The 273,105-nt window shown below is 47.2% G+C and overlaps 6 protein-coding genes and 2 long non-coding RNA genes across 15 annotated transcripts; 7 read left to right on the top strand and 1 right to left on the bottom strand.

Moving 5' to 3' along the window:
- Positions 1-28,995: 28,995 nt before the first annotated feature.
- On the top strand, positions 28,996-39,356 carry CIART (circadian associated repressor of transcription). The gene is made up of 6 exons (XM_081840735.1): positions 28,996-29,363; positions 32,430-33,009; positions 34,052-34,127; positions 36,761-36,839; positions 37,412-37,514; positions 38,559-39,356. Exons 1-6 carry the CDS (start codon positions 29,338-29,340, stop codon positions 39,132-39,134), a joined length of 1,440 nt encoding a protein of 479 aa, XP_081696861.1. The 5' UTR covers positions 28,996-29,337; the 3' UTR covers positions 39,135-39,356.
- A 15,461-nt stretch (positions 39,357-54,817) lies between these two features.
- MRPS21 (mitochondrial ribosomal protein S21) lies at positions 54,818-60,633 on the top strand. 2 transcript variants are annotated; one of them, XM_081842569.1, is made up of 3 exons: positions 54,818-54,925; positions 56,788-56,949; positions 59,983-60,633. In XM_081842569.1, exons 2-3 carry the CDS (start codon positions 56,867-56,869, stop codon positions 60,161-60,163), a joined length of 264 nt encoding a protein of 87 aa, XP_081698695.1. In that variant the 5' UTR covers positions 54,818-54,925; positions 56,788-56,866; the 3' UTR covers positions 60,164-60,633. The 2 variants fall into 2 exon arrangements, with proteins under 2 accessions (XP_081698695.1, XP_081698696.1); XM_081842570.1 differs by lacking the exon at positions 54,818-54,925 and adding an exon at positions 55,823-56,049.
- Positions 60,634-63,605: 2,972 nt separating this feature from the next.
- On the top strand, positions 63,606-87,062 carry PRPF3 (pre-mRNA processing factor 3). The gene is made up of 17 exons (XM_081841061.1): positions 63,606-63,757; positions 69,641-69,797; positions 70,928-71,058; positions 72,948-73,094; positions 75,007-75,090; positions 76,344-76,567; positions 76,731-76,787; positions 77,751-78,057; positions 79,408-79,574; positions 80,376-80,458; positions 81,450-81,593; positions 82,617-82,716; positions 82,915-83,028; positions 83,737-83,855; positions 84,308-84,391; positions 86,304-86,365; positions 86,715-87,062. Exons 2-17 carry the CDS (start codon positions 69,653-69,655, stop codon positions 86,859-86,861), a joined length of 2,115 nt encoding a protein of 704 aa, XP_081697187.1. The 5' UTR covers positions 63,606-63,757; positions 69,641-69,652; the 3' UTR covers positions 86,862-87,062.
- A 6,277-nt stretch (positions 87,063-93,339) lies between these two features.
- On the top strand, positions 93,340-134,064 carry RPRD2 (regulation of nuclear pre-mRNA domain containing 2). 4 transcript variants are annotated; one of them, XR_014151223.1, is made up of 12 exons: positions 93,340-93,663; positions 118,036-118,165; positions 119,003-119,103; positions 120,320-120,469; positions 121,705-121,757; positions 123,512-123,638; positions 124,385-124,560; positions 125,316-125,607; positions 126,393-126,722; positions 127,257-127,460; positions 128,170-131,246; positions 131,337-134,064. XR_014151223.1 is itself a non-coding variant. In XM_081840819.1 (11 exons), exons 1-11 carry the CDS (start codon positions 93,375-93,377, stop codon positions 130,884-130,886), a joined length of 4,497 nt encoding a protein of 1,498 aa, XP_081696945.1. In that variant the 5' UTR covers positions 93,340-93,374; the 3' UTR covers positions 130,887-134,064. The 4 variants fall into 4 exon arrangements, 3 of the variants coding, with proteins under 3 accessions (XP_081696945.1, XP_081696944.1, XP_081696946.1); XM_081840819.1 differs by having other exon boundaries at positions 120,392-120,469; positions 128,170-134,064; XM_081840818.1 differs by having other exon boundaries at positions 128,170-134,064.
- Positions 134,065-140,815: 6,751 nt separating this feature from the next.
- On the top strand, positions 140,816-174,002 carry TARS2 (threonyl-tRNA synthetase 2, mitochondrial). Of its 3 annotated transcripts, none has more exons than XM_081840976.1 (18): positions 140,816-142,518; positions 144,261-144,451; positions 145,164-145,287; positions 148,092-148,216; positions 151,480-151,597; positions 156,086-156,150; positions 157,755-157,833; positions 159,346-159,492; positions 160,262-160,360; positions 161,337-161,503; positions 161,630-161,792; positions 162,435-162,572; positions 163,082-163,159; positions 164,833-164,933; positions 168,046-168,150; positions 169,400-169,472; positions 170,946-171,060; positions 172,579-174,002. In XM_081840976.1, exons 1-18 carry the CDS (start codon positions 142,453-142,455, stop codon positions 172,725-172,727), a joined length of 2,103 nt encoding a protein of 700 aa, XP_081697102.1. In that variant the 5' UTR covers positions 140,816-142,452; the 3' UTR covers positions 172,728-174,002. The 3 variants fall into 3 exon arrangements, 2 of the variants coding, with proteins under 2 accessions (XP_081697102.1, XP_081697103.1); XM_081840977.1 differs by lacking the exon at positions 172,579-174,002 and adding an exon at positions 171,250-172,098 and having other exon boundaries at positions 170,946-171,094; XR_014151228.1 differs by lacking the exons at positions 169,400-169,472; positions 170,946-171,060; positions 172,579-174,002 and adding an exon at positions 167,265-167,416.
- Positions 169,050-187,720, bottom strand: LOC309330178. Of its 2 annotated transcripts, XR_014151347.1 has the most exons (4): positions 187,456-187,720; positions 184,591-184,677; positions 175,462-175,555; positions 169,050-169,102 (listed from the first exon to the last, which is right to left on the bottom strand). It is a non-coding gene; the product is annotated as an uncharacterized lncRNA (long non-coding RNA). The 2 variants fall into 2 exon arrangements; XR_014151348.1 differs by lacking the exon at positions 169,050-169,102 and having other exon boundaries at positions 174,757-175,555.
- Positions 187,721-195,224: 7,504 nt separating this feature from the next.
- ECM1 (extracellular matrix protein 1) lies at positions 195,225-207,766 on the top strand. The gene is made up of 7 exons (XM_081841112.1): positions 195,225-195,437; positions 200,245-200,346; positions 201,202-201,545; positions 203,386-203,823; positions 204,342-204,562; positions 206,153-206,240; positions 206,537-207,766. Exons 1-7 carry the CDS (start codon positions 195,368-195,370, stop codon positions 206,714-206,716), a joined length of 1,443 nt encoding a protein of 480 aa, XP_081697238.1. The 5' UTR covers positions 195,225-195,367; the 3' UTR covers positions 206,717-207,766.
- Positions 207,767-211,020: 3,254 nt separating this feature from the next.
- Positions 211,021-220,200, top strand: LOC309330152. Its single transcript, XR_014151317.1, has 4 exons — positions 211,021-211,599; positions 214,841-214,879; positions 218,037-218,260; positions 220,015-220,200. It is a non-coding gene; the product is annotated as an uncharacterized lncRNA (long non-coding RNA).
- Positions 220,201-273,105: the final 52,905 nt, after the last annotated feature.

Below are 273,105 nucleotides of genomic sequence, written 5' to 3'. Positions count from 1 at the left end.
TCTGAATGTCAGGTAGTTGTTTATCGCTTTGACATCTGGTGGGAGGGCATTCCACAGGGCGGGCACCACTACCAAGAAGGCCCTCTGCCTGGTTCCCTGTAGCTTTGCTTCTCGTAATGAGGGAACCGCCAGAAGGCCCTCGGAGCTGGACCTCAGCGTCCGGGCAGAATGATGGGGGAGGAGACGCTCCTTCAGATATACTGGACTGAGGCCGTTTAGGGCTTTAAAGGTCAGCACCAACACTTTGAATTGTGCTCAGAAACGTACTGGGAGCCAATGTAGGTCTTTCAGGACCGGTGTTATGTGGTCTCGGCGGCCGCCCCCAGTCACCAGTCTGGCTGCCGCATTCTGGATTAGTTGTAGTTTCCGAGTCACCTTCAAAGGTAGCCCCACGTAGAGCGCATTGCAGTAGTCCAAGCGGGAGATAACCAGAGCATTCACCTAGTTCAGGATCCTCTTCTCACAGTGACCAACCTGCGGGAAACTCTTGAGTAAGATTTCAGGACAATAGCAACACTCTCCACCAACTGTGATTCAGAAGCATTTCCTGCTTTCTGGCAGAGAAAGGTCGTTGTGGCTGATAGCCATCAATAGTCCTTTCCGCACACAGAGAGATTCACACAGAGATGCACCAGTTGAGCTCCTCCGAGGTGGCAGATTCACCAGAGCTCTCAAAAATAAATGTGTGGACCTCCTGAGGTGTAGGAATCACGCCAGGCTCTGCTGCCCATGAGGCATTTTGGCATGGCCACGGCGGCTGGATCCTGGACACGTCATGTTGTAACATTAGCCGTGGCCTCTTCAGGATTTGAACTGCACCCTTGTCAAGTCAGCTCCCTGACAGACCAAACATTGCGGGCCGGAGTCCTGCTCTATTCATAGGCCTGCTCTTCGCCGCTTCAAACGGAGTCACGGTCACAGTGCCCTGATTTCTCCACCGCAAGCAGTTTGCTTACCTTCCGTTAGGTTTCACCTGCATCCTGCTACCGACTCCCCTTTCAACAATGCGATGTCAATATAAACTCTTTATACAAGCTATACAGAACGTTGAACAATATGAAATATATCAAATATGCACTCTCTGCAAAACCAAATACAGTGGTACCTCGGGTTAAGTACTTAATTCGTTCCGGAGGTCCATTCTTAACCTGAAACCGTTCTTAACCTGAAGCACCACTTTAGCTAATGGGGCCTCCTGCTGCTGCCATGCCGCCGGACCACCATTTCTGTTCTTATCCTGAAGCAAAGTTCTTAACCTGAAGCAGTATTTCTGGGTTAGCAGAGTCTGTAACCTGAAGTGTATGTAACCTAAAGCGTATGTAACCCGAGGTACCACTGTCAACAAAACCAAATAAACAGAAATCTTCTAAATCTCTGAAAGTCACAAAATGTGCACTCTTGATGGATTCTCCTGAAAACCCTGAACCAAATAAACAGGTGTCTTATAGGTCTCTGAAAGTGTGTGTTGGGCTATGCAAGTCTCTGAGAGAAGCAATGGGTCAGATTCTTATCTGGTGAAAACAAGCCGTAAAGCTTTGTTTTATGACGTCCAACGCTGCTGAAGTGGTCCGCAAACAGACGTAGTGAACAGTGATTCCGGATATCATAGGAGTGGGGATTAAAAGTATCAGAAATAACCATAGCTGTCATCCGTCCCTTATTTGGCGGGAAAGTCCCTTATCCCAGCGCTGTATCCCGCTGCTGTCCCTTATTGATGGATGTCCCTTAAATTTCCCGGGTTTCAAAGGAAGCAGCTCCTCTCCCTCCCTCCCTCCCTGCCGGCCGGCCGGGGAGGAGGGAGGCTCCAGCTGTGTTGCTTGGCTGCGTTGCTCACCCAATAAGGAGTCTGAGAACGACTGGGGGGTGGAGCTTGCATGCCTTGTGCCAATCAAATCAGCCGCATTGCCTGGGGACTCGCCCTTGCTCAGCGCTTCCCAGCGGAGAGGTGACGGTGGTTTTCCTTACTGCATCCCCTTTGCCAGGTTGCTGCGCTGTGGGAACCACCGCTTGGGGCTTCGCTTGGCTGCTGGCTGGGCTTTCTGCCTTTGGCTTGGAGGGGCTCAGAAGTTGAACATACCTGTGTTTGGAAAATCCCTTATTTTGGCTGCTGGTCCCTTATTTTCAAATCTGTAAGTTGACAGCTATGGAAATAACAGGAGAGGGAAAGTTGCCATCCTTTGCCCTAAAAAGCTCCCAGTAGTTATTGGCCTAGCTATGATATCTCTCTTTGGTGAGAGTAAATGGTACTCCTCTTTTTGTGTACACCTCCTTATCTGATGAAGTAGAGCCAGAGGCTTTTGAAGCAATGAAACTCAGCACCGGCCCTGCACACCATCTACCTCTTTCCGAGTGATGGAAAAAGAACTTCACCGTGGGCAGGAAAAATAAGCAGGTCCAGAAACGGCAAAGACGAGCTCAGCACTCTTACGTAAAAGATAATTTGAAAAAACCAGAGTGTTTCTTGTTGGGAATGGTGGGAGAGGATATTGATAAGAATGATCAGAAATTGTTCCTATATGCAACAACAGCAGCGAGGTTTTTGCTGGCCCAAACAGCAGCGAGGTTTTTACAGACTTTTTATGGACAAATGTGGAAGAAGAAGAACAATATACAAAATGGATAAAGACGATGCGAAAAATTTAGAGATGATATAAAAAAGCCAGAAGGAGGAAGTAAGCTCCTAGGAGCAAGTATAAATGTAAAATGTAATGTAATATGTGTGTGTGTAGTATGTAATTAAGGGTGGCCTAGGGCTTGCCAATCAGAAGGTCGGCGGTTCGAATCCCCGCAATGGGGTGAGCTCCCATTGCTCAGTCCCTGCTCCTGCCAACCTAGCAGTTCGAAAGCACGTCAAAGTGCAAGTAGATAAATAGGTACCGCTCCGGCAGGAAGGTAAACGGCGTTTCCGTGCTCTGCTGTGGTTCGCCAGAAGTGGCTTAGTCATGCTGGCCACATGACCCAGAAGCTGTACCTTTATAGTATGTAATTAAAAAACAAATAAAGATTATCTGGGGGGGGGGGGATAAATAAAATAAAAGATAATCCCTTGCATGCAAAACACAGCTGTTATATCAGTTTGACTCTCGTGGTTTCCGAATGCATTTTGAGGCTGTGTGCTTTGCTGTGCGCGCTTGACGCCGGTCCGAAATGCAGCGGCCGGAATTCTGGCCGGGGTCACGGGCAGACGTTGGGTTCTCAAATTTCAGCGGCAACTGGTGCAACACTAAAATCTGGCACCCTTTGCCTCTCATGCTCCATTCCACTGCATTGTCGTAGCTGATTCAGCGGCACTGGCATAAAACCGCCTCGGCTGGGGTACCCTGTTCAGGTCTCGTGCAAGCCCCCCTTTAAAACAGCCACACTGGTTGCCAGTTTGTTTTCAGGCCCAATTCAAGGCTCTCCCAGTGCCGGATTTATGTATAACCTAAACAAGCTGTAGCTTAGGGTCCCACTCTCTTGGGGCCCCCCAAAAAAAATTTAAAGGGAAAAAACCCTCTAGATGCACATTTCCAAAACACAAGATAGAAAACAAATAAAATAAAACCTACATACAGCAACAGTGCTTCCTTACGTATTTTGTTATGTGCAAATGGGTTTAGATACCGATTAGGTCCATAAATTACCATATAGCATATATTCATTACCATATAGCATATATTCAACACGAAAAACAGCTACAATCTGTTGTTGACAAAGGGCAGCTGGACATATAAAGGGCCTCATTACCTTCAGTAGCTTAGGGCCTCATCCTAATAATAATAATAGTAATAATATAACAACATCAACAACAACAACAACAACAACAACAACAACAACAACAACACCACAGTGGTACCTCAGGTTACATACGCTTCAGGTTACAGACTCCGCTAATAGTACCTCAGGTTAAGAACTTTGCTTCAGGATGAGAACACAAATCGTGCTCCGGTGGCACAGCAGCAGCAGGAGGCCCCATTAGCTAAAGTGGTGCTTCAGGTTAAGAACAGTTTCAGGTTAAGAACGGCCCTCCGGAACGAATTAAGTACTTAACCAGAGGTACCACTGTAATATACCCCGCTCATCTGGCTGGGTTTCCCCAGCCACGCATGCTCATTTATTTCATCGAGTCTACTCTACTCTACGCAGGTGGCGCTGTGGTCTAAACCACAGAGCCTAGGACTTGCCGATCAGAAGGTTGGCAGTTCGAATCCCTGCCATGGGGTGAGCCCCTGTTGCTCAGTCCCTGCTCCTGCCAACCTAGCAGTTCAAAAGCACATCAAAGTGCAAGTAGATAAATAGGTACCGCTCTGGCGGGAAGGTAAACGGTGTTTCCGTGCGCTGCTCTGGCTTGCCAGAAGCGGCTTAGTCACGCTGGCCACATGACCCGGAAGCTGTACGCCGGCTCCCTCGGCCAATAAAGTGAGATGAGCGCCGCAACCCCAGAGTCGTCCGTGACTAGACCTAACGGTCAGGGGTCCCTTTACCTTTACTCTGGTTAAAACATAGCTTGGATACCACCACGAAATGATCTGGCTGATAGGAGTCACACTTTGCTTTGCTATTGAAAACTGTGCATTACTTTCTGAAACCGCATTGGTTTACACTGCCCTCTGGTGGCTCAGATAACAAGATGCAGAAGCAACGTGTGGTGAGTTTAGGGTTTCAAACAGGGACACTCGCATCAGCGATCAAAACTGGGACCATCTGTTTGCAATCCAGGTGCTCAACCACTGAGCTACGGCCCTTCCCCTTAAAATAAAACAAGATTCTAGTCCTCATGGCTCTCAACCGAGGGCTTGTTTTTAATAATAATAATAATATTTTTTTATTTATATTCCGCCCTCCCCAGCCGAAGCTGGGCTCAGGGCGGCTAACAACAATAAAATAGTACAACATTCTAAAATCATTTCATTATAAAATTAATTCAAATCAAATTGATGGCAACCATTGGGCTAAAGTTCTGTGAAGATTGCCAAAAGCTTGGTGGAGCAGCTCTGTCTTGCAGGCCCTGCGGAAAGATGTCAAGTCCCGCAGGGCCCTAGTCTCTTGGGACAGAGCATTCCACCAGATTGGAGCCACAGCCGAAAAAGCCCTGGCTCTAGTTGAGGCCAGCCTAACCTCTCTGTGGCCTGGGACCTTCAGGATGTTTTTGTTTGAAGACTGTAAGTTCCTCTGTGGGACATACCAGGGGAGGCGGTCCCGTAGGTACGAGGGTCCTAAGCCGTATAGGGCTTTAAAGGTTAAAACCAGCACCTTAAACCTGATCCTGTACCCCACCGGGTGTCAGTGCAGCTGGTATAGCACCGGGTGAATGTGATCTTGCAGCGAGGACTCTGTAAGGAGTCTCGCTGCAGCATTCTGCACCCGCTGGAGTTTCTGGGTCAGCCTCAAGGGCAGCCCCACGTAGAGCGAGTTACAATAATCCAGTCTGGAGGTGACCGCTCCATGGATCACAGTGGCTAGGTCAGGGCGAGAGAGGTAAGGAGCCAACTGCTTAGCTTGGCGGAGATGAAAAAATGCCGCCTTTGTTGTAGCTGCAATCTGTGCCTCCATGGAAAGGGAGGTGTCAAAGATTACACCCAAACTCTTAACGGACGGTGCTGGCACTAATTGCGCCCCCGCAAGAGATGGGAGTTGCCCCCTCAATCCCATATCGTCCCGTCCCAGCCAAAGGACCTCTGTCTTTGAAGGATTTAGCTTCAACCGGCTCCCACATAACCATCCAGCCACAGCTTCCAAACATCTGGTCAGTGTGTCTGGGGCCGAGTCAGGGTGGCCATCCATCAACAGATAGAGTTGGGTGTCATCAGCATACTGATGGCAGCCCAGCCCAAAACTCCGGACAAGCTGGGCGAGGGGGCGCATAAAGATGTTAAAAAGCATCGGGGAGAGTATAGCACCCTGAGGCACTCCACACACCAAGGAGTGGCGCGATGACAATTCCCCCCCAAGCGCCACCCTCTGTCTCCGACCAGAGAGAAACGAGCGCAGCCATTGAAGGACTGTGCCCTGGATCCCCACGTCGGCAAGGAGTTCGTGATCGACCATGTCGAAGGCTGCTGACAGGTCTAGAAGAATCAGAAGCCCCGACCCGCCTTGATCCAGCTGTCTACGAAGATCATCTGTTAGGGCAACCAGAGCCGTCTCGGTCCCATGACCAATGCGGAAGCTGAACTGGAATGGATCCAGAAACCCACCAAGCTGTTCAGCAACCGCTGAACCGTTGTGAATTTTAATCGGGGCAATTGGCCCATCTAGCTTAGTACTGTTGGCATTGACTGGCAGCACCTCTCCAAGGTTTTAGCCAATGGTGTTTTCCCAGCCCTAGCTGAAGATCCTGCCAGGAACTGAACCTGGGATTGGGGCGGAAATAGACTCACAGCAAACTTTTACTCATTTCACATGTCTCCCCTCTTCAGGCCCTTTCCCAAAAAAACACACCCAGCAATCAGCTCAGATTGATCAGCAGCGCTTCCTGAACCCGGTGCCAACCTTTTCCAGACGGCTCAGGCTGGCCACTTTCACCAGTTTGCCGTCACCTCCCTGGCCTAACAGACCGGTTTGCTCACACGTGGCTTCCCTTTGCTTTCATAAGCCCAACCTTTGCCCTGCCCTGGAGAGGCTGGCTTGTCGACAGCTGGGGTTTTGAAAATGCAACCGCCCCTGGGCCGGCGCACTGTGTCAGCACATCGCTCTTTCCCACCTCCCCAGTAAAAAGGCTTATGAAACACATTTCTGTTGTTGCAAGCCTGAGAGTGCTTAGAACATGGGTAGGCAAACTAAGGCCCGGGGGCCGGATGCGGCCCAATTGCCTTCTAAATCTGGCCCACAGACGGTCCGGGAATCAGCATGTTGCTACATGAGTAGAATGTGCCCTTTTATTTAAAATGCATCTCTGGGTTATTTGTGGGGCCTGTCTGGTGTTTTTACATGAGTAGAATGTGCCCTTTTATTTAAAATGCATCTCTGGGTCACCGTATTTTTTGCTCTATAAGACGCACCTGACCATAAGACACACCTAGTGTTTAGAGGAGGAAAACAAGGAAAAAAATATTCTGAATCAAATGTTGAAGGGGCTTTGCGCGGCTATCGCTGAAGCCAGAACAGCAAGAGGGATCGCTGCGCAGTGAAAGCAGAAATCCCTCTTGCTGTTCTGGCTTCAGAGATAGCTGTGCAGCCTGCATTTGCTCCATAAGACGCACACATATTTCCCCTTACTTTTTAGGAGAGAAAAGGTGCGTCTTAAAGAGCGAAAAATACGACGGTATTTGTGGGGCCTGCCTGGTGTTTCTACAAGAGTAGAATGTGCCCTTTTATTTAAAATGCATCTCTGGGTTATTTGTGGGGCCTGCCTGGTGTTTCTACATGAGTAGAATATGTGCTTTTATTTAAAATGCATCTCAGGGTTATTTGTGGGGCATAGGAATTCATATTTTTTTTCTAAAATATAATCCGACCCTCCACAAGGTCTGAGGGACAGAGGACCAGCCCCCTGCTGAAAAAGATTGCTGACCCCTGGCTTAGAAGATGCCTTCTGGACACCTCCGAAATAGCACCCCAAGTCTTTCAAAGCTGGGCCAAGCTTCCCCTGTTGGATTTGTCTGCTTTGCAGCTTTTTCGAGGGTTGGGAGGGAGGGGGCGAAGTGGCAACCTAACACCAAAGGATACAATGTCTGGCACACAGTAACAAGAAAGAGTTATTTGGTGGTAGCAATAATAACAGTAAATTTGTTTATTTGCAAGTATCTATAAGCTGTTCAATCTAAAAGCTCTCTAAGGAGTGCATACACCTTTAAAATTTTAGACACAGCTAAAATCCACAAAACTATTCAAAAGCAAATATGCATAAAGCAAGTATCACTAAAACACAGAGAAAATAAGTATTTATTTTTTAAAAAAGCAACATAGGAAACTGAATTATATGCCTAGGGAGACTTCTGGAAATAAATCAAGCTTTATGCAGGCATCTAAAACAATACAGAATGGGGCGTTGTGATGGTGTCGGCGTCTGTGATATAGTGACGAGGCCATTTTTTTGTTGTTCCATTATAAACTGTACATCTCTTCTGTTATGAAAACCATGGCAGCACTAGATGGGAGCATAGCTGTCAACCGTCCCTTATTTGGTGGGAAAGTCCCTTATCCCAGCACCATGTCCCCCTGCTGTCCCTTACTGATGATGTCCCTTAAATTTCCCAGGTTTCAAAGGAAGCAGCTCCTCTCCCTCCCTCCCTGCCGGCCAGGGAGGAGGGAGGCTCCAACTGTGTTGCTTGGCTGCATTGCTCACCCAATAAGGAGTCTAAGAACGACTGAGGGGGTGGAGCTTGCATGCCTTGTGCCGATCAAATTGGTTGTGTTGCCTGAGGACTCGCCTTTGCTCAGCGCTTCCCAGCGGAGAGGTGATGGTGGCTTTCCTTGCTGCATCCCCTTTGCCGGGTTGCTGCGCTGTGGGAACCACGGCTTGAGGCTTCGTTTGGCTGCTGGCTGGGCTTTCTGCCTTTGGCTTGGAGGGGCTCAGAAGTTGAACATACCTGTGCCCCTTGGGAAATCCCTTATTTTGGCTGCTGGTCCCTTATTTTCAAATCTGTAAGTTGACAGCTATGGATGGGAGTCTCTTGGCGGTCAAGCATCCTCTGTCGGTATTGTGTAGTGGTTAGAGTGCTGGACTAGGACCTGGGAGAGATCTGGGTTCGAATTTCCACTTGGCCTTGAAGCTCACTGGGTATGACCTCTCAGCCTGGCCTACCTCCCAGGGTTGTTGTGAGGGTGAAATGGAGAATTGGAGAAGTGTTGCACACAACATCTTGAGCCCCTTGGAGAAAAGGAGGAATATAAATGAAACAATAAATAAATAAGCAGGTGTAATGATACAATTTGTTTAATTTTTTATTTTTTTTTACATAAACCGGGTTGAGGTTCCTTGTGACCAAAAGCAGCATATAAACATGCGAAAGGAAATAAAATATCTGTCAGGCGCTACACAGAATTTTAAAGAAAAGTCTCAGCAGAATCTCACGACTTAATTTCCCTGAAGCCAAACCCAGCATGAGCTATCCCTGGGAGAAGCTGCTACTGACCAGGGGTCAGCAAACTTTTTCAGCAGGGGGCTGGTCCACTGTCCCTCAGACCTTGTGGGGAGCCGGACTATATTTGGGGGGGGGGGGATGAACGAATTCCTATGCCCCACAAATAACCCAGAGATGCATTTTAAATAAAAGCACACATTCTACTCATGTAAAAACACGCTGATTCCCAGACTGTCTGTGGGCCGGATTGAGAAGGCGATTGGGCCGGATCCAGCCCCCGGGCCTTCGTTTGCCTACCCATGTGCTAGTCCATAAGAAGTACAGTCATACCTCGGGTTGAAGTCGCTTCAGGTTGAGCGTTTTCAGGTTACGGTCTACAGCGACCTGGAAGTAATGGAACGTGTTACTTCCTGGTTTCGCCGCTTGCGGATGTGCTCAAAATGACGTCACGCACTTGCGCAGAAGTGACGAATCGCGACCTGCACACGCAGGTTGCGTTCGCTTCAGGATGCGAACGGATCCCGTTCACATTCAGAAGTACCACTGTACAGTCATACCTCATGTTACGTTTGCTTCATGTTACGTTCTTTCAGGTTACTTCCGGGTTTCGCCGCTTGCGCATGTGCAGAAGCACAAAATGATGTCACGTGCATGCGCAGAAGCAGCAGATGCGCCGCTGAAGCTTGCACTCTTTTCATGTTGTGAACGGGCCTCTGGAACGGATCCTGTTCACAACCAGAGGTACCACTGTACTTAGCAGACATGCATACAGGCATTTTTTTTTTTTTTTAATTCTATGCATTCATTTATATCCCACCTTTTCTCCAAAGAGCGCATGGGTAGACCCGGAGAGGACATGCTACCCCCCCCCTTTTCACTGCTTTCTCCTCACAACAACCCTCTGAGGCAAGTTAGGCTGAGATAGCTCCTAGGTCACATTCAGCAAGCTTCATGGGACTGAGGCATGGGAGTAGCCAGGGGGGGCAGCTAACCCTCCAATCAATAAAAAGGCATAGCAAACTGAGGTTCTGCCTCCCCCCTATAACAAAAGGCCTGCCCCACCCCACAAAAATCCTGGCTATGCCCATGGCCACTGAAGGGAAATTATTTGAACCCAGGACACTCTACACCAAACCTTATTTTTTGTGACTGTAGCTTTTTTATTAACAAAAACAATCCCATTTAAAAAAATAATTTGTGTTTTAATTGTTGCAACCCACCCGTGAGACTTTAGAGCGAAGGAAGAGTAATTAATACTACTAATAGTAATTAATACTACTAATAATGATAAAATACAAAAATAATACTAATAATACATCTAATTGGCTCTTCAAAGGTCAGCTCCCTCCGCGTGGCAAAAAGCAACCGATTTATCTATTAATTTAATTTAATTTATGCCGCTCTTGCGCATAAACTCACCCACCCAGAAGTGAAGGTATTCACGTTACTAACTATAAAAAGGAAGGGGATCTTTTCTCAAGACCCATCAATTTTCTCAAGACCCAAATAAATTTTCTAGATGCGCCATAAATCAATAAAAAATGGTGACGCTTTGAAAAAGCGAATTACACTTCTATTTGGGAGCTAAGGGCCGCATTCGGATCCTCATCCCCACGACCCTTTTCCGTCCTGCACGTCGCGGGTGGGGGGAAAAAACCGAAAGGGACACGCGGCGCGTGCGGATGCGCGCTTGATTGACGCGGCAGGCGACTCATTCATTCTTATGTAACTTTCACTCACGCCGCGGGTGCCGAGAACCTCCAGCGGGCTCCCCATTGGCCCGTCCCCGCCGGATGGAACGCCGCGCCATTGGCCGGCGCCTGGGTGTGGGCGTGGCCCGGGGACCCATTCATAGCTCTGCAGCCGCTTCCTCACTCCTGCTCAGACACGTGTGCGGCCCGGAGGGGAGGGAGCGGGAGGCGTCGGCGGGCCGCAGCCTTGTTTACCTAAAAGTGGAAGGAAGATCACTGCAAAGAGAGCGAGAGAGAGAGCAGGGAGAGGAGTTTGCCCTCCCAGAACATTCCTGCCCATCTAGATTCCTCAAAGCAGGCTGCCTTTCGGGACCCATAGGTGCAGCTGCGGTAGGGCCGGATGACAGAGTGGGGCTGGGGCAGGGGGCATGACCCGTGGTGCCCTATTATTTCTCTGTTTGTTTATTTTTAACTACCCACCCTAAGGTCCCAGGCTCCTTCACTGCCTTGCCGGGGCGAAAGGGCTTGAATAACTCAGAGAAGCTATGAGCTCTGCCGTGCAGGGCCACCCAAGATGAACAGGTCATAGTGGAGAGTTTTGACCAAACCTGATCTACCAGGAGCAGGAACCGGCAAGCCACTCCAGTATCGTAAAAAAGATTTTTAAGACAGCATCTTAAAAAGCAGAGACATCACCTTGCCAACAAAGGTCCGTATAGTTAAAGCTCTGGTTTTCCCAGTACAGTGGTGCCCTGCAAGACGAATGCCTCGCAAGACGGAAAACTCGCTAGACGAAAGGGTTTTCCGTTTTGGAGGTGCTTCGCAAAATGAATTTCCTATGGGCTTGCTTTGCAAGACGAAAATGTCTTGCGAGTTCCCGCGGATTTTTTTCCCTCCCCCCCCCTTTTTCTAAGCCGCTAAGCCATTTATCCGCTAAGCCGGTAAGCCGCTAAAAGCCGCTAATAGCGCTAAGCCGGTAAGCCGTCAATGGGCTTGCTTCGCAAGACGAAAAAAACGCTAGACAAAGAGACTTGCGGAATGGATTCTTTTCGTCTTGCAAGGCACCACTGTAGTGATGTATGGAAGTGAGAGCTGGACCATCAAGAAGGCTGATTGCCAAAGAATTGATGCTTTTGAATTCTGGTGCTGGAGGAGACTCTTGAGAGTCCCATGGACTGCAAGAAGATCAAACCTCTCCATTCGGAAGGAAATCAGCCCTGAGTGCTCCCTGGAAGGACAGATCCTGAAGCTGAGGCTCCAAGACTTTGGCCACCTCATGAGAAGAGAAGACTCCCTGGAAAAGACCCTGGTCACGAAGAGTCACACATGACTAAACAACAACAACAACAAAAGGTCCCAGGGCAGGTTGCAGCTTTAAACCACAATATTTAAAACAATTAAAAACAACTTAAATCATACACTAACCATTAGTCATGCTGGCCACTGAGGGTTGCTGGGTGTCCCAGGATCATTCCCCCTCCAAGCAGGGCTGGGGGAGACTTTTCCTCAGACCCTGGACAGGCACTTCCAGTGAAAACCCTGGAGAGCCGCTGTCAGTAATGGAAACGTGATTGTAGAGTTGGAAGGGACACCAGGGGGTCATCTAGTCCAGTGTTTCCCAACCTTGGGCCTCCAGCTGTTTTTGGACTACAACTCCCATCATCCCTAGCTAGCAAGACCAGTGGTCAGGGATGATGGGAGTTGTAGTTCAAAAACAGCTGGAGGCCCAAGGTTGGGAAACACTGATCTAGTCCGACGCCCTTCAATGCAGGAATCTCAGCTAGATCTTACATGACAGATGGCCACCCACCCTCTGCTTAAAAACCTAGGAAGGAGAGTCCAACACCTCCAGTGGGAGTCTGTTCCGCTGTTGAACAGCTCCTACGATCAGAAAGTTCTTCCTGATGTTCAGACAGAATCTCTTTCCTTGTAATTTGAAGTCACTGCTTTGAGTCCATCCTCCATGCAGACAGCCTTTCAGATATTTGAAGATGACTACTGTATCTCCTCTTGTTCTCCTCTTTTACAGGCTAAACCAGGCTTCCTCAACCTTGGCCCTCCAGATGTTTTTGGCCTACAATTCCCATGTTCCCTAGCTAGCAGGACCAGTGGTCAGGGATGATGGGAACTATAGTCTCAAAACATCTGGACGGCCGAGGTTGAGGAAGCCTGGGCTGAACAGACCCAGTTCCCTCAACCGTTCCTCATAAGGCTTGGTTTCTAGACCCTTGATCATCTTGCACACATTCCAGCTTGTCAACATCCTTCTTAAATTGCGGTGCCCAGAATTGGACACAGTATTCCAGGTGTGGTCTGACCAAGGCAGAATAGAATGGTACTATTACTTCCCTTGAACTGGACACTAGACTTCTGTTGATGCAGCCTAGAATAACATTAGCCTTTTTTGCTGCTGCATCACATTGTCGACTCATGTTAAGCTTGTGGTCTACAAAGACCTCTGCATCCTTTTCACATGTACTACTGGTAGGCCATGTACTACTGGGACGTGGGTGGCGCTGTGGCTTAAACCACAGAGCCTAGGACTTGCCGATCAGAAGGTTGGCGGTTCGAATCCCCGCGACGGGGTGAGCTCCTGTTGCTGGTCCCTGCTCCTGCCAACCTAGCAGTTTGAAAGCACGTCAAAGTGCAAGTAGATAAATAGGTACCGCTCTGGCAGGAAGGTAAACAGCGTTTCCATGCGCTGCTCTTGTTCTCCAGAAGCAGCTTAGTCATGCTGGCCACATGACCCAGAAGTTGGACGCCGGCTCCCTTGGCCTATAGAGCGAGATGAGCGCCGCAACCCCAGAGTCAGCCACGACTGGACCTAATGGTCAGGGGTCCCTTTACTTTTACTGGTAAGCCAGATGTGTCTCTTATAATTGTGCAGCTGATTCTTCCTGCCTAATTGCAGAACCTTTTGAACTTCCCTTTCTTAGTTTGGGCCAAGTTCTATCTGTTCAGGTCATTTTGAATCCCAATTCTGTCTTCTGTAACATTAGCTATTCCTCCCTGCTTGGAGTCACTTGCAGATTGAATGAGCATCCTCTCAGTACCTCATTACTGAGCTAGATTCAGTTTAAGGCAGCTTCCCATCTTCCATGAGGACTGGAATCTTATTTTTATTTTTAAGGGAAGAGTTGTGGCTCAGTGCCAGAACACCTGCTTTGCATGTAGAAGGTCCCTGGTTCAATCCGTGATAGAGACGGGGGCGGCTCCCCGCCTGAAACCCTGGATAGCTGCTGCCAGTCAGTGTGGGCAATACTGAGGTAGATGGACTCAGCAGCCTGACTCTTTGAATTGACCCTTCATTCAGAACCACGAAGAGCAAGGTTTCTATTTTAAATGGCACCCTCTTTCCTCACTTCTACGAGGACCGGGCGAGACTCTGTACCTTAGTTAAGTTGCGTGCAAAAGGTCCCAGCTCCTGGAACACCAGGAGACCTGCTGCCAGCCAGTGTCAGCAACATAGCTGTCAACCGTCCCTTATTTGGCGGGAAACTCCCTTATCCCAGCGCCATGTCCCGCTGCTGTCCCTTATTGATGATGTCCCTTAAATTTCCCGTGTTTCATGCTCACCCGGCTTGGGAGGGAAGCAGCGGCTCAGAGTCCTCCGCCACGAGAGAGAGAGCGCACGAGCTGCCGCGTCTCCGTCTCTCCCTTTTCCCCCTCAGGGGCACGTCGTGAGGAGATGGGTGGCGGTGGGCGGGCAGGCAGCCCCTCTCTTGCGAGACTTCCGCCGCGCTGCCAGGGGAAGCCGGAGGCGGCAGCGGCAGCGGTGGCTGAGGAGGTGGCCTGAGGGAGGAGGAAGAGGAGGGATGCAGAAGGGTGGCGCTACAGTGGCTGCCGCGGTGCCTCATGTTGGGCTTGTGGGCGGCGTGGGCTAGAGTCTCTCTCTCCCCCCCCCCCTCTCTTGGGCGGCGAAGGGCCGATGGAACTCCTCGCGCCAGGACGATGGCAGCCCCGACGTGCTGCTTAGCATACTCTCCAACCAGTGCAGCATCTTAATTTAGTGATTTCCCCCTCCGCATCCCTTTCATAACTCTATTTTTATCATTTGTCCATCCATGGTTCAATTTTTTACTACAAATTTTCTGTCAATCCTACCAATGTATGTAACTCTTGACCATAGCATTTCGACTAAATTATAAACGTTCCCCATTCTTTATGAAAGAGGTCCTCTTCCTGGTTTCTAATTCTGCCTGTAAGCTTTGCCATGTGGACGTCGTTCATCAGTTTTGTCTGCCACTCTTCTTTGGTGGGAGTTGTAGACCCTTAGGGTCATCTAGTCCAACCCCTTGCAAAACACACTCAGTCGCAGCAAAAGCAGCATGGCTCCATCAGTGCCGGATCTCTGTATAAGCTAAGCAAAATCCCTTATTTTGGCTGCTGATCCCTTATTTTCGAGGCTACTGGTCCCTTACTTTCAAATCTGTAAATTGACAGCTATGGTCAGCAATACTTAACTGGATGGACGGAAAGTCTGACTCAGTGCAACTCCTGTGTAGTGTGGCGTTGCTTGTTTTTAATACAAAGGGGTGTTGAAAGGCATGACCCGCCCTTGCAGCCTGAAATGGTGCGCTTTGCTAATACCACCCAGGGCTTTGCCATCTTCCCACCTCATTTTGTTATGTAAATAGTTCAACCTGTGTGCGGCTGTTAGCAGAAGACAGGGCTCATCCAGAACCTGTTTCCGCTGTCAGGGTGTGGGCCGTCATCGCTTGGAACACCTTAAAAAACTGCTTCTGAACATTCTCCGTAAGCAATTTTCTCCCTCCGGCATGAAGTTCAACCTGAACGGCACCTGTTGAATTTCTTCCTCACATGCAGCAGCAAAATGGACTTGCCTTGCTGCCTTCCCCACACCACCAGAATGGCAAGGGTCAAACAATTCACAACTTTTCTTCTGGTGGCATCTGAGATCTTTGCCCAAAGCTTCTCCAGTTGAAACTGCTCGGTAGTCCCAGCAAAGAAAGAATGGATACAGAAACTTACGGAATATGCAGAAATGGCGAAACGTACCGGAAGAATAAGAAATCAAGATAACAATTTTTAAAAAATATATATAAAAGAATGGAAACGGTTTATTGAATATTTACGGATAAATTGTAAACAGATAACGACATTGGCAAGATTATTGTAATAACCTGCAGTTTCGTAAGAGTATATATTTAAAGAAGATGAATAAATGAGCAAATTAAGTTAATTTGGATATGCAGAAGATATTAAGAATTTAAGGAACCACAGAAAGAGGGGGAAGGAAGTCAAGTTTTGAAATGTCAAAATGATTGTAACATTAGTGAAATGTATAAACTTGAAAAGTATAAATAAAAAATATAAATATAAAAATTAAAATAACCTGCTTGGAATGCCGGCTAATTCATTCACCAAAATATCTTTCTCTCTCCCTTGGGGAGAAAAGTAGCAATCCTAAATCTATGTAATTGCCTCCCCTATTAGAGTTCTCTGGGCAGGACTTGACATCCTATGCATGTCTGCTCAGCAGTAAACTTCCTTTTTTTCTAATGGAGCTTACTCCCAGGTAAAGGGTGCAGCCCAGATCCCTGGTCCCCAAACTTCCCCTGACCATCTTAAAATCGCTGAAGGCCCAGGTGGGCTGCTTAAATGATTTTTATGCCTGCTGTAGATGAAGATCTACCAAACTGTCATGTGAAGCACACTGCTTTACAGAAGCAAGTTATGAGCGACTTACAAGCAGTGGTACCTCTGGATACGAACGGGATCCATTCCAGAGCCCCGTTCGCATCCTGAGGTAAACGTAAGATGCGACTGCACGTCTGCGGGTCATGTCTCGCCACTTCCACGCATGCGCGTGACATCATTTTGAGCATCTGCGCATGCGCGAGAGGCGAAACCCAGAAATAACGCGCTCCGTTACTTCCGGGTCGCCGCGGAGCACAACCGAAAATATTTAACTTGAAGCTACTTCAACCTGAACCAGTGGTACCTCTGGTTACGTACTTAATTCGTTCCGGAGGTCCGTACTTAACCTGAAACTGTTCTTAACCTGAAGCACCACTTTAGCTAATGGGGCCTCCTGCTGCCGCCGCGCTGCTGGAGCACGATTTCTGTTCTCATCCTGAAGCAAAGTTCTTAACCCAAGGTACTATTTCTGGGTTAGCTGAGTCTGTAACCTGAAGCGTCTGTAACCCGAGGTACCACTATAGTAGTAATCAGGCTATGGCCATGTCCTTCCTCCCTCGTCAGAGGAAATGTGCCAGAGAATAACACTTGCAATTGGTTGAGTGTGTTGTTGCACTTCTGCCCTGCTTAGCGCTCCTCACTGAAGCATCCGATGAGCCACTTTGAGAACAGGATACTGCACTAGGCGAGCCGGATCCAGCCTGACTCATCTTACATTGCTCCAGTCACCAGTCTCCAAGGAAGGGGTCAGCAAACTGTCCGGGTTTGTTGCTGTTGCTCTGGTGGCCAACAGCCAGAGCCTGTCGACGCAGCTGCCAAACTTAGCAGCAGTTTTTTGTTTTTGGGAGGGGGAAAAAAATTATCTCCCTCGATGGTATGATGCGGCTGCTGACTCACCGCTCTGTTCCAGGCAGCTGGCTTGGGAGAGGCTGATGTCGAAGAGGAACGCAGTGTTCCCTGCACTCAGGGCGGGAATATCTCCCCCCGCTCTCTTAAAACAGAAAGGGCCATTAAACTTTACGACCTGCCTGTTATGTAACAAATTCCGGAGTTTGGATGGAGAAGTGTTATTGCAACGGCTAATCGGCGGAATTTGCGGTGTGGCGCATTGCGAGCCTCTTGAGGGCTCGGCAAAGCCACATCTCAGTGTGCGACCTTGCTGGGGGGGGGGATCAAAGCTCTCCCCTGCCCCCTTGGACTCAGCGAGAGTTGCTGCAAGAAAAGGTTGTTGGTTTATTCATGCCACCTTTCCGCCCGACAGGAACTCAAGGCAGCTTTCAAATAACTGAAGAATAAAGGTAAAGGTAAAGGGACCCCTGACCATTAGGTCCAGCCATGGCCGACTCTGGGGTTGTGGTGCTCATCTCGCTTTATTGGCCGAGGGAGCCGGCGTACAGCTTCCAGGTCATGTGGCCAGCATGACTAAGCCGCTTCTGGCGAACCAGAGCAGCGCACGGAAACGCCGTTGACCTTCCCGCCGGAGCGGTACCTATTTATCTACTTGCACTTTGATGTGCTTTCGAACTGCTAGGTTGGCAGGAGCGGGGACCGAGCCATAGCTGTCAAGTGTCCCTTATTTGAAGGGACAGTCCCTTATTCCAGCGCCATGTCCCGCTGCTGTCCCTTATTGATGGATGTCCCTTAAATGTCCCTTAAATGATGTCCCTTAAATTTCAAAGGAAGCAGCTCCTCTCCCTCCCTCCATGCCGGCCTGGGAGGCTCCAACTGTGTTGCTTGGCTGTGTTGCTCACCCAATAAGAAGTCTAAGAACGACTGGGGGGTGGAGCTTGCATGCCTTGTGTGTGGCTAGTTAATGCAAGCTGAGGGGGGTTTTGAATGCTGGACGCCATTTTGTTGCACGTGCTGCTGCAAACTTTGCAGTGCAAAGCCAGGCCGGGGAGCCATCTTAAGTTGAGGCTGCATAGGCCTTGTGGTGCATGTGATTCAGATTCTATTCAGCTGAACCTCTGGTTACAAAGCTGGTTGGACAGTGTTCTCGAAGCTACCAGCATAAGTTTGACCAGACTGCAGGAGCACAGGAAGACTGGAGTGCCTGGAACAGGTGAGGCTGCAGGTCCCTTATTTTGGCTGCTGGTCCCTTATTTTCAAGGCTGCTGTCCCTTATTTTCAAATCTGTAAATTGACAGCTATGGACTGAGCAACGGGAGCTCACCCCGTCGTGGGGATTTGAACTGCCGACCTTCTGATCAGCAAGTCCTAGGCTCTGTGGTTTAACCCACAGCGCCACCCGCGTCCCTTTACCTGAATTATTATTATTATTATTATTATTATTATTATTATTATTATTATTATTAATACCCCACCCATCTGGCTGGGCTTCCCCAGCCAATCGGGGGGGGCTTCCAACCGAATATGAAAAACAATACAGCATCAGACATTAAAAACTTCCCTAAACAGGGCTGCCATGTGTCTTTTAAAAGTAAAATAGTTGTTTATTGCCTTGACATCTGCTGGGAGGGCGTTCCACAGGGCAGGTGCCACCACCGAGAAGGCCCTCTGCCTGGTTCCCTGTAACCTCACTTCTCGCAGCGAGGGAACCGCCAGAAGGCCCTCGGAGCTGGACCTCAGTGTCCGGGCAGAATGACGGGGGGGGTGGGGAGGAGAGAGACACATTGGAGGGATGGGAACAGTGTTTTTTAAAAATAAATAAATAAATAAATAAACAGAGATTGATAGATAGATACAGTCATACCTCAGGTTAAAGTTGCTTCAGGTTGAGTGTTTTCGGGTTGCGCTCTGTGGCGACCCTGAAGTAATGAAACACGTTGCTTCTGGGTTTTGCCAATCGCGCATGTGCAGATGCTCAAAATGACGTCACGCATGTGCGGAAGTGGCGAATTGTGACCCGCGCATGCGCAGACACAGGTTGCGTTCACTTCAGGATGCGAATGGGGCTCTGGAACGGATCCCGTTCGCATCCAGAGGTACCACTGTATTTAAAACATACAGATAATTGCAATAAAAACACCACAGCAATAGCCCTTTTATTAAAAAATGTCAGTTCCCCAAAGCCTGTGGGAACAAGAAGTGTTTCACCTGCCAGTGGAGGACAGCAAGGAGGGAGCCGGTCTGGCTTCTCCAGGAAAGAAGATCCAAAGTTTTCTGAGAGGAGCCACCACCGAGAAGGCCCTCTCTTGTGTCCCCACCAAGTGGGTCTAGTAGATAAGGGCCTCTCCGGAAGATCTCAAAACCCAGGCAGTATGGAGGGTCCAGTCATTCAGAGAGCTTGGACCTGAGCTGTGTAGGACTTTATAGGGGATAACCAGAATGGTACCTGGAAACAGACTTGATTGCCCGGAGCCGTTCCAGCGGGCAAGTCTCATCTGCTCCCTATAACCAGCCCCAGTCAGCAATCTGGCTGCAGCAATCTTTGAGCCAGCTGAAATTTCGGAGCCCTTTTCAGAGGCAGCCCCACGTAGAGAACATTGGTAAAGGTAAAGGGACCCCTGACCATTAGGTCCAGTCGTGACCGACTCTGGGGTTGCATCGCTCATCTCACTTTATTGGCCGAGGGAGCCGGTGTACAGCTTACGGGCCATGTGGCCAGCATGACTAAGCCGCTTCTGGTGAACCAGAGCAGCGCATGGAAACGCCATTTACCTTCCCGCCGGAGTGGTACCTATTTATTTACTTGCACTTTGACGTGCTTTCGAACTGCTGGGTTGGCAGGAACAGGGACCGAGCAACGGGAGCTCACCCCGTTGCAGGGATTTGAACCGCCGACCTTCTGATCAGCAAGTCCTAGGCTCTGTGGCTTAACCCACAGCGCCACCCGCGTCAGTCACCCAAATGGAAGTAACTAAGGCGTGTGTGTCACTGTGGCCAAAAAAAGGACATCTCATTAAATGAGAAGGGGATAAACCAGGTTGAGTTCCTGGGAGAAAAAGATTGGATACTAATGCAATGGAATAAATAAACATAGGCCTTGGAGTGATGAGGGAGGGAGTAGGATGAAATAGAGGGGGACAACGTCTTCTTCAGATTCGCTTCAGCTACCCTGATGGTGATGACAACTTACGGCAGCAAAGGCGAGTCAGACATTTTTACATCAATGGCCGGTTTCTGCTGGCCGAGTCACGCTAAGCCATGCTCAGCGATGCGCCACTTGCCCTTACGACTTTCTCAGACGAGCCAGCGGGAGGAACTTAATGAATCACGAAGCCGACGCTGCGATTGGCGGAGAGTCATTCACAATTACGCTCCCTCTTTTGAGAATGGGCTTGCTGTGCAGGGGAGGAGTCTCCCTGTCGCTTTCATTCGGGCTGGGGTGGCGGAGCATGCGCTCATGCGCAAAGGGTGGTAACCGGAAAGTGAACGAGATGCCTGAAAGAAAAAAAAACCACAAGATGCCGGCGCTCCGAAAAAGCTGATTCTTCCATCACGGCGAAACTCCTGTGGTGGGTTTGCAAGTGCGCTGAATCAATAAAGATTGGCAGCGCTGCAGCGAAATTTTGCTGCGTATCTTTCTTACCACGACCCACAAGTATCACCCACATGTTTCTCCAAGGCCCCTGCTTAGTACCCCTTTCTGAATCGGCACTCACCATTTGAGTTCACTGTTAGAAGGAATGATGGTCTAGAGCAGGGGTAGACAACCTAAGGCCTGGGGGCCGGATCCAGCCCAATCACCTTCTGTCCTCTCCCCCATGCTTTTCAACATCTACATGCAGCCGCTGGGAGCGATCATCAGGAGGTTTGGGCTGGGTGTTCATCAGTATGCAGATGATACCCAGCTCTACCTCTCTTTTAAATCAGAACCAGTGAAGGCGGTAAAGGTCCTGTGTGAGTGTCTGGAGGCGGTTGGAGGATGGATGGCGGCTAACAGATTGAGGTTGAATCCTGACAAGACAGAAGTACTGTTTTTGGGGGACAGGAGGCGGGCAGGTGTGGAGGATTCCCTGGTCCTGAATGCGGTAACTGTGCCCCTGAAGGACCAGGTGCGCAGCCTGGGAGTCATTTTGGACTCACAGCTGTCCATGGAGGCACAGGTCAAATCTGTATCCAGGGCAGCTGTTTACCAGCTCCATCTGGTACGTAGGCTGAGACCCTATCTGCCTGCGGACTGTCTCGCCAGAGTGGTACATGCTCTGGTTATCTCCCGCTTGGACTACTGCAATGCGCTCTACGTGGGGCTACCTTTGAAGGTGACCCGGAAACTACAACTAATACAGAATGCGGCAGCTAGACTGGTGACTGGGAGCGGCCGCCGAGACCATATAACACCGGTCTTGAAAGACCTACATTGGCTCCCAGTACGTTTCCGAGCACAATTCAAAGTGTTGGTGCTGACCTTTAAAGCCCTAAATGGCCTCGGTCCAGTATATCTGAAGGAGCGTCTCCTCCCCCATCGTTCTGCCCGGACACTGAGGTCCAGCTCCGAGGGCCTTCTGGCGGTTCCCTCACTGCGAGAGGCCAAGTTGCAGGGAACCAGGCAGAGGGCCTTCTCGGTGGTGGCGCCCGCCCTGTGGAATGCCCTCCCATCGGATGTCAAGGCGATGGACAACTACCTGACATTCAGAAGACATCTGAAGGCAGCCCTGTTCAGGGAAGTTTTTAATATGTGACATTTTAGTGTATTTTTTATCTCTGTTGGAAGCCGCCCAGAGTGGCTGGGGAAACCCAGCCAGATGGGCGGGGTACAAATAATAAATTATTATTATTATTATTATTATTATAAATAGAAAGAGAAAAAAATATATTCTGAATCTCAGAAGCCAGAATAGCAAGAGGAATCGCTACGCAGTGAAAGCAGCAATCCCTCTTGCTGTTCTGACTTCTGGGATAGCTGCGCAGCCTGCATTCGCGCCATAAGAGGCACACACATTTCCCCTTACTTTTTAGGAGAGAAAAAGTGAGTCTTACAGAGCAAAAAATACAGTACTAAGAGATAACACCTGAGCTACTGTGAAATACCTGAAGCTCAAATAGATCCATGCAGAATCTCCACTGGCCTGCTAAGGACAGTCTCCCTTCCAGCACACAATAGGTCAGGCTCCTCAAACTGGGCCCTCCAGCTGTTTTTGGACTACAACTCCCATGATCCCTAGCGAGCAGGACCAGCGGCCAGGGATGATGGGAACTGTAGTTCAAAACATCTGGAGGGTCGAGGTTGAGGAAGTCTGCAATAGTTTTTGGGAAACAGGAGTGTAGCAGAGTGGTTGGTTACAGCAGCCGACATCTCTGAACTCAGTCTGTTCTACCCTGCCTGAAACCCCGGAGAGCTGCTGCCAGTCAGTGTAGACCATACTAAGTTTGATGGGCCAATTGCTCTGACTTTATTCATGAGGACTAGAATCTTACTTCATTTCACAGGGAAGGCTCAGAGAACCTGCCTTTCCTGCAGAAAAGGTCCCGGGGTTCAAGCCTTTTCCGGGAACCCTGGAGAGTTGCTGCCAGTCCGTGTTGGCAATGCTGAGCTCAATGGACCCGGAGGTCTGACTCAGCTCCTTTTGCTCCATCCTTAGGTGTAACTAGAGGACTACAACCTTACTTCATTTCACAGGGAAAGCTCAGAGAGCCTGCTTTTCCTGCAGAAAAGGTCCTGGGGTTCAAGCCTTTTCCGGGAAACCTGGAGAGTTGCTGCCAGTCCGTGTTGGCAATGCTGAACTAAATGTACCCAGAGGTCTGACTCAGCTCCTTTTAGGCGTAACAGCAAAATCCCAAGGTATTGCTGGAAGAGCCTAACTGTGTTAGACTGTTGGAACATCCTGACCTGCTTGGATCAGTGGGGAGGAGCTGAGAGGTGGAATCAGAGCTTGGCTATGGGGCAACGAGGCAGGGGAGCAACAGGTTTGGCTCTGTGGAAAGGGGGGGGGGCAGGAATTACAGGAACAACAGAGTGGGAGCTCTCCAGCATCAAAGTCATCTGGGCCATCTGGGGCAGCAGCACCCCACAGCAGCCGGCAATGTTTCCAGGAAGCCCAAGAAATGGGTCATGAGGCCACGGAGCCGCCCTTGAAGTTCTTTACGCAAGATCTGGTTTTCTACGCAATACGAGGTTCACCCGTGGAACTCCCACAGGATGTGGCAATGGCTTTCAAAGGTCCTTAGAGAAATCTGGAGGAGCTTCATCGAAGGCCACATCAGCAATGATTAAAAAAATGATGAGCAAAAAATGGAGATAGACTGCCCCTGCTCATGGGGGTTCCATTTTCTTAATTAAAAAAAAAAATTATTGCTGGCACCACAAATAAATCACTGGTGAATATGCACGTAGGTCTCAAGTTCATTTTCCGGTAGCATTTTAAGGGCTGGGAATGCCCCCCATTTCTGAAACCCTGGAGAGCCCTTGTCAGTCACAGTAATGAGCTAGATCAGGCATAGGCAAACTCCGGCCCTCCAGATGTTTAGGACTACAATTCCCATCATCCCTAGCTAACAGGACCAGTGGTCAGGGATGATGGGAATTGTAGTTCCAAACATCTGGAGGGCCGGAGTTTGCCTACGCCTGAGCCAGATGGACCTCAGTGGTCTGGCAGCTCCTAATTTAGCTAATTCCCTTTTGCAGCCATTGAAGCAGGGAAGTAGTTTTCGAAAAGTTCCTGTTTTGCAGAAGCGATCCAGTCCTAGCCTGTCTCATGAAGTAACACCACCGCCTCTTACTTAAAACTGCCACCCATTTTTCTTATTTATTCAAAGCTGTGTTCTTTGCTTGGCAATGCAAGAACATTTTAATAAGCAGACTAGAAATAATTCCGGTGCATACCTTTCCTGACGCAGCCGGCAATTTCATTTCTGACGAAGGGACTTTTCAAAACAAGGACAGTGATAATTAAAGGTTCCGGAAACGGGGTGGTCCTTACGTTCAGGACCAACAAAAGACAAGGAGAGTGTTTGTCTTTTCTTCCACCTATTGCATGATTATTATTATTTTCAGGGAGTTTTGTTGCCACAAGCAGTGCCGGATTTACGTATTAGCTAAAGAAGCTATAGCTTAGGGTCCCACTCTTTTGGGGGGCCCCCAAAAAAATTAAAGGGAAAAAACTGGATGTACATTTCCAAAATACAAGATAAAAAACAAATAAAATAAAACCTACATACAGCAACAGTGTTTTGTTTTGTGTTGTGTTGTGTAGGCTCCTATGTTGTAAGTAATGGGTACATGAATTACCATGTAGCCTATATCCAAGACACAAAAACAGCGAAAATTTGTTGTTGACAAAGGACAGCTGGACATATAAAGGGCCTCATTACCTCCAGTAGCTTAAAGGTAAAGGTAAAGGGACCCCTGACCATTAGGTCCAGTCATGGCCGACTCTGGGGTAGCGGCGCTCATCTCGCTTTATTGGCCGAGGGAGCCGGCGTACAGCTTCCGGGTCATGTGGCCAGCATGACTAAGCCGCTTCTGGCGAACCAGAGCAGCGCACGGAAACGCCGTTTACCTTCCCGCCGGAGCAGTACCTATTTATCTACTTGCACTTTGACGTGCTTTCGAACTGCTAGGTTGGCAGGAGCAGGGACTGAGCAATGGGAGCTCACCCCGTCGCGGGGATTCGAACCGCCAACCTTCTGATCGGCAAGCCCAAGAGGCACAGTGGTTTAACCCACAGCGCCACCCGCTTCCCTTTCAGTAGCTTAGGGCCTCATCCAACCTAAATCCGGCCCTGGCCACATGATGTAGCGCTGCCTCCCTGCCCCTCTTTTAGTTGAAAGGGGATCAAGCAAATTCACACAGGCGAAATCTCTCCACCTGATGGTGAGGTGGAACCTCCATATACAGGGCCAGTCTACCCCTGAATATTAGCTGCTGGGGGGGGTGAACAAGAGAGGGGGGCTGCCTCTGATTCCTGACCCATTTGCACTGCAGGCTTCCTGGGAACATCCAGCTCACCATTGCAGAATGCTGGGCCCCACAATCTGACCTAGTGGGGTTCTCATGTTATCCTTCCTGCCCCATTTCCGCCCTTCCCTAATGAGAAACCTGTTCTCTCTTGGTCTACTCATAGTCCAACCAACTGAGCTAGCCAGGCATGGCCGCCCCACAGATTCTTACCACACCCACGGGCTCTCCCCACCGGCCAGTCCTTAAAGGCATTTGGGTCTCTGCCCCACTGATCATCCCTTCACTCACACCCAGGGCTGGATTTAGGTTTGATGAGACCCTAAGCTCCTGAAGGTAATGGGGCCCTTTATATGTCCAGCTGCCCTTTGTCAACAACAAATTGTCACGGTTTTTTGTGTGTTGAATATATGCTATTATGGTAATTTATGGACCTAATAGGTATCTAAAGCCATTTGCACATAACAAAATATGTATTTTCTCCAAGTAATGGTTGAACTGAAATACAATTAAGAAGTATATTAATAAAAGGTAAAGGTAAAGGGACCCCTGACCATTAGATCCAGTTGTGGCCGACTCTGGGGTTGCGGCGCTCATCTCGCTTTATTGGCCAAGGGAGCTGGTGTACAGCTTCCGGGTCATGTGGCCAGCATGACTAAGCCGCTTCTGGCAAACCAGAGCAGCGCACGGAAACGCCGTTTACCTTCCTGCCAGAACGGTACCTATTTATCTACTTGCACTTTTAATTGCTTTTGAACTGCTAGGTTGGTAGGAGCAGGGACCGAGCAACGGGAGCTCACCCCGTCATGGGGTTTCGAACCGCCGACCTTCCGATCGGCAAGTCCTAGGCTCTGTGGTTTAACCCACACACAGCACCACCCTTGTCCTTTAAGTATATTAATAGTGAAATACAATTAAGTATATTAATAGTGAAATAATTATTAAGCTCAAACTGTATGTAGGTTTTATTTTCTTTTTTATCTTATATTTTAGATATGTACATCCAGGGGTTTTTTTCCCTTTAATTTTTTTTGGGGGGCCCAAGACAGAGGGGCCCTAAGCTATAGCTTGATTAGCTTATATACGTAAATCCAGCGAGTGGCAACGGCTCTTCAGCGACCCCGGCTCCTCCTCACTCGACCCCCTCCCCGTTCCTTTTGACATTTGGGTCTCTGCCCCACTGACCATCCCTCTACCCACGTCCCCCCCCCCTCCGTTCCCATGTCACGTCAGGGTCTCCACCCCAGAGATCTTCCCCGGCTCCTCCTCCTCCTCCTCCCCGCCCTGCCTGCTTTTGCCTCGCCTCCCTGACTCCGGCTGGCACGCCGCTGCCACGTGCGGAAGCCGCCGGCCCCAGACACGGGGCGGGCCACCCCACCGCCAGCCCTCCGCTCTCGCTCTCTCCCGTGCAGGCCACATGTAGCAGCCTGCGCCCTCGCTCCTTCCCGGCTTGGCCAATGGGAGCGCGGGGCGGCGGGGGGATTGGGCGGCGCCGGAGCGCGGAGGGCCAATGGGGGCGCTCGGAACGCGGAGGCGGGGGAGGGCCGCGCTACAATGTATCGAGCTGGGCGTTCCACGGGGGGCGGATGAAAGGCCAGCGGGGCGGGGCGGGGCCCGGGCAGCACGTGCGGCGCTGCACGTGGCCGCGTGGCGCCTGCCCTGAGCCCGGCGCGCCCGCCTTGGTGGAGAGGCTGAGCCGGGAAGCCAGGAGCTCAGAGCCGCCGAGAGGAGCTGGTGAGTAGATCGCTGCGGAGGGAGCCTCCGCTTCGGAGCCCCGGCCCGGATTCTGCCGGCTCTGGGGCTCAGAGCCCTCATCCTGCTTTGATATATATACTGTGTATACTAATATATGTACTATATATACTATATATTTACTATATGCTACAGTATTCTGTAATACGAGTGCAAATACCTATGTATATATTATAGATGCTTTTTAGAATTGAAGCAGGTTTTCTGCATCTGCGGAAGATCGCGACAAAGGCGAGCTGCCTCTGGGCGTACGCAGAGTGCACTTTCTGATTTCAGAACTTTAGGTGCAGTGGGGGGATACGGGAAGGCTGAGGGGCTCAGAGCCGCAATCCTGCTTTTATATATACTGTGTATACTAATATATATACTACTTGTTTATTATATACTATTCTATAATACGAGAGTAAATACGTATGTGTATATTAGAGATGATGCTTTTAGAATTGAAGCAGGTTTTCTCCATCTGCGGAACATTCGCGGCGAAGGCGAGCTGCCTCTGGGCGCGTGCAGAGTGCACTTTCTGATTTCAGAGCTTTCGGTGCAGCAATGGGGGATATGGGAAGCCGTAGCGTAGGAGGAGGAGGAGGAATTCGGATTATCTCTCGGTTCCTTTTCTTTTCGGGAACTCGTCCGTAGTCTGGTGGTGTTTCCGACCTCTGCATTGGGGAGATCGGGGTCGGTGGATGAATCGGGGCCGGAGAAGGAAGCGAAAGGGATCGGATTAGCGGTATTGGGGAGGATCGGGAGAAATTCACGTACAGTCGTCCCACCCAAAGCGCCCCCTTTTAGGTCATTAGGATTGGAATTGACATCTGAACTGACGTCACAATCATTTATGTCAGAAGAAAGTCGGTTTGAGTTCTGTCGGGCTTTGATTCCCAGGTTGGCCGGGGGTCTAGGATTGCATACCTGCCCGGGAGTAAAGTCGAAATGGACGGCTAGCCAGCTTGGATCCTATACAGCTACTCACTTATTTGTGACTTGTTTAATTTTTGCAGCGTAGATACGTTATTTTTTTGAAATAATTGCAGTTGTGCTCAAAGAAAGGAATGCGATTTGACTTCGTTTGCAGAGCTGTGGGGCGCCCTCCCTATAAATGTGCAGATAGACTAGCGTCTGTTCTTTTTACTACGCCTTGTGCAAATAAAACCTTTTATTGTATGCTATAAACTTGCAAACACTAGTCATAAAATCTTAAGTCCTGCCTGGAAAAGGATTTGCAGGCTCTGTTGGGTTGATGTCTGCAGACTTATTTAAAAAATAATAATAATATGAGCATGTTCTGGTATACCTTAAAAAATTTGCCAGTCATTTAATGCTTTAGTGTCACAGGTTTTGTCAGCACATGCATAGATAACTTTCACTGATGCTAAAAGTATAGGTGGATCCTGACCTGTTTGCTGAAATTCTCTGCTTGCCTGCTTGGAAAAAAGTCCGGATGGGACCTGATCCCTGTGAATGGTTACAGCCTCTTGCTTTTATTTGGCTTTGTGGAAACACTTTTTCAGATTTCTTTGTGGGTATATATATATATATATATTAAACATTGGCTTTATAGATATAGCAGCCTGCAAGTTCATCGATAGCTGCTTGCCTGTGGCGCTGAGGACCAGCCGACCAGACAGATAACATTTTTGCAAACTGGGAGAAAGTTTGGGTTCTGTGTATTTCTCACACACAATCTCACTTTCCTGGCATTATCCGGGCACTTCCAGGAATAGAGAGAGCTCAAGGAAGTTGTTAGAGACATTCACAAGGATGGCATCTTGTGTTCGATGAATTCCACAGTTGGTGTCGTGTTGCTGATTTACTATTATTAAGTAATAATATTAACCTTCACTGCCACAAGATATGGCAACAGCAGTAAGAAGTTAGACAAGTTAGTGTCTAATAATTTGATGAGCGGTTATTAACCAGAACAGCTAAGTAGAGCCTCTCTGTTCAGGAGCAGTTTAGCATTGAAGTCCAGCTATTGCTTTTCCATGACCCACTTGTGGGCTTTCTGGAAACAATTTGGGTTGGTGGCCACTACAGGAAAAACGGGGATGCTAACAGTCGCAAGCTGTTGTAGTAGCAGCGGCGGCGGCAGAAAGGGCTCCTCCTCATGCACCCGATCCTGTGCATGCTTACTCGGGAGTAAGCCCCCGTTGCCGCCTTTGGAAACTTTTTGCGCTTCTACCAGCAACACTCAAAACCTGCCTGCCTGCCCTGCAGCGCAGACTTCAAGCGTGTTTTTACCCAGGAGTAAACCTCACTGGCTTCAGTGGGGCTTTCTCTGAAGTAAGTGTGCAGCTTTGCAGCAGCAAAAAAAAGGTGTGCACTTATTTCTATACTGATAAGTGAATCTCACCTATAGGATTTACTCCATATTCTGTGCTCGTTTTCTGGAATTTGACTGATACCTGATTTTTATCCTTGTTTATTTACCATGAGCATGCCAACCACCAGAAATAGGTAAGAAATTGAAGGTGGTTTGGGGGTGAGCTAATACCTATCACTTTTCCAGTTCAGTGCTGGAATCTTGCAACTTCTAGCATCCCTGACAGAGGTCTGGGCTCTGTTGCAGCATTCCTGGAGACCGTCTTGCCTCATATTCCCAGATATTGTAGGGTAGCCAGACAGATTTCCAGAGAGCAAGAGTTAAGGCACACTGTTCTCTCTCTTTTTTTGGTGTGTTTAAAATCAAATTCCGTGGCCCCTAGCCTTCTCCTCCTCCATGAATTTGTCCAGTCCTCTTCTAAAGCCGTCTGGGTTAGTGGCAATCGCTGCTTCATGTGGCAGCGAGTTCCACAGTTTATGCTCTGCACAAAAAAGAGCTTCTCAAATCTTCTTGGGCAACAGAGGGTTAAGCCACCTTCTGATTTGCTGATGAATGGATCTGATTTACTGGGAGGGCTGTATGCATGAATGGGGAACCTGGAAGCAAATGGCCAATGGGATTTGCAGCTTTGGTACCCAGGGAAAAGCAAGGCAAAAGGAGGGTCTTTTCGGAAACAAAACAAAGGCTTTCTCGCTGATGTAATTATTTGTGGGGGGAAATGTGTGCGGCAGAAAATCTCTGCCCCCCCCCCCCCCGCTGATGTGCTCCCAGTGGCTTTACTTCCGTAGGAGGAGATGACTAGGAGCCATCGGAAGCCCTCCCCTCCTCCTAAATTGCTGGCCCTTGTGGGAGGGAGTTCCATAGTTTAGCCGAGTGAAGAAGGGCTTTTTATCTGTCCCGAATACGGGTTCTGGTGTTCTGAGAGAGGAGAAACGAGAAACCCGTTTCTCTGCCCACTTTCTCTACACCGTGCATCATCGGTTCTGGGTTCGAGTCCTGATGGCGTCTCCCGGAAGGGCTGGCTAGGAGACTCCCTGCCTGGAACCCTGGAGCGCTGCTGCCAGTCAGTGTCTGCTGAGCTGAGTGGACCCAGTGAGCTTCCTTTGCCCCTATTTAAAGCTAGCCCTTTGCTCAGGATCCTGAGGACTAGAAACTTAGCTTATATCAATGGCTTTAACCTTACCCACCTAAGCCTATATACTTTATCTCTCTGTCCGCTCAGTGCAACAAGGGTGGAGGGCATTTTCACAGGTGCATATCCTTCCGGTGAAATCAAATACCCCTAACTTTAATTTGTCCATTTCAGTGGGTCTACTCTCGAGTAGGGCTTATTTGGAGCCTAAGCTCCTGAGTTGCATCCTCCCCCCACCCCTTGGAATCTAGTGGCAGCTGAGCTACCCACATTGGTTAACCACAGTGGGTCTACTCTGAGCAGGAGGAGCAGCTGCGGGAGGCTGCCCTCAGTTCTTTGAATCCTTGGCGGAGCCCGACTTGGCACCGATCCTTGACCTACTTTGACGGGATGCGTGGCCTGCCACGAGGCTGGCTGTTGTTCAGGAAGCGCGCCGTGGATCCAAACCCCTGGAGGACAGGGCGCGGGTGCAAATCTCTTCCTCCGCTTTTCAAGCTGGTTGTTACATTCAGTCCTGGGGAGGACACAGTGGGCAATTAGCAGGGCATCTTGTGTGCAGAAGTCGTGGCGCCACCGGGATGTGGACAGAGTGGTGCGTGGCACCCCCCCCTCTCCCCCATACTCTGGGCTCTGCCCGGGTGGCTGTGCAGGAGATCTTCCCACAAGTGAGGGTGCAGCGACACCCCTTTGAGGTAGGGCTACAGTGGGTCGAGTTTCTCTCCCAATGCCAGAACGTTGGGAGAGTCGGAGAGGATAGGAGAAAGGACTTCTTCGCGCAGTTAAACTGCGGAACTCACTGCTACTGGAAGCAGCGATGTGCACCAGCTCGGATGGTTTTAAGAGAAGATTGGACAAATTAAATGCAGGAAGAGAAGGCTACCGACGGCTGCCAGCCAGGGTGGCCATGCTCTGTCAACACAGCTGGAGGCAGCGGTGCTTTTCAATGCCGGTTGATGGAAGCTGCATTGCTCCTGTATTTGGGTCCTGTTTGAGGTTTCCCCTTGGTTGGCCACTGTGAGAACAGGAAGCTGGACTAGTTGAGTCACTGGACTGATTCAGCTCTTCCGGTGTTCTTATGGAACCTCCAGGTCCAGGGGTAGTCTATCTCGTTTCCCAGCTTTTGGGGGGTCATTGGCCTCTGTGAGACCAGGATGCTGGACTTAGATGGGCCGGTGGCCTGATCCAGCTTGCAAGATGGCTGCTTAGCCACTAAAAAAAAGTGCTTCCCCATTTTTTTAATGTGGTTATTTACATTTTATAAAGTCAGCTGGCCTGTGCTGACTAAATTACTAATGTAATTAGTAATTACTAATTTAGGTTGGAAGGGCCTGTCTTTTGAGGAATTACTTAAAACTTGGGCGCAGAATCCAAGTGTATTTTAATTTTTTTATATTGTTTTAATTCTACTAGAGTGTAGTTACTTTTTAGCAGCTGTCTTTTGTATGCTTTTAGCTTTTTTATATTTTATCTGTGTTCTTTTAATTTGTGCAAGCCGTCTTGAGTCCCATTCTGGGGGAAAGGCGGGATATAAACAAACACTTATTTGTTTCACAAGATTTACTCTGTTTGATCATCCAAAAAACCTCAGAGTGGTTTACCAAGGGAAGAAAACTTGTCAGTAAAGCAACTCTTTGCTGATTAATATTCAACATCCTTTAAAATGGTGTTTGTGGGAGTAAAGATAATGGGCTGGTTTTAGTCTTGTGATGCATGTTTTGTTTCTATTTTGTGTTGTTGTGCTGTGAGCCACCCTGAGCTCATCAGAGGAAGGGCGGTTTACACATTTAATAAATAGGCAAAATAAACAAAACTGGGAATAAATAAACTAAAAAACAGACTGGAACATGCCTTAGCATTCCACCGGCCTGTACAGAGGCTCGTCTAAACATAAAAAGGTTTTCAGCAGGCTCCAAAAAGAACATTTCCCTGACGTCAACAGGCAGCGAGTTCCAAAAGTGCCATGTAAAAAAATTGGTTATTGTTGTTAGTAACAATGCTAAATGTTTTCTTGACTGCCTGTCTGCAAGCTGCGTTGGTTAACTTTTCCCATGTCTTTCCTTTGCCGCAGATATATCTCAATGACAGCCATGGCTTCTTCCTCAAAGAGCATCTCTTCCGGCGAGTCTCTGTACTCCGTCGAAAGCGCCACGAGCGAGGATGACGACGACCGCAGCGCCGACTTTGACGTCTTCTCGGACGGCGGGAGCGACTTGGAGAAGGAGTCGGGGCCCCTGAAGCACCGTAGGGGTGCCTACCCAGGCCGGCAGCCTTTCCTCTTCTCCCCGGAACCGCTGGGGCGGACTACTCCAAGCCTGCCTTGCCGGGAGCGCAATCGCCGGACGAGGAAGCCGCTTGGCTTGCTGGCTGCGGTCAAGCTGCGGCCTACGGGGCCTTGCTGCCATCACCCGGCGGCCCTCGACGAGGCGTACTATAGCCGCTTGGTGGATACAGACGGCGGCCTGCGGAGGAATCCCGCTGGCCGGAGACGGGCAGAGAGCGGCAGATGCCAGAATGGGGGCGTCCAGCCCCACCCATACGCAGCGCAGCCACCTCTCCGTGGAGTAAAGAGGCAGAGGAACCATGTGGCGGACCGCGAGGACGTACGCTCTCCTTGCTTGACTGAGAGGGACCATATCTTTGCACAGAAGGTCAGTGGCCAAAGATGTCGGAGTCAGTCGATTCACAAAATCAAAATGCAAGTTTCTAGTCCCCAGGATGGGCGGGGGCGCATAGGTGATGCTAGGTGATACAGTGATAGGTGATGCTAGGTGATACAGTGGTACCTCAGGTTACATACGCTTCAGGTTACATACGCTTCAGGTTACAGACTCCGCTAACCCAGAAATAGTGCTTCAGGTTAAGAACTTTGCTTCAGGATGAGAACAGAAATCGGGCTCCGGCAGAGTGGCAGCAGCAGGAAGGCCCCATTAGCTAAAGTGGTGCTTCAGGTTAAGAACAGTTTCAGGTTAAGTACGGACCTCCGGAACGAATTAAGTACTTAACCCGAGGTACCACTGTATATCACAATGTTGGAAGACAGATAAATTTGTTTCTTGGATCTCAAACGCCTTGGCTTCCGAACGATCAAAACCCGGAAGTGAATGTTCCGGTTTTTGAACGTTCTTTTGGGAGCCAAACGTCCAAGGCGGCTTCCGATTGGCTGCAGGAGTTTCCTGCAGCTGATCAGAAGCCGCGCTTCGGTTTCCGAACATTTTGGAAGTCGGATGGAGTTCCAGAACTGATTCTGCTCAACTTCCAAGATGCGACTGTATTGCCCAGCCCTTGGCAATGCCGAGCAATATTGTAACAGCGAGAGAGGGCATTGTGAGCATGATTTGTCATGCTTACGGGGTTGAGCGTCCTAGGTGCAATTTTCCTGTCTCCGTAACTAAGAGGAGGTGCTTAGTTATAAAAAATAAATGAGAATGAACGTGCTTGGTAGTAAAATCAATTTAAAAATCAACTTTAAAAATTAGTTAGTGCCGTATATGTTATGTAAAAAAAGGAGAAACCATTCTCATTTTCCTCAACTTGTGCATGTTATAGAGGACCCATTACTCTGCATTTCTTAGAATCGTGGATTTGCAGAGTGTGAAGGGACACCCAGGGGTCATCTATTCCAACCCCCTAAAGGTTCCTGCCTGTTTCAGTCTGCTGACGCCTCTCTCCTTTTATCCCCGTTTTCCACAGTGCTTGGAACTCCAGGGCTTCATTCATCCGTTGGTGCAGCTTCTCAACCGGCTGAAGATGGGCCGCTTTGACCGAGGTAAGGGAGCCTGACAGCTGGATGTTTTGAGTTTTGGGGGAAATTCAGCTTCTCCCCCCCCCCTTCTGTTGGTTCGGATTTGAGCATCTGTTTGTGTTTGTGTGGTCGCCAGCCAGGTGTGGGGCAAGGCTTCAAATGTGAGATGTACAATGAATCGTCTCCACTTTGGAACTCCCTGCCACTTGAATATCAGGCCGGCACTTTCACTGCACTCTTTTCAGTGCCTGCTGGAAACCTTTTTGCTTAGACAAGCCTAGATGCTGACATGCAAAACGTTGAGACTCCTTTTAATCCGTTTTTAGTCTAATGTCGTTTTTAACTTTTTGAAAGCCTTAGAATCCAGCCTTTCTCAACCTGTGGGCCCCCAGATGTTGTTGAACTACAACTCCCATCACCCCTAGCTAGAAAGGCCAGAGTTCAGGGATGATGGGAGTTGTAGTCCAACAACATCTGGGGACCCACAGGTTGAGAACCGCTGCCTTAGATTGTTGTTAACCACTGTGAGGGTGTCCCCCCCCCCAGTCATAGAATTCTAGAGTTGTGAGGGACCCCTGAAGGTCCTCTAGTCCAACCCCTGCTGTGCGTTGATTCTGTAAATCCTATAAAATAAAATAAAATAAGGCAGCATCAGTTTTGTGGCTGTCATGTATGTGCTGTAAGCTCTTCCTTCCTGTGGGCTGGACTTGGAGCCATCTACAGAAAACTTGCATTCTAAGATCCAGTTTGGGGGATGAAGGAATCTTTTTGCAAGGCTGCCCTGGAAGATTCTCAGTTCTGTTCTTCAGTTTGCTGCCTTAAAAGCTCCAAAGGGCACAGGAAGCTGTCTCACCAAGAGTCAGGCCGCCGTACCATCTAACTCAGTGCTTTCTACACTGACTGCCAGCAGCCCTCCAGGGCTTTTGGGGGTCTCACAGTTTTGCCAGTGCTATTGCAAGAGAGGTGAGCAGGGTTCGCGAACGCTTCCCCTGTTTCTCTGCAAGGGAAGAATAGGAGAAGTGTAGAGTGTCAGAGGAGAATAAGAGGAAAGGTCTTTTTTTGAGGGTTGGGGTGCCAAGAAAAAAAGTGAGGATTTAGCAGTCGTCATTCCCCTGGGGGGAGTTATGCAACCCGGTTTTCGTTGCAGAGGCAAATCCAGGTGTGTGGCCCTCGGAGCTTCTGTTTCTGGCCCTCAGGATACTCCCTGAGGCCATGGCACCCTCCCAGCCCTGGGCTTTCTCCCCTGTCCTGTAGCATTTTTGCCTGGCTTGGAAATCCGCCCTTGAGCTCTGAGGATGCAGCTACAGCTGCCTGATGGAAGTGTGTGTACTAGCTAGTCTAAATTCGCACCCCTGGCTGGGAATGTCCCCAGTCTGCAGCCTTGGGAGAGCTGCTGCCAGTCCGTGCAGGCAGTATTAGGGTAGTTGAGCAAAGCTTCTGTATAATACAGCTTCCTAGCTTAAATCTGAACCATGAGGACTAGAAACTTGCTTTACGTTTAATGAAAGAGCTGTAGGTCAGTGGGAGAGCATCACACCTAGAGTCTGACTCGGCAGGAGGCAGCGTCCTCTGTTCCCAATTCAACCAGCCCTGCCTTCATGAGGACTAGAACCATGCTGTTATTTTGTGGCGAGAGCAGCAGGAGAGACCCTACTTTGCGCGTGCAAAGCACCAGGTTCAAACCTTAGCATTTGCAGGTGGGGCTGATAGACCCCCTGCCTTGAGACCCTGGGGAGTTGCTTCTGGTCAGTGCCAACAACACTCAGCTAGGTAGCTCCCAGTGGCCTCTTAGCAGGTGTTGCCAGCTGAGCAGATGCAACATTTCCACATTGCAGGGGCCTTCATTGTGTATCTTTAGGTGCCTGGCAAAAACGTTCCTCTGGCGCTGTGGGTTAAACCACAGAGCCTAGGACTTGCCGATCAGAAGGTCAGCTGTTCGAATCCCCGCGACGGGGTGAGCTCCCGTTGCTCGATCCCTGCTCCTGCCAAACTAGCAGTTTGAAAGCACGTCAAAGTGCAAGTAGATAAATAGGTACCGCTCTGGCGGGAAGGTAAACGGCGTTTCCGTGCGCTGCTCTGGTTCACCAGAAGCGGCTTAGTCCTGCTCGCCACATGACCCGGAAGCTGTACGCCGGCTCCCTCGGCCACTAAAGCGAGATGAGCGCCACAGTCCGAGAGTCAGCCACAACTCAACCTTAATGGTCAGGGGTCCCTTTACCTTTTTATAACCAGACTTTGGGCTGAACAATATTCTCCGGCCTTTTAAATGAATTTGTGGGAGGGGGGCAGTATTGGTTTGTTTTTCTTCCGTTGCATATTTTGTGTTCTCATTTCTGTTGTGGGCTGCAATATGCAAAATTAATAATATGCAAAATTAATAAACAATAATATTAAGTATAAGAATACCTGCATGGCAGGGGCTGGGATATCTTCCAACCCATGCACGGCCTGCTCCCATTCCCCAGATGGTAAATTTTGGGGTCTCTAAGGGGACACTTTTTGATGGGGGACGCAGTGGGTGAGCACCCTGGCTGCTTGCTTTAACATGATGCTTCCTGTGTCTGCCTCTGTGAACCTTCGTTGATCAGGAGAGGACTTTGAATGCCCAGGAAATGTGGACTAATCTCTCTTTCTCTCTCTCTCTTTGATTTTTCCAGGGCTAAGCAGTTTCCAGCAGAGCGTAGCCATGGACCGCATCCAGCGCATCATTGGCGTCCTTCAGAAACCAGAAATGGGGTAAGAACCTTGCAGCAAAGGGAGAGGAAGGAATCCCCTCCGGTTCGGCATTTAAAGGCTGATTTAACCTTTAAATGGGAGGGGTTTCCATAGTTTACGCTCTTTGTGGAGAAGAGCTTTTCTTTTTCCAATCACTGAATTCGTTGAATCGCCAAGAGTTCTAGTCTTACGAGAAAAGGAGGAAAACACTCCTCTGTCCACTTCCTCCGTGATGTGCAATTCCCCTAAAAATAATAGCAAGATTCTAGTCCTCATGGTATGAAAGAATGGACCGATTCAATGAGGAATTGTGGAATTTGCCTGATGCTAAGTCAGGCTCTTGATCCATCTTTCTCAAGAGTTTCTCAAACTGGGGTCTCCAGCTGTTTTGGGACTACAGTTCCCATCATCCCTAGCTAGCAGGTCAAGGATGATGGGAATTGTAGTGCAGAAACAGCTAGAGACCCAAGTTTGGAAAATCCTGATCTAGCCCATTGTTGCCAACTGTGTGAGATGACAGCTGCTCTTCAGGGCTTCTGGCTGCCTGGCCCCCAGGTGTTTACGAACTTGTCCTCCTTTTTTTCCTTTTCCAGGGAGCGTTACCTGGGCACTCTGCTGCAGGTGGAGAAGATGCTGAAACTCTGGTTCCCTCACATCGCCGTCAGGAATTCGTGCGCTGACTGCGATACAGCCGAGGTGAGATACGGCAGACTCTTCTCCTTCCACTTTCCTGTATTTCTTTTGAGCTGGGTTGAGGAAAAATAATCAGCCACTACCTTCAGTGGCGTAGCGTGGGGGGTGCAGGGGGGGGCCGGCCGCACCAGGCACAACATCTGGGGGTTACGGTTAGGGGGCGCAAATCCACGGGTTAGGGGGCGCAAATTACTTGCCTTGCCCCGGGTGCTGACAACCCACGCTACGCCACTGACTATCTTGAATCCGTTGGTTCAGGTCTTAGGTTCTGGAGCAGCAGAAACAGGCATGCTCCATCTTCCCTGGAACAACCTTTTACGTGTTCTTCTTCTCCAGACTAAACATACCCAACTCCCTCAACTGCACAGACATTAATATATGGGATACAGAACTCCTCTTGCTGAAATAAAATGTGTTAATACAAATGGAAGTCAAAAACTCTGTAGTTGTTAATAAGGGATTAAGATCAAGACTGAATGTAATTGGATTAATTAAAACTTCGGAAGCAGAGTGAAATAACATCATCTCACTTTGAAATCTAGCATGCGGGAGGCCACACAAAATGTACAATTGGCTTTATGATTGATACATATTTGAATTGTAATCTGAGATTGATAAAGACTGAAGGCAGACCTGTTTCGGGAAGTTTTTAATGTGTGACGTTTTGTTGTATTTTTAATATTTTGTTGGAGTGGCTGGGGAAACATGGCCAGATGGCTAGGGTATAAATAAATTATTATTATTATTATTAATGATAATAATAATAATAATAAAATGTGGTTTATATTGGATTTTAGTAATGTCTGGGGAAACACAGCCAGATGGGCAGGGTATAAATACCTTATTATTATTATTATTATTATTATTATTATTATTATTATTATTAAATGTGGTTTATATTGGATTTTGGTACTCTAAAATTGATTTAAAAATTGCCGGTATTTACATAAAAAGGCTTGATCTTGGCCTGATCCAACAAGCTCTACTTAGATTCTCAGTCTTGTGCCTCTCAACCTCTGACGCCATGTTGTTTTTCCTTTTGCGTAGCAGTCATCCATGGAGGAGAACCTCCCCGAAACCCCGCTGCCGTCCGGCCAGGGCCCCACGCAAAGCCCCCCCACGGAGGAACTCCACCACACGCACCTCGGGGACCTGGTTTCCCCCGTCGACAAAGCCGCCGCTCCACTGGGGGAGTCTCCCTGCTTCCTGGGCGGCGACTGGCCCGCCATGAACTTGACGTGGATTCACACCTCGCCCATTTCGACGCCCCCCTTGGGGAACGCGGACGTGGGCCGGGCCAGTTCCGTCTTCGGGCAGACCCTGCTGGGGCCAAACTGCACTGCCTACGGGCTCGTTGTCTTCCTCCAGAACAACCCCTATGGCCGCCCCACTTCCTCGACGCCCGCCCATCTCTCCATGAGCTGCCGCCACACCGACAGGTTGCACCCGGGCCCAGGGGAGCCCCCTCGGTGTCAGAGCCTGCCGGGCACAACGGCAGCAGGCAGCTGCCTTGGTCAAGGGCCCCATAGCGGCTTCTCTCGGTCTCTGCCCCACTTGCCTACATCGGGCGAGGGGCACATGGCGGCCAGCGACGGGAAACCCGCCTACCACTGCGATTCCTGATGCCCGCCTGGCAGGCATCTCCCGAAATGTGTGAATTTTATTTTATTTCTCCATCCCATTCTCCCCTTCCCTTTTTACAAATGTTCTGCCTTTTCTTTTTTAACTTAAAAAGCATTTCATGTGTGTCGGAGGGGCAATGCCATAGCCTGGTTCCCGTTCGCCAGGACAGGAGTGGCACATGTTTGGTTTCAATAAAAGGCACCGTGAATGGTTTCCAAATGAGATTTTGTTATGTGTGTTGCTTTCTCTCTCTTGACCTGCACTGTTTGTGCATCACCTGCAAACCTACTTATTAAAAAAAACACCATGCTTTTCCTGAGTGTTCAGAGCAACTAGGTTTCCTTGGAATAAAAGAAAAAAACAGCAACAACTTGAACTTGGCTCAGTAGCAAATCTGCAACCAGTGCAGATTTCTTATCCCCACCAATATATTTTATTCAGATTTGAAGGAAAATAATAGAAACGTTCAGGGACGCAGGTGGCGCTGTGGGTTAAACCACAGAGCCTAGGGCTTGCCGATCAGAAGGTCGGCAGTTCGAATCCCCACGACGGGGTGAGCTCCCGTTGCTCGGTCTCTGCTCCTGCCAACCTAGTAGTTGGAAAACACGTCAAAGTGCAAGTAGATAAATAGGTACCACTCCGGTGGGAAGGTAAAACGGCGTTTCCGTGCGCTGCTCTGGTTTGCCAGAAGCGGCTTAGTCTTGCTGGCCACACGATCCGGAAGCTGTACACCGGCTCCCTCTGCCAATAAAGCGAGATGAGCGCCGCAACCCCAGAGTCGGCCACGACTGGACCGAATGGTCAGGGATCCCTTTGCCCTTCCCTTTAATAGAAACGTTAAGATGGAATATCCAATATATTTTTATTTAAAGAGAAAAAAAGTAATCTTAAATAAAAACACAAATCAAAAGGGGGGGTGGGGAGAAGGATGAAAAGCAGAGGGGGGGGGAGGAAACGAAGGAAAAGAGGGAAGGAAACTTCCAGTTCTCTTGTTAGCTATATGGAGAAAATTATTCAAAACATCCAAAATAACACCTAACAATTCCTCTTTCTATGAACCAATATTTTCTTCTTTCCCCAAACCCCCAGATATCATAAGTTGATTTTTTCATGCAAAAAGTCTATAAGGAGTTTCCAATCTTTGGTAAAAGTTGACAATGATTTTTCTCGTGATTAAACAACTTTGCCACTTTAGCGAAATCCAACCATTTTAACAATGGTTTGACCACTGCAGAAGATTTCGGAGCAGAGATGTTGCATGCTCACGAGGCCCCACTCCTGTCAGCAATTACGCTGCAGCATTTTGCAACCTGCACTACCCTGTGCACTAGTTTTTAAAACGCATTTTAGGAAGGGGATGGAGGCAGGGTGTGGAATTTGGATTCTCCCTCAAGACAAAAGTCCTGCGGTGTGTGTGTCCGTGTCCGCCCCAGTTGAGAAACTGCCTGGATTACTGTTGTTTCCCAAACACACACGTGCTCTCTTCTCGGCTTCCAGAAAGATCTCCAGCTAGTTAGTTTCTGTTGGAACACTTTGCTCCCAAGCTTACATAACAAAGGAGATACTTAACAAAGCCAGTTTAAGCTATTTATGCAACAAAAGAATTGGTCTGGACCAGGGACCAGGCATGTCCAAACTCTGTTTAATCCGGCCCCTGTGACAGTTTTATTTCCTGGGGTAAAATCCTAAAAAAAAACAACCAACAACAACAACTTTGGGGTAAAATCATAAAAAAGGTCAACAGCTTCAATACTAAAAAAAGGTTAATATCTTTGGTCGGCCCTCACGGCCCTTCACTTCATCAAATCTGGCCCTCTGAAAAAAGTTTGGACACCACTGGCTGGACATTCTAGCTCCCCCCCCCCAAAAAAACCCCACCGTATTTATACACACCACAGGTGTAGGTGCAGGGTGGGAGGAATGCCAGAAAGGTAAAGGGACCCCTGACCGTTTAGTCGCGGATGACTGGGGTTCGGGTGCTCCTCTCGCTTTGCTGGCTGAGAGAGCCGGCGTTTGTCCGCAGACAGCTTCCGGGTCATGTGGCCAGCATGACTAAGCCGCTTCTGGCGAAACAAGAGCAGCACACGGAAACGCCGTTTACCTTCCTGCCGGAGCGGTACCTATTTATCTACTTTGCACTTGATGTGCTTTTGAACTGCTAGGTTGGCAGGAGCAGGGACCGAGCAACGGGAGCTCACCCCATCGCGGAGATTCGAACTGCCGACCTTCCGATCGGCAAGCCCTAGGCTCTCTGGTTTAGACCACAGCGCCACCCGTGTCCCTCAAACACAACCTCAAAACATTTCACACACTGACTAGCCTTTTTGTAATTAGTGTGTTACCTGCTTATGTTTTTTCCCAGGTCTAGGGAGGACAATTAGTGGAGCAGGTTAGTTGAGCAGGCAGGTGCCATAGCAATGTGGGTTCCTCTCCTCCCCAAGGGAAAAAGGTGGTTCTTTTATAGATAAGGCTCCAAAAACCTGCATGTCTCTGGATGCAAAGGCAGGCTTCTCCCCACCTGTCTCGTGGGAAGCAGGTGGTGTACAAAGGTGCTCATCTGTAGTGCCCTTGCTGCGGAAAGGTGTACATTAACCTCCAAGCTTTGCAGCAGAATCCCAGGCTCCCCCAGCTGGTTAGGTGTGGCGAGTTAAAAAATGGCCTTGGAAGTGACCAACTTGGGCTTCCCTGCTATGGTTGCTGATCTCTCATCCTCCGTGATAGCGAGGGGGCGGGGGGAGGATTGTGCATGCCGTGGGTCAGTAGGAGCCTGGACCAATCACAGTGGGGCAGAATTGAGAGGACAGGCACCCATAAACCCAGAGTATCCAATCAGAGGAGTCTGCTTCCTGCCACTCTGTATGATGTCCTGTCCTCTGAGACTTACCTGGGTTGAGTGCTTTGCGAAGGGCGCTTCCCTGTGAATTTTCTTCCACCTTTGGGGTGGGGGAGAAATTGGATTCAGTTTGCATTTCAAAGCAAACCACCCTAATTAGATGTTTCTGGAATGAGAGGAGAACTGAAACTCGGCTGTCCTTTGAAATCTGCACGCTTCTGAATTTTGCAAACCCAGTAATGTGCACAAAAACGCCCCCGCTGAATATCCTGTTGCAATTACAAATTCCTAGATTTGTGATAAGAACGTACACAAAATGCATTATATTACAGGATATTGCTATGCAAAATGGTGTCTTGGTAGTGGTGGTGAATTGCATTTAAATGAGTTTTCATTCATTCATTTCATAAACTTGATACACTGCTTGATAGTTTTAAAATAAAAATCCTCAAAGCGGTTTACAAAGAGAATAAAACATTATCAGTAAAACCAACTCTTTAAAACACTCAAAAGATAAAATCAGCAATAAACTAAAAGCTGATTAAAACTTACCTCCACATTTTACGTGTCTGGGAGGCCTGCCTAAACAAAAATGTTTTTAGCATACACCAGAAAGTCCAGTGAAGCTGCTTGCCTGATATATAGTTTAGAGGTCCCGGGCCCTAAGGAAGTCAGACTATCCTCCACCAGGGCCAGGGCCTTCTCAGTGTTGGCTCCGACCTGGTGGAATGCTCTGTCCCATGAGACCAGGGCCCTGTAGGATTTAACTTCCTTCCATAGTGCCTGTAAGACAGAGCTATTCCACCTGGCTTTCAACTTGAACTTAGCCTATTTGATTCCCCTTCCTTCCCTCCCCCTCCCCTTTTTATGAAGATTACCCGCTCTGGGATCCCACAGCTAATTCTCCCCTGGTCTCCATGCTGGCCCAAACAGGACTAATTTAGCCAGCTAGCCCTGGTGATCATCTAATGTTTATTGGATGGATTTCCCCCCTATATTGATTTTTTAATTCTGAATTTGTCGTTATTCACGTTTTATACCGTATTTTATGCTGGTTTTTTTGTTGTTGTTGCATCAATTAAGTGTTTTAAATTTGTTGTTAGCCGCCCTGAGCCCGGTTTTTGAACCGGGAAGGGCGGGGTATAAATAAAAAAATTATTATTGCTTATTATTATTATTATAGACAGGGAGTTCCAGTGGTCAAGTGGGCATATAATGGGGTAAGGCGATCTCGCAGGTAGAGTTAAAGTTGTTAAGGACTTTTTATGCTAATACTAACACCTTGAACTAGACCCGGTAGCAAATCCGTGGCCATTGCAGCTCTGAGCACAGGTTTTCTATGTTGACAAGGCCTCCCTCCTGTCAGCAATCGTGCTGCAGCATTCTGCACTGACCACAGCTTCTGACTGCAGCGTGAGGGGAAGCCCCACGGTGAGCACATTGCAGCAATCCAGTCTTGAAGTAACCAATGCAGGAAAAAGCTGCAGCCAGTTATTTCAGCCAGGTAAATCTCAAACCAATGTGGGAAGAGATTAGAGAGCCGAGATGGACAGGTTTGCCCATCACAGGCTCCAAAGTGGGAGAGACAGCCTGGGCACGTGTGTTCCACCTGCTGCCCGCCTCGGGGGCCCAACCTGTTCCAGGTGTGTCTGGCTTCACCTCTTTGCCTCGTGATGCTGACAGGTGAGGCGGTCCATGCCCTGACTTGCAAGAGGCACGGCAGCGTCTGGTCTCGGCCCACATCAAAAGCAGCTGCTGCTCTCTATCACCCACAGGGAGCTCTTGTGGGTGAAACAGCTGTTTCGCCAGGGAATTTGGCAAGGAGAACGTGTCCAGAGGAGGGCAACCAAAATGGTCAAAGGCCTGGAAACGATGCCTTATGAGGAACGGCTAAGGGAGCTGGGCATGTTTAAAAAAGCCAATGCAATTCTGCAGCTCAAATTCTGCAGCAGCTAAAAAAGCCAATGCAATTCTGGGCTGCATCAATAGGAGTATAGCATCTAGATCAAGGGAAGTAATAGTGCCACTGTATTCTGCTCTGGTCAGACCTCACCTGGAGTACTGTGTCCAGTTCTGGGCACCACAGTTCAAGAAGGACACTGACAAACTGGAACGGGTCCAGAGGAGGGCAACCAAAATGGTCAAAGGCCTGGAAACGATGCCTTATGAGGAACGGCTAAGGGAGCTGGGCATGTTTAGCCTGGAGAAGAGGAGGTTAAGGGGTGATATGATAGCCATGTTCAAATATATAAAAGGATGTCACATAGAGGAGGGAGAAAGGTTGTTTTCTGCTGCTCTAGAGAAGCGGACACGGAGCAATGGATCCAAACTACAAGAAAGAAGATTCCACCTAAACATTAGGAAGAACTTCCTGACAGTAAGAGCTGTTTGACAGTGGAATTTGCTGCCAAGGAGTGTGGTGGAGTCTCCTTCTTTGGAGGTCTTTAAGCAGAGGCTTGACAACCATATGTCAGGAGTGCTCTGATGGTGTTTCCTGCTTGGCAGGGGGTTGGACTCGATGGCCCTTGTGGTCTCTTCCAACTCTATGATTCTATCTCTTTCTCTTTGTCCTGCAAAACAGGATTTGGGGGAGGATAAGCAGAGGCATCACCTTGCCGACAAAGGTCCTTATAGCTAAAGCTGTGGTTTTCACAGTACAGTGGTAGCTTGGGTTACATAGAATAGAATCATAGAGTTGGAAGAGACCACAAGGGCCATCGAGTCCAACATGCGCTTCAGGTTACAGACTCTGCTAACCCAGAAAGAGTACCTCAGATTAAGAACTTTGCTTCAGGGTGGCACAGCAGCAGCAGGAGGCCCCATTAGCTAAAGTGGTGCTTCAGGTTAAGAACAGTTTCAGGTTAAGAAAGGACCTCTGGAACGAATTAAGTACTTAACCCACGGTACCACTGTAGTGATGTATGGAAGTGAGAGCTGGACCATGAAGAAGGCTGATCGCCGAAGAATGGATGCTTTTGAATTCTGGTGCTGGAGGAGACTCTTGAGAGTCCCATGCACTGCAAGAAGATCCAACCTCTCCATTCTGAAGGAAATCAGCCCTGAGTGCTCACTGGAAGGACAGATCCTGAAGCTGAGGCTCCAGTACTTTGGCCACCTCATGAGAAGAGAAGACTCCCTGGAAAAGACCCTGATGTTGGGAAAGATGGAGGGCACAAGGAGAAGGGGACGACGGAGGATGAGATGGTGGGACAGTGTTCTCGAAGCTACAAATATGAGTTTGACCAAACTGCGGGAGGCAGTGGAAGACAGGAGGGCCTGACGTGCTCTGGTCCAGGGGGTCACGAAGAGTCGGACACGACTAAACAACTAAACAACAACAACAACAACAGTGGCATAAGAACTTAAGAAAGGCCTGGCTGCTGGATCAGCACCCTGCTTTTCACAGTGGCCAAATGCCCCATAAAACATAGGGATCCAGACAGACTGCCTTTGCAGAAGCATTTTTGTTAGGGATTGCAGGACAAGACCTGCCAAGGAAAATAAAGAACTTATTTATGCATACTACAACAGCGGCAAGAGTCTTGATAGCACAAGGATGGAAGAACGAGGAAACCCCGACAGAAGAACAGTGGCAAGAGAAATTGATGGATTATGCGGAATTGGCGAAACTGACATGCAAATTGCGAGATAAGGACAACTGTGACTTTAAAGAAGAATGGGAACTTTTTTACAAATTACTTAAAAAGGCAACAAAATGAACTGGACTCCTTGGCAGGTTTTGAATAAACATACACAAATTTATTGAGGGTTAATGTAGTAGACAGATAATATAAGGATGTATACAATTTTACAATATGCAGAGAACAACATGAGTTGAGAAATCAGAGAGAGGAGCTGAGGGAAGTTTTTTTGGGGGGGAAGGGAGGGTTGTTGGGGAGGTGGGAGGTGGGGGGAAAAGGGGGGGAAATAATGAAGATGATTTGTTTTGATCATTTGGTATGTTGAAATTGTTAATAAAAAAATTATATAAAAAAACAGATAGACTGCCCTTGCACCTGGAGGTTCCATCAAAGCATCAGAAGAGCCCTGCTGGGTTGGGACAAAGCAAGCCCATCTAGTCCAGATGGGCGGGGTACAAATAATAAATTATTATTATTATTATCATAGTGGCCAAACAGATGCCCCAATGGGAGACCACCCACCTAAGCAAGACCTGAGCATGAGAGCTCTCTCTTGGAGTCTCCAGGACTGGGATTCAGAAACAATTGGTAATAATAATAATAATAATAATAATAATAATAATAATAATAATAATAATAATTTATTATTTATACCCCGCCCATCTGGCTGGGTCCCCCCAGCCACTCTGGGCGGCTTCCAACAAAACACTAAAATACAATAACCCATTAAACATTAAAAGCTTCCCTAAACAGGGCTGCCTTCAGATGTCTTCTAAAAGTTTGGTACTGTATTTTTCGCTCTATAGGACGCACCGGACCATAGGACACACCGGACCATAGGAGGGGGAGAAAGGGGAAAAAAATCTTCCCCCCCTTGTTCTCCCCCTCTAAAACAAGGTGCATTCTGTGCGTTCAAGGTGCGTTCACCCGAAGCCTCCAGAGCCCAGCGGGTGTTCCCACTGGGCTCCGGAGGCTTTGGGTTCCTTTCGACCTGCTCTTTGGGGCTGGCAGGGGGAATCGCTGCTTTCTCCCACAGCCAGCCCCAAAGACCAGGTCGGGGAGCAGCACAAAGCAGCACCTTCCCACTGCCCCCCGAGCTTGTGGGGCTGGCGGTGGGGGGAAGCCTTGCAGCCTTCCCCCCACCTTCGTACAGCCTTCGTAGCCTCCGCAGGGCAGCAGGGGGAAGGCACTCCTCTGCCCTGCGGAGGCTTTGCGCAGCTAACCCCAAGCTAGAACAGCGAGACGGAGCGCTGCGCAGCGCTCCGTCTCCCTGTTCTGGCTTTGGGCTTAGCCACGCAGCCTGCATTCGCTCTATAGGACGCACACACATTTCCCCTTAATTTTTGGAGGGGGAAAAGTGCGTCCTATAGAGCGAAAAATACGGTAGTTATTTTTCTCTTTGACATCTGGTGGGAGGGTGTTCCACAGGGTGGGCACCACCACCGAGAAGGCCCTCTGCCTGGTTCCCTGTAACTTGGCTTCTCGCAGCGAGGGAACCGCCAGAAAGCCCTCGGCGCTGGACCTCAGTGTCTGGGCTGAACGATGGAGGTGGAGACACTCCTTCAGGTATACTGGACCGAGCCCTTCTTCTCCATGAATTAGCCCAATTCTCTTTTGAAACCAACCAAGTTGGTGGCTTCATGTGAGAGGGAGTTCCAGAGTCTAACTACGCACTACATGAAGAAGCCATTTGTTTTATGTGCCCTCAATCTCCCAACATTCAGCTTCCATGAGTTCTAGTGCTGAGAAAGATGGAGGAAAACTTGCCTCTCTACGCTTCCTCCATGCCATGCAGAATTTTATAGGCTATCATGTCACCTCTTATTCGTCTTTCCCCTGAATTGAAAAGTTCCAATCGCCGCAACTTTTCCTTACAGGGGAGTTGCTTCAGCCATTTGATAGTTTTTGCTTGCCCCTTTCTGTACTTGCAGTCCAACTAGCCCCCATCCTCCATCAACTCAAGTGACCACCATCTAGGTGAAATTGCAGCGCAGGGGCGCTGCCTGTGTCTCTGTAACGAAGGCCTCTACCTAGAAAGAACAACAACAGGTTCGTGATTCAATTAGTTGACGCACCATGCATCAAAGTGGAGTTTGGCCTGTGTGTGTGGACACCTGTCATGTATCTGCTTGCAAATCTGGGTATTAGCTGTTGGCTGGGAGCCTCGGCTTTCAACGCAAAAGTTACTGTACTTTTTCTTTCGCAGTGTTGCGAGGGATCAGTTCTCCATGTGTGGTGCTGCCTGTTCTCCGAGGATCTGAGTAGATCAGCAATACCGTCCTTTGGTTTTGGGTTTTTCTTTCGTGTTCGCTTTTTCTGCATAAACTTCAGTTTAAAACAAAAAAAAAGCTTCATGTCGGTATTTTGAGACAAATGTGCATTAATGATTCCAATGGGAACACTTCAATTTCCTTAGGAAGTTACTCATAATACGGAAAGCATGCTGCGGTTAAGTCAGATAATTTTAGGTTGGACGTTTACCCCCAAAGATCAACTAACCGGACTTCTTGCAATGCTTGGAAGCACAGCTAACGAATCCCTGAGAGATGGGCCAATCAGCCTCTGCTTAAAGATCTCCAAGGAAGGTGAGTCCACCACCTTATGATGGAGTCTGTCGTTCCGTTGAACAGCTGTTACTGCCAGAAAGTTCTTCCTAATGTTTAGTCGGAACCTCCTTTTCTATCATTTGAACCCATTGGTACAGAGCCTTTACCATCCAGAGCAGCAGAAAGCAAGCTGGCTCTGCTTTCCATGGGACAGACAGCCCTTCGGATACCGTATTTTTTGCCCCATAAGACGCACCTGACCATAATACACACCTAGTTTTTAGAGGAGGAAAACAAGAAAAAAAATAGTCTGAACCAAACAGTGGATGTATGATTTTTGTGGTTCATGCTGTGGCCACAGACATGTGATTTGTCAGTGAGTTTGGGGTAGCCCAATGCAAAAATCCTGAGAATCCATGTGGATCCACACCTTGTAACCACGTTTTTGCGCCATTGCGGCCCCACAAAAAAGTGGGTACATGGTTTTTTTGGTGCAGGCTGTAGCCATGGACATGCTATGTGATCTGATGGTGAATTTGGGGTGACCCAATGCAAAAATCCTGAGGATCCATGTGGATCCGTGCTTTGTAACCACGTTTTTGCACCAATGCAGCCCCACACAACAGTGGATGCATGATTTTTTTTGGTGCAGGCTGTAGCCATGGACATGCTATGTGATCTGATGGTGAATTTGGGGTGACCCAATGCAAAAATCCTGAGGCTCCAGGGACCATGCATTCGCTCCATAAGACGCACAGACATTTCCCCTTACTTTTTAGGAAGAAAAAAGTGCGTCTTATAGAGTGAAAAAATACGGTAGCTATCATATTTTTGGACCATTCAGTGCAACTCGGCTTGCAGAAGACAGGTTCAAGCATCAAAAAAGCCCACGCTGATCCTTGAAAATTTGACACAGTCAGCAGTACACCATCAGTAACTGTCAGAAAGCAGTGACTAACAAGAAGCACATGTCAAAAGCAGGCGGCCAAACCGGACTTGCCAATCTCAAGCCAAATCAGCAAATTAATTGGGTGATGCCAGCTTCTAAGGATGCGGCTAAAGGGCTTTGTTTGCAGGTTTGCATAGTTTATGGTTTAAGAACTTAATATGTATGCAGTGGCATTTTCGAGCTCGGCACTGCAAGGCCATACCCTCCAACATTTCTCCAATTAAAATAGGGATGTCCTATTCCATAATAATAGAGGGACGTGGGGGGTGCTGTGGGTTAAACCACAAAGCCTAGGGCTTGCCAATCAGAAGGTCGGCAGTTCGAATCCCCGTGACGGGGTGAGCACCCATTGCTCGGTCCCTGCTCCTGCCAGCCCAGCAGTTCGAAAGCACATCAAAGTGCAAGTAGATGAATAGGTATCGCTCCAGCAGGAAGGTAAATGGCGTTTCCGTGCGCTGCTCTGGTTCGCCAGAAGCGGCTTAGTCATGCTGGCCACATGACCCGGAAGCTGTATACCGGCTCCCTCGGCCAGTAAAGCGAGATGAGCGCCGCAACCCCAGAGTCGGACACGACTGGACCTAATGGTTAGAGGTCCCTTTACCTTTTACCTTTACAGTGGTACCTTGGGTTACATACACTTCAGGTTACAGACTCTACTAACCCAGAAATAGTACCTCGGGTGAAGAACTTTGCTTCAGGATGAGAACAGAAAATCTTGCTCCGGTGGTGTGGCGGCAGCGGGAGGCCCCATTAGCTAGAGTGGTGCTTCAGGTTAAGAACAGTTTCAGGTTAAGAATGAACCTCCGGAACGAATTAAGTATGTAACCAGAGGTACCACTATATTCCATAATAATAATAGTCATAATAATTTATTATTTATACTCCACACATCTGACTGGGTTGCCCCAGCCACTCTGGGCAGCTTCCAACATATATAAAAATATAATAAAACTTTAAACATTTGTTAAAAAAACTACCCTGTACAGGGTTGCCTTCAGATGTCTTCCAAAGGTTGTATCGTTACTTATCTCCTTGGTTTGGGGATCGCATGATTCCATACCCTCCAACATTTCTCTGATGAAAAGAGGGATGCACTAAGGAAAAACGGGGTATTCTGGGATCAAAACTGGGATGGCTTCTGTAAATCTGGGACAGTCCCGGGAAAACAGGGACACTCAGAGGGTTTGCAAGTTGGGTAAAGAGTTTGTACGGACACTGGGCTCCATGTGTGTGGTTTTGAAAAAGAACCACTAACTTCTCCTGACAATGACCCCCCCCCTTGGCCAAAGAGTCCTCCGCCAGAAAACTGACCGGCAGCTTGTGCTGTGTGTCTCGGGGGAAATAAACCGATTCTCATCAAATGCGCTTTGTACCAATCACCTCCACTCATGGTTCGGGTCAATCATGGGATCACAGCCAGATCTATACAACCCCTGCCCCCAGCCTCTGTCAGAACGTATTAGTGCATGGGGGCCTTAGTAGGGGATTGGCTTTCGTCCCTCTGGGCTGTGGGTTTGCGTGTCAGAGGAATCTTCAGAGATTGTACTAATTCCATTTTCTGCCAGAAGGCTTATGACCCAGAGATAGGCGTGTGAAACACAGCCTGTCCTTACAAGGCCTTTTTTTTTTTTTTGGCTCTCAGGTGTATTAGTATTACCTAGGGGTATGGGGGCACACTCTGGGACAAACTAGATGCCCCTATGCCCCTACCAGACCTCCAGGTCTGACCTGAAGTCTCCAGGTGGTATATGGAAGGCTTGAATGTCCAGGTGGGCACTGCAGGAGTTGGGTGCAAATTATAGCATCCACACTCTGGGTTTCACCTCCTCTGCTCCTCTCTCCTAATAAAGCTGTCCGTGGAGCCAGTCCCTGTGACATCTCGGGGTGTGTGTGTGTGTGTGTGTGTGTTTCCCTTGACATCACTAGGGTTCCATCCTAGGTCTCCAGTTTGGGCCTTGAAATTTCAGGGTCTGGGATGCTCCACCTACAGACAACAGACTTCTACACATTTCTTCCATTTGGGGTACTCTCATGAGGACCCTACTGCATATCACCCATAAAATGCATCAGGGGTGGGTGCATGGGGGGGGGGGAGAAATCCGCTAGAAATAAGTCAGAAATTAGATTGTTTGAACAAAAGAAAAAAAAATTCTATGGAAAATTGTGTTGTAAAATTTGCTGCTCTCTGGTGCCATCTGGTGGTGCATGTTTATAGCACATTCAAATCACTTTTTCTTTACTAATGTAGCTGAGTCCATGGTTCCAAAAGTATTTAAAATCATCATCATCATCATAATTTGATGCCTCCCTGCTACTGCACTGGAAGGATAATTAAGTGTGTCATATTTTAGACAGTACTATGTGAAGACTGAAGCTTAATAATTGCAACCAGCATTGTGTTATTCATTTATTCAGTTTGTTAATCACCTGATACAGACCAGTCTCTAGGCAGCTTTAAACCAAGTTAGAAGCATGCAAAGAATCTAAAACCATACCAACCACAATAATAAAACACCATGAGAGTTGTCCTTGGTTATAGCAGTTTAGATTATTTATTATTTTTAATAGTGTATTGTTATATTACCGTAATTTCTTAATTTATACACACCTCTTTACCCTGGCTTTTGATGCTTGGGATATATATTTTAATGTTTGCATTTTTTAGTTGTTTGAAACTGTTTTTGATATTATGCAATTTCAATATTAACCTGCCCTGTGAGCTTAGGTTGAAGGTCAGGTAAGAAGAAAAAGAAGAAGAAGAAATATTGTGTATTGTGTCGTCTATATAAGGTATTTTGTGTGTTTAATACATTTTTTTAACTAACAATCCCCTTTCTCGTCATCACACCTTGACCCACTTAAATATTGCCCTCCTTTCCCTCCATCCACCTTGAAATGGGACATACTTTACGGAGGGGTTGATTTCTCTGGCCTTTGGTTAACCAGAATGCAATGAACACCAGAATTAAGTACTGTAAACTCCTAGCTCCCCCTCCTGGCTGCTAAAGCAATAGCCAATCCATGCATGCCAATATACCTGAATGACTGAAGAAAATAATTTGCATGGTGCTAGTTCTGTTATCTGAACCAATCAAAATGGAATAACTGATTGGTTATGAATAACGAGATGGTGGGACAGTGTTCTCGAAGCTACCAGCATGAGTTTGACCAAACTGCGGGAGGCAGTGGAAGACAGGAGTGCCTGGCGTGCTCTGGTCCAGGGGGTCACGAAGAGTCGGACACGACTAAACGACTAAACAAGTTCTGTTTCAAGGGTCAGTTGGCTTTTACTGCTGCTGTCTCAGTCCTGTGTGCAAAAACATTTTTGTTGTTGTAAAAAAAAAAAAGTTTTAAATCGCGAGGAAAGCATTTATTTATTTATTTATTTCCAATCAACCTATCAATACATAACAATAAAAAAATCAGTGCAGGCACGCATAATAAATGCTTAAACCTGTGCTTTACATATTATACATGTATTAAGCACTGTTTTTTGTATTGATTGGTGGATTTTAACCGACGTTATTAAAGATTTGCCTAGCAGTTGAGAAGCTATGCTTTTAGTTTCATGTATAGTTTTGCATTGACTATTGGCTTTTTTTAAAAAAAGAAGAAGCTTGCAGTGGGAAAGCTATTGATAAATCAGCAGCAAGCTTAATTCGTTTATTCATAGAGTTATTAGTCATTTTATTGCTGTTAAGTTGTGGGCAAACATATCAGACGACACAACAATTCTTCAAACAGCTCTTGTTTATTCAGAGGCCAGAACAGAACTGAACTGAAGGGCTCAGTCAGCCTGCTTATATAGAGCTCCAGAACAACGTAGCTGTAGCAACTTTATAAAACTATCCAATCACTGAACGTCACTTTCGATCCTTCATTTGCATAACTATCTACAGTATCCCTCTGCTGGCCCAGGGTGAGAACTTCAGTACATAACAATTGCTATGGGGTTGTTGTTGTTTTTCTGCCTCCTCCCCTTCCCCCCATGCTATTGCTTTATATATTTGTGCCAAGGCCCATTTCCTGAACATGGGCCATTGTTGTGTTACGGTAAAATCTGGGTGCGAGGCTGCTCTGCTACCCAGCTCGTCGGACTAAGTCCGTGGGTCCCTGCGGAGGAAAATGAGCTCAGCCGGAGACAGGAGCAAGCTGCAGAAGATCCAAGTTTATTGCGCAACAGGTTCAAGGCGAGATTGAACAGCGAGAAAGGGGTGACATGAACTTTTGAAACTTCCCTCCATGTCCCAGAATACAGTGCAAAATACATCCCAGTTACATCATGAATACATTAAGAAGAGGTTGGGTTACACAGATTACATCATGAATATATTAAGAAGAGGTTGGGTTACACAGGATTAACATATGGAGGAGGGAGGGGGGAATATGCAGAGCTGGAGATATGCGCAGATAAGCACATCCTGAGTACCGGTGATGAGAAGACAATGGTCCATGTACTGGCATTGCCCGGAGGAAAGGCTTGGCAGAGTGATTTGACAGGATTAGGGTCTTGACACCTTGCTTGAGGGATTATGGAGGACAGGGGAGGTGTCATGGAGTCCTAGAGAAATTGAGCAAATTGGCACGTTGAGTTTCTATGAATTTTATAGATTTTAGTCCCTTTTGACATTGACAATTGGAAATAAATGGATATATTGTAGCGAAGAAGAAGGTGAAGACATGCCCCCCCGTTCCGTATCAGTTGGCTCTTTTATTTATCATGCAATGTTCTTAGGAAGGGGCAGGAATGGTGATTTCCAATATGGCCTTCTAAATGTTTAGACTACTAGTGTAAAGCTTTTAATATTTGATGAATTTTTGTATTTTAATATTTTGCTGGAAACCGCCCAAAGCGGCTGGAGAAACCCAGCCAGATGGGCGGGGAAGGAAGGAAGGAAGGAATAAATAAATACAACAACAAGAAGAATGGCAGATGAAGAGGATGGATTTTTCGGAGCTAGCCAACCTAACCGGAAGAGTCCGTGACCAGGAGGAGGAGGAGTACCAGGAAGAGTGGATTAAATTTAATGATTACTTAGTTAAATATGTTAAGTTAAATTAACTGAAAACAGCTTGCAGATACTTAATTGGCTCAGGATTTTGTTTATGTTAAGTATCGAATTACAATGTTTAATTTTATAATGTGAATAAGTTAAATTTTATACGAACTGTGATCAGTGGTGTAGCGTGGGGGGTGCAGGGGGGGCCAGCCGCACCGGGCGCAACATCTGGGGGTTAGGGTTAGGGGGCGCAAATCCATGGGTTAGGGGGCGCAAATCCATGGGTTAGGGGGCGCAAGTTACTTGCCTTGCCCCGGGTGCTGACAACCCACGCTACGCCACTGACTGTGATTTGGAAAACCATTAAAAGGACATGCAATGAAATTCCGCCAAGGGGAAGCGAGGAAGTCACTTAACAATGTTAAGAAGTGTAATTTTCAATAAGGCTATGATTTATGTTTGTTTGTCTTATGTGTTTGTTTGCTTATAATGTTGTGAAAACCAATAAAAAAATTTTTTTGAAAAACAACAACAAAACAACCACCACAACAACAATTATTATTATTATTATTATTATTACTACTACTACTACTACTATTATTATTGATTGATCGGGGAAAACCCGAAAATAGCAGTAAGGAGGCCGTCCCTATTGGGAGTTTGGCCTCCTCCTCTCCCCGCAGGCCTTTCCCGTTGCCATGGTTACCAAGACTAGGCCGCAGGCTAGAGAAGCGAGAAGGGGGAAGGCAGACGCGTTTCCGCTTCCGGTGCGCGGCTCCGTCCTGACTGCGGGGGGGGGGGCACCGGCTGAGCCAGCGGCGGGTGAGTGTAGTCCTTGGTGGGGGCGCGCGAGGAAGCGCCTCTTTGTCCCGCTTCCCTTCGGGTCCGCCGTAGGCCGCGCGCATCCCCGGCCTCTATTAGGAACTGCTGCCCGGGGAGGAAGCGCGGGAGGCGGACGGAAAAAGAATAATGTGGCGGTGCCTTCGGAGGATAGCGTTCCTCTCCCTGTCGTCGTGGAAATTATTATTATTATTTTTTGGGGGGGGTTAACCTTCCCCATTGAGGGGGGAAGGGGGGGCTGCCCTTAGTTTTTGTTATTTGCAGTTGACGGGAGAAGCTGGGGCGCCCCCCCCCGTTTTATTTCATTTGTTGAAATGAAATTTATTTCATGCCCCACCTTTTCCTCCGAGGGAGGTCGAGGTGGGAAAATTCACAACCCTTTTGCCTGTTTTACCTTGTCACAGCGACCCAGTGAGGTAGATTAGGTTGAGAGATGAGTGAGCGGCCCAAGGTCACCCCAAAAAGGGGGAGATCCCTCCGCAGTTTCCTCCAAATTGGGGTGTGTGTGAGAAGGGCCTCCCTTTATTATCCTCCCCTTCGTACATAATTTTATGTTGCTTATTATAGTCAGGTAAATCTGTTTAGATGAGTAGACCTGTTGGAATCAAGGGACCTAAGTTAGTCATGTCTCTTAACTTCAGTGAGTTTGCTCTGAGTAGGAATTAGCATTGGATAAAATCCCAATTTTCACAATTTCAGAATTGGGCCATGAACTGAGAAAATAGCACAGAAAGACAGTATTTTCTTTTTTAAGAAACAGTGACTGGAGTTTCAGCACTCTGCATGGATCTACTTTGACATCTGCCAACTGGACAGCCAAATGAGAAATGATTACTTTGCTACATTTATTATTATTATTATAATTTATTGAATTTTGTTGTTTATCACATGTATTGCCTTTTTTCTTTTTTAAGTATCTCAAAGTGACTTACAGCAATAAATAAATAACATAGGCATTTAACACCAGCATAAAACCAAGAGAAAATTCATTCTTATTTTTCTAAAGGCAGGACTAAAAAATACCACCCACTGAAGGAGGCAGGCGATAATAAAAAGCCAAAGGCCTTTGTACCCACAGAAGACACTTAGAATTATTATTGTTTTAGGTATGAATTCATGAATTGCCTTTTACGTGTATGCCTTGAAGCAATACGTAGTCATGTCATTAAAACAGCTATAATCGTTTTTAAAACAATACAAAGAAACCCCAGATTTGTAAGAAGGCTTAAAAACAATACAAAAGGGGTGCCGAAGGCAGAGAGACACCTGGATGGTGGTGGTCTCCTAACAACTCTCAGCGCTCACTACAAAGTCCAGTTGCCAGGATTCTTTGGGGGGAGCAATGCCTGTAAAAAAAGCGGTATGAAAACTTTAAATGTATACAGTGGTGCCCCGCAAGACGAATGCCTCGCAAGACGAAAAACCCGCTAGACAAAAGGGTTTTCCGTTTTGGAGGCGCTTTGCAAAACGAATTTCCCTATGGGCTTGCTTCGCAAGACGAAATGTCTTGCGAGTTTTTCCGACTTTTTTTCCCTCCCCCCCCCTTTTTCTAAGCCGCTAAGCCGCTTATCTACTTATCCGCTAAGCTGATAAGCCGCTAAAAGCCGCTAATAGCGCTAATCCGCTAAGCCGTCAATGGGCTTGCTTCGCAAGATGAAAAAACCTCTAGACGAAGAGAATCGTGGAACGGATTCTTTTCGTCTTGCGAGGCACCACTGTATTGCAGGTGGGGTCAGAGAGATTTGAACCAGGACTTTCTTGTGTATCTAGCACTAACAGTAGTCCCCCAATATATTTTCTTTATGTTTAGCTGTGAGGTGTCCTTTTATTATTATTTTTTAAAGGTATCTTTTGGAGATTCTCTTATTTGGGCCAGAAGCCGACGGCCTCCAGTTCCTGGAGTTAGAAACAGCTACACCTAAGATGGCCAATCACTTGAAATTCGTCGCTCGGACAGTGATGGTGCCCAACGGCAATGTGGAGGCTGCCTATCGAGTCCTCAACAGGTAAAGACATCCTTTGGACTTGCTGTGCCCCAGGACTGGCTGCAATGTTTTGAATCCATGCTATGGGGTGAGCTCCCATTGTTTTGCTCCAGCTCCTGCAACCTAGCAGTTTGAAAGCATACCAGAGCGAGTAGATGAATAGGTACCACTGTGTTGGGAAGGTAAATGGTGTTTCTATGCACTTTGGCACTCGTCACAGTATTCTGTTGCACCAGAAGCGGTTTAGTCATGCTGGCCACATGACCCGGAAAACTGTCTGCGGACAAACGCCAGCTCCCTCAGCCTGAAAGTGAGATGAGCACCACACTCCAAAGTCAGATTCGACTGGACTTAACCATCCGTGGGTCATTTTCACAATGTTTCTATGAGCTGAATGAGTAGCTTTTGCTTTTATTTCCTGGTTGTATTTTGAGCAGCCATGTGTGACTGCTAGGGCAAAAGCACGTAGGCGACTTGTGTTGTCAAGTTAGGTGGTTTTATGCAACCTTTGTCAGGAGAAAGGGAGAGTCGTGACTTGTAATGCTGTCTTGTAAGCAAGCTTTAGTCAACATGTGGCTGTCATGCCCTCTGCTGGCTGGATATCATAAATGGAACTTTTAAAATGATGGGCTCAGGCTGTATGCTTTAAAAATATATATACAAATAGTTTGAGTTCTGTTCTTTGGAAGCAGTGCCTGCTGCTATATGAGTGTTTAGGCTTTTGAGTTGCAAAGTGTGCCTTTACAGGATTCAAGTGGTACTTAACTTGGTTGCAGAACTTTATTGGTGTGTGTGTATCTTGCAATGTCTGCTTATAATGTAGAGGGTGGGTGACCATTCAGCAAAAAATGGGTGCCCATGACATGGTAACCCAAAAGCATTTTTGTTCTTGGTTAGTGTCTGATACCAGCTGTGGGTCTGTGATGGGGAGATGGGGTATGCCCTGTTCCCATGAAATATTACCTGTTTTTGAGAGAGATTTACTGCATAAGGCAGCTTCCTCTGTTCTTAGATTGCGTGCAAATGCAAGGAGGGTTCAGTGAGACAGGGAGAGAATGCGAGGGCTCGGTAAGGACTAAGGACTAGATGCTTGAGGCTGCAGGAATGTTTTGCAACACCTGTCTTCAACTGGTAGACCTGCAACTGCGTTGTGGCCTGTCCCATGCAAATATTTAGTAAAAGATTTAAGAAATGAGTCCCCAAATGCATGTTTGGGTTAAAAGTGGACCCTGAGCTCCAAAGGTTGAAGATACCTGTGTTATTATATATGTGCTGGCTGCTAAAACAAAATTGTTCAATGGACAGAATTGCATAGGCTATAAAACCTAAAGGCCTTTACATCCAAATTGCTTGGGGATGGGTGCCCACCACATTCTGCTGGAAGTTTGGATGGCATTGTGGGGCCAGGAAGGAGAAGGCAGAAAGTTGCAAGGACTCCAGACACAGCAGCGTCTTGGCAGGCTGAGAAAACAATCGTTCCTGACCTCCCTGATACCTGCGATGCATCAAGGAGCTTTCCTCAGAGAGCGGGGATAATTGCAGGGTCAGAGCAAATTGCTTCCTGGTTGCGGGGGGAAGCGATTTCCCCTCCAATAGCTCGCCTGCCTCTCTCTGCATTTTTCTCAGGCTTCCACTCAAGGGTTTAAAAATAGCTAGAAGTACAGTTGCTGTGTGTGTGTGTGTGTGTGTGTGTGGCTTTTTTGCTGCGCCCTCTGCATGTTCCCTTCAGATGCCTGTGTCGCCAGCTAGCCAAACATGTGTCTTCCCTCACAGTCCCAGCCCATGAGACTAGGAGCAAGGATGTGCACGAGGTTGCATAAGCCCATTCTGAGAAACCTCTGGCCTCGGGATTGGCTGGCCCGCTGGGTGGAGGGGGCCACTGAGCTCCCTCTCGTTGGGTGCCGGGTGCTGGTGGGCGGAGCTTGGAGCTCATTCAGGATTATTTTTCATCCAACCCTGACAGGCTGGCACTCCCAGGCCATGTGAATGCAAAACAAGGCAGATCAAGCCAGAATTGTTTTTAAACTCTCATAAAGAGAAAATTGGCATTTATATTTTTTGTTTTGTTTTGTTTTGAAAGCTATCTGGGCTGCTGCTTCTGTTGCGCAGAAATAAATTGTAGATTTCATCTTACAATTCATGCCTGGGAGAGTTGCCATTGAATAGTTTTTGGGGTCTCATGGGTCCTTACAATGATTGGCAAATCTCTTTGTCTCAGCTACCTTATAGCTGATATTATCCTCATCCTAGAAAGCAGAGAGAGCTGATTTTGTGACTCAATGGAAAGTGAGATTCGAATCTGGAGGGCTCTCTCTGAGCCACTATCCAGCTTCCATTTGTCAACCTCTCAGGATCGGTTAGCTACAAAGGTCTTCAGTACTGTATATGGCTTTCCATAATTGCTGTCTCATCTCCTAATTCTCCTTCCCACCCACCAGCCTATTGCAATGCATTGGGTCTCCAGCTTTTTTGGGTGGGGGCTGTTTTTATTTTATTTTAGAGCCTTCCTGCGAGTCCCTAGATCACCTTGCCTGACTCTCAGGTTTGGAACCAGGATGGGGGGGGGGACTCTTGCCCCAATAAGATGTCCTTTTGGCAAAATTATGATAGCCCTAATTGATATTGGAGAATTTTTGGTGGCCTAGATATTTTGCAAGTCATGATGATGATGATTAAAGATTCAGTTGATCACCCGCCCTTCACCATCAGGTCCCAGGGTGGGTGGGATCCAACAATTTAAAATTCAACACTACAGGGTGGGTCCTGAAAATACATATCTCAAGTGTCAAAGGCTGGGGTGAAAAGGTGTGTCTTCAGCACGATCATTGTGTTTTTATGGCATTTCCTCTAAAGTGCTTCAGCATAAAAAAAGAAAAGAAAAGGAGGAGAGGAGGTGGTTATTTTAGTTCTGTATTTTTAGAGCGGGAGTTGGATCCAGCTGGCAGCTATCAGCTTTTCTGTATTTGGCACAGGGGAATATGGTGGGTTGCTATCCTGATTCTGGCCTCATCTGACAAGAATTTGACCCTGTTCTTCATTTTGTTCTCTGCTCAGGGTCCTAACTATGGACGGGATCATTGACAGGAGCAAGCGCCAACGGTATTACGAGAAGCCCTGCCGCAAGAGGCAGCGGGAGGCGTACGAGACGTGCCGGAGGATCTATAACACGGAAATGGCTCGAAAGATTAACTTCCTCATGCGGAAGAACCGCTCAGACCCGTGGCTCGGTTGCTGAGCTTGGAAGGCACATCCAAGCATAGTAACTGCTGCAAAACCGAGATGAGCTGTTTATGACTTTTCTGAGCAAAGCTAACACCATCCACTTCAGTGGGATCTCTGAAAGAGTGACTCCCCATTTTTTTCGGTTTGAAAATATTTTTATGTTATCTTTTTTTAAAAAAAACCAGCAACATTCTGTATTGTTTGTCAGCAACAAACTTCACTAGCGTGTTACCGTTTGATATCTTGTGTGTTAAGCAAAAGTCGCTGGGCAGTCCATCCCAAGCAGAAGCAGTTTTGTTTGGAGGTGTTGACTTGGATTGTTGAATGGTTCAGAATTATGGGGAGAGTCGGCCCTTTGCTGGGGGAACTAATACATGAGGCAGAGACTTGGTTGCACACAGTTCTACATGCTGGTATGTTTGCTTTCTTGGGTAAACATTTAACAAAATAAAAAGAGGGTTCTCCCTCGACAGTTGACAGACACTCTCATTGTAGCTTTGCTTATTGACTTGGCTTATGTCCAGCTTCCGGCCATTTTAATGGACTTCTCTTTCAGAGGCCAATAAAACAATCAGTTTTTAAAGCAATTTTGAGGTGCTCTTGTCTGGATAAGGGCTAAAGTAAGAAATACTCAACGTGGTAAAGTGGAGAAAATGTACAGGAAAGATGTACAGCAAGCGAGGATGTTGTAGTATTAGTAGTAGTAGTAATAATAATAATACTAATAATATTAATATTTATACCCTACCCATCTACCTGGGTTTCCCTGTTGTTGGAAGTGGAACAGAGGAAGTTTCCTTCTGCTGAGCCAGACTCTTGGTCCATCTAGCGTAACACTGTCTACAAGTGACTGGGTTTGGGGGCAGGGAGCAAGTGTATAACTTGCACCACACTGTTCAACACCCCTGATTTATTGCACAAAGGTGTTGTTGCATAACAGCGCTTAGCAAAAGTAGGCTACACTCCAAGGTTGCTTTAAACTGTCCCTTTATAGCCACTTCCAGGATAATTACAGTACTGCCTATTCTGCAGAGTAGTTGTTAGCCATTCTTGGCCTGGGCCCACCTCTGATACAGGACTACATTATAGGGCTTTTGCAAGTCACGGTCTCTTTACCTCCCCCACCCCCCATGCGGCAGATACACACACACACACACACACACACACACACACACACAACCTTATGCAGAATCAGAGCTTTGATCTAGATAGCAGAAGATTGTGTGCTCTGGAAGCAACTCTTGGAGGTTTCAGAAAAGAGTCTTTTTCCTAGCCCTACCTGGAGTTGCTGAGAAGTGAACCTGGCATCCTCTGCATGCAGAACAGGTTGTTTCCCACTGAACTATGAGTTGCTCGTGAAATGTTCAGTGGCCTACTTTTAAAAAAAGAAAAACTATTTTTTTGGTCATTTTTCATAATAGAAGGGATACAGACAAGCAAATACAGAATGCAGTAAAAATAATGGTGCAAACCAGAATACAGAAGAAAGGGAGGAGGAAACTGGAACAAAAGAGTGTGCAATGCAGCTTGAAACAGCAATTGTATATAAAGAGAAGAAAGAGAGTTAATTTAGTTATCAATAAAGCCTCCACATGTTTATCCACAAAATGGGGAACTAGTGGGCTGTGCACCTGGTTTAACATAAGATCTTCTGCCATGTTCTATTTCAGAGAAACCATTAAAGACTCTCCATTGGTGTGTCAAATGTCCCCTTCCCTTCCCTTCCCTAGCCATTCCCCCTGTGAAGGGAGTGAGTTGGGCTTTCAGTGGGAAGCCACCAGTGAGAAGCACAAAAAGATCGATGCAAAATGGATGGGTTAATGCCGCACTCTAGGGGAGAGGAGCGCCAGGGCTGGATATGGAGAGAGCACCTAGGATATGATTGTAGAGGTGGTGCTATATATTTGACTCCAGGATGTCTGAATGGTGCAGCAACTACCTGACTTTCAGAAGACATCAGAAGACAGCCCTGTTTAGGGAAGTTTTTAATGTTCGATGCTTTACTATTCTGCTGGGAGCTGCCCAGAGTAGCTGGGGCAACCCAGTCAGATGGGCAGTATACAAATAAAAAAATATTATTGTTATCATTAGCAACCCCACTGCGTGTGAAGCAGCGTCCCAGTCAGCATAAATCACAGCAACCTTTGCCAAATCTGGGCAAGTGGAGTCCAGTGCAATCTCGACAATGTTTTTATTAAATGCGGCCAATGGCCTACATTTCAGGGTTTGCATCGCGGGATTCCACAATGGGGCTATTGTAAGCCCCCATTTACAATACAGTGGTACCTCGGGTTACAGGCGCTTCAGCTTACAGACTCTGCTAACCCAGAAATAGTACCTCGGGTTAAGAACATAGCTGTCAACTTTCAGATTTGAAAATAAGGGATCAGCAGCCTTACCTGTCCCAGGGACAGTCTACTAGATATCTAACAATCCGGGATAGCAGCGGGAAACAGCGCTGGGATAAGGGAATTTCCCGCAAAAAAAGGGAAGGTTGACAGCAATGCTTAAGAACTTTGTTTCAGGATGAGAACAGAAATTGCGCGGCGCCGGCAACGGGAGGCCCCATTAGCTAAAGTGGTACTTCAGGTTAAAAACAGTTTCAGGTTAAGAACGGACCTCCGGAACGAATTACCGTATTTTTTGCACCATAACACTCACTTTTTTCCTCCTAGAAAGTAAGGGGAAATGTCTGTGCGTGTTATGGAGGAAATGCCTACGGGTGGCATGCCTACGGATTTTCCTCCTCTAAAAACTACGTGCGTCTTATGGTCAGGTGTGTGTTATAGAGCGAAAAATACGGTAAGTTCTTAACCCGAGGTACCACTGTATAGGATCAATCAAGGCAATCCATTGTTATCACTTTATTTATTCAATATATATCCCACCCTTCCTCCCAGGGTATGAACTGCCTCATCCATCATGGTTTTCAATTCAGGATGATAATAATAATAATAATAATAATAATAATAATAATAATTATTATTATTATTCTCATTCTTATTCTCATTCTTATTATTCTTATTCTTATTTATTATTTGTAACCCGCCCATCTGGATCAGCGGCCTACACGGCAGGGCTGTTATGCGCCATTCCATTCGCGACGCAGGGTTGGCGGCGGCCGACAGCACCGTAGGGCTGTTTTAAACATGCAGCCGCCTTATTGGTTTATAACGTGTTTTGTAATTTTAAACGCCTCCGGGTTTTATAATGGCTTTTTTGTTTTGGTTTGGTTTTTGGTATCACACAGCGATAGAAATCAGCGGGGAAGGATGGGCGGTTGAGGGCTTAGCCGTCGCCATGGTTACCAGCGGGCGGCCCCCGCCGCCAGCCGAGACAAAATGGCGTCGGAGGCGGGCCGCCCGGAAGTCCCGCCTCCAAACGCGGAGACTCTCCCTAAGACTTTCGAAGCGCGAGGGAACGGCGGGGAGAAGCCCGGCACCTCTATGGTTCGGGGCCACTTCCGTTTCCCGAGCGCGCCTTCCGCTTCCGGCCCGAGCGCGCCGACGACGTTCCGTCTCCGTCCGTGGGAGTTCTGTGGCGCGGCCTTTTCCCTTGCCTGGCCGAGGAGGACGAGGAAGAGGGAGGGCCGCCCCTCCGCCGCCCGGTGAGTGAGAGGAGGGCGAGGAAGGAGAAGGGCCGGCAGGGGGCCGCTTGAGGGGATTTGGGGGCCGGCAGGGGGCGTGGCCTTTCCTCCTTGGGGGAGGGGTTGGGGGCCTCCTCTCCCCCTCTCAGGAGGGGGTGCTATTTTGGGGGTCTGTGGGTCAGGCCGAGGTGGGTTTGCCAGGCTCGCTCCTGGGAGCCCCACAAGCAGGTCCTGAAGGCGGGAGGTCCTCCTTTCTCCCCAGCATTTGGGGACTCTGTACAGGTAGACTGCTCTGGTAAGTGGAGGTTCCGTCCCCGTTTGCAGTGGTTCCTTTCAAGAGAAGCCCTGCTAGGTCGATCCTGAGGTGGTAAGAACGTCAGACGAGCCCTTCTGCTGGATCAGGCCAAAGGTTTTTTCTTTTTGTTTTTATTAAGCCCAGCCTCCTGTTCTCACAGAGGTCAAATAACCCCAAGAACCTAGGAGGTTAAATGGAGTGCCACTGGGCCCGGAAGCTCCATAACAGCATTTGAAGGACCCTACTAGATCAGGCCGGGACGCGGGTGGCGCTGTGGGTTAAACCACAGAGCCTCTTGCCGATCAGAAGGGTGGCGGTTCAAATCCCCGCAACGGGGTGAGCTCCCGTTGCTCGGTCCCAGGGCCTGCCAACCTAGCAGTTCGAAAGCACGTCAAAGTGCAAGTAGATAAATAGGTACCGCTCCAGCGGGAAGGTAAACGGCGTTTCTGTGCACTGCTCTGGTTCGCCAGAAGCAGTTTAGTCCTGCTGGCCACATGACCCGGAAGCTGTATGCTGGCTCCCTCGACCAGTAAAGTGAGATGAGCATTGCAACCCCAGAGTCGGTCACAACTGGACCTAATGGTCAGGCCAGAGGGCCTCCCCCCATTTAGTCCTGTATCCGGCTCTCACAGTGGCCAACCAGATGCCTCAACAGGAAGCCCCTAAGCAAGCGGGTCCTGAGTGCAAGAGCAACTACCCCTCCCCTTGTGATTTCTAGTAGCTGGTATCATTCAGAGGTATTTACTGCCCCCATTTGGAGGGTGAAGAGACTCATAAGGACACAAGGAGAGGCCTGCAGCTGGATCAGGCCAAAGGGGCCCCATCCAGTCCATCATTGTGTTCTGACAGTGCCCATCCAGATGCCTAGTTCTTCCTCCTTGTGATTCCCAGTCTTGCATGCAGAGGCATTCACTCTCTCTGACATTAGCTATTATTATGTTATTCTTCTCCATGAGAATCCGCTTTAAAAGCCAACCTGTTTTGTGACCCTCACTATCTCTTATGGGAGTGAATTCCATCTAGTCCATTGATCTTCAGCTGGTCTGGGTAACGACCTCGTTGTGCTTCAATAGCATGTCTAGCATCATACAAAAACAGTGGTACCGTGGTTCCCGAATGGCTTAGTTGTCGGAACAAATCTGCTCCCGAACAGCAAAAACCCGGACGTAAGTGTTCCAGTTTGTGAACATTTTTCGGAAGCCGAATGTCTGTTTTGGCTGTCAGCATTGTTTCTGGGGTCAATCAGCCAATCAGAAGCCGCGCCTTAGTTTTCGAACATTTTGGAAGTTGAACGGACTTCCAGAACAAATTGAGTTCATGGACCCAAGGTACCACTGTATATGTCCCCAAAAAGGAGAAAAGAAATGCATGTACAGGTTAAAAATGAGTCTTCTATGTGCGAAAGTTAAATGCTATTGATCTAGTGCTCCTTCACATAGAACATAGCTGAACTGTGGAACTCTTTGCCACAGGAGTGGCAGGCTGTCCTCATGACTACTCGCCACAATGTTTGTGTTCTGCCTCCACGGTTGGAGACTCTTTGCCTCTAAATAATAATGATGGACTAGATGGGCCCCCTTTGGCATGAACCTGCTGTACAACTATTCTGATGTTCCTAGTTAGGTCTTGAATTTAAGCAGTAGTCTCGTAGTACAGTGGTGCCCCGCAAGATGAACGCCTCACAAGATGGAAAACCCGCTAGATGAAAGGGTTTTCCGTTTTGGAGGCGCTTCGCAAAACGAATTTCCCTATGGGCTTGCTTCGCAAGACGAAAATGTCTTGCGAGTTCCTGCGGGGTTTCCCCCCCTTTTCCTAAGCCCTAAGCCGCTTATCAGCTGATCCGCTAAAAGCCGCTAAACCGCTAATAGCGCTAATCCGCTAATCCGTCAATGGGCTTTCTTCGCAAGACGAAAAAACCGCTATACGAAGAGCCTCACGGAATGGATTAATTTCGTCTTGCGAGGCACCACTGTAGTGAGAAGGAATTGTGTGCCAAGGAGTGAGCAAACTGGTGGAACAGGAGTGGATATGCCTAGCATAGAGAACTAGTGGACTCCCTGAAGAGTGAAACATTTTTTCTCCTTCCTCTGCCCTTCCTTGTCAGCCTGGTTTTTTTTTTTTCCTTTTTTTCCTTTTCATGGCTTGTTTTCAGATTCTGGCATTCAAAGGCATGCTGATTCTGAACCTGGATGTTCCATTGTACTATTGTATTTGTTGCTGTTGTTTACTAATGTTTTATACTGCCCTTCATCCAAAGATTACAGGGTGGTTCACAACATAAAAATATGAAATGAGAACACAGAATACATAATAAAACAAACCAATTGTAAACAAACTTGTAGTTTATGCAGACTGGGTTAGGGAAGGAAGCTAACAGGCAGTCCAATTCATGGACCTGCTCTGTTGGAGAAAGAATTGAATATGAGAAGAGCCTGGCTGAATCAGACAAAAAGAAAAAGTCTAGAGACCTCTGGAAACCTCGCAAGTCATTGGTCCCCAGAGATAAATTGCCTTTCCACATTGAGCTTCCTTCAACTTCTCCTGTGTGCTAGCTCCTGAGGGACCCATGCGGGAAAAGAAGGAAAGCATCCAGCTAAATTCTCTGTTGTGAAGTTCACAAGCAGAGAAGTAAGGAAGGAGTAGTCTCCTCCAGTTGTTCGTCTCCAGCACTGTGTTTTCAGATATGCTCCCTTTGAACATGGAGGTTCTGTTTTTTATGGCTGCCTTCTTTTCCTCTTGTGAATTCATCCAGTCCTTTTCTAAAAGGACATCAGGCACAACTGTGTCTTGTGGCAATGAATTCCTTTCTAAAAATTGTGCTGTGTGCAGAAATACTTTATTCTCTCAGTGATTAATGAACTTCCAATCAGTTTGAGGCATTGTACCATGAGATAGGGAGGAAAAACCTCCCCCTTCACTTCATCTTCACCATGCATCATTTTATAATCTTCTGTCATGATTTCTTCCTCCCAGACACCTATTGACAGGAAGTCCTGAATGTTGGCCCTTTTTCATTGGTGAGGAGGTGCCTTTTTGCTCTCCCCTGATCAGTTTGCTTTCCTTTCGCTTGAACCTTTTGCAGTGCTATAGTATCATTTTTTTAGGAGGCATAATTGGAACTGTGCGCAATATTTCACAGGCCACTGTGACTGCATTTAATAATATGTATTTCTATAGGGAATTACGTGCAGGCTTCTAGTAAAATAAAGGCAGCCTCTGTTGTCTCCTGCATCTTCCAATTTATGTTGCAGGCCCCTTCTTGGGTAGGGACCCTCTGTTTTTTGGACCTCAGCCTGTGTTATGCTCTAAAGCTGAGGCTGGCAGGTGTCAGATTTGTGGGGATCTATTTTGTGTTTTTGGTAGAGCTCCCAAGATCCACCAAGAGAGAGGCAAGTTGTAAATAGTGCCTCAAGGGGAGAAGTCCTATAAACATTCTATGGACACAGCATACATATAGATCTACATATATAGATCTATATATATACATACAGTGGTGCCCCGAAAGACGAATGCCTCACAAGACGAAAAACCCGCTAGACGAAAGGGTTTTCCGTTTTTCGAGGCGCTTCGCAAGACGAATTTCCCTATGGGCTTGCTTCGCAAGACGAAAACGTCTTGCGAGTCTTGCGATTTTTTTCGCTTTTTTTCTCCCTTTTTCTAAGCCGCTAATAGCCGCTAAGCCGCTAATAGGGTTGCTTCGCAAGACGAAAAAACCGCTAGACGAAGAGAATTCTTTTTGTCTTGAGAGGCACCACTGTGTGTGTGTGTGTGTGTGTGTGTGTGTGTGTGTGTATCTGCATATAGATCTACATCTGAGGCTACACAGCTGTTCATACATTTGAACACTTACATCTCTAAAACTTCACCCAGCAGAACCACAGAAAGACCTGGCAACCAGGTAATCATATTTTACAGGAACGCAAGGGCTGGCAAATGATTTGCACAAGGCCAGCCATGATATATAATTATTGGGTGAAGTTCATTGCACTAATATAATCATACAATCAGCACAAACCTTTCTGCTCGCCAGGGATACCTCCTTGCCAGAGGGGGAGCCCTGCACACTGTTGCAGGGGTTCTCCTGACTAAGAACTTTGGGGGGGGCATTGTGCCAATGACACTCATTGCTCTGGCTCCTGCTAGTGCAGCTATTTAGCTGAATCCCTCTCGTTTATTTTTAACTTGTGATTTTTCTTGCAGTTGTTGAATTGTTGGGAGTCAGATCCCGATTTACCTTTTGCCCACCCTTGTTCTAAAGCACATATTTCTGTTATGTATGCTTCGTCACATAGGTATCAACCTCTCCCCCAACCCTTTACGTCTTCAGGTGCCCAGTGAAAACATTCCTCTTCAACCAGGCCTTTGGCTGATTAATATTCTACAGCCTTCTAAATACCTTTGTGGGGAGGTGGGGATTATTGTATTGTTTTTGTTTTAACTGTTTATATTGTGCTTTTTATCCTGTATTTTTATCTTGTTAACTGTCCTGAGATCTTCTGTATATAAATTTAATAGATGAAAATAGATAGATAGATAGTTGTCCAGTTTGAAAAGCTTCTTGCTGTGCAGCACAGAGGCTGGGGTAAGGTGGGGGTGCTTCCATTGAAGAAAGGCAAGCCGAAGACTCCATTGGGCATTCAGAACCGGTTGTGATTCTCTGGACCCCAGCTAGATAAACCCCTGGAGAGATCTAATCTGATAGTTTAAGCCTAAAAGAAGATATTACAAAGACAGTTTATTTGTTCTATTGTTCAGTACGATCTGGTAGCAAATGGCAATCTCATTGGAGTCCGGAGTATTCTTAGATGTCGCTCAATAAGTAGGAAGTGGATTTTGGGCTGGGAAGAAGAGGATTCCCCCCCTTCCTCTGCTGCCCTAGGTGGACAGTGAGGGAAGAGGCAGCCTGACAGGCTATGAGAAAGTTACGCTGGCTTATACCCAGCTAAGCTATACTCAGAGTAATGTTAAAGGTACCCCTGACCATTAGGTCCAGTCGCGGATGACTCTGGGGTTGCGGCGCTCATATCGCTCTGTAGGCTGAGAGAGCCGGCGTTTGTCCGCAGACAGCTTCGGGGTCATGTGGCCAGCATGACTAAGCCGCTTCTGGCGAACAAGAGCAGTGCATGGAAACGCCGTTTACCTTCCCTCCAGAGTGGTACCTATTTATCTACTTGCACTTGATGTGCTTTCGAACTGCTAGGTGTGCAGGAGCTGCGACCGAACAACGGGAGCTCACCCCGTCGCGGGAATTTGAACCGCCAACCTTCTGATCGGCAAGCCCTAGGCTCAGTGGTTTAGACTACAGCGCCAACCGTGTCCCTACATTCAGAGTAGACCTACTGAAATTGATGGTCCTCAGTTAATTGTGCCCATTAACGCCAATGGGTCTAATTAGTATGGCTAATGTTGAACACAACCCAAATTAATGCTGCTTAGGAATTACATGCCTTCTTTGTTGATGGCTGTAGACATGATGATGCCGGGTGTGGGTGTGTGTACAAAGATACATAAAAGGAGCACAGCTATTCTTTCTAGTGTGAGTGTGACTGGTTTTTGAGCACTTAGTGACAGCTTTTTCAAGATGTGCTTTCCTTTCCCGGCCCACTCAGACTCTCCTGAAGATGGCGCTCTCCAAGCGGGAGCTGGACGAGCTGAAGCCATGGGTGGAGAAGACTGTGAAGCGAGTCCTTGGCTTCTCGGAACCCACTGTGGTGACTGCCGCCTTGAACTGCGTTGGGAAGGGGATGGACAAGAAGAAAGCTGCCGGTAGGTCCTTGGAGCCAACTCCTGAGGTTGGCCTGGGGGCAGAGAATTGAGTTCCTCTGTAGCTTGTTAAATTCTCATGCCCCTGCTGATTTTATCCTTGCCAACCAACCCCAAAATATTTCACGCTTTAGTAACTCATCTATATGAACATACAGTGGTTCCTTGGTTTAAGAACAGCTTAGTTTATGAACAACTTGGATTAAGAACGCTGCAAACCCGGAAGTAGGTGTTTTGGTTTGTGAACTTTGCCTTGGAAGCAGAACATGTTCCGCTTCCTGTTGAGTGTGTTCCATTTGTAAATTGAGTTCCCCGCTGCTATGGGAAAGCACACCTTGGTTTAAGAACGGACTTCTGGAACGGATTAAGTTCATAAACCAAGGTACCGCTGGACAAAGTGATTGTCCATCCAGCCCAATATGCACTTATGTTTCTCAATGTGTTGTAAGTCACTTTGAGACTTTGGGATAACAAGCTTAATATATTATGGAAACAAATATGATTCGTCTAGAAGGTGAGATGGAATCTGCCTTACCTCATGTGGAATCAATTTCCTTAATTGCCTTTTAAAGCTTTGGGTGGGTGGCTGCTTAATGAGTTTTGTGTTATTTATTTGGTAAAATGGTTTCATGCCTTGTTTTATATTTAAATTGTAAGCTTCCTTATGGTACAGCTAACAAATGAATAAAAAGCAATATTGTTGCAGTGGAGTTCTTTATATTTGCATGCAGTTGCTTCCAGGGACACATCCGCACTGTACAGCTAAAGCAGTATTGCACCACTTTAACAGTCGTGGCTTCCCCAAATAATTCTGGGAATTGTAGTTTACAAAGGGTGCTGAGAGTTGTCAGGAGGGTCCCGCCCATTTCCCTCAGAGAGCTTCAGTTCCCAGAGTTCTCTGGGAAGAGGAATTGATTGTTAAACCATTGTGGGAATTATAACTCTGTGACAGCAATAGGGCATTTCTTCTAACAACTGTCAGCATACTTTATAAACTACAGTTCCCAGGATTCTTTGGGGATGAGGAAGTCATGGCTGTGTAAAACGGTGTAATAGTGCTTTAAATGAAAAGTGCAGGCATGGCCTAGATTGCTTATCTCTCTTGCCCCCACCTCACTCTTCCGCCCCCACAGATCACCTGAAGCCTTTTCTGGATGACTCCACTCTGCGGTTTGTGGACAAGCTCTTTGAGGCCGTGGAGGAAGGCCGGAGCTCCCGGCACTCCAAATCCAACAGCGACCGGAACCGGAAGAGGGAGCTGAAGGTGAGATCAACGCTTCATCCTCTTTCGTTATGAAGGCAGCAGAGTTTCACATCTGGCTGTGGGGATGGCAATACCACCTCGCTGCATTTTCTTCTTCCAGGGAGTGTTGTGTGTTGAAATGCCTAAAAATTCAAGAGAAAAGTCCTTTTTCCTTAATGGCAACAGAAAGTGTGTGCATCTTTCATTCTTTATTGGTCTTCTTCCTACATCTGCCTTCTTCTCAGCCCTTAAATCTTGACTTGTTAGAGATTTTAGGAGACTTTAAAAGCATACAGTGGTGCCCCGCAAGACGAACGCCTCGCAAGACGGAAAACCCGCTAGACGAAAGGGTTTTCCGTTTTGGAGGCGCTTCGCAAAACGAATTTCCCTATGGGCTCGCTTTGCAAGATGAAAATGTCTTGCTAGTTCCTGCGGGGTTTTTTCCCTCCCCCCCCCCTTTTCCTAAGCCCTAAGCCGCTTATCAGCTGATCCGCTGATAAGCCGCTTATCAGCAGATCCGCTAAAAGCCGCTAAACCCATAATAGCGCTAATCCGCTAAGCTGTCAATGGGCTTGCTTCGCAAGACGAAAAAACCGCTAGACGAAGAGCCTCACGGAATGGATTAATTTCGTCTTGCGAGGCACCACTGTACATTTCTTTAGAGTACAAATAATTAATTGCTGTGGCCAAGCTGTTTCTCTTGAACTGGTAGGTGTGCCTCAAAGCTCCCTGTTTGTATGAGGAGCCATCCATGTAGAATTTGGTCCATAATAGCAATGAAAGCAGTTCAGCTAAGGCTTGCAGGTGGTTTGGATTTGTGTATCTATGCGTGCCGTGTTTTTGTTTGCTGATCATAGCTGCTTCTCCCCACAATCAGCCGTGTCCTTGTCCTAAGACACAGCGGGGAGAAATTTGCTTCCCTTGGCCCAGTGGAGTAAGGAGGACATGGGTGGTGCTGCGAGAGACCACGTTCTGTCAGCACAAAAATGCTTTCAGAGGGTGGGAGGAGGAACGTAAAATCTCACGCAGGTTTAGATTAACACTGCTCCTTGTGTGAAAGGGTTTCTCTGCTGACAGCAATGCGTTTAAAATTGTGTGTGTGTATTATATAGATAATAATAACAACAAAATATATTAATGCTTTTATAGCAAAATGCTTCAGTTTTCACATTCTTTGGCTGCTTCTTAGACTGAAGAAAGCAGAAGCTGAAATGTGTTTGCAAAAATGCCTATTTTAAGCCACTGTACCAAATGCATTGCAAGATGAAAAGAATCCGTTCTGCGAGTCTTTGTCTAGCGGTTTTTTCGTCTTGCGAAGCAAGCCCATTAGTGGCTTTTAGCGGCTTATCGGATAAGCAGATAAGCGGCTTAGCGGCTTAGGAAAGGGGGGGGGGAGGGAAAAAACCCCGCAGGAACTCGCAAGACATTTTCGTCTTGTGAAGCAAGCCCATAGGAAATTCGTTTTGCGAAGCACCTCCAAAACGGAAAACTCTTTCGTCTAGCGAGTTTTCCGTATTGCGAGGCATTCGTCTTGCGGGGCACCACTGTATTTTAGTGATTAATAGCATCTTAAAAGTATCCAGAGCAAACTTTTCAGAAAGTGCTGTGTGAAGCTTTAAAAATTCGTGTGTGTGTGTGTGTAGGATATGGTGTTTCCCCCTTGCAATTTTGCCTGAACTCATGAGGACCAGAAACTTGTTTCCCCTGAAAGCAGATGAGGTGCTCAAGAAGCTGTGGGTTGGTTGTTGATGATGTGTTACGCCTTTAGCCTATCGTATGAAGGATAATTCTTTGCTGTGAAAGTTCCACGTGAAGGCTACATTAGTCACGTGGCTTCAGCTGGCTTGTGCTTCCTTGGGTGTCTAGGTTCTGGTCACTGTCAAAGTTTCCTCTGCCCTCTTTGCTTATAGGACGTGTTTGGGGATGACTCTGAGATTTCAAAGGAATCTTCAGGGGTGAAGAAGCGACGCATCCCACGCTTTGAAGAAGTGGAGGAGGAGCCCGAGGTGATCCCCGGACCCCCAACTGAAAGCCCTGGGATGCTAACCAAGCTGCAGGTTGGTCTCAAAGGAGGAGAGGCAAGGCATGGAGTGCTTGTCGGGGACAGTGGTGATAATAATAATAAAATTTGATTTACCGTATTTTTTCACTCTATAAGACGCACCAGACCACAAGACGCACCTAGTTTTTGGAGGAGGAAAACAAGAAAAAAAAAATTCTGAATCTCAGAAGCCAGAACAGCAAGAGGGATCGCTGCACAGTGAAAGCAGCAATCCCTCTTGCTGTTCTGGCTTCTGGGATAGCTGTGCAGCCTGCATTTGCTCCATAAGACGCACACACATTTCCCCTTACTTTTTAGGAGGGAAAAAGTGAGTCTTATAGAGCAAAAAATATGGTATATCCCGCCCTCCCCAGCCGAAGCCGGGCTCAGAGCGGATAACAACAATAAAAGTAACACAATCAGCTTGCTGGGATAGCACATCTGTTGAGCTGGAGTACATATCCTCACACAGGCACCAGATGACCTTGGGCTATCCTAGCTGCCTCATAGACAGGGTGGATTTGATTTAAATCAAATCGATTTAAATCATGAGTCAGTAAGACTTGATTTAAATCCTTCTTCTTTTTTTTTACGGAAAGACTCATTCTTGCTGGTATAATCTTAATATTTACAAGCAGATGAAGGTTTCATTTTTGGAATAATAAATTTTCAGAGTAGTTTTTACAGTTATATCAAAAATTACTGATTTGGCTATACTATTAGAAATACACTGACAGATAATTATGAAATTATTGTGAGGTTTAATAAGTGAACTGTTTATATTTGGACAACTTTTCTGCTGTACTTTATTGGAAGGAGAAAACAATCATTTCCTTAATAACAATTTAAACAATTTATTTAACTAAAACAATAATATAGCATATGTATCAATGTTTGTTAATGGATGTGGTTAAACTTTAAACAAAAAAAACTTAGACTGAGTTTTAGCACACATGAAAAACTTAAAACAAATCCTTATTTCCTGATGAATAGCCTTTGAACTATAACGTAACTTAAATAGAAAACTATCTTTAGAAAGATTCTTCCTCCAAAAGCATTTTATTTAAAAAATCCAATTTAAATAAAAACATTTGACTTAAATTTTAAAAAATGTATTTAAATTTTAAAAATCCGATTTTTACTTTTTAAAAAAATCATTGATTTCTACTTTTTTTAAAAAAATCATTGATTTTTATCCACCCTGCTTGTAGGGGTGGTGAGGATCAAACAACATGGGCAGGGAGGAAGGGGTTAACCAGATGTGGCATCTCAAGCTCTTTGGCGGAAAGGTAGAATATAAACGTAATCAGTGCGCCTGTGGATTTCCAGCTGTTTGTGGACCAAAAGTTCATGGGGCCTGGCTTTTTACATGGACACTAGACTGGTGACTGGGAGTGGCCGCTGGGACCACATAACACCAGTCCTGAGAGATCTGCATTGGCTCCCAGTATGTTTCCGAGCACAATTCAAAGTGTTGGTGCTGACTTTGAAAGCCCTAAACAGCCTCGGTCCTATATACCTGAAGGAGCGTCTCCACCCCCATTGTTCAGCCCGGACACTGAGATCCAGTGCCAAGGGCCTTCTGGCAGTTCCCTCATTGCGAGAAGCAAAGCTACAGGGAACCAGACAGAGGGCCTTCTCGGTAGTGGCACCCGCCCTGTGGAACGCCCTCCCACCAGATGTGAAGGAAATAAGCAGTTATCCTATCTTTAAAAGACATCTGAAGGCAGCCCTGTTTAGGGAAGTTTTAAATATTTAATGCTGTATTGTTTTTAACACTTGATTGGGAGCTGCCCAGAGTGGCTGGGGAAACTCAGCCAGATGGGTGGGGTATAAATAATAAATTATTATTATTATTAAGCTGCCTTATACCAAGACAGGCTGTTTGGGTCCAGTTCTAACACCTTTCCCCTTCTTCCCTCTTTCAGATCAAGCAGATGATGGAAGCTGCCACACGTCAGATTGAAGAGAGGAAAAAGCAGCTGAGTTTCATCAGTCCCCCTGCCCCACAGGTACAGCCTTGTTGCAGCCTGCACAAGCCATTGCACTGGTGGTCCTGCAGAGCTGAGCCCCTCCTGAGATTTAATTCTCCCAAGGCACATCCATACTTGAGTTTGTGGGCATGAAATACTGAAGTCATGGGAGGGTCCCACTTTGAGCATCGCAGACGGTAGGCACCAAAACCCCTCATCAATACAGACTTGAAATAAAGTGGCGTTTTATGCACTGGCCGCAAAAAAAGATTAGAAAGAGGGAGTTCAGTAACATTGCTCTAAGTTCAGAAAAAGGTTTCTGAGCTGTAGAAGCCGGGGGTTGTCTCCCACTAAGTTCTGCTAAGAGTAGAATGGACTTCAGTTAGCTGTGTGTTCACTTCAGTGGGTTTACTCTTGAGTAGAACTGTTACCTGCTTATTTACAGCATTTTGATCCTGCTTTGCAGGCTGACCTCAGAAAGCCATTTACACAAGTTGATTGCAACCATTTTTAATTCTTTACAGTGGTGCCTCGCAAGACGAAAAGAATCCATTCCGCGAGTCTCTTCGTCTTGCGGTTTTTTCGTCTTGCGAAGCAAGCCCCTTAGCGGATTAGCGCTATTAGTGGCTTAGCGGATCAGCTGATAAGCGGCTTAGCGGATCAGCTGATAAGCGGCTTAGCGGCTTAGAAAAAGAGGGGGGAAAGGAAAAAAACCCCGCAGGAACTCGCAAGACATTTTCGTCTTGCGAAGCAAGCCCATAGGAAATTCGTTTTGCGAAGCACCTCCAAAACGGAAAACCCTTTCGTCTAGTGGGTTTTCCGGCTTGCGAGGCACCACTGTATTTGATTCCTGCTTTGTGGGGGGAGTATCAGTGGGTTGTTTTTTTTAAGTTACAGTAGAATGGAAAAGACAACTTGTTGTTGGGGGGGGGATGATACTGCTTTTTCTCCACTCCCCCCAGGGCAAGATGGTCCTTCAGATGCCCCTGTGGTGACACTTTGGGGTGGAGGGAGAGGCCACCATGGGAGCTGGAGGGTGACTCGCGCCGGATGCAGCCCGGGGTTCCCAACTTGCAGGATGCAGCCCGGGGTTCCCAGCCCGGGGTTCCCAACTTCTCCAGCTCGTGCCTCCCTGTCTGTTTCCCTCTCCTCGCCCCCTTCTTACGGCTTCGCGCCCTTTCGCAAGGGAGGCGAGGCTGTATCTCACTCTCTCAGGAGTGTATCTCACTCTCTCAGAGTCAGCCCTGCCTGCCCGCTGTTCCAGCCAGTGACTCCCCTCTCTCCCTCTGCAGCCGAAAGCCCCGACAACCACCGCCCAGCCGGAGCGCCTCCCCATTGGCAACACCATCCAGCCCTCGCAGGCGGCCACCTTCATGAACGACGCCATTGAGAAGGCCCGCAAGGCGGCCGAGCTGCAGGCCCGGATCCAGGCCCAGCTGGCCCTGAAGCCTGGCCTGATCGGCAACACCAACATGGTTGGCTTGGCCAACCTGCACGCCATGGGGATCGCCCCGCCGTGAGTATCGCAACACTTTGCCCGGGGGGGGCGGATGGGGTGTGGGGTGTATTTTCGCTTTGCTTGCTTTGTTTGTGTTCTTTTTTTCTTTCTCGATTTTATTGGTCTGCAAAGTTGAAAAGCCTGATGAAACGCCACTGAATGGTTTTTTCTCATTGGACAGAAATGGATCACATGGGCAGAAATGTCCCATCACACAGGGATTTGCCCCTTGTACGCGGTAAGCCAGTAGCAGCCAGCCCTTCCTGGCAAATGTGACCCCAAGAGAAGTGTCTCAAGCAGGGGTGGGGAACCGTTGCCAAGTCACATGACCCTCCTGGGGAACTCCCTGAGGTCGGAGGCCAAAGTGGACAGGGCAACGGGTGCGTGATTCTTCCCTCGCCTCATACAGGAGGCTGCATCTGCCCACCCATCAATGCTACAAATCTCTCCCTCCGGCCCCAGTCGAAAATCATATACTCATGTAAATTGTGAATATGGAACTGTCACATTTCACACCAAAGCCCCTCAAGGAGGCTGGGTGTGGAGGAGAGCCAGCAAGGGGTGTTTTTCTTGGGGGGATGGCTTGTCTGTGTCCCAAGGAGCAGCTAGCAAGGCCTGGAGGGGCCACATTTGGCACCCAGGCCAGAGGTTCCCTACCCCTGTTCTAAAGTGTGGGTGGGCAGACTTCAGACTTGTGAGATCTATTTTGTGTTGTTGTTTTTCCTAGAACCCTCCCCCCCCCCGAGCCCCACCAGCTGGGTTCAAGTGGGAAAATAGTGGCTTAGAAAGTGGGGTTGGGGCAGAGGACGTGCACTTGAGAGATGCCCCGTTCCATAATTCTACCGGTATCTTAGCCCAGAAATTTGCTTTTAGAAGCAGAGCTGGGAAATCGCAGTCCTTCCACACAAAGGCCTTCCCTTGCCCACCTTCAAAGCTTTATTTCAGCAGCCTAGTTGGTGGCGGGGGTGGGGGAGTAGTCGAGAGTCAGAAATCCTACAGATTCTTTCTGTACACAACCCCAACAGGCAAAAAAGGGCCCAGGGCTTTCTTTGTGGGAGGTGGCTTCCCAGAATCCCTTGTACCGTAGGCTTTATTTCAGGCTGAACAGGCTTGAGACTCCTGCCCCGTAGCCAGTGGGATCAGGGCCGTTGGCCAGGGCTGCTTTGTAACCAGAGTTTGCCTTGGGGATGTCTTGGCCCAGGAAAGTGGAGCTGAAGGACCAGACCAAGCCGACGCCGCTGATCTTGGACGAGCAAGGCCGCACGGTGGATGCCACCGGCAAGGAGGTGGAGCTGACACACCGCATGCCCACCCTCAAGGCCAACATCCGGGCCGTGAAGAGGGAGCAGTTCAAGCAGCAGCTGAAGGAGAAGCCTTCTGAGGACATGGAGTCCAACACATACTTCGACCCCCGGGTCTACATCACCCCGGCCCAGCGGCCGAAGCGGACCTTCAAGTTCCACGACAAGGGCAAATTCGAAAAAATCGCCCAGAGGTTGCGGACGAAGGTACAGCGCTTTCCTTCTGGCAAGCGGACCTAACCCCCACACCCAACATCCTGCGAAGGGGCATCATAGAGAGCGGGAGCAGGGTATAGATAGGAAGAGTCTGATGGATTAGGCCAAAGGGGCCCCACATTCTTTAGCAGGAATGGTGTCCCCTGCACTGATGCCTGTAGGAAACCCGTAAGCTGGACCCCAGCACAAGAGCAAGTCTCCCCTCCTGTTGTTTCCAGCGACTGGTGTTCAGAAGGATCACTGCCTCTGACCATGGAAGGAACATAGGGACCTGCCTTATACAGTGGTACCTCTGGTTGCAAATGGGATCCGTTCCGGAGCCCCGTTCGCAACATGAGCAGAACGCAACCCGTGTCTGTGCGTGTGCGGGTCATGATTTGCCGCATCTGCGCATGCGCGTTACGTCATTTTGAGCGTCTGCACATGCGCGAGCAGCAAAACCCGGAAGTAACCCTTTCCGGTACTTCTGGGTCGCTGCGGGACGCAACCTGCAAAGATTTAACCTGAAGCAAACATAACAAGAGGTATGACTGTACAGTGGTATCTCAGGATAACTACTTAGTTTGTTCTGGTGGTCCGTTCTTAACCTGAAACTGTTCTTAACCTGAAGCACCACTTTAGCTAATGGGGCCTCCTGCTGCCACTGAAGCAAAGTTCTTAACCCGAGGTACTATTTCTGGGTTTGCGGAGTCTAACCTGAAGCATATGTAACCCGAGGTACCAGTGTACTGAGGTGTTGCACACACACGATCCCTTTGAAGCATATTCGAGGCACATTTCTCTCTCTGAAAGAATTCTGAGCACTGTAGTTTATCCCTCGCAGATTTGCAATTCCCAGCAACCCCTTAGCAAATTAATTACAAGTCAAAACTTGTAGAAAGGGACAGGGAAGCAAGCCCGTAAGCAGGACTTCAGCAGAAGCGGACGCTTTTCTCTTGTCCTGGGAAGGCGAAGTCTGAGTCACAGTCAACCCGTGTATATAGATAGCATGGTACTCTTGCTTGCTTGCTCTTAAGGAAAATATATTTCTTAGGGAGTGGAGAGCAGAATATCCTTCTTAAAAACAACCTAAAATAAATAACTACATTAAACTTCACCTGCTGGCAGTGCGTATTCGCCGCAGGTGAACAGACAAATGGTTCTTTATCAGGCTGATGCTGGCGACGGCTGGATCAGGCCCACTGCACTGGGGGCCTTTGACTTCTCCAGAAGCACCCTTGCCATGGATACTTAGAAAGCCCCGTCAGAGAGAACTGGCGCTTATAGGGCAGTTTGTATTTTGAATTAGGCGTTTTATTTCTCTTCCGTGCACCTCCCTGAAAACCCTTCTGCCTCCCTCAGGCCCAGTTGGAAAAACTCCAGGCCGAGATTTCTCAAGCTGCCAAGAAGACCGGAATCCACACCTCGACCAAATTGGCCCTTATCACCCCCAAGAAGGAGCTGAAGGAAGGGGACACCCCCGAGGTGGAGTGGTGGGACTCCTACATCATACCCAATGGCATCGATTTGTGAGTTGCTCTGCCTTTCAGCTCTTAAATCTCTAGGCTAGAATTAATTCTGGGGTGAGTGCACCCTTCTTGCTGCCTGCTGAATTTCTTTCCTGAATTTGTAAGACCACATTTCTTCAAAGAACTGAATGCATTCACTTTTTAAGTGTGGGGTGCGAACGGATCTGTAGTATTCCAATACTCCAGTACTCAGCATTGCCAGCGGTTAGGGGATGGTGGGAGTTGTAGTCCCACAAATTCCAGTGTGCTACAGATTCCTCTGTCTCTGCTGTAGAGCAGGGATGGGGAGCCCTTGGCTCATGGGCCAAATAAAGTGCACTAGGCCACGGCTGTTTTAAGTTGCAGGGGCTCGCCCGGCGTCCTGTGACATCAGGAATAGAGCAGGTGAAGCCCTTGTTGTTCAGGGGAGCTCTTCATTTTTTTCCAGCAGGGCCTGCTTTTTAAATTTGGCACCAGGTGCCAGCCCTGCTGAGATCGTTCCCAAACTGGAGCTTTCCACTGGACTTAATCCATGTCGGCAGCCAAGCTAATAGAACACAACGCAGCACAGCAGTATAGTTAACTTGGGCGTTTGATGGGGGAAAATCAAGCCAGGGGCCTTTAGCTCCCAAGCTAGCTATTCTGAGGTGACAGCTGGGGCACTGCCATAGAGAGGGTTTTCCTAGATGAGCACTTAGCCCTCCAAGCCTCAGCTCCTTGCAGCAGGCATAAGCGGTGTGATGATCAGAATAGGTTAAGAATAGGAGCACCCTCCTCTTGGGTCGTCACCCGCAACTGTGTGAATTCTCCTTCCTGTTTCAGAAAAGCCGCCGATTCGCTTAAAAAAGAGGACTATTTTGGCATCACGAACCTAGTGGAGCACCCAGCTCAGCTAAACCCTCCAGGTGAGCACGCTCCATCTCTTTGCTTCTACATCGGGGGGAGAGCGGATTCCGTAGAGACAAGAAGATTGGAAGCAGAACAGATGGGTGCAGAGCCAAACCCTGCTCCACTCTCCTTAACCCCCACCCTTTCTGTCCCCAGGGAACGAAGAGCTTGGTGAGTCTAAAAGCCCCAGCTCATTTTATTTATTTAGGAGTGTTTGTGCGCTGCCTACTAACCACAGTTCTCGAGGTAGCTTGCAGTGAAACACAGTGAAATAGGAAATGATCCAATAGGCCGTACAACAGGGGAATGCTGTGTGGGGGATGTTCGCCTGATGCTCCAATCTCCTTGCTTAGGATTGACTGCTTTAGTAGCTAGGTGTCAACCCCACACAGGGCATGACCTTCCTGCTACTGCTGCTGTATCTCACAATCCACCCACAACCAGTGCAGGAAGCTCTGTGGGAGCAAATATCTTATTTGCCTCCCACCCCCCAGTCTTCAGATCAGTGGTCTTTGAGGAACTGAACAGTATGGGGAATGTGTGGATATTGGGAAAGGGGGCCTAATTTTTTGAAAAAAGGATCCTATAATATCACAGGCACCATACTCAATATTCCGCACTTTAATCTTTGTTGGAAGCCACCCAGAGTGGCTGGGGAAACCCAGCCAGAGGGGCGGGGTACAAATGATAAATTATTATTCCCAGACACCAAACAGTCTAAAAATCTCATAGAATGAAGCACACACAAAGGTGTGGGAGGGAATAAGCTTCCTGCCAAAGCTTCCTGCTGCTGTTACAGGTATAATGTGTTTATTTTCATGTTTTTAAAAGTGTTGTAAGCCACTCAGAGACGTTTAAGTGAGCAACAACTCTAAGTAATTATAACGGAGGTGGGAAGGAACAAGCTTGGTGGGTGAGCCCCATTCTGAAAGGAGAAAACCCTGCTTGTCTCTGACTGTATTTCTGCTTCGTTGTCATTGTGATGTGTGTCCCCCACCCCGACCCCAGTGGACAGTGACATGCCGGTGACCCTGGGGGTCTACCTCACCAAAAAAGAGCAGAAGAAACTACGGCGCCAGACCAGGAGGGAAGCGCAGAAGGAGTTGCAGGAGAAAGTGAGATTAGGCCTCATGCCGCCTCCTGAACCAAAAGGTAGGGATTTTTGTAGTGGACAGGTGGGGCTTCTGTTGAGAGAGGGAGAGAGATTAAAAAAAAAACAAAAACCCTGAAGCTTGAAGTTGGAATTCTAACACATAATACTAGAACTCAGGATGGGGGCTATCCAGTGATGCTGAATGTGGAAAGACAAAATGGAGGACTTCCATCATGCAGCACTTCATTAAATTCTGAAACCGGTTCCCACGAGATACAGGCATGGTGGTCACCCGGGGTCAGCATACTTTTTCCACTGTCCCTCAGACCTTTTGGGGGACTATATTAAGAAGAAGAAGAAGAAGAAGAAGAAGAAGAAGAATTTTTTATTTATACCCCGCCCTCCCCAGCCAGAGCCAAGCTCAGGGCAGCTAACACCAGTAAAATTACAATAAAAACGTAATAGGGGAAGGGGGAAAACAACAATTTAAAATACAGGTTAAAAATACAATTTAAAATGCAGCCTCATTTTAATAATAGCCATAAATCAAAACAATAAGGGGAGGGAAACGTAAGGGTCAGACTGAGTCCAAACCAAAGGCCAGGTGGAACAGCTCTGTCTTCCAGGCCCTGCGGAAAGATGAATGAATTCCTATGCCCCACAAATAACCCAGAGATGCATTTTAAATAAAAGCACACATTCTACTCATGTAAAAACACACTAATTTCTGGACTGTCCGCAGGCCGGATTGAGAAGGCGATTTGGCATGATTTGGCCCCCGGGCCTTAGTTTGTCTACCCATGGTGGTCACCAACTTGGATGACTTGAAAAGAGGAGCCACAGTGGCGATGTTCTGCCTTCACTGTTGGAGGCAACATGCTTCTGAATACCAATTGCTGGAAATGATGGGAGGGGAAAGGTGCTGTTGCTCTCAGATGCTTCCTGTTTTGGCGTCTGGGTGGCCACTGTGGGAACAGGGTGCGGGACTAGATGGGCCCCTTTGGCTCGATCCAGCTGCCCCAGGGCTGTTTTTCCGTTCTCCACTTTTGCTCTCAATGCCGTCGGCGTTTCTCCCTCTGCAGTACGAATCTCTAACCTGATGCGCGTTCTGGGAACGGAAGCTGTTCAGGACCCAACCAAAGTAGAGGCTCATGTTCGTGCACAGATGGCCAAGAGGCAAAAGTAAGGTTGATGCTGATTTCCTTGTCATGTTTGGATGTGTGTGCATGCATGTGTTTGTGTGTGCGTGCACATAAATTGGTACCATCCAGACCCAGTTCTCTGTCCTTGCTGATGCATCATCACACAGGCGGCTTTTATTTCAAAAATACAGTAACGATAGCAGAGAAAGTAAATGCATATATAATCTTGCTTCCCCAGAGCTCACGAAGAGGCAAATGCTGCACGGAAGCTCACCGTGGAACAGAGGAAAGCCAAGAAGGTTAAAAAGCTGAAAGAGGATATTTCACAGGGGGTCCACGTAGCTGTCTATAGGTGAGTCTCCTCCATCCCCAGAGGCAAAGGCCTCTCTGTGCCCTTTGCCCACACCTTCTTCACATCCCTGTCCCCCCACACCCAGAGGAAAGCTTTTAAAGAGAAAAGCTTTAACATGTTTCTCTTCCCTCTCTCCAAAATTCCAAATGAATTTTGGAAACAGATTGGTATAGAAATATCGGGAATTGTGGGTAGGAAGGTGGGATTAACTAAATTAATGGTTCTTATTAGTCTGAGTAGCACCGAGTTAAAAACAAACGAGGAATATAAATGGGTAAAATTGATGGTAACTGCAGCCAGATAGGTTATAGCGAGTAATTGGAAAAATGCAAAAGAGTTAGGGGTGAATCAATGGAGGAAAAAACGGAATAATATTATAATGTTAGACTATCTAACTGTGAAGATACTCAGAATGAAAGGGTGTAAGGTCAGTGAGAAAGAGGAGGATTGGTTTGAGAAGATACTGAATTATTAGGGTAGGTTTAAACAATTTGGGGCAATTAAAATGTAAAAAATTAAATAAACCTTGTGGATGGAGGAGTGTTAACGTATATAAAATTGTACATATGGTTGATTTGAATATGTTATTATTGATTATGTATACCCATTGTATCAGCCGCCTGGGGGGTTTGTGTTTCACTGTTTGTGTTTTGGTTGTTGGTAAAAAAAATAAAAATTTTAAACATCTCTTCCCTCTCTCTCTCTCAGAGTCCGAAATCTAAGCAATCCGGCAAAGAAATTCAAAATTGAAGCGAACGCCGGCCAGCTGTACCTAACAGGAGTTGTGGTTTTACACAAAGATGTCAATGTGGTGGTGGTAGAAGGAGGTGAGGCGAGCGAGGCTGGGTTGTGCTTGGTTTACGTGTTCTGGGACGTGGGTTCCTCCACTGGAATCACTCGGCAGCAGAACCAGGCCTGAAAGGGAGCCGCCTGTTTCATGCAGCCCCAGTGTAACGCATGGAATTCCTCGCTGCAGGATAATCCTTTGCAGTGGGGAGCTTTTATCAAAGGACGTTCTCCAGGGAACCTGTGGGGCTTGCAGGAAGGTGTGCGGGTTGGATGTGCAGCATGGCTTTCCAAGACTCCGTTCTCCCACCCAACCCTTTCACAGAGCATTTTTTCCAACCCTCGTGTTCAAAATGCGCTCAAAGGATGTGGGCGATCTTGCCGCTTTATTAGAACCTTTCGCAATAACATAACAATGCTGCTTTTTTGGCTGACTGCCCACACTCCCTTCAGAATTAAAATGGCCCTCGGTGATCTTTCTCTTCCCTCCTAGGCCCTAAAGCACAGAAAAAATTCAAACGGCTCATGTTGCATCGAATAAAGTGGGATGAGCAGACATCAAATACAAAAGGAGATGGTAAGGACACGCATAACCCACCCCACTCGCATAACCCTCTTATGCCCAGCATAAGGGAGTATAGTATTTATTTTAAATGGTGATTTAAAATAAAACAGGTGCTATAAGAAAGCTGCAGAAATAGCGCAGGATACAGTGGTGCCTCACAAGACGAAATTAATCTGTTCCGCGAGTCTCTTCGTCTTGCGGTTTTTTCGTCTTGCGAAGCACGGCTATTAGCGGCTTAGCGGTTTTAAGAAAAAGGAAACAAACTCGCAAGACGTTTCGTCTTGCGAAGCAAGCCCATAGGGAAATTCATCTTGCGAAGCACCTCAAAAAACGGAAAACTCTTTCGTCTAGCGAGTTTTTCGTCTTGCAAGGCATTCGTCTTGCGGGGCACCACTGTAGTACGCACCCCGGAAACGATCTCTTTCAGCTTCTGCCTTCTGGAAGAAGGCATAGGGTTATAAAGACCAGGACTAGCCGCCTGAGAAACAGTTTCTACGCAAATGCAATTCTGGTTCTAAACGCAGCATAAGGAGTCTCTATGGTATATTGTATTTTAAAATGGGGTTTCAGAGTTTTTAGGGGGTTTTGAATGTTTTATGTTGATTTTCAATTTCATTGTTCTGTGTGGGACAATGACAATAAAGATCTCATATATAATTGTGGTTCCACTCTCTCAGTTGACAACAGATCAAAACTCTAAACACTAATCAGAGCATTTTAAAATAACCAATAGCCACAAGGCCTTTTGATCAGAGGAGAGTGCTATCAATGGCTCCCAGTCATGATGACTGTGTTCTACTTCCATGGTCAGAAGCAGCAAGGCTTCTGTATAACCATAGGAGGGGAGAAGAGGGCTTTTGTGTTTGGGTCCTGCCTTTGGGGCATCTGATCGGCCACTGTGAGAACAGGATGCTGGACTAGACGACTCATTGCCCCGGTCCAGCAGGCTCTTCTCATGTACCGTATTTTTCGCCCTATAGGACGCACCGGCCCATAGGACGCACCTAATTTTTTGGGGGGGGGGGAATCAAGGGGGAAAAATTATTTTCCCCCAGGTTTGCGCAGCCATCCCCAAGCTAGAAGAGGGAAACGGAGCGCTCCATCTCCCTCTTCTGCCTTCAGGGAAAGCCTCTCTAGCCTCCGTGGGGCAGCGGCTTGCCCCGCTGTCCCTTGAGCTTGAGTGCTGGCGATGGGGAGAAGCAAGCTTGCTTCTCCCCCCCGCCAGCCTCCAGACCAGGTCCGGGAATAGCGGGGTGGTGGCGCTCCACCTCCCCGCTATCCTGCGAGCTTGTGGGGCTGGTGGGGGGGGGGGAAGAGAAGCAAGCTTGCTTCTCCCCCTCGCCAGCCTCCAGACCAAGTCCGGGAATAGCGGGGTGGTGGCGCTCCACTTCCCCGCTATCCCGCCAGTTTGTGGGGCTGGCGGGGGGGGGGAGAGAAGCAAGCTTGCTTCTCCCCCCCGCCAGCCTCCAGATCAGGTCGGGGAATAGCGGGGTGGCGGCGCTCCGCCTCCCCGCTGTCCCCTGAGCTTTTGGGCTGCAGCCTGCTGCCCGCAAGCCATGCGAGCCCGCGGGACCTCCCACCGGGCTTGCAAGGCTTGCGGATAGCTTCCTGAAGCCTGGAGAGCGAGAGGGGTCGGTACTCACCGACCCCTCTCGCTCTCCAGGCTTCAGCGAAAGCCTGCATTCGCCCCATAGGACGCACACACATTTCCCCTTATTTTTGGAGGGGGGAAAGTGCATCCTATAGGGCGAAAAATACGGTACTAGTTGATTTTTGGAATCTACTTACCAAATAGAGGTCCCAGTCTGATGCGTGCAGCACTTGAGAAAAAGCCCTCCTTCAGGCTGATAGTCCAATAGTGTTCAGCTTTAAGCACAGCCTTCTCTCTCTCCCCCCCACCCCACCCCGGTTTTCCTTTCTTCAGATGACGACGAATCCGACGAGGAGTCTGTGAAAAAGTCAAACAAATGTTCTCTGGTTTGGGAGGTAAGTATCCACTTAAATTGCTGGGTCTTTGCACTTCATTTTCTGGGCCACGCTGAAATTGTTGGACCCCCCCTCTTCCAATATCTTGCCTGTATCTCCCCTCCCACCCACTGCAATGTCCCAGGTGTGGCCACCAGACAGTTTGTGAAAAGATACTGAGCCTATTCTTGGGATTGCCAGCCTCCTCCCCAGAACTCTGTTTTGTTTGGAGGGTCGTCCTGGTTAAACCAGTTTAAGCTTCAAGTGTTTACTTCCTGGTCCACAGCGCTAAGCACGTTAGTGGCCTTTTTTCTTTTCCTTTTAACTCCTAAACCCAATTCCACCCCCTCTTGTCTTTCCCCCCCCTCAGGGCACAGCAAAGGAGCGCAGCTTCGGGGAGATGAAATTCAAGCAGTGCCCCACCGAGAACATGGCACGGGAGCACTTTAAAAAACACAGAGCAGAGCACTACTGGGACCTGGCTCTGAGCGAGTCCGTATTAGAATCCACAGACTAGAGGGCCCCCCCCCCTCTCGCTCTTGGCTTTTTGTGGTGTTCAGTTTGGAGAGTGAGAACTCAGCTGAGACTTTGGCCTTGGAGGCTCCTCTCCCCCTGCCATCCAAGCGCCCCCCCCCAAGCCCACTTTCTCCCCTCAAGTTCCCTGCAGTGTGACAGCATCCGATTAAAAGAAATATTTTTAAAAAACAGAGCAAAACTACCTAGGGGTTTTTCTGTTTTTGTTTTGGACTGAAACAGTTCGTGGATCTTGACGTGCGCTCTTTTTAGCTTCCTTGTCATGCCCCCTGGAAACAATCCGACTTGGAGGCCGTGGAGAAAGCGTCGAAAGAAATCCGTATGCCGGCCAGGGCTTCTCTTTTCCAAATCCATTAGCCTCCTAACCACACGCAGCTCTTTGGCTTTTTTTGTTCTTCTTTTTTTGCCAGTTCAGTAGGTTTGTTTGAACATTAGGCAAGTCAGCCAGGCACCTCCGTGATGGGGAGAAAGGAGCACTTGTGGGGTCACCGACTTCGATGGACGATAAGAGGGCAGATTGCAGCGTTGGAAACAGATTTAGGAGCTGGGGATTTAGCCCACATCCTACATTTACATAATAAACTTTTTTTTTCTTTGGTAAGAAGTTAAAAGCAAAAAAAAAAAAAAAAAGGAAAACCCAACCATGTTTCTTTACCTGTTTCTTTTGAGCAAGTAGTCTGCTCACTGCATTAAACAAAGTGGTTATGATTTCAAGGCTTGGCATGACCGAAGACCAACTGCATTGTGGGTGGCAGCAGAAAGAGTCATCCTGCTGGATCATCATTCATCTTCCTTACAGCAGGTCACATCTACACGTTTAAAACACATGGCTTTCTCCAAAGAATCCTGGGAACTGTAGTTTACGGCTCTCAAGGCTACAGTTCTCACCATCCACAACAATCCACAATTCTCAGGATTCTTTGAGGAGCGAGGAGCCATATACGGTACTTCAAACGTGTTTTTGTTGTTGTTCCATATATATGTTCCACCTTGCCTCCAAGGAGCTCAATGTGGTGTACATAATTCTCATTTTGTCCTCACAAAAACCCTGTGAGGTAGCCTAGGCTGAGAGGGAGTGGTCGGCCCAAGACGCTACACCTAGTGGTCTCCTGCGTCCTCGTCCAACACACTAACTAACCCATGGGTGGGCAAACTAAGGCCCGGGGGCCGGATCCGGCCCAATCGCCTTCTAAATCTGGCCCGTGGATGGTCTGGGAATCAGCGTGTTTTTACATGAGTAGAATGTGTCCTTTTATTTAAAATGCATCTCAACCCAGAGATGCATTTTAAATAAAAGGACACATTCTACTCATGTAAAAACACGCTGATTTGTGTGGCCTGTCTGGTGTTTTTGCACAAGTAGAATGTGTGCTTTTATTTAAAATGTATCTTGATTAATTGTGGGGCATAGGAATTCGTTAATTTTTTTTTCCAAAATATAGTCCAGCCCCCCACAAGGTCTGAGGGACTGTGGACTGGCCCCCTGCTGAAAAAGTTTGTAACTCCACAATGGTGTGGATGTCAGCCTAGGGCCTTGTCGAATACCTCTGGGAAGCCCCCCCCCCCCCCCGCCGCCAGCCTTTCGCCAGGAACCGGTGATCATGCTTGGTGGAGTTGGTGGGAGTTGGAATCCATCGATATCAGGTGGGGCACAGGCCAGCCATCCTTATGCTAATTTTTTGCTTTCAATATTAGTGATAAATGTGCTCAAGAAGCAGCATTTTTCACATTTCAGGGCCGCCCTCCAATTTAAGGATACGAGAGCCTGCTGGATCAGGCCAAAGGGGGCCCATCTACTCCCAGCATACGAGTGGCTAGCCCGATGTATTGGGATTTGGGACTAGAGCAGTGTTTCCCAACCTTGGGCCTCCAGCTGTTTTTGAACTACAATTCCCATCATCCCTGACCACTGGTCTTGCTAGCTAGGGATGATGGGAGTTGTAGTCCAAAAACAGCTGGAGGCCCAAGGTTGGGAAACACTGGACTAGAGGGACTATCTGTTACATACAAAATAGAAGGTGCCACATCATTTACAGCTTGCCACTGTGCAGAGGAAAGTAGGTGAAGTTAAATTTTGGGACAAAGTAGCTCGATACCTTAGGAACAGCTATTGCATTGTGAATTGTGGTGTCCAGGGGTGTGCCTTCAGAAATTCTTATTAATGGGGTTGTGTCTATGTACCGCTGTGATCCTTGGTGTCATGATAAGGATGTTAAATTTACATTAGCTTACTTAGGTCCTTTAACTTCAATGGTTTAATTAGGAATGTGATACACTTGGGTCTAGAGGTGGTATCAGTCCCTTTGAAGCAATATTAAATCCCGTGCAGGTTTGTGAGGGTGAAGCAGAACTGTGCTGTGATTTGGTAGAAATGTGTAAACTCCAGGTGAGGGCTCTGGAAAACGAAGGATCCCAGCGATGGCAGAGGACTTCTTTGTTCCTGTAAAGTTGGTTAGGTCTGGTCTAGAGGCAGTCTTTCAGAAAGCTGTCCATGAGCCAGGATTTTATCCTTGGGCTCTCAGGACAACAAAAGTATGAATTAGAGGGGATGCTTTTATGCTTCCTTTCAAAACTACTTTGGGTTTGGCTTCCCCTTCCAGATGTTCAGAACTGCTTTTCATTTTTAAAAATTCTTATTTCTGCAGCAGCCTCTGAATCCTTCCTTTGGAACTGATGGGAGTTGTAGTCTGAAGCAGTTGGAGAGCGCCAAGTTGGCAAAGACTGTTCTATAGCAGTAATCTTTAACCTTTTCAGAACCAGCCTTTAATCATGCATCTGGGGACCCATTCCTTAATTTTTTTTACCATATATTTGAATGGTGGTAGTGCTCCTGTTGCGACTCACCTTGGATCAATCGGGCTGTGACCCTGTACGGGGTCCTGACACACCACTTGAAGGCCAGGGATCAGAGGTGACAACTTGTGAGGGAGATTTGTGTGTGTGTGTGTGTGCATGCGCACTTGCATGCGATGTCACACATGTGACATCCCAATGTCTTGCCAGAACGTTGGAGGAGCCAGGGGGTAGAGCTGAACGTGGCTTCAGTGGCTCCTGCTGCCACCACCACTGGTGGGGGCCTGCTTTTCCTGGAGATGTAGAAGCTGGCCATTGAAGCTACACTCTGCTAGGCTTCTTTTTGGACCTTGGGGGGCTGCCCCCTCAAAATAATAATGGGGCATTGAAAAATGTTGGGCCCCTTGAATTTTCAAAATTCATGAACTATAAATGTTGACGAGGGGGGAAACCAGAAAAGGGCTCCCATAGAGATATATATTGATGTAGAGCTGGAAATATTTAAATTTATGGTATTACAGGTTTTTTAACATTTTTAAAAATAAATTTATTTATTCATTGTATTTATACATCACCAAAGGCAATTTACTGTTTTAAATGATACAAGTATTTAAAATAGGGGAGTAGAAATAGAAACCTTGGCCTATCCCCCAGTGAATGCTGGGAACTGGCCCATGGAATTATGGGAGTGTGGCCAAGTTGGTGCGCAAAGGCTTCTGGGAAGTGACTGTGAGCCGCCTCACATTTTACTTATGCTGCGCATCGGCTTCGCGCTACTGAGAGGCAGGTTTGGTTGGAGCACGTTGCGCATGCGCCCCTGGGACTTCGGGCCCGCGCGCTGGGCATGCGCACGCGCTTTTGAGTATTAACGTTGCGTGTAAAGCGGACCACCACCCCCTATATATATATATATATATATAAAATGGCGGTTTGTCGAAGCCTGTCGTAGCAACGGCGTTCAAAGCGTCGCTGATCCTTTAAACTGGATGAGGACGACGGTTTAAATCGCCCTTCGCCTCACGGTCGAAAGGGGGCGGGGCACTCAACCCTGAAAGGAGCCGCTGCTGCTCCTCCGCCTCTCGCTTCCCATTGGCTGCGTCGCGCCGCCGCTGACTCCTCATTGGGCTTTCTCAGCTCTCCTGTAGCTTCCCTATTGGTGGCCGGGTGAACGCGCGCGCCGGCGTCCACCAATCGCCGCGCGACGAGGACTAAACTTTTGACCGGCTCGTCGGAGGCGGGCGGGGGGAAGCAACCCGAGAAACTTTCGTTGCTTGGTCACGTGGGAGGAGCGGCTGCTTTTGCTGCTGCTGCTGCTGCGGCTCCGTGCAGGGGGGCGGGGCTGCCAGTTGCAAAAGATATATATATATATAAATTATATATTATTATAATATAATATATAATAATATAATTATTATATTATAATAATATAATTATATATTATTATAATAAATATAATAATATATAATTAAAAAATCCATTGCCAGCAGAAGAGGTTTTTCGTTTCATTTTTTACCCTAAAAAAAAATCAGTGCAAGGAACATTTTGCACTGACAAATCTTTTGCATAGAGGCTGGGCAACATTTGCAAAAAAGCAACTGACGTTTGCTTTACTTTGCACCGCGGTGAATGATCGGGCTCGGAGGAGCGTGGACCAACTCGCCGCCCCCGCACGTCGGGATCCGCGTTTGCTACAGAGCGGAAACGAGGAAAAACCCCCAAACCATGCGCTGCCGCTGCTTCTAGACAGTGCGCGGCTATAAATGCATCACCACCATAAGATTATGTTTATTAGCGCAATTAATAAAAGGAATATTACAATAATTTCATTTATTATACCAATATAATATTATGGTGATGTTATTGCAACGATGCTCATAAGCATAATTATCGTAGCTATCACATACCAGGAGTCAGCAGACATTTTCGGCAGGGGGCCGGGTCCACTGTTCCTCAGATCTTGTGGGGGGCCAGACTATATTTTTTTGGGGGGGGGAATGAACGAATTCCTATGCCCCACAAATAACCCAGATGCATTTAAAATAAAAGCACACATTCTACTCATGTAAAAACATGCTGATTCCTGGACCGCTCGCAGGCCGGATTGGGCCGGATCCGCCCCCGGGCCTTACTTTGTCTACCTATGCAATAAACAGAACAATTGTGCTGTTTCATTGTTTTCAAGTTATTGCAACAAACTGACATGATAGATATTGGCGTATTACCAGTGTAATAAATGCAACGTGATACAATGCAGCCAATAAATGTATTCGTATTCACAGGACTCCTGTAAAATTAGCAAAGATACATCATAACTGTGATAATCTATGTTAGAAATGTAAAGAAAAGGAAGGAACATTTTATCATATGTGGTGGACCTGCCCCAAGGTGAGAGACTTCTGGGAAAAGATATACTGTATAACGAATTGAAAAAAATGTTGAAATATACATTTTTAAAGAAACCAGAGGCCTTTCTTCTTGGAATAACAGGTCTGGAATTGCCCAAGAAAGATGTTAAATTATTTTCGTATGCCACAACTGTGGCTCGTATTTTGTTAGCTAAAAAGTGGAAAACCCAAGAATTACCAGTGATAGAAGAATGGCAGATGAAGATGATGGATTTTTCGGAGCTAGCCAACCTAACCCGAAGAGTCCGCGACCAGGAGGAGGAGGAGTACCAGGAAAATTAAATTGAATGATGACTTAGTTAAATATGTTAAGTTAAACTAACTGAAAACAGCTTGCAGATACTTAATTGGCATAGGATTTTAAGTTAAGTGATGAATTAATATGTTTAATTTCATAATGTGAAGATCTAAGGATATTAATGTTTAAGTTACATTTTACAAGAACTGTGATTTGGAAAACCGTTAAAAGGACATGCAATGAAATTCAAGCAAGGGGAAACGAGGACGCCACTTAATGTTAATAAGTGTAATTTTTAATAAGGTTACAGATAGGTAGCCGTGTTGGTCTGCCATAGTCGAAACAAAATAAAAAAATTCCTTCCAGTAGCACCTTAAAGACCAACTAAGTTAGTTCTAGGTATGAGCTTTCGTGTGCATGCACACTTCTTCAGACTCCCATCAGCCCCTGCCAGCATGGCTAAGAGCCAGGGGTGATGGGAGCTGAAGTCCAACGACATCCAGAGGTATCTGAAGAAGTGTGCATGCACACGAAAGCTCATACCAAGCACTAACTTAGTTGGTCTTTAAGGTGCTACTGGAAGGAATTTTTTTTATTTTGTTTTTAATAAGGTTATGATTTATGTTTGTCTTATGTGTTTGTTTGTTTGTTTGTTTGTTTGTTTATAATGTTGTGAAAACCAATAAAAAAACTTTCTGGGGGGGAAAAATATGTATTCGTATCCATAACGCTAAATGCGCACCTGCCATTTAACTACGACCGTAATCGAGATCGGCTCCCCTCCGACCTCCCCCCCCCCGCCCTTCGCGATGAGCTTCCCGGGGGGGAAAAAGCTCCGCCTTGTCCCGAGTGCGCCTGCGCGCTGGAGAGGAGCCGGCGAGCGAGCGAGAGAGAAGCGCCCTCGAGGCGGGCGGGCGGGCTGAGCGCGCGCACGCACGCTACGCTACGCACGCACGCGCGCGCCGAGACACGCTCCCTCCCTCGCGCTCCCTCGCTCTCGTCCCCCCTCCCCCTCCCCCTCCCCGAGCGGCGTTGCTTGTGCGACCGAAGGGGAGGGAAGATGGCGGCCGGCGGCAGTGGCGGCGGCGGCGGCAAGGCCTCCTCGTCGTCGTCGTCGTCGTCGTCGTCCTCCTCTTCTTCTTCGTCGTCCGCTGCCGCGGGCGGCGGGGGCGGGCCGGCCTCGTCGTCGTCGTCGTCGTCGTCCGGCCCTCTGGAGGCGTCCCTGGACAGGAAGCTGCAGGGGGTGACCAACACCATGGAGTCCATCCAGGGCCTGTCGTCGTGGTGCCTGGAGAACAAGCGGCACCACGGCACCATCGTCCACCACTGGATCAAGTGGATGCGCCGATGTGAGTGCGCGGGGGGGGAGGGGGGGAGGGGCTCACCTGAGGGCCTCGGCGGGGGGGGGGGGCAGGGAAATGGGTGGTGGCCAAGGTGGGATACCTGGCGACGCCGCCTCCGTCACCTTTCAACAAAGCCTCGGCCGAAATCTCCCGCCCGCCCGTCAATTATTTTATTTTATTTTATTTTTACACACACACGTATCTGTATTTTGCTGCTTTAAACAGGGTTTCCAAAGAGCTGCTTTCCAAAAAAAAGAGAGAGTTCTTTTTGCCTGCGGTTGTCTTGAGCTGGCGTTTCTGTTATGCGCCGCTTTTTTCTGTGTGGCGTGTGGGGAACACAAGGCGGGGGGGGGGGATATACCTGGCATCGCCGCCGCCTCCCGCGTTCTTCTTCTTCTTCTTCTTCTTCTTCTTCTTCTTTCAAGGAGCCTTGCAAAAAAATAAAAGGTCTTCTTCCTCCCACTTGGTATCCCTCCCGGATCTGAATTGGTTTTTTGACATGTGCTGTTTGAAAAGGTTTGCCGCTGCTGTTGTTTTATTAAGTTGCTTTTGTACGCAGTTGTTGTCTTAGGGCTTTTATAAATGTAACTGTTTTTTGTATGCTGTCTGTCTGTCTCTTTCCTCTCTCTCTCTCTCTGCCACCTTCCTTTCTCAAGGAGCCTGCTAAAATCTTTGCCTCGCTTGTTATCTGTCTGGGATCTGAATTGACTTTTTTTTTTTTTAGTGTAGGCACTGTTGTTTTGAACTTTACCTGTTGTTTTTATAAATGTGACTGTCATATATGGCATAATTTATGGGAAATTGCTCCAAGATGCTTCCTGGGGAGCAGTTCATAAATAAAATTATTAATAATGATACCTGCGTGTAGATTTGCTTGGTGTTTTATGCAGGGTGCGATGTTACTATGATGGTGAAGATTTTATATATCATATGCATTATTAATATTTTTGTGATGATGACCATTAACGTTATTATGTTGAGGGTACTCATCCTGTGTCTCTCTGTGTGGATTTTAGTTGGTAGTTTGTAATTGTTGATATTACTATAATTATTCATAGTGCTGTCGTATCTATGTAGGCTAGCAGTTTATAGAGGGCGCATTATTATTACTGTGATTATATTTCTCTGGTAGTAGCACTGATGATGCGTACAGTATTTCTGTGTAGATTTTATTTGGAAGTCTATCCAAAGTGCATAATTAAGGTTGCTATGATTATGATAATTGATGCTACAACAGAGGCACCATCTCAGTACAACATGTAGGTTTACTTGATAGTTTATAACGGATGCATTATTAGTAGTATTGCTGTGATTATTATGGTGCTGCTGCTGGTGTGTATATCTTAGCTGGCAGATTTTATTTTATAGTTTAGTTTATAGTGTGCATTATTTATTTAGCTGAAAGACAAGGATTTGTTTAGACAAGTGGCAAATGCTTCCACCCTGCTTCCCTCCGGGTAAGGTAGTCCTTCAGAAGTCCCTGTTTTGGCATTGTATTAACAGTACTATGATAAGCTACGTTGTGGTGGTTGATGATGGTGTTATGTGCAAAATCACTTTGTAGAATTTACTTTTCATTTTATACAGGGTGCATTATTACTATTACAGTGGTGGTAATGATGACTGTGGTGGCAACGATTATGGCAGTGTGTAATAATAATAATAATAATAATAATAATAATAATAATTTTTTATTTATACCCCGCCCTCCCCAGCCAAGGCCGGGCTCAGAGCGGCTTACAAACAATAATAAAAACAAGAAGAATGATTACAACTTAAAAACAAAAATAAAATACAACATTAAAATAATGGAACATTAAAATATTAAAATGTAGCCTCATCGCAGGAGGAGAAGGAAAAGGAAAAAAGAGAGAGAGAGAGAGATGTACAAGATATGCATAGTTTACTTGGCAATTCGTGTAGTTTCTTAATTTTGCTGTGGTGTTTGTGCGTACACAATATCTGTGTGAATTTGACGCAGCATATTATATAGGGTGGACTGTTACTGATATTCCTACGTTGATGATGAGGCCAAATGCACTATATGCTTTCACTATGTGTGTGTGTATAATCCATCAATCAGTCTCCTTTATTGGCATAGAAAAAGTTCATCATATACATGGATCAGAACACTTACCCAGAGTTTGGAATGAGGCACAGTGGAGTCTGTGGTGTCTTCATCACATACGGTTTATTTACACATATATACCACCTCAGACCACGATGGAGGGGTTCACAGCATTAGCACCCCAAGAAGGGCCTTGCTTCCCCCATAGCTGCAGCCACGGGTGCCTGCAGAAATCAGGCTTGACTCCTTCCCTGCATTTCAAGTCTGCAGCTTTTCCTGCAGCTTCTAGCTCACATCACTCAACCCTCAACTCCAGCCTTCTGAGGGAGGGAAGCCCACCCATTTGCCTTCTGGTCCCCTTAGGGACCCATACTTAGTGGGCCATTACCAGGCTGGCCTGGCTATTCCAGCAATTGAGTCCATGCTCAGACATACAGCCTACCCCACCTCCATACTCGTGTATCAGGGAAGATGTGAGTTGTAGTACAACTTTGGTCTTTGCAACAGCCCTGCACGGTGAAATAAGAATGGAGAGAGTAGATGCAAGGGGGATTGGGTGGGATTTCCTGCCATTGTTTGTGGTTATTGGTGTGTGTAAGTGTAATGCTTGGGGAAGGACCATAGTGGTAGAGCATCTGCTATGCATTCAGAAAGTCCCAGATTCAATCGCCGACATCTCCAGGTAGGGCTAGGAATGGTTCCTGCCTGACACTCTGGAGAGACACTTCAAGTCAGTCTAGAACAATATTGTGCTAGATCAGGCATGTCCAAAGTCCGTTTCGGGGGCCTAATCCAGCCCGCTCGTGAATTTAATCTGGACCCTGTGGTAGTTTATCTCCTGGGGTAAAATCCTAAAAAAAACCTCAACAACTCCAATCCTAAAAAAAAAAGGTCAACAACTACTTTGGTCGGTCCCCATGGCTCTTCACTTCATCAAATCTGGCCCTCTTTGGAAAAAGTTTGGACACCACTGTGCTAGATGGACCCAAGGTCTTGCTCAGGATAAGTCTGCTTCCTCTGTTGCCCCTAGATACGGATTTATAGAAAATCACATCTATGTGGGTGCAGATCTCACTTGGTAACTATAGCTTGTGCATCTACAGATGAAGGGTGATATACAAATTTAGTATAACAGGTTTAGTATAACACTTTACCAGGTCTTTATGATAAGAATTATTATGATGGTGATTCTTGCTGCTGATGCAAACATTTGGGATTGGTGCAGTGTACCCACTTAAATGTTTATGCAGAGTGAATTTTCCTTGGTGCTCCTTGCAAGGGTCCCTTAAGGTGGGCTGAATATGAAGGGATTGCAAAGCGGTGGTGAGACCCTCTGCTTTATGGCCAGTAAGGCAGCAAGAGGACAGTGGGGGGTTAACTTCCTTTACAGGGGAGGAGAACAATGCGCTGTCCTTGGAGGAAAGGAGTGATAAAAATGCAATAAATAAATGGATAAAATAACACAAACTTTGGCATTCCCCACTTCCCCTTCAAAGTGTTCAGAGGCAAATATGTAACTTTTGCCTTGCAGCAATTCTTTTTAGTGGGCTAAGAATGGGGGCTCTGGGGCAGTGCAAAGGGGTCTGCAATCTGTACAGAGGTGATTGGTGTAAGCGTGATGTTTAAGGCTGCTATCCTGCACCTGTGTTACTTGGAATTAAGTTCAGTTGAAGCCAGCGGGGCTTGCTTCTGAGAGAGGGTCTGTGGTATGGCAAGCAGGCTGATCAATTCATCTGAAGAAGCCAAAGGATTCTGCTTGTATTATCTCGGTGACTCATGTAATAACTTTGTAAAGAGGGCCAAAATTTGCGGGGGTAGGGTGAGTTCCCACACAAAGTGAGGTGGGCTTAGTTTATTAGCACCCATACACTACATTTCAATAGTATAGAAACGCTTTGCATACATTAGGTCAAAAGGATGGGTTGGTCTGCCTTGGTGCAGTAATACTTTTCAGATGTTTGAAGTGATGGTGTGTATTCTGTACAAAGCTGCGGTAAGGAACACTTAAATAATGGATTCCAATCCTTTTGATGGAGATTTGGGAAGGAGGGTGCTGAGGCTGAGTGAGTAGTGGCTTGGTTAGGGCCACCCAGCAGCTTGGTGGGTGGCATGAGGTTTGAATCTTGAACCTGCTTGGCTGTCCTGAATATTCTCTAAGATAACAGGCAGCTTGGGGTAATTAGAGAAAGTGCCACATTCTCCTATTATTAGCCCTTATATGTGTCATATTACCCCTGTAATGTAGGCTAAGTTGCAAGAACTGGGTTGTTGTGGTTGCTCAGTGAACTTCCTGCCTGAGTGAGAATCCAGCATCTTAGATTTTATTGCTTTGGGAAATGGAAAACATTGGGGGTGGTTCTGAATGAGGGCACGGCATTCAAGCTGTTGACTTCAGGTACAGAATGAGATAAGTAGAATGGATGTAGGTGACTTTTTAACAATAATTCTAGATGACAAAAAACTCTTATGTTTTTTATCTGTCATGAATTGCCTGGAGTGTCACTGAACAGCAGGGTGCTAAATCTGCTTTTGAAAGCCAGCAAACCTTCCTTTGCTGCTGCTGCTGCTGCTACTGCTGCTGTTTTCAAAAGCAAGTTTGACTGTCCTGTGTTCTCCCCTCAAGTGCATAGCTAAATCTGAAGATTGGACGGTGTACAGGGATTCAACAGGCTGGCCAGTAAATAAACCTTCCCCCTCCACTTGAATATTTGCAATTAGCGAGCTGGAGGGGCTGCAAGTAGCCTTGCAAAGAAGTCTATGAAAGTTGCTAGGCTTGTGGACCATCCACCCATGAATGCCTTATTAGTCACTGTTGCCTTATTAAAAAAAAGAACAATCTTGTAAATCTTCCCAGCTTGCCTCAAGGCAGTCAATTCCAACCACAAGTTGCTGGGCAAGTGACAATTGACAAGCCTGTATTAATGTTTGTAAATGTAAGGAGTTGTGTGTGTGTGTGTGTGTGTGTGTGTCCCCGTCCGTGTGTGTCCTTCTTAGCCATCTCACTTCCACCTCTCTCCTAACATACTGGATTGTGAGCCCTGTCCTGTCCATATTTAAGTAGAGATGGAGAGCCTATGGCCTTCCAGGTGTTGTTGGACTCCCATCTGCCTGGTCATTCCTGACCACTGGACACACTAGGTGGGGCCAGTAGGAACTTAGGAAGCTGCATGAAACTGGGTTAGACCACTGACCCATCTGTCTCAGTACAGTGGTACCTCAGGTTACAGACGCTTCAGGTTACAGACTCTGCTAACCCAGAAATAGTACCTCAGGTTAAGAACTTTGCTTCAGGATGAGAACACAAATCGTGCGGCTGCGGCGCGGCAGCAGCGGGAGGCCCCATTAGCTAAAGTGGTACCTCAGGTTAAGAACAGTTTCAGGTTAAGAATGGACCTCCAGAACGAATGAAGTTCTTAACCCCGAGGTACCACTGTATTGTCCACACTGGCAGCAGTTCCCCGTACTTTCAGGCAGGAACCTCTCCTAGTCCTACCTGGAGACACCCTCCATCAGGGCAGGGACCTTCTGCACTCAAAGCAGATTCTGTACCACTGAGCTATCCTTCCCCATAAGTGCAACATCTGGAGCGCCTTAGGTTTGACCTGCCAGCTGGCTCAAGTCCTCAACATGGTTGTCCAAGAAGAGCAGGATTGCTGTGATATCTCAACCACTTTGAATTTCCTTTCTGTGAGCAAACTATTTCAGTTTGCCCTCTTGGATAATGCTTAAGCCCCCGGGAAGCTTGAAATGTAGGTTGTAGGCAACTAGTGATGTGAGGTGAGAATATTTTCTGGAGAATATTCTCTGCTAGAAAATTCTCCGGGGAATATTCTCCACAAACTGTAAATTCTCGGTTAGTGGCAGGCTTAGTGATTAACGTGAGTCATTCAGGTTGAATTTTCAATTTCAAGTTTAGTGCAAAAAAAATCAAAGAATGTGAATTCACTGTATAGCCCCATTGAATAAAAGTATCTGTACAGTTTTTGGTTGCCGTTTGAACAAGTTTACCCATGAATAAACATGTATGTTAACTAATCATATCATTTTCAATGCATTAAAATGAATATTCTCCTATTTTAAATGAAAATTCTCTAATACCTGTATTCTCATTAATCGAGAATTTTCTCCAAAAGATTATTCTCGAGAATTTAACATCGCTACCTGCAACTTTGGCGTTTTATCAGCACCATGCTCTAACCAACTGAGCTAACTGCTTCCTTCTGTTCTGTACCTGCAGCTGAGCTGAAACCTGTTCCTGTGGGGCAAAATATTGCCTAAGCTGTAATTGTAGCAAGATAAACCCCCAAAGTGAGCAACTATATTGGTGCAGTCAGTGCTGTATTCTAAAGGAGTGTATTAGACATTTGCACTTGGCTTGCTTCCTAGCGATGAAGGGAAGGAAATAAGCCAAGGCAGTAAGATTTTACTGGAACAACTTCTGCTAGTTTTAGGAATATGCAAATCTGAGTTACAAGTCAAGAGTGCTTCGCTAGCCGTGAATGCACTTGGTAGTGTTGAATGTTGGCTGCTTAGGGATGTTCTCATACATCTCTTTTGCAAGGATCAGCTTCTGAACTTGCAGCAGATCACATACTTATTTTTATTTTATTTTTGTGAAATGTAGACTCCTGCTTGCTCCCCTCATTGTCTGGAGGTGCATGGTGGGTTATCTGAGAATCCCTGAGCCAGTCCTTCACGATAATTTTGGTTCATTCACACTATCTTTCCAGACCTTGGGACAACGGCGTTTGTGGGACTATTTCATAGGCGGTCTCTGTGAGAGTCCTGATTGTCTATGTATTATGTGAACTCTTTCCATTAATTAGAAACTGCAACTTTAGGAGTTGCGGTGGGATACGGAAAAGGCAGTTGGGCGTAACAAAAGTCTTAAAAAGAAAAATGAAGTTTGCTTATCAAAATCCTAATGAATTGCAAAATAGCTGTTCTTGGGAGTTTTGTGATCTTTAAAATGAGATGTTTCTAAAGAACACATTCAGTGAAAAGGTTTCTGGTGTGCACACAGTGGCTGAATTCACACATAAAACTGAGCCATAGTTTGTTCAAGAAGCCACGAGTTGTCTTTTTAGATGAGCAAACAAGCCACATAGCTTATTTCTCCAAAACTGGTTCATTTTTCTCCTCTTGTGCCTTTGAAGCTTGGCGAGCATCTGTGACAGGAGGCAAACAAACCATGGCTAAGCTGGGTTCAGAACGAAGCCATACGGTTTGCAAGCCAGCCACACACAATGGCTTCACACCATGGTTTGTTGCCACAAAACAAACCATGGTTGGTCTGCTAGGTTGTTCAGAAGTTTCAACCAACCACCATTTGGCTGTAGCTGAGTGTTAGAGCATCTGCTTTGCTTGCAGAAAGTCCTAGGTTCAGTCCCTGGCATCTCCAGGCAGGACTGGGAGAGATCCCTGCCTGAAGCCCTGAAGAGCCGCTGCCAGTCAGTGTAGGCAGTACTGAGCTAGGTGGACCCCAGTCAGTGTTCAAAACTCCCATTGTTCTAGGCGCATTTTGCAGCAGGAAATTTCATTGGTGTGAGAAGTTTCTGAGCTCTTGGTGCAGTACCGCACCTAAGATTTCAGATTAAAACTGCAGAGTGGAAGGAAAGGAGGACCTTTTTCTATCTCTACACTTCCAGTTACTCTCTGAAGACTGGGGAAGAGACCCTCTTAAGAATATTAGGGGGGTGGGCAGGGGAGGACTAGACCATGTGAAAAATGAACATGAATTTTAGCTGCAGTTCATTCATTTTCAGCTTTGTATTCTTGCTATAAAAAAGCGCACCTGGACATTCTGTTGTGCCCATAACCTAGGTTTAAGGTGCCATTTAGCTCCTAGCTTTCATATCTCAGTTTCTAACACTGACCCCAGTGGGCTTGAGTCAGTTTAAGGCAGCTTCCGGTGTTGGTAAACACACCATTGCTTGCTGATTCTGTCTGAGCATGGACAGAGAGTTTGGTCTCAGATAGGCTTCCCTATCAGTCCTGGTTTCTCCCAGAGATTATGGGGTTCAGACTCCCACCAGTCCCAGCCAATACAGCCCATGGTCAGCGATCATGGGAGTTGTAATCCAATAACATACTTTACAAAGACTGATCTGGGGGCAGGGGTAGCCTTTTATAGAATCGTAGAATTGCAGAGTTGGAAGGGAATGCAGGAATCTCGACATTTTGGTTCTCATACATGCTGCTTGCATGCAAATCCCACACTTAAGGATCAGGTCTTATTAGCAGCACCTGCTGAAGATGGAGGCTCCACCATTGCCTTTACTTCTCTTGGTTCTTCTGTGGACTCAACCTTGAGCAGATTCTTTTTCCACACTCCTGCAAACACCTGGCTTGATTTCTAGGTGATTTTTAAAAAAGAGTTATCGTTTGTCAGAGACCTCGGGAACTCCTGGGACCTGGTTGCTGACGCACAAATTGTACGCATGAATTTAGTGGAAACGTGGAAGCACCTGCTTGTGCCAGACGGTGTGTGATGGTTCAGCTCCTCCTACCTCAATGCCAGCAATACTATACCTCTCACACCGGAGGAACACCCTGATCCCAGGCATTGTTTTTCAGAAATCTCATTCATTTTCATTGAACACCTGCTTCAAGAAGCTTAGAATTGGAGGACACAGAAGTTGCCCTTCTCTGGTTTCTTTTGTACCTCGGAAGAGAGGAGGGGTAGCAGAATGGTAGGGTAATCTATGGGCTGGTTCTTTCTTCCTTTGCAGAATTGACCACTGCTGCAAAGCTGCTTTAGAAACTTCTGGGTCTGGTTGTAAATATTGACTTGAGTGTCACAGGGGAAAAGGGAACCCGCCTGTAGAAAGGATGTTTGAATAATGTTAGTTTCTGTTCTCCAAGCCAAGAGACAACTCTATCTGTCTGTCTGTCTGTCTGTCTGCCTGTCTGTCTATTTAATTTATATCCCACCATTTCCCCAGTGGAGCTCGTGGTGGCTCACGCGGTTCTTTAAAGGAGTTGAGGGTGAAGTCTTGCTCGCCTTCAGAGTCAGGGATTTTTTATACATGGAAGGAAATAAATGGATTGACTGCTATTTCCAAACTGGAAAAGACACAAGGAGACCGTGTATGTAAAAAATTGGACAAGCTTCTTGTTCACAAAGCCTTCAGGTTTAGCCAAATGACTCATCAATTGGAATGGAAAGGTTGCTACTGTTGAAATGTGTGACCAGTCAAGGGACAACAAACTGGGTAGCTAGTTTTGAGCTGTATATGTGAACAATTAAATGTGGAGCCCCCCCCCCCAAAGGGATGCTCTGATTTCTCTCTTACTCCTATTCTTCTTCCTCTACTTCCTGAAGGACTTTTTCATAGATAGAATAATTGGAAGGGTGATATACATTGTTAGTCTCACACACGAGAGTATACCCAATGTAATCAATGGCCTTATGTTCAGAGGACAGTTGACTCAGTTGGATGTCAGTAGAAAATTTGGGAAACACCTGGAGGGGGGGGTCTATGACAACAAAATGATAACTATTTTGGGATGATGAGTGAAACAGTTTCTAAAGCAAGGTTCTATTCAAAATGTGTAGTGTAGAGGTTCTTATGTAAGATCTCCATTTTTATTTTTTAAAATTGCATTAGTTGTATCCAACTAGGTTAACTCAGAATAGACACCTTGAAATTAATGGACCTAAGTTAGTCATGCCCATTAATAGCTGGTTACAATCCTTAATCTATAGGCAGCTTCTCAAGGGAGCTCCCAGCATGTTAGCAGCAACACCTGTAATAATTGAATAATAAAATCACCATATTAAAACATAGCATATCTAAAAATCATTAAAACAATGGATAAAAACAGTAGCAGTCTAAATAAATTTGTAAAAACAGCCTGCTAAGCAGCTGCTAAAGGCTTGTCTTCTACAATTTGAAGATGATACGGTTACATTCCCTCCAGCCACTGGGTAGCACTACACTTTGTGACTCTCTTATCTAGTGCATCTTCCTAAATTAACTCCTGGCTTTGCTGATATTGCCATGTTCTTCTTTGCTGCTTCAATTCTCTACCTGCCCGAGAGCTTGTGTATTTTGTTTAACAGCGTATGACCAAAGTAGGTCGCAAGCCAGACGTTTCTTTTCTGAGAGATGGGGAGCAGCCATTGCTTCTTTATCCTAGAATCCCAGGTGTGCAACCTGATATCTCAACACCTGGGAGGGACGCAGCCTGCAAATCTCCATCTCAGAATGGAGTTTACATACAGGCTGACCTCACCATACAACAGCCCGCTTAACTTTTCGTTTTTAAAAAGAAATCCTCATCCAGTCATGCCCTACCTTGTGTAACGTTAGCTGATGAAGAGTTCTGCAGCGCTCAGAAACTTGCCACACTTTTGTGCCTAATAAAGGTATTGCCTAACTCTGGACTTTGGAGTTTGCCAGATTTTGGTGCTTGATGTTTGTTGAATGGGAGCTAATTAATACCTTGAAGATGTTTCTTAAACTGTGAAGGTTGGAAGTTAGCAGGAGGCTAGATGTGCTTCTGAGCCAGAGCGGAACTCAAATTTTGAGTGGGAGAACAGAGAAAAATAGTTTGGGGATGTGATATAGCCAGCAAGAAAGATAGTGCTGCATTCTTCAGCCAATGAAGCAGCAGCATTTGGAACTGATGCTATTCATTTATCACTTACTTTGCATTCTTGTACAGCACATTTTGTCAAAATGACCTCTGTGGTTTACGTTAAAGCAAAATGTAGAGTAAGAATCACAAAAATGGCAAAAGTATGCAGTTAAAAGCCAACAATCAGTATAAAATGCAGAGGCTGTGTGATTTAGACATTTGCAACTTCCATACATTTTGAAGCTGGGGTGGGAGTGAAGAACAATTTTGCCCACAGGGAATTTTGGAAAATGATAGAAATAAATCAGATCTAAGCTTTACTATATTTCTAAGAACACCAGACCCTCTTTTTTTAATGCATTTCTGGTCCATTTGGGTCCCTGTGTTTCTCCCTGCTTAGGACAGAGGCACCAGACAGTGTCGCTAGCAGATGTTCTCTTTTGCTTTGGCAGGACGGGAAAAGCTTGGTTTGTTTGCCTTGAGGGGCTTAACTCTCCCAGTGGCCGCTGTTCACACATCAGGATAAGCCAGTGGCACTGGTCTTGTGGAACATCAGGGGCCCACATGGCCCAGCTGCCCCCACTTCATTTCTGCCTGGCACAAGCAGGAGGAATAAGCTAGCAGTCACAGTTAAGTTGGCTTCCCAACAATTCATGAACTTGGCTTGTTCTTCTCTAACAAGCCAGGATCCCCAGCCAGCCTTAAACCAAGGTTTGTTTGTCACTTTTGAATCTCAGCTTGCTTCTTGCACTGGTGAAGAGAGAAGTGGGAGCGATTGGTCAGTGTTCATGACAGCGGTGTAGATTTTCTGGAAAATGCTTGGTTTGCAACAGAAAATGTCCTATTGCCCATCTAATTTAGCATGTTAATTTTGCTCTGTAATTAGTAAATACAGTGGTACCTTGGGTTACATATGCTTCAGGTTACAGACTTTGCTAACCCAGAAATAGTCCTCCAGGTTAAGAACTTTGCTTCAGGATAAGAACAGAAATCGTGCTCCAGTTGCGCGGCGGCAGCGGGAGGCCCCATTAGCTAAAGTGGTGCTTCAGGTTAAGAACACTTTCAGCTTAAGAACAGACCTCTGGAACGAATTAAGGACTTAACCCGAGGTACCACTGTAAAGCTAGAAGCTCTGAAACAGCCAAGCTTGCCTAATAATCGTGTTTGCAGTTGGCACCTGTGCTGTGCGTTCTTACTATCAAACTTCAGAAACGGGAAGTTTTTCTGTGGCGGGGGGGGGGGGGACCTGGCTTTGTAGAAATTTCTGCCCTGCATCACTTGGGAACAGGGCGCTCATTCCCCAGAAGCCAAGAGCATGCAGTTCTTCTGGCTTATTATCATGACATGTGAATACGGTCAGTACCTACAAAGCTCTGCTTACGTGGTTCAGCCAGGATAAGGGCTGGCAGCAGTGGGGAACAGGCATGAGAATTGAATCAAGGAGGTCCCCTCCCCTTTTTAAGCAGCCATAGCATTGAATTGGTGATACCCTGAAACATTACAGCTTTATCAAAAAGCCACTGGATCAGTTTCCCTCTGGGCTGCTTAACCACAGCAGCACACTTGCCGGTCTTTGACTGGCTGCATCAACTACTGCCCTAAAGGTGCAGTGAGCAGCCACAAATTCGTTACAAGAAAGTTTCACCTTTGAAGGTCTGTCTCATGCGCTGCTCCTTTCCCGTTCCGCGCACAAATTGCATTTCCCAGGGCCCTGTGTTTTATGGCAAGAGGTTTCAAGCGCTCTCTTCACAAGGCCTTCCAGCCCCACGGCAAGGATCAAGTGGCTTGTGTTTGTGCTGAGAGCCTCCCTCCACACCCACACATGCGCTACACAGCTGTTTCATATCTCCAGATGTGTAAAATCACTGCTGGGTTGCTACGTCTTCCTCATCCCAGGCACAGGGGAGGAGACGATGGGTTGGGGAGATCCTAGGAAATTTCCAGAGATTCTTTTAATTACTCCACTCCTGTTTATTCCCATTGGAACAAAGGTGAGGAAATGAAGTTGTCTTGTTCCCCCGAGCAATTTTATTGTGACTCTTGGGGAGGGACTGGAAGGCAGTACTGCTTCTGAATACAGTGGTACCTCGGGTTAAGTACTTAATTCATTCCGGAGGTCCGTTCTTAACCTGAAACTGTTCTTAACCTGAAGCACCACTTTAGCTAATGGGGCCTCCTGCTGCCGCCGCACCGTCAGAGCACGATTTCTGTTCTCATCCTGAAGCAAAGTTCTTAACCTGAAGCACTATTTCTGGGTTAGCGGAGCCTGTAACCTGAAGCGTATGTAACCCGAGGTACCACTGTATTAGTTGCTGAAAACCAGAGGAGGGGAGAGGGCTCTTGAGCTCGGGTCCACTGTGAGAGTGAGATCCTGAACGCCTCTTCCCATATTTCTGGCTTCACCTGCTGAAAAGGAAGGCTTCTTCCTTGATTCGCGGCTGGCTGTGGGGGGCGGGCACATTCCTTCTTGGGCTCCTCGCACAGCTGCCACTTCAATCCCAGATGGGTTTATTCATCCTGCAGTTGTGCCAAAGGACCTGGGCAGGGAGGGTCTCCTTCTGCTAAGCCAGGACCACAGAGTAGACCCCCTAGAGTGTGTTTGGCCACCAGCAAGTGGGATGTGTGGGGTTTGGTTGGTGTGTGAACCTGGTGCATGCAGGAGGCCAAAGAAAATATTTGTTTCCAGGGACTTCCGGGTTAGCGCCTCCGGCAATGGCGGAGCTCCTCCGATCGGGAGGAACCGGCTCCGTGAAAAACAGGGTCTGACCGCCACGGCGAAGGCGGAGACCCTTAGAAATCACAGATGGAAGAAGTCTGTGAACCTGGGATTCGGCTGGCACCTTCTGCGCCCCCCCCCACTTGCTGGGAGACCCGGTATCAGGAATCCGGAGCGACGTGGGGTGAGAGGCGCGGTGCTTTGAATCGACCGCTTATTTCACGGAGCGAAGCCACATTGCTGCTGTCGGAGAGCGCTGACTTTTTTCCTGTGGACAATTGGATTTTAAACAACAACCCGTGAGTAGAACGGGAAATTGAGCTTTTAAATAATTTAATTTGGCACCAAACGGGGAAGGTTCAAACAGGAAGTCCAACTTCCCTTTCTGTAAATAGACTGAAGCAAAGCAGTTGTTAACTAAGGTTTTGGAAAGTCTTACATAAAGGATTAAAACCCCACTGATTAAAACTATTAATTTTGACCAAGTGAACTTGCAGGAGAAGGTGAAAAATTAAAAATCGAAGCATCATGTCTCTGAACCTGGGAACGGCTTGCAAAAAGTCCATCGATGGTAAACAGGACAAATTTGACAGTTAGCTTTAAAAGAAAGACATTGTTTCTATTGTCTGCTTCTGCACTTAAAAAGAAGAAAAGGTAACTGGAAACTGTTACAAATTTACTTTTGGAATTGTGCTGGAAAGGATTGATACAAATGGAGACTGTCTTCCTCTAGAGCAGTGTTTCCCAACCGGTGTTCCGCGGCACACTAGTGTGCCGCAAGACGTTGCCTGGTGTGCCGTGGGAGGGAGGCGGGCGAGTCCGGCGGCGAGAGGCGGGGCGGCGGCGGCGGCGAGCACACGCGGGGCGGCGAGCGAGCGAGCTCCCAAATCCCATCGCCGCTCGCTTCGGCCGGCCGCCCCGTGCCGCCGCCCCAAGCCTCGCGCGCCCAGCGGGAGCTCCTGCCGGGCGCGCAAGGCTTGCAGACACTCGCCCGAAGCACGGGGAGCCCTCCGGAGGGCTCCCTGTGCTTCGGGCAACAGGCTGCCGCCCCAAGCCTTGCGCACCCAGCGGGAGCTCCTGCCGGGCGCGCAAGGCTTGCAAACACTCGCCCGAAGCACGGGGAGCCCTCCGGAGGGCTCCGCGTGCTTCGGGCAACAGGCTGCCGCCCCAAGCCTTGCGTGCCCAGCGGGAGCTCCTGCCGGGCGCGCAAGCCTTGCAGACACTCGCCCGAAGCAAGGGGAGCCCTCCGGAGGGCTCCCTGTGCTTCGGGCAACAGGCTGCCGCCCCAAGCCTTGCGCGCTGGGCGGGAGCTCCTGCCGGGCGCGCAAGGCTTGCGGACAGCTTCCTGAAGCCTGGAGAGCAAGAGGGGTCAGTGCGCACCGATGCCTCTTGCTCTCCAGGCTTCAGCGAAAGCCTGCATTCGCCCCATAGGACGCACACACATTTCCCCTTTATTTTTGGAGGGGAAAAAGTGCGTCCTATGGGGCGAAAAATACGGTACTTTCTTTGTGTTTATTTGATGCCTATTAAAGAGAGTTACTTTATATATAGTCAATATAGGCACAGAGTTAATTTTTTAAACATTTTCTAATGGTGGTGTCCCTCGAGATTTTTTTCATGAAACAAGTGTGCCTTTGCCCAAAAATGGTTGGGAAACACTGCTCTAGAGGGAGTTTTGGGACATTGTTACAAGAGTGCAGTTGGGAAATTGGCCTTAAGATAAAGACTGTGAGAAACTAGTTCTGACCTTGAACATCTTAAGAATGTCGGCAAAGGAAGAAGTAGCGTCTGTACTGAATAGGACAATCTATCTGTTGGGAAAGCTGCATAAACAGATAGATGTCATGGCTACTAATATTGATATTTTGGGAACAAAACTGGGAATCAGCATAGAAGTCGACAAGAACCTGGCACAGGAATCTTTCTTAACTGAACAAATTGATGAATTAGAGAAGGAGAAAGTTGCTGTTGTTGAGTACAAAGCAAAACAAGGGGGAGCCTTAACCCTAAAGAGGCAAATGGAGGATTACAACTTGAGGCCTTATATGACTGTAATTAGGAGAAGCCAGTTTTTGAAGATGGGTGCCTGGCCTGATCTGGAAAAGGAAAGGTGGAGAGATCCCCTTATGCAGGGATCAAATGACTTTTGGAATATGAATTTGAGCCAGGAGGAGATTGGAGCTTTTGGGGCCTTTGGACTTGGAAGAATTGTGAAACAAGATTTGGAATACTTTATGGGCCCTAGCTTTAACTATGGAAATCTGGCAGACCTGTCAAGAAGGAATATAAGCATCGTTGGGTTGGAGCTCCCCCGAGATCTGCTTTTTAGCACCAAAGATTATCAAGAAGATCGGCAGAAGGGAAGTGAAGAAGAGTTAAGAGCCTCGGATATAAGATCTCCAGGTTGATGGACGCTGGGAGGTTGATGGACTGACGGCAGGGGCCGAGACCGGGGACGGGAGACGGTGGAAGAAAATTGGGAACTTAAAGTGTATATATGGAGATTTTAAAAAAATATATTAATGAGAGATGGAAAAATCGTGGAATGAAATTTTTATGACCCTAGGGGAAATGTCTTAAGAGATTAAGTTCAAATATATTAGTTTTAATGAGAAATAAGATTAAACAAAATAAAAATGGATGATTAATTGGTGAAAGAAGAGAATGTTAAATTACAGTATATTAAGATAAATTATTAGGATAAAAACAAAGATGAAGGATTTGCTGAAATATCTAACTGAACTAGAATACAAAGAGGGGAGGTGTGAGGAGGTCAAAGAAATAAGCTAAAGAAAGAAAGTTATGTAAAGGTTTGATTTGTTCTATTTTATTGTATGCATATTTTTTTCTTTTTTTCTTTTTTCTTTTTTCTTTTTTCTTTGATGGGACTTGTTTTTATGTATTGTTTTGCTTTCTTTTTTGGTTTAATTGGGTGTTTTTCTGTTGTTATTTTTTTATTACTCATGTAACCTTTAAAATTTTAATAAAAATCTATTTAAAAAAAAGAAAGAAAATATTTGTTTCCAGCGTTAGGAGCTGAGTGAAGCGGAAGGGACGGAAGGAGGGTGTAGGTGGCTGGAAGGAGTAGCAAGAGGCCATCTTTATTGTCTCTTAGTGCAGACTCGCCGCCCACCATGAACCACCATTGGCAGCAGATATGTTCTTTGCTTATAATAATATTTTATTCTCTTGTTAATTATGATGTTTTAAATGTGCAGTTTATAGTTGACTTCCTTTGCTAATGTTTTCTTTTGAATTTTTAAAAGTTATTTATTTATTTATTTATTTATTTTGCTTAGCTATGCTACGTTAAATGTGCATTCTGCCGTTGACTTCTTTTGCAATGTTTTATTTTGAAATCTTTAGGATAATATTTAGTTTCCTGTTAAGAATGTATACTTGTTGATTTTCAGCAGTAATGTTTCATTCTGAATTGTTGTTTTGTTTTGTTTTTGATGTTTTAATGTGTTGTAAACCGCTTTGAGATTATTATTTTTCTGCTGAAGATATAAAGCGGTATAGAAACGAAATGAATAACAACGGGAGGGGGGGAGAGCTAAAAGGCAGGGCTGGAAAAATCATTTCCGATTCAGAGGGGCTAGTGCTGAGCATTTCAGGAGCTAGTCATGCACTATTGTGGATGCTGGAGAAGCATCTCAACTCAACTCCCCACCCTGTCATATCCTGCTGGTTAACATAGAATGCTTCTTTGAAGGCTGATTTTAGCAGGTGGAGGGGAGGAGGAGGAGCCCTGTGGGTGCTGGAAGGGGGCTGTGGAAGGCACATGTATGGGCGCCATGGGGCTGCCCCCCATCCTAGGCATCTCTTGCTGCTGCTTGGATACCAGTTGTCTGGGGTCTTTCCTGCTCCCCCAGAGGGGCAGCTTTTAGAACTAGTGTGGCCAGACCTGCCCCTTGTGGGTGGGCGAATGAATGAACGAATCTTTATTTGCATCAGCCGTCGGCCATATCAATAAAACAATACGATATACAAAGAATAGAAATAAAAAGTCAATTATGTAAAATACATTTTGGGGTTTTGAAGCCTTGTGAGTCGTTGTTGAGTACACACAGATGGCAGTACAGTGGTGCCCCGCAAGACGAATGCCTCGCAAGACGAAAAACCCGCTAGACGAAGAGACTCGCGGAACGGATTATTTTCGTCTTGCGAGGCACCACTGTATATCTGAAAGCCCTTGGCCCCACCCAGAAAGAGAGGGAACTTTACTTATTCTCTTTTGATTTTGCTGCTCCATTCAAGACTTTGAGGTGGGGAGCGTGCTTGGTGAATCTTGTTTTCTCGCAGGAACAAATGCTGGGTGAGTGTTTTGATAGAGGTGGAATCTTGGTCAGACCTTGTTCTGTTTCTGCATAGCAAAGGGAGAGAAGAATTAGGAGGTGGGATGGGGGGGGGGAGCCTTTTCTGAAGGAGGCCTCCTGCCTTGAGCGCAGCCTTGCATTGACTGTTTTTCAATGTCTCCTCTGATCTTTTTTCTTTCTTTCTTTTTTTGCATTGGACAATTTCTTTAATGAGCACGATAAAAAGCACTTTTTTTAAAGCAAAGGCTTTGCAGTCCTGTGTACAGGTACTAAGCTGTATTTCAAGTGGGATTTCTATTTATTTCATAACATTTATACACAGCTTGATTGTAAAAAACCTCAAAGCGGTTTACAACAAACAAAACATTAAAATCAAAAGTAAAGAGCATGGGATTGTGCTATTTGGGGAGGGAATACTTTGCCATATGTTTCTAGACTCCTAGCAATTGTGGCCAGTGGTCAGGGATGATGGGCTTAGAGTCCACAGTCTGCATAGCTCCAGATTAGGGAAGGGGAAGAATGAAGTGATGAAACTTTGCTGCAGGTCTGCTTGTTTCAGCCGGGACGTGGAACTGGGCACAGGGCGAAGCGGCATTTGAAGTGGCGGGGTGTGTGGGTATATGTGTGTGTCTGTGGGTGGGTGCTAGGAGCTAAGCTGCTGCCTTTATTGTCCAATGAGGTTCCTGGAGCTGGTGGTAAACCCAAAGGATCAAGGAAGCTGGTGATCTTCACACTCACATAAGAACATAGGAAGTCAGTCCCTTGGTTCAACTGGCTCAGTGTTGTCCACTCTGGCTGGCAGCAGCTGTCTAGGGTTTCAGGCAAGGGATATTGCCAGCCTTACCTGGAGATGCTGGGGACTGAGCCTGGAACCTTCCACATGCAGGGCATGAATTCTGTACCACTGAGCCATGACCCTTCTCCTGCTTGCCATTGCCAAGGAGCCCTGTTGCATCTTCTTCCTGTGTTTTGAGATAGCAAGAAGCAAGAAGCGGGGACTTACCCCGAGAGACACATGCATGTCTTCTCAGGCTCAGAAGTTACCCTCCGTGAGCTCTGTGTATGCCCAAGAATGTTTCTAGCCCCTTTGTGCTGTCCTTCATAGAAAGAGGAGGAGTAATTCTGGGCAGGCTGCTTTTACCCACCGTTAGTAAAGGTAAAGGGTAAAGACCCCTGACCATTAAGTCCAGTCATGGCTGATCCTGGGTTTGTGGTGCTCATCTCGCTTTATTGGCCGAGGGAGCCGGCGTACAGCTTCCGGGTCATGTAGCCAGCATGACTAAGCCGCTTCTGGCGAACCAGAGCAGCACACGGAAACACCGTTTACCTTCCCACTGGAGCGGTACCTATTTATCTACTTGCACTTTGAGGTGCTTTCGAACTGCTAGGTTGGCAGGAGCAGGAACTGAGCAACGGGAGCTCACCCCGTTGCGGGGATTCGAACCGCCAACCTTCTGATCGGCAAGTCCTAGGCTCTGTGGTTTAACTCACAGCGCCACCCGCATCCCCTACCCACCATTACTGATCTTCAGAAAACCCAAAAAACCCTTATAAGCTTCAGAAGAATCCCAGGGTTTGTAAAACACCTGGGGTAAGCTGAGAACAAGAGTTAGGACTTGCAGTCTAATTTTCTACCCTCTTAAAAAAGAGCATCTTCCAGTCCCCAAATTGTGCTTGTCTTTCTAGTAATCGCTGCTTTCTGCGAATATCATGACATTAGGAAGTCTGTTTGGTACAGTGTAGGAATCTGGCCTTTGGTGTGGCACTGAAGGAAATTGAGCTCCCTCCCATTACGTATCAGGGCAGCCAGCATCTCGTACTGTCTTTCTGGCACCTACTGAAGACCTTCATATCCCGACAAGTGATTAAGTCAGGGGAGGATTGTACCTGTCTCTACCTGTCTGTACTTGAATAAATTGTTTGGAAATACACTTTTTCTGTTGATGTTACAGTGGTGCCTCGCAAGACGAAACGAATCCGTTCCGCGATTCTCTTCGTCTAGCGTTTTTTTCGTCTTGTGAAGCAAGCCCATTGACGGCTTAGCAGATTAGCGCTATTAGCGGCTTAGCGGCTTTTAGCGGCTTATCAGCTTAGTGGATAAGCGGCTTAGTGGCTTAGAAAAAAGGGGGGAAAGGGGGGGGAGTCAGAAAAACTCGCAAGACATTTCGTCTTACGAAGCAAGCCCATAGGGAGATTCGTTTTGCGAAGCGCCTCCAAAACGGAAAACCTTTTCGTCTTGCGAGGCATTCGTCTTGCGGGGCACCACTGTATTGTTAATGACTTTGGAGTGTTTTATGGGGAGCGATTTATAAATGAGAGAAAAAATTAAAATAATCATGGGTCTTTGGGTGAGGAACATCTTTGCAAATATTTTCTGCAGAATTGGAACCCTGAAATGTGACAGCACAAACTATTAAAGACTTTTCTGAGCATAATGGGAGCTACCTATAAAAAACCGCTGATCAAACAGATAGGTCCCTTGAGTCTGTTGGCGCCTCGGCTTGATTTAAATTAGTGGCTTGAATTTTTTATTTTTTATTTAAAACCAGTCCCTGTAGAGCCTGTTGACAAAAGTATGTCTCCACTAGCAGATCTCAGTTCAGCCTGCCTTATGTTTGGTTTGAAGAGCAGTTGGCTGTCAGTTCAGTGGTAATTGCAGAATATGCTGGTAGGCCAGGCAAAAGAAAATCTGTTGTCTGTTTCTGTCTTTTGTGGAATAAGCATGCTATTTAGTGTTGTAGCTTTTTATAGTTTCCGATGACTTAAAAATAGACTTCAATCTTTGCATATCATGAGCGTTAGAATACGGCTTTACCTTGGGAGTTGGTAGCTAATGCAAATTGGCCCTACTTCCTTCACTTTTTATATTGCAGGAGTGGGGCACATTTTCAACCCAAGGGAGGCATCCTTTCGAGGGGCAGGGGCCAAGGTGGCTGTCCAAGCCAAATCAGTGTCTTGTGATGCTTGCTGTTACGCAGTAGGTGGGACGTGGGTGGTGCTGTGGTCTAAACCACTGAGCCTCTTGGGCTTGCTGAGATCAGAAGGTTGGCGGTTTGAATCCCCGCAACAGAGTGAGCTCCGTTGCTCTGTCCAAGCTCTTGCCAACCTAGCAGTTCAAAAGCACGCCAGTGCAAATAGATAAATAGGTACCACTCCAGCGGGAAGGTAAACAGTGTTTCCATGCGCTCTGGTTTCCGTCACGGACAGGGTGGATTTGATTTAAATCAAATTGATTTAAAGACTTATTCTTGCTGGTATAAACTTAATATTTACTAGCAGATGAAGGTTTCATTTTTGGAATAATAAATTTTCAGAGTAGTTTTTACAGTTATATCAAAAATTACTAATTTGGTTATACTATTAGAAATACATAGACAGGTAATTATGAAATTATTGTGAGGTTTAATAAGTTAACTGTTTATATTTGGACAACTTTTCTGCTGTACTTTATTGGAAAGAGAAAAATGATCATTTCCTTAATAACAATGTAAGCAATTTATTCAACTAAAGCAATAACATTATAGCACATGTATCCATGTTTGTTAACTGATGTGGTTAAACTTTAAAAAAACAAACTTAGACTGAGTATCAGCACACATGAAAAACTTAAAACAAATCCTTATTTCCTGATGAATACCCTTTGGACTATAATGTAACTTAAATAGAAAAATATTTAGAAAGATTTTTCCTCCAAAAGCATTTTATTTTAAAATTCTGATTTAAATCGGGGGGGGGGGGTTTCCATTTATTTATATATTTATTTAATCATTGAATTTTATCCACCCTGGTCATGGTGTTTCGTTGCACCAGAAGCGGGTTAGTCGTGCTGGCCACATGATCCGGAAAGCTGTCTGTGGACAAACGCCAGCTCCCTTGGCCTGAAAGTGGAGATGAGAGCGCCACAACCCCAGAGTCGCCTTTGGCTGGACCTAACCGTCCAGGGGCCCTTTAACCTGTGCAGTAGGCTACGTACCAGCCTTGTGTAAGCCACAGTTTTCTCCACCCTCCCATCCAGACATGTAAGAGGCGTTAATCACAACTCTGGAGCACTTTGCAGCCAGGACAGCTTGTTCTGTTTTTTAAACCTCACCGATGGCAGGAGAGCTTGCAAGCAAATAAATACTTAATTAGAACAATTAATGGTTTGATGCTGTGCAGGGTGTGTGATGGCATGGGGAAATAGGCAAGATTTCACTGTGCTGTCCTAGTAACTTGGATGAGTGTGAGAGGCTGGATCTCTCACATTTGGAATTTGGACTGGATAGCGCTGTTTCTGTTACACTGCCCTGGAGAAGGACCTCTTTTCTGTCAGGGCTGCATTCGCTCCTGGGCAAGACCAAAGTGGGCAAAGTAGCAGTTGTGACTCCTTAACTTTTGTCCGGTGAGCTAGATTCTGTTCTGTGCTGCCCAAGCAGGCAAGAGGCATTGCCACAGCTCAGGCCTATGTTCCCGCCAGGCAGAGGCACAAGAGAGGGCAGTGGCAGTCAGAGGTGTGTCCTGGGGATGGTGCTGAGGACCAGATTGAGAGGTCTGGAGGCTGGAGGTTCCCATCCACACAGTGCTACAGTGAGAAGCTGCATTCTGTGCTTTTTACTTCTGTTTGCCGGTGGTTACATTCCGTGCATCATGAGAGAGAGAACAGACTAATTTAAAAAAGCTAAAAGGGGTATGTAACCTTTTATTAGGTTTCAGGTGCTTTACATCTTGAGTTTCATCTCCTCATTACATTACTAACAGTATATGGGCCCAGCAAGGAACAATTGTTGCTAGTAGTAGTAGTAGTAGTAGTAGTAGTAGTAATAATAATAATAATAATAATAATAATAATAATAATAATAATAATAATTTATTATTTATTCCCCACCCATCTGGCTGGATTTCCCCAGCTACTCTGGGCGGCTTCCAACAAAATATTAAATTACAGTACTGTAGTTTGTCAAACATTAAAAGCTTCCCTTAACAGGGCTGCCTTCAGATGTCTTCTAAAAGTCTGGTAGTTGTTTTTCTCTTTGACATCTGGTGGGAGGGCGTTCCACAGGGTGGGCGCCACCACCGAGAAGGCCCTCTGCGTGGTTCCCTGCAACCTCACTTCTCACAGTGAGGGAACTGCCAGAAGGCCCTCGGCACTGGACCTCAGTGTCCGGGCAGAACAATGGGGGTGGAGATGCTCCTTCAGGTATACTGGACCGAGGCCGTTTAGGGCTTTAAAAGTCAGCACCAACACTTTGAACTGTGCTCGAAAACATACTGTCTCTCCCCTTTGAGGCAATAAATGAGATCTAGCAAAAGTACCTGCTGAACATAGCCTTGAGTCAGGCTTTTGGGTTGCTTCCGGGCAGGGTATACGCAGGAGGAGTGTCTTCCGAGGCTGCCCTGCCCTCTGTCCCCAATGTGATGGGAGCGGATTGGAGCACAGTCTGTTGCACTGCTCGGATCTTCATATCAGCAGTTCAGGGACAAGACTTGCCCATCTGGCTTACAGATTGGGAGCAGAGATCAGAAGGGCTGCAGAATGGACTTGGAGCTGCCCTTGAATGGCCCGACTGCATGGATTGCAGTAGCCCATGTGTGGCTGCCTCATTGAGGAGGGGCCATCGTTCTGCATCAGGGGGTGGGGATATTGAACTTGGGCCGCATTTGTGGAGTCTGGGAAACCTGGTGGCTCCTTCTCTGCTGCAGAGTAGGGCCAGGGGGAAATCTGTGACAGCAGCAGTGGGGTGGATAGGAAAACATCATTCTTCACCTGCCCTCTGCTTTCCCCACACTGTGGCGAATACCCTGTCTGGCTGGGGGGGGATTGCATAGGTTTGTCTCTTGCTTGCCTGGATTCAGAATAGAGAGGGGTGTGTGAGTTGTTTGTAGAATAAAATTTACATTCATTGCTCCGCCCATTTTTGTCCCTGGCCCCGTCCACCACTCACATGTGGCCCTCAGGCTGAGAAAGTTTTCCTGCTCCTGTTCCAAATGCTTGGACTTCGCAACTGAAGGATCTTAATCAGGCAGAGAAGGGACACTGCCAGTCAGGGTCGACAGCACTGGTCAGCTTGGTCCAAGGCAGCTCCTTGCACAACTCCTTACAAGTCTTGACTCCAGCATCCACCCTGTCTTCCTGAGCACTGCTGGTTCTCGATAGTTGCCAAGCTGGTCTTCAGAGAGTGACCCTGCCTCTCTGCAAGGCAGAATCACATGGATTCATGCAGATGGTGGCATTGTGGTTGTGTGCTGTTCAGGGTGAGAATCTGTTCTGCCACGCTGTGGAAAGGGATGAGCAGAAACACTTTTTAAAATTGCAGGTCACATTTTTTAAATGCTCCCATTTCTGCTGGGCTTTTCAGTAGGGAGCCTTTTGACCCGAGGCATGTGCTGGCTGGTGCTGAAGTGAGTTGTAGCCCAAAACATCTGGAGGGCATCAGGTTGGCAAAGGCTGCCCATTAGCATGCTTGCTTTACTAGTATTTGGCAAGTGAAGCCCAAACTGCCATGCTTTGCCTAATATTGCAGTTGCATCCTGCATCCATTCATTGTCACTGATGAACTTTACAAAACACATTTTTTCTGCAGGAAAATTAAGTGTTGCAATAATTTCCACCCCGCATTGCCCCCTTATCCCGTGGCTTTACCAAAGGAGCCTTCCTGGCTCATGGGTCGTGACTTTGTGCACCAACTGACCTTCTTCCTCCTTGCTCTTTCCAGCTGCCTTTCCGCATCGGCTGAACCTTTTCTACCTGGCCAATGATGTCATCCAGAACTGCAAAAGGAAAAACGCGATTGTGTTCCGTGACACGTTTGCTGAAGTGCTTCCGGAGGCTGCCGCTTTGGTGAAGTAAGTTGATGGCCTCCCCCTGCATTTCTCATCCAACACAACAAAAGTCTTTTCGTTTTGCTGCTGTCCAAACTCAAGATCTTAAAATCTAAAATAATTTTGTGATTTTAGCTCTGAAGCCACAGGCTTTTGTGTTAATATTCAGCTCTGGCTGGGGCAGATGGGAATTGTAGCCCAAAAACAAACTAGAGGACACCAGGTTGATGAAAACTGTCCTAGGGGAAAGATATCGGGGGGGGGGGGAGATTTTTGCCTTTTCTCAGCGAACTATCCCTGTTTTCAGGTGTTTCTTGACTGCCTTGATCTAACCCCTGGTTTTACAAGCGCAGCACTGTTGTGCTAACTGAAAGCCAGGGTGTTGCCAGATGAAAAGACACCTTAGTCATCTGTGAGCTCTGTCAATGTGTTTGTTAAATTTGCATATGGAAAAAACAGTCTACAGCTTCACCCTTTAGACGCATGTCTGTTTCATGGTAGGAATGCACCTCCAGAGTGGAGAATTTGGGGGAAGAGACTTTAGCGAGGGCCAGATCCCTGCATTAGCGTTGTAAGATACGTGTGAGGCTAAGACTACTATCTATGTCAGAATGTGCAATTTTTGTGTGTGTGCAATTGGGGGAAAAATATCAGTTGTACATATTTTAGTCATTTGCCCCAACCTGTGCTGGTTGCTATCTCCACCTTCAGAAAATTATTGAAAGAGAAGGTAAGGTGAGAAGCCTCCTTTTTGCATTTTATTTTAATCAGCCATCTCTTCTGGCACTTTGTATGTCCATAGAGGAGAGGGCAAATTGATGCATTAGAAACAGCCATGTGTTATCTATGTGTCCTTTTCAGAGATCCATCAGTCTCCAAATCTATAGAAAGAATCTTTAAAATCTGGGAAGATAGAAATGTGTATCCAGAAGAAACCATCGTGTTACTGAAAGAAGCTTTAAGTAAGTTCTCCATTACTCTTTTTCACATCTGTGCAGTCGTGGTGATGACTTAGAGGGTGAGTGAGGCAGAGTTTGGTTTGAGATTACGAGGACAACGTTTTATCTTTTAAATCCATTAACTACCATCTCTCTGCACCTGCACAGAAGTCAGTCGTGGCATTTTGCTTAGGGAAGAGAATTCTGGACTGTCTGCCCCAGGTTGCTGTGGTTTACACCACTTGCCACTTAATTCCCGTCCTTAATTTTAAATATCCTAAAGGTTACTTAAATATCCAGCCCTGGGGAAACCCAGCCAGATGGGCGGAGTATAATAAGAAATTATTATTATTATTATTATTATTATTATTATTATTATTATTATTATTACAGTTCTATGTGACACTGGTGAGTGATGCAGTCTTTTAGCTTGCTGGGGCAACAAAGTTCCAGTTCAGCATTTCCCAGTGGAAAGTTCATGCAGTACATTTTTGTATGCAACTGTAAGGAAGCAGGTTCCTCCTTTGTCCAGACTAACCTAATAGCCCCGCAGAGTAGCATTCGTACACTGAAGCCTCACAGATGTCATGATGTTGCACGATAAGTCCTGCTTTTGCTATTTTGACAATGCTTTTCGTCTGGGCTGCTGGTGTTAGCATGTGCCATCTCCCTTGTAACCCTTGGATTAGTGCCCCAGTCAACAGACTTTTCTCACAGCAGCAAGAGATTTTTAACGTTGATTTCCAGGTTATCTATAGCCTTGCTGTTCCTCAGAGCTTGTTTGTCTGCAGAGCCCCTACAGTATAAATGCTGGGCTGGGTGGGTCATGAAAATAGAATGAGTTGTGGGAAGTGGCATGTTCAAAAAGTGTGAGAGACTTCCGTATTTAATTTGCACGGTGGAATCTTTCAAGTCCATTTAAGCTGCCAGACATCCATGGACATAAGGCTTCCTGTCTGCACTCACAAGCCAAGCGAAAGGGGCTTTTAAACTACTGCCTGCAAATTCACTTGAGGTCCCAACTCCGTTCCTTGAGATTGCCAACTTCGTCCTTTTCATGTAAAGCCTGATTGAAATCCTGAAAGGCAGAGGGACCCGTCCTCAGAAGTTTCCGCATTGTAAGCTCAGATTTTTGGTTTTAAGTCTCCTGCTGCTTTGCCTTGTCAAATGTTTGCCAGCAGGTATCAACCTCTATTGGTCTCTCTCTTTCTCTCCCTTTTTTTATTTTAAACATGCATAGAGACTCCTAAAGGGCATCCCATAATCTCAGACTGCAAAACAAAAAACAAAACAAAACAAAAATGTTTTCCAGGTTCCACTTTCAAAGCTCAGAAGCAGCAGAAAGAAACTCAGAGCAAACAGCCTACTAAGTCATGGAAGAAACCTCAAAGTAAGGAAATCCTCACGGGAAACGGTCTGAGCTTTTGATATTTTAACCTCCTTGAGGAACAGCCTAGAACAGACACACACACACACACCAAAAAAAACACCTCACCGTAGGCACTCACGGTGCCTTGTGTTCTTCGTCAGGCTGGCAGCGTCCTTTGCTAAAGGCACCAAGAGAGGCACTTCTTAAAATTATGCAGGACATATGACTGTGTTTAAATTAGCCCATGGTGTACAGAGAAAAGATGTGGTGGGGTGTTTAGGGGAGCTGGCGTTAGTATATTGAAAGAGGGAGAGACAGCACACATGATTAGTGAGTGGCAATTTACACCTGGCTGGTCAGACTTGAAGCCAAGGACCTGCATCCAGTGGCACAGGACGAGGTTAACTTAAACACCAGGCTCCTTTAAATGCAGCGGGGAGAGAGAGAGCACGCAGATAACAAACCGTCTTTGGCATTCTCGGAGAACAGCTTATAAGTCCACCAGCACAGCAGCAGTACAGACAGGAAAGCCCCAAATGGCTAAGAGAAGATGACCAATGGGACGTCAGACAGGAAAGGCTTCTGTCAACCGCATTAGGCTAATGTTTGGGAGTTGGGCTTGGATCCACCTGGAAACCAGTTTGGCACAAGGCCGAAAGCCTGTCTCTCCAACGACATGTTGTTCCTCTGTCAGGAGAAGAGACGTAACGGAGGCTGCAAATAGTCTTCCTTTTGCTAAGCAACATCTGGATTTATCCTGAAAGGAGTATTCCGTTCTTCCTCTCTGGAAGCTGCAAATTAGAGCAAGGAAGCTAAGGCGTTGCTTTGCAAGCATTTGGCAGGGGTGGGGGGTACCGCAGAATGACCCACCTCTCACAAGAAGTTGCCCGTCGCATCTCTGCATTAGTTGCTGCCCTGCACTAGGACAGAACAGGCATTCATGCAGAGAGAGGAGGGGATTCCTCCTCTTGCCTCTTTAGAGTAAGAGGCACAGCAGTGCGCTCAGAGGTTTAGGGGGGCGGGCAGGGTTGGTGCAGAGGGCTGTTCCTGGGGAGCAACCAACCCGGGTGAATCACTCTCCCTGCATGTGTGAAGCATCCGTGTTACAACTGAGTGTGGAGGGAGGATAGTGGCTTCCTGCTGGGGGGTTTTGCACAGACCCTTGCATGTGGGAAACGAAGGAGGGGGTTCTCCTCTAGAATGCTGCACCTGCCTGCACTATCTTCCTTAAACACCTTGTTCCTTTGTTCCCACAGCCTCTACAAATCCAAAAGCCGCACTGAAGTCCAAGATTGTGGCAGAATTTCGGGTAAGTCCAGTAACCTCTTCATCTTACAGTGGTGCCTCGCAAGACGAAAAGAATCTGTTCCGCGAGTCTCTTCGTCTTGCGGTTTTTTTCATCTTGCGAAGCAAGCCCATTGACGGCTTAGCGGCTTAGCGCTATTAGCGGCTTTTAGCGGCTTATCGGCTTAGCGGATAAGCAGATAAGCGGCTTAGCGGCTTAGAAAAAGGGGGGGGGGGAAAACCGCAGGAACTCGCAAGACATTTTCGTCTTGCAAAGCAAGCCCATAGGAAATTCGTTTTGCGAAGCACCTCCAAAACGGAAAACTCTTTCGTCTAGCGGGTTTTCCATCTTGTGAGGCATTTGTCTTGCGGGGCACCACTGTATTCACTTTGTGTGTGGGCACGAGACCTGAAAAACTGTCAGTTTGCAGCAGGGATGACAAACTGGTGGCCCTTGGTGCTCAAGTCAGAAAGCAGGCCCTGGGGACCAGAGGTTGCTCGACTCCAACTCCCAGCAGCTGGTACAGCCCCTGTGACCAGGGAGGTTGCTGGTGGGAGTTGGCATCCAGAGACAACTGCAGGCCCACCGGTTCCCGGCCCCTGCCTTGAACTCTGCACCCATATCTGCCTTAAGATGGAGTGTCAATGAGGTAGCAGAGTGGATAAGCTAGACACTCCAAGGAGCTCTGCACGTTTTTTGAGCTACCCATAGGGATGTGGGGATAAACAAGAAAGTTAAGAAGATCCTCCTGGATCAGGCCAGTGGCTCATCTAGTCCAGCATCCTGTTCCCACAGTGGCCAACCAAGGGAAGCCCACAAGCGGAATCCAAGCACAATAGCACCAGCCTCTCTTGCTGCTGCCAGCAGCTGGTCTGAACGGGAAGGCAGAGCATAGCCATTGTGGCTAGTTGCCCTCTCCTACATGAATTTGTCCAGTCTTATTTTGAAGCTGAGGGGGCGTAACTACCTCGGTGAGAGGGTAGTCCGTAGTTTTAGAAGGAGCCCCGTGAAGAAGTGCTTTTTTGGAAGCAGCACAAATATGGCCAGTCCCCTATATTTGAAAACATAAAATCTAGCATGTCTTGCTCATTCATTCATTCTCTCTCTCACACACACGTAACCAGTCATGTGCTTGGATGCATTTTGACATATCCACATATTTAAAAAAGATTAGAAGGGACAGATTTGGAAATCCTATTAAAAAGTCAATTTGTTTTGGGGTACATGTGCCAGAATAGCAGGGCAAGACTCTGCTGCAAGCTGCAGGGCCAAAGTCTAGTTCCTGGAGCCTTGTTAGCAGCTTGGTCAACCAGAGGAGGAGGAGGAGGAGAAGAGAGAGATGCTGAATCCTGGGCATATCCGGGGCCTGCGTGTTCTTGTTGCTGGGTGTGTATTTAACGGTCACCTTTTGCCCACTGCCACACAGTGTGGTGCAGTGTTGCACTGCTGATTGAGATGGCAGTCAAGAGGTCAGAGATCAGCACTATACAAGAGAGGGAGGTCAGGGAAATTGGGTGTTGGTGGAGAGAGGGACACAGAAGCTACCCTAGAAAAATGCCACGCCGGAAAAATGTCTTGCATGCCCCACACCTGCATTTCCCACCTTTCTGTACACCAGTGGGACTCCCCCCCCCCCAAGAATTGGAAGCATTTGCACTGCATTCTTCTCTCCCTGCCTGCCTCACCACAAAGTACTTTCAGCTTCATAAATCAGTTTGCTTCCATTTTTGTGTCTTGACGGAATCCACATCTCTCTCATTTTCTCCCTCCCCGTCCAGCCGCAGTCCCTGGTTGATGAGCTGCTCTGCTACAAGCGTTCCGAGGACCAGATAGAGCTGAAGGAAAAGCAGCTCTCCACCATGCGAGTCGACGTCTGCAGCACCGAGACCCTGAAGTGCTTGAAAGGTGCAGTGCACAGGCGGGGCTGGGCATCGGATTTCCCTTAAGCCACGTTGCCTTAAGAACTGCCCAAACCCTTACATATCCCTGCCTGTATACAAATACACACACGCCTATCCTCCCATGACCACCACCAAGGTGTAGGGTCAATGGCTTGTCTCCACAAAGTTCTGCTCAGAGGAGATCCAGAGTAGTTAGATCTACTAACTTAATTGGGTCTGCTCTGAAGATCTCCCAGGCTGGGAGGAGAAAAGGAAGCTCCCAGGTGAGAGATGGGAGGGTGTCACACACCTTCTGTGTGAGACAAGAATTAAAATCTACTTTTGGGAGAGGGCTTTGTATTGTATTCTAATTTCTCTCTCTTTTGTATGGCTTTGTTGTTGTTTTGTTTTTTACTTTTATTTAGATGAGTTTGATTAGTTTGTTTTTTATTATATTGTATGTTGAAAAGATTCAGTGTGTGTGTGTGTGTGTGTGTGTATATACACACACACACAAGTAATATATATATATATATATATATATATATATATATATATATATATTACTATATATATATATTATATATAGTATATATATAAAATATATAGTATATATATGTGTGTGTGTGTGTATATATATATATATATATCGGTCTGAGTAGGACTAGCACTGACCACCGCCTGTTGATTTCTTTCGGGGGAGGAAGGGTTGTTCTCTCTTGCTTTCTCTCCTCCCCCTGCTAAGCCAACCCCCCCCCCTTTCCCTTTCAGACAAAACAGGGGGAAAGAAATTCTCCAAGGAGTTTGAGGAGGCGAGTGCCAAGCTGGAAGAGTTTGTCAACAGCCTTGACAAGCAGGTGAAAAGCGGCCCATCCTTGACAGAGGTGCTCGAGAACGCGGGGATCTTCTATGAAGCGCAATACAAGGAGGTCAAGGTGGTGGCAAATGTGAGTGCAAAGGGGATTCTCCACTCCATAAAGCAGCCTCCCGGCTGAGCACACCCATCAGCCCTGGGCATTGGCCAGGGGGGCTTGGTGGCATTGCCATTCGAAATGTCGGGCAGGCACCAAATTCAGAAAGGCTAAAGCATCAACTGAGTCAGTGTAGTTAACGCAGTCTCATGTTCATTGGAAACCTGTGGCTTTCAAACTGTGCTATTTGGGAGTGGAGGGCAGTTTTCCTCCAGAACTCTACTGAGGATTTCGTAACAAACAGATTGGTGGTGAGCAAGCACCCAGTGCTCTGGGCGGCCACAGGAGAGCATTGGGCATGCTCCAGAGTGTCCTCTTGGTTCGGGCGGGGCAGCACCCAGGTGTAAGGGACAGGGTCTCTTCAGTGGTGGCACCAAAACATCATAGAGTTGGAAGGGATCCCGAGGGTCATCTTGGAATCCCTTCCAATTCTCCAACCCTTCTGCAACCACTGCTAAAGAATCACTGACAGATGGCCACCCAACCTCTGCTTAAAGATCTCCAATGAAGGAGATTCCACCACCTTCTGAGCGGGAGTCTGTTCCACTGTCAAACAATCAGGAGTCTCTCCCCCCCCCCCAATGTTTAGCCAGAGTCTTCTTTTTTTGTAATCTGAATGCAGTGGTTCAGGTCCTCCTTTCTGGACAGCAGAAAACACAAATATTTGTGCACGCTTGTTAAAGGTAAGACATGAATACGGCTTTTCTCTCTCATTCCACCGCTTTGGCCAGGCTTACAAGACCTTTGCTAACAGAGTGAACAACCTCAAGAAGAAACTGGATCAGCTGAAGGCGACGCTTCCTGACCCTGAAGAATCGCCCGTCCCCTCCCCGAGCATGGACGCCCCTTCCCCGACTGGCTCGGAGTCTCCCTTCCCTGGGATGGGGGAGGACGGCAACTCCCCTTCCGCAGGGGCAGAAAGGGAGAAGTCTCCGACTCCAGAGCCCGCAACGGACAATCGGGATGTGGAGGACATGGAGCTCTCTGATGTGGAGGAGGAGGAGGAGGCCCCAAAGATCATCGGTAGGTTGTCCGTCAGGGTTTTTTTTTGGGGGGTGGGCTTTGAACTTAGGGAATGGCCACATGTAAAGATGGTTCTGGACTCTGCCATTCTGGGGGGTGAGGGATCTGTGGAGAAACGGGTGGGGAAACCATCATTGTGTCAGGGAGACAAGCAAAGCGGTGGTTCCCAAATGGGCAGTTCTGTCCCCTTGGGGGCACTGGGGTTACTTAAGGGGGGGCACCAGAGTTTTAAATGACTATCAGAGTTTGGAAAGTTGGCAGCAAGAGCTGGTTCAAGCTCATCAATTTTGTTGAACGAATTAAACTAAATAGATTGAATCAGATTTTGTGATTCAATATGCAGTTAATCACCGTTTTGAATTTTATCATGTTCTTTCCATTGTGGCTCGTGCAAAGCGCTATTCTATATAAGGGTTTTCATAGGTTAAGAGTAGGGGGCACTGGGGATGAATTTAGGAAACCAAGCTGGCAGTGGCTGCAGAAGGTTTAGGAAACACATAAACTGCCACATTGGGGGGCAGGCGGGATAAGGAACTGAAATGGTTAGAATTGTTCTAAACTTTGTTTCGCACACACAGACAGAGTAATGCAAACACCATGAATGACCATATGAATGAATTCTGTGCATTTTCCTTCTCCAACCTCATGCCCTTTGGATGTTTGGCTGCCAGTCCACTGTGGGGAGTGTATTCTAAAACACCTGGAGGGTCCCTGCTTAGGGAAAGCTGGTGTGAACTGAGCAATGCCCTCTCCTCACTGTCTCCTCTCTGTGTCTTTTGCACCAGTGGACGAACGGAAAGAGAAGCCAGCTGTTTCCACAATGCCCCCTGCGAAGATGGCTGAAAGCGTCCCGAAAATGTCTCCTTCCACGACAGCTGCAGCAGCAGCAGCAGCAGCAGCAGTGCCACCACTGCAAGCAGCAGCGGCAGCGCTACCTGCTCCTGTTGTGGCAACGCTGGCTCCAAGCCCCATCACCCCTACAACCCCTAAGCCAGCCACCCCAGCAGCACCCCTTCCCCAGTCCCCTGCCCTCGCCTTGCCGAACCTCGCCAATGTGGATTTGGCCAAGATCAGCTCCATTCTCAGCAGCCTCACCTCGGTGATGAAGAACACAGGTGAGAGTCGCGTGTCCTGGTGCTCTGTGACAACTGGACTGGGTCTTGGGCATCTGTGTCAAGGGGTGGAGTCCTTTGCAGGCTGAATAAATGACGCAAACTGGGCGTATGTTCTCCTTGCATAACCTACCTCTGTGCTTGTTAGTTGTGGGAGGGGCAGCGGCACTGAAGCCCCCAACACTGGAAACCGCACTTGGCCACCCTTCTTGGTGTGAGGTCTGCTTGCTCCCTTTTTCCAGCATATCTTTGTAGCCAAGAGAGCTAGAAAAGTTTTTTTAAAAAAGTGGAAATGTTTGGGAAACTGAATTCTCCTCCAAACTCTGCTTTTTACGGGTTTTCTTCACCTCCACAAAGTCCTAGCCCAACCTGACTTCCCAGCCTTTGGTACCCTCTCTCCCTCTTGCTTTTTTTTATACGGTGCGTGAGCTTCTTGGAGTTTTGGGGTGAACCGTGGTCTTTATCCTGGCTCGGGGGTGTGTCAGGCCCAGAGGCTTCTGTATAATTCCACATTGTGCAACCTTTTCTTCTCTCCAGGCGTCAGTCCTGCCTCAAGACCTTCGCCTGGCACCCCAACCAGCCCAACGACACTGATGAGCGGCCTGAAGACCGCAGGGATGGGCCCCCTGACTGCCCCTCCAAACCCTTTGGCCAATATCTTCTCCAAAGTCGAGATCACCCCCGAAAGTATCCTCTCGGTGCTCTCCAAGAGCCAGAGCCAGGCTGCACCAGGCCTGCAAGGTAAGTAGGTAGTCAGCCTGGGAGGGATGAGGCCAGTGGTCAGACTGGGCCTCCCGCGAGCATCAATGGGGGACTCCCTTGCTGGAATGGACCTTCTTAGTTGTCCCCCCTGGCTGATGCAGCTTGCTCCTTGAAGAGCAGCTTCGAGCTTAAAATGTGCCAGAATGTCCTTAGTATTGTTTTCAGGGGGAATGTTTATTTAGGGTGATTTCATACTCCTAGTTAACCCATTGGAATCAGCCGCCTTAATGTTGGATGCCATCCTCAGCTTATATTCATTTTGCAAAGGTTGGGATCCAAGTAAGTTCTGCTTAATGGACTGAGATTCAGTTGCGTTGGGTAATTTAAGCAGTTCTACTCTTAAGTAGGACTCACATTTGAGACAACCCAGTATCCCAAAATCACAGTGATACATAAAATAGCTTGTGGCCACGTGCCTGCTTGACTCAGGGAGAGGGGAATTAGGGCTCTCAGAGGCCACGCTGAGATTGGCACAACTGTGTGGTTGCAGATTGGGGCTTCCCAGCCCCTTGACCACCAGCAAAACAGTCCAGTAAAACAGTTAGATAAAATAACAACCTGGGTTGGCTTAGATTCTAAAAGGATTTTTAAAAGAACTGGCAAAGGTTTGCTGAAAGGCTGCTGCTTTATGGCGGTGGTTCTCTTGCCCCTCTTGCTTCTTGATCAAAATGTTCCTCTTCTGCTCCAGGTCTGTCCTCGTTCCTCCAGAGTGTGGCTGGAAACACAGCCCAGCCCACCGAGATGGCGTCGCAGAGTACGTCGGCATCACCGGCCAACACGACGGCTTCTTCTGTAAAAGGAAGGAACATTTCCTCTAATGCTCAGCCCTTCATGCCCCAGAGTTTTGGCTATTCTCCAAATTCTTCCTCCTCGGCTGAGGTCTCTTCCACCTCGGTCAACAAGGTTCCTTCTGGGCACAGTGTGGGCCTCCCCAGTTCCAGTTTCAAACCTCCCACCAATTCCTTGGGGTTCTCCGGTTCCCACAATGTCAGCCCTTCCCTTCGGCCGGCTGAGAACCCCACGAGCCAATCCTCCGAGCTGGCGGAGGCCAAGCTCGAGTTGGAACCCCCTTCCCCGAGCCTGGAAATGAAGATACACAATTTCCTGAAGGGGAACCCAGGATTCAGCGGCTTGAACCTCAACATCCCCATTCTGAGCAGCCTGGGGTCTGCTGCCGCGCCCCCCGAGAGCCAGTCATCTTCCTCTGATTTCAATCGCGGACCCACAAGCACCTCTATGGACAGCATTGATGGGACTCCCGTCCGGGACGAGAGGAGCGGGACTCCGACTCAGGATGAGATGATGGACAAGCCGTCATCCAGCAACGTGGACACCATGTCGCTGCTGTCAAAGATCATCAGCCCCGGATCCTCTACTCCGAGTAGCACAAGGTCACCCCTTCAGAGCCGGGATGACAGCTACCCCCAAGAATTGTCCAACTCGGTGTATAGGTCCTTCAGCTTGAGCCGAGATTCTCCAGCCAGCATGTACAAGCAGTCTTCTGATGGGATAGAGTTGCCTTCCTCTTTAATGGACTCCCCGCAAGAGAAGTTCTACCCAGACACCTCATTCCAGGAGGATGAAGACTACCGTGACTTTGATTACTCCGGCCCACCGCCTTCTGCTTTGGTGAACCTGGAGAAGCAGCCAGGAAAGTCAATCCTGAAGTCCACTAAGCTTTCTGACCCCTCCGAGTACCCGCCTGTCCTGTCGAGTTACGGTCAACGTGCCTCTGGGTTTGGCCTGAAATCTGCTTTCCCCCAGCCAATGAGAGCTCTCCACGACCAGAGCGAAAGCTGCGACCCATTGCCTTCGCCTGGAATATACGGGGGCTACGGTTTGCGGGGAAACGACTCCGGCTCGGATGCTTCGCCTACGCCGAGCAAGAACGATGTCTTCTTCCCACCGGATTCCAATCACAACAGCTTGTCCAAACCCATGCCTCAGAAGCAGTATCCAGATTCCCCACACTTGGTCCCCCAAAGGTCGCTTTTCTCACCGCAGAACGCTCTCCTGGCCCCGGCCAGTAGACTCCCCACGAGCAACGCAGACAAGCCCGTTGTGTCTTCCATCTCCGCCACTTCGACCATTGAGTTCAAGAACATGCTGAAGAACGCCTCCCGCAAGCCCTCGGACGAGAGCAAGCATTTCGGCCAGGTTGCGAAAGGGGGTCCCAGCGACAGCACGGGCCTCTCGGGCCTCGTCCAGGTGGGGGTTCCTCCCGGGGGGGAGCAGCAGAAGCAGCAAGAGGAGCATTACCGGATCGAGACCAGGGTGTCGTCATCCTGCCTAGACTTGCCCGACAGCACCGAAGAGAAGGGAGCCCCCATCGAAACGCTGGGCTACCACAATGCCTCCAGCAGAGGCATGTCAGGCGAGCCCATTCAGACAGTAGAGTCCATAAGAGTCCTTGGGAAAGGGAGCCGAGGCCACGGGCGAGAGACCCCCAGAGCGGGGTGGTTTGAGTTGAGCAGCGCAGGTAGTACCTTCGATAACGGTCCTTCGGGTACGACGGAGATGGCGCCCATGGGTGGCGGCGGTGGTGGTGGTGGCAGTGGCGTGTCCAGCTTCCCGACCCAGTACAAAGACCGTGGGCCGCCGTTCCAGGAGAACGTCAACAACTTCCGACCCGGCGGCTTTGCTGCTGCCGCCTTCGACCGCCACGTGCCGCCCCCTCCCCTTGAGCACGGGGCGTCTTTCCCCATGGACCAGATTGGGCCGCCTCCCCCCACAGGGCCTCAGTCCCTGCCTCCGAAGGATCTGGGCAGCCTTTTCTCTCGGGACCACTCAGTCCCCCCGCCCCGGATGCCGTCGGTGGATCACGCCGGCCCTTTCTCAAAGGAAGCCACCTCCCCGCTCGGCCTGCCCCACGGCGTCCCCCCGCCTCCCTCCTTGGAACGCAGTGGGGTGCCCTTCCCCACCCAGCCGCCCCCTCCTCTCCCCGGGGAGCACGGCAGCGTCCCGTTCTCCAGCCCGCCGCCCCCTCCCGGGGACCTCGGACTCCCGTTCCCGGCTCCCCCACTAGCCGCCGAGCGCCAGAGCCCCTTGGCCGCGCACCAGGGGACAATGAAGGAGCATTTTAGCATGCCGTCGGGAGCATCTCGGGACCAGCTGGGCCAGGGGCAGCGCGACCACGGCGGCCGGGCAAGAGAGAACATGGGCCTGGGCGCCCTCCCAAGAGATCCTCTGGGCGCGGCCCTTAACATCAGCTCCTCTGTCCCCCCTCACCGGGACGCCACAAACCGAGGCGGGCTGGGGATGAGAAACCAGAGGCCGGATTTCCGACCCAGGGAATTGTTCTTAAACAGAGACCCCTTTAACAGCTTAAAAAGGCCTCGGCCCCCCTTCGCCAGGGGCCCCCCCTTCTTCGCACCAAAACGTCCCTTCTTCCCTCCCAGGTACTGAATGAAGGTGTTCCAGAACTTTTCTAGAGAGCGGCGGAAGTGACATGTTCACTTTCGTTTTATGTTTAAAATCTTTCCTTTAAAAACAAGAACAACAAACCAGTCTGCCCCTTAAAGGGCCCCACAACTTTTTTCGTTGTCAATTAAGGTATGTTCTGTACTTCAATGCATTTATTGCATTCTCTCTCTCTCCCCCCCCCCCCATTTTCATTCTCTTTGCTTGTTTGGAGGGGCTTTTTAGTTGACGGCCTAAATTTAGAGAGTGAGTTTTGGTTTTGGCTTTCCTTTTTTGCAAAATTACTAAAAACGTAACCATAAAGTGAACGTAGAAATAAAGACTTTTCAGTTCATGAAACATAGGGTTATATTTTTAATATATATATATATATATTGAGCCAATGCATAGCAAATTGGGACTCCCCTAGCATTGAAGTCACAGTTAGGAGAAAAGATCCTAACACAATTTAGGAAGAGAAAAGGTCCAAGAAGTTAAAGCTTGCCTTTCATGCTGTCGCTTTTAACTTTTCTTGTGCCTCTTTTCCTTTTTTTGGGGGGGGGGGTCAGAATTACTCTCCCCGCACCCTTCAGTGACCTGGGCTGATTCTTCATGGGCACATTTAGTATTTGCTTGAGTCAACCGTAGGGGAAAGGGAAGGATTTGCTATTTCTGTGCACCTGTTAACCCCTTTTTCTTGCTTCCTTGCAGTCCTTTAGGTTCTCATACATTTCTCAGATTGGCAAGGGATGGGAACGGGAGAAGCCCATGCCGGAATAACTCCACTTTGCCTGGAGTCTCGAGGGCTTTAAAGAGATTGCTATCTGGAGACAGGTTAAAAACAGGGTGGGTAATGGGCAAATTCTATCCTGGTGCTTATAGCTGGCTGAGGCTGCTGGAGTCATTTTGAGGGGGCGGATGGGGAGCAGATATGGCCCAACCTCTCCCCCTGGTCACCTTCCTCTTGAAGCCAGCTATGCATTGCTAAAAGCTGCTGCTTTTCAGTCCCTCCCTCACCCCCAAATCACAAGAGGGCAGGATTTGGCCAGGACTCTGCTGAGCGTTGCTAGGCTCTCCTGCTTTTCCTGAACTTAGTTTGCTCAGATAGCGAGCTTTACACTTTTTAAGGAGAGGAATGGGCAAGGAGGTGTCATCAGTCAGTGAAAACGGCTTGGTTAATGCGTAGCATTTTGTACAGGTCATCTGTGCCTCAGCAGACACATTGGCCTAGTGAATTTCAACTCCCTTCAATTGGGTTCCACGGAGAATGGTTGTACCTGATGCCAGGCGACTCCTGCTTCCTTCTCCTCAAGTCTTTTCCCGCTTTCCCTCCCCCCAAATCCCTCCTCGAGAGCGGAGCTGTTCTCAAGTTGCCAGATGAACTCGACCCAGATTCTCTTCTCTACTGTCTCCCCTCCCACCTGTTACCTGCCCATTTGCCTCCTTATTTTTCTCTCAACGCAGCTGTGGGCATAGACGACTTTTCTGTAAAAACTGGGATTCACTTAATAGCCACGTTTCCTTTAAGGCGACAGGAAAGTTGCATTTTAAAAAAACAAAACATTAGGATTAATCTGCTATTCTGTGCATTTGAAACAATATTCCACAGCTCATATGTGCACAGTTTTCCATTTTTTTAAAAAAATACATAGCATGAACAGTTTTTATATATCAGGTAGATCTTGAAGGTCCAGGGATTATGAAGAGTTTGGTTTTATTAAAAACCTGACAGTTTTAAAATGCCAAGGCTCTAAAAAAGGGGGGGGGTAGTTTTCCCTACAGTTGTCCTTGATCCACCCAATCTGGGTGATGTCTACTCCCAGGGGTTTTTCCCCTGAAAAATTAATTTTAGCGAATGGCAGACCTCAAAAGGGTAAACTCAAGTTCATTCAGATCCTGCTGTTCTGATCCCCACCCCTAAGCAGAAGAGATTGTCACTATCCATATTAGGGGTCTGTGACTAGCAGTTCTTGAGCTCATCTCTCACCAAGAAGCAGGAAAGTCAAGTTTAAATCCTCTTGCAAGCTGATTGTGCAGCTGGTAGGACCCCTCTCAGAGATCCCTGGTTGCTACTGGCTTGTGAGCACAGGAACCTTAATTCCCAGAACTGAAATTCCCAGAAGTGCTTGCAGGGAGGGAGCGCCCATCTGATAAACCAGCTTAACCTCACTATTGTGAAGCTCCAATTGCACCTGTCGTTCAGAAAAAAAAACATCTCTCTCCCCCCCACCTTGTGACAACGAGGGAGCTAACAACAGTCTGTGGCTAATCTGTACAGCTAATCTCTCTCTTTAACTGCATGACTTCTGCTGCCACTCTAGATTAAATTGTTTCATCTTTAGACATTAGGGAGGTTTTGTGGGTCTACTCCTCACCCCTCAGAAACATCACTTACTTGCATTATCCTGTATATAAACCCACGGGGCCGAAATCCATCGCAGCTTTCTCCCGCGTCAGACCAGTTCGTTTTGACGTGGCCTGCTCAGCAGAGCTTGCTTGTGAAGCGTTCCCCAAGTCGGCTTCTTAGATTTTTCCGCGGTTTCTTCAGAACAGGCTTCACAATTTGCAGAGGGACTCAAAACCAATATTGAAAACGAGCAAAGGTGGTTTGGCGGCGGCGGCACAGTTTTCTTTGTTTTTCCTTCCTAGGAGAATAGAATGTGAAACTTCTTATTTCTGCTGCTCTCTTTCTCTCTGTGGCGATTCCATGGATCCTTTTAAAAAAAGAAAATTAACCCGTGGGCGATGAAAAGCACCCTCAGAGTTACCGCTACTCAAATTGCCACAGAATGCTAAGAATGGGGGGGGGGATGCCATTGTGGCGGGGGGAGGGCTTCTTGCAGGAAAAGGGAAGCTCTAAGAAAGAGAAAAATATTTTAATGGTAAGAGTTCCGTGTCTTTCCCTCTTCTCCCCCAATTCTCTCTCTCATATATAGATATATATTCATATATATGTATATGAGAATGATTTTGTGCTTTTACTTTAAGATGTTCACAGTTAGCAATGTACATATGTGTGTGTAAAAAAAACAAAACAAAAAAGGTTAGGTTGTTGAACAAGGAGGATTTCCCTGTCTCTGGTTTCTTCACACACCCTTTCCCTTTGCTGTTACTTTTGTATTTCACCTGACAAGGAGAGAAACAAAATGGAAATAAGAAATAAACATGTATTTTTTAAGGAAAACCTTAGTCTCTCTCATGAAGGGCAGAATTTCCTAGGAGAGGAAGGGAGGCACATAAGACTCCCCCCCCTACTTTACAGCTGTTTTGGAAAGGGGGGGTGTCTGGCGTGGGTTGAAAGTATCCCGTTTATGGAACCCATTTCTCATTGATGACAAAAAAGTAACTTTCATGGCAGATTTTTATAGGGTCATACGGGTGGGGGGGGGGAGCAGCACCCTCCCCAGATTTCTTGGTGTCCATTATTCCTCCGGCGCAGTTCCCCTTAGATACGCATTTTGACCTTCCGAGGCAAAATTACTTGCATAGCACAGGGGAAATAGCGTATTTCATTCTGGGGTGGTGGTGGGGGGCACTTGGCATTTTTGCAGAGCCGAATCTCGGGCAGGGGGTAGCTTTCAGGGTTGGGGGAACGCGAGGGAACCCCCTCCCCTTATTAAGGGAGCAGATGTTTTGGGGATACACCCTATTCCCCCCAGAAGTGTGCGGCTGTGCTGCCATTTCGGAAGGGGGTAAAAAACAAACACTGTACATAATCGATGTGCTTTTCATTTTCTTTGTGTGTGCCTGTTTTAAGAGGAGGGGCGGGGAGAGTTTAATATTTGTTGGCTTGGTTTTATTTTCAAGTGTTTTCTTGTGGGGGAGTTGCAGGGGGAACGAGGGGGGCCGAGATGTGCATTGGGCTGAAGAGCAAGCAACTGCAGAGCATCTTCTTGATTGTATATTAACACAATTTAATAAAATACCCTAGTTTGAATGTTTTATATATACATATACATATATATATATCTACACTTCTTGTAAATAAGTGCTCTCTTAAGTGTGCAATAGGTGCATAAGGTTGAGAACGGGACCCCCACCCACCCATCCATCCCTTCCTTGCTTTGCAACCTGGAATCAGAGCCGGAAGTGGTTTCTTCGGCACCAACCCAGCCTGGAGGGGGAAGAGCAGAGCAGATAGAAAAGCCGCCTCCGATTTCCGAAAGACCCACAGCGCTCCCCGTTGGAGGAAGTCTTGACTGTTGCTCTTTTAATTTATGCATCTTGTCTCTGTGTTGGAAGGAGGTCTGGAAACCAATTCCAAAGCTTAAAACACGATCGGAGCAGTGCGGTTTTTTTGTTTTGTTTTGCTTATTGAGGTTCTCTCTCTCTCCCCCCCCTGCCCTCTCTCCCTCCTTCCTTATTTTTGTATTGTATACTAATAAAGTGTTCTTGACTTGTTGTGGCCTCCATTTCTAGGAGAAAAGGGACCCAGCTCTCTGCCCTGTGGGTTGGGCTCCTAGGCAGCTTGTGATACATTTTATTTTATTTTGGGGGGGGGGGGGAAATGGGGACTGTGCATCTTGACCATTCCTGGCCTGCAGATAATTCTGAAAGAAATCGAATGGGTGTTTTTTGTTTTTTTTGTCAAATCTTTGTTTCCATTGTTGGGCAAAGCTCATTTTGCCTCTGTGTCCAACCCCTACCCACTTTTCCCTCTTGGTTATAAAATGTTAAAAGCTCTTTTTAAAAAAAATCACTGTTTTGAGGCTAAGAATTTGGTAGACGTGTAGTTCTTAAAATAATTTTAAGCATCTGTTTGGGGTAGAGGGCACGAGAACCCACATTTACCGTCTTCAGAAGGTGTAGTCTTGCTGGAACAAACAAGCCTTCTAAAATGCAGCTAGGTCTGTCACTTCTGGCTTCCTACCTGAGCTGTGGTGACCTTTTGAAGGCTGCAGCACAAATTTGACTATATTTTCATAAAGGAATGTACTTACGGCATGGGAAGGGATCTGTGCGCCTCCAGTTGAGCTTAAAAGACACTGCTGCCTTACGATATGACCCCCTACCCTAATGACAAGGAGAGCTTTATTTTCACTATTGTGGTACAAAAGAGAAGGTGGCCTTTAGAAAATGTGTTTGTGTGCGCCTGCTTGCACTCCCAATCACAGGCAGCAGCTCAGTGCACCAGTGCTTTACTGATACGTCGGGGACTCTAGCTGCGATTCCTGTATTTCATGGGGTTGAACTAGATAACTCTTGAGGTCCCTTCCAAGGGAACTGTGTGTGTGTGTGTGTGTGTGTGTGTGTGTGTGTGTGTGTGTGTTGGAGGGGGAGGTTTTAACAGCGCTTCCCATTTAATCTACCGGATAAAGTCATTCCGAGCAGGTACTTCACTACTGTCACAGCACATGTAAAGTTTTTTAAAGGCCTGAAACGAGAGTTAAGAATTGTGGGTGCTGGATCTGCCCAAAGGGAGCCCGTGTGGTCCAAAATCCTGGTCTCATAGCAGCCAAGCGGATGCCTATTATAGGAAGTCCACATGTGGGGAGGTAGTTAAGGCAAATCGGAGCTAGTAGCCATGGATCGCTTTATCTTCCATGATTCATTAAAAGCATCACAGCTGGTAAATTGCGTGTTGGGGGGAGGGTGTTTAGCTCATGCCACCAACCTGGCAAAGCCCAAACCTTTAAAAGCCCGCTGTTTGCCTCTATCTCAGTAGACTTGCTTAAACTGGTTTGTGCAGTGCCAGCTACTGCTAGACTCACTCCTAAACACCCACCCAAACGCTGCCTCTTCGGAAGCAAACCTCCCGTCTTGCGTTGGTTTGCAGAGGACTGTGGCCTTACGGGACCAGGGTCCTCATTGCTCAAGTCTGCTGTGGTGGCATTCAAGCGGCAGCTCAAACATTAAGCCCCTCTGGTTGCAGAAGTTGGATTGCCTTTCTCACCGGGGTAGAGTGGGGACAGCAGTCAGTCAACCAGTTGAGCACGGACAGGCTGGGGGTTTTAAAATCAGAGTATACTAGTTTCAGGGTGCAAAGCTTTCCCACCAAGCGCACCCACTCTTGTGATTGTTGGTGGTCAAAATACTATCAGGCCATATGAATCCAAGGGAAGAATACAGAAATGTCCATCATCGTGGAGGAGACTACCATTGCAAAACGTTTTCTGGGGGTGAGGGACAGCTAAGGAGCCTCTAGTAACTGGTTTTGCTTGGGTTTTTTGTTGACTGAACAGTATTTCTGCAGCCAGGAGTCACCCTTTTGTCAGTGGCTGCATCTAGGAAATGTTTTCATTGGGGGGGGGCTGAGCTTTGCAGGGTGGAAGCCCACTGGCTCTACACCCTGTTGCATGCTCATCCTGCTGGTCTTGTTTTTATGGGATCTTCCGCAAGTCCGTACCTAAGTATTTACAACCGTGCCAACTCCTGGAGCAGGCATAACTAGGGTGTGCCTGATAGCGACCCCAATTGAATGGGGTGGGGGACCCATCTGTATTGTTTGTGCCCATGAAATCAGAAGGCTGCATAGAAATCTGGCTTAGAAGTTTGTGTGGAGGGCTGTCGAGTAACAAGGACAACAGTAGACCTGCAGAGGGCCATAAATTCCCACTGGAAAAAGATGATTATGTGAAGGGAAAGTATATTAGTCTTGAAATGGATGAGGTGGAGTTTCTTCACTGGACTGGCTCCCTGCTCCCAAGGGTTGAGCACTTCGGTCCATCTCAGTGACCCTAGAATGCTCTCTCACAGTTATCTGGGGCCTTCCTGCTTGCCAAGTACAGTATGACTCCTCTGGTCTCAGGCCTGGTTCTTTAAGCATGCAGAGGGAGATGTCTAGCCTAGCTGATCTCAAGAGGATGGCAAGTGTGGGCCCGGCTTGCATCTCTATACCAAGACAAGCACCTTGGGGAACTATTTCCACTCGAGACACCAAAGAGCCATCACAAAGCTTTCCAAACTTGCCTATAACTAGTAAGGTTGGCCAGGTTCTTACCCTGATGTAATTATAAGCTCTTCGCTTTAGGAACTGTGCCACCTGTCTACATTGGTTGCCAACCAATCCAGTATTTAAAATCTGCTTTGTTACAGCTTAAAGCAGTTCACCATTCCTTTTTATTTTTCTTCCTAAGGGCTGTGTCACTGGGAGAGGACTCCCTTTGCGTGTGGAAGGTTCCCGGTTCATTCCTGGACCTCTCCCAAGTAAAGCTTGGGAATCCCCTTGCTTTAAAACACCCAGGAGCTGCTGCCAGTCAGTGTAGGCAGATCTGGGTTATGCGAACCGATGGCCTGGCTCTGTGTAAGGCAGCTTCTTGTGTCCCTAAGAAATCTTATCCAAAAGAGCCATGAACAGGGTTAAAATTCACCAGATCTGTAAGCCACTGCACACTTACCTGGGGGTGAACCGCCTTGAGTTTAATGGCTTCTGAGAAGATGTGCATAGGACTATTCAAACACAAGATTCAGCAACCTACTCTTAAAGATTTCCTCCGAAAGGCTGACAGGGAGCTGAAGAAGCCGTGGAACCTTGGGTTTTAAGGTTCCTGCTTTTAAGGTGCCACTGCTGTCTGCAGTATCACTAAGTTCAAGTGCAAGTAGCAGCGCTGTTTTCGCCTAAAGTGGCGCTCAGTTGCACGCATGGCTGATGAAGCGCTGAAGTCCAAAAACAGCTTTGGAGCACCACATTGGGTGAAACAGAGGACCGTGCGCATCAGAGGCCTTGAGGCACTGTTGGTTCCCACAAGCAGAAGGGAAAAGGAGGAGCAGCTCTCTGTGGTCTTCAGGTCCATTGAATGACTGGCTTCTGCTCCTTTGCCTGAATTGACTCTTGTTCTTGTGGGGTGACCTGATGGCCAGAAACATCCAATGGTTCATAATTTGGCTCAAAAGACGGGGGCGCTTTTTAAACCAACCAGGTAGAGCAACTTCACGGGTTGAATATTTTGAAAGCTAGATGATCCTCTGGGTCTCTTGCAGCTCTACATTTCTATGATTCTAAGAACATCTTTGTTCACAGGGAAAGCCCTGAGGGCAGAGAAGATTATAGCATGTATTTGCAGCATGCTACAAAAAAAATCCCCCCAGGGAGGCAGGTGTTGTGCAATGGCAGCACAAACCTATGGCTCCAATTGGCTTGCTTGCTCCCTGTCACACAAGTGCATCTTGCTGCTATTGGCTAATTTTTTTCTACTCAAGCCATTGGGCTTGAGGTGCTCTGAATCCTAGGGTGATAGAAGGCACGGTCCAATGAAGTCCCTGGGGAGTAAGACGAAACCAAAGGCGGCATCTGTGCCAGAAGGGTTTGGACAGGAAGATCTAAGAATAAAGTTGCACAGACAAAAGCTTCACCTGATGCTGAAATAGCCAAATCTGTTGGTGTGGTGGAAACATTAGCTGAGTGGAATCAGGCTTGAATTGTGCTTGTGAGAGTGATGTTGCTGGGAGCATGGAGTGCAAGCATGACCTGTGTTCATGTGCTGAGTGTCTTTGCCATAGGAGCACACGTCTGGGTGCTGGATGTGCAGCGAAGCTGAATACTGGAAGGTTCAGGGCAGAGAAAATAAACTCCTAAAAGAGGATTAGATAAATCAATGGGTGAGAGGACTTCTGATGGCTGCTAGCCGTGATTGCTATGCTCTGCCCTCCACAGTTGGAGGCAGCCATGGGTCTGAATCCCAGTTGCTAGAATCCACAAAAGCAGGCAGAGGGCTCTTGTGTTGAGATTCTGCTTGTGGGTTTCCCATTAAGGGCATCTTGGCCACTGTGAGAACAGGATGCCGGACTCAATGGCCTATTGGCCTGATCCAGTAGGCTCTCCTTCCTTCCTTACGTTCTGATGCCTACAGCACCCTTGCCTAGAAACTGGCCTTCTCTCCTTTGGCAGGTGTGCTTAGTGCCCCTATAGAGAACCAGTCCCCGTTCCATGCACCGGTTAGACCTGAGCTGGGGAATCAAACCTCACAGTGGTCTGTCAAATCTCCATGCCGACGTTGCAAATGATTTGGGGGCCCAATTGTACCAATACTTGATGTGCATAGCTGTCAACTTTTCCCTTTTCTTGCGAAGAATCCTATGCAGAACAAAGGAATTTCCCTTAAAAAAAGGGAAACTTTGACAGCTATGTTGATGTGTACAAATTGCCTTCTCTTTTTGAAGAGGCATATATCATGCAAATCCAGCACCTGTAGTATACATGATATACATGTGTGTTGTCAGGGGGCGGGGTGAGACTGCCAACTCCTCTCCCACCTGAATTGGGCACCAGCCTCATAAAAATTTCCTTGAAAGGGCACCACATCAGCCTAGCTCATGTGGGCACTCTCAGAACAGACCTCCTCAGTTCTTGTTCTTTGTCAACCTGAATCGACTCCTTTGAAAGGTTTCCTACAAGACTGGGTTACAATTTATTTCTTCTGTGTCTGTGCCTTGTTTTTAGGTTTAGGTTTTTACATTTATCATCTCTCTCTGCACATCTGATTATTTTGCCAAGGTAACAACCTGGTTATCTGGTTTTCCTAGCATGCTGTTTACTTAAGTAGTTACTTTACCTCCAGAGTTAGGAGTGAGTTCTGCTGAGCTTATCTGTATTTACATTTGGGGCCTGATTCACGCAACTGCAGTCCTGTGCACATGCAACCAAGAGTAAGCCAAATTGGGATATGCAACCAAATAAATGTAGGTAGGACTAAGTTGTTTGTTTATTCGCAAACACTTCCATCATCCTCAGAAAAAGCCTTAAAAGCTAGGCCATGCTTGAGAGGTTTTTTGTGTGTGTGTGAGGCAGTAATCCATGGAACAGGTCTTAAGAGGTAGGACACAGTGGGTTTTTCAGTTGTGCGTGTGAAAAATAATAAGGCATTCTTCGGATAGAACAGACACCAGTAGCAACTTCAGAGTAAAGAGCTCACTCTGCCATCGCTCATAGGAAAAAATCTGGTATGAGCGTCTTGGATTAAAAATATGAAAAACCCAGAGGGTGAAATATGATCCTTTTCAGGTGTTGGGGTGGGGGGCGAAATATACTGGGAGCTGTCTGGCTCTCATGAGCACTTGGCAGGGCCGGCCCGCCCTCAAGGGAAGATGAGGCGACCACTGCAGGTGGCCGGATTCACAGGGGCAGCAGATTGCAATGTAGATCTTTACATTTCAGGGAGGAGAGGAACACCATCTTGTGGTTCGTCTCGGGTGCCAAAATGTCTTGGGCCAGCCCTGGCACTTTTATACCACATTGATTCTAGTAGAAGGGATTCGAGGATATGCACTTAACTCTCCTACTAGGGAAAAATTGGTGGAATTTAAGAAGGTGTCCTTGGCCAGATCCTGCCCATTCTATGAACTGCTCATTGAAAAGACTGGGATCCAATTCATATTTGGGTGTTTACTTAACATGTGATTTTAATGCTTAAAATACGCCTTTTCTGCCTTTTGTGTGTGCACACTGATAATCTGGTTTATAGGATTTTATGGAGCTGCTAGGAGGATATGGGGTCATGACCTTTTTCCTGACAGGAACCCCTGGGCCCTTGAATCAGCAGCCTAACAGGCAAAGGGTTCGTATGTAGTGTTAGTCATACTCTTGAGTAAACCCACTGAAAGAAATGGACATGATATAGGTCCATTGTTTTCAATGTGTCTACTCTGAGTAGAATTCAGTTGGGCACAATTCAAAGCTTGCCCCTTTCCCTGTGATGGATAGGAAGTGTTAGAAGCTGCACCTGTTGAATTTCCACCTCCTACAGTACTTAAATGAGACATAGGAAAAAATTACTTTATTTAGAACACTGATTATGCTACATATGTTTTAAATAAATAAAGGCATTTTTAAAGCCCTTTGAGTACTGTAGGGGACGTGGAAATCCAACCAATGCAGTTTTTCCTGAACTCTGCCTATCAGGCTGAAAGCTGCATGCTTTATGCCTGTTACGCAGAAATTGGTTATGTTTTGGTTTTAATTGCAACATGCAGTTCTCTTCAGTGTATGGCCACAAAATCCCTGTGCAGCTAGGCTGTGTTTTGCCCTAAGCGTTCCCTGCCAACGCTAGGGCCGCGCCTACTGGGTTGCCAACTTTCCAACTGGCCGCTGCAGCTGTGCAGCTTGACAGACCTCTCGCTCAGCACGGTTAAAGCGTGCTTCTCACCTGCATGCAATGAGGGGAGCCTTTCCCCCCTTGCACCCTACACAAAGGCCTGCCTATCAGTTTCTGGTCAGCTGGCAACCTCGCGTGCAAGCCCGCGATCCAAGAAGCCCTTCTTAATTTGCAAGAGAATCGGTGGCTGCAGAATTTCATTTGCTTGCCGCGTTGATCCGGGCGGGGGAGGAAAGGTGGGCGGAACTTCACATCCTCGAGTCCTTGTTTCAGGAGGGGAGGGGGAAGGAAACTCCTTCCAGGGGGAGGAAGCCTATTGGCCAGCTAGACTACCAATCCGCGTTCTCTTCCTCTTTGCAGAGGCGGCCAATCAGCGCGCGCAGAGTCCCACGCAGGCGGCGGCTGCTGCTGCTGCTCCCGGTTCGCAGTTTGCAAGGCGGAGAGGGATGCTGGAGCTGGTTTTGCAGAGGGCGCAACTGGCCTGAGGGACCCCGGCAGTTTCCCACGTGGGAACTGAGGACTTGACACGGGTCTCCTCAAAGATGAAGGTCCTTTGGCCTTGGAGGAAGATCTGGGCTGGGAAGAGCCATCTCTGCAGGCTGTACAGGGTCTGTTGATAGTCTTCTAATTTAAATGCATTTATTTTTCGAATCCCTCCTTTTCTCAGTCTCCAATCCTATTTTTCTCGCTGCCCCATAATTTCTAAAGCTGCAGCCTCTCGTCTTGAAAGCTCCTGTGCTGCTGCTGCTGCTGTTGTTGTTTTTCTGTCCAGCAGGCAGGCTTTCAACGGGTGAGGCCTTCCATCCGCCCCAGGAGTAAAGCCAGATTTTTGCCTGTTGTAGCAGGTCCTTCAAAGCACCGGCACTTTCAGATTTATGTGAATGACCAAGGCGAGACCGTCTGGCCTGAACTTGGCCGTTCCTTAACGTTGCTTTCAGGACAATGCTGCGTAGAGAAAACACGTTGCAAAGCGATGCAACATAATGGAAACAAAAAAAAAATCCTTCCAGTAGCACCTTAAAGACCAACTAAGTTAGTTCTTGGTATGAGCTTTCGTGTGCATGCACACTTCTTCAGATACACACGAAAGCTCATACCAAGAACTAACTTAGTTGGTCTTTAAGGTGCTACTGGAAGGAATTTTTTTGTGTTTTTTTTTGTTTTGACTATGGCAGACCAACACGGCTACCTATCTGTAATTGCAACATAATGGAGCATCTCTGAACATGCACAGAGTGCAACTGTGGCATTTCCCCCACACCGCTGAGAATGAAGAAGCATGGTTGCTGGGCAATAACCTCTAACCTTAGAGGTTATTGCTTTATGATGGTGCTCCCATACATTTGCAACTCACCCAATTGGGGCTTGCTAAATGAAACGACTAGGTGCCAAATGCACTCCTGTAGCATCGCTGTACAAGTTGTGCATCCTTTGGAGGCAAGTTCCCGTCAGTAGGTGCTCTTTATTTTTCCTCTATCTTGGGAGCATCTGATGTTTGCCCTTGAGTGTCTGACTGAGCGCTGAATTGCTATTCTGGGCGCCCCACGTGAAACCTATTCTTTGAGAGACAGGGCAGGGGTCTGTATATCAGTTTCTCTTTGGGTTGGCAGTTGTCACACTGACACTCCTAACTGGTATAAAAGGGAGTCTGCTGCCTCCAGGTTTATCTGCTACCGGTTTTGGGGAGAAAACTGCTCCAAGGCAGTTGCTTACCCCTTTCCATCGTTCTCAGCAAACGGTACCATTTCCCCACAAACCATGTAACTCTTCTTCACTTTCCCCTCAACAGAACTATGTTGGCTGTAGTACCTGGAGTGGTTTTTTTTCCCCAGTCCTGTAACAAATATGTAAGGGACGCGGGTGGCGCTGTGGGTAAAACCTCAGCGCATGGACTTGCCGATCGCATAGTCGGCGGTTCGAATCCCCGCGGCGGGGTGCGCTCCCGTTGCTCGGTCCCAGCGCCTGCCAACCTAGCAGTTCGAAAGCACCCTCGGCTGCAAGTAGATAAATAGGGACCGCTTACCAGCGGGAAGGTAAACGGCGTTCCGTGTGCTGCGCTGGCTCACCAGATGCAGCTTGTCACACTGGCCACGTGACCCGGAAGTGTCTCCGGACAGCGCTGGCTCCCGGCCTCTAGAGTGAGATGAGCGCACAACCCTAGAGTCTGTCAAGACTGGCCCGTATGGGCAGGGGTACCTTTACCTTTAACAAATATGAACATTGATAGATTTCCTGGCCATCTGTTTTAATGGGGGTCTTGTCAGTCATTCTGCATTTTGAAAGTGGCCGTTTCCCTAAGGTAAGGCCAGAATTCACGGCGATTGACTCTGTCCTATGTCTTCTCCTGTAGGCAGGTGCTCTTCCTTCCCACATCTCTGAGCGCCTGGCGTTTTATGAGAAGCTAAAAGCTGCTGCGGCTGAACGATGCGCTGAGCGAAGCCACAAAAACAGCCGGCCGATCCGGATTTCCCTACCAGGTGGCAGTGAAATAAACGGGGAGGCCTGGATGACCACGCCGTATCAAGTGGCGCTGCAGATCAGGTGTGTGTGTTAGATGTTCGCTATGTGCTGTCTTCAAATGTGCTTCCTCTTGATCACTTTTTTAAAAAAAAAGGCAAACTGTTTTGGGCAAAGGGTTGGCAGCTCTTGAGATATGAACAGAGATGTGCGACTCAAAAATTTGAGATCCTGTCCTTCACTTGTAAAAACATATCCCTAGGAGATGAGTAATATTTGAAGTTTTTTGAGATGCCCCTGAATTGATGGGAGTTGTAGTTCAGCAGCATCTGGAGGTTCAGCACCTTTGGCCTTCTTGAGGCTTAGCAAGCTCTTCTTTAACTCAGAATCTGAAACCTTGTGATTCACTGGAAGGGCTGTAGCTCAGGGATAGAGCATCTGCTTTGCAAGCAGACAGGTCCAGTTTCTATCCGCAGTGGCATATCCAGACCGGGCTGGGAAAAGAGCCCTCCCGTGGGATTCTAGAGAACCTCTGCCAGTCAGTGTGAGCAGTACTGAACTAGGTGGGCAGATAGTCCAGCTTGCTACAAGGCAGCTTCCAGCTATCGTCATACCTTAATAATAATAATAATAATAATAATAATAATAATATGTTTCTGCACTGCTTAGAGATTTTTAATATCAAGCAGTGCAGAAGTACCTAAAATAAATAAAAATAAATATCTGGTCCGTTTCTCCTCGTGGTTGCGAGGCAGTTGACAGTCAGATGTGTCCTAACCTCTCACTGCTCTTGCAGCCGGAGTCTGGCCCAGGGTGCGGTGGTGGCACGGGTGAACGGGAGCCTACATGACCTGGATCGCCCGCTGGAAGCCGACGCCAGCTTGGAGTTTGTGGATTTTGAATCTCGGGATGGGCAGGCGGTGAGTACCCAGAGGAGTTTTGCTTGTGCGGAAGAGAGGGAAGGGAGCTGCTAAATCCTGACTGGAGTTTAGCAAGCAAGAACGGAAAAGGGTCTCACTCCCCTTCCAGATACCAGAACTTCTGGGGGCTGAAATCAAGGTTCGGCACTGCCAGGCACCCTGATTCCTCATTGGCGGTGCCCACCAGGTCCTCCACAGGGAACTGGCGTGTGGCCCAAGCAGCAGGATTGAACCCTCTGCTCATCAGCTCATAAGCAGAGTGTTCATATAAATTCCGTAAATTTATATTAATACTGTTATTGAAAATACAGTGGTGCCTCGCAAGACGAAAAGAATCCGTTCTGCGAGTCTCTTCGTCTAGCGGTTTTTTCGTCTTGCGAAGCAAGCCCATTGACGGCTTAGCGGATTAGCGCTATTAGCGGTTTAGCGGCTTTTAGCGGATAAGCGGCTTAGCTGCTTAGAAAAAGGAGGGGGAAAACCCCCGCAGGAACTCGCAAGACATTTTCGTCTTGCGAAGCAAGCCCATAGGAAATTTGTATTGCGAAGCACCTCCAAAACGGAAAACTCTTTCGTCTAGCGAGTTTTCCGTCTTGCGAGGCGTTCGTCTTGCGGGGCACCACTGTAAATAAACATATCTACCCCACTCCAAAAGAGAAGCAGAGAATCCTTTCCTACGAGGAAGGCGCTGGTGAAACAGACCTCTCCCCTCCCACCGCTATTGGTTAACTTTTAACAGATGGCTGGCCCTGCCCACCTGTCAGCATTTCTTTGTGGGGGGCGCGGGGGGGGGAGGAGAAGAGAAAGAGCTGCCCTCCCTGGCCAAGAAATTGGTTCCTCAGACCCTGCGCTACAGGAAGAGCAGCTTTTAAAAGGAGCTCATTGTTGGGTAATAGGAGTGTGAACAGCTATGAGCTAAATGGGGCTGGTCGCCTGCATCAAACCTTAGCTTGCGATCTTCAGGGGCTTGTAGAGGCAGGCTGCCTGGCAGCTTGAACCCAAGCTGTGTCTCATTGCCAGTGTTCTAGGAGAGGATGCTTTCAGGAGGAATGTCCCAGTGGGCGGCCTTCTCCGTCAGGGTGGTGTGGTCATTCTTGCCAGGAAAGTCCAGTCTGGTGACGTTGCTCTGTAGATGAAGGCAGAAATACCTCCCCTCCAGCCCTCCTTCCTCAGGCTCCTGGGAGAGTCATCCTTTCGGAATTATATTGGGCTTCTTCCTAGCTCCTTGCATGATGGCTGAAGATTTGGGACAAAGATATAATAATAATAATAATAATAATAATAATAATAATAATAATAATAATAATTTATTATTTATACCCCGCCCATCTGACTGGGTTTCCCCAGCCACTCTGGGCAGCTTCCAACAGAATATTAAAATACAATAACCTATTAAACATTAAAAGCTTCCCTAAACTGGGCTGCCTTCTAAAAGTCTGGTAGTTGTTTTTCTCTTTGACATCTGGTGGGAGGGCGTTCCACAGGGCGGGTGCCACTACCGAGAAGGCCCTCTGCCTGGTTCCCTGTAACTTGGCTTCTCGCAGCGAGGGAACTGCCAGAAGGCCCTCGGCGCTGGACCTCAGTGTCCGGGCAGAACGATGGGGGTGGAGACACTCCTTCAGGTCTACTGGACCGAGGCTATTTAGGGCTTTAAAGATCAGCATCAACACTTTGAATTGCGCTCGGAAACGTCCTGGGAGCCAGCGTAGGTCTTTCAAGACCAGTGTTCTATGGTCTCGGCAGCCGCTCCCAGTCACCAGTCTAGCTGCCGCATTCTGGATTAATTGCAGTTTCCGGGTCACCTTCAAAGGTAGCCCCACACAGAGCGCATTGCAGCAGTCCAAGTGAGAGATAACCAGAGCATGCACCACTCTGGCGAGACAGTCCGCGGGCAGGTAGAGTCTCATCCTGCGTACCAGATGGAGCTGATAAACAGCCGCCCTGGACACAGATTTGACCTGCACCTCCATGGACAGCTGTGAGTCTAGAAGAGGAAGGACATCCTCACACAGAGCACAGATAAACTCTGGGATTCGTTCCCATAAGACATAATGATGGCCAACAACTTAGATTTGAAAGAGGGTCAGGCTGATTCAGGGAGGAGGCAGAGGAGACTGTCAGTGACTAGGAGCCTAGGACTGTTCTTCCTCTACCCTCAGAGACAGTAAATGCCTCTGAACAATACCAGTTGCTGAGACTCACAAGTGGTGAGAGGGCTGCTGTTGCACTCAGGTCCTGCTTGCAAGCTAGCCATTATGGCATCTGGTGGGCCACTACGAGGACAGGATCCTGGGCTAGGTTGGCCCCCTCCCCCTCCCCCCCCCAACAAGGACTTGTTTATTGAGCAGACATTTTAGAATTAGAATTCCCTAACAGTTTCACTTTTGAAGCTTTACGAGAAACGCCATTTTGTTTAATTTAAAAGCTGTCTGACAAAAGAGCACCCTGGCCTGTTCTTCCATTTTCTGTCCTTTAGCACCAGACAGAGCTTATTTGCCTAAATTGCTGATTCCTTTTCAGGCTTGTAGATTGTCTAGTAGCACTTTTCAAGCAGATTGTTTTTCCAAGCTGCATCATATGCATTCAACCAAGTCCACGCCAGCAGACAGGCAACATTTCTTAACGGCCTGATCTAGCCGCCAGCCTCTTTCGTTGTTCTTACAATAATGCTCTCCCTTGGTTTGTTTTGACCATTGTCCTCAGGTTGCCTCTGCAAATGGGGAGGGGGACAGTGCTGCTGCCTTGGGAAGGAGCCCGGAGTTCCAGCGTACCTAACTCGACCTCTCCCCAAATTTCTCTTTTGCCAGCTTTTCTGGCACTCCAGTGCCCACGTTCTAGGAGGTGCCGCTGAGCAGTTCTACGGTGCCTACCTGTGCCACGGACCCAGCACTGAAAATGGCTTCTTCTACGACATGTATTTGGATGAGGAAAGGTAAGTTGGAAGGGCGATGGTGGGGAGTGTGGTTGAAAAGATGCGGCAGAAAAGGAAGAGGGGGTAGGAGAGGAAAACAGCGGGTGCAGTCTGTAGTTCTTCAGGTTACGGAGTTCTTGTAACAACTGGCTGGAATGTAAAGAGAGTTGGAAGTTTAAAGTCCCTGGTCTCTCGGCTGAGCCGCTGGAGAGGCCCTTCCTCCCCTCTCTCAAGTGAAAGGGACTCATGGCTCAGGAGTAGAGTCCTTGCTTGGCATGCAGAAGGGCCAGAGTGGTTTCTCCAGGGAGGGCAGGGAATTTCCTGTGCCTGAAACCCTGGAGAGACACTGCCAATCGCTGTAGACCATACACCCCCAAACTTGGTCCTCCAGCTGTTTTGGGACTACAATTCCCATCATCCCTAGCTAACAGGACCAGTGGTCAGGGATGATGGGAATTGTAGTCCCAAAAAACATCTGGAGAGCCGAGTTTGGGGGTGCCTGCTGTAGACAATAATGGATCAAGGGTCTGATGTGGTATAAGGCAGTTCCTTCTGTTCCTAATGAAATTAAGCCTTGCTTTCAGAACCATAAAGGCTGCAGACATTGATTTATTTTTAGGGAACATCTGTAGCTCAGTGGCTGAGCTCCTGCCTTGCATGCAGAATGCCTCAGGTTTAATCCCTAGTGGCGTCTGCATGTAGGAAGGGAACGTCCCCTGCCTGAAACCCCCAAGGAACTGCTTCAAGTCAGTTATTATAACCCTGTTATAAGAAAAGGTTGCAAGTGGACATCTATCCTTTCTAAATTGTGTGTGTTTTGTGGTTGCGGTGTTTCATTACATCCCACCTGCTTCCCTTTGGGGGGTGGGGTGGAAGGAAGCGAATATATAGAATAAGAAAATGATTTCTCCTGCCAAAGGGCTGACCTGGGGTGCAAGGGAACGGAGTACGCTCCTGGGAGAAAATAGGGAAAAGTCAGCCTAACCCAGAGCTAGATGCAACAATGGCCTGGCTTGGTATAAGCCACCTTCCTGGGTCCCCATTTAAATCATCCCTTTATTCAGAAACATGAGGACTGAAATCTTAATTTTATTGCTTAGAGCCAGGGCTGTAGCTCAGTGGGAGATTACCCAGGGTGCCTGCAGAAGGCTCCAGGCTCAGTTTCTGATTAAGCTGGGAAGGACTACCTGTCTGAAGCACCGGAGAACAAACACACAAAACGTAACCGGCTGTGCATTCACATAAACAATTCTCTTCTGTATTTTTATCACAGTATCAAATACTTCTCTTGCACATTATCAACACAAAACCACTATCTCATAAGTTCCACTATCTTGATATAAAACATATGAACACATACAACTGATAAAGCCCAGGACGGCGAAACAAGGCATTATTCCGGAAATCCTTGTCAAGATTCTCTGGAACTGTAGTAAGCTCCCATTTGGATTTTATGAACATACAAAGACATACGTGGAACAGAAACTAGCAGATATTTGGACTCTGTGAATGAACTGATCTATTGGGACGTCTGCTTACACTGTTGTACTTTATGTGTTGATAATGTGCAAGAGAAGTATAAAAATACAGGAGAGAATTGTTTATGTGAATGCACAGCCGGTTATGTTTTGTGTGCTTGTTCAGTGTATTTTACGTAACACTAGTTTTGATCTTGTTTTGCAATGAAGCACTGGAGACACATTGCTGCCAGTCACTATCAACAGCATTGTGCTAAATCATGGGTCAGCAAACTAAGGGCCACGGGCCGGATCAGGCCCAATTGCCTTCTAGATCTGGCCTGCGGACGGTCTGGGAATTGCTGTGTGGATCGCAAGTGTGTGTTTTTTCCCTCTCCCTCACACAGCGGCGCTTTTCTCCTCAGAGACAGAACAATCTTGTCCCACACCAGGCCCCATCAATGGCAGGAGTTGGCTTGCCCGCCTCAGCAGGGCGGCGCTGTGAAGGGGGCATGTGATGCCAGTGGCTGCTGCGTTTTCCTCCTGCTCCTCCTCTCCCTCAGTCTGCCCTTCCTTCCTTCCTTCCTTCCTTCCTTCCTTCCTTCCTTCCTTCCTTCTTTCCTTCTCCACACCCCTTTTCCACGCCGCTTCCTCGAGCACTTTCTTCATTGCCGCCTGCCTCCCTCCCTCCTTTATTCCTCCCATGGCGTTCAGGCGGGTCATTGCGGTGGCCGCTGCCACAGCTTGCAGGTTGGCGGGCGGCTCTGTCTTCTTCTGAGCGGTGCCTCTTAGGAAGCAGCAGCAGGTAGTGGGTAAAAGCTCTGGCGACGCCCCGGTTCCCCTACCTCTGCCAGTGGCTCCTTCGGGACTGCTGCTTCTGTCTTCGCCGGTCGACACAGCCTCCCACGGCGCCTGGCTGGCTGGAGAAGCCCAGCTGCAGCTATTGAGACAACAACTGGGACAAGTAAAGCGAAGCATCTTCAGGCCTCTTTGTGGGTGGGCAAAAATCGTTCATTTTCTTCTTCAAAATATAGTCCGTCCGCCCCCCACAAGGTCTGAGGGACAGTGGACCAGCCCCCTGCTGAAAAAGTGTGCTGACCCCTGTGCCAGATGCACCCTAATGATCTGACTCTGTAAATGGCAGCTTCACATGCTCCTCTTAATGTGTTCATTGCTTTTGAGATTTTGTTGTTGAAAAAAAAGAGGCAGGATAGGCATATGGTGCATGAGATATTGAATGTGAAAAGAATCTCCTTCTGAAAGTGGTCTGTGTGCATGCGCACGCACGCAATTTTTGCCTTGCACGAATGAATTGGCCTGTAGGACTTCCTCAATCCCGTGGGTGTGCGTGTTGCACCTCTACTGTCCACTAGGCGTCACCACTGGTCAAGCAATGACTTTTCTGTACTGAGAAATTTTGCTTCTTTCCAAATCTTCCTGATGATTTAATCTCCGAATTGTCATAAAGTTTGACTTAGGCAGAAGACTTGCAAGGGTTGCTGGGTTGCTGAAAACGGCAAACAGGATAACAAAGCCTTAATCTCCAAAGTTTCTAAGATCAAACAAGCAGGGAAGTAAATAAACTTGATTAGGAGCAGTTCACAACATATGCAGGGACAAAGGCTGTCTGGTCCACAGAACTGGCTGGTCCAAATCAGGGGTTTATCTTTCTGTCTGTTGGTTAGGTATCAAAACTTTGAAGATCAGGACTTTTATGACCCTCTTTGTCATTTTGGGTCTGCCTGGGCTGCCTATAATTGCTTGACATTATCTGTTGATGTCTCCATGTTTCCTGTAAAGAGCTTTTCATTTTCTTCTTCTTCACAGGACTGTGTCCAGTAAAGACCTGCCGGTCCTGGAGGAAATCTGCAAGGGAATAATCGCCGAGAACCATCCCTTTGAACGGCTGGAAGTCTCTCGAGAGGATCTGGTGGAGCTCTTTAAGGTGCAAACGCCAAAGAAAGTCAGAAGAGCCCTCCGTCATTTCGTAGAAAGAGGGAATAAAAAGAAGCTTAGAATTATTTCGTTAAATGCCGGGGCCTCTGCCTTGCCAGTGACGTAACTGGATTTTGCACCTGAAACCAAGATGAGTGAGGATGGCAAGAGTGTTGAGGAAGGCAACATCTTCTGGGCAAGCACTATATTAGGAGCACAAGAAGGACAAGAAAAATAGTTTAATTCTTAGGTAAAATGTGACATATTTGTCCCCTGAGCTGAGGCCATGGTTGTCCAGAAGTTATTGTATTGCTAGTCCATTTCCAGTTTGAGATCTGGTGCTCCCTGGTGTTCATGGATTGGAACTCTTGTTGTCATCCTTGACCACTGACTATGGTGGAATCTTGCAGCAACATCTGGGCTGCCACAGATGTTCCACACCTTAGTTTCAATGCTGTGTGACATTCTTCCCTTTGCTTTCCTACCCTACTGGAATTTCCACTCCTGAAAACGTTGCGGCTGTGAAAATTACTAAAATGGCTGGCAACAGGTTCTTCAAGCTTTTTCTTCTGTTTTTGTTTTGATGGCCTGGTTTCTGAAACAGGTGCAAAGTTGTCTACAATTCTTGGAAGTTGACTGCAGTTTGTGGCATCTGCTGCCACAGGACACGCCAATGAACCAGAGGCTTTAGTGTAGCTTTTAAGAGGGCATTAAGCCAGTTTCTGAAGAGCTGCCTGTCAGTGGCGATTAGTCAACTGAACCTCCATGTTCAGAGGCTGTCTATCCCAGTTGTTGGAGACATAAACATCTGCCTTCCACCCTCTCTTTCAGGGCCTCCCAGAATAATTTGTTTGGGCTTTTGTGGGGAAACAGAACGATGGCCTAGTTCAGCCTTCCCTGGGCTCATACCCTACAGATATTTTGGACTTCAGCTCCCATCATCCTTAGCCAACACTGCTGTGCTAGTATGTGATTGGGGAGAGCTGTAGTCCAAAAGATCTTTTTTTTTTTTTTTTTTTTTTAAAAAAAATAATTTTTATTGGGTTTTTACATTTTATAACAACAGACACACACACAAAGACAAAGACAAACAAACACACAAATACAATTACATACCCTAAGTTTCTTTACCCACTTTCATTGACTTCCCCCCACCCCCTCCTCTTACATCCCAATTCCAAAATTAATTCAGCAAGTTCTTACCTAACCTCTTAAAGATATTCACATTGCTTTTAAAAATTAAATTCTTTTGTTTATCTATATTCAACTATCCAATTCTCTTATAATCATTAATTTCTTTTTTTTTAAGGTCGATCTAACTTCCCCTTCACAAATTTTCCCTTTATTATATTAATTATAGGTCACATTGACCAAGTAAAACAAAACATAACATTTTATAATTCTATTCTCTCCCCCCCCTGCCCCGGTTTCTGTCCCTTCCTAGACAAATGTCCAGAAAACAAACAAAAAATATTTCTAGCCCGGATTCCTCACGTCCGAGGCGTCTGATTCTCTGTCAGTCCCTCTCTGCCAGCTATATTGGTGGTCCTCTTTGATGGTCCTAAGACCCCGAAGGAGTTCAGTCAGAGTCAGATCATATTTTCTTTCATTCAGAATGTTGAAGAGTGTTTGCTGCGAAAGACCATCTAGTTTTCCATACTCAAGAGAAAAGTCCCAATCATATTGCTTTGTTCTTTCTAGTTTTAATATTCCAAGTACTCCAGGGGCTTCTCTCTTCTTCTTTCTCATCTTTCGCAGGTCTGTAATCCAGAGGTCTTCTTGCTCATACTCTAACGCTGCAGATTCCTGGTTGATATTTTCCACTTGTAGTGTCTGAACTCCTTCTTTTTTCTCTGTCAATTCCAAAGGCATCTCTTCCTGCTCAGCTGCAGAATTTTTATCATACATCTCCTTTGTGCATTCAGCAGAGTTGTTTGTTTCAGGATTCAAGGTCATAAAAACTTTACTCAGAGCCATACTCTGCTCCTGCAGGATTCCCACGAGAAGGAACATTTTTTCTATCTCCGCCAGTAATTTTCCCTCTGCAGCCATTGTAATGTCACTAATTCCCCCTAGGGGGCTTTCAGTTATTTAGTAGTCCTTTTCCAATAATCTGTTACTTTGTTATTATCAATACTTTGTTTCCAATCGCCTCAGTCCAAATGTATCAGCTTTAATTCCACGAGTTATTAAATAGCAAAATTCTTTACTTTGTCCGCCCGTTTGACAGCTTCTTTGACAGCTGTCAAACTCCTTTCACTTCTTCCTCCGGGACCCAAATAGGACACTCCCGGGTTTTTTGGGGGGGATACACACAAAGTTCCAAATTCCCTTTCTCTCCAGCACAAAAATCTTGTTCTATCAAATTTGTGAGAAACTTTTAAATCATCAAAACAGTATTCATTCCGCCTTAATTCTCCGTTCCTTGCTTTGAAACGTCTATAAGTAGAGGGGGTGCGGACTTCCCTTTAACACATCCCCCGATCGTGCCGAATTCACAGGATAAAATTTTTAAAGTCCAAATTCCACTACTCACGGGTCCTTTGTTATCCAGTCCAAATTTTGGGAAGAAAGTCAGCGCTCTCCGGCCATGGCTTGCGGCTTCGCTCTACTGAGGTAGCGGTCTACTCTCAGCACCACGCCACTCTCCGTACCCTCTCCGCAGCCTTTAAAAAGGCTCTTCGTGGGTCGGGGAGGGCGCTTAAGGTGCCCACCGAGTCACCAAGTCCGCAGGCTTCCGCGCCTGCGGTTTCTGAGGGTCCCCGTGTCGCCGGCACGGCAAGACCCGTCCTCAGCAGAGCCGATTCCCTCCGGAGCTCGGAGGGAATCCGCCATTAGCCGTTCGCGCTAACCCGGAAGTCTGTAGTCCAAAAGATCTGGAAGGCACCAGAAGGCATGGGGAAAGGCTGGGCTTGGTGGCCGATTTTTAGTAAGAGTGCATGGTTCCTCTTGCATATCCCGCTTGGATATGGGAACATAGGTGCAAACTCACAGTCAGGCATAGCCTTTGAAATACACAGCTCCATTTGACTGATTTATCCAGAGTGTTCCGTGCTTGCCAGGATTAGAGGGGTCGTATCCAGTGCAGTGCTAAGTTAGTCACTTAGCCGTATACATGACATGTTTTGCACAAGAGAACATGTAAGTAGGTTGCTGGTCACTTGTGTTGACCGATAGATTGTGTAATCTGTTGTGCAATGGCATAGCTTGTTGTGCTGAATTGGCCTTGCACTAGCAGAGAGAGAATACAACCCGCAGCCTCCAGGTCTAATGGCAGGATACTATTCATGCAACAGTAGAGAGAGAGCCTTGAAGGACAGCCTTCACCTGTGTATTTTCAATGAACCTGCCCAGGTCTAAGTATCTGCAATGAAGGCTGTTGAACGCAAGGAACGGCGCCTTTTCAGTGGTGGCCTCACATTTCTGAGGCTTCCTCCCAAAGGAGAGGTGTTGCTCCCTCCCATGTTTTGCTTTTAAGCAGGCTTGTTCTTTCGACCCACTTCTTATTGAAATGATGAGCTGTGTTTTGAATATTGTTTTCTCTCTCACTGTTTTGGAAATAATAATGGCTTTTTAGTAGTTTCAAACAGCTAGTAAGATTTCAGTTCTCATGGTTCTGATTAATGTTGTTGTTTAGTCGTTTAGTCGTGTCCGACTCTTCGTGGCCCCCTGCACCAGAGCACGCCAGGCACTCCTGTCTTCCACTGCCTCCCGCAGTTTGGTCAGACTCATGTTTGTAGCTTCGAAGACACTATCCAACCATCTCGTCCTCTGTCGTCCCCTTCTCCTTGTGCCCTCCATCTTTCCCAGCATCAGGGTCTTTTCCAGGGAGTCTTCTCTTCTCATGAGGTGGCCAAAGTCTTGGAGCCTCAGCTTCATGATCTGTCCTTCCAGTGAGCACTCAGGGCTGATTTCCTTCAGAATGGAGAGGTTGGATCTTCTTGCAGTCCATGGGACTCTCAAGAGTCTCCTCCAGCACCATAATTCAGAAGCATCAATTCTTCGGCGATCAGCCTTCTTTGTGGTCCAGCTCTCACTTCCATACATCACTACTGGGAAAACCAGAGCTTTTACTATACGGACCTTTGTTGGCAAGGTGATGTCTCTACTTTTTAATAGGCCAGTTTAAATAGGACTAGAGGAAGCTGCCATTTAATGAGTCAGATTGATGATCCAACAGAGGTTCTTCCAGGGGTTTCAGGCAGGGGATATTCCCAGCCTTACCTGGAGATTGAACAGGGAGACTTCTGCATGCAGGCCAGGTGCTCTGCCACTGAGCTACATGCCAGCAGCTTTGGGTTGAGCATTCAGACTAATTTTCTTCTTTTGGGAAGTGTTCAGGGAAGTGGGATTTTGTGTGGTGCGGTTGCGGGATGAATAGAACACCAGAGGAGCTGCCAGGATCAGGCCAATGGCCCACCTAGTCCAGCACCCTGTTTCTCACAGCGAACTATCGCAAAACTTCCTTGACGATTGTTGGCTTTCTTTGCCCTTCCAGCACAACAAATTCAAACTTCAGATTATTGACGAAAAGGTGAAATCTCCGACTGCCACCGTGTACAGGTGAGAGAAACCCTCGACTCTGGACATCCACAGCTGACCTGCGGTTGTTGCCTCCTTTTGAGACGCGGGTGGCGCTGTGGTCTAAACCACTGAGCCTCTTGGCTTGCTGATGAGAAGGTGGACGGTTTGAATCCCGCGACGGAGGGAGCTCTCGCTGCTCTGTCCCAGCTCCTGGCAACCTAGCAGTTCAAAAGTATGCCAGTGCGAGTAGATAAATAGGAAGGTAAACGGTGTTTCCGTGCACTCTGGTTTCCATCACTGTGTTCTGTTGCACCAAAAGCAGTTTAGTCCTGCTGGCCACACGACCTGGAAAGCTGTCTGTGGACAAACGCCAGCTTCCTCAGCCTGAAAGTGAGCTGAGCGCCGCAACCCCATAGTCTCCTTTGACTGGATTTAACTGTCCAGGGGTCCTTTATCTTTACCTCACCTGCCTTTTGAGAAAACAGGAGTGCCTCCTGATCTTTAGTGCAAATCTGAGCTTATTCCTGGCAATGGAGATGAGCAGGTCAGTTTATTTCCATCCCATATCTTATTTCTTATACAGTGGTGCCTCGCAAGACGAAAAGAATCCGTTCCGTGAGTCTCTTCGTCTAGCGGTTTTTTCGTCTTGCGAAGCAAGCCCATTGACGGATTAGCACTATTAGTGCTTTTAGCGGCTTTTAGCGGCTTATCGGATAAGCAGATAAGCAGATAAGCGGCTTAGCGGCTTAGAAAAAGGGGGGGGGGGAGGGAAAAAACCCCGCAGGAACTCGCAAGACATTTTCATCTTGCAAAGCAAGCCCATAGGAAATTCGTTTTGCGAAGCACCTCCAAAACGGAAAACTCTTTCGTCTAGCGAGTTTTCCGTCTTGCGAGGCATTCGTCTTGCGGGGCACCACTGTATGTCGTAAGAACCTAGGAAGAGCCTTAGGGCTGGTTCAAGTCAATAGCTCAACATCCTGTCCTCACAGTGATCAACTAAATTCCCCAAAGGGCTCCTATTATTGTAGCAAAACCCTTTAGGGGCATCGGTGTAAGCAATATTGCCGCCTAGCCCTTTAACAGACCTGTTGCGATCGCCACTGCGTCAGTGCTCCTGTTATTTTAATTTAGTTTCTTTTAGTTATATTTCTTAAAGAGCTATTCATATTTTGAAAAACAAAAGCCTCAAGGCATCCTAAAGCAGGTTAAAATACACAAAATATATGAACTCATCTTTGACTGTAATAATAAATTATTATTATTATTCTTACACAAAATATAAGCAATTTCATAAGTCTTTTTCTTTGGTGATCCCTCGTAGCCAAGTACGATTGTCTTCCATGAACCCGGTCTTAACCGTGTGTCCGTAGGTGACTGTGGAGGCCAATTCTGGATCCACACGTCCTTCCACAGTGGGGAGATTGGTTTCCAGGCAGGAGTTGATCACGGTGAGGGTTTGCCAAGCGTGTCTTCCTCTTAGCACGTTTCTCCCTTTCGTCCTGAGTTCGAGTGTCTTCAAAACCCATGACACGTTTGTTAAAGGCTGTTCTCCAACTGGAGCATAAGTACACCACCTAAGGAGTTAAAGCATTAGGAATAATCAAGGCCCGATACTCACCGTCTCTCCTCTTTCCTGTCTGCAGATGTGGGCCCTTCATCGACCTCTGCCGGGGGCCGCACGTCCGGCATACGGGGGAGATCCGTGCACTGAAGCTCCTGAAGGTGGGTGCTAATGTCCCAGGTCCTTGCATCCAGAAGTAGGGTGGGGAGTCTTGGGTGGGTGGGGGGGCTGAAGAGCCTGGTGCAAATGCTGCGAATCAATAAAATAAAGATAAGCGTATTTATGAAGCATAGCTGTTGTGTGAACATTTTAATGTTTCATATAATCCCCCTCCTTTGTATTTATGTTTTTAAGTCACTTGGAGGCTTGTTAGGTAGCAAGTGACCATTAAGTCTAAATAGCAATAATAATAATAATAATAATAATTAATAATAATAATACTACAGTGGTACCTCTGGTTGCGAACAGGATGCGTTCCAGAGGCCTGTTCACAACATGAAAGCGCAACCCGCAGCGGCGCATCTGCGCACATGCGGGTTGCGATTCGCCACTTCTGCGCATGCTCTTGACGTCATTTTGCACTTCTGCGCATGTGCGAGCGGCGAAACCTGGAAGTAACCCTTTCCGGTACTTCTGGGTCGCAACCTGAAAGAATGTAACATGAAGCAAATGAAACATGAGGTATGACTGTAGTAGTAGTAGTAATAATAATAATAATACAGTGATTCTTCAGGTTACATATGCTTCGGGTTACATACACTTCAGGTTACAGACTCCGCTAACCCAGAAATAGTGCTTCAGGTTAAGAACTTTGCTTCAGGATGAGAACAGAAATCATGCTCCGGCGGCACGGCAGCAGCAGGAGGCCCCATTAGCTAAAGTGGTGCTTCAGGTTAAGACCTCCGGAACGAGCAATGGTTCCAAGCTACAAGAAAAAAGATTCCACCTAAACATTAGGAGGAACTTCCTGACAGTGAGAGCTGTTCGACAGTGGAATTTGCTGCCAAGGAGTGTGGTGGAGTCTCCTTCTTTGGAGGTCTTTAAGCAGAGGCTTTACAACCATATGTCAGGAGTACTCTGATGGTGTTTCCTACTTGGCAGGGGGTTGGACTCGATGGCCCTTGTGGTCTCTTCCAACTCTTCTAGGATTCTAGGATTCTATGAATTAAGTACTTAACCCGAGGTACCACTGTAGTAGTAATAATAATAATAATAATAATAATAATAATAATAATAATAATATCCCTGGTGGTAGAAATACCAAAGTTCCGCTAATGTAACAGCTTAAGCAGAGGCTGCTGAATAATCAAGCCAAGGGTCCACCTAGTCCAGCATCCTGTTTTCACGGGGGAAAGACAGATGTCCTCAAGGGAAACCAGCAAGCAGGGGTTGAACACAAGAACCACTTTCCCCATTCCCAGTTCCCACCAACTGGTATTCAGAAGCCTCTAGCAATGGAGGCAGAGCATAGCCATCCATGAATTTGCCTCAAATCCTCTTTTGAAGCCATCTTAAGTTGGCCGCCATCGCTGCCTCCCCCAGAAGCCAGTTCCATAGTTTCACTGCTTTCTTTTCCCCTGTCCTGAACCTTCAGAAACTCCAGGGGCTTCTTTCTGGACCAGGCAATATTGCATGCTTATTTTATTTTTTTGTCATTCCTCTTGGCTTGGCAGAACGCCGCCTCCTACTGGCACGGAGACCCCTCGAAGGAGTCCCTTCAGCGGGTCTACGGCATCTCCTTCCCCAGCCCCAAGCAGCTCGCGGAATGGGAACGTGCTCAAGAGGAGGCTGCCCAGCGGGATCATCGGCGGATAGGCAAGGTGGAATTAAGACCTGTCGGGTCTGATATAACCTCTGGGAGGAAATGCTTCCCTCCCTCTCTCCCCATCCCCCAAGGGCGGGGGAGGGTGTGTTTTTTTTAAGCCCAGGGAGTCACATTCCTTTACGAACAAGCACCTGTAAAATACCGTATTTTTCGCTTTATAAGGCGCACCAGACCACAAGACGCACCTAGTTTTGGAGGAGGAAAACAAGAAAAAAGATATTCTGAATCTCAGAAGCCAGAACAGCAAGAGGGATCGCTGCGCAGTGAAAGCAGCAATCCCTCTTGCTGTTCTTCCTTCTGGGATAGCTGCACAGCCTGCATTCTCTCCATAAGACGCACACACATTTCCCCTTACTTTTTAGGAGGGAAAAAGTGAGTCTTATAGAGCAAAAAATACGGTATATATTGATGCGCTGACACCCTGCCTTCCTGCTGAGTAGTTCAAGGTGGTTGTACGTGGTCCTCCCCCATTTTTTATCCCCTCAGCACTCCTGCAAGCCATAGAGCAAGCATAGGCAAACTCGGCCCTCCAGATGTTTTTGGGACTACAATTCCCATCATCCCTGACCACTGGTCCTGTTAGCTAGGGATGATGGGAGTTGTAGTCCCAAAAACATCTGGAGGGCCGAGTTTTCCTATGCCTGCCATAGAGACAATGACTGGGCCCAAGGTCTCCTTGTGAAGATTTGAACCCTGGTCTCTCGGATCCTATTCCCCCATTCTAAACTATTACGCCGCACAAGACTGACTTTGTTCCTCTGCAGGATCAAGAGCTTTTCTTCTTCCATGAACTGAGCCCAGGAAGCTGCTTCTTCCTCCCCAAAGGAGCGCACATTTACACAACTCTCATGGACTTCATTAAGGTGTGCTCTGCTTCCTAATCCATCGCTTCTCAAATGTTCCAGATCGGCCTGTGCATGACTTACGTGCAAAGGTCAGAGCTGGTCTCTGATGCCACACACTGTTTGAGGCGGACGATCTAAGTTCATCCTTCCCTGGCTAAGTATCAGAAATAGTCCGTAGAATGACAGTTGAAGTTGACTTTAAACCCAGTGTTCATTATTGATATATACAATGCGAATATGTTTCCCTGTACAGCGCAGTCAGGCTTTTGTATGGTAAGAACTGGAGAAAATCTGTGTCCTGGACAGGAGAATAGGATGGCCAGTTTGAAAAAGACAGTTTCTGCCACTCTTGCTACATCAGCCCGTTATATGTGAGCAAAGAGATGCAAGCAAACGACCTAATTTCCTATGCAGACTTTATTAAAAGACGAACCACATAGTCAGCCTATTGGAGCGAGTTATAAAGTAAGGAGGGACGCGGGTGGCGCTGTGGGTTAAACCACAGAGCCTAGGACTTGCAAATCAGAAGGTCGGCGGTTCGAATCCCCGCGACAGGGTGAGCTCCCGTTGCTCGGTCCCTGCTTCTGCCAACCTAGCAGTTCGAAAGCACGTCAAAGTGCAAGTAGATAAATAGCTACCACTCCAGTGGGAAGGTAAACAGTGTTTCCGTGCGCTGCTTTGGTTCGCCAGAAGCAGCTTCGTCATGCTGGCCACATGACCCGAAAGCTGTACGCCGGCTCCCTCGGCCAATAAAGTGAGATGAGCGCCGCGACCCCAGAGTCGGTCACGACTGGACCTAATGGTCAGGGGTCCCTTTACCTTTATAAAGTCAGGAATTAAAAAACAAGCATTTGTTATTTTTAATGAGCTGGTGCATGAAGAAAACTAATTTTAAATATCTTTTAGCTGTGCTGGGACTGATGCTCCATTTCTTACTTAATTCTCTGCCCCCAACTCCTGGTATCCCCCTTCCTTTTGATTTTTGGTGTCCCAGAGTGAGTATCTCAAGCGCGGCTTCTCTGAGGTGATCACCCCCAACATTTACAACGCGAAGCTGTGGGAAGCGTCCGGCCACTGGCAGCACTATGCTGAGAACATGTTCTCCTTCAGGGTCGAAGATGAGACCTTTGCCCTCAAGCCAATGAACTGCCCTGGCCATTGGTGAGTTATGAATTATTGGGGGGCGCAGGGATGGAGGCCTGGGGGGGTATATTCGGCTTGCCCCTACAGCTCCGTTGATGTGCCTTGAGAGGTAGAAGCAAGTTCCTCTCCCTTTTCTCCACGTAGCCTCATGTTTGGCCACCGGCCCCGATCCTGGAGGGAGCTGCCTCTCCGCCTGGCTGACTTTGGGGTCCTGCACAGAAACGAGCCGTCGGGAGCCCTGACTGGGCTGACGCGGGTGCGCCGGTTCCAGCAGGATGACGCTCACATCTTCTGCGCCATGGATCAGGTGAGGGATGGGGCGATGGCAAGATACAGTAGTACCTCAGGTTACATACGCTTCAGGTTACATACGCTTCTGGTTACAGACTCCACTAACCCAGAAATAGTACCTCGGGTTAAGAACTTTGCTTCAGGATGAGAACAGAAATCGTGCTCTGGTGGTGAGGCGGCAGCAGGAGGCCCCATTAGCTAAAGTGGTGCTTCAGGTTAAGAACGGACCTCTGGAACGAATTAAGTACTTAACCAGAGGTACCACTGTACCTGCATGGCTGAACCCGAAGGCTCCACCTGTCTCTGTTGAAACAGCGCTCTGAGACTTCATTTGTTTTTTTCTCTCTCTTTCCTTTTCTTTCTTCTGCCTTCCTCCTCTTTGTGCCTTTCTTTTTTGGTTGGATTTTTAAAACATTTCTTTTATTTACGTATATTATAAAAATAGAATTTTTGCTGGGTATAAACTTTGGTATACCTTTTGATGAGTATCAGTTAAAAGGAAATGTAAAAAACAACAACAACATAAAAGTCTTCTGATACCAAATGGGCAAAAACTGGAACAGCTTTTAATGGGGAGGAGGGAATGCCAGGACAAACCAGGAAGGAATGGGATATTATCACCTCTTTCCTTCTCTCTTCCCCCACTCCTCAAATTCAGCTGGAAGGAGAAATTCAAGGCTGCCTGGACTTCCTTCAAGCTGTCTACTCTGTTTTTGGATTCACTCTGCGCTTCTACCTCTCCACCTGCCCCGAAAAATTCCTCGGGGAGCCTCACCTTTGGGATCGGGCCGAGGAGGTAAGAATGAGACCCCCTGCCATTGCCTGTTGTTGTTGTTGTTGTTGTTGTTTAGTCGTTTAGTCATGTCCGACTCTTTGTGACCCCCTGGACCAGAGCATGCCAGGTATTCCTGTCTTCCACTGCCTCCCGCAGTTTGGTCAAACTCATCTTCATAGCTTCGAGAACACTGTCCAGCCATTGCCTAGGATAGCCAATTTTTCCCCCTGCCTGCAAATTGATCAACCTGAGAAGCACTTAAATAGCTTTCAATGTTATGTTTCAATCCATATTCGTGCGGGTTTCATCCCTCGCAGTGATGGGAAGGATTAGCTTTGTGTGTGTTCTCAAAACGCTTCTCTCCCCTTTAAAAATATCCTTTGTTCCATCCTGTTTGCTAGGCAAACATGCCCTGAGGTCCTTTTTCTGCTCAAAGAAGCTCCCGTGACCTGGCCACCCAGATGACGGGCGCTTGCCAAGTGCAAAGCAAGCTCAGTTTCCTGACTCCTCCTTTTTCTCTCACCTTCCAGCTGCTGGAAAAAAGCCTCCGAGACTTTGGACAGCCTTGGGAGCTCAATCCTGGGGATGGCGCCTTCTACGGGCCAAAGGTCAGTGAGTGGCCCCACCTGCCAGAAATCCTGAGCCGTAGGAAGAGCCCGGTAGCTGGATGCGGCCAATGGGGACCCACCTAGGCTCTGGTTCCCCCTAACTCTAGAGCTTGTGGACATCTAGCCAAGCTGAATGTTGCGAAATTCAGAGCTGTTTGAATAAAGTCCTTCTCTGTGCAGTGCAGAGTTAAAACTATGGAACTCTCTCCCACAGGAGGCAGTGATTGCCACCAACTGGGAAGGCTTTAAAATAGGACAGGACAAATTCATGGATGGCTGCTAATCCTGGTGACTCTGCTCTGCTCCATAGTCATAGAGGCAGCAGTGGTTCTGAATCCCAGTTGCTGAAGACTCCAGGAGGGAAGAGTGTTCTCTCTCTACGTGGGGCTGCCCTTGAGACTGACCCAGAAACTCCAGCGGGTGCAGAATGCTGCGGCGAGACTCTTTACGGGGTCCTCGCCATGGGATCACATTCACCCAGTGCTTTACCAGCTGCACTGGCTCCCGGTGGGGTACAGGATCAGGTTTAAAGTGCTGGTTTTAACCTTTAAAGCCCTATACGGCCTAGGACCCTTGTACCTACGGGACCGCCTCTCCTGGTATGTCCCACGGAGGACCTTACGGTCTTCAAACAAAAACATCTTGGAGGTCCCGGGCCACAGGGAGGTTAGGCTGGCCTCAACCAGAGCCAGGCCTTTTTCACCTGTGGCCCTGATCTGTTGGAACGCTCTGTCACAAGAGACTAGGGCCCTGCAGGACTTGACATCTTTCCGCAAGGACCGCAAGACAGAGCTGTTCCACCAGGCCTTTGGCCAAGGCACAGTCTGAGCCCCTCCTTTGGTAATCCTCACAGAACTCTAGCCGAATGGTTGCCATTAATTTGATTTTGAATTGATTTTAGAATGAATTGATTTAGAATGCTGTGTTATTTTTATTGTTGTTAGCTGCTCTGAGCCTGGCTTTGGCTGGGGAGGACGGGATATACAGTGGTGCCCCGCAAGACGAACGCCTCGCAAGACAGAAAACCCGCTAGACGAAAGTGTTTTCCGTTTCGGAGGCGCTTCGCAAAACGAATTTCCTATGGGCTCGCTTCGCAAGACGAAAATGTCTTGCGAGTTCCTGCAGGGCTTTTTTTCCTCCCCCCCTTTTTCTAAGCCGATAAGCTGCTAAAAGCCGCTAATAGCGCAAATCCGCTAAGCCGTCAATGGGCTTGCTTCGCAAGACGAAAAAACCGCTAGATGAAGAGACTCGCGGAACGGATTAATTTCGTTATTATTATTATTATTGTTATTATTATTATTATGTCTGAATCCTGCTTGTGGGTTCTCATTGGGGCATCTGGTTGGTGACTCTAGGAACAAGGTTCTGGACCAAATGGGCCCCCTTTGACCTGATCCAGAAGGCTCTTCTTATGTGCTTGTGTTCACAGTGAGAACCAAACCCACTCCTCTCACTTCTGAGTCCCGGCGACTGACGTTCAAAAGCTGCCTGCCTCCGACAGTCAAGGCAGAACATGCCCATTAGGGCTGGCAGCCACTGACAGCCTTATCCTCTGTGGATTTTTCTGATCCTCTTTGAACATCGCCCAACGGCACTTGCAGGTCAAAGCTAGCTGAGGCACGTAATGGGTCCTGTTCCTCACAGCATTCTCTGTGTTTGCATTTTTTCCCCAGGTTGATATTCAGATTAAAGATGCCCTCGGCCGGCACCACCAATGTGCCACCATTCAGCTGGATTTCCAGATGCCCATCCGGTTTGATCTCTCATACGCAAGGTGAGCTCTGCTCCAGGTAGATAGCCAGGGGGCTTCACATACTTGCCACTCTGCCCCTGCCATCCCCTAAAATTCCCAGGTTGCCTTCGAATTTTCATGCAGGGGCATTTAATGAAAAGAAAACGTTTTGGAAACAGAGGGAGCTGTCTCCTGCCATGTCAGGCCATTATGGTCTCAGGGGGAGGCCATAGTTCAGCGGGAGAGCATCTGCTTTCCATGCAAAAGGTCTTATGTTCAATGGCATTTCCAGGTTGGGCAGGATTTCCTTTCCTGAAATCCTGGAGAACTGCTGTCAGTGAGTGCAGACACTTCTGATGTTGATGGGCCAATGGTCTGACTAGGTAGGAGGCAACTTCGGGTCTTCCTCTTGGTTCCCCTGGACACACCTGTAGCTGTCCAGACTACAATCCCCACCATCCCTGACTGGCTGGAATTTATCCCCATCCTTGGTCTAGGCTGACAAGGCAGAGTTTTCTGTCGGGGGCCTTGAACACCCGTACCTGGACTTGCCTGCCTGGGACCTTCTGCATGCAAAGCAGGTGCTCAACTGCTCGGCTATTCCCTCAGAAATAAAGCAAGGTCCCAGTCCTCATGGTTCTGGAAAAAGGGCTGGTTTTCAACAGCATGAAAGGACGCTCAACTCCCCGTCGGCCAGCATAGCTGCCAGTTAGAATTCTTATCATTCTTAAGATCCCACCCTTCATCACAAGATCTCAGGGCGGTTCACACGGTAAAAATACAAGGTAAAAACACAAATAAATACAGTCATACCTCATGTTACGTCCGCTTCATGTGACGTTCTTTCAGGTTATGTCCTGTGGCGACCCAGAAGTACCGGAAAGGGTTATTTCCGGGTTTCGTCGCTCACACATGCGCAGAAGCGCATAATGATGTCATGCACATACACAGAAGTGGCGAATCGCAACCCGCGCGCGTGCAGATGTGCTGTTGTGGGTTGCGCTTTTTTCATGTTGCGAACAGGCCTCCGGAATGGATCCTGTTTGCAACCAGAGGTACCACTGTAGTTAAAATGGTTAAAACTAAAACAAAAAAATAATGGGTACTGTAGCGTAGCCCACTAACACCTGGAGAGGCACAGGTTTCCATGGTGGCCCTGCACTAATTGGCAGTGGTTCTGTAAGGTGATGGTGGGGAGCCTTTGGCCCTCAAGATGTTGTTGAACTTCAACTCCCATCAGCCCCAGCAAGCATGGCCAGTGGCTTGGGATGCTGATGAATGGGAGTTGTAGTTCAGCAATGTCTGGTGAGCCACAGTTTTCCCCACACCTGCTCTAGACAGGAGTGTTTGCCCGCCGTCCCTGGAGATGCCACTGGGAATTGACCCGAAGGACCTTCTGCATGCAAAGCAGACTTTCTGCCGCAGAGCTACAGGCTCTTGCATTTTCAGTTCTTGGCTGAAGTGATTCAGATGTACCCGAGTTTCTTCCCAGACCTGCCAGATTGTGCAAGCAAAACATGGAGTAGGTTTTGTGCGAATGAACCTGGCACCGTAGCATGCAAAGCAGATGCTCCACCACTGGGCTTGCACCCTTCGCTCCCCCCTCCCCCCCCAAAAAAGCCCTACACTGAGCACAGCACATTGCCATAGTGTTTATAACATCAAGCAAGAAGCTCAGACATGAGTGCGTAACTTCTGAGAGAGCCAACGCAAAATCTCCACGGCGATACCGTCAGAGGAGCCTCACTCTCGGGTCTCTTTGAGTGGAAGGTTCCCTTTTCTCACTCTCTCCCTCTCCCTTCGCTTCCTCACACCCAACTTTCGCAACTGGTCCTTCCCCTACCCAACCCCTGTCTGACCACAGGACAGGGAAAGAGGAACTGCCTAGGAATCTGAAGGCGCCTTTGTTTAGTAGCTTTCTGGAGATTGGTTTACCAGCTGCAGGAGCTAATCTGCAATCTGCGTGGCACCAGCTGTGTGCCAGCTCTAGGTGTCAGACTTGGAAGAATGGGGAAGTGTTTTGCCTGCCAGAGGTCTGACTGTAACCTTGTTGTTGAGCAAGCTTTTTTGTGCATCTTGGCAAAGATCCCTCTTAGAAATAAGGAATATCTAGGTGGGGAGACTGGGCCCCTTCAAAGTACTATCTATCATCCATCTATCTATCATCTATCTATCTATCTATCTATCTATCATCTATCTATCTATCATCTGAAAAAAGCAATTGTCTTAATTTTAAACCACAAAACAGGAGTAACAACACAAGCAGGCAAAAGCAAAAAAAAAGCCCAAAATAAAATTTTGTTCCAGACCTGACGTGGTTTGGTTTGGTTTGGGGAAGGGAGGGGTTGAGATCCTTGTTCACCTTCCCAGCAGGAAGTCAGGAACAGCTGCTAGAATCTGCATGCGAAAGGTCCCAGGTTTTACTTCTGACCTCTCCAGTTAAGTCTGGGAACACCCCCTGCCTGAAACCCTGAAGACCAGATGCTGGACAATGTGGACAAATACTGACCAAGCATCTGACTTGGGTATAAGGCAGCTTTCCTGAGTCAGCCCTTGATTTGGAACCACAAGGACTGGAATATTAGCATTATTTAGTGGTAGGATCACATGCTTTGCATGCAGGTTCAGTTCCAAGTGGCATTGGCAGGAAGGGATGGGAATGTCTCTTGCCTGAAATCCTGGAAGGCTGCTGCCAGTCATTGTAGACGGACCCCAATGATCTGATTCAAGGTATGGCAGCTTCCTTCATTCCTAAACATTTGCCATCTCCTGCCTTCCGCCACAAATCCACAGGGAAGCTACGGGGCCCACCTGAGCAAAGCTTGCACCCCTGGCCTAGATTACGCAAACGCACTCAGCCCACAGCTGCAGGCAGCAGTGCTTCCGAATCCCAGGGGTGAGAGAGCTCTTGTGCTCAGGTCCTGTTTGTGGGGATTCCCACTGGCATCTGATGGCTGACCATGGTGAGAACAGGAGGCCGGACTAGATGGGCCCCTGGCCTGATCTAGCAGGGCCCTTCTTACCTTCTTAATTTCCGTCGTTAGCGTTGGGGCAGAAACCAAGGTTAGCTTCACCCAAAAGGATTTCAGGAACTTGGAGCATACACAGCCCTGAGAGTTCAGGTGCTGACTCTGTGCGTTCATGTCTCATACAGCAAAGACAGTGGTTTGGAGGAGAGACCAGTGATGATCCACCGAGCGGTCCTTGGCTCTGTTGAGAGGATGTTGGCTGTCCTGGCAGAGAACTACGGCGGGAAGTGGTGAGTGACCGGAGGGGCTGTGCCGCCGATCTTCCTTGCTGGGTCTCGCCGTGTTGCAGGATGAGGTGGTGAAAGCGACTGCAAGTGGAGGCTGCCAATGTTTGAAAACGTTTCCTCTTGTTCAAATACCTATAGATGAAGTTTGTAAAACAATGCATGGCCTGGGGAAACTGGATAGGGAAAAGTTTTATCTCACGTAACGCTAGAAGCTGTGGACATGCAATGAAGCTGGACAATTCAGGACACAAAAGAAAGTCCTTCTTACTGAACCACATAGTTAAACTATGGAACTCCTTCTTGCAGGACACCAACCTAGATGGCTTTAGAAGAGAAGTAGACAAATTCACGGAGGCAAGAGGGCTATCGATGGCTTCCAGCCATGATGGCTATGCTGCGTCTTCATAGATGGAGTCAATAATAATTTTGAAAACTGGAAACCTTAGGAGGTTGCTTGCAGTTTTCCTGTTGGGGCATCTGGTTGGCTACTTGGAGAACGGGATGCTGGTTTAGGTGGGCCATTGGCCTGATCCTTCCAGTTCTTAAAGGTAAAGGTAAAGGGACCCCTGATCATTAGGTCTAGTCGTGACTGACTCTGGGGTTGCGGCGCTCATCTTGCTTTATTGGCCGAGGGAGCCGGTGTACAGCTTCCGGGTCATGTGGCCAGCATGACTAAGCCGTTTCTGGCAAACCACAGCAGCACACGGAAACGCCGTTTACCTTCCCGCCGGAGTGGTACCTATTTATCTACTTGCACTTTGACGTGCTTTGGAACTGCTAGGTTGGCAGGAGCAGGGACTGAGCAACGGGAACTCACCCCGTCGCGGGGATTCAAACTGCCGACCTTCTGATCAGCAAGTCCTAGGCTCAGTGGTTTAACCCACAGCGCCACCCGTGTCCCACTTCTTACGTTCTTATAAATAGGCCGGATCACTCCCTGCTGCTGTGTTTCTACCTGTCAAAGAAAAACCAACAATCGAAATGTCCAACTTTTAAGTGTTAAGCTGGCATTGTCCCTGTGGAGCCAGCTATATACGCTCTCCAAGGTTTATTGTGAACAGAAAATGCTGCAATGCGGGGGCAAAAGCAGTCAAGGAATCAGAACCGTGGGTTTTTGTGAAGCTGCGAAAGCTGCTGAGTGCCAGCTATAAAAGTTAATAAATCAGTAGATCACCCAGGAAGTGGGAGCTGCAGGAGGGGAAGGGAGAATTAGACTGACTTGAGGGTGTTGTGCTTTCTGCTCTCATTGCAGGCCCTTCTGGCTGTCCCCGTTCCAAATTATGGTGATCCCTGTTGGCCCAGACGTGGAGGACTATGCCTGCGAGGTGAGAGACAAGAAGAATTAGCATGGATCTGCCTGTTCGTTATATTCAAAGCGTTATACACTGTGAAATCATGTAAGGAAACAGAGAAGGGGAGAAATATTAGGTGCGCAATTCAGATTTCTAGGAATTTCAGTGCATTAAAATTTCAGTGCATTTAAAAAAAATACTCTATTCCTCATGGTGTGAAAAGTGTGCCGTAGCAGCTTCTGCTGAAATGTGGGAAAAGCTATAGAGGAGGTCAAGAAAGCCCCCCCTCCCCAATCTATCGTGCGCAGACTTCTGTTTAATTACTTGGCCTCCTTTTAATCACTCCCTGCCGTCCCATGTCCCCTAGTCAAATGTTAAATACTGTTAATAAGTTTCATGAAGTGAAAGGGGTTAAGGCATGCAGATGGAAAGGCCCAGAATTGCTTTGCCACAGAATGTTTAGTGTACACAAATATATATTTTTATAAAGTGTAGCTGCCTTAGAGGGATAGAACTGGGGTGTGTGATTACCAGTAAGGAAGTGAGGAATGGGCAGAGTAGCTGCCTATGAGGCATCACCTGCTCGGAATAGAGAGGGGACTGCAAATACCGTATTTTTCCGTGTAAAAGGTAAAGGTAAAGGTACCCCTGCCCATACGGGCCAGTCTTGCCAGACTCTGGGGTTGTGCGCCCATCTCACTCAAGAGGCCAGGGGCCAGCGCTGTCCGAAGACACTTCCGGGTCACGTGGCCAGTGTGACATCGCTGCTCTGGCGAGCTGGAGCTGCACACGGAAACGCCGTTTACCTTCCCGCTGGTGAGCGGTCCCTATTTATCTACTTGCACCCGGAGGTGCTTTCGACCTGCTAGGTTGGCAGGCGCTGGGACCGAGCAACGGGAGCGCACCCCGCCGCGGGGATACGAACCGCCGACCTTTCGATCGGCAAGCCCTAGGCGCTGAGGCTTTTACCCACAGCGCCTTCCGTGTATAAGATGGTAATTTTTCCTTAGAAATAATAGGCAAAAATTGTAGGTCATCTTATACACGGATAGCAGAGGGGTCCGGGCAATTGGTGGCAGCAATGGTCAGGAGATTGGCAGCGCCAATTGGGTGTGTGATTGGCTGCTGTGGCAAGGCCTGTTGACGATTGGCTGCAGCTGCAGCAATTGGGTGTGTGATTTACGCCAGCGGTGAGGCATGTGTGCAGTCGGCTGTGGTTGCGTCAAGTGGGCAGATGGGCTTTTGGCAGCGAGCGTGCAGACGATTGGCGGCCGCGCTGATGCGTGCGATGGTGACCACAACAAAAAAAGCTCAACAATTTTGGGCAATCCCCACGCCCCATTTTTTGCTGCGTTCCAAAAAAATAAGGGTCGTCTTATACATGGGGGCGTGTTATACATGGAAGAATACGGTACCTCCTCTTCTCCCACTGCCTCCTTCCCAGCAGACTGTAGCTGGGTTAACTATTTGACACCTTTCTCATGCACTCTCCCCCTTGTGTTTCAGGTCCACCAGCTCTTCCACCAGGCAGGATTCATGGCAGACATCAGCGCCGACCAAAGCTTGACCCTCAACCGCAAGATCCGAAAAGCCCAGCTGGCCCAGTACAACTTCCAGTTTGGTGAGCTGGCATCCCCGAAAGCCAGTGGCGTAGCGTGGGGGGTGCAGGGGGGGCCGGCCGCACCGGGCGCAACATCTGGGGGTTAGGGTTAGGGGGCGCAAATCCACGGGTTAGGGGGCGCAAATTACTTGCCTTGCCCCGGGTGCTGACAACCCACGCTACGCCACTGCTGAAAGCGAGTGGGAATAGCCTGCCTTAACCCGGAGTCAGACCAAATTGGTTCATCTAGCTTCAGCATTGTCTACACTGAGTGGCTCTCCATTGTTTCTGGCAGGGGGGAGTCTTTCCCCAGCCGTAGATGGAGGTGCCGGCGAATGAGCCCGGGATCTTCTGCTCTGCCGCTGAGCTACAGCCCTTCCCCATCGTAGGAAGCTACGTTATACCAAGTTAGATCATTGTTGTCCCCCCCAGCTGTCTTAGGTTGATTAAAAGTTTGGGCTTGATCCAAACTTCTTGTACAGCTGCAGCATCCACAAGGGTGAAGAATAAGCGAAGTCTCTGGAGTGGGCTCAGAATCAAGTTTTGAGTTGTTATGCTTTTGGCTGTATGCTTGAAAATGTAGGGGCAATTTTTAAAAACAATGGGGAGTTTGGGCAGCCCTGTTTTATGTCCCCTGAAAGCTTGCAATCCATGTAGCCAAGTGGTCTCCTCCAAATCTCCATGTCTCTTCCTGTTTCTTCTCTACTACTGCTTAGAATGAAAGTACTCCTTCATGCAATGTGTAGTTAAACTAAACTGCCTCGGCCCAGTATACCTGAAGGAGCGTCTCCGCCCCCATCGTTCTGCCCGGACGCTGAGGTCCAGCGCCGAGGGCCTTCTGGCAGTTCCCTCACTGCGAGAAGCAAAGCTACAGGGAACCAGGCAGAGGGCCTTCTCGGTGGTGGCACCCGCCCTGTGGAACGCCCTCCCACCAGATGTCAAAGAGATAAACAACTACCTGACATTTAGAAGACATCTGAAGGCAGCCCTGTTCAGGGAAGCTTTTAATGTGTGACATTTTAATGTATTTTTAATCCTTGTTGGAAGCCGCCCAGAGTGGCTGGGGAAACCCAGCCAGATGGGCAGGGTACACACACACACACAAAAAAACAACAACGTGTGTGTGTGTGTGTGTGTGTGTGTGTGAGACAAATTCATGGAGGAGGAGGAGAAGCCTATTGATAGCTACTAGCCATGATGGAGAGGCTGTGTTGTGCCTCAACAGTTGGAGGTAGCAATGCTTCTGAATACCAGTTGCTGGAAAACACAAGGCAGGGGATTGTTAATCTTGAGCTTGGGTCCTGTTTGCAGGTTTACCACAAGCATCAGGGTGGCCTATGAGAACAGGATACTGGACTGAGTGGGGCAATACAGCAGGCTCTTCTGATGTCCTTATGGAGCCTCCAGGTTCAGAGGCAGACTATTGAGATTACTGGGTTCTTCGGGGCATTTGGCGACTGTGAGAACAGGACCCTGGACCTTGATGGGCCATTGGCCTGACCCAGCAACCTCCCCTTCATCTTATGTTCTTGCTTCTAGTGGTCGGCCGGAAGGAGAAGTCCAACCGCACCGTTAACGTCCGTAGCCGCAACAACCACCAATATGGCGAGCAGGATTCGCACGAGGTGCTGCGCAGGCTCCATGAGCTCCAGGAAGCTCGTGTCATAAATGCTGAAGAGCTCTTCTAAAGGAGAGGTGAGACCCCCATCATCAACTTGCCAGGACATCCATAAGTGACAGAAACAACAGCAAAAGCTGTGAGTGTGTGAATCATTTCACAAGTGTCATGCTGTTGGGGCACCTCAAAGTCATGATACGTTCCAGGATCCTTCTCTTCACCAAGTTGCATCGTTTCCCCCACAGTTTGGAGACCGAGGTCATCTTATCAAGCAAGGAATCCTTGTTTGCTAGAGCTGAACCAGCCCAGGCTGTACATCAAAGCCTCCCTGCTGCCTTCTTCGAACATCCCTCAAAATCTTACCATTTTTCTTGGTTGACTGGCAGAACAGCATGTACAACAACCAGGCCGCAGGAGAGCAGAACCCACTTTCTCAGAAAAGCTGTTTGTGGAAACGTATTCTTGGAGGGATGCCAAGTTTCTCTCCAGCCTGTCTTTCATGGTCACCGCATCCCCTGCGGAGGTCCGTAATTAAAATACCTTTTCTTGAGAAATTGCAGCTTGGCTGGCGGTCTCATTGATTGGTTGGCCTCGCTACAAACTACTGCATTAGCCCCAGGGGCCTTGGCGGGTCGAGGTCGGGGACAGGCCAAGTTGTTCTTTTCTAAGGATGCGTAAGGTGTGTCTTGTTGACAAGGGATCCCACTGAAACTGGTGCCTAGAGTGGGGGTGGGGGGCATTTATCAGCAGGTGTGTGTGCAAATTGCTCAAGTGATTCATCTTTGTCGCAGCTCATTCCCGGAAAGCTGCGGAGGACCCACAGGTGGGAAGGGAAGAGAGACGCACACACACACCTCTTCACAGGACTGAGTCAACAGCAGCTCGGCTCATAAATTCTACCTTGCCCCCTGCCCCTAATATTCTTTATCAGATGCAAATAGGTCTCTTTAATGGTTATGGGAGTTGATGCGTGGAAATAGTTACTCAGGGCCGGCCTGCGTAACATCCCGGTAGCAGGTCCATCGGGGTCTTTTTAGGTACTTACGTTAAGTGCTTTTTAAGTTGTTTTAGTTATTTTTAGTATTTAAGTTGTTTTAGCATTTTGGTATATCAGGGTGGTGCAGCCCACAAGGCTTTTTTGGGTGGCCCTCGGCAACATTCAGGAAAGAACACCTTAAAGCCTTTAAAAATTAAATTTTGTGTGTGTCATGCATTGCTAATGCATCTGTTGGTGTATAAAATTTCTTTACTAGTTAAACCTATTAATTGTGTATATAATTATAAATATTTAATTAAATATATAAATTGTGTACATTAAATAATATTAAATACATTGTGAACACTTTTTATTTACGATATGGAAATTTACTTCTGTGTGCGGCCCACAAGTCCTGTGTTGGAAGTACTCTTGAGGCCCACTTGGCATGAAAAGTTGAACTGCCCTGGTCTATCTGTCTGTCTATGTGTGGAACGCTAATAATAATGATAATTCACTTTGCCTAATGATAGGTTCAGTCTTGCAGCTCTTGTCTTTTAAAGCTCAGGTGACTGTCAGGGGGGAAAAAGATGGAACCAATTCACAGAGGAGAGCTCTATCAAAGACCTTTTAACCATGGTGGTGGCTTAAAATTGAATCTCCCATGCTCAGAGGCAGTCTGCCTTGAGATTGATTGATTGATTGATTGATTGATTGATTGCTAAAATACTAGGGGGGAAATATCCCTTGAACGTCAGCTGCTGAAAACGGGAGGGGAGAAGGTGTTCTTCGGGTCAAGTTTCCTGTTGGGGCACCACTTCGGCCTCCACATTAAACTTTAGATGGTCACTCTGCATCTGATTCAGCCGGGCTCCTCTTCTTACGTAACACACTTACGAAACACTTGGCGGAGGGGGAGGGGGCAAGGGGGGAGAGGAAGGAGCAGGATTCTTTTCTGGTTCAAGAATACTTGAAGTTGGGGCAACAGGTGACGTGGGTCGCCACCCAACTCTGACTCAGTTTGGCTTTCATCCGTTCGAAGGAAAAGAAAAGGCACGTCCTTAATGCCACAGTTGAGCTCCGGAACAAAAACAAAGCTATGACCCTGAGCATGGACCCTTGACTTACTGTTGAGTAAATCATTGCGTTCAGGTCTTCTAGATCAACCTGCGTTGTTGGCTTTTGCACGGCTCTGCACCTCCTTTTTCCTTTTGGGTAGGACAGAAATGTGACCTTCTGATAACAAGCCGGATATTGGGGCGTATCGTAAAGAGCCAGGCCAGGAGTCAATTTTTACTGGGCTTCAGTGACTCTTCAATATTTTCTTTGGTGGCGTTGTTTGGCTTGTTAAAAAGCGGGGAAAGGGATGCTGAAGGAATAGGAGGTTTTCCGCTGCAGGTTGGAAAAACCTGTTTGAAAGGATTTATCACCTGCGTGTGAGTGACTAAGTGCTTTTAAATCTGTAATTGGCATCCAACAAAAATTCAAAGCAACCGCTAACTCTCTTGGAAACATAACCTGGCATTCAGCTCTTCAGAGAGAGAGAGAGACTGAGACCTGGGGTCTTTTAGATGACTGGCACCCACTACCCTCTGATCTTTAACTTACTTACTTTCTAACTTGCAGGGAGTTGGGAACTTGGGGGACGGTGAGTGTGGACTGAGTAATAAGTGAATGCTCTCTGTTCAAACTCAGAAGTACATATGCTGTTTTTGCTTTACCCCAGGGGACTGATAGATTTCCCCTTGCTGCAGTAAGTCAGCGAGGCTTTCACACAACTGCACAAAAACACAGCCATCATGGGATCATAGTATTGTAGTGTACTTACGCTTAGCACTGCTTTCTGAGTGGGAATGTTCTCTCTCAGTCTTGGTGTTTCCTATTTGGTACTCTCCACTGGAACAACAACTCGTTCCGTGAAACTGCATGTAAATAAAAATGAACGATATATTTACACATCTTGCCTTGCCCTGAAGCACTTGATGTTTCCACCTCAGTGTTCCTTGACTGTGAAACAGGCACATTTAATTGGTCAAAATTTGGATTTGTAGCTGGTTGACTGACAGAAGCCAAAGAATGCTTACTAATGGTTCCTCAGCACCCTGGGGGGAAAGTGGCAAGTGGAGTGCCGCAGAGTTCTCTTCTGGGGCCTGTTGTTCAATATATTTTTAAACAGATGCAGGAACTGAGGGGATGCTCTTCAGATTTGCAGATGACACCAAACTGGGAAGGATAACCAATGCCACAGAAAACAGGATTGGGATTCAAAATGACCTCAACAGATTTGAGAACCTGGGCCAAAACGTAACAAAATGAATTTCAATAGGGACAAATGTTAAGGTTCTGCACTTCAGCAGGAAGAACCAGATGCACGAATATAAGACTGGGGACACCTGGCTTACTAGCAGCACATGTGAAAAGGATTTAGGGGTCATAGTAGACCACAAGCTTAACATGAGTCAACAGTGTGATGCAGCAGCAAAAAAGGCTAATGCTATTCTAGGCTGCATCAACAGAAGTAAAGTGTCTGGATCAAAGGAAGTAATAGTACCACTCTATTCTGCCTTGGTCAGACCACACCTGGAATACTGTGTCCAATTCTGAGCACTGCAATTTAAGGATGATGTTGACAACCTGGAACTCGTGCAGAGGAAGGCAACCAAGATGACCAAAAGTCTGGAAACCAAGCCTTATGAGGAACAGTTGAGGTAGTTGGGTATGTTTAGCCTGGAAAAGAGACTGAGAGGAGATATGAGAGCCATCTTCAAGTATCTCAAGGGCTGTCACGTGGAACAGGGAGCCAGCTTGTTTTCTCCTGCTCCTGGAGAGTAGGATCTGAACCAGTGGCCTCAAGTTACAAGAGAGGAGATTCCGACTAAACTAGGAAGAACTTTCTGAAGTAAGAGCTGTTCAGCAGTGGAACGGTCTCCCTTAGGCAGTTGTGAGATCTCCTTACTCAGAGGTTTCTAAACACAGGTTGGATGGCCATCTATCATGGATACCTCAGCTGAGGTTGCAGGGGGTTGGACTAGATGACCCTCGTGGTCCCTTCCAACTCTATGGAGAATATCCTGCATGACTTGAGTCACCATCTGCCTGGCTTCTAGTGGGAGGGAGTTCTACAGAGTTGGACTCACAATACAGAGGAGATGGTTTCTTGTTGTTTTTCACTCTCCTAGGGAGCGACAAGCTTCCTGGGGAATCCACCCTTCAGAACCCAGCCGACTAGTCACCTAGCAGTGCTGTCATCTGTTCATGCCTTGAAGTGCATGCCTTCAAAAGCAGACGAGTTCAAGGCCAGCTTGATTTTAACCTGCTGGTGTCAGTTGCCAGTAGAGGAAGGGCTGTGGCTTCGTAGTAGGGCCCCTGTTCTGCACACAGAAAACACCAGCTTCAGTGCCCAGCATCTGGCCCAGCATCTGGCTGAGCTGGCTTAACAACAGACATTACAAGTACAGTCATACCTCGGGTTAAAGATGCTTCGGGTTAAACCTTTTCAGGTTGCGTCCCGCAGCGACCTGGAAGTACCGGAAAGGGTTACTTCTGGGTTTTGCCGCTCACGCATGCGCAGACGCTCAAAATGACATCACGCGCATGCGCAGAAGCGGCAAATTGCGACCCGTGCGTGCGCAGGCGTGGGTTCCATTCTGCTCAAGTTGCGAACGGGGCTCCAGAACAGACCCCTTCGCAACCAAAGGTACTACTGTATTTTAGTGAACTGAATAGAGAGAAGGATTGTGAATCATAGGGATGTGGAGAATGTGTATGAACTTAGCAGTGCTTAGCTTATTTCTTTTTTTAGTTGCTATTTTGTTAATAGTGTTTTGTGGATTATTTTATTTATGATTTGTTAATTATTTTGTATGCATTTGCGAAGTTCTATTAGGTCATTGTTATTGATTGTACGCCACTTTGAGATTCACTTGAATGAAATTAAATAAATCAAACCTGCAGGGTAGGGCCTGGGAGAGATTCCCTGCCTCCAACCCTGGAGAGCTGCTGCTGATATCGTGTAGACGATATTGAGCTACAAGCAGCTACGCTCTGTCTGGGTACAGTGGTACATCTGGTTACGAACTTAATTCGTTCCGGAGGTCCGTTCTTAACCTGAAACTTAACCTGAGGTACCACTTTAGCTGATGGGGCCTCCCGCGCCCGCCGCCGCCGCCACACGATTTCTGTTCTCATCCTGGGGCAAAGTTCTTAACCCGAGGTACTACTTCCAGATTAGCGGAGTCTGTATCCCAAAGTGTTTGTAACCTGAGGTGTTTGTAACCCAAGGTACCACTGTATAAGGCACCCTCCTACGTGGCTATGGGGTGGTTCTGTACGAGTTACGCTTTCCACAGACACAGGTGCTTTCCCTTTCTTGATACAGTGGTGCCCTGCAAGACGAATGCCTCCCAAGACGGAAAACTTGCTAGACGAAAGAGTTTTCCGTTTTGGAGGTGCTTCGCAAAACAAATTTCCTATGAGCTTGCTTCGCAAGACGAAAATGTCTTGCGAGTTCCTGCAGGGTTTCCCCCCCCCCTTTTTCTAAGCTGCTAAGCCGCTTATCTGCTTATCCGATAAGCCGCTAAAAGCCGCTAATAGCGCTAATCCGCTAAGCCGTCAATGGGCTTGCTTCGCAAGACGAAAAAACCGCTAGACGAAGAGACTCGCGGAACGGATTCTTTTCGTCTTGCGAGGCACCACTGTACATCCCAGCCTTGAGATCTTGTTCTGCAGAAACAAGGCCGTGGAGCCAGCCCATGGATTGTGGGAGCAATCTTGGAAAGTGGGTACAGCTTCACCAGTGTGGTGTAGTGGTTAAGAGCAGTGGACTCGTAATCTGGTGAACTGGGTTCGCGTCCCTGCTCTTCCACATACAGCTGCTGGGTGACCTTGGGCTAGTTACACTTCTTTGAAGTCTCTCAGCCCCACTCACCTGACAGAGTGTTTGTTGTGGGGAGGAAGGGAAAGGAGAATGTGAGCCGCTTTGAGACTCCTTCGGGTAGTGATAAAGCAGGATATCAAATCCAAACTCCTCCTCTTCTTCATTCATCTATTTTATTTTCTTAAACGGCCTCCGGTTGCCCAAGACAACAAAACGGCCCCTCTTTCGCAACGTCTGCTCCCTCCCTCCCCCTTTTCCAAGGAGCCGGAATCCTCATGTGAGTAAAGGATGACTTTCGAGCCTCTGATGCAATTTCGCTTTTCTTCGGCAGGAGTGGCGGCAGCAGGGCTCATTGTGGTGTCGGCTTCCCTTGTGCAATGGAGCCTCTGGCAACTCATGCAACTTCCTCCTCCCCACCCTCTCTTTTTCAGGTAAAAAAGACTTCCAGAGATCCATAAGCAGGACTGTGAATGCTCTGTAGGGCTGGGTTTCTGCTTCAGGGTACAGGGAGTACTGCCTCATGAAAAGCTGAATTTTTGCAAACCTGTAAAAGAATTGCATCAGGAGAGCCCTGTAGCAGGATCAGACCAGTGGCCCATTCAGTCCAGCATCCTGGTCTCACAGTAGTCGACCAGATGCCCCAGTGTGAAGCCTGCAAGCAGGACCCAAGTGCAATAGCAACTGGTATTCAGAATCATAGAGTTGAAAGGGACCTTCCAGGGTCATCTATTCCAACTCCTTGCAATGCAAGAATCTCAACTTAAAGCATCCATGACAGATGGCCATCAAACCTCTGCTTAAAATCCTCAAAGGAAGAAGAGCCCACAACCTTCCAAAGGAGCCCGTTCCACTATCTAACAGCTCTTGCTGCCAGAAAGTTCTTCCTGATGTTTAGTCTAAATTTCCTTTCTTGCAACTTGAAGCCATTGGTCTGAGTCCTACCCTCCAGAGCAGGAGAAAACAAGCTTGTTCCTTCTTCCATGTGACAGCCTTTCAGATATTTGAAGATGGCTCTCATATCTCCTCTCAGCCCCATCTTTTCCAGGCTAAACATATACAGCTCCTTCAACCGTTCCTCATAAGGCTTGATTTCCAGACTCTTGATCATCTTGGTAGCCCTCCTCTGCACATGTTCCAACATCCTTCTTAAATTGTGGCGCCCAGAACTGACCAAGGCAGAATATTGTTGTTCGGTCATGTCCGCCTCCTTGTGACCCCCTGGACCAGAGCACGCCAGGCACTCCTGTCTTCCACTGCCTCCCGCAGTTTGGTCAAACTCATGCTGGTAGCTTCGAGAACACTGTCCCACCATCTGGTCCTCTGTCGTCCCCTTCTCTCCTTGTGCCCTCCATCTTTCCCAGCATCAGGGTCTTTTCCAGGGAGTCTTCTCTTCTCATGAGGTGGCCAAAGTATTGGAGCCTCAGCTTCAGGATCTGTCCTTCCAGTGAGCACTCAGGGCTGATTTCCTTCAGAATGGATGAATGAATGGCAGAATATAGTGTGGCAGAATGAATGGCAGAATATAGTGGTACTTTTACTTCCTTTGGTCTGGACACTATTTCTGTTGATGCAGCCTAGAATAGCGTTAGCTTTTTTCTTTCTCTCTGCTGCATCAAGCATGGCTGCCTCCAGTTGTGGCCGCAGAATATAGGCATTATGAGGTACTTGGTGGTCATCACTGCCTCATGTGGAAATAAATTCCATAGTTTATGCACTGCATAAAGATATACCGTCTTTTGTCTGTCCTGAATCCTCCCTATGTTCAGCTTCATGTGATTTTTACTCTTAAGTTTCAATATATATAAGTATAAAAAACTGTTTAATGCAGTTTTCCAAACAGAAGCACCAATAAACAAATAAAATTCTGGAACATACACTTGCACACGCCCCACGCCCCCAAAACCCAACAACTATAATGGCTTTACTGCTGAAGTAACAACATATTGGTCAAATATAGAAGGAGATAATATGCTACCATATTCATAAGACAGAGGGATAAACAACATCAACTGATGATCATCCCTTGGACACTTTAATCATGTAAATTAGTTTAATTTATTGTGCTTGACTAGATGCGTGATGTGTCGAGGAGCTATTTAAATTATAGAGCTATTTCAGTAGATGGCACTATGTAAAGCACGAGAAGGCAATTTCCATCCCTGAGGGGGTTACAGTAAGAGAGCAACCATGAGTTCAAAACACGATGCTGGGAAAAGCAAAACAAACCATTTATAAAAAGAATTCCAGAAGACAGGAAAGGGAGAAACAGGAAAGAAGGCTTGGCAAATCTCCCTAGTACAGTGGTACCTCGGGTTAAGAACTTAATTTGTTCTGGAGGTCCGTTCTTAACCTGATACTGTTCTTAACCTGAAGCACCACTTTAGCTAATGGGGCCTCCCGCTGCTGCCCTGCCACCGCCGCGCAATTTCTGTTCTCACCCTGAAGCAAAGTTCTTAACTCAAGGTACAATTTCTGGGTTAGCGGAGTCTGAAACCTGAAGTGTCTAACCTGAGGTACCACTGTATGTGCCACAGTAGTGGGGCCACAGTGAAGAAGTCCCTGTGCCAGATTTCCTTGGTCGGGTCTTACGTAATGAATGGGGCCAGAATAGGGACTCAAACACACTTTGCAAGTCTTGGTGCCCTCCTTTTGTTGTTGGACTCTAATTCCCCTAACCCCTGGTGCTTACTATTTGCACAGTATTATTGCCTCGTGTCCAGGCAAAAATGGGGGTGGGCAATCCAAAGGCGCTTTCCCCAAGAAGATTAAAAACTCCGGCTTCCAGAGCAGGGTAGAGAGGAAACAGATTGAATGAGCACAAACCCCTTCGCACAAACGTAAGACTTCATGACAGGCTGGGCTAGACTGGGGCGTTGTGTGCACCTGTGTTTTGGGACAGGTCTGGGCGTCTGTGACGTTCTAGCTTAACTGTCCTTTTCCGCATGACTTGCTCAATGGGTTGGCACTTGAGGTCCTATTTTGCTGGGAGATGAGAGGCTGCCCTTTCAGAGGAGATGTGAAGCACAAGTTGCTTCCTTCCTTATACCCAAAACAAATGATGCCACAATTACTTGCTTTGGATGCATGTGTGTAATGCATGTCTCATTCATTCAGTGGCATGCCCTGTCCCTTTGGGTGTTAAAAAAATATTTTAAAACATGAGGGACAGTGGACGCTTTTGTTCCCCTTCCATTATTCATTGCCACATATGTGTTTTCAGAGAACTCTTCACAAACATTATGACACATTTTGTTGAGAAGAATGAGACGTTCTTTCAAAAGACGAGAGGTTCCCCTAGTTACCAGCCTCCTGTATTCTGCATCTTCCTGTAAACATTCCTATACCTTCCGGGGGAGATCAAGCTGCCCCTTTGTTTTTGAATTGGGGAGATCAGATAAAATTCCCCTGACTAATGTTCACAAGGGGGGTTCTGGGAAGAGATGGGTGCAGCGAGCTCTTTTTTTCTGCTCAGTTACCTTAACCAAACTGGTTCCTGAAAGCTGAACCGAGAGGAGCACACCTCAAGAACATTCCTTGCAATGTACTTTTGCACACCTGGTGTGTTAAGGTTAGCCCACACCTGGCTCTGAGGTTCCCCTGGGGACACATTCCTTTTTCAGATACACAAGCTGGTACATTGCCACACAAGAATTTGCCTTCCTGGATCCATCCCATCATCATCAACCTTTTATTCGACCGTCAGTCAGAACAAATACAAATACATTTGTCAATACACAGTTAAAAACATCCAAGAAGATTTTAGAGCTTAGCCAACACTAAAAGGGCTAAACAGATAGCCCCATGTCAATACAGTCAATTATGGTCTTGCAACGTTTAATGGCTAAAAAAAGAAATTTGGCCACCAAGAAAGGTATATCTCTGGTGACATTATTCAGCAAGTGTAAAACCTGGTTTTCTCCAGGTAGGAAGCTAAGTTGACATAGGAGTGGGTCTATAAAGTTTTGTCTAAGCTCTGCATAAGAAGGGCAAGTCAAGAGAATGTGTTCGGTGGACTCAACCACACTGATAGCACAATGACAGGTTCTCTGGGCGTATGGTACTCCCCTGTACCTTCCCCACAATATCGCAGAGTCAAGGACATTTAATCTAGCCGCTGTAAGAAGTCTGTGGTATTCCACATAGTGGATTTCTGCAAGGTAGGGGGCTGGTATGGTCCGATAAATCTGGTCCCCTAGGAACATCCCAGGTTTTACCTGGGCTAAGGATCCATCCCAACAGGAAGCCCACAATTGGGTCTTGAAGTCCCCTGCATGCAGTCTTTTCCCACCCCTTAAATTCTCTGGTATTGAGAGAGACACAATGGACAAAGCCCTGTGCATCTTCGGGTAGGGCTGGGATTAATTGTCTGTCTGAAACCCTGGCGAATCGCTGCCAGTTAGTGTAGACAGTATGGAGCAAGATGGTCTGACTGGGTTTAAGACAGCTTCCTACATTCATAATGCCCTTTAAACAATTGCCACTTCTCTACTTGCCAGAAGGGCTGGTGATGGAACAGAAATGCAGTATGCATCTGGTATCATCAAGGCTTTCAAAAATTCCAAACTCCTCCTTGGCCGAGCAGTACGGGAGAAGTTTGAAAGATTTTTATCCAGGCTTTGCAAGATTGGCTTAGTTTTATTGCAAATTAAAATTAGTAGGAAGCACCGGGTTCTGAGGGAATTCCACATTCACTAAACAGAGCAACTGCTTATTTCAGCACTGTGCAAAAACCAATAAACACCCAAACCCAGATGCTGCTGGATTGTGGCCCATGTTAATTGGCAGGAGGCAAGGAGGACATTGTTGTGGATTTTCTGTTTAAAGCCACAAAAACGCTTAAGCAGCCATGACAGGGCCAGCCCATTCTTTACTAGACAGCCGAGCTGCAGTTTCTCACTTCCCAGAATCTGCACTCAGAGCTGGGCTGTCAGACAAATGCATAGACAGCAGTGCTAAAATGGGGGTGCAGACCCTTTACTTCAGATTAAGGACCGCATTTCCTTCCAGGCAACTTTCCATTGGTGGGCAGGGCCAGAGACAATACTGGCTGGAGCAATGAATGCAAATGTTCTTTGTCTTCTTTGGCGATAACTCGTAGCCGAGTAAGATTGTCTTCCATAAACACGGTTTTAACAATGAATTCGTAAGTGACTGTAGAGGCCAATTCTGGATCCACCCTTCCTTCCACAGTGGGGAACATTGGTTTCCAGGTGGGAGTTGTTCACGGTGTGGTTTTGCCAGGCATGCCTTCCTCTTAGCGCATTTCTCCCTTGTGTCCTGATTTCGAGTGTCTTCAAAGCCCATGACACCTTTGGTAAAGGCTGTTCTCCAACTGGAGCGCTCGCAGGCCAGTGTTTCCCAGTTGTCGGTGTTTATACTACATTTTTAAAGATTTGCCTTGAGACAGTCTTTAAACCTCTTTTGTTGACCACCAGCATTACACTTTCCATTTTTAAGTACACACACTCACTCCCTACCTTGAGACACCTCAAGGAGGGTACGAAGCAAGACCAGTGAAGGGTGTGGCTTGGAGAGAGCCCAAGTGCCAAACAGAGAACCTTGGGTGCTTGTGTTTGTCTTTCAGGCCAGAGGTTCCACACCCCTGTGTTGCCCAATTTTTGGTACCAATGACATGACCCTTCTCCAGAGTACCCCCATTAGAATTACATCCCTTGGCACAATACCCTCAAGCCTCTGTCCAGTGCCCATAGCACCAGTGATATTGTGAGGAACAAAGAAAGCAACATAAGTGGGGAGAAGAGTGTGAGAGAGAGATGTTTGCACATTGAGGACTAGAATCTTGAAATGTAGACACGAAAAGTGAGAGGGAAGGAACCAGAGAAGTTTTAGGCTGTTGCAGCAGAAGCTAATGCAAGAGTTTCCCTGCATCTTGAAGCAAATGTTTTGTGCCAGTAGCTTTTAATGAGAAAATGCTTGTTGAGGAGAAAGAGCCAGGAAAGTTAAGAAGAGAGACCACAGTTGTGGAGATCAGAGGAAAGATTTAGAAGCAGGAAAGTGTCCCTTTAGGTGGCAAAAAGGTGCTATATTGATAAACAGCTACATGGAAAAGCCATCTTCTACCTTGTCATGTGAGATTCATGTCCCTTCCAGGGATCAACCCAAAGCATTTGGGAGTGCCCTGGAGAGATTTGTAGTCGCCCCGGGTTCCTGAAAGGGAACAAATGGAAACAATCTTGTATGACTTTCACTTTGAATTCTGGAGAAATGTTCCCTCTTTAATTCCTGCCTGTTGCGCAACCATTAAAGTCCCAGGAGTGCTGACTGAAAAATCACTAACTGACATTTTTGTGTTCCTCAAATTCTTCACAGCCTACATCTTCAGATCCAGAGATGAGAGGTACTGTATATATTTTGAATAGTACCTCAGAAGTTAGGTTTTTAGAGTACAGTGGTACCTCAGGTTAAGTACTTAATTCATTCCGGATGTCTGTACTTACCCTGAAACTGTTCTTAATCTGAAACACCACTTTAGCTAATGGGGCCTCCCGCTGCCGCCGTGCCACCGGAACACGATTTCTGTTCTCCACCTGAAGCAAAGTTCTTAACCTGAAGCACTATTTCTGCATTAGCTGAGTCTGTAACCTGAAGCGTATGTAACCTGAGGTACCACTGTATTCACATCTCTCAGAGAATAACATCCTCAGAGCAATTCTGGAATATCTGTAGACTCTTAATTGCAAATGCTCACTTGTGTTCAGAAGAGATAAATATGCTGTTTGGTTAATCAACCTTCCTGCACTTAAAGTTTGTTTCTTTGCTGAATCATTGTTCAATTTTTCTTTCCCTACCGTTGGCTTTTACAGCAATTTCAAAACAGTTTTCTTCCTTCCTGGATATGAGATGGAATCTAACCAAACAAGCCTCCACACAACACAACCAATTTGCATCCCCTTGCAGCCTTAACGTGGTGTGAGTTTCTGAATAGGACATCTGGGGGTGTTTTAGATGGAGAAAACCGTTTAGAAACTTCTGCATGAAGTTAACTCAGACCACATTCACACCATACATTCAAATAGGGTTGCCATATTTCAAAAAGGGAAAGTCTGGACACAAAGTTGCTGGTTTTGCCCAAACTTTTTGGCAAAATCGCAAAAAAAACCCCCAAAACCCAGAGACATTTTTGAGCTGTTTTTAAAGAAGATCAGCAAAAGCGACTTGCCATACGTCCGGATTTTCCCAGACATTTAAAAAAACAACGATTTCCACCCAGACACTGCTTCTGACTGCAGTATTCTGTGTATGTCTGGGAAATTCTGGACATATGGCAACCTAAATTCAAAGCATTCTGATGCCACTATAAACAGTCATGGTGTCCCCCCCAAAAGAATTATGGGAGCTGTAGTTTGTAAAGGTGCTGAGAATTGTTAGGACACCCACCTACCCACACCAAACTCCCTTCACAGAGCTACAATTTCCTGAGCGGTTTAACAATCAAACCTTTCCAGGGAATTATAGCTCTGGGAGAGAAATGGAGAGGAGCGTGTCTCCTAACAATTCTCAGATCCCTTAACAAACTAGGTAAAGGTAAAGGGACCCCTGACCGTTACGTCCAGTCGTGGCCGACTCTGGGGTTGCGATGCTCATCTCGCTTTATTGGCCGAGGGAGCCGGAGTACAGCTTCCGGGTCATGAGACCAGCAGGACTAAGCCGCTTCTTACCAGAGCATGACCAGAGCAGCGCACGGAAACGCCGTTTACCTTCCCACCAGAGTGGTACCTATTTATCTACTTGCACTTTGACGTGCTTTCAAACTGCTAGGTTGGCAGGAGCAGGGACCGAGCAACGGGAGCTCACCCTCTCGTGGGGATTCGAACCGCCAACCTTCTGTTCGGCAAGTCCTAGGCTCTGTGGTTTAACCCACAGCGCCACCCGCGTCCCTCTTAACAAACTACAGCTCCCATAATTCTTTGGGGAAGCCATGACTGTTTAAAGTGGTACCATAGTGCTTTTAACATATGGGGTGAAAAAGCTGGTGTTTGCTGTTGTCATAAACTAGGCGAATTCCGAGATTTATGGCACTTACATACACACAGACACACACACACAGTGCCAATTGAAAATGATGCCTGTTTTTAGCTAGGCCTTTCTGCAAACCCAAATCAGACCGTGCACCTTTTAAAAAAAGAAAAAGAAAATTGAGGTGGGAAATGATGCCAATCCCCAAACTGTTTTGTCACTCTGGTTTTGGGTGTGGCTGAGTTGCTTAACCTCTCATCCAGCAACGACTTTTCCTGGTTGGAAGTGAGCCGTGGATGAGAAATTTGCTGACTCTGCCAGTCTGGGTCAACTTTTTGCAAAGACCTGGAAGCCTTTGGGAATCTTCTTACACGCATTGACACTGAATAAATGGGGTTGTGTTCAACCTTAAGTCATTCTCAGAGTAGGCCATTAATTTTGATGGATCTACTACTATTGAGTAAAAACTTGGACGCAACTCAGATTCACCAGGGATATACTGTATATCACCTCTTCCCCACATAAAGGGATGGATAAATCTTGTCAATTTCTTATTCAGTCATAAATTCAGTTTGCAACATTTCCACATCAGTTTATATATATATATATATATATATATATATTTAAAGGTAATCACAAAAATTTGTCAATATTTAGTGTGTATTTCTCCTAATATGCATTTTTTTAAAAAAAATAGCTTTTGCCTAATGTAGACAATTTTGGAAGCACATTTCCCTACCCTAATGCCTTTTAGTCTGCAATTTTAATGAATGCCCCCTGATATTCACATTTTTTAACCCATTGCAGAACTGCAGCACAAAATTTGTGAAAGTGCAAATCTTGCAGCGTAGATGTGGGTATTGGAGTTGACGTATTGCTCCAGGAAGTGCAAATTTGTAATAAAATCCAAACTAAACCAAACTATCCCCCTCAAACACAACACCCAAAGCCACTTTGTTTCTTCATTACCTCATCCTTTGGTGAGGAAGTGTCCTCATGTCTCTAAAAAGAGCGTGGGTGGGGAAACTGAGGCACGTAATGAAAGAGTTCTCTGGAATTTGCTCTCTCACTGGCACTTCATGTAATCCAGGAAAAGGTCTCATAATCGTTCTGTTTTTGTCGCTGCTGTGCATGGCATCCCAGCTGCAACTGTCGCAAAAACCGGGAAGGGGCAGTGATTGCATTTCCTGCAAAGAAGTTGTAATGGCAGTTTTATCCCCACCACCCTTTCCTTAATTTATTATTTTTTTATATATATAAATATTTATTAAGGTTTTTAAATATAAATGCACACATAATAAACAATCTTACTTCTTTTACCACAATTTCAACACTTCTTTGGACTCCCTCACGTCTCCCGCTCCCATTTACATCGTTAAAAATTTTTTCCAAACAAATTATCAACTTGTTTACAATCTCATGTCCACTCATTCAAATATAATCTAGCACTTCTTCCAAAATTTTTTTATATTTTCTTTAGTCTCACTTATCATCAAATTTAAATCTAGTTTAGTGGTGGCCAATTTTTTATAATCTAGCATCCTTCTTAACATTCAACCAAATTACAATGTTTTTGTAGATACATCTTAAATTTCTCCCAGTCTTCCTCCATCTTCTCTTCTCCCAGATCACGGATTCTGCCGGTCATCTCGGCCAGTTGCATATAGTCCATCAGCTGCATCTGCCACTCTTCCAGTGTGGGTAGATCTTGAGTTTTCCAGTTTTTTGCAATAAGAATCCTTGCTGCCGTTGTTGCATACATAAAAAATGTTCGATCCTTCTTTAACACCTTCTGGCCGACAATACCCAGAAGGAAGGCCTCTGGTTTCTTTGTGAAGGTATACTTAAATACCCTTTTCAGCTCATTATATATCATTTCCCAGAAGGCCTTCACCTTAGGGCATGTCCACCAGAGGTGAAAGAATGTTCCTTCATTTTCTCTGCATTTCCAACATTTCCCTTTCCTTAATTTAAATTCTGTGCTTCTAGTCCTCAAAGAACAATTTCTACTATTTGCTACCTGCCGTTATAACAAAACAGTTGTAGTTGCCGGTTATTCATGAGACAACCTAGTTCCTCAGCTCGGTTTTGCTGGAAGGCATACATTAACTTATTGGATTTATTTTTGTTTTAATCAAATATTTCCACTAGGTAATAGCTAGGTTTTCTTTGTATATGTTGTAAATAAATAAGATAACCAGTTCAAAATAAAAATAAAAGTTTTTTTTCCCTTAGGAAACTGCATACAGGTAGCAAATTAGTTGTGCCAGCTTCAAGAGAGCCGTGCTTGCACCACTGACATTTTTTTTAAAAAAATACCAAGGCGTTTTATCATTTGTAAAGCTGTAGAAACATCAAACAAATGTAACTGATAAGCGCTTGGCGGCTGACCTGTGTTAAAAGAAAATTGATGACAAATGAAGAGAGGAAAGGGAAGATGAAGATAAAGACTGTAATAAAAAGCAAAAAAGAGAAGAAAGGGGGAAAATCTTTAACTGGATTATCTGTGTAATCTAAAAGGGAAACCAGTGGAACTGATGTTTTGAGTCAGAAATATCAAGATTAGCCCTCTTACATCAGTGAATTCAAAAAGTTATCAGGTATTTTGGCGACAACCGTTTTGTTCTGAGGGGAAAGTTATTCTCCTGTCACAACAATCAAAGAGCTTCTTTCACACAACCAGTGTGCGACTTCTCAACATGGCTTGCCTCAGACTGGAAAAGTTTATTAGATTTCAGTCTTTTTCAGACAGAAAACTGGGCAGCTTACAACAGAAGCTAAAACCAAAATTTCTATTGGTTGGGTGGTAAAGGGACAGGTGTAAAGATGGGTGTAAAGAATACCTCACAAATTTTTTTGTGTGTGGCTATTTGGTGTTTTTTTATTGCATAAAACTTGTTCCCCAAACCCCAACCAAAATCTGAAGTGATTTTTTTGTTTGTTTCAAAAGGGCAACATACACAGAGGAGGTAATCTGATTCAGAAAACCAATGAGCGTGGAAAAGGTGAAAGGGGCATTGCTTGCCATGAGGTAAAGGTTAAGATGGCTGCCTCAGATAGCATAATGAAAGTCCAATGAAATGTTGGGCCATTTATATTTGAGTTATATTTTATTGCCCGTTCAAGGCAGGGCTTTTTCTATTTGGGTTTTGTGCCTCAGGTGACAAATTGTTTCAGGCCGGCACCAAATATCCACATGCGGTAATTTTAATTTATCTCTCTCTGATCTTACAAGATCAGGCAGCAGATTAAAAAAGCATAACCTTGCAAAATAATTTTTACTACTTTTGCCCTTCAAGGAGGTTTCTAACCACAATGGGAGAGAGTATTTCCCCAGACTAGTCTGTTTCCTTAGTAGTGATTTTGACAGCCTTTTAAGACATTTTCTCCTCCTAATAACCCCCACCACATCTGAGGTGGCATTTTGTGAATAGAAAGTGTGAGAAAACCCATGTAAAGAAATGATTCCCGCTAGGTTTGTGCCTCTGGGCATGTGTAGAGTGCATTGTCCTCAGCATGGAGTAACCATGGGCAATTCCCCACACCAGAAAAGTTTTTAAAAGGTTGTCATTTCCAGGCAGCTTGCTTTCATAGTGTGCGCTTGTGGGAACTCTGCTAACAGTGTAGGTTACAAAAACCGGGCATCCCCTCCACCTTTCTCCACCCGGTGCTCAAAACCTCCAACCTGAGCAATTAATCCCCTGAAAGTGTCAGTTTTAATCTCCCTTCTTCTAAAAAAGCAAGCTTATTGCCTCATTGCTGCTGTCCCACAATGCAAGCAGGGCCTAGCCTTGCAACTTTAACCACGTACGCCATGAAGATGGGGAGGGTGAGAAAACACACATTTAATACAATCTTCCTCCTTTCCCCACACAAATAAGCAGTTTTAGCAGGTGCTTTCCTAGGATCGGAAGCTGGCTTATTTCTCAACTGAGGGAAACAATGAGCTCATTCAACCTCTATCCTAGTCTTGGCGGCTTCATTTAACAGCGTTTAATGATGGCGGTTGTTTTTCTTCCTGGCTGCTTTGTTGTTTTTATTTATTTATTTGCTTTGCTTTCTTTGCCCGTTTCTTCATGCTTGCTGGCGTGCCCAAACGGGATAGCATAATAAGAACAGCAGGCTCCGTGTGTCCCCCCATCTAGTTCAGTATATTGAAAGCACATTTTCCACCACAAGGAATCCTGGGAACTAGTTTAAGGGTGCTGGGAAATATAGCTCTGTAAGGGGGGTAAACTACAATTCCCTTTTTCTTTCTTTTTTGTGTGTGGCAATTTCCTTCACTCCTGGGATGTTCACAAGCAAAGCATGATGGGAATATCCATCCCTGTTTGAAAATGCAAGGTTGTGGGGAGGACGTGGGTGAGGAAAGCTCTCAGTCTGTCAGTTAGCCTCTTTTTTATTTTAATTTCCCCTCGCCCTGAAAATTTGGATGTATAATCTCACTCTATTTCTTTCTTTTCTAATCTTCCAGTCAGGGAACACAGGGAGCTGCTATAGGCTGGATCACTCTATTGGTGCCCAAGGGACAAAGGTGGCCCTCCAGGCCTCTATGCCTGGCCCTTTGGACTCTACTGAGCTCCCTTCCCACCTCATAAGCCATGCCCCATCTCCCTAGTCCACACCCTGACCAGCCCTGCTCCACATACATGGAAATTAGCTTATTGTTCACCAACTTTTGCCTCAGGCCTCACCCACCACTAAGGTGTGGCCCCTGAAAGGTTGCCCAGATGGGAATGTGGCCCTTGGTCTGAAAACTGTTCCTCTCCCCTGATCAAACCTAGCGTAATTTCCTTTGACTGACAACAGCTACGGAGTCTCTGACAGAGAGCATCCTTCCCTGTGCTTTTAGTTGGACCTGCACAGATTGAAATGTTTATTATTATTATTATTATTATTATTATTATTATTATTATTATTATTATGGCATACAAGGCTCAAAGTCTACCACTGCGACCTGAGCCCTCTTGAATTGTGGACCTTATTAGATTTTAAGGGAAGGAGGAACCCCTATTAGGTACTGAATGATTTCCATTAGTGGCTTAAAGAAATGATTAGACCTGAAGAAAAACTCAAATTGCAAGAAGGTTACATGTAAGAATTCTGAAGTATCACCAGATTTCGAATTGGTGCATTGTTTTTCTGCCCTAGCAAAGGTGTCCTGTCTCTCAATATTGAGGGTTGTGTTTCTGGGTGCTAGACGTTGCCAGGCCAGTTCCTGTTTACTTCAAATCCCCAATTCCCCAAGTTTCTAGCCTTTGAGGTCTAACCATTTTTTTAAAGCCACTGCTCACACTGCAAAGGTGGGTTGCCTAGGGTAAAACATCCAAATGGCGCCCTCTATAGATCGAAAAAATATATAATGCATGATTTTAAAAATCCTCGGTTTTCGGACGTTATCCGTTCCAGAAGACTGCTCGACTTCTGAAATGTTCAAAAACCAAAGCATGCATTTCCGGAAGCATTTACTTACGGAAAACGCAATATGGAAGCACATTCGACTTCCGAAAAGTGTTCGAAAACCAAAGCAGTTACTTTGGGGTTTTCGGCGTTCGAAAACTGAAACGTTCGACTTCCAAGAGTTTGGAAACCGAGGTGCTGTACGACTGTATACATAATGGAACCTGTTGAATGTCTTTCAAGGGCAACCCAGATGTGATCCCTGAGGTGACCATCTCCGTTCTGTTCCAGCGTAGGGCTGGCCCTATTACCCAGATCCACAGATCTCGGCACGTAGGCGGCAGGGAGATATGCTGCCGTTCACGAGGTCTTTCACATGCTCGCCCACTAAGCAGTTGGTGCTTGTGGTGCCGCTGTGGGCGTAAAGAGATCCGTCCAGGAAGATTGAGCAAACCGTTTGGAAGGGGAGTAAAGTTTCAACAAAGTTTGAGAAACCCTTTTGAGTGCTAAATGTCCATCCAGCACCACGAGAAGCCCCAGGCAATCAGTTCCTATAAGTAGATATATCTAGCTTGGTAATGTTTACCCTGACTGGTATCAGCTCTCCTGGGTTTTACTTAGGAAATATTCCCAGCCCTAACTGTAAATGCCACTGTGGACAAAATCTGGAGACTTCTTGCATGCAAAGCAGATGTTCTATCACTTGACTTACAACCCTTCCCCAATGGAGAGGTATACAATTTGCTCTTTCATCATAATTCTGCAGCAGAGCCCTAGTTTTTGTAACAATTTTTAATATGTACACAATCAAAATAGATCATAATTCAGGGAGAAGCTGTTCACGATCCCAAGAATCCAAATGTGCCTATAATATCCAGATCATTTGTTTTGACTTCCACTAAGCCAGAGTTGGGACGCTGGTGGCGCTGTGGGTTAAACCACAGAGCCTAAGACTTGCCGATCAGAAGGTCAGCGGTTCGAATCCCCATGACGGAGTGAGCTCCCGTTGCTCGGTCCCTGCTCCTGGCAACCTAGCAGTTTGAAAGCACGTCAAAGTGCAAGTAGATAAATAGGTACCGCTCCAGCGGGAAGGTAAACAGCGTTTCCGTGCACTGCTCTGGTTCACCAGAAGCGGCTTAGTCATGCTGGCCACAGGACCCAGAAGCTGTATGCCGGCTCCCTCGGCCAATAAAGCGAGATGAGCACCACAACCCCAGAGTCGGCCACGACTGGACCTAATGGTCAGGGGTCCCTTTACCTTTACCTCAAGCCAGAGTACTGACCATAATAAACCTAGCACTGCCTCCTATTCTGGTTAGTGGGATTTTGCCACTCATTGCCACAATTTTACAAGCGTAACTTCTTCACAGCCTTGAGGGTGAGAAACTTTTTCACTTGGTGATGGTGGTAAATGAGAGAGCTGATTCTGGGCCTCAGATTCTTAGAAATGCAGAATTTGCAGCTAAACTTACAAATGCAGAATATACACCTTCCTCTGTCCAAGGGATTTGTTATGCTAAAGAATCATCATCATTTTTAATTTACACTTGTCTTTTGGCCATTTCCTCTATTAAAAGTAGAATAAAATTGATGTGAGATTTGCGTTTCTTGTACCATTCAGACAACACATGAGCTGTGAGTTCCAAGCCGCTATGGACACAAGTAAAAAACCAAAACAAACGAAACAAAAACTGATGCCCCCAAACATGATGATTTTATGTGTAGCGCACACACACACACACACAGAGAGAGAGAGAGAGAGAGAGCTTTCTGCCACCATTTGTTCCAATTGCAAATACAGAGAAGAATCAGGAGTTGTGTTTTCTCACACTTGCTTCTATAACAGATCCCCTTCTAGCAAGCCTGCGCAGGCCTTATCTCCCTTAAAATATACCATTTGATGTTGCCAGGGGCTTGTTTTCTAGTTACAGCAGCAGCAGCTACTGTTTCTGTTGGGACTAAATTTCAGGCATGCTAGAAATGGAACAACAGCCATAACCCCAGGTCACCAGTGTTTTGCTGAGTCTGGCTTCTTTTTCTGCAAAGCAGTGTTGACATTTTGCTATCAACAGACCAGACACTTTCTTCTTCTTCTTCTTTGCAAAGTTTGATCCGAAGGAGAGCTCAACTTGGAAAAAAAATACATCAGCCAAGGCAAGCACATTCAGCGGTGGCCAGCAGGACCTCAGAGAGATGAGGTGACTTCTTTGGAAAACTGTAACTCACAACTGGATCTGTCAGCATTGGGATCTTAAGTAAAAAAATATTTTTGAAGGTCAGAAAGGGGGCAACAATGTTGTGATGTATCACAGCCCTTCCCCTAAAACTAAGATTCTAGTCCTTGTGGTTCTGAGTTAAACAGGACAACAGGAGACTACTTTATTGTCTCTAAACTGACTGGTAGCAGCTCTTTGGGATTTCAAATGAGGGGGTCTGTCCCTGCAGTACAGTGGTACCTCGGGTTACAGACACTTCAGGTTACAGATGCTTCAGGTTACAGACTCCGCTAACCCAGAAATAGTACCTCGGGTTAAGAACTTTGCTTCAGGATGAGAACATAAATGGGGTGGCGGCAGCAGTAGGCCCCATTAGCTAAAATGGTACCTCAGGTTAAGAACAGTTTCGGGTTAAGAACAAACCTCCAGAATGAATTAAGTTCTTAACCTGACGTACCACTGTACCGGGAAATTCAAGGGATTGAGCCTGGGTTGTTCTGCATGCAAAGCAGATGCTCCACCTCTGCACTACGGGCTGTCCCCAACTGCATGTTCTTTTATTCAGAAGCACCGCCTGATTTTGTAGGGAGTGGAGATGGGAGTTGGGAAGAGACATTATTTACTTATTTTGAGTCTTTCTTCTGCACCACCAGGTGGGCCTCTGCAAGAAAGAGATCAGCTGCAACATGATGAAATGATAAAACAGCAACCGGTTTGCTTGTGGGTTTTTTTTGGTGTGTTTTTTTTTTAAAACCCTAAAGTCAAACACATTCTTTAAACAGATTTGCATTAGGGTGTATTCATCACCTCCCCCAACTCCTTTGTACTGTATTATGAAATGGTCTGGTGATAATTTCATAATAGGCGGTGAATGTTCTCCCTTCCTCTTTTATTTATCTGTTAGCAGTTGCTTTGAAACCTGATCCTTAATAAGGAATCATGGTTGGGCTTGAGGTTGGGGAGGGGGCAGAGAGAGGAGGAGGAGGAGGAGGAAAATGCCTCTGTTTTTCTTTCCTCCTGCACCACCCCCTCCAGTTGTGGTTTTGGTGGTAGTGGGTTGCTGGCTCATGAGCACCCAGGGCGTGTCTCCCTACGTCAGCCAATGACTCAGTTTTCGCCTGCCAGTCTCCAGCCTTATAAAAGAGCACAGCAGCAGCCAGCAAACCGGCAGCAACAGCAGCTCAGGCAAGAAGAAGGAGCAGAGAGGAACCACCTGGAGTCACAACCCCTGAGAGAAGCAAGACTCCACCTGACTCGGGACGGCTATGAAGATGCTGGTCCTTTTCCTGGCCTCTTGGCTAGTCCTGGCGCAATCCGCCACTCTTGCGCCCGAAGGTAAGCCTACTCGAGAACCCATCACTAACTATGACAAGTTGGGACCTTGCTTGCTTACTTGTTTCCTGACCTCCCTTTCCCTGTTGCAAACTAGGGCAGATGTGTGCAGGGCAAGGTGACAGCTGCGGAGCGAGATCTGCAAGCTGGCATGGCGGCAGTGAGCTTCAGGTTGGCACTTTCCTCGCGCCCTCCGTGCTGCCTGTTAGCCGGGAACAACCGGTGCATTAGACTGCAAGCGCACCATACCTTTAAAGCACATTTATTCCTCTATAAATGGGAAATGTAGTTTGCCCCCATACAGGCCCACAATTCCAAGCACCCTTGAGAAACTACAGTTTCCAGGAGTTGTGGGTAGGGAGAGCCATGTGCTTTAAATGTATGGCATGTACACAGCCTTATGTGTGTTAGTGCCACGCTCCTATAAAGCGGGGGGTGGACATTTTTAATTTCTGGATCCTTCCCTGCTTGTGCAAGTCTTCTCTGAAACTGCCTATTCTCCCCCCCCCTTCCAGCTGTTTCAGAGAGAGTACCTTATTGTCACTGCAGGGAAAAACCGCTGGCTGCATAGGCACCACACATTTCAGGCACACCCCCACCCCGAGATAACTGTAGTTTGTTTAGGGTTCTGGGGTTTGTAGCTTTGTGAGTTGGCAAACTACACTTCGCGGGATTATTCGTGGTTTGTGTGCTTTAAATGTAGGGTGTATGAATACACAGGCAAGAGAACTTTCAGCATACTGTACACACACACACACACACACACACACACACACACACACACCAGCCCCTGTTATCTCCTTCAGACTCCCTGAACTTTGTTGAGATGTAAATCAAAGATTAAGCCATTCTGAGGCCTGCAATCTACCTCAGTTTTCTCAAAGGTTTGGGTCTCCCTACCTTTTGAAATTTCAAGACAGCTCTCATTTTATTCTCTGAGCACAGATCCAGAAGCTATTCACAGCCTCTACTTTATCTTTTTATGTTTATTTGTGTCGCTGGGTGCTCCCAAATCAATCAACATTGTTGCTCTCTTTCCTTAATCGTGTTTCAGAACTGCTGTTGTCTTAGTGGCTCAGGCTGCATAAGGCTTCAAAACAACACATCTTGTGACTGGGATCCAAAAACCAATTATTTACACACTTGCTGACCCTCTTAAGTATTTGACAATTTTTTCAAGGCCTCCGGGCAAAAAACCCCAAACACTCTAGGCATTGTGAAATCTAGCACAACTGGGTGATAAATCATGATTTTCAGTAGCTTTAACTGGAAAAAAAATGTGACACTGGCTTTGGATCTGAAAAATCTCCTGATTAACCTTGTGAAATCTGTCGTCTTGTTTGGTGTTGGTTTTTTCCAGCCAAATCGTGTTGCAATGTTTTAAAATTTAAACGATTCCTTCCCTCTGCAAAAAAAAAAAGAGGGGGAAAAGAAGAAGTAGTATCAGATAAAAGAACAACTCTAGATTGAAGGGACACATACCATAACATAATAGATTGTAAAGAATAGTACTGTACTGCTGTGTCCAAGATGCTGTGTGTATCTTGAGTTACAGAGAAAATACAGCCCTCCCAAAATGCATGTGTGTGTACCAACCAAAAATTTAAAACCCAGAACCCAAAACAGTGCCTCACAATAACCCTTTCTAATAGGCCACTACAGATGTTCCCATTTTACATATGAGGAAAACTGAGGCTGAGGCATTGGATAATTTGTCCCATGGCAGAGCCAAGCCCTGAGATCCAGGCCTCTGAGGTCTCCAAGCTTAGTTCTCTGCCTAGTGGAGCGCAGTGGCTCTGATTTTCCACCATGCACTCCATGTTCCCCCGAACCTCAAAGTAAACAAAGGGAGTGCAGAAGCTGGTCGTTCGTTTTGGAAGGTCTGTTGTTTCTTGGTGATTGCTTGGAGGACAAGCTGGCTTGCGGGGAAGGAAGGAAGTGAAGTTTCTGCTATTTATCACCTGGGATGTTTGAAAGCATCGGTGTGGCCAGGCCAATTGCACAGCATAAACAATTGGCTACAGAGACCTTTTCAACAGTAGCATCCTTGGGAGCAGCGCAGGTCTATCATGGCCTACTGGGGGATTTGCAGTAGTTCAGCAAGAGCTCCTGATCCGCAACAAGAATGACCCAAACACCAACACCCCCTATTAGATGCTGAAAAAGAACGCTCTGTGGTAGGGTGACCAGAAGTAGAATTTTGAAAGGAAGGACTTCTTATCTTGATTCCAGTACTGACCATCTGGTCTCAGTACATGCCCAGAGACATATGTCCACCAGGCTCAGTCTCTATTGTGCACCTGTCTCTTGTTGTTGAACTTCGGGGTTTTTTAGTTAAAACAAAAAAAAAAGCACACAAAAAACCCCACACACCACAAAGTAGATCCCACAAACCTAAAGTCCATACCAAACCTAGAACCCCCTCCCTTGATGTGAGGGATTTTGGCTGTGCAAACTGTACAAAAGCGCTGCGCTGGCTGTGAGAATGAACTGTTACTTGTTTTGAAAAGGGGTGTACGTGTTAAGAATGCACATGTCAGGTGTAGCCCAAGACCTTGTGGTGGGTGGCTTCCTCTAGATCTCATTCCCTCGGCATGCATGATACAATATTTGCCTTCCCTAAGCAGGGAGTGGATTCTGAGGCCATTATTTGCAGAGAACTTAAAGCAGCTCTTGATGCCAGAGGACTTTTCCCTGCCACAATGGCAACCTCACCCTGCAAGACCAGAAGAATAAGCTGGCTTTTCTCGTTCTGTTCGTAAACCAACTAGACTCGTCATACATGCATTTAAAGTACATCACTCCCCACAAAGAATCCTGGGAACTGTAGTTTGTTAAGGGTGCTGGGAATTATAGTTCTGTGTTGAGGTAAACTACAGTTTCCAGGATTCTTTGGGGGGGGGAGTATGCTTAAAATGTATGGTGTGTATGCAGCAATCTTCTTCCTTCCTTCCTGGTTGCTATTGACACCCTACACAATGTGATACTGTGTTTATGGAAGACAATCTTACTTGACTCCGAGTGATCGCCAAAGAAGAAGATTACATGGGAGGACACACATTTGCCAGAGACTTGCAATGAAATGTTGAATGTGGTGATGTCATATAGCACATATAGGTGATCACATAGATCAGGGGTAGAGAAGCATCTGTGTGGCCTGCCAGATGTGGAACTGAAGAACTCAACAGGGGCCATTTCTCTCTCTCTCCGCCCCCCCAATTGCTGCACCTGTAGAATCTCTGCCTGCCCAGCACCTGTTTTTGAAGCTGCAGGAGCTATGCTGCAAAAGAACGGGTAGAAACCTTCACAGGAAGTCAAGGACAAAATATGTACAAGACAGATAAGGTAGTCAGGCTGAGTCTGCCCAGGAAACTGGCCCCACGGAGCGAGCCAGACTTCCATCATTGCCGCAAGTGTTAATTAGCGTGTGGCAGAGTGTATTGACTTCCTCTTCTTTTGGAATTGATTGTGCTTACTCATCCATGAGAACTGCGCTTGTACTTGACAAGAGGAAGTTGATTAACCAGGCTGATTAACTGTAGCAAGAAATATTTGGTTCCGGCAGCACATGGCTGGCCTTCCCGCCCATAAAAGCAGTTTTGCTGGAGCTGGCAACGTGTGCTAAATCATTTTTGTATTCTGATTTCCAAATCTACTTAAAAAAAAAAATCTATCCGACACAATGAGGCCCCTGGGCAAAACAATTTAAAATATTGGGGTTGTGTGTTCAGTGTTAATCCTACTCGGAGTAGACCCATTAGAAATTGAATGGGCATGACGTGAGCTAAGCCCACCATTCTCAATTGGTCTACTTTGACTAGAACCTGGTTTGATACCACCCATAGGTCAGTATCCTCCACTGCTCACACGGAAATTCGGGGCCAACACCTCCTTGCCGCTGTCTACCTGCCACTAGAGGCAGCCACGTCTAATAGTAGGACCGGCCTCAATCAAAGTCCCCCTTCTATTTGAGCTCTGCCCCAACCAAATCTGGGCAGAGTGGCCACATGACTTAAGTCAAATATTAAGGAAGTCACATTCTTGTGCTATGGTTGCTTGTTTTAATTAGGCCTTGATGCCCTGGGGGCCAAGTCCTGACTTCTCCTAGTACAGGGTACAATTATTTTTTTGGTATTTGTGCAACTTCCTGATCAACACACCACTTCCACTCTGGAGTTGCGGTTCAGCGTACCTGCTACTGAGCCATGGCACTCCCCCTTTAAAATAAAGTAAGGCTCCAGTCCTCATGGTTCTGAAAAAAGATAGGAAGGAAAAAAGATAGGAAGCTGTCTATGCCGAGTCAGAACATTGGTCCCTCTAGCTCAGTATTGTTTACAAATGCCCGACAGAGGCTTTCCAGTGTTTCAGGCAGGGGGAATTCCCAGCCCTACCTAGAGATGTCAGGAATTGAGCTTGGGAACTTCTGCATGCCAAGCAGGTGCTCTGTCCCATAGCTATTGCTTTTTGCCAAACTTTCTTTTGTCCTTGCAAACCAAGACTATATGCTCTTGAGAAGTCCCAAATTAAATAAGGGGGGAAATTTGTGATGCTGGATCTAGTTTGACTTTGCTGATATAGGTCCTGGCAACTCCATGATTGTTAGATGGAAGCATGTTTTCAACTGAAACTGTTTTTTTTTTTTTTTAGAATGTTCTGTTTTACAACGTTTTTTTTGCTTTGTTTTTAAATTGTGTGTCTGTTTGCCGCCCTGGAATCCTTAGAGATGAAAGGCAGGGGTATCAATTCAGTAAAAAATGTTGTTGTTGCTTAAAAACATCTTCTAATCCCTCCTCCCCAATTCTCTCTTTAGTTATTGAACTTGGGAAGCCAATTCTCCAAGAGGAAATCCCTCCGGCCGAGATCCCACGGGACGTTCTGCTTCAGAGGACACTAGATAATGATGAACTGGAAGGTGAGGGTTCAAGGTTTTCCATTCTAATTACAATCCATGCTGGGGATTGGGGCCAGTTTCTCCAGGAAAAGGTTATTCAGAAAACCTTGGGCTGTGCAAGAAGAGAGAATTGTACAGGGACAGATTGATGTATTTGTTTTGAATAGGTAATACCAACCTGGGGTAACTCAGTCAGTACAGCATGTGACTCCTAATTTCAGGGTTTGAGCCTTGTGATTCCTTCCAACTCTAAGGTAAAGGTAAAGGGACCCCTGACTATTAGGTCCAGTTGTGACCGACTCTGGGGTTGTGGCACTCATCTCGCTTTATTGGCTAAGGGAGCCAGTGTACAGCTTCCGAGTCATGTGGCCAGCATGACTAAGCCACTTCTGGCGAACCAGAGCAGCACATGGAAGTGCCGTTTACCTTCCCACCCGAGCGGTACCTATTTATCTACTTGCACTTTGACGTGCTTTCGAACTGCTAGGTTGGCAGGAGCAGGGACCGAGCAACGGGAGCTTACCCTGTCGCGGGGATTTGAACCGCCGACCTTCTGATCGGCAAGTCCTAGGCTCTGTGGTTTAACCCACAGCACCAGTCTGAAGGGAAATGTATCACCACACAGCGACCCAAATAACGACTGCTGATGTCTCGGAAATTCTCAAACACCTGCATTTATCTTTACATGGCACCTGATAATGAAATCTCCCATAGAGTAAGAAAGAACGTTCATAGACTTATACTTCCCCTGCCTCCAAGATAATAAAAGAAAAAATTAGAAATATTTAAAGCTTTAGTTTCAAAACGGGCACTTCCCAGCTAATGCATGTGAGGTGTGAGTGCACCTTGTTTGATTTCCATCCCTCTCTTCCCCAGAGTTTGATCTCCCGCTGCTAGTCAATGGAGAGCCCCAGACACGGTTATCCTCTCCCCTCAGCCCAAGGGGCAGGAGGCCCAGCTGCAGCAGTGCCTTTGGGTGCACCCGGCTCCCCCCTCGCTACAGACTGGACGAATTCCCACCTGCCCAACCTAACATCAGTAATATTGACAACATCTGCAATGAAGGGAGGAGCAAGCTCTACTACGGGCCCTGGAATGTGCCCCAGACGGGTTTCAGTCACCTCAGCCGCCAGGGAGATGCCCTCAACAACATGGAGTCCGGGGTTGGCCAGTGCTGCAAGCTTCCTGACAGCGAGAAGCTCCCTTGCTGTCAGAGTGTGGTGAGTTGCTAGCGTTGTTGTTCCTGGTCTGACAAAAATGACATTGCTGTGATAACGGGCGCACTTTTCTTAGGTACATTACAGGGCAGGAGCTGCAACTCCTAAGACACATTGTGTTCCTAGCCGCTCTTTGGAAAACTGGTTTTGAGCTTGAATTCTTTCCACCATTTATTTATATTTTTGGGAAAGTCTAAAAAACCTTTCTTCTACGCTTTGTCGGTGTTGAAATCACCCTATTGAGAATTTTGGTGAAAACGTTTAAAAAGGGACTGTTGGTTCGGTCCCAGTCTCTGAAGGCCGACAGTTCTCAGCCCAGATCTGTAAATCTTACGTGTCTATCAGGGCTGGAAAACACCTGTAGCCCTCCAGTTGTTGCCTGAATCCAGCTCCCACCATAATCCAGCCATGCTGAATAAGGGCTGATTGGAGTTGCAGTCCGACATCTGATCTACCATTGTTGCTGTTGGTCTGACAAATATGGCAACTGCTGTAATATGGGGGCCTTGTGGGGGCAGTGGCTGCTGCTCTTAGGCATATTTTTGTTGTTGTTTAGTCGTCTAGCCATGTCCGACTCTTTATCTCTCCTTGGAAAGACTGGTTTTGAGCTTGAATTCTTTCCACCGTTTTTTTAAAAAGGCAGGAGGAGTCTTGCATGCATGGATTTTGTGGGTGCTGAACATGCCCTACGGAGCATTTTGGTGGGAACCTTTTAAAAAAGGGATAGTTGGCTCAATCCCAGTCTCATTCTCACCCCAAATTTGTTAATCTTATGATCTTATCAGGGTTGGGATTGTCTGTGGCCAAGACATTGTATTTCCTCATGCAGTAAGAGGAACTCAGAGAGGTATTCTATTCTGTAAAAGGTGACTTCTACACAACTGAGATCGGATGAGATTCTGGGCACTTTGTCTGGGCTGTGTGTATGTAGTATAGCATACCCCTCGGTGGTGGTTGTGACATGCTCAGATACTGCACTGGTTTTGAAGGCCAACAATGCCTTTGTATGACGCATCCTCAGCTTTTCAATGGTTGCAGCATAAAACCGAGCCTCTGTGGGACTCTAGTGGGACTCCTTTCAAAGGGCTTTTGGGCTCCACACAACTTTGCACAGATTTGGTCTCTCAAGGTTAGCTTTTGAAGCTGCTTCTCCTCTCCCTCCAGATCTGTTGGTAGGGCATGCTGTGGTTGAGGCAAAGTCACTCTTTATACCATGGGTCGGCAAACTAAGGCCCGTGGGCCAGATCAGGCCCAATTGCCTTCTGGATCCAGCCTGTGGACGGTCTGGGGATCGCCACGTGGATCACCAATGCGCGTGTTCTTTCCCTCTCCTTCCCTCTCCCTCACATGGCGGCAGTGGCGATGCCTCCTCCCTCCCTCCTCCTGGCTTCTCCCTGCCCTGCCTAGAGGAGGGAGGGGGCTGGGCTTTGTTGGTGCCAGCAGCAGCCACGCTCAAGTGGCTGCCATTTTAAGCAGCCCCTCTCCGGAGCCCTTTCGCGCGCCGCTCATAGTCCCTCTGCCGCCACCAGCCCCTGCCGCTCTCAAGACACAGGTAAGCAGCCACCGGGGCTCGTGGGGCTCTTGCATCATCCCCCCCCCCAATATAGTCCGGCTCCCCACAAGGTCTGAGGTACAGTGGACTGGCCCCCTGCTGAAAGTTTTCTGACCCCTGCTTTACACAGCCAGTATTTGTCCTCTTCTCAGTCTGGTGCTGCCTTGCACATCCCAGGACAGACAGAGAGACATGTGGTATCAAAAGCAGACTCTTGAGTTTGGGCCCAGACTATAAAAACTCTGGTTCGCCATCTGATTGACCCGTTCATCTCTCCCCACCCTGCTCCAGTGGTCAGATGTTCTGGAGCAGTTCTGCGACGCGGAATTCTCGACAAAGACCAAGCCTTACCACTGCTGCATGCTGGAAGGTGCCAGCCGGGATCGCTGCTTTGACGAGGATTCCCTCTTCCCGAATTATGACTTCAAGAGCTCTGATGGTCAAGGTCCATCACAGCCGGTCGCCTGCAGCAATCCTTCCCAGTGCAAACCCTCAGAGCAGGTCAACCCACTGAAGCTTCTAGAGGTCACCTTTCCTCCTGGAGAGCCCACCAGCGCCAACATCAAAAATATTTGCAAGCTGCGTAAATTCCGGCCCACCTACCTGGCCAGCATCTTTCCAAAGTCACATTTTGGCTGGTTGGTGCGCCGAGCCCAGGCTGTGAACCGCTTGGAAAATGAGTTTAAGAAATGTTGCCGAAAGGAGGATGCCGTCTGTGCCCGCAAAGGGGTGAGTGAGTGAGTCAGGAGGGACTCCTGGAATCTCCTGCTTGGGTCTTTTCCCAGCATCCCTTTCTCTCCCAGCATTCCATGCTTTATGGTCTGTTTCGAACACAAGCTGCCTCTCCCATGCAGCCAAAGTATCTGAGCAGTTCACAATGAAGGATTTGTCCTTGATTTGGGGATAACACCCAGTGTGGCATTTTGGAATTTTGCAGCCCAGCAGGCTAACCATTGGGAAGTTTGTCGCTTCTTCCAACCAAGGAACAGATGCGTAAATTGTGCATATAATGGTCTATATTAGCAAATGCAAAAATGCTTTGTATTGGGGAAATTGCAAACACATACATAGCATACAAAAATGTACATATTAGGAAGAAACTGAAAAGAAAGTGCTGGCGAATTTTCATGAGAACTGAACTTAAGACTAGTAGACCGCAAGGAGCTGCAAGAAACGGATGGGTTTTCATTCACCTCTAGAGGGTGTCACTCCCTCATGACCTCCCCCTGTTTTGCTTTCCTTTCCAGTGGGAAAAGGTTCTGACCCAGTACTGCAAACAGGAGTTATCTGTGAAGACCAGGCCACACTTCTGCTGTAAAGTCCCTGCAGGGGAGGCCCGTTTTGGTTGCTTTGCCAATTTGGCTCCATACCCAGCCTACGACCAGGAAATTCAACAGGTCAACCTCGGTCAGGTCACCCCAGACCTCCTGGACTCGCTCTGTGGCCAATTCACGCTTCTCACCAAGCAGTAAGTATGGTTATTTATTCCGTTTCAGTTACTTACCTGCCCTTCCCCTTCAGGTCCCCGGTCGAGCTACAGCAATTTAAAGTTCAGTATCACAAACAGTTTCCAACAAGTGGCAGCCACAGGAAAAGGGTGGCTCTTGTAAAGATATATACAGTGGTACCTCAGGTTACATACGCTTCAGGTTACAGACTCCACTAACCCAGAAATAGTGCTTCAGGTTAAGAACTTTGCTTCAGGACGAGAACAGGAATCGGGCTCCGGAGGCGCGGCAGCAGCAGGAAGCCCCATTAGCTAAAGTGGTGCTTCAGGTTAAGAACAGTTTCAGGTTAAGTACGGACCTCCGGAACGAATTAAGTACTTAACCTGGGGTACCACTGTATCAGGTATCAAAGACCAGGTTTGAAAGGTGCATCTTCTTCCAGTACATGGCAGAAACTGCATAATGTTGGTGCTGGACGCAGCTCTGTGGGGAGGGAATTCCTTGACTTAGGGGCTGTCACACAGAACTCCCCAACTTCTGAGGGCAGTGGAATATCAAGAGGGTTTCAGGTTTCTGCTGGGCTGTCAGGAATTAGATTGCAGGGGTGGTTGGAGAAGTTTGGTTTTCCGATTTGTGCCATGCACTTCTCCAGCTAAAAAAAGTGTGTTTAAGAATTCCTATACTGGAGGCGGGTGGGGTGGGAGTGTGAAAAGGGCATCTGTCAGTAGCAAGTGGTATAAAGACGCAATGACTGTTATTCCAACTGGGCAGAATATAGATTGCGGAGATTGCAGCCACCTCTGGTATCAACCATTTGCTTGCAGGCAGCAAACAAGCCTTCTGTGTATCTTTAAAAAAGTTAAACTGTGCTGTTCAGAAATAATTAATTTAAGGAAGGCTGGATAATTAATTCAGACCTAGGGTTGTTGCTCCCCCTTGTGGCTGAAACCCAAAGTGATTTCTCTCTTCTCCTCCCCCTTACCCAAACCATTCTCAGTCTACAGTTCAAGATCCTCTTCCTCCTCCAGTCTATGTAGTCTTATTAGCTGAAGACAGGAAGGAATGGGAGAGAAATTCACTCCTGTTTGCTTTTTCAAATAAGCCCAATTTGCACTTCCAGGAATGATATGTGAATTGAACCACCGACAAGATTCGTGCTTCTTCAAATTTTGCAATGTGTAGAAAATTGCAAATATTTTGTTGACGTATGCTAATAAAATCCCATATTTTAGTGAATGTAACATACAGGTGTGCATTATACTAGAGGAAATTGCTTTGCAAAGATGTGCATGTTAGGACAAATTCACACTGAAATTCTGATGAACATTCGTGAGGACATTAAAGGAAAAAATATTTGCAAGCTGAAGTGGAAACATGGTGAACTGAATGAGGGAAACTGAAATTTGATAGAGTTGCCAGTCTCTAAATACAGATAATAGAAAATTTCGAGGAAGAAAGAAGAGAATTTGCCATCTGAAATGGTTGACGTGTCGATCAAGACTTATGTCTGGCATAAATATTTAACTGTCCTTGCTGAATTGCAGGGTATTTTCCATTAGTATATTTTTATAACCACAACCCCCCCCCAACTTTTTCACATTGTTCTCCAGGAAAAACATCCCTGCTTTGGTCCAGAACATCACAGAACCCTGTTGCAAGTTGCAGGGCAGTGAGAGGACACAGTGTGCTGAGGATGTGGTGAGTAATCGGTTGGAGGAAGCAGTTATTCATCTGTAAAGAACAAGGCAAGGGTTGGAGGGGGGGGTTGTTGGCAAGGATCTTGATTTAGGAGCAGCCTAGTATGAGCTGAGCACGAGGGGTTCCGCTTTTAACTTGTGTTTCACCCCTCCCTCCTCTGCCTATAAACGAGGGATGGAGACCTGTGACCCTCCAGGTGGTGGTGGGTGGCAATGATGTCCCACCGTTTCAGAAAAGAGAGTAACACTGACATCCTTGATCCTTTAACTTTATGTGGTTATTTCTTCTCCCTGCAGAAATCCCAGTTCATTGTGGCACTCTGCAGCTCCCAGAAGAAAACGTGGAAAGACCCCAAGAAATGTTGTTCCCAGTTGGAGGGCGAGGCCCGGAGCAACTGCTTCAACGCCAACTACCTGAACAACGTGTCTCTCGCCAGCTCCGTGCAGATCACCCGCCCAACGGTGCCGTCCGTGTGAATCAGAAACAGACTCGCCCCCTACTGCTGAAATGCGCCTCTTCCCTTCCTCTGTCCTCTCCTCTCTCTGGCTGGTTCCAGTTCCATGCTTCCGGGAAGTGGGTTAGCTTCTTCCCTGACCTATAGACTATCAACTATCTAAGACGTTGCTCCCTCCCCAAGACAAAGCAGAGTGGGGGGTGGGGAGCGAAAAGCAATCTGCACACACTGACCTCTCACTAAGGGGGCCTCTGGAAGCCCTCACTGGTACGCACTTTAAATTCTAGGCAGTCGCGACCCAAGAAAAACATCTCAGTCCTTTTTTTAAAAGAAAAAGTTCTGTCTGATTTTTGTCTTCCGTCACCAAAGTGCTAAAAGGCGTTTTGATTCAAAAGGGGAGTTTGGGAGAAAGCAAAGAGAGGATTTCTCTTGCTAGGGAGTTGCCTCCTCCTCTCCCCCCCCCACCACATTGGCCAACTGGCAAAGTTTAATCCATTCCCTTCAAACCAGACACCTCCAGATCTTCATGAGATATCTGGAAGGTCTTTGTCGCCATCGTTATTTGGAGCTTTGCCTTCTGTTCCCAAAAGTCTGCTTTTGGATTTGTGCAAAACTTAAGTTGATCAGGATGGTCTCCAGTTAGGTAGATGGGTGCCAGTGCTTTGGGTTTTTTAGTGAAGAAAGTAGAGCAGGAGCACAGAGCCTGAAGGACTGGAGAAGGGGAACTTCTATTTCTGAGTAGCTTTTCTGCTGATCTTAGGCAGGTACAGCCCTACCAACAAGGCTCTAGCAATCAGGAATGATGGTGGGGACGGTGGATAAAATAACAAGGGAAGGGTTGGTGTGGTGTAATGGTTATTGAAACATGCCCAGAAAACACACTAGCCCAGAAGGAAACACTGTACAGGGGAGTTTGTGGGTTACTCTGCCAAGTCACACCATTGCATCTCGATCTTTGTTTCCCAGCTGTAACTGAGCTCACAGAACATGTTTTCATATCGTAGTGAAGTGCTTTGTATGGATGGATATCTGCCCAAGGCAAAGGGCTCTAATAAACCACTTTTTAGATGAATCCTTTCCTTTATCTGACTTCTTTATTTTACTTATATATTTGGGGAAATGGGGGGGGGGGGAGTCGGAATGGTCTACCAGCTCTGTTCCTGGTCATAGAATCATAGAATCATAGAGTTGGAAGAGACCACAAGGGCCATCGAGTCCAACCCCCTGCCAAGCAGGAAACACCATCAGAGCACTCCTGACATATGGTTGTCAAGCCTCTGCTTAAAGACCTCCAAAGAAGGAGACTCCACCACACTCCTTGGCAGCGAGTTCCACTGTCGAACAGCTCTTACTGTCAGGAAGTTCTTCCTAATGTTTAGGTGGAATCTTCTTTCTTGTAGTTTGGAACCATTGCTCCGTGTCATCTAAATAAAACTACAAAACAAAACAACAACAAAGCAAAACAAAAGAGAGAGAAATTAGAATACATTACAAGGCCCTCTCTCAAAAGTAGATTTTAATTCTTGTCTCACACAGAAGGTGTGTGACACCCTCCCATCTCTTACCTGGGAGCTTCCTTTTATCCTCCCAGCCTGGGAGATCTTCAGAGCAGACCCAATTAAGTTAGTAGACCTAACTACTCTGGATCTCCTCTGAGCAGAACTTTGTGGAGACAAGCCATTGACCCTACACCTTGGTGGTGGTCATGGGAGGATAGGCGTGTGTGTATTTGTATACAGGCAGGGATATGTAAGGGTTCAGGCAGTTCTTAAGGTAACGTGGCTTAAGGGAAATCCGATGCCCAGCCCTGCCTGTGCACTGCACCTTTCAAGCACTTCAGGGTCTCGGTGCTGCAGATGTCGACTGTCATGGTGGAGAGCTGCTTTTCCTTCAGCTCTATCTGGTCCTCGGAACGCTTGTAGCAGAGCAGCTCATCAACCAGGGACTGCGGCTGGACGGGGAGGGAGAGAAAATGAGAGAGATGTGGATTCCGTCAAGACACAAAAATGGAAGCAAACTGATTTATGAAGCTGAAAGTACTTTGTGGTGAGGCAGGCAGGGAGAGAAGAATGCAGTGCAAATGCTTCCAATTCTTGGTGGCGGGGGGGGGGGGAGTCCGACTTGTGTACAGAAAGATGGGAAACCGTTGCAGGTGTGGGGCACGCAAGACATTTTTCTAGGGTAGCTTCTGTGCCCCTCTCCCCACCAACACCCAATTTCCCTGACCTCCCTCTCATGTACAGTGCTGATCTCTGACCTCTTGACTGCCATCTCGACCACCAGGACATCACACTGTGTGGCAGTGGGCAAAAGGTGACCGTTAAATACACACCCAGCAACAAGAACACACAGGCCCCGGATATGCCCAGGATTCAGCATCTCTCTTCCGGTTGACCAAGCTGCTAACAAGGCTCCAGGATCTAGACTTTGGCCCTGCAGCTTGCAGCATAGTCTTGCCCTGCTATTCTGGCACATGCACCCCAAAACAAATTGCCTTTGTAATACGATTTCCAAATCTGTCCCTTCTAATCTTTTTTAAATATGTGGATATGTCAAAATACATCCAAACACATGACCGGTTAGTGTGTGAGAGAGAGAATGAATGAATGAGCAAGACATGCTAGATTTTATGTTTTCAAATAGAGGGGACTGGCCATATTTGTGCTGCTTCCAAAACAGCACTTCTTCGTGGCTTCTAAAACTACAGAATACCCTCTCACTGAGGTAGTTAGAATCATAGAATCATAGAGTTGGAAGAGACCACAAGGGCCATCGAGTCCAACCTCCTGCCAAGCAGGAAACACCATCAGAGCACTCCTGACATATGGTTGTCAAGCCTCTGCTTAAAGACCTCCAAAGAAGGAGACTCCACCACACTCCTTGGCAGCAAATGCCACTGTCGAACAGCTCTTACTGTCAGGAAGTTCTTCCTAATGTTTAGGTGGAATCTTCTTTCTTGTAGTTTGGAACCATTGCTCCGTGTCCGCTTCTCTGGAGCAGCAGAAAACAACCTTTCTCCCTCCTCTATGTGACATCCTTTTATATATTTGAACATGGCTATCATATCACCCCTTAACCTCCTCTTCTCCAGGCTAAACATGCCCAGCTCTCTTAGTCAGGGATAGCCATTTGTTAAGTGACCTTGAGGTCAGATTACTGCAATGCGCTCTTGGTACTAGTTCTGAAATCCTCTCAAAACGGATATGTGGCAATGAAAATTAGAAGGGGAACAAAAGTGTTGGCTGTTCCTCCTCCTCCTTCTAAATCACGCAAAGAGACAGGACATGCCATTGAATGAAAAAGACGTACGTTACACAGACACACAAAGAAAGCCATCCACAGCAAGTAATTTTGCCATTGTTTTGGGTATAAGGAAGAAAGCAGCCTCTGATCAAAATGGCAAGAACAGCCACGAAATGGGTTTTGAGTGCCAACGCATTTAGCAAAAGTCATGCTTAATCTAGAACATCAGGGACACCCAGAACTCTGCCAAAACACAAATGGCACAACAGCCCAGTCTGTCTGTAACAAAGTCTTACATAACGTGCAAAAGAGACCCTCCATGGAGCCCAAAAAGGACATTGGTGGGGGTGGAGAGGGGCTGCATTTTGGTTTCAGTTGCTCAGCCTCCCCGCCGAACAACTCCAGTTGAAGAGACGAGTTCTGTGGAGAGACAGCTGGGTAGCAAGGGGGAAAACAGGTGTTTAGAGGGTTTTTTAGAGAGTACTCAACACTTAGGATACGGGTGGTGCTGTGGGTTAAACCACAGAGCCTAGGGCTTGCCGATCAGAAGGTCTGTGGTTTGAATCCCTGCGACGGGGTGAGCTCCCGTTGCTCGGTCCCAGCTCCTGCCCACCTAGCAGTTCGAAACCATGTCAAAGTGCAAGTAGATAAATAGGTACCACTCCAGCGGGAAGGTAAACGGCGTTGCCGTGCACTGCTCTGGTTCACCAGAAGCGGCTTTGTCATGCTGGCCACATGACCCGGAAGCTGTACGCCGGCTCCCTCGGCCAATAAAGCGAGATGAGCGCCGCAACCCCAGAGTCGGCCACGACTGGACCTAATGGTCAAGGGTCCCTTTACCTTTTTACTCAACACTTACGTGATTTTGGGGCCCAGAATGTAACTCTCACATAAGTGAGAGGAGGGACACTTGTACAACACTTCACATGTGGTGGGAGTGTGTTTGCAAATAAACTAAAACCCAATTTAGATTAGCTAGATGTGAAGGACGCTCAATTTTTGTGGGGGGTTGGGTGGCCGTTTAATGCACCAATGTTAATGCATTAGAAATGCTAAAATTGAATTATATGTTATTGCCTGTTCAAGGTTCAATAGCGTACCCACTATTTGGATTTTCTGCCTCAAGTAACAGAGCATTTTGGGCAGGCAGGATACATAATCTATTTCCAAATAGAGATCCTGACTCCCCCCCCCCCATTCAAAACATTTTATCTTCATAGTTACCCCATAGGACTTTTCCTTTTGGCCAAAGGGGGAGATTTATAAACTTTTCTCTTGCACTTCCTAGTCTTTATGTGAGTATCTGTGGCTTGTAATCTCAAGGGAGATCAGCTGGCCCGTAGAAGGATAAAAGAACAAAATGTTTTAAAGTATATATTAAAAAATCCCTAAAGCCACAAAGACCTTTAAACAGAATTGTATTTTGGGTACACTCAGCAACAGTTTATCATTCTCCCCCACCCCCACCCCCCAGCAGCTTATAAAACCAGCAGCAACTATAGCAGAGAGAAGGAGAAGGAGGACCAGAGAGGAACTGTCTGGAGCCAGAACCACAAACCAGGAGAGAGAAGCCAATTCCGTCCGACTTCAATATGGCTATGAAGATACAGGTCCTTCTCCTGGTCTCTTGGTTCGTCCTGGGGCAATCAGCTCCAGGCTCAGGTAGACCTACAAGAGAATCCATCACTAACTACAAGCTGAGATTTTGCTTGCTTTGCTTCCCACTCTCTTTCTTTGTTCCAGACTAGGGCAAACGAGTACAGGATGTTCTGCGGGGTAAGGAGAGAGCTTGCCGAGCGAGATCTGCAAGCTGGCACAGTGTGGGTGGGCTTCAGAATGGCCCCTTGCAAGGCAGGCTTCTTGGAAGAGGATGACACAGTGTTGGTTTCCCTGAGCATCACGGCAGGGCAGACGTTATTCAGAGGTTGCCAGGCAGTGCATCAAAGCTCTTTGGGTACCAAATCAGACCTGAGGCTGGATGGAAAGGGGGTCCAGATATTCCTTTTCCTCCAAACATGTCTGAAGCTGACCAGCCACCACTGTGTCAGCGACCATGCCCACAGTCACCCCCCCCCTCTCTCTCTCTGTGTGTGTAAAGGTAAAGGTAAAGGTAAAGGGACCCTTGACCATTAGGTCCAGTCGTGGCCGACTCTGGGGTTGCGGTGTTCATCTCGCTTTATTGGCCGAGGGAGCCGGCGTACAACTTCCGGGTCATGTGGCCACCAGGACTAAGCCGCTTCTGGTGAACCAGAGCAGCACACGGCAATGCCGTTTACCTTCCCGCTGGAGTGGTACCTATTTATCTACTTGCACTTTGACATGGTTTCGAACTGCTAGGTGGGCAGGAGCTGGGACCGAGCAACGGGAGCTCACCCCGTCGCACAGATTGAAACCACAGGCCTTCTGATCGGCAAGCCCTACGCTCTGTGGTTTAACCCACAGTGCTACCCGCATCCCTCTGTGTGTGTATAAAACCAAAATTTAAAATGGCTTTAAAAGTAAATCAAATTAAATTAAATGAGCCTGCCCTCTCCCACCCTGCCTCAAAGAGAGAGAGAGACAGAGAGAGAAACAGAGACTTGTCTTATGCTGTCTACCACACAAGAAAATAAAATTTGAGAGAGAGAAGTGAAGGAAGAAGCCTGGGACTTTGCAAGGGGTGGTTGTGTCTGAGATAAAAAGCAGAGGAGACAGAGGCTGCATTGCCTGTGTCCACTGAGGTCTCTGAGTCTGGGTGATGGGACAGTATCCACTTGAGCACCAGAGAGCCTTTCCTGTGGGAAGGGCTTGACGTGTGGGGCTTGTAAGGTAAAAAAGGGAAGGCCCCCTGGCGGTTAAGTCCAGTCAAAGGCAACTATGGGGTTGGGGCGCTCATCTCGCTTTCAGGCCGAGGGAGCCAATGTTTTTCCACAGACAGCTTTCGGGGTCATGTGCCCAGCATGACTAAACCGCTTCTGGCACAATGGGACACCGTGACGGAAACCAGACTGCACGGAAACACCATTTACCTTCCTGCCAGAGTGGTACCTATTTATCTACTCGCACTGGCGGGCTTTCAAATTGCTAGGTTGGCAGGAGCTGGGACAGAGCAATGGGAGCTCACCCCGTCGCGGGGATTCAAACCACCGACCTTCTCATCGGCAAGCCCAAGAGGCTCAGTGGTTTAGACCACAGGCGCCACCCGCGTCCCTGTGGGCTTGTAACTGTGGGGAGTTGCCTTTTCTCAGGTTTCTTCATATTTATTTAGCCAATTTATGGGCCGTTTGACGTGGCCGTTTCTACATCCGTATGAAACTCACACAAAAAGGTCCCATAATTTTTTAGGGACTGTCAAGTTTGTAGAGAAGATGCTGCACTCGATGAGCCTTCTTGGTCCCTTCCAGCCCTACGAATCTATGTCTACTAGGATCATTCGCTATGCCTGGCGTAGGACCCCCCCCCACATCCTCCACTGGGCAAGATGGAGGGCAGGGCAGCCCCCCCCCACCTCCCTGCGCCAGTCCACCTGCCGCTGGGAGCAGCCATGTCACTCTGCCTAACGGTAGGACCCACCCTGAACAAAATCTCCCTTTCTAGTGTTGCCGGAAAAATCCGAGGGCTCCCTTGAACAAAAAGTAAAGACACCAACCAGAGCAAATTGAAGCAAATCAGCAGCCTGTAGGCTTGGTCTTTATTGAAGAAAGACTGTCGCGACAGGGTGCTCCCCTCACTTGCAGGTGAGAGGAAAGACACAGAAAAATGGTGTGCAAGGTCTTATAAAAACTTTTGGAATTCCCATCCTGTAAGTCAAGCCCACCCCCAGAAACATCATGCATACATTACAGAAAGGAGGGGTTGAGGGAGGAGTTGCGGTGGTAACCTGAGTGTCCTGTCACCTGGCTGGTTCCCTTCTCTCCCCCTCCCCATGAGTCGCTTCCAGGAGACAAAGGGGAGTTGGCAGTTTCCTGCCCCCAGAGGGAAGATCTGATCAGTGTCCTTTGTTTCAGTCCATGCTGAATCCACTCCCATATGCAAGTTCTTTGTGATCTTGATTGTCTTCTGTCTAGGACCATCAGGGTTGGCATAGCAACTGGGCAGGGCTCCTGTGGATGTGCTGGGATGGTGAAGGGATTATGGCTGCCCTGTATCAAGCCTTCCCCATTTTGTAGTCCTTCCTTCATGGAGTAAAATAAAAGTGGAACAGTGCAAATCTGATGCATGGTTGATTTTCTATGAATTTATAACAGAAGCGTAGCGTATGTCGTGTGTGAGTGTGTGTGAAGTTTGTACAAACTGGATGATGGGGCGGGGGGCGGTTTCCTGCTACACTAGCTAAGCCCCATCCCACCCCAATCTGGGAAGAGGCCACCGCGTCCCTTAACTCAGGTATTAAGGAAGTTGTCAAGGAAGTTCTTTTGGTACGGTTGTACGGTGCCAGGGGTCGAACTGGGAAGCTCCTTTGTGCAAAGCAGGTTTTCTGCCGCTGAGCCGTGGCACTCCCCTTTTAAAATAAAGTAAGTCTCTAGTCCTCATGGTTCTGAGGAAAGGGCCGCTTCAAATAGGAACACCGGAAGCTGCCTTTGCTGAGACACACCAGTGGTCCCCCTGACCGGGGTGTGTGTGTGTGTGTGTGTGTCTGTCTGAGTGTTCAGGCAGGATGTCTCTCAAAGCCCCGCCTGGAGATGCCAGGATCTGAATTTTGTTGTTTTGTTTTTTTAGAATGATCTAACTGTTTTACACTATTTTAGCTTTGTGTTTCTGTTTGCTGATCTGGGTTCCTTGGAGAAGGAAGGGAGGGATTTTAATAATAATAATAATAATAATAATAATAATAATAATAATAATAATAATAAATTTTTAAAAACAAGACAAAACACCAAATTTTAATGTATCATTATCTTTTTTTCCCTGATTCTCCCTACAGTTGATATGCACCAGCGACCGATACAGATTTCTGGACAAGGTTAGAGGGTTTCTTTTCTAACTTCTATCCGTGTTGGGGGATGGGGCTAGTTTCTTAGGAAAACAGTCATTTAGAAATCTTAGGTTATGCAACAAAAGAAAATCATATACTAACAAATCAATGTATTTGATATGAATTGGCATTACTACGTATTTTATTGTTTTATATGTCACTTTGAGACTTTGGTAGGAAGCGGTGAACAAATGGAATACAGTGGTACTTCGGGTTACATACGCTTCAGGTTACAGACTCCGCTAACCCAGAAATAGAACCTTGGGTTAAGAACTTTGCTTCAGGATGAGAACAGAAATCGTGCTCCAGCGGCGTGGCAGCAGCGGGAGGCCCCATTAGCTAAAGTGGTGCTTCAGGTTAAGAACAGTTTAAGAACGGACCTCTGGAACGAATTAAGTACTTAACCCGAGGTACCACTGTAATGAATAATAATAATAGAGAGATAAGGAGGGCGAGAGAAAGATTCTTTCTTTCTTTCTTTCTTTCTTTCTTTCTTTCTTTCTTTCTTTCTTTCTTTTTCTTTTCTTTTTTCTTTCTTGTATTTTGAAACAATTTATTAATTTTATGATAAAAAACAAAAAACCCAAAGAACATCACAATCAAAATCATACATCTTAATTGACTTCCCTCCAACTTCCCCTCCTTATACCATTTTAAATTTTTTTTTACTTATTTATACACATCTGCAGAATCTTATACTCTTAACTATCCAATTTTAAAACCTTAATAATAATAATAATAATAATAATAATAATAATAATAATAATCTTTATTTATATCCCGCCCTCCCCAGCCAAAGCCAGGCTCAGGGCAGCTAACAACAATCATATAATCCAACATTCTAAAAACATTTCATTATAAAAATTAATTAAAATCAAATTGATGGCAACCGTTCAGCAAAATTCTGTGCAGATTGCCAGAGGAGGGAGTCAGGCTGTGCCCTCACCAAAGGCCTGGTGGAACAGCTCTGTCTTGCAGGTACTGCGGAAAGATGTCAGGTCCCGCAGGGCCCTAGTCTCTTGTGACAGAGCGTTCCACCAGATTGGAGCCGCAGCCGAGAAGGCCCTGGCTCTAGTTGAGGCCAGCCTAACCTCTCTGTGGCCTGGGACCTTCAGGATGTTTTTATTTGCAGACAGTAGGTTCCTCTGTGGGACATATCAGGAGAGGTGGTCCTGTAGGTACGAGGGTCCTTGGCTGTATAGGGCTTTAAAGGTTAAAACCAGCACCTTAAACCTGATCCTGTACTCCACCGGGAGCCAGTGCAGCTGGTATAGTACCGGATGAATGTGATCTCGAAGCGAAGACCCCATAAGGAGTCTTGCCGCGGCATTCTGCACCCGCTGGAGTTTCTGGGTCAGTCTCAAGGGCAGCCCCACGTCGAGCGAGTTACAATAATCCAGTCTGGAGGTGACCGCTCCATGGATCACAGTGGCTAGGTCAGGGCGAGAGAGATAAGGAGCCAACTGCTTAGCTTGGCGGAGATTAAAAAATGCCGCCTTTGTTATAGCTGTAATCTGTGCCTCCATAGAGAGGGAGGTATCGAAGATTACACCCAAACTTTTAACGGACGGTGCTTTCACTAATTGCGCCCCCGCAAGAGATGGGAGTTGCCCCCTCAATCCCATATCGTCCTGTCCTAGCCAGAGGACCTCTGTCTTCGAAGGATTTAACCGGCTCCCACGTAACCATCCAGCCACAGCTTACAGACATCTGGTCAGTATGTCTGGGGCCGAGTCAGGATGGCCATCCATCAACAGATAGAGTTGGGTGTCATCGGCATACTGATGGCAACCCAGCCCAAAACTCCGGACAAGCTGGGCGAGGGGGCGCATAAAGATGTTAAAAAGCATTGGGGAGAGTATTGAACCCTGAGGCACTCCACACACCAAGGAGTGGCGCGATGACAATTCCCCCCCAAGCGCCACCCTCTGTCCCCGACCAGAGAGAAACGAGTGCAGCCATTGAAGGACTGTGCCCTGGATCCCCACGTCGGCAAGGCGGTGGTCCAGGAGTTCGTGATCGACCATGTCGAAGGCTGCTGACAGGTCTAGAAGAATCAGAAGCCCCGACCCGCCTCGATCCAGCGGAGATCATCTGTTAGGGCGACCAGAGCCGTCTCGGTCCCATGACCAGTGCGGAAGCCGGACTGGAATGGATCCAGAGCCGATGTTTCATCCAGAAACCTGCCAAGCTGTTCAGCAACTGCTCTGAAAGGAGAATGTTAGCCGCTTTGAGACTCCTTTAAGGGAGTGAAAGGCGGGATATCAAATCCAAACTCCTCCTCCTCCTCCTCAGTCACCTTACCCAAGAATGGAAGATTCGAAACCGGGCGGTAATTGGATAGATCTAAGGGATCTAATGTTGTTTTCTTTAAGAGCGGGCGCACCACTGCCTCCTTCGGTTCCCCTGGGAATATCCCGGTGCCAAGGGACAAATTGATGATATCCCCCGGGGGGGGGGGGGGCGCACCTCATCTGGACACGCTCTAATCAGCCAAGACGGGCACAGGTCAAGAGGACAGGTGGTGGGCTTTCCAGCTCGGAGGAGTCTGTCCACAGCGGCTGGGGATATCCGGTCAAAGTGGACCTGAGGACCTGAGGACCTGAGGACCAGTCAAGGGGCCTCCAGTTCCTTTATTGTATCCAAATTGGCAGGGAGGTCATGGCGGATATTATTACAAGTGAGCTTTTAAAAGTTCGACTAATGTAGAAATCAATGCACAAAGCTTACTGATTATGCCTGAACATTTCTCCCCCTTTTTTTTTTAAAAAAAAGGGGGGGGGATTGTCTGGTGTGTCCAGTATAGTTCATCAGTTTGTTTTGCCAATCTCCTTCGTCATCTTTGGCGGTGTCGTCTTCCTTCTATTGGGATGAGTGTAGTTTGATTTCCATCCTTCTCTCGCTCTCATCTTCCCCATGAGCTACTTTTAAAATGAGGTTGCATTTTAAATTGCATTTTAACCTGTAATTTAAATTGTTGTTTTTTTCTTCCCCCTATTATGTTTTTACTGTGATTTTTGCTGTTGTTAGCCACCCTGAGCCTGGCTCTGGCCGGGGAGGGCGGGGTATAAATAAAATTTATTACTACCACTATTATTATTATTATTATTATTATTATTATTATTATTATTATTACTATCACTAGCAAAGGTTGAAGGAGGGCCAGAAAAATTCCCACCTGCCCGCCCCAGCGCCAAGAATATCGGGAACATCTGCAAGGATGGGAGTAAGAAGCTGTCCCAGGGCCTGAAAGCCTCCGGTTACTCAAACGTCTATGACAAGGCTAATGTCCTCGTGGATCTGGGAGACGCACTGGGCAAGTGCTGCCGGCAGTCTGAAAAAGAGAAGCTCCCTTGCTCCCAGAAAGCAGTGAGTGCTTCTCATTGTCCTCCTTGGCCTGACAAATATGGCAACTGCATTAATATGGGGGCCTTGTGGGGCCAGGGGGGCGCTGCTCTTAGATATCCTTTGAAAGACTTGTAATCTTTCCAACTTTTTCATTCCTTCCTTCCTTCCTTCCCTCTTTCCTTCCCTTTCCTTCCTTCCCTCCACCTCCCTCCCTCCCTTTTCATCCTTCCTTCCCTCTTCCCTCCCTCCCTCCCTCCCTTCCTTCCTTCCTTCCTTCCTTCCTTCCTTCCTTCCTTCATTCCCTTTCCTTCCTTCCTTCCTTCCTTCCTTCCTTCCTTCCTTCCTTCCTTCCTTCCTTCATTCCCTTTCCTTCCTTCCTTCCTTCCTTCCTTCCTCCCTCCCTCCCTTTTTGTCCTTCCTTCCCTCTTCCCTCCCTCCCTTTCCTTCCTTTCTTTCTTTGGAAGGGGGGTGGGTCTAAAAACCTTCCTTGTGTGCTTGGATTTTGTTGGTGTTGAATATGCCCTATCAAGCATTCTGAGGGAATCCTTTTTTTTTTTTTTTAAAGGACACAATTCCTGTCTCCGAGGCCCAACTGTTCTCACCCCAAATTTGTTAATCTTATCAGGGTTCGGAACATCTGTGGCCCTCCAGATGTTGCCTTGACCATAGTGGCTGGGGCAGCTGAGAGCTGGAGTCCATCAACATCTGGGCAGGTACAGATGTTCCCCACCCCTGCATAGGTGGGTCAGGATCTCCCAGTGTGATGAACAAGGAACCAGACATTGTGAAGACTGGCGGTCGGGGGAACGTCGGTGGTGGTGGTTCTGAAACCCACCCCTTCCCAAATTAAGACAAGTTTGCATTTTTTATACTAGCTCTTGCTCCTGACAAGAGTGCCTTCATTTCCCAACTAATAATAATAATAATAATAATAATAATAATAATAATTTATTTATACCCTGCCCATCTAGCTGGGTTTCCCCAGCCACTCTGGGCGGCTTCTAACAAAGATTAAAAATACAATAAAACATCAGTCATTAAAAACTTCCCTAAACAGGGCTGCCCTCAGATGTCTTCTAAAAGTCTGATAGTTGTTTATTTCCTTGACATCTGATGAGAGGGCGTTCCACAGGGTGGGCACCACCACCAAGAAGGCCCTCTGCCGGGTTCCCTGTAACTTGGCTTCTCGCAGTGAGGGAACCACCAGAAGACCCTCAGCGCTGGACCTCAGTGTCCGGGCAAAGTGATGGGAAGTGATTGGGAAGGCAATTAGGATTCAGTTGTACAGTGGTACCTCGGTTCTCGAACGTAATCTGTTCCGGAAGACCCTTCAGGTTCCGAAAACCGAGGCGCAAAGAAAGGGCAGGCTGCAAATTCAACGGAGAAAGCTGAAAAACACATGGCGGAAGCCGTTCGACTTCCAAGGCATGTTTGAAAACGGAAGCCTTTGCTTCCGGGTTTTCCAAAACGTTCGTCAACGGAGACGTTCGAGAACTGAGGTACCACTGTACAGAGGCAAAAGAACAGCCTCGTCTCGAATGCCAAATGTGATCGTTGGTTATTTCGGGACGAGAGACTGCTCTGCAGACAACCCAAAGCTGCCCTCTTCTCAATCTGTTGCTGTTTTGTGTGCAAATCCACACACACACACACACACATTTTGCAAAACAGACATTCGGACACATATTAAAAAGAGGCTTTGAGTTTGGGCCCAGATTAAGAAACCCTACTTAGCCATCTTATTGACCATCTCATCTGTCTCCCTCCTGGTCCAGTGGTCAGCCCTCCTGAAGAAGATGTGCGAAAAGCAAGGTGCAGTAAAGATGGAACAGAATAAGTGCTGCCTAATGGATGGTGCCGCCATGGAAAACTGTTTTGACCAGAAGTCCCGCTTCCCAAATTATGATTTCAAGAATTGATGGGTGATTCCGTAGTGACCAATGTAACATTTGCAGCTTCTTTGCATACAGTGGTTCCTCGCAAGACGAATGCCTTGTAAGACGAAAAACGCGCAAGACGAAAGGGTTTTTCGTTTTTTGAGTTGCTTCACAAGACAATTTTCCCTATGGGCTTGCTTCGCAAGACGAAAACGTCTTGCGAGTTTGTTTCCTTTTTCTTACAACCGTTAATACCCAGGGAATCCGCGCTCCGCAAGACGAAAAAAATCGCAAGACGAAACAACTCGAATTAATTTCGAGTTGCGAGGCACCACTGTATATACTGCATGTGATTTGACTAGTATTATGTAACTCCAATTAATATGAAGCTGTTTCTTAACTGCCTTGATCCTTCCCTATAAAAACAATCGATCATTATGGCCGAGGTTGTTTAAATGTTTTCTTTTTATTGTGTTTTTTCACAAAGATGTAGCCAATGTAACAGCTTTGCAACCTCAAGAACGTATCTGTAATGTGGGCAAGCTTTTCCTCTGAAAGTATGAATCAATTTTTCTTCTGTTTGTGGCACTATACTAACGTTTGACGGCCAAGTGCCAAATCGGTGGTAATGTTTATTTGAAAAGTGCAGAAAAGAGGTTTTCTGGCAAATGAAATGTGCCCAACGTAACATGACCAATGTAACAATGTGACAATTCTTTCCTAGACAATCACAAAATAAAGGCCTTCATAGCATGTGACATCTTGTATAGTTGGCCAAGTTTAATTCAGATACCTCCAAACCAGATACCTCCAGATCTTGGTGAGATTTCTAGACAATTATTATTATTATTATTATTATTATTATTATTATTATTATGCACTGCCTTTTGTGCCACAGAACCTGCTTTTGGATCTGTGTAAAATCTAAATTGATCAGGATAGGTGGCACTGGTGTTTTTTTACAACTAATCCAGAATGGGGCAGCTAGACTGGTGACTGGGAGCAGCCACTGAGACCGCATAACACCGGTCTTGAAAGACCTACATTGGCTCCCAGTACATTTCCGAGCACAATTCAAAGTGTTGGTGCTGACCTTTAAAGCCCTAAAAGGCCTCGGTCCAGTATATCTGAAGGAGCATCTCCACCCCCATCGTTCTACCTGGACACTGAGGTCCAGCGCCGAGGGCCTTCTGGCAGTTCCCTTGCTGCGAGAAGCCAAGTTACAGGGAACCAGGCAGAGGGCCTTCTTGGTGGTGATGCCCAACCTGTGGAACGCCCTCCCACCAGATGTCAAAGAGAAGAACAACTACCAGACTTTCAGGCGACATCTGAAGGCAGCCCTGTTTAGGGAAGCTTTTAATGTTTAATAGGTGACTCTATTTTAATATTCTGTTGGAAGCCGCCCAGAGTGGCTGGGGAAACCCAGCCAGATGGGCGGGGTATAAATAATAATAATAATAATAATAATAATAATAATAATAATAATAATAATAATAATGTTTTATTGATGGTAGGGATGTGGGTGGCGCTGTGGGTTAAACCACAGAGCCTAGGCCTTGCCGATCAGAAGGTCAGCAGTTCGAATCCCTGCAATGGGGTGAGCTCCCATTGCTCTGTCCCTCCTCCTGCCAACCTAGCAGTTTGATAGCACGTCAAAGTGCAAGTAGATAAATAGGTACCACTCTAGTGGGAAGGTAAACGGCATTTCTGTGCGCTGCTCTGGTTTGCAGAAGTGGCTTAGTCATGCTGGCCACATGACCAGGAAGCTGTATGCTGGCTCCCTCGGCCAATAAAGCGAGATGAGCACCGCAACCCCAGAGTTGTCCGCGACTGGACCTAATGGTCAGGGGTCCTTTTACCTTTACTAGCACTGATGGTGACTGCCGTAAAATACAGTATTCTTATTCTTATTCTTAATTGAATTTATATACAGTCATACCTCGGGTTGAAGACGCTTTGAGTTGAGCGCGTTCAAGTTGCGCTCCTTGGCAACCCAGAAGTAACGGAGAGCGTTACTTCTGGGTTTCGCTACTTGCGCATGCGCAGGTCTGAGGCATCTAATCATAAGCCTGCATTTTTATCAAAGCTTCTATATGTTTAATCAGGGCTTGCATTTTAAAAATGAGCTTAAAAAAAAAAAGGATTTTCAAATGTTTCATGCCAGGCAAAAGACCAGCTGCCTAAAAGAACCTTGGCAAGATGTTTTTCCTCCTAAGACAAGAAGGGCCCCATTGATTTATAGTAGAAAAACAATTCTCAAAGTCATAAAAAGGGAGAATTACATATGCTGCCCCAAGGCTGAGAAAACACCATTAGGAATGGGGAAGATAATACCAATGTGCCTCCCAGTAAAATGAGCCAGATCTTCTTTCTAAGGTTAAAAGGCCAGGAGCAAATGGGGAGAAACATTTAGCTGGAAAGAGAACATTTTTGAAGAGGCTTCTTTTAAAAGCTGTGTTTTATTGAGTTCCTTCCTTTTCACTTTGAGAAGCTTTATTCTTTTAAGAGGCTACCTATGATAAATGTATGAAATATATTAGCTTAAATATATTGGCTTAAATGTAATTATGCAAAGGATTTAAGGAATGCTAGATTCTTATTTCATATGGTTGTAAGAGTTGTATTTATCCTGAAATTAAGTCAGCCACCAGCCCCCCCCCTGCCAGACAGAAGACGCCATCCGGGCAGTCTTGATATATAGTTGTCAGGCATTTTGTTTAGAAACATTAAATGAAGGAAATCTTTCAATGTTGATGTGAAACTCAAGATCCTTGACATCTGTTGAACATAAAATGTAAGATTAAACCATTTGTTTTAGAAGGCAATAGGGCAAGAAGGGCAAGAGGTGAGCTGGTAATTAAGATTCCATGTAAGATATATTATTACTTATTTGTCATTTATATATAGCTCTTTGTCTCCCATATAAGGGCAAGGAAGTGGGTGTATCTTTTGTGGGTGTATCTTTTGTGATTGGTTCTAGCAAACAGCCAATAGGAATTTCAACCAGGCTGATTGGACAGAGGCAGCCACAGGAGGAGCAAAGGGGGCTGGATTAAGGGAATATAAGTGCTGGCCAGAATGGCAGGAGGCCAGGCCAGAGCTTGGTAACCACGTACCACTGAGCCTCTTATTTATTTGTCTGACAAATAAATTACTATTTTAATTTCTCTATTGCTGCGTTGAATATTTCATTCCAGCTAAGCGTTAACCACAAGCAGGGTGCTACATTTTATGGTGCCCTGTGACTCGGATAAGTGGTCTGCTGGAACGCAGCCCCTTCGCCCTACTGGGCAGGGTACAAGAGAGAGGACAACTGCTTACCCAAAGCGCGCACTGGTAATTTTTTCCAGGGGGAACGCAGAAGACTCGTCTGTCTGATACCCTGCTCACTGGCGGCGACGGACCGGGGGAAACAGGGAACCAACCAAGGGTAAGTGCACAAAGGGATTTTTGGCCCTCCAATTAATTGGGAGGAAGAGAAGTCTTGATCAAACTTCTGCGTCTCAGTAAGGGGAAACTGAGTACGCTAGGTGGTTGGGTACATCAGATGGTGATCTGGTGTAGGGAAAGGGAAAAATTGGGAGGTAGAGTGTGGTGAAGTATCCAGCGCATTGTATGTGTGAGAAAGTACAGAGCAATCTGTAGCTGACCCGAGTGTGGAGTGGGCAGTACTTCGGTTCCTAGTAAGGCGACTTCACTAGGCAAGGAAACCCACGAAGCGCGTCTGTGAGTGACTGAGTGGATACTTCACAGGGCCATACAATGGGAGTTGGGGGTTCAAAGGGGGAAAATACACCTCTTGAGTGTATGTTAAATAATTTTAAGAAAGCCTTCTCAGGGGCATATGGTGTCAAAATGACGCCAGAGCGCTTGAGAACGTTATGTGAACTAGAATGGCCAAAACAAATTACTGGATGGCCATCCCAGGGAACCTTTGATATAAATTTAGTAAGCAAACTTTGGACTGATATCGCCAAAGAAACTGGAGGGTGCCCAGAACAATTTCCATATATAGATTCCTGGCTGAGCACATTAAATAAAAATCCTCCATGGATAAGGGAATGCAAAGTCAAACGATGCAAATTATTGGCTGTAAAAGCCGAAGCTAGGAAAGGAATCTTGCCAAATAAACTCAAACCCATTTTTGAGGGGCCAGAGGAAGAGGTGCTTCCACCTCCACCCTATGCTCCACATCGAAGGGAGCTTAATCCAAACACTCCACCAGTTGTAACCCCAAGGCAAGAAACTGGAATGAATAATGGGAGTGGAGTCACAGAGCTTGATTCCTTGATAGATTATGATAAATATCTTCAGGAGGCATTGGAGTTCTATAATAAAGCCCAAGCAGAAGTGGTTATTCCACCTGTGACTCCTAATAGACCTCCATCTACAGTCTCCTTTAGTGGAACAACTGATTGCCCACCCCAAACCCCTGTACATCCAAGTCCCAGAGAAATGTTACAGAAGTTACAGGGAGACCTTGCTCGGTCAGCAAGCAATACAGCCAGGCGTATAAAGCTGCTAAAAGAACGCCTTGCGACAGATACCATCCCCTATGATTTGAGGCCCCTAGAGCAAAGTGAAGAGAAAGGTCACGTAGTAGCCCCTCTTAGAAGAGTATTTGATGCACTTGAGGAGCCTGCGCTGGTTAATGGGCAACCCGGACCACGGCCACCTCGAACTTCGACCCTGCAATATATTCCATTCACAACTACAGATCTGATGAATTGGAAAACACACACCCCATCTTTTGCAGAAAAACCTCAGGCTATGATGGACTTGGTGACTTCAATAGTAAATACTCATAGCCCTACTTGGACAGATTGTCGCCAGCTCCTAAATACTCTGTTCACCACTGAGGAAAGGAGAGACATAATTGAAAAGGCACAGATATATTTGCGTGAGCAGGCCAGAGCGGGAAATATTTATAATGTTGACCGTCATCTCCAAGATAACTTTCCCTTGGAAGATCCTAATTGGGATCCAAACAATGCAATTCACCTGGCCAGACTCACCACCTACCGCCAGACACTTGTGCAAGGTATCCGCAGGGCATGCCAGAAGCCCACTAATATGTCTAAAGTTTCAGAAGTAGAACAAAAACCAAATGAGAGTCCGGGAGACTTTTTAGAGAGGCTGCAAGAAGCCTATCGTATATGGACTCCTTTTGACCCTGAAGCCCCTGAAAACAGCAGAATGATTACTGCTACATTTGTGGCCCAGTGCGCTTCTGACATTCGTAAGAAAATTCAGAAATCAGAAGGATGGGAAGGGATGCTGATGAGCCAAATTATGGCCATTGCACGCCGAGTTTATCGGAATAGGGATGAGGCTGAGAAACAAGAGAAGAAGAAGTGGCAGAAGGAAAAGATGGTAATGCTAGCCACAGCAGTGAAGCAAGACCACCGCCCCTTAAATGGAGGGCGAGGGCGAGGAAGGAATCCACCACTGGGAAGGAATCAATGTGCAAATTGCAAGAAGGAGGGTCATTGGAAGCGGGAGTGTCCTGAACCCCTGAGGTTGGAAGAAGTACGCCCAGGCCCAGGCCCAGGCCCAGGCTCCGGCCCAAGAAACCAGGGACGGGGACGGGGAATGATCCGAGATGGAAGATATCAGAGACCAGGACAGGGACGGAGTAGAGACAATTTCATTGGACTGGCAGAAGAGGATTTTACCCAAGACTAGGAACGACCGGACTCCATAAAGTTAGGCTTCCAGGAGCCCACGGTCACGATTCAATTAGGGAGCCATTTAATAGATTTTATGATTGATACTGGGGCTGAATACTCAGTACTCCCAGAACTATTGCAGAAAAAGGCATCTAAAAGTGTAGTCATTAAAAGTGCCACTGGACAGTCAGCCAAGAGGTCTTTCCTCCAACCTTTGGAATGCCAGATTGGGGGACATCGTTTAACCCATCAGTTTTTGTATATACCTGAGTGTCCAATACCTCTCTTAGGTAGAGATATGCTGTCCAAATTGCAGGCCCAAATCACTTTCACTCCTCGAGGTCCAGAAATGAAACTGCCATCAAAAGCAGCAGGAATAATTACCCTCTCAGTACCTAAGGAACAATCATGGCGCCTAATGTCAGCCTTGCAAGTCCAACCCACATTGGATACAGAATTAAACAAGCTCCTCCGAACTCTACAGGTGCCACCAGGAGTATGGGCTGAAAATAGCCCACCAGGAATGGCTAAGAATATAGCTCCAATTGTAGTAACCCTAAAACCTATGGCTACCCCTGTATCTGTAAAGCAATATCCCTTACCCCGGCGAGCAGCGGAGGGCATCCAGAAACATTTGGACCGCCTATTAAAATATGGTCTGCTTAAGCCTTGCCAATCAGAATGGAACACACCCCTTTTGCCTGTTCGAAAACCTGGGACAGATGAATACAGGCCAGTGCAGGACTTGAGGCTCGTAAACCAGGCTATCGAGACCTTGCACCCAAATGTACCAAACCCATATACCTTGCTGAGTTTGATCCCACCAGAAGCAACATTTTTTACTGTATTGGACTTGAAAGATGCATTCTTCTGTTGCCGGCTGGCACCACAGAGCCAACCTATATTTGCCTTCCAATGGGAAGATCCTTTGACAGGAACAAAAGGCCAGCTAACCTGGACAAGATTGCCCCAGGGATTCAAAAATTCCCCAACTTTATTTGGCACTGCCTTGGCGAGGGATCTAACAAGTTACCCCTCAATACCGGGAGAAAAGGTGGTTCTGCAATATGTGGATGATCTTATACTAGCTGCAAAGGATTTTGATACCTGTAAAGAAGGGACAGAGGAACTGCTCCACTTGCTCTGGGAAGCTGGCTACCGAGTTTCCCAGAAAAAGGCACAGTTATGTTTAGAAAAGGTCAAATATTTGGGCTTTGACATCTCACACCAACAACGAGCATTGAGACCAGAGAGGAAAGAAGCTATTTGCCTTATCAAGGAACCTACCACAAGAAAACAACTTAGGGGATTCCTGGGAACAGCAGGGTTTTGTAGACTATGGATACCTGATTTCAGTAGTCTGGCCAAGCCCTTACATGAAAGCACTCGAGGTGCAGAAAAGGACCCATTCGTATGGGGACCTGAGCAGAAACAAGCCTTTTTAGTAATCAAACAGCGACTTATGGAGGCACCAGCCCTTGGATTGCCTAATTCGGAAAAACCCTTTCAGCTGTATGTACATGAACAGAATGGGATTGCAGCGGCAGTCCTGACCCAGAGATTAGGAAGTTGGAACCGTCCAGTAGCTTATTTGTCTAAACAATTGGACTCAGTAGCAAAAGGATGGCCTCCATGCCTAAGGGCAGTAGCGGCCACTGCGAGCCTTGTCAAAGAAGCTGATAAATTTACCTTTGGCCAGACGATGTATGTGAATGTACCTCATGCTGTTTTGACACTCATGGAATATAAGGGTAGTTATTGGCTAACGAACCCAAGGATGGCTAGATACCAAGGCCTATTGTGTGAAAATCCCAGGATTCATCTACGAGTAGTGAATATGCTCAATCCAGCGACTTTGCTGCCCCTACCAGAGGTAGATGATGAGGAATCACATGATTGTCTCCAAGTAATGGATGAAGTTTATTCCAGTAGACCTGATCTGAAAGATGAGCCATTAAAAAATCCAGATGTTGTATATTATACTGATGGTAGCAGTTACCTGCATGAAGGTGCCAGACGAGCAGGATATGCTGTGGTCACCAATGAGGAAGTTGTGGAAGCTGAAGCTTTGCCTGCTGGCACCTCAGCACAAAAGGCTGAACTTATAGGTTTAACTAGAGCTCTGCAATTGGCAGCCGGATGTAAGGCAAACATCTATACTGATTCAAAATATGCCTTCTTAACCCTGCATGCACATGGAGCTCTATGGAAAGAAAGAGGTCTAATCGGAGCCCACGGGAAGGCTTTGAAATATGGACCTGAAGTAGAAATCCTGTTAGAAGCAGTATGGGCTCCAGAACAGATTGCTGTAATGCACTGCAAAGGTCATGGACGAGGAAGGGATCCAATAACCAGAGGAAATCATGCTGCTGACAAAGCAGCCCGAGAGGCAGCCCAAAAGCCTGTGGGAGGATTTATAGCAGCCCTCATACCAGAGGTAGTTCCAGAAGAAGTTAAACCTCACTATACCCCAGAAGAGAGGAAGTGGGCTGAACAGGAAGGAGCGGTTGTGAGGGACGGTTGGATGATCCTGCCGGACAATAGGATTTATGTACCTCATCATCTAGCAGGCACAATTGTAAGAAATTATCATGAATCTACTCACCTTGGCGGTACTGCAACTAGAGAGAGTCTCAGTCGGAAGTTGTATATTATTAATCTATCACAATTAGCAACTTGCATTTCACAGAAATGTGTTCTTTGTGCTAAAAACAATCCCAGGCAGGGACCGGTACAACCTCCTGGAATTCAGCATGTGGGATACGTCCCCATGGAAAGCCTAATTGTGGACTTCACAGAGCTGGTCCCTTCTAAGGGATTCAAGTATCTCCTTGTGTTTGTAGATACTCTTACCGGATGGGTTGAAGCTTTTCCCACCCGAACTGAAAAGGCACGAGAGGTAACTAAAAGACTCCTCACTGAATTGATCCCAAGGTTTGGATTACCTAGATGCATTGGAAGTGATAATGGGCCAGCGTTCATTGATCAAGTAGTACAAGATGTATGTCGAGTCCTACAAGTAAAATGGAGACTGCATACAGCATATAGGCCTCAGAGTTCAGGGAAAACTGAAAGAATGAATCGGACTCTGAAAACCCAATTGGCAAAATTAACCCAGGAAACGGGATTGGGATGGGTAGATGTGTTACCCATAACACTGTTTCGTGTTCGGTGTGCACCCACAAAAAGACTTAAGTTGTCACCTTTTGAGCTCCTGTATGGGAGACCGCCCTCCTTTGTTCAGGATATTCCAGCTGACCTTAAACAAATAGGAGACCATGTGACACAGGAACAAGTGCAATCTCTCTCCCGTGTTTTTGTTTCTCTTAACAGGTGGGCCCTCGAGCGCACGCCGTGCAGCATTGCCGAGCCGATTCATCAGTTCCAGGCTGGCGATAGCGTATGGGTGAAAGAGTGGAAACGCGATCCACTTGCACCTAAGTGGCGTGGACCTTACACCGTCTTGCTCTCTACTCCAACAGCGGTGAAGGTAGCTGAGGTGACCCCCTGGATTCATCACTCTCGTTTGAAGAAGTCTGAAGGCAGTTGGACGTGCAAAGGTGACCCCTCTAATCCTTTAAAACTAACTCTCTCCAAAAACCCCTGTATCTAGCCCTACCGGGAACGGGCTAGGTCACGGGCAACATTTGACGACCGGCCTGCTGCAGCCACAACCTGGAAGCTGGCTGACCTGCGCACGCCTGAAGCTTGAGGAGCGTCTGAACCAGCGACTGTGAACGGAAAGATTCTCTAATACAATTGATTGACTGCCCCCCTTGTGGAACAATTATCAGAGATATTACTCATTGGGGATCCTCGGGATATATGTTTTGGTCTTGGTGGTTCCCCATTTCTGTCACTGGGGGAATTATATTGGGGCTAATAATTATTTGCTATCATAATAAGGTAATCTTTTGTGGAAGGAATGTATATACTAGACATCAACATGATTTTATTATTAATCCTGATCCCTTGGGAAGGGGAAGGGTCCTTGAATCTGACCAAATTGGCTAAATATGGATTCAGCCATGACCACAATATGTGGGTAGGTTTAGCTGAAATGGTAGCTAATGTTGCAAATAGGACCAATTGCCTTGTTTGCTCTCTTGGGCCAGATGATTCAGAGGGAGGTATGCCCTTATTACCGATACCATTAGATGCTATTGGTATGGTAAGCGAAATGCCACACCAAACTGAAATACAGAATTTCCCCGGATGGAACTCAACTAAACCATTACGAGTTATACCTGTACAAGGGGAATTCTGTGTACATAAATCATCAGATGCAGCTGATTCTCCCATGATAGGCTCTTCTCATTGTCACTATACTTGGGATTATAAGAAGAATAGTCATACCTGGGCACACGGTACTACCTATCGAACTCGGAATGCCTTGCCCTGTGCACCTCCTTTTATTCATGCATGGAAAGTGGTGTGGAACATAACTGTGACAGAAGAAGGCAATCTAACATACTGCACTGTGAACTCTCTACCCCTTTTGGTATTTCGCCTTCTGTATTCCCCGTACCAAAAACCTCAGACCCGATGGTTGTGGTGGATATGTGGAGAATGGGCATACAAGAAACTCCCTTCCAAATGGAGTGGGACTTGTTTCTTGGGTTGGGTATTACCACCAATGTGGATTATGCCCACTAGTTCGGCCAGGCGAACACGAAGGAATGCTGATATTTCTCATATAGCAGGAGGAAGTACCCAAAGTTGGAGCGGTACTGATGATTGGCCGCCAGAGCGCATTATAGCCTATTATGATCCTGCCTCCTGGAATCCTGGTGAGCTCATACAAGGGGCACGGGATCCTATTTATAATCTAAACAGAATAATTCGATTGCAAGCAGTAGTGGAACTTGTAACCAATGCAACGGCCCAGAGTTTGAGACTTATTGCACAACAGTTGGATGAAAGTAGAGCCGCCATTTTGCAGCTGAAAATGGGAATGGATTATGTACTTGCCAGGCAGGGAGGCCTATGTGGAGTCTTGAATTTGACAGGGAATGCCTGTTGCTTTAACATTTCTGATAATGGTGAGGCAATCCGTGTGTTGGCCACAAAGATGGAGAATATAGCACATGTCCCAGTACAAACATGGGAAGGATGGGATATGGGATGGCTCACCAATTGGTTACCTAATGTCACAGGACTCAAAGGGATACTATTGTCTTGCTTGTTTTTCTTGACAGTAGTAGTATTGGTTTTATGTATGATGCCATGTATCATTTCATGTTTTAGAAGTACAATTAGCAAGATGGTTTCAAATGAAACTCTACCTCATATCATGGCCCTATACAGAGCTTTACCTCAGGAATATGATGAAGGTCAAGCTATCAAGGACACTTGGGATGAAGGTCCTTGAGCTTGAAAGGGGGGAATGAGGCATCTAATCATAAGCCTGCATTTTTATCAAAGCTTCTATATGTTTAATCAGGGCTTGCATTTTAAAAATGAGCTTAAAAAAAAAAAGGATTTTCAAATGTTTCATGCCAGGCAAAAGACCAGCTGCCTAAAAGAACCTTGGCAAGATGTTTTTCCTCCTAAGACAAGAAGGGCCCCATTGATTTATAGCAGAAAAACAATTCTCAAAGTCATAAAAAGGGGAAATTACATATGCTGCCCCAAGGCTGAGAAAACACCATTAGGAATGGGGAAAGATAATACTAATGTGCCTCCCAGTAAAATGAGCCAGATCTTCTTTCTAAGGTTAAAAGGCCAGGAGCAATGGGGAGAAACATTTAGCTGACAGAGAAAGAGAACATTTTTGGGGGAAGTCTTTTTCTAAAGCTGTTTCTTAAACTAAGAGAGTTAAAAAAGGTTAAAATGTGTTAAATGTTGGAAAGGCAACTGGCTTGGCAGAAGAAGCAGCTTCTTCCTATTTTATTTTGAGGCTGGAGAGGAGGGGGAAAGGGGGAGGTGCAAACTGAAGAGGCTTCTTTTAAAAGCTGTGTTTTATTGAGTTCCTTCCTTTTCACTTTGAGAAGCTTTATTCTTTTAAGAGGCTACCTATGATAAATGTATGAAATATATTAGCTTAAATATATTGGCTTAAATGTAATTATGCAAAGGATTTAAGGAATGCTAGATTCTTATTTCATATGGTTGTAAGAGTTGTATTTATCCTGAAATTAAGTCAGCCACCAGCCCCCCCCCCTGCCAGACAGAAGACGCCATCCGGGCAGTCTTGATATATAGTTGTCAGGCATTTTGTTTAGAAACATTAAATGAAGGAAATCTTTCAATGTTGATGTGAAACTCAAGATCCTTGACATCTGTTGAACATAAAATGTAAGATTAAACCATTTGTTTTAGAAGGCAATAGGGCAAGAAGGGCAAGAGGTGAGCTGGTAATTAAGATTCCATGTAAGATATATTATTACTTATTTGTCATTTATATATAGCTCTTTGTCTCCCATATAAGGGCAAGGAAGTGGGTGTATCTTTTGTGGGTGTATCTTTTGTGATTGGTTCTAGCAAACAGCCAATAGGAATTTCAACCAGGCTGATTGGACAGAGGCAGCCACAGGAGGAGCAAAGGGGGCTGGATTAAGGGAATATAAGTGCTGGCCAGAATGGCAGGAGGCCAGGCCAGAGCTTGGTAACCACGTACCACTGAGCCTCTTATTTATTTGTCTGACAAATAAATTACTATTTTAATTTCTCTATTGCTGCGTTGAATATTTCATTCCAGCTAAGCGTTAACCACAAGCAGGGTGCTACAGGTCCTCAAAATGGCATCACGCGCCTGCGCAGAAGCGACGAAAAGTGACACACGCATGCGCAGATGCACCGTCGCTAGTTACGTTTACTTCTAGATACGAACAGGGCTCTGGAACAGATCCCGTTCGTATCTAGAGGTACCACTGTACTGCCTCAGGTCTCAGGTCGGTTCCCAGAACAAAATCAAAATATAAAACCACAAAACATATAATCAAAATAAAAACATATATACGTTCGTTCATATGTTTTATTTGTACAAATGCCTCCAACAAATGCCCAAAGTGGCAAGCTACAGAGAAAGCAGGAATGCTTTGCAGCACCAGACACTGTAAAACTGTTTCAAAACGTAAGAAAACAACAGGAGAGGAAGCATAACAACATGCAAAACAACAGCGACATCCTTTCGGCACGGTGAATATAAGGCGATTGCATGAACAACATCCAATAACAGCAAAAACAGCAGAGGGATTTAACCACCAGGGTGCGCCTCTGCATTGGCACTGGCCACTTGCAGTCGGTCTGCAGTGCCAGATCTTTTAGACACGGTTTAATTTGCACCTCAGCAGGACTGGGGTTTTCCTGGCTCAGCCGCACCTCTGACACATCACTCAAGATAGGCGCTCAGCCATTTGTTTGGGGAACAGATTTTTTTTTGGGGGGGGGGGTTGTCTCTTCGCCCCCTGGAAAGCTGGAGGAGTCGGAGAATGACAGGACACATCTGCCTCATGTTCTGGTCATATAATGAACATGATTCGACATCCTAAAGGACACAAAGTCTCCAGGATAAAGCATTTAATTGGGAACCGGTTTAAAAAGAAGAAGAATTATTATTTTCTGGCAGGGGTGGAGGCAGTGGAAGGTTTATTATGAGCTTTAGGGAGTCAGTGGGGGAGGCCAAAATCCATTCAACAGAGTGGGCCTTAGTTGTGCAAGCTGTGCAATGGGTGCAAAAACTTGTGCCTCAAGAAAAAAGTTCATAAGGGGTCAAACAGGCCTTTTCTTATTTTATTTATTGACCATGTTTCTGGACCAATCAGTCATCTAATCTAGGCACATCCAACGGGTGTCTACTGGTAGATCACCGGACGTCTGTGGTAGATCACTGGTAGATCACTGGCTCCCGCCAAAGAAGCTCAAGAACTTAGGCTCCCCTAAAAAAAGCTAATTTTTACCCTACACCCCCAAAACAGGGCTTTCCTTCCTAAAAAAGTTCAACAACCTTGACCTAAACCCCCCAAAAGGGGTTAGATCACTGCCAGTTTTTAACTCTGTGAGTAGATCACAGTCTCTTGGGAGTTGGCCACCCCTGAAAAAGAGCGTACGGCATTTTAAAAAATGATATGTGGATCCATAAAACCAAATGAACTTGTGTTGATGCAAGCTTACCTTTGCAGTTCTCTCTGAAATACTACTCTTTCCCCTTTTATGGCCATCAAAATTAGTGACCATTGCCACACCTTGTGGCAATGAGTTCCGCAAGCTAAAGGCGCGTGGAGACAATGGCCCCCAGCATTCCAAACAGGCTCAGGGGGTTGAGCCTTTCATACACGGCCGTCGTCTCAACGCTTCAGAACAGTTTCAGAACAGACCTTTACCTAGATTTGGCCTGTTTTTAATTTCTCAAGGGCTTCCTGCGGCAACCTTACCTTGTCCAGGTTCCCTCCAAATTTAACCTGGACTCCAACCCCCAAGCAGCCAGGATGACCAGTGGTCAGTGGGAGATGGGGCCAGCTCAAGATATTTTGGCACCTGAGGCAGACCCCCAAAAGGCGCTATCTCAAGGAAGAAGGGGTGAGGGAAGATCTACATCAAGAACAAGGGCAGGGGGGAGAGAAAGATCAGCTCTGGGATCTGCCGCTGCAGGGGATCTTGCCGCCCAATGGAGGCACTTCATCTTGTCTCAGTGAGTTCCACTGGCAAAGTGAGAATTTGGGGCCTCGTCTCTCCCAGGTCCTAGTCCAGGGGTTGGCAAGGTTTACCTCGCCGGGGCCAGTTCACTCCAGCGAAGAACCCTCCATGGGCCAGATCATGTGTGTGTGTGTGTGTGTGTGTGTGTGAGCGCCCACGCCCACGATTTCTGGCAGATGTGATTTCCGGCGCCACAGAAGCAGGTCCCTGCACTGCGCCGGTTTAGTGCAGTGTGGGGGAACTCTCTGAGTGGGTGTCTCAGTTTGGGGGCATCTTGTGGGCCGGTTAAATGACCCCTGTGGGCCTCTTGTGGCCCACGGGCCTTAGGTTGCTGACCTCTGTGCTAAAAGGTAAAGGTGAAGGGACTCCTGACTGTTAGGTCCAGTCGTGGCCGACTCTGGGGTTGCAGTGCTCATCTCGCTTTATTGGCCGAGGGAGCCGGCGTTCAGCTTCCGGGTCATGTGGCCAGAAGGACTAAGCCGCTTCTGGCGAACCAGAGCAGCGCACGGAAACGCTGTTTACCTTCCTGCCAGAACGGTACCTATTTATCTACTTGCACGTTGACGTTTTTTCGAACTGCTAGGTGGGCAGGAGCAGGGACCGAGCAACGGGAGCTCACTCCGTCGCGGGGATTTGAATCGCCAACCTTCTGATCGGCAAGTCCTAGGCTCTGTGGTTTAACCCACAGCATCACCCGCGTCCCGACCTCTGTGCTAGTCCAACGCTAATTTTGGAGGGTCCCAGAGTTGGGAAGGAAAGTGCTAGCTTGTGGGGAGACGCTCTCCCATGGCTTCAGCTCTTGGGGGCAGCGAAAAACAAACCATGTCAGATATTGATCCATCTCAGAAATGGGACCTTTCCCTCGGACACAGATTTGGGTTTCTTTTCTTTTGGTTCTAAGAAGACGTGCCGCTGAGCTAATCCTTGGCTTCTTGTTTCAAAGCTGACCTGTTTTTTCCAGTGACCAAAATAATCCCAGTTCCTTTGGTTTGGAATGGCGAGAGAACGGACTTGTTTTGTGGGGGGTGTGTGTGCAGGAGTGGGCGAACGAAACTTTGCACGACGGCAGCGAGGGACTTGGCACCGGCTGTGTTTAAAACAAACAGGCCCCGGGGGCCTCCTGGTCACATATTGAGGAGGGTGGGGCTGGGCACCGGGCAGCTTGGCCAGAAGGGTGGGCACCTATCCTAAGCAAACAGCGCATAGCTGATACAAGGCCCCCTTTTAACAACATGTCCCCCTTTCAGGCCGCAAAGTTCACAGGGGAAAGAAACACAGAGTGTGTGGTGTTAGAAAAACCTAGGCTAAGATCACAGGGATAGGTCCTGCTAGGCCTGGACTAAACAATGGCCCCCTGGCTGGGGGCCTGATCCACCCCCACCCAAGCCCCAGCATTGCCCCCGCCACTCCAAAGCCAGTAAAACAATGGCTGGTTTCGAAAGAGAGAAGAGTTGAATTGGAAGGGGGCAGAGGACGACAAGAGCGGATGTAAGCTGTGTCCATTTATCCTGGCAACTTGTTTGGTGGGGGGGGGCTGTGTGTGACTTTCGAAGGAACGCCAGAAGATGTTCTCCCCCCCTTTTTTTTAAAATAGTTTTTATTAAAAATTTCAACATGACAATGATCAAAAACATATCATCTTCATTCCCCCCATTTCCCCCCTCCCCAAGAAAAACCTTCCCTTCCCGCAAGACCTCCCTCAGTTCCTCTCTCTGATTTTTCAACACATGTTATTCTCTGCATATTGTAAAATTGTAAAGATCTTTAAATTATCTGTCTATTGTATTAACAATAATAAATTTGTGTATGGTTATTCGAAACCTGACAAGGAGTCCAATTAATTTTGTTGGGGTTTTTTTAGTAGTTTGTAAAAAGTTCCCATTCTTCTTTAAAGTCACAGTTGTCCTTGTCTTGCAGTTTGTATGTCAATTTGGCCAATTCTGCATAATCCATCAATTTCTCTTGCCACTGTTCTTTTGTTGGGATTTCCTCATTCTTCCATCCTTGTGCTATTAAGACTCTTGCCGCCGTTGTCGCATACATAAATAAATTCTCTATTTCCCTTGGCAGGTTTTTTCCTACAATCCCTAAGAGAAATGCTTCTGGTTTTTTTTTACAAATGTTAATTTAAACATTTTCTTCAACTCATTGTATATCATTTCCCCAATTTATTTTTCTCTACATTCCCACCACATATGGTAAAAAGTCCCTTATCAGAACACTAGTGTGCCTGCCTTGGCCCATCTATGCCCCCTGACCCCTCCGATCATAGCCGTCAACTGTCCCTTATTTGGCGGGAAAGTCCCTTATCCCAGCGCTGTATCCCGCTGCTGTCCCTTATGGATGATGTCCCTTAAATTTCCCGGCTTTCAAAGGAAGCAGCTCCTCTCCCTCCCTCCCTCCCTGCCGGCCAGGGAGGAGGGAGGCTCCAACAGTGTTGCTTGGCTGCATTGCTCACCCAATAAGAAGTCTGAGAACGACTGGGGGGTGGAGCTTGCATGCCTTGTGCCGATCAAATCGGCCGCGTTGCCTGGGGACTCGCCTTTGCTCAGCGCTTCCCAGCGGAGAGGGGACGGGGGTTTCCCTTGCTGCATCCCCTTTGCCGGGTTGCTGCGCTGTGGGAACCACCGCTTGAGGCTTCGTTTGGCTTCTGGCTGGGCTTTCTGCCTTTGGCTTGGAGGGACTCAGAAGTCGAACATACCTGTGCTAGGAAAACCACTTATTTTGGTTGCTGATCCCTTATTTTCGAGGCTGCTGGTCCCTTATTTTCAAATCTGTAAGTTGACAGCTATGCCTCCGATCTGCAGAACCGGTGCTGCTACAGCTCCCCTGTAATACCCGTTCTGCATTTGTATGCAATGGAGCTTTTAGAGGGGCTTCAGCCACACTTGGAACTCTCTCTTTTTTAAAAAAATAATATTTATTCAAATTTTTAAAATTACAAAGAAAATATTAGAAAAAACAGGAAAAAAAGAAAAAAAATACAGAAAAAATACAAACAGTTAAAAAGAAAAACAGCTCAAACCTTTACATAGCTTTCTTTCCTTTGCTTATTTTCTTGACCTCCTCACACCTCCCTTTTTTGTATTCTAGTTCAATTAAGTATTTCAGCAAATCCTTTCCAGCTTTGTTTTTATCCTAATAATTTATCTTAATATACTGTAATTTTACATTCTCATCTTTCACCAATTAAAAAGTCAATTTTTACCTAATCCTTTATATCATTTCTGCTAAAACCACATTACTTCATTCCAACATCCTTCCAACACTCCTGGATTTTACAATGTTTCTGTAGATAAACTTCAATTTTTTCCCAATCCTCTTTATCCCAATAATTTACATTAATATACTGTAATTTTACATTCTCTTCTTTCACCAATTAACCTTCCATTTTTTACTTTATTTAATCTTACTTCTCCTTAAAATTAATATATTTGAATTTAATCTCTTAAGACATTTCCCCTAGGGTCATAAAAATTTCATTCCACGATTTTTCCAACTCTCATCAATTTTTTTAATTTTTTTTTAAATCTCCATATATACATTTTAAATTCCCAATTTTCTTCCACCGTCCCCCTCCCCGGTCTTGGCCCCTATCGTCAGTTCCATCAACCTCCAACAGTCCATCAACACACTTGGAACTCTCTGCTGTTTGACATCACCGTCTCCACTGTCCTCTTTGGGGCACTTGCTAAAAACGTTTTTGTTCAGGCAAGCCAACCCAGACGTGTGTGTAGAACACGGGGCATGTGCTTCGCTCTGGTTTTTAGCTGGTTGTTGATTTTCAAAAGAAGGTTTTAAATTGCTGAAATTACTGATAATTTCATTCCCCCTCTCAGAACCACACTTCGCTGGGGAGAGGCATTGGTCATTAAACTGATCAATTAGAATTAGATGGTCTATCAGGAAAAAATAAAGAATAAACCAAAACAGGAATTTGTTTCAAAATGGGAGGTTTTCAAAGAATATTTTAAATATAATTACAGTAGTTTAAATTCTATTGCAGCATTTGAGGAATTTCAGTAATAGTTGCAAGTTAGACATGAGAGTTAAGATATATTAAGAAAAAGTTAAATTATGATAAAAGTGTGTATTGGCAGTAAGTAATATGAAATTAAAGTAAGGAATAGACGGGAGGCTGGGTCTATAGTGTTAAGACCAACTTATGTTTTATTGTTTGTTAAGAAAATTGTTTGTTTATTGTTATTCTTGTGTGTAATTCTGTATCTGTTTTCCTTTTTTGTTGTACAGTGGTACCTCAGGTTACATACGCTTCAGGTTACAGACTCTGCTAACCCAGAAATAGTGCTTCAGGTTAAGAACTTTGCTTCAGGATGAGAACAGAAATCGTGCTCCAGCAGCGCGGCGGCAGCAGGAGGCCCCATTAGCTAAAGTGGTGCTTCAGGTTAAGAACAGTTTCAGGTTAAGAACGGACCTCCAGAACGAATTAAGTACGTAACCCGAGGTACCACTGTATCAATAAAAAATAAAAAATAAACTGCTCTGGTAGGCAAATAAGGGTCTCCGCCTAATAACTCTCAGCACCCTTAACAAACCACAGCTGCCAGAAGTTGTGACAATTTAAAGTGGTATTGTAGAAGTTTTCATGTATGGTAAAAGGTAAAGGACCTCTGGATGGTTAAGTCCAGTCAAAGACGACTATGGGGTTGCGGTGCTCATCTGGCTTTCAGGCCGAGGAAGCCGGCTTTTGTCCACAGAAAGCTTTTCTGGGTCATGTGGCCAGCAGGACTAAACCGCTTCTGGCGCACAGAAACATCGTTTACCTTCCTTCCGCAGAGGTACCTATTTATCTACTTGCACTAGTGTGCTTTCGAACTGCTAGGTTGGCAGGAGCTGGGACGGAGCAACGGGAGCTCACCCCATTGTGGGGATTCGAACCGCCGGCCTTCCAATCGGCAAGCCCAAGCGCTTTAGACCACAGCGCCACCCGTGCTGTATGAACGTGGCCATAGTTAGGCTGCATCCCCTGTGATGGCAAGCGGTCTGTGCGCTTGCAACGACCAAAACCTCAGCGCGCAATAATCAAATGCTCTGCTTCAGCACATGCGAGGGCGTTGCAATAAAATTGCGGTGTGCAATCGTCACGTTTGCCGTCCTCTCTTGAGGCATCGACATCCTGTGTTTTTCTTTCCTGGGGAAAGCGGAGAAGAGCTAGATGGAGCCCAGTTTGCTTTGGCAAGTGGCTGTTGCCACTTTCCCACTGCCGAAGCGACGTTTGCTTTGGCCCGGCAGTGATCTGTGAGGAGCAGGCCGCCCTCCCCGGGCCGTCTCCATCCCTTCGGCCTCAGCTCCGTGAGCCGGCCTGCCTTTCCCTTCACACCTGCGTTCCCTCCTCTTGGCCCACAGGGCTGCCAGAAATCTCTTTTCATTCCCACATTTCTCCCCCCCCCCTTCTCTCTCTCTTTCCTCCCACTCCTTTCGGATTGTTTCAGGCTCAAGTTAATGAAGCAAGGCGAAGAAACAGGCAGGCTCAGAGCATCGCGAGGCCGCTATGGGGTCACTGGCTACCTGGGCCAGGTGCAGCTTCCGGCCCCACATCACCTGCCAAAAGACTGCCGGGCGGAATTTTCATACATAGTTTGGAAACAAGGAGGTTGAGGGCTTCTCAGATGGCTGCAGTATAGGCTTCTGGCTGGAGCTGAGAGCCGCCAGCTCAGCTTTTCAGCTCTGCGGAGAGAGGCCCGAATAAATCCCCACTTTGAATGTTCAATTGCTGCTGGGCTGTCCTTTTTTAATTATTTTTTGCTTCCTCTAGCTGCCTCGAAGTTGTGCAAAATACCAGTTTTTGGTCACAGAGAAGGTTGGTTCCTCACACCCCTCACTTCCTGGTGCAACTGGACTTCTCCGCGACCCTTCCCCTCTGCAGGGAGGTGGGACCAATTCGGATGGTCCGCCCCCGCCACTTAATGGATCCAAATGGTTTCCAGAGAGTGGTAGGGGATGCTTTATCCCATGTTGATGGCCTTTCAGCTGATTCCCTGGTGGCCCACTGGAATGCGGAGTTAACCAGGGCTATCGACTGTCTGGCTCCGAAGCGCCCTCTCCGATTGCATGGAGCCCAGACAGCTCTGTGGTTTTCTTCGGAGCTGAGGGCGATGAAACAATCGCTGAGACGGCTAGAGCGTCGGTGGCAAAAAACTCACTCCGAATCTGACCGGACACAGGTTAGAGCTCAACGTCGAGCCTACCAAGTGGCGATAGTGACGGCGAAGAAGACTTTCTTCACCGCCTCTATTGCATCTGCAGAAAATAGTAGCAGGAGACTTTTTTAGGTGGTTCGTAATTTAACGGAACCACCTTTACCACCGGGGCTTTGTAAAGACCCCAAGATCTCCTGCAACGATTTTGCAAAGTTTTTTGCAGATAAAATCACTCATATTCGGAAGGAGCTAGACACCACCGTGGGAGCAGGGCTGGGGCGGGAGAGTGCTAGAGCTCTGTCTGGTCAAGTTGCATGGAATCGATTTCAATCCATTACCCCCGAGGATGTGGACAGGCTGCTTGGACGCGTGAAACCAACCACCTGTCTCCTGGATCCTTGCCCATCCTGGCTAATAAAAGCAAGCCGGGAAGGGCTGGGCGATGGGCTCTGCGGGGTGGTGAATGCTTCCCTCTGTGAGGGAGCATTCCCAGATCCGCTGAAAGAGGCGGTCATCAAACCGCTTCTTAAAAAACCATCTTTAGACCCGGCCAGTATGGCCAACTATCGCCCAGTCTCAAATCTTCCATTCTTGGGCAAGGTGATTGAGCGCGTGGTTGCTGAACAACTCCAGGCACGCCTGGAGGATGCGGACCATTTGGATCCCTTCCAATCGGGATTCAGGCCTCATCATGGGACTGAAACTGCCTTGATCGCGCTGGTTGATGATCTCCGGCGAGCTAGGGACAAAGGTGAGAGCTGTTTCCTAGTTCTGCTGGATCTCTCAGCGGCCTTTGATACAATCGACCATAACATCCTTCTGGACCGCCTAGAGGGGCTGGGAGCTGGGGGCACTGTTATACAGTGGTTTCGCTCCTTCCTCCTGGGCCGTGTTCAGAAAGTGGTGGTGGGGGATGAGTGTTCAGACCCCTGGGCCCTCACTTGTGGGGTGCCTCAGGGTTCCGTCCTCTCCCCCATGCTTTTTAACATCTATATGAAGCCGCTGGGAGAGATCATCAGGGGGTTTGGACTGGGTGTCCATCAATATGCAGATGATACCCAGCTCTACCTCTCTTTCAAATCAGAACCAGTGAAGGCGGTGAAGGTCCTGTGTGAGTGCCTGGAGGCGGTTGGAGGATGGATGGCGGCTAATGGATTGAGGTTGAATCCTGACAAGACAGAAGTACTGTTTTTGGGGGACAGGGGGCGGGCTGGTGTGGAGGACTCCCTGGTCCTGAATGGGGTAACTGTGCCCCTGAAGGACCAGGTGCGCAGCCTGGGAGTCATTTTGGACTCACAGCTGTCCATGGAGGCGCAGGTCAATTCTGTATCCAGGGCAGCTGTCTACCAACTCCACCTGGTACGCAGGCTGAGACCCTACCTGCCCGCGGACTGTCTCGCCAGAGTGGTGCATGCTCTAGTTATCTCCCGCTTGGACTAGTGCAATGCGCTCTACGTGGGGCTACCTTTGAAGGTGACTCGGAAACTACAACTAATCCAGAATGCGGCAGCTAGACTGGTGACTGGGGGCAGCCGCCGAGACCACATAACACCGGTCTTGAAAGACCTACATTGGCTCCCAGTACGTTTCCGAGCACAATTCAAAGTGCTGGTGTTGACCTTTAAAGCCCTAAACGGCCTCGGCCCAGTATACCTGAAGGAGCGTCTCCACCCCCATCGTTCTGCCCGGACGCTGAGGTCCAGCGCCGAGGGCCTTCTGGCGGTTCCCTCATTACGAGAAGCAAAGCTACAGGGAACCAGGCAGAGGGCCTTCTCGGTAGTGGCACCCGCCTTGTGGAACGCCCTCCCATCAGATGTCAAAGCGATAAATAACTACCTGACATTCAGAAGACATCTTAAGGCAGCCCTGTTCAGGGAAGTTTTTAATCTGTGATATTTTAATGTATTTCTGGTTTTTATGGAAGCCGCCCAGAGTGGCTGGGGAAACCCAGCCAGATGGGCGGGGTACAAATAATAAATTATTATTATTATTATTATTACTTTTTCCAGTTGCAATTTCTGGCACTGTGTGATGGCAGCAAAATGTTATCTGGGCCGAGCTGGGTACATAACTGAGCAGAGGGCCAGAAGAACCACATACCTTTTGTTATGGAAAAATTCCAGGGTGAGAACTACTTTCACTAGCCCAGCTCAAACGGGGTGCAAGTCCCCCACAAGTCTATGTGGTCAGTAAAAGAAGGAAGTTCCAGCTAAGTAATTTGGAGCAAAACAGCAGTCAGTAGACCACAATCTTTACTGTTGCGCAACAGGTCCCCACAGGAGTAAGAACCCCGAGCCTGTGGAGACATCCTCTTTTAAAACTTCCCTCTTCCCCCCAGAATACACTTCGAGAGGCATCATTGATACATCATCACTACATCACTAGCATGTCACAAATGGGGAGGGGTATACAAGGATTACGGGACGCGGGTGGCGCTGTAGTCTAATCCACAGGGCCTAGGGCTTGCCGATCAGAAGGTTGGTGGTTCGAATCCCTCGCATTATTGGCTGAGGCAACCAGTGTACAGCTTCTGGGTCATGTGGCCAGCATGACTAAGCCGCTTCTGGCGAACCAGAGCAGCACACAAAAATGCTGTTTACCTTCCTGCCGGAGTGGTACCTATTTATCTACTTGCACTTTGACGTGCTTTTGAACTGCTAGGTTGGCAGAAGGGAGCTGCAGATGTCAGGAGTGCGTGCAGGAGCCAGGCCCTGTGACCAGTAGGACTTTGCAGGACTGGGGCCTTCCTAAGTTTGTTCTGAAGAGGCAAGGCGCGGCCGCACAGGTGAGGCTGATCGGTAACTCACAGCACCTGGTTGCAAGAGCCGGGAAGGGATATAAGGTCAGCATTTCCCCTTGGCTCTTTGCCACAGCAACTCGTTTCTGGACTTGCTGGGTTTGGCTCCTTGAGCTCTTACTTCTTGATCCTCGGACCCTTGACTTTGTGACTCCTGGCTTCCTGACCCTCGGACTCTTGGCTTCCTGACTCCTGGCTTCTGGACCCCCGTTCCTGCTCCCACCCCGCCATCTTGCCCCCGGTCCCGACGTCCCCAGCCAGGACTTTGATCGCCCCTGAACCGGACCCTGACAGCAGAAAACAGGCTTGTGACAGCCCTTCCGATATCTGAAGATGGCTGTCATATCTCCTCCCAGCCTCCTCTTATCTAGGCTTTTGCCCAAGAGTTGGGAGTTAAACTATTCGTCCCCCTCTGGCCATTTGAATTTGGTTCATGTTTTTGGGGTGTGGGGCTCAGAGACGCCGTTCCCATACACCCCAGATTTCCGAGAGACTGAGATCTCTGCGGTCGTGCTTTCTGTAGGGAACAGTGTCTTCGAAAGCAAAGCAAGCAGGCAAAAGATGCTTTCTAGAAACCTTCCACCCCTTTCTCCCCCCTCTCCAGATGTGGAGGCTTTTGCCGGCAGCTGCCTGGACCTGTCTCGGCCCAGGCGCTGCTGGTCTGAAATGGCTGAGTCGTAAATCTCCACATTTGGGATAGACTCTAAGAGAGGTTGTCAAGGCCTGAATGGGTCGATGGGAAAGGGCTAAGGAACTGAAGGCCTTTGGAAGTAGCGGGTTGGCCTGTTATCAGAGAACTGTAGGAAGGGCTGCCGAAGGTCATCTGGTCCGACCGCTTGCAATGCATCCATGACAGAAATTACACCTATTTATCTTTGGGTAATGAAATATACTCTGAGTCGAGAGTGGATTTCATGCTCTTTGTTCAGCTCATAGTGGTAAGGAGGAATGGAAGTTCCCCCAGAATGTCTGCTTTATATACATTATTTACACAATGGGCCCCACGTGATTGGTTAATTCCAGGATTCACCTTTAGGCCAATCAGGTTGCGGATTCACTTCCACCTGGAGCTGGATTGGGTGGCTCCTGTAGACCAATCAGACTGCTGAATTTTGGACCCTATTGTTCTAGGACCGATCAGACTGCTGCATTCTGGACCCTCTTGTTCTAGGACCAATCAGACTGCTGCCTTTTGGATCCTATTCAACTCAGTACATAACAGGTATGTATGTCCTACTCTGTTCCAGGCCCTACAAATAACCCAGAGGTGCATTTTAAATAAAAGGACACATTCTACTCATGTAAAAACACGCTCAATCCCGGACCGTCCACAGGCCGGATTGGGAAGGCGATTGGGCCAGATCCGGCCCCCGGGCCTTAGTTTGCCTCCCCATGTCCTAGTCTGACTCACCAACCGCTGCACCACACTGTCTCTCAAAACCAGCTTGTTCACTGAAATCTGCATACAGTGGTGTCTCGCAAGACAAAAAGAATCCGTTCCGCGAGTCTCTTCGTCTAGTGGTTTTTTCGTCTTGCGAAGCAAGCCCATTGACGGCTTAGCGGATTAGCGCTATTAGCGGTTTAGCGGCTTTTAGCGGCTTAGCGGCTTAGAAAAAGGGGGGGGGGGAAAACCCCGCAGGAACTCGCAAGACACTTTCGTCTTGTGAAGCAAGCCCATAGGAAATTCGTTTTGCGAAGCACCTCCAAAACGGAAAACCCTTTCGTCTAGCGGGTTTTCCGTCTTGCGAGGCGTTCGTCTTGCGGGGCACCACTGTATCTCCTCTGAATTTCGCACGCATGTAACGTGTACAAATGTGCCTGTATTGCGGTAAAGCATACATAAAATGTATCAGTCGGTGAAAATAATGTACAAAGATGCATAAGGATGTACGAAGAGACCTGTAGCTGGACCAGCCCCAAAGGGGGCGGGGCTACCTAGTCCAGCATCCCTGTTTTCACAGCAGCCAGCCAGATCTCTCCAGATGCCTTTCAGCTTCACCTACCTTGCAAGGTTGTTGTGGGGATTAAATGAGGAAGGGGAGAACCTTCCGCTGCACCTTGAGCTCCTGGGGGGGGGGGGGAGTGGGATGCAAACCCAAGAAATAGATACTGTATTTTTCTGTGTACAACACGCCCCCTTGTATAAGACGACCCCTATTTTGGGGGGCCCCATATTAAGGAAATGGGGAAAGATTGCCCAGAGTTGTTCAGCATTTTTTAGGGGGGATTGCCAAGAATCACTCACCCACCTCAACCCCGCTGACAATCGCCCGCCTAAAAGAAGCCACCAATCGTCTGCCCGCTCACCGCCAGCAGCCGCCAACCACCCGTCAAATTGCTGCGACAGCCAATCGCCAGCAGGCTGACCATCTCCTGCTGGCGACTACAATCGCCCCCCCCCCTGCACTATCCGTGTATAAGACGACCCCCGATTTTTAATGATAAACATACCTTGTCTTATACATGGAAAAATACGGTACATAAAATTTCAGTTCCTGTATTCGTTTACGAGGAGCGCAATTAGGACGATTGCAGCACAAAGCGACTCGTGTTTACCCCCCCCCCCTCGATTTCTGGGCATACAATTACCTGCTTTCTTTGATTTCAAATTGAGGGTAGAGTTGCTTTCCTTCTCCTCCCCCCCCCAAAACGGAACTGAGGAAGGCAGTTCTAAAGATGTAATAGCTGTTCGTAAAGACTGTACGACGACTCTTGCTTCTGGTTTGTGAAGTTTTTGTGTGTGTGTCCTCTCCCCTCCCCAAGCCTGTTTGATCAAAGGTGAGAGGAGGGCAATAAAAATGTTCACGTGTATTGCAGGGTGTTAGACTTGATGGCCCTTGGCAATAATAATAATAATAATAATAATAATAATAATAATAATAATAAATTTATTATTTATACCCCGCCCATCTGGCTAAGTTTCCCCAGCCACTCTGGGCGGCTTCCAACACAATATTAAAAAAATAGTAATGCCTCAAACATTAAAAGCTTCCCTAAACAGGGCTGCCTTCAGATGTCGTCTAAAAGTCTGGTAGTTGTTTTCTTTGACATCTGGTGGGAGGGCATTCCACCGGGTGGGTGCCACTACTGAGAAGGCCCTCTGCCTGGTTCCCCGTAACTTGGCTTCTCGCAGTGATGGAACTGCCAAAAGGCCCTCAGAGCTGGACCTCAGTGTCCGGGTAGAATGATGGGGGTGGAGATGCTCCTTCAGGTATACTGGGCCTTTGAGGCCGTTTAGGGCTTTAAAGGTCAGCACCAGCACTTTGAATTGTGCTTGGAAACGTCCTGGGAGCCAATGTAGGTCTTTCAAGACCGGTGTAATGTGGTCTCAGTGGCCACTCCCAGTCACCAGTCTAGCTGCCACATTCTGGATTAGTTGTAGTTTCCAGGTCACCTTCAAAGGTAGCCCCATGTAGATCGCATTGCAGTAGTCCAAGCGGGAGATAACCAGAGCATGCACCACTCTGGCAAAACAGTCCACGGGCAGGGAGGGTCTCATCCTGCGTACCAGATGGAGCTGGTAGACAGCCGCCCTGGACACAGAATTAACCGGTGCCTCCATGGACAGCTGTGAGTCCAGAATGACTCCCAGGCTGTGCACTTGGTCCTTCAGGGGCACAGTGACCCCATCTCTCCCAACTCTACAATCCTGCGTTATGCATGCATAGCACACACCACAGGGAGCGAAAACACGCTCAGATTCTCAATTCATTTTTAGAACGACCACAGCGATAGCCTGTCTGCGACCCCAGATGCGATAACTGCTCGGGGAAAAAACGCAGCCGTCTTGCGGATGAGATTTGGCTTTTCATCAGCGGCTCCATTATTCTGCTTTCATTTCCAAGCGAGCTTGTTGGAGGTGGCTCAAGCCCAGGCCTGTTCTGTCAGTGTCTTTTTCCAGGAGAGCTTCTTGCGAGATTTAGAGGCGCCATTCCGACCAAGTTCTTCTGGCAAAATCTCTTTCCCTCCTCCTTCTCCACTCCCACCTCAATTGAATCTCTTCCATGGATCTCTGGATCAGATCCTGACTGATCCTGGTGGCAGGGCGCCAGCACCAACATGCAGTGACCCTATTTTTGCCCCAGTGGGGGCAAAATGTTATTTTTGTCTTGAGAAACAACTTCTTGAGTGCGACAATCCATTGAAATGTGCAGGTCTCTGGATTTTGTGTCGTACTAAGATTGCCGACGTTAGGGGAAAGCATGCATAAAAATGGACCCGCTTGTGAAAATAATGTGTAGATCACTTGCAAAAACATGTGCAAATTAGTCAAAGCTGCAAATGTGTGTCTTGGGAGGAACATTTGCAAATTACTGGAACCTGAATTTAAGACTGCGTAAATGGGTAGCGCTGTGGGTTAAACCACAGAGCCTAGGACTTGCCGATCAGAAGGTCGGCGGTTCAAATCCCTGCGATGGGTAGAGCTCCCGTTGCTCTGTCCCTGCTCCTGCCAACCTAGCAGTTCGAAAGCACGTCAAAGTGCAAGTAGATAAATAGGTACCGCTCTGGCGGGAAGGTAAACGGCGTTTCCATGCGCTGCCCTGGTTCGCCAGAAGTGGCTTAGTCATGCTGCCCACATGACCCGGAAACTGTACGCCGGCTCCCTCGGCCAATAAAACAAGATGAGCGCCGCAACCCCAGAGTCCATGACTGGACCAAATGGTCAGGGGTCCCTTTACCTTTACCTTAAATGGGGAAACAAAAAACTAAAACTGATTGATTGGCAGCTGTGCCCTGCAACAAAGGAAGGTTTCAAGCTGTCTTCAAGGGCAGCCCCATAAACAGTGCATTGATGTAGTCTAACCTGGAGGCTACCTCAGCAAGGATTACTGAGGCCACAATTTCCCTTGATAAACAGGCTGAGAACAGAGTCTGTTTTTAAAAAGAAAAAGTATAAGAGCAGTCCTGCCAGATCAGGTCTAAAGGTCAGTTTAGACCAGGGGTTGGCAAGGCTTAACAGCCATGGGCTGGATCACTCCCCCAGAGATCCTCCGTAGGCCAGACTGGCGCAGCACGATGTCAGAAATCGAATCTGCACATGCCCAGACGCCGAAAACCGCACCTGAGCAGAAGTGGTTTTTGGCGTCTGGGCATGCGCAGATGCGATTTCTAGCACCGCTTGGCGAGTCCCCATGCCATGCTGCACCGGTTTAGAGCAGCGTGTGGGGAACTCACCAAGTGGACAGCTCGGTTTGTGGGCGGTTTGTGGGCTGGTAAAACGGTCTTCATGGACCTCATCCGGCCCATGGGCTGCACATTGCCGACCCCTGGTTTAGACTCACCCCTGACTTGGGCAACCAGATACAGTGGTACCTCAGGTTACATATGCTTCAGGTTACAGACTCCGCTAATCTAGAAATAGTACCTCGGGTTAAGAACTTTGCTTCAGGATGAGAAAAGTAATTGTGCAGCAGCGGCGCAGGAGCAGCAGGAGGCCCCATTAGCTAAAGTGGTGCTTCAGGTTAAGAACGGACTCCGGAACGAAGTACATAACTAGAGGTACCACTGTAATGCAATTTTATTTTAATTATTTGTGTTTCCTTCAGGAATGAAGCACAGCGGAGACTGTGTTGTCTTTAGGATATAGGGCTTATTTACACATATATACAACCTGAGCCTTATATACAACCTGGAGTTGCTCGCAGCATTAGCACCCCCAGTAAGTTCTTGCTTCTCCCATAGACGCTGTTTGGATTCAAACAGGCCTCGGTCCTGTATACCTGAAGGAGCGTCTCCACCCCCATCGTTCAGCCCGGACACTGAGATCCAGCGCCGAGGGCCTTCTGGCGGTTCCCTCATTGCGAGAAGTGAGGCTACAGGGAACCAGGCAGAGGGCCTTCTCGGTAGTGGCGCCCGCCCTGTGGAACGCCCTCCCATCAGATGTCAAAGAGATAAAGAATTACCTGACGTTCAGAAGACATCTTAAGGCAGCCCTGTTCAGGGATGTTTTTAATATGTAATGCTGTATTGTTTTTAATACTGATTGGGAGCCGCCCAGAGTGGCTGGGGAAACTCAGCCAGATGGGCGGGGTATAAATAATAAATTATTATTATTATTATTATTATTATCAAGCATGTCTCTCGTTCACAGGCCTGTGGCCTGCTCCAGGCTCTCTGACACCTCAGCTCTCTGTCCCATTTCCTTTTTAACAACAACCAGGTGAGGGAACGGGATCCACCCTTTTTATGATCTGGCACAAAGCCACCTCCTTTGTTACCTTAATGACCCATATTTAGGGGGTCCCATTACCAAGAAGCTGTCCTGGCTATTCCCACCATTGAATCCTTGCCGGATCCAAAAATTAAGAGGCACTCATATGCGGGTTAAACCACAGAGCCTAGGATTTGCCGATCAGAAGGTCGGCAGTTCGAATCCCCGCGACGGGGTGAGTTCCCGTTGCTCGGTCCCTGCTCCTGCCAACCTAGCAGTATGAAAGCACGTCAAAGTGCAAGTAGATAAATAGGTACCACTCCGGCGGGAAGGTAAACGGCGTTTCGGTGCGCTGCTCTGGTTCGCCAGAAGCGGCTTAGTCCTGCTGGCCACATGACCTGGAAGCTGTACGCCGGCTCCCTCGGCCAATAAAGCGAGATGAGCGCCGCAACCCCAGAGTTGGCCACGACTGGACCTAATGGTCAGGGGTCCCTTTACCTTTACCTTTACAGGCATACAGCCTAACTTCCCCGCCAAACTGACAACACTGCGTATATTTTTTAAAACCTGGAACGTAGAGCTGATACCAGAATCATGCACCTCAGTTAGGCCTTAGCCTGACCGTACCAGTAATTTTTCGCTGCTCTTTCAGACTGTCCTTTTCCCATCTGCAGGCCCAGGGAGCAGAATCCGACCCAAGGAGTGTGAGCTTTTGCTTCCCAACCATAAAACTGCTTTTTTCCACCCTCTCCCTCTCTTCCACGGTATGTTAGCTTAAATATTTGCACATGGTGTGCGGCAGGAGGTGCCAGCAACCAGAACCTTCCCTCTTGCCAAACCCAGAAGCCGCCAGCCTCCTGCCAATTGGTGTGAGGTTACAGGAAAACAGCAGTGTGGCAGCCAGTTTTGGGGAGCCCAGGCAGGGCCCAAAGGGGAGACCGCCACCTGGCTGGCCTTGCTGAGCGGCCCGTGTGGGGAAGGAGGCCTCTGGGCTCTCCAGGGTGTGAAAAATAAACGGGTCTCTCTGTAGGAAGCCCCTCTGTAGAAAGCAGGGAGGCCAGCCAAGATTTCGAGGCTCCCTGCATCCCCGAGCTGATAGAAGGAGAGCTCAGGGTCAACGCGAAAACGCACCGTCTCTGTTTTCGTGTGTGTTGCATTAACTCTGCTCTGAATGTGGCTGAGTGTGTACCGACGAGAGAGAAAGGACCGTCCTTCACCCAGTGGCGTAGCGTGGGTTGTCAGCACCCGGGGCAAGGCAAGTAATTTGTGCCCCCCTAACCCGTGGATTTGCGCCCCCTAACTCTAACCCCCAGATGTTGCGCCCGGTGCGGCCGGCCCCCCCTGCACCCCTCACGCTACGCCACTGCCTTCACCAGAGTTCAAAGGAACAGGGCAGCATGACCACAACCCCTGAGGTGGAAATCCCAGCCTTGCATGATGCAGAAGGAAGCCTCATGTTGCCTGTGTGTGCATGTGTGCACACCCTCCAGAGTTTCTCCGAAGAAAATACAGTGGTATATAATAATAATAATTGGGTTGCCCTGGACACTCTGGGTGGCTTTCAACGTATATAAGATGCTGATGATGTGAGCTGGAGTCCGTCAACGTTGCGTGCTGCCCTCGATTGTCACTTTGCTGTGTAAAGAAGCATTTGGCTCACCTTCAGGAGAGTTGAAAGGCCTAAGGAGATAAAGGGATTAAATTGGGAATATTAAGAGCATCCTGCTGGGGACGCAACTGCTCAGAATAGAAGGCATGAGGGCAGTTCTGCTGAATCAGATCACCATGACCCATCCATCCATTTACAGTGGTACCTCGGGTTACATACGCTTCAGGTTACATACGCTTCAGGTTACAGACTCCGCTAACTCAGAAATAGTACCTCGGGTTAAGAGCTTTGCTTCAGGATGAGAACAGAAATCGTGCTCCGGCGGTGCGGCGGCAGCAGGAGGCCCCATTAGCTAAAGTGGTACCTCAAGTTAAGAACAGTTTCAGGTTAAGTACGGACCTCCGGAACGAATTAAGTACTTAACCTGAGGTACCACTGTATTTTTTAGATTTGTTCATTCGTTTTAAAGTTGCCATCCTTTTCTTTTTCTTTTTTTTAAAAAAAGCTGCTTACCCAAATAGGGGAGGGGGCTGTTTAAAAGTACTGGGAAAACCATGGCTTTAACTATACGGACCTTTGTTGGCAAGGTGATGTCTCTGCTTTTTAAGATGCTGTCTAGGTTTGTCATTGCTTTTCTCCCAAGAAGCAGGCGTCTTTTAATTTCTGCTGTCACCATCTGCAGTGATCATGGAGCCCAAGAAAGTAAAATCTCTCACTGCCTCAATTTCTTCCCCTTCTATTTGCCAGGAGGTGATGGGCTCAGTGGCCATGATCTTCCTTTTTTTGATGTTGAGCTTCAGACCATATTTTGCGCTCTCCTCTTCACCCTCTTTAAAAGATTTTTTAATTCTTCCTCACTTTCTGCCATCAAGGTTGTGTCATCTGAAAATAGCTTAGTGGAACCTAAATGGACAGTGATAGTCTACCTCCAAATACCTCGTAGGGACAAGTGACAGGGGACAGTCCCCTCTGCTGTGCTTTGAGGACTTTTAAAAAAATTGGGCAAACTCACAGCGGGATATGCCTACCAACAGATTTCAGGCCTGGCAGATGAACAGAACCTCCCTGTCCAGACACAGTGTACCTTAAATATTAGCTGGGGATGGGGAGAAGGGGGTCGCTGAAGGATGGAGCCCATCGTTGCCTGATTGGGCCTTCCTGGGGGCATCTGTCTGGCTGCTGTCGAGTAGAGGACATAAGAAGACCCTTGTGGATCTGGCCCATCTGGTCCAGCATCCTGTTCTCACAGTGGCCAACAAAATGCCTCTTTTAGGAAACCCACAAGCAGGATTCTAGCGCAAGAGCAAGTCTCCCCTCCTGCGGTGTCAAGCTATTGGGGTTCAGGAGATTGATGCCTCCGAAAGTGGAAGCAGATCATACTGGGCTTTCGTTGCAGAAAATCCTCAGGTTCGAAACATGGACCAATTATAAACGCCATCTCCAACTCCTCGAAAGATTCCATCAATGGTGTCTCCTAAAAAATTGTACACATCACTTGGGAAGAGACAGGTGAACTAATACCAGTGTACTGGAAGAAGCAAAGATCTCCAGTGTCGAAGCAATGATTCTTCAACATCAACCTCGTTGGACTGGTCATGTTGTGCGGATGCCTGATGATCGTCTTCCAAAGCAACTCCTCTATTCCGAACTTTAAAATGGAAAGCGTAATGCTGGTGGTCAACAAAAGAGGATTAAAGACTGTCTCAAGGCAAATCTTTAAAAATGTAGTATAAACACCGACAATTGGGAAACACTGGCCTGCGAGCGCTCCAGTTGGAGAACAGCCTTTACCAAAGGTGTCATGGGCTTTGAAGACACTCGAACTCAGGACGCAAGGGAGAAATGTGCTAAGAGGAAGGTACGCTTGGCAAATTCACACCGTGATCAACTCCGGCCCAGAAACCAATGTCCCCACTGTGGAAGGACGTGTGGATCCAGAATTGGCCTCCACTGTCACTTACGGACTCATTGTTCAAACCGTGTTTATGGAAGACAATCTGACTTGGCTACTCGGCGAGGCGGGGAGGGTGTGTGACATTTTAAAACATATTAATTGGCATTGGGACGGAAGTCTATTTCGGGGAGGTAGGCACAGCCAGCTATAAATAGCAGGTTGGATGTGGTTATATTTTTATTTTATTTTTTTTGTTCCGTTGACTCTGACGGATGGCAAATCAGTGGTGGGGGTATTTGTGATGCAGTTGAGAGCATGCTGGACTCCTGCCAAGCCGAATCCTTTCTGCCTCATTTTTCCTCCGCTGTTTATCTTGGGTGTGTGCTTGTTGATGTTCAAAACCGTACATGAGAGAAATACAAAAAAAGAGCATTGAAACTGGGATGCGTGGGAGAGAAGAGGTTAGCAGTCCTAGTTTCTAGCCAATGCAACAGGATCTCCTCTTGTCTTTCTCTCGCTTCCACCCTTCTTTTGCTGGCTTCTCCAAGACAGCAATTTTGCACCCGAAAGTCAAGCTGGTGTGTCTGACCTTCTCGAAAATCTCCAACAAGTCACAGCAAGCTGAGAACCTGCTACAGATCATGCCCTCAAATTCCTGTGCTGGCAGGGAACAGTGCGTGGAGTCAAGCACTCATGACCACAACTGCAACTCAACAGGGGGGAAAAATCCAAAAATCTCACACTGGATGCTTGGTAACACTCACTCTGGAATATTGCTCTAATGGAGAAAATCATGCACAATTTGAGATTTCAGCAAGGACTTAAGAACCCAGGGTTGCCCTGTTTAACAAAGTAAAAACAACCAGGACACCCCAAAATTTGTTGAGCTTTTTTTTAGACAAACCCCAAAGTTATTGAACTTTTTTTTTTTTAATACAAAAACGCCAAAAACCCACACAAAACCCCGCAATTTGACTTCCTAAGATCCAGGAGAAAGTGTGAGATTCCCCACAGACGTCAATTCCACCTCTGAATTCGCAGTAATGTCCAGGAAAATCTGGCGTTTTCTATAGAACTTCCAGGCATTTGACATTCCTTTACTACATATACAAGAGAGCCACCATTTTAAAGACTAAAGCACCAATATTCTTTACTTGGGCCGTGTTATTTTATCCCATTTCATTGTCTGTTTCCCTTGTTTTGATTTTCATCTGCCGTTGTTACTGTTCTCTCTATTTATTTCATTTTTACAATGTATATAAAGCAAGCTTCTTCTTTTTAAATAATAATAATTAATAATAATAATAATAATAATAATAATAATAATAATAATAATAATAATAATTTATTTGTACCCCACCCATCTGGCTGGGTTTCCCCAGCCACTCTGGGCAGCTTCCAACAAAGATTAAAAATACATTAAAATTTCACACATTAGAAACTTCCCTGAACACTAGCCTCCCAAAAAAATTGTGTGTCATTTTGTCCCGTTTGCTTGTTTCGTATCACATTTATTGAAGCTTTAAACTTATAAGAAAAGGAGGATTTTTAGGGAAGGAAAATGAAAGAGGGAAGATACAGGAAGAGAAGCATTATACAGCATAGACACAGACGTGGAACACAAGTACTGCAGAAATATTGTTGAGGTTTAACAAATGTTCCTACATATTTGGATAAGAAAACGCTGCGGCATTTTCCAACATGTGGACTGGATCAAATAAAAACGGGCTGCGCTTCATTCCCCTGCTTTTCCTATCATGTGCGCACCATATGAATAGAGATGCGATATAAAATAATATAACATAAAATACGATACGAAATAAAACAAAACAAAAGGGCATGGGTGTGTATGGATTGTACTTTCATGTAACCCATATTATAGCATTAGTTGGAGGGACTTACCGCTGCCTCCTTAATCATAAACGATATTTTTGTGGGGTGTGATCCATGAGAGGCAGTCAAGTACAACATTCCTTGTAATGTATGGTGACCAGACGTCCCCATTTCCCAGGGATAGTCCCCAGATTTACAAATCCATCCCTGGAATGTCCCCGGATTTCATTTAATGTCCCCGGATTGATATTTTAAGTGTTGTAGATTTATTAGTAGGGAATGAATGTTGCGCGATTGGTTCAACGGCACAAGACACATCATATGGGGACTTCCGGAGAGGCAAAATGGCGGGCGCTATGACAGCAAGCAGCTCCTGAAGCCGGCCAGAACCAATTGCGCTACCAGTCTGGCTCTGGGCTGCTGAGGCTGCCGCTACAGCTGCCGAGAGGAAACCAGGGACACCTGGTGTGTCAACTGAGGGAGCCCCTGACACACACACCCAGGACCCAATCAAGGAGGGAGCAAGAGCGCCCGGCCACTCAGCCAACTGCCCAGCAGCACTCCAGGGCCGGGAAAACCCCGGAGCCGACGCAGGGAGGAGAAGGAGAGGAGAAAGAGAAGGAAGAGAGAGAGGAAGGAGAAAAAAAGAGGGGAGCCCCGACCTTGCTGCACCACCGCCGCCGCTGAGGAGGAGAGGTAGGAGAGCGCTGGGAGGGCAAGGACATGTGGCTGAGCCCAGGCCTGATCCGAGCCTACTCCATGGCGGCTAGCGCTCCAAGAGAGCAGGCTGGGACCCAGAGGAAGGCTGTGCGACAGAGGAGACCACAGAAGAGAAGATATTACTTCTTCTTTTTTAAAATAACTTTTAAAAAAATAACTCTCCCCCCTCTTTTTTTTTAAAAAAAGTGTCCCTGGATTCTTTGAAAAAAATCTGGTAACCTTATTGTAATGCTAGAAAAGACATGTGAGGGAATGTTTGGTCCAGCCAGTTGAAAACTTCCTGTTCCTCCTGGCTGGAGCATCCTTCCTTTTTGCATGTGATAGAAGGTGGGCGTGACCTTACCTGTGCAGGTAACAAAAGGATGAGTCACTCACCACACCTTCTCTCTTTTTGACTTCCTTCTTCATTCGACCAACTTTTAGCTAGGACTGCTCTGCTAGCTCTCAGCCAGCGGAAGCACTGGGATTATTCCCCCATTTGGGGTAGATCCATATGTACATAAAGTCATACCTCATGTTATGGATGCTTCAGGTTACGTGTTTTTGGGTTACAGACTGCGGGAAACCCAGAAGTACCGGAACAGGTTACTTCCGGGTTTTGCCACTCGCGCATGCGCAGAAGCACTAAATCGCTCTTTGCGCAGAAGCGCCAAATTGTGCCGGCGCCGGCACATACGCTTCAGGATGCAAACGCTGCGGGTTGCGGACGTGCCTCCGTCACTGAACGGTATAGTTTCTGTAAAATATGCAGGGATTTGTGATATGTAAAATGAACCATGGAAAGAGAAGAAGGGAAGTCATTGATATCTTAAGGATGTAAAAATGAGTACATTAAATTGTAAAACAGATACACACACACACACACACAGTGGTACCTCGGGTTACATATGCTTCAGGTTACAGACTCCGCTAACCCAGAAATAGTGCTTCAGGTTAAGAACTTTGCTTCAGGATGAGAACAGAAATCGTGCTCCGGTGGCAGCAGGAGGCCCCATTAGCTAAAGTGGTGCTTCAGGTTAAAAGTTTCAGGTTAAGTACGGACCTCTGGAATGAATTAAGTACTTAACCTGAGGTACCACTGTACACACACACACACACACACACACACACACACACACCTGGCTTGGGGGCTTTGGTCCAAACTGGAGGCCCCTTCACTCCAAATTGGCTGGTGGTAGTTTGGTGTTCTGTCAGCAACAGGCTCTCAAAGATGATGCCTTTTCCTTCCTCCCTCGGTCCAGACCCCAAATAATCGCCCCAGAACACCTCTGCACTACCAGTTCCTTCCGCCTGCTCTCACGCCCGGTGGCCCGTGTTGAGAGAGGCCATTCTGAGGAGCTGTCATCGCGCCCAGGCGGTTGGTCTGATGTCTTCCAGCCTTCTAGGTTGTGGGACTAGGGACATCTCAAAGCTTTCCATGTGTTCCTCAAAGCTAAGCTTATACCAAGAACAAACTTACCGTATTTTTTGCTCTATAAGACTCACTTTTTCTCTCCTAAAAAGTAAGGGGAAATGTGTGTGCGTCTTATGGAGCGAATGCAGGCTGCGCAGCTATCCCAGAAGCCAGAACAGCAAGAGGGATTGCTGCTTTCATTGTGCAGCGATCCCTCTTGCTGTTCTGGCTTCTGAGATTCAGAATTTTTTTTTTCTTGTTTTCCTCCTCCAAAAACTAGGTGCATCTTGTGGGCTGGTGCGTCTTATAGAGCGAAAAATATGGTAGTTGGTCTCTAAGGTGCTACTGGACAATTCATAAATTTTTAAAATATATTTTGAACTGCATCAGACCAACACGGCTACCTACCTGAATCTACCCCACCCATCTGACTGTGTTGCTCCAGCCACTCTGGGTGGCTTCCAACATATATAAAAACATAATAAAACATTAAGCATTTTTTTAAAACTTCCCTCTACAAGGCTGCCTTCAGATGTCTTCTAAAGGTTGTATAGCTACTTATCTCCTTGGCTGGGGAGTTGCACACCATATATTTGAATATTTCTCCGATGAAAACGTCCTACCATAGCCTCTAACATTTCTCCGATGAAGATAGGCATGTCCTAAGGAAAGACATTTTGGGAATCAAATCAGAAACCGGGACTGTAAATCTGTAAATCCAGGAATGTCCCTGGAAAATAGGGACACTTGGAGGGTCTGGAATTTGCCAGTTTGTTGTTGTTATTTTAAAAAATAAAAATAAAATGACCATTAGTTAAAACAAAAAAGGGAGGTTGGAAAACCCTGGCACTCTGAACATGTGCAGAGTGCTGTCAACCTGCAGCAAGCTCTCCTGCAGATCCCAGTGCATTCAAGAAAAGGCCCTAGAGGGGGAGCTGCATCTGAGCATGTACAGAGTACACAGGAAATACAGCTGCCATTTAAAGATCACAAGGACCTGAGTTCTGTACCTGCAGGTTTTCTTCTCTGACAGGTTTATAAAGAAATAGGTGTGTGCATGTGTAATCCAAATTGCCCTCCCTCTGCCCACAAAAGTTACCTTTAAAAAAAAACAAAAAACCACAAGGGCATCTCTCAGTGCAAAGCAAAATAATAATGAAAACAGTCAGCAAAACATCTCTCTGACTTTACCTCTTACATTTTAAAGCCAGAGGGTGAATTTCTGCTTAAGCCAGGAAAAATCCTGGCTTAGCAGAAAATTGTCTTTCTGATTCCAAAATCTGATCCTCATCTGATTCTGCCTTTCTTCCGATCAGCTTCCACCTTCACTAAAAGGTTATTGCAGCAAATAAGTTTATTCCAAGACGAGAGAGAGAGAGAGAGAGAGAGAGAGAGAGAGAGAGAGAGAGAGAGAGAGAGAGGGAGGGAGAGAATCCTCTTGAAATGATGGCAAGTAGAAATTAAAAGACACCTGCTCCTTGGGAGAAAGGCGATGGCAAACCTAGACAGCATTTTAAAAAGCAGAGACATCACCTTGCCAACAAAGGTCCGTATAGTAAAAGCTCTGGTTTTCCCAGTAGTGATGTATGGAAGTGAGAGCTGGACCATAAAGAAGGCTGATCGCCGAAGAATGGATGCTTTTGAATTCTGGTGCTGGAGGAGACTCTTGAGAGTCCCATGGACTGCAAGAAGATCAAACCTATCCATTCTGAAGGAAATCAGCCCTGAGTGCTCACTGGAAGGACAGATCCTGAAGCTGAGGCTCCAAGACTTTGGCCACCTCATGAGAAGTGAAGACTCCCTGGAAAAGACTCTGATGCTGGGAAAGATGGAGGGCACAAGGAGAAGGGGACGACAGAGGACGAGATGGTGGGACAGTGTTCTCGAAGCTACCAGCATGAGTTTGACAAAACTGCGGGAGGCAGTGGAAGACAGAAGTGCCTGGCGTGCTCTGGGTCACGAAGAGTCGGACACAACTAAACGACTAAACAACAACAACAAGAAATTAAATACCTTTCAGCCATCAGCCTCCTCGCAATGTCCTTACGATAACAATAGACTCTATCCGCTTTGATCCTCATTTTTATTGGAAATGCAACCCTTTTTGCAATGAGGTGTTTATTAAGAAAGCTGGCGCGGATGTTCTCAACAATACGATACGAAGGGAACTTTTGTAGCCACGGATGCTCTGGAAGCAATTCTAGCATGGGGGAAAGAATGTAAGGTTTGTCTTTCTGGGGGCAAGCGAAAGTCTCTTTCATCCTGCTTTCTATGCTGGCTGGTCAGATGAGTCCAGGAAAATTGGGCGCAATAGCTCCTGCCTTCGATTTGCCCCTTCAGCATATGGTGTTAAGGGGTAAATTACCCCTACATACCCTACAACAATTTTCAGCATCTAGGTCCAGTCACAGACGACTCTGGGGTTGCGGCGCTCATCTCATTTTACTGGCTGAGGAAGCTGGCATTTGTCCACAGACAGCTTCCAGGTCGTGTGGCCAGCAGGACTAAGCCACTTCTGGCGAACCAGAGCAGTGCACGGAAACACCGTTTACCTTCCGCCGGAGTGGTACCTATTTATCTACTTGCACTTTGACGTGCTGTCGAACAGCTAGGTTGGCAGGAGCAGGGACCGAGCAAGGGGAGCTCACCCCGTCACGGGGATTCGAACTGCAGACCTTCTGATCGGCAAGTCCTAGGCTCTGTGGTTTAACCCACAGTGCCACCCGCGTCCCCTACCAATATACCTTGGGTTACATACGCTTCAGGTTACATACGCTTCAGGTTACAGAATCCGCTAACCCAGAAATAGTACCTCGAGTTAAGAACTTTGCTTCAGGATGAGTACAGAAATCGTGCTCCAGTGGTGTGGCGGCAGCAAGAGACCTCATTAGCTAGAGTGGTGCTTCAGGTTAAGAACAGTTTCAAGTTAAGAACGGACCTGCAGAACAATTAAGTTCTTAACCCGAGGTACCACTGTATATAACAACACAATAAAAGTTTAAACGCTTAAAAACTTCCCTGTACTGGGCCGCCTTCTTCTGTACCGGGTTACCTATCTCCTTGGCTCACGGTTTACATAACTCCACACCCTCCCAACATTTCTCCAATGAAAATAGGGACGTCCTAAGCCAGACGTTCCGGAATCAAATCAGAAACCAGGACGGCTTCTGTAAATCCAGAACTGTCCCTGGAAAACAGGGACACTCGGAGGGTCTGTGTTATGTACGGAGTTGAATAGGATCCAGAATGCAGCAGTCTGATTGGTCCACAGGAGCCACCCAATCCAGCTCCAGGTGGAAGTGAATCCGCAACCTGATTGGCCTACAAGTGAATCCTAGAATTAGCCAATCACGTGGGGCCCATTGTATAAATAACGTGTATAAAGCAGACATTCTGGGGGAACTTCCATTCCTCCTCACCACTATGAGCTGAATAAAGAGCATGAAATCCACTCTCGACTCCGAGTATATTTCAGTCTGCCCCTCAACATGGAGGTTCCATCTGAACATGGGCGTCCCGTCATCGCAAATAGCTGCTTCTCCTCCTTCACGAATCCATCTGATCCCATTTTTAAACCGGTCCGGATGCTGGTGGCCACCATCCTGTGGCAAGGCGTTCCACAGGTTAACCGTGCGCCACATTCAAGGTGGGCTCTCCTTCATCTGCCCCTGGATCTACCGCCAAACAAATCTCTCTCTGCCAGAACCGCCCTCCCTCAGCATGCCAGGGATTGCGACGCTAATGATCCGATGAATTAGCCTTTTGTAGGTCACCGCTTAATTTTCTAAAGATAGACGAGGCGGCGGGAGCGGGGGAGGCAGTAGCCAAGGCTCACTTTCAATTCACTTCAACGGGAAGGTCGAAAGCAGACTGAGGTTTCGTAGGGGCAGGCGGAGAGGCCTGCTGGTTTTGATAAGATCTGGTGGATCCATGACCTGTCCTCAAATGATCCAGGGGTTCCCCTCTGGCAAGCCTGACGTCGCCTCAGTTGCCGGGGACTTGGCGAGGTTATCAGGGCAAGAGGGAATGCAGAGTACGGCGGGCATGCTTCTTCTTCCTGAATTGGAAAAAAAATAAACACACCTCAAGAAAGACTCCTGGGGTTGAAGGTGACAACATTTGGGTGCTTTTTTAGAGGGCAGACAAGTTAAGAGGGGACATGATAGATATTCATATACAGTGGTACCTCGGGTTACAGACACTTCAGGTTACAGACTCCGCTAACCCAGAAATAGTACCTCGGGTTAAGAACTTTGCTTCAGGATGAGAACAGAAATCACGTGGTGGTGGCAGCAGCGGGAGGCCCCATTAGCTAAAGTGGTGCTTCAGGTTAAGAACAGTTTCAGGTTAAGAACGGACCTCCGGAACGAATTAAATTCTTAACCAGAGGTACCACTGTATTGGGGTGGAGAAAGCAGATAGGGAAAAGTTTTTCTCCCGCTTTCGTAATGCCGGAACTGAGGGACGTCCAACGCAGCTGAATGCTGGAAGAGACAGGACGACGGAAAGAAAGGACTTCTCCGCGCAGAACACAGTTAAACGGTGGAACTCCCTGCCACAGGAAACAACGATGGCCACTAGCCCAGATGGCTTTAAAAGAGGATTGGGCAAATTCACGGAGGAGGAGAAGGGCTATCGATAGCTACTAGGCCCAATGGCTATGTTCTGTCTCCACGCTCAGAGGCAGCAATGCGTCTGAAGACCAGTTGCCAGGAACTGGGAGGAGAGAGAGTGATCCTGTGCTTAGGTCTTGCTTGAGGGTTGGCCACTGTGAGAACAGGATGCTGGGCTAGTCTGGGTCCCCTTTGGCCTGATGCAGCAGCCGTGCTCTTTCAATGTTTTAATGGAACCTCCAGGTCCAGAGCCAGTCTATCTGCATCCTGAGGTTTCAATGGGGTATTTTTGAACCACTGTCAGAAAAGGAAGCTGGACTTGATAGACTGTTGACCTGATCCAGCAGGTTCTACTTCCTTGGAGGTTTTTAAGCAGAGGTTGGACAGCCATCGGTCATGGACACTTTAGCTGAGATTCCTGCATTTCAGGGGGTTGGACTAGATGACCCCCTGGTGTCCCAACTCTACAATCCTATGATTATGTTCTGTGATTTTTATGTTCTTATGGCAGGCCAGAGAGAGCCTCATGAACTGAATTTCTGCTTGTGATACCTAACACTACCTCTATTCTCTGGGCAAGGGCTCCTGTGCCTTTAACACTTTTTTAAAAAACAAAAAACAAAACCGGGCAGATATTTGGACCTGGAAGGGACGTGGGTGGCGCTGTGGGTTAATCCACAGAGCCTAGGGCTTGCCGATCAGAAGGTCGGCGGTTCGAATCCCTGCAACGGGGTGAGCTCCGGTTGCTCGGTCCCTGCTCCTGCCAACCTAGCAGTTGGAAAGCACGTCAAAGTGCAAGTAGATAAATAGGTACCACTCCGGCGGGAAGGTAAACGGTGTTTCCGTGCACTGCTCCGGTTCACCAGAAGCGGCTTAGTCCTGCTGGCCACATGACCCGGAAGCTGTACTCCACCTCCCTTGGCCAATAAAGCGAGATGAGCGCCGCAACCCCAGAGTCAGCCACGACTGGACCTAATGGTCAGGGGTCCCTTTACCTTTTTATTTGGACCTAGGGAACAACATAGGCACCTCTGCAGCTTTGATGCCACTGTGCTAAACAGGGGTGCTTCTCTGCAGTCTCCCTGGTGGGAGACCGCCAAGACACCTTGTGCACTTATTCATCAGTTTGAGTGTGGCTGCATATGCGCCACACATTTAAAGCATTCCCACCGAAGAATTGTGGGAAGTGTAGTTTGTTAAGGGTGCTGCGAAGGATGAACTACAGTTCCCAGAATTCTTTACAGGGGAGCTTTTTGCATTAAATGTACAGTGTGCATGCAGCCCGCCTGTTAAATGGGGCCTTGGCACCGAATTAGGCAGCTGGCAGCAGTAACAAAATAAAGAAAAACGAAACTAATACTGTAAATGAGATGGATGAAACCCTGGTCAAAAACAAGCACCTGAGATCAGTTGCAAAATATTTACAAGTCATCTTGTAAAAGAGGTTCAGCAGGTGAGACTTTATCTCTCTCCAACACCACCCCGCTCATTATTGCATCTCTCCATCTGAATAGCATCACCTGTTGGATTTCTGCCTGCCACACACCTGTGTGGAGAAGGGGGAAATGTCAGAAAACCTCCACCAAAAAACAAACCTTTCTTTTACAACATCAGGCCTTTAGCCTCTAACTATCTGTGGTCTTTTAAAAATGGGTGCAGTGTTTTCAACGTATTTTTCTCCCCTTGGTTTTAATATACCATATTTTTCACTCTATAAGATGCACCAGACCATAAGACGCACCTAGTTTTTGGAGGAGGAAAACAAGGGAAAAAATTATTCTGAATCTCAGAAGCCAGAACAGCAATCCCTCTTGCTGTTCTGGCTTCTGGTATAGCTGCGCAGCCTGCATTCGCTCCATAAGACGCACACGCATTTCCCCTTCCTTTTTAGTAGGGAAAAAGTGAGTCTTATAGAGCAAAAAATACGGTATTTATGTGGTAGTTTCCCCCCCTTTCCCCCCTTTCCCCCCTTTTCCCTTTTGATTATAAGTCACCTTGCACAAGACAGAGCGACTAACAAATTTATTAAACAACAGTCATAATAAACTGAAATGATAAGGGGTACCTGAGCACGTGCAGAGTGTTTCCCCCCGGCCAGCCTTATTTTAGCCAAAGGGTGAGGTCATTCGCTTCCCATAGGATCCCTGCAGGAGCATCCCAGGAACTCTGAGCCAGTGGGAAGACCGGGACGTCGGAAGCAAAGTCCGGCTGATAAAACAGATCCTGTTATCTCGCTGGAGACAAATTGTACACCCACTGAGGTTTCTGTGCGTATTTCGTGGGCTAATCTTAGAACATTTTTGTCCTGGTTGCTTTCCTGTTCCGTAGCAAAGGAAATAGGGATAGAGTGAGTCACAGACACCAAAAAGGGTTTTTGTTGTTTTTAGTGTGTGTGTGTTTTATTTTAGGAGATGGAGGGGAAGGTCTTAGGGCTTAATTACTGGGACATCTCCCCAAGGCTGAGCCTCTAGCATCCCTCCCCAGTATCAACTCTTCAGCCTATGGAATGAGACGACCACCCACGAGCATGTGCAGAGTGCATTATTACTCTTAATCAACTGCTCACCAGGTCTTCATATGTTAAGATTTAGGCGAGTCGGGGAGGCCTTTCAGACCAGAGAGCGATGTTTCCAGAAATATCCAAGTCCTCATTTCTCCTTCTGGAAATTAAGCACCACAAATTACTTGCATTGGACAAAAGAGCTTGATTATTTTGGGAGCCAGCGAATGTTCGGAGAAAATAGAAAGCGTGATATTTAGGACCACCCTAAGAGCAGTTGCATGGGAAGCTTGGACTACGGCCAGCTTCTAGCAAGAGGGCCAGAGCTCAGTTTTGGAACAGCTGCCTTGCATGGAGAAAGTCCCGGGTTCCAGTCCCCCGTGGCATTTTCAGGTAGGGCTGGGAATTGTCCCCTGTTCCTGAAACCCCGGAAAGTCACTGCCAGTCTGTGCAGACAATATTGAGCTAGATCGACCAAGAGTCTGACTCTTCCTAAGTCAGCCCTAGATTTAGGACCATGAGGACTGGAATCTTAGGACAGTGGTACCTTGGTCCTCAAACTTAATCCGTTCCGGAAGTCCGGTTCCAAAACTAAAGCGTTCCAAAACCAAGGCACGCTTCCCCATAGAAAGTAACGCAAAATGGATTAATCCCAGACTTTTAAAAACAACCCCTAAAACAGTAATTTTTACTTGAATTTTACTATCTAACGAGACCATTGAACCGTAAAATGAAAGCAATAAACAATGTACTGCAGTCCCACAATCAATCAATCAATCAATCAATCAGTAGCTGAACTGGGTTCCACACAGTTGCAAAAACAAAACAAAAAAGAGCTGCAAAAATAAAAAACGCAAAATAAATAGCAAAAACAGACAGACCTCAATGTAACACTCAAAACAGAAGTGTGGCAACTCAAAACGGAAGTGTGGCGCTCAAATTGGAAGCGTACCGCTCAAAACGGAGCATGTTCGGCTTCCGAAAAAAGTTCGCAGACCAAAACACTTACTTCCAAGTTTGGTTTGCAGTGTTTGGGCTCCAAGTTGTTTGGGCTCCAAGTTGTTTGAGAACCAAGGTTCCGCTGTATTCTTTTAAAAGCTAGCCACAGAGTACCTGCTTCACATGCAGAAGGTCCCGGGTTCGATTCCTGACATGGCATCTTCAGGTAAGGCTAGGAAAGCCCCTTTGCTGGGAGCCCTGGGGGGCTGCTGCCAGTCCGTGTGGACAATACTGAGTTAGAGAAACAAAGGTCTGATGCTTCATATGCACCCCGAAGACGGAGTAAATTGGGGGGGGGTGCAGGGCAGTTAAACCTGTTCTTCTCACAGCAATTGAGAGGGGCTGCGGTGAAGCCCCAAAGGCAGGCCGCCATCCACTAGGGTAGTCTCCTGCGTTTCTGGGGTGCCTGTGATTCATGGCTCCCCAGATATCACCAGGGCCCAACTCCCATCCACAAAGAAGGCATCTGGGAACTCTGGAACAGAGAAAGCTGCCTTACCCTGAGCCAGACCATTGGGGTCCATGTAATGCAGTGCTGCCTACACGGACTGGCAGCTGCTCTCTCCAGGGTTTCACCTGGGAGGTTGCCATAGGGGTGGTACCCGCGACCGTCTCTCCTCTCCCCGTCTCCCCTGAGACAGCCTCTGTTGCTTTTCTTGGTCTTTCTGTGTATATCGGCTGTAATCTTTTAAGTCCTGGTATTATAAATATTATTAATACTATTCCATAAAAGGAAAGTCTCTCTCACTCTGTTTTTGTGGGAATCGTTCCTCCCTCCTCCCCATTTTCTCCTGACGACAGAAAGCAATGCTGTCTCTCTCCACCTGTGAACCCAGTGGGCCAGATGTGGTCCTTAGAACCTAGGAATGCAGATAGACTGCCTCTGTGCGTGGAGGCACCATAGGAACGCCAGAAGATCCTGGCTGTGGATCGGGTCCAAAGGGGCCTAAGTAGCCCAGCACCCAGCAGGAAGAACTACCGACGAAAGAAAAACGGAGGATGAAACTGATGGACTATGCAGAGTTAGATAAACTAACAGGAAGGATTCGAAACCTGCGGGACCAGAGATTCTCAGAAGATTGGAGTAAATTTACAGACTATTTGAAAAGTAATTGCGATGAACAGATTACGCTACTAGGTTTGCCAGAGGTTTTGTAAGGTAAATCATTTGAAATATTGCAAAAAAGACAATGAGGAGAATTTTTAGTTAAGGAGACTAAAGGCAATATGAAATTAAGAAATGCATAATGTGTGATTAAATAATGGGAAATGACCAGAGGCATTGATGGAAGTCCAAAAATATTGTATCGGAAGAGAAGTTAAGTTGTATGAATGCTGGAAATAATATGTTAAAAAATATATAAAAATGTATATATATATATTAAATAATAAGTAGCCCAGCACTCACCTCTTTGGAAGCCCACAAACACGATCTCTGCCCCCACTTCGGTTTCCCCCAGAACTGGGGTTATTCACAGACATTTACTGCCTCTCCTACATTGAAGTCATCCCTTACTGAGCTGCCCTGTTCCGAAACCCAGAGCGATGTTTTACTTTTTTTTCTTAAAAAAATACATCTATATCAACTCCACTCTCTAATCATAACATAACCGCCCCTTCCAGCCACCCCATTCCCCTTTCTGCGCCACAATCAAATATTTGGGGCTAGCAGATGGGGTTGTTTGGCAGCTCAGACTTGTGATTATGGCCAGGGGATAGGGAGAGAGGGGTGTCTTCTGCTTGCATCTGTTGGTTCTTGGGGCGATGACAGGGTAGGGGAGAGATTGCGAGCTTTCAGATCACACAGCCTGCGGCGCACGTGGGTAACCAAGCAATTGCTAGTTCAAGAAAAACCCCGGAAACCTCAGTGGCCTGCGGGAGATTCTGAGCTGGCCTAGGAGCAGGTGTCTTGGAAGAAGAGAGCTACTGAGCTCAAGTCTGGCTTGCAAGCTTTCCACCACGGAGGCTTCCAGGTGGTCATTGTGAGAACAGGAGCCTGGAGGAGATGGGCTTTCGGCCTGATCCAGCGAGGGTTCTTCTGGTGTCTTCCATGAGGACTAAGGTTTCCACGAGGAGCTCTGGTTTTCCCAGTAGTGATGTATGGAAGTGAGAGCTGGACCATAAAGAAGGCTGATTGCCGAAGAATGGATGCTTTTGAATTATGGTGCTGGAGGAGACTCTCAAGAGTCCCATGGACTGCAAGAAGATCAAACCTCTCTATTCTAAAGGAAATCAGCCCTGAGTGCTCACTGGAAGGACAGATCCTGAAGCTGAGGCTCCAAGACTCTGGCCTCCTCATGAAAAGAGAAGACTCCCTGGAAAAGACCCTGATGCTGGGAAAGATGGAGGGCACAAGGAGAAGGGGACGACAGAGGACGAGATGGTGGGACAGTGTTCTTGAAGCTGCCAACATGAGTTCGACCAAGCTGCAGGAGGCAGTGGAAGAGAGGAGTGCCTGGCGTGCTCTGGTCCATGGGGTCACAAAGAGGCGGACACGACTAAATGACTAAACAACAACAAAATGAGGACTAGAATCTTACTTTATTTTTAGGGAAGGACTGCGGCTCAGTGGCATGGAATTCCCCAGGCTCAATCCCCAGCCAGATCTCCAGGCAGGGCTGCGAATGCTCCTTGCCCAAAACCCTGTAGTGGCTGCTGCCAGTCAGTGTAGACATTATTGAGCTGTTTGAGGTAACATTTGCTGAAACCCAAAAGGCAAAAAGGGCGTTGGCTGAACTTCAGGAGCGATTTACGGAGACTCTGTGTAGATTTAATCTTGCGGGTTGTCAGTGGGCAGCAAAGTCCTCTCCTTGTTGCCACAAGAGTGAAGTCTTTGTCGATCCTGTTTCCAAAAGGTGGGGAGGCGGCTGCCTTTTTCCGTCCAAAATTCCTGGACCTCTGTGCATTTTTTAATTTTTAAAGCGAAGGAGCCCGCACAGTTGTCTTCTGTTCCTGGGGACGGCGCATGTTTTCCTTCCTCTGCGAGAGTGTTGCGAACAGTCCGGCCTTTATGTGCAGAGGTGCTCAAAAGGGCATTAACCTGGCGTCCAAAACCCACAGCGCCTCGGCCAGCGCTAGAGCCAGGAAAAGGCTGTGTGTGTGTGTGTGTTTTAAAAAAACTAAAACTCTGGAGTTTGCCGTTCTAAAGGGTGGAGGAGATTCTGCTCCCCGTCTTCTTCTCAATCCCGGGATTTTTTTGGAAACCCTCGAAGCAAGGGTCACCTCAGGGGCGAGAGAATTCCATCAGGGCTTGCAAAATTATCCTTTTCCAAACTCAGCCTGCATCAGGGGAGGCCTGGGACATTTTGCTGCCCAAGCTAAAGAGCCACCCACTTTTGCATGCACCCAAAGCCAACTTTGGGTGAGAGCTGGACCATCAAGAAGGCTGATCGCCGAAGAATGGATGCTTTTGAATTATGGTGCTGGAGGAGACTCCTGAGAGTCCCATGGACTGCAAGAAGATCAAACCTCTCCATTCGGAAGGAAATCAGCCCTGAGTGCTCACTGGAAGGACAGATCCTGAAGCTGAGGCTCCAAGACTTTGGCCACCTCATGAGAAGAGAAGACTCCCTGGAAAAGACCCTGATGTTGGGAAAGATGGAGCGCATAAGGAGAAGGGGACGACGGAGGATGAGATGGTGGGACAGTGTTCTTGAAGCTACCAGCATGAGTTTGACCAAACTGTGGGAGGCGGTGGAAGACAGGAGTGCCTGGCGTGCTCTGGTCCAGGGCCTCACGAAGAGTCGGACACGACTAAACAACAACCTCAAAGCCAACTGGACTTTGTAAGGATGAGCAAACTTGCCCATTTCAGTTTCCGTCAGTTTCTCATTGGGTCAGCAATTTTTTTCAAAAAGTCCTTGTGAAAACTGATTCAAGGGGCAAGCTTCCACATGCACAACACATCTCTGGGTACATTTCTGTCACTAGAGGCTCACATTTTTTCAGTAGCTAGGAGTTGTGTGAATGTTCGGGGAGGCAGGAGAGGATATGTTGTTTATGTTTATGTTGTTAATGTCCTTCGTAACTTGCTTTAGCAAGTTCTATAACTTAGCAGAGTTTTACATTCCCCTTTTAAACACACAGCGGGTAGCTGATTGCAGGCTTGTTTAAGCCTCTCAATATTAGGTTCCTGGTAAGTTGCCTTATATCCCTCTTAAAAGAATAAACATGCCACAATCTTGTGTAAAGTATATAAAAGAAGTTTACTCACATCATCAGTTCACAGTTGAATCCCTGAAGGCAGACTTAGTTTCAAACAGATCTCTCAAAAGACCTGTTGATGGCATTTTACCTTTGTACCGTTGAGAGTGTATTAAATTATGGTCTGTGTGCGTGGTTTGGGAGCTGCATGGTCAGGGAAAAACAGTGCTGTCCAGGGTTGTAAAGGCTGCGGAGAGAATAATTGGGTGCGCTCTTCCCACCTTGGATCAAATCTACGCTTCCAGGTGCCATAAGAAAGCTGCAGAGATAGCGCAGGATAGTACGCAACCCGGAAATGATCTCTTTCAGCTCCTGCCTTCTGGAAGAAGGTCCAGGGTTAGAAAGACTAGGACTAGCCGCCTGAGAAACAGTTTCTATCCAAATGCGATTTTGGTTTTAAACGCAATGTAAGGAAGTCTCTGTGGGAGTATATTGTATTTAATTGGGGGGCATCAGAGTTTTTAGGGGGTTAACCAGGTTGGGATAGCTGGGATAGCAGGCTTGTTGGTTTTTGAATGTCTGATGTAGATTTTTTCAATTTCGTTGTTCTGTATGGGACAATGACAATAAAGATTATCGTATCGCAAAGTATATACATGTGGATCTATCCCATATGGAGATAATCCCTGTGTCCTCTGTTGGCTGAAACCAGCAGAGTATTTCTAGCTAAAAGCTGCTGCTCCAATGACAGAGGAAGTCAAAGAGAGAGGGTGTGCTGCGTTATTTGCCTTTTTGTTAAGGTCAGGTCACGCCCACCTCTAGTCACATGCAAAGAGAAGTATGTCTCAGCCAGGAGGAAACAGGAAGTTTCGACTGGCTGGACCAAACATTCCCCTGCATGTCCATTCTAGGAAAACTAGGAATGTTGTACTTGACTGCTACTTATGTATCACAACTCACAGAATGCCTCTTGCCTCGTCTGGTTCACCAACTATGGTGTCTATATGTTGATCACCTCAAGACTAGATTGCTACAATGTGCTCTGTGTGGGGCTGCCCTTCGGGCCGCTACAGAAACTCCAGCTGAATTTCCGAAACTGGGCCGCTCATCTGCTAGGTTCGAGGTTCTTCAATTAATTTGCAAAGCTCTGAACAACTTAGGCCCAGGGTACCTGAGGGATTGCCTGAACCCTTATCCATTCCAGCTCCATCCCTGAGATTATCCGCAGGAGCGTCGCTGGTCGTTCTCCAAGCTGGTGAAGCTCACTGGATAACAAGAAACCTTTTGTGCCGCTGGCCCAGTCCTGTGGAACTCTCTGCCACTAGAGATTACACAGGCACCTTCCATTTCAACATTTTAAATGCCCGCTGGAAACTTTTCTAGTCCACCAAACCTATTCAGGCAGTACGTCCTTCCACAATTTTTTAAAAGGCTTTTTTATTGTGTGGTTTGTGTTTTTATTGCTGTAAAACTCCTTCGTATATTTTTATGGGCAAAGCAGTATGCAGATTTTTAAAAACAAACAAATAAAAATAATAATGATGCACACTTATTTTTTGCAAAGCAACTTTCCGTACTAATCATGCATTTTTTTGTAACGTTATTTTCACTTTACCCCAGTGTGTGTGTTTTAATCAGAGAGGGAGAGGTGAGACGCATAATAATAATAATAATAATAATAATAATAATACTGCTTTCTTGTTGCCCTGTCTTGGTGTTGAATAAGTGATACCCCGAGGGAAGGCTGTTGAGTGAGGTCTTGGGTCAGTGCCCTTGCATTTCCCCTGGGGGTGACAATAAATTGAGTCAGGGCTCATTTGGGGCCTCGTCAGAGCGGCTTTCATCTGCTGGTGGAGCGTGAGACTGGCCGAGTCAAAAAAATAATAATGCGTAAACGGAGCGCAGAGACTGACCCTTTTAGCAAATGACTAATTAAAGGCTACAGACAAAGTGGGGGCGGCTGGTGGGGAGAAGAAGAGAATCATTTCTCCCTGTCTGTGGGAGAAACTTTCTATGGCCAGGCAGACATAACAGGCACCCCCACCCCCCAAAAACGTCTGGAGGGCTAAATCTGGCAGACTCAATTTGTGGATTTTAGCCGGGATTAGCTGTCCTCCTCGCCCCCACAAGCCGATGGATATTCCAGTAAATAGACTGAGCAGAACCTCATGGGTGAACACGGGTTGACTGCAAAGTTAGCTCTACCTAGAGTAGACCCATGAAAAGCAATGGGCAGGGCAAGCCAAGATCCGTTAATTTCAGCTTCAGAGCAAAACCCGGTTGGGCACAAACCCCGAATCTCCATCTCCAAACCCTAGTTCCTAGCTACGCTTTTGTCACATTTTGGGAGGTTTGCCTCCTTCTGACTGCCCCATCGAACACCCCCCCCAAGATGGCACTGAATTTATTAAGATAATACAGATCAGTGGCGTAGCGTGGGGGGTGCGGGGGGGGGCCGGCCGCACCGGGCGCAACATCTGGGGGGGGCACTCGCACTCGCAGCTCTCTGCACCTACCTGGCTCACTCTCTCTCTCTCAGCGCTGTCACAGATTTCGCGAAAATTTCGCTATTGTCACACGGATCCTCCTCCTAGCCAATCAGGAAGTGGGATCCACTTCCTCATTGGCCGAAAGGCGAATGCATGCAATTGGCTGAGCTGCCGAGCAGGAGGCGGGAGGACTCGAGGAGACGCGGGGAACTGAGTAAAAGCCGCCGCTGCAGGTAAGTCTCTCTGCATTGAAAGGGGGCACGCTGGTCATTCTGCATGTTGAGCCGACCAGATGGATTGATGTTTGGTTGGTTCAACAGTGACGAGACAGATTTCGATCCACATGTAGCTGCTCCAGCTCAACGTAAGTTGATGTAAGCCAGTGGGTCTAGCAACCTTTTATTTATTTATTTATTTTGCTGAAAGAGTAAGGCAATAGGCATGAAGGTGAATAAACATTATGTTAAGAGTAAAGAAATGGTTAAGGGGACGCAGGTGGCGCTGTGGGTTAAACCACAGAGCCTAGGGCTTGCGGATCAGAAGGTCGGTGGTTCGAATCCCTGTGACGGAGTGAGGTCCCGTTGCTTGGTCCCTGCTCCTGCCAACCTAGCAGTTCGAAAGCATGTCAAAGTGCAAGTAGATAAATAGGTGCCACTCTGGCGGGAAGGTAAATGGTGTTTCCGTGCGCTGCTCTGGTTCGCCAGAAGCGGCTCAGTCCTGCTGGCCACATGACCTGGAAGCTGTACGCCGACTCCCTTGGCTAATAAAGCGAGATGAGCGCCGCAACCCCAGAGTCGGCCACGACTGGACCTAATGGTCAGGGGTTCCTTTACCTTAAAGAAATGGTGATACGATGAAGGGGTGCTAAAAGTGCAGCAAGGCAAGAAAGTGATTTTCTTTTTTTTCTTTTTATAGAATTTTAGCAGAATACTACACCTATATCATGCCATACAAAAAAGAATCTGGTGCACAAGGCAGGAAAAGGAGAAAGATAGAGACAGAGCAACAAGCTAAGTTAGCTGGAAGCCTTCACCGGTTTTTGGTGAGTACTGCTGAAATTACAGCAGGACCATCAGCAGCACCACAAGAAACTCATAATCCCAGTACTAACCGAAGTAAATGATACTCAGATCTACCTGCAGCAAGAAGGACTTTCGCTTGATCAATGCGTGCAAAAGTTAAAAGAATTGGCTTTCTTTTGTCATTAAAAACGTGATAGTCTCGTGTCAAAGGCAACTGAGAAAGCTCTGCAGGTATGCAAAACCTATTGCATACCTACAGAGAGAAGAGTTGGAAGACGCAAGAAGATGGATGGTGAGAACAGTTGCGATGCTGGCTTGACCTTAATACAGGAAACAAGCAGGGAACAACTGGAAGCAAT

Source organism: Podarcis erhardii (assembly GCF_964252035.2).
Source record: "Podarcis erhardii genome assembly, chromosome: 15".
Classification (NCBI taxonomy): Eukaryota; Metazoa; Chordata; class Lepidosauria; order Squamata; family Lacertidae; genus Podarcis; species Podarcis erhardii.
This window is presented reverse-complemented; position numbering and strand designations above follow the sequence as displayed.

What these genes read in the sequence shown, in the direction of transcription:
- RPRD2 (XM_081840818.1), top strand. Translation starts at nt 93,375, where the DNA reads ATGGCGGCCGGCGGCAGTGGCGGCGGCGGCGGCAAGGCCTCCTCGTCG. An exon ending in CTCGGTGATGAAGAACACAG is followed by an intron (nt 126,723 to 127,256) that starts GTGAGAGTCGCG and finishes TCTTCTCTCCAG; the next exon opens with GCGTCAGTCCTGCCTCAAGA. An exon ending in GGCTGCACCAGGCCTGCAAG is followed by an intron (nt 127,461 to 128,169) that starts GTAAGTAGGTAG and finishes CTTCTGCTCCAG; the next exon opens with GTCTGTCCTCGTTCCTCCAG.
- MRPS21 (XM_081842569.1), top strand. Translation starts at nt 56,867, where the DNA reads ATGGCCAATCACTTGAAATTCGTCGCTCGGACAGTGATGGTGCCCAAC. An exon ending in GCCTATCGAGTCCTCAACAG is followed by an intron (nt 56,950 to 59,982) that starts GTAAAGACATCC and finishes TTCTCTGCTCAG; the next exon opens with GGTCCTAACTATGGACGGGA.
- CIART (XM_081840735.1), top strand. Translation starts at nt 29,338, where the DNA reads ATGAGCATGCCAACCACCAGAAATAG. An exon ending in CTTCAGAAACCAGAAATGGG is followed by an intron (nt 36,840 to 37,411) that starts GTAAGAACCTTG and finishes TTCCTTTTCCAG; the next exon opens with GGAGCGTTACCTGGGCACTC. An exon ending in CTGACTGCGATACAGCCGAG is followed by an intron (nt 37,515 to 38,558) that starts GTGAGATACGGC and finishes CCTTTTGCGTAG; the next exon opens with CAGTCATCCATGGAGGAGAA.
- ECM1 (XM_081841112.1), top strand. Translation starts at nt 195,368, where the DNA reads ATGAAGATGCTGGTCCTTTTCCTGGCCTCTTGGCTAGTCCTGGCGCAA. An exon ending in TCCCTTGCTGTCAGAGTGTG is followed by an intron (nt 201,546 to 203,385) that starts GTGAGTTGCTAG and finishes ACCCTGCTCCAG; the next exon opens with TGGTCAGATGTTCTGGAGCA. An exon ending in CACAGTGTGCTGAGGATGTG is followed by an intron (nt 206,241 to 206,536) that starts GTGAGTAATCGG and finishes TTCTCCCTGCAG; the next exon opens with AAATCCCAGTTCATTGTGGC.
- PRPF3 (XM_081841061.1), top strand. Translation starts at nt 69,653, where the DNA reads ATGGCGCTCTCCAAGCGGGAGCTGGACGAGCTGAAGCCATGGGTGGAG. An exon ending in GGACAAGAAGAAAGCTGCCG is followed by an intron (nt 69,798 to 70,927) that starts GTAGGTCCTTGG and finishes CCGCCCCCACAG; the next exon opens with ATCACCTGAAGCCTTTTCTG. An exon ending in GGATGCTAACCAAGCTGCAG is followed by an intron (nt 73,095 to 75,006) that starts GTTGGTCTCAAA and finishes TCCCTCTTTCAG; the next exon opens with ATCAAGCAGATGATGGAAGC.
- TARS2 (XM_081840976.1), top strand. Translation starts at nt 142,453, where the DNA reads ATGAAGGTCCTTTGGCCTTGGAGGAAGATCTGGGCTGGGAAGAGCCAT. An exon ending in GTGCACTGAAGCTCCTGAAG is followed by an intron (nt 157,834 to 159,345) that starts GTGGGTGCTAAT and finishes TTGGCTTGGCAG; the next exon opens with AACGCCGCCTCCTACTGGCA. An exon ending in CTCTCATGGACTTCATTAAG is followed by an intron (nt 160,361 to 161,336) that starts GTGTGCTCTGCT and finishes TTGGTGTCCCAG; the next exon opens with AGTGAGTATCTCAAGCGCGG.